Source organism: Cryptomeria japonica, chromosome 2 (assembly GCF_030272615.1).
Source record: "Cryptomeria japonica chromosome 2, Sugi_1.0, whole genome shotgun sequence".
In the NCBI taxonomy this organism is placed as follows: Eukaryota; Viridiplantae; Streptophyta; class Pinopsida; order Cupressales; family Cupressaceae; genus Cryptomeria; species Cryptomeria japonica.
Window position 1 is genome coordinate 97,924,318 of NC_081406.1, and position 244,222 is coordinate 98,168,539.

Genomic DNA, 244,222 nt, shown 5'->3' on the forward strand with positions numbered 1-244,222 from the left:
TTAGCTATTGAGAAAGAGCGTGGGATAAAAGTGCTCATCGAAGTGCAACATGATTTTGATTATAATCAAGCATCTATAGTGGCAGAAGCATGTGTTCAATGCTTCATAATAAGGAACAGGACAGGGAGAGTAGTCATAGGAGATGTCCAAGGTGTGCATGATGAGGGTGTTTCCTTATGGAAAACAATCTTGAGCCAAATAAATGAAGCTGGAGAAGAAATATCAAAGGGAACAAAACAGGACCAAGGTGCAGCTGCCCTTGACAAAGGGAAAGGTAAAGACAAAGACACTACTGGACGTTTTGATGTTTTCACGGTTGATGATATCATAGGTAATGTTGTGTCAGATATTCCTAATCTGAAAAAGGATGTTGAGCAATCAGTCAAACACAAATCAACCATTGAAACTTTTGATATTGATGTTACACTGGTAAAGGGAGCCAATAAAACTAAGCATCCCAGTGAAGATGAAGTCATAATTGAAGATATACCTTATGAAGATAAACCTCATAGAACTTTGATAACAATAAATCCTACTAACAATGAACCTCTTTTGTCAGAAAAAGGTGCACAGGAAGGAAATCCAAAGGTGATAAATTCATCAATACCGCCTGTTGAAGAATCAAAGAAGAAGGAAACCGAGGAGAAGGAAGAAAAATAGAAGGAAGCAGGAAAGAAGGAAGAAGAGATGACGGAAATAGAAGAGACCAAGGAATCGAAATAGCACAAGAAGAAAGAGGATTCTTCATTTGGTCAACCTGAAGATGGTAAAAAAATAGTGGTGGACACTCCTCCAATAAAGAGGAAGTTAGATTTAGAAAAGGAGAGTGAAAAGAAGAAAGCTAAACTCACCACTGCAACCAGCTCTGAGGTTAAGGCTGAAGAAAAGGAAGAAGAAATAGAGGAGGAAGAAGAGGAAGACTCTATAATCGACATAAAGAAGATGACCCCAAAACAATTAATGAAAGTTTTTGAAAAATTGAAACTTCAAGCTGAAAAGGCAAAAGTTAGAGCAAAGAAAAAGAAGACCAAAATTCTTAATACTGCAAAGACCATTCTGTTTGATCTCATTCCTGACATTGTTGTTGATGACAATGCACCCATCATTGATCATTTGGGCACTCTTGTCAAAGCAATCCGTTCAGAGGCAACCGATTTGGATAAGGTTGCAGTTAGTAAGTATGAAACAAGGAGAGGTGAAAAATTAATGGAACAAATATCAGTTGGCAAAGTTTCTCTCTCCACTAACACTGAAGATGTCAAATCTATACTACAGGAAGTTGGCCAATTATTGGTCAAAACGTTAAGCTTCACTGATTTAATCAAAGATATTGAAGATAAAAGAGCTCAGACTCAAAGGGAAATCCAAGATCTGATTGGTTCTTTTGATCCTCTTACAAGCTCTACAGTGACCTTTAGTGGAAAGTTCAAACACTTAACTCATGAATTAAAAAAGTTAAAAGAGGAAGAGGATAAAAGAGCTCTTAATCTGTTAGAGCTACAATGCCACCTTGTACCAATCATTGATTTCATGCAAAGGAATGTCAAAGAAGCAAAAAACCTCATAAGTGCACTTGACTATAAAACAGCAGATGATAATGGAGTTTTTTGTTACAATTTTGCATGGACACTTCAACACCATGAAACAGGTGAAGCCTTCATGGGAATCCTCTTTGCAAGCTACTAAGGAAAATTTCAAAGACATTTTTGCTTTAGTTTCATGAATTCTTTTGTATATTCTTTGCCATTGATGTCAAAAGGGGGAGTTTGTATATAAATGAGGCACATAAACAGGGGATCAGAACCGGCACATACATGACTATCTTGCAGTGTTTGCCACCAATGCCAAAGGGGGGTTTGTTGGCAATATGATGCATTTCATATGACCGGTGAAATGGTTGTCATTGTTGGCAACATTGGCTTCTAAGTCTCTATAGTCTATCGGTAAAGGAGTAAAGGGTAACCAGTGAAGAACAAGAGTCCTTATTCCTATCGGCAGTGAGTAGACCAGTATACAGGGGCTAACCGGCTAAGCAGTGAGTAGACCGGTATACAGGGCTTAACCGGCTAAGCAGTGAGTAGACCAATATACAGGGGTTAACTGGCCAAGTAGAAAGTAGACCAGTATACAAGAGGTAACCAGTTAGGCAGAATTAGACCGGTACATAGGTGACAACTGGCAATACAGGAGTCTCAACCGATAGACTTAAAAACATCCAATTGAACAGGCAGTCTTCCCTATTCAACCGACAAGCTTTTCGGCATGAACAGTTGTCTTGACCGATATTCCCGGAATGATTTTTGGAGAGCAATTTGAGGCACGATAACAGATTTTTGAATTTAATTTTTGGAGGGAAAGTTGGTGCCAGAACCAAAGACTAATATATTCACATCTTTCATTATGATTATATTATTGGAAGTATGAGAAAAAGATCTGTGTGAATGTTAACAAAGCGAACAAAATAGATTGCAGTAGATAGAGGTATGAATCGGTGAAGCCGACACCGATCAGAAGAAAAGAGAATGCAAAGTGGATCTACGAGACAGAGGTAGTGTCATCAGACATATCAATCATCTTTGTTGCCTTCTAACAATTGTAGCATTGTAAATCCTTTAACAGGGTGAACCTTAACCGATTCTTTATGTAAAATCTCTTAACCGCTTCATTTTAGATATGAAGTTGTAAAATCCTCTAGCAAGATGAACTTTAATAGGTTCTAAGGTATTCTTAACTGGGTACCAGTCACTTCTAACAGGCTGATGTTCTTAGAAAGAATTGGTGGTAAGCTCTTAACAGGGCACTCTTTTTCACTACAGTAAAAGAGATTGTGGGTTATCCCCCCCATGGTTTTCTCCCTCTAATCGAGGGTTTCCAAGTATAATTGCTAGTGTTATGTGATGCTTATTTGTGCATGGAAATCTCTTTTCTTTGATGTTCCCTTCTTTCATGATTAATGCAATGTTTAAGTTAATTTGGAAGGACAGTTGTAGACCGGTCAGTTTGAAAGTTTAAATTGTGTATAAACTATTTTAACTGATTCACCCCCCCCTCTCAGTCACCGATTAATACTAATAGTTTAGACATCTGCAATCCATTCAAATATCTCGCAACTTGTTCAACCTCATCATCGACATGTCTGGATCTGATATTCAACTTGTAGAATGCTTCGATATACTCCTTCACACTAGATTCCTTCTGCTTCAAGTTTTGTAACTTCCAAAACAGATTTACTTGATAATCAACTGGCATAAACATTGATTTTAACTTGGCAACCATCTGCTCCCATGATTTTATCTTCTCTTTACCTCTTCTTTGTTGATCAACCTACAAATGCTCCCACCAAAGAGATGCATGACCTTTCAACCGGGTACATGCATATTTCACCTTTCTTTCCTCTGCAGTGTTCTCAAAATCAAAATACTTTTCCATCTCCGAGATCCAATTCATTAGTTCATCTGAATCCAATTTCCCAGATGGGGTAAAATGTGGTTTAGTGTTCGCCTTACTCAAAACCTTCAAGAACCTCTCTTCATTTGGATCGATCGTTGGTGGGTTTGCTACTTGCTCTGTCGGTGCTTCTTCTTCATCATCTTCACTTACATTTTCAATATGTCTACGTCTTCTATGGGTTGTTTCAATAGCTTCCAACCGGGCTGCAATTCCTCTCAACATTTCCATAATAGCAGGGTTTGCATTCCCACACAGTCCACCATTCCTATTTCCTCTTTTCTCCATCTTCACACCAGTCCTCTACAGCTGCAAGTCAGATCCACAATCCACCACCCCACAACAGAATCTTCAGGACAACGCAATCTCCAGAACAAAATCTTGCTCTAATACCACTTGGTGCAATCACTGGCTAGGAGGGACCTCAAAGAGATCAATCTGGACTGAGAAGCAAGAGTAAACACAATCGAAACAAGAGGATATGATGGAGGCAATGCAGAACTAAATGAATTAGATCATGAAAACTGATTACAAATAACCAGTAACATTTGGGTTACAAGATTCGACTCACTGGGCTACTACATGTACATGCTCAATTACAGAATCGGTCAACTCCAGACCTCTAAATCTTAGGATATATATTCTATGTTCTACCTAACTGAGTTATGATTCTAAATTACATTTATTTATATGGTCTAGATGGATCTGGTCGACCCAAGAGGGATAAAATGCCAAAGAGCAAGATCAAACGTGTAAGACACCAAGTCGGCCTCCGCCAAAGATATTCCTCCAGAAAATCGAAAGGAAGAAGTGTGGATCAAAGGAAAGGTCGGCCACATGCCAAGGAAGATTGGAATCCATGAGCTGAAGCTCCACAAGCTATGGAAATGATCCGCAAGATTCATCAATAGAAAATAGGTCCAAGCAGTTCTGGTGTTCTAAGCCAGAAAACTATCTCGGAATTCGGAAACGATAACTTGTCGGAAAATGATCCAAACGTTCCACGGTTTAGGACTAAGGAATATGATCATGTTCATAAGCAAATTCTAGCTCCACAAGAACCGGTGAGAAAATGCAAGGAAAATACAGAAAGGAATGTTGAAACTGCAAAACAGAAAAGAAATATTTATTTTTTTCGTTGATGCAAGATTTCCAAGAACCGGGGATGCTCCTCCATCACTCTTAAATTAAGCTAGTCAATATATTTTATTTTTATTTTTTAATATTCTTTTTGGACATTTATGCCCTAAATTGACTAGATAATATGTTGAATAAGCTAACAACATGCTATACATATATTAACTACTACCATTAGAAAATTCATTCCATCAACTTACTAGATTTTTTTTATTGAAGATTGCATACCAATTATATTGAACCAAAAAAGGAACATCAAAGGTTTGAGTATGTCATATAGTGATCAAGAAGATCACTCCATAAAACCAACCATGAACATCAAAACAAAACATAGTCCATTGAAAGCACATTCTAACATGTAAGAACAAACCTAAGAAAAAGTCGTGGAAGCAAAAAATTTAGCAGATGTCTTGTATATCATATAGAGAACTCATAGTAATGCTCTTAATCAAATTTCCTCTCATCTGCACTAGCATATGTATCATCTCCTTCAGCATCATCATTATCTTCTTGTAGTCCTACCTCATCCCCCTCACCTTGTTATTCCTCCTCGTCTTCATACTCCTCCTCTTGCATGCTTTCCTCATCATTTTCTTATTCATCATCCTAAATACATACCTCATCATCTCATTGTTCAACTCCTTTACCATACTGATTCTCCTCTTCTCCCTATTGTTATTCAATTTCCTTATGTTGTTCCTCATTTCCTGCCACCTGTTTACCCTTATTTTTGCCTCTACTCAGATTTTTTGGTTGTCCACTGCTTTCCTTATAGGACTCGTAGTTGCCTAGGGGAGGGGATATCCTTTCCCAACTAGATGTGTCAAAATTCTGATGAGACATCTCCAAGTATCTCATAGCCGCATCTTGTCTGAGCTAATATTGGTGTTCCTTAATATAGAGTTTTTAAAAATGTATATATTCCTCTTGAAACTTTTTGCCAATTTGCCTCAAGTCTTAAGGCTAGTAGTCTACTTCCTTGGAAGACCCATCTTTGACCACCTTCATAAACCTATTTGCGGGTACCTTCAAAGTAAGGGTGGCATGTTCAATGATCAGCAATGATGTGAGACTAATAGAAAACCCAGTAAGGCCTCTATCCTTGCCTTGGTATACATGTTCATTATGTTTTTTCCTTAAAACCCATAATATCTCAGTAGAGAGACAACCAAAACATGTTATTCCTTTTTATAAGCCCCTCAACATGACCAATAACAATTTTAGACCAAGCTTTGATATTACTTAAGCTCCAAACATCAAACTCACCCATGAACAAAGACCAAATAAGGGTGGCATAAAAACACTCAAGAAAGAAATTGCATGTATCTTTCAGGACAACCACAAACAAGACACAACGCATTCTTATCATCAAAGAGTAATTTCTAAAGCATCAATTGTCATTTAAAGTATTTTTTCTTAGGTTCATCCAAACCAGAGCAACAAATGCAAAAGATTTTGGACCACATTTTGACCTCCCAATTCAAATTCAAGACTTTATTAACATGATCTCAAAATGCAATCAGAGTGGAATAACAACTCGTACAGACATCTGACTTTAAGTTTCAAGAAAGGAGAACCATATGACCACTTAACACTAGAGATGCAATCATTCTCATCTTTGAATTGCACAGGTTGCTTAAGACACATGTTACTGGATCTTCATTATGATTTAGAGCTTTAGATAATGCTCTGAGAGTAGAGATCCGCTCAACAATATATTTTCACTTTAGCAATTCTACATTTAGTTTGAACAGTCCACTAATACTAGTTATCTTATTCCTATTATTATCCTTTATAATAATATTAGCCTCAATTAGGTGATGGTCTGAAATACCCATTGGCTTAACTTGCACATAGTTTGCATTGGCATTGTCTTCAAAACAAAACAGGTCCATGTTCACATACATTCTATCTAATTTGCAGTAGACTCATTTCCCAACCCCTTGGTTGTTACACCAAGTAAGCCAAACACTCTTGCTATGAATTTTCCTTCCTTCCAAGGAGTCATGTATTTTTAGGACCCTTTAAAGTCTTGACTAGAAAATCTTCTCATTTCCTTTCTAACTCTATCTATTACCTCCTTTTTTGTCTTCATCATGTTCTGTCATGTTGAAATCGCCTATAACAATCCAATGGATATTAGGTAACTTTTTAAACATCCATTGCCTCAAGGTTGTATGTTCTCTATAGTCATTTGAGGCATAAATTGCACTGATACCAAAATGTGTATCATCTTTCTTAATTTCTACCCATAGACATCTATTAAATTAGGAGATATTATATTTCTTCATATGTCCATTCCACTTGGAGTTGATCAAGAGTACAATCCCACACCTCCATTTTTTATGTTTGGTGAAAAGAGCCTTAGCCTATTTTTAGATAAATTTGGTATTACACTCTAATTAAAATCCAATAGATTTCACTTCTTGCAAAATTATAAAGTTTAAATTTTTCCTTTGGTTGCATAGATTTCTAACTATATACTTCTTGTCTGGGGATTCCAATCCTCTAATGTTCCAACGTAAGCAATTTACCATCATTAATTCTCTTGAGGGTTGGCATTACCACTTCTACAAAATCATTCAAAGCTCTTTGGGATATCAATTCGTTTTCCTTTTTTTCCATCCATTTTAGAGCTATTAGACCTACTGGCATTCTTCCTTTTCCTCCTAGTTTTGCTTATAGCCACTTTCTCCTACCCCTTGCCTTTGTCATTTCAGCATCAAAAGGGGGGGACATACACACTAGCATCACCATTCAATCCAAATCCCTCACTACCCAAAATATCCTCAAGGGAGCCTATAGTGTTGGCAATGTTGGATGAGTCAGAGGCTCGATTACTGCAAGGTGGGATACTGTCCAAAATGGCAAGGGGAAGGTTCTTGTCAATGCAATAAGTGGGAGATTCTTTATGCATTTTACCTTTAGGTTCTAATTCCTTAACAATATATAAGGATCCTCAAGATCCTTTTGTAATATGATTCTACTCTTGTTCAATTCTATCATTTTGTCTAGAACAAATTCTTGAGCATTTTTAGTTCTATGTTTATAACTAGATGATGTTATTGTGTATTCTGCACCATATTAGAGATATATTTGTTATTATTATTTAGTACTCTTTGTTTATTATCAATCTTTCTACTAGGATCATTACCACCATCTACATTAGACTGCAGCACATCAGGGATTACATGTATGGTAGCCTTTGGAGGTGAATCAAATTGCATATTCACTGGGGTTGTAGGATTTTAACATTACACTCCCCCATAGGTTCACCATGAGTGAAATCAGCTAGTTGTGTTGTAGTTTCAACATTAAACCCTATATCTTTACCTTTCCCATGTCGATTACCAATTTTAAGCTAGTATCTTTTATGGTGACCATCAGATTTACACAAAAAGAAAGAATTTAGCCTACCTAAGGCTTCTATCTCAAATTTAATAATCTGATCTATCATAGGGAATTCAATCATCTCAAGGATTTTAACTCCTTCATTAAAGGATATAAAAACCATAGCATTCATATGCAAGATAGTGATTGATGCAGGAGCATCCCCGGTTCATAGCAATCTTGCATCAACCAAAAAGTTATCCTTTCTATATTACATTTTGTTTGCAGTTTCAGCATTTCTTTTTGCGTGTCTCGGATTTGGCTCACTCGAACTTGTGGAGTTGGATTTTACTTGAAGACTTGATCATCTCCCTTATTCCCAAACCATGGAGCATTTGGATCGTTTTTCGGCAATTTATTGCTACTGGTTTCTGAGACAGTTTGTTGTTACCAGTTGCCTAGACCTATTTGCATTGGTGATCTACTGAATCCCCTTCCATAGCTTGTGGAGCCCTAAGCGTTGATTCTGATGTTCTTTGGCATGTGTCCAACCTTTCCTTGTGATCTACTCTTCATCCTTTGGATTTTTTGGAGGAATTTCTTTGGCGGAGGCCGACCTTGTTGGTTTTGCACGTTAGGTCTTGTTCTTCGGGTTTTGATCCCCCTTTCGGCCGACCAAATCCTCTTGGATTGTATAAATAATTATAATAGAGCATTAGAATGTAACCAAGAAGTGAGACTAAGCATAGAAGATAGATCTTAATATTTGAGGTCTCGGTTGTGACCTATTCTGTATTTGAGCATGTTTTAGCAGGCCTGTGAGCCGGTTTCTGTAACCCAGTTGTTACCGGTTGGTTGTAATCAGTTTTCATGTTATAATTCAATCTGTTCTACATTGCCTCCATCATGTCCTTGTGTTTCCGTTGTGTTTACTCTTTTTGATCAGTCTGGATTGATCTCTTTGAGGTCCCTCCTATCCGGTGACTGCTTCAATGATACAAGACTCTTCCACTTAAAGTGCTTTGCCTAACAGCTCTAAAAGTTAAGGCAAAAATCTCTAACTTAGCACATGGACATTTTTAACTTGAATCCATCTAGGTGTCGAACAAAATAAAATTTCATTCTGAGAGAAATCTAGTGTCCATTGCACGACTTTGAAAAGGGAATTGCCTACATTCCAATACTTTTTTTCAATCACACTTTTTTGTATGTTGTGATTTTCTTTTTAAATAACAAATAAAGGAGATTGAATAATTATATGAAAGGTTGTATATACTCCAATCTTCCTTCCCAAACTGTATTAATGCTCCGAGTACTTTCATGAAGCTGATGAATGAGGTATTGAAGAAATTCGTGGGTAAATGTGTCATTGTATATTTGGATGACATTCTGATTTTTAGTAAGACAAAAGAGGAGCATTTGTTGAATTTGAGACAAGTTTTGTGGAGGTTGAGAGAAGAAAAGTTGTTGATAAATTTTAAAAAGTGTACTTTCATGAAAGGTGAGTTATTCTATTTGGGATTTGTGATATCTGAGGATGGTTTGAAGATGGACCTTGAGAAAGTAAAAGCAATTGTTGAGTGGCCTACATCAGAAAGCACTAGAGAGGTAAGATCATTTCATGGATTGGCTAGTTTCTACCAGAACTTCATCAGAAATTTTAGTTCAATTTGTAACTTTATGACTGAGACCATGAGGGGAGATCGGAAGGAATTCAAGTGGACCACCAAAGAAAACAAAAGTTTTGAACTATTGAAAAAGAAAGTGACTGAGCAGCCTGTGTTAGCTTTATCGGATTTCAATAAAGTATTTCAAGTGGATTGTGATGCAAGTGGAACAGCAATAGGAGTAGTCTTGAGTCAGGAAGGGAGAGCAGTAGCTTATTTCAGTGAGAAATTGAATAATGTCCAGAGGAGATATTCAGTGTATGATCAAGAGTTTTATGCCATAGTTCAAGCCTTGAAGAAGTGGAGATATTATCTGTTACCCAAGGAGTTTGTGTTGTAAATGGATCATCAAGCTTTGCAGTATTTGAACATTCAAAGTAAGTTGAATCAAAGACATATGAGATGGGTAGAATTTTTGCAGAGTTACACCTTTTTGTTGAAGCATAGAAGTGGGAAATCTAAAAAAAATTTTGATGCACTAAGTAGGAGAAGGAATTTGCTGACAAAGATGAGAGTGATAGTATTAGGATTTGACGAATTGAAGACCTTGTATGATGATGACCCGGATTTTCTAGAACCTTCGAGATCATGTAGAGAATTGGTTACGGTAGATAGAAGCAAGTGATTGGATTACTTCATTCAGGATGGGATGTTATTCAGAGGAGTTCAGTTGTGCATACCTAAGAGTTCTATGAGGGACAATCTGATAAAGGAGAAACATAGTGGAGGATTAGTCAGACATTTTGGTATTGACAAAACAGTAGCGTTGGTAAGTGAGCATTAGTTTTGGCCCCAGATTCATAAGGATGTTAGGAAATATGTGCAAAGTTGTAGAGTTTGTCAAGTTGCAAAGGGTAGAAGTCAGAATGTGGGATTGTATAAACCTTTGATAGTACCAGTAAGACCTTGGGAGGATATAAGCATGGATTTCATACTTGGATTTCCTAAAACACTGAGATTGAATGATTCTATATTTGTGGTAGTGGATAGATTCTCGAAGATGGCTCATTTCATATCTTGTAAGAAGACATCAAATGCATTACATATAAAAGACCTATTTTTCAAGGAAGTAGTGAGAGCATGGATTACCTAAGAGCATAGTTTCAGACAGAGACACTAAGTTTGTTGGCTATTTTTGGAGAACACTTTGGAAGAAGATGAAGACAGATTTGAAGTTCAGTTCTACTTTTCATCCACAGACTCATGGATAGACAGAGTCACATAATTAGTTAACTAGAGCTTGGGAAATTTGTTTAGATGTTTAGTTGAAGATAAAATCGGAAGTTGGGATTTGATTCTTGCACAAGCAGAGTTTGCCTACAATAATTCAGTAAACAGGAGTACCGAAAGAACACCTTTTGAGATTGTTACCGGAGCACACCCTAGACGTATATCAGAATTAAGACATATTAGTAGTGAAGACCGGAGAAGTTCAGAAACAGAAGAATTTGCAGATCACATGAAGGACTTACATATTCAAGTTAAGAAACATTTGGAGGACATGAATAGAAAGTATAAGTAGAAGGAAGATGAGAAGAGGAGACATAAGGAATTTGAATTTGGTGATGAAGTGATGGTGTATCTGAGAAAATAAAGATTCCTGGTTGGAACTTTTAACAAATTGCAGATGAGAAAGTTTGGACCTTGTAGGATTTTAAGAAAGTTCAGTTCTAGGAATGCATATGAAGTGGAGTAATCGGATAGTCTAAGTATTTCACCTGTGTTTAAAATTGCAGATATTCATCAGTATCATGAACCAGAATTCAATGAGGACAGTATTGCAGACTTTGAGAAACAGTTGCCCCGGAAGGAACCGAATCATATTGAAGACATTTTGGATGGTAGGATTGGGCTTAGTACCTGAAGCAGTCAGTATAAGGAGTATCTTGTGAAGTGGAAGGACAGACCAGTTGAAGATTCATCTTGGATTTCTTGGGTAAAGGTAGACCGCCTTGGTTTTCCTCTGACCATAGAAAAGTGAGAGATTCACTTTTTTTTCAACAACCCAAAATGTCTGATGCAAGAGCATCATCGGTTCATAGCAATCTTACATCAACCAAAAATATTTCCTTTTTGTTTTTCTTTTTGTTTGCAATTTTAGCATTTCTTTCTATGTGTCCTGGATTTGGCTCACTGGAACCTATGGAATCGGATTTTACTTGAAGACTTGATCATCTTCCTTATTCCCAAACTGTGGAGCATTTAGATCATTTTCTGGAAAGTTATTGCTACCGATTTCCAAGACAATTTACTATTACCGGTTGCCTAGACCTATTTGCATTGGTGATCTACCAGATCTCCTTCTGTAGCTTGTGGAGCCCTGAGCATTGATTCCAATGTTCCTTTCCGTGTGGCCGACCTTTCCCCATGATCTACTCTTCATCCTTTGGATTTTTCGAAGGAATTTCTTTGGTGGAGGCCGACCTTGTTGGTTTTGCATGTTAGGTCTTGTTCTTCGGGTTTTGATCCCTCTTTGGGTTGACCGGATCCTCTTGGGTCGTATAAATCATTGTAATAAAGCATTAGAATGTAACCAAGAAGTGAGACTGGGCATAGAAGATAGATCTTAAGATTTGAGGTCTTGGTTGTGACCTGTTCTTTATTTGAGCATGTTTTAGCAGGCCTATGAGTCGGATTCTATAACCCAGTTGTTACCAATTGGTTGTAATCAATTTTCATGTTATAAGTCAATATGTTCTGCATTGCCTCCATCATGTCCTTGTGTTTCCATTGTGTTTACTCTTGTTGATTGGTCCGAATTGATCTCTTTGAGGTCCCTCCTATTCGGTGACTGCTTCAGTGATACAAGACTCTTCCACTTAAAGTTCTTTGCTTAACAACTCTAAAGTTTAGGCAAAAATATCTAACTTAGCACAGGGACATTTTTAACTTGAATCCATCTAGGTGTAGAACAAAATAATATTTCATTCTAAGAGAAATCTAGTGTCCATTGCACGACTTTGAAAAGGGAATTGCCTACATTCTAATACTTTTTTTCAATCACACTTTTTTGTATGTTGTGATTTTTTTTTTAAATAACTGTGTAGGAGAAAAAGTGACACTAAGCAAGCATGCCCTAATCTCACTTTCAACCACACACTTGTGGAATACGAAAGAGCCTAGAGGTATCACACAATTGGCTACTTCTTCTTGTGGAAGAGAGAGCCACGGGCTACCTATTAGGATTTCTATTCCTTTGTTGAAATGGGAAGATCAATTGATGCAAGTTCAAGTCCTAATCCCAAAATGCAAGTATGAACTAATAACAAGATTGCAGAATTGAACTTAAACAATGGAAAGTTGTAAACACAAGGACAAGACAAGAATGCAAATGCGTACCCAGAGTTAAAATCTGACTGAAAATGTTCGGGACAGGGGCGCGGGCGCCACTGTCCTGATTCTGCCCCTGAAACTGCTCCGAAAACTGTTGTTTTGCAAAGCTGTCAGAAGGACCAGGGCGCCCAGCGCCCCTATCCTGGCAGGACCAGGGCGCCCCACGCCCCTGTCCTGGTCTTTTGCTCTGAGATTTGGTGTGAAGTTCGGTCTCCGTCTGCTTCTTCCGGATCTGTAACTTGCGGCGTCGTCCGAATTCTGAAACCTGCACTTATATCTGAAAAGGTGTGGTGGGCAGCTATATAGGGTTTTGCCTTAGTCAAACCCCCGCTTCAGTGATTTCCACCTCCACGAATAGCCAAGTTGTATTGTAAAATGTATTGTGTGTGCAGACCTAGTGTGTGTGCAAGGTCCTTAAATGCAAGAAAGCAAACTAGAGCAACCTAGAAAGTAAACCCTAATTGCTTGTAAATGATAATGTAAATGCTCTAAATCAAGATGCAAAGTGATCTAAAGCATGAATAAGTGATGTAATTGAAGCTTATGCAAAGACATGAAAACAACATGAAATCATACCCAACCCCAAGGGAGGAGTACAAGCCAATCTTCAGTCGGTAATCTCTTATTGCTCTTCAATGTCTTCAAAGCCCTAAGCGGATGAATGAATTTGATAAGTGCTTGATAGAGGGATATTGAATGTTGTTGAAGTCTTCAAAGATCTGCTCTTTCGCTGCATATGAGGTTCCTGAAAACAAAAATCGAATCCTTTCAAATGAAGAAAGAGAGCTCTTATGTATGAAACACTAGGTATTAATTTTGACTTTTGGCCGACCTAGAGATTGAATATCCCACCAATTTCTTGGGGTTAAGCTTTATTTTATGATTGGATCGCGCTCCTAAAATTTCGGGAAAAATGTCCGGGACCATGTGCACTCCGGGCGCCATGGTCCTGACAATTTTTCACCAAATTTTCAGGGTCGTCGGATATGATGATTTTAGAGAGAATCCCGAAGTTACAGGTGATTTCGAGATGTTTTGACCCCCGAAATCAAGCCCCCAAGTTCAAAATAGGACCTAATTAGGGTTTTTGATTAAATGATGTATAGGAGGAATGAAAAGGGCACACTTTAATGAAAGGGCCCAACTTTATGATGTGGGAGATGATAAAATAGAACCTTAGACCTAATTAATTTGATTAATTAAGTGCTAAAGGGGAAATGCAATGCAAAATGCAAAATGCGCCAAGGCGGGTGCTAAACTAGGTGTGAAATTGTACCACCCTAGCAAGTGCGTACAATTTACGACGCTACAATAACAAATAAAGCAGATTGAATAATTATACGAAGGTTATATATACTCCAATCTTCCTTCCCAAAACTATATTCAACTAATTGTCGAGAAACCTTCTTGCAACCAAATATTTATTATCTAAACACAAAAAAAATTGCAAGGTTTTTTAATTGTTTTTCCTCCCTTCTTGTGGCCTTAACCATTTCCTCATTAAGGTTAAGTCTTAACACCCTAGGAAGGATATAATCCTTACCTCCTTCAATCCATTTTGTGTCCGCTTCTCCTTTCCCTAGGGGGGCCTACATCATCTCCTCTGACATTGAATACTGCTTCTACGATAATTTCTTTGACTTCTTCCTCTTGCACGACTTCTTTGAACATTTTGCCACTTTTATCTTCTCCATTAAGACTCCTTGCCCAAACTTAAAACCACTTATTTTCTCTTTTCCTTCAACTTCATGTCTTGTGTCCATACAAGTTGAACAAACAACACATGATCATATCCATGCAACCTGTCTAAATGACCTCTATAGACTTACAACAAACAATCAATCAATCCAAAAAATAGAGAAAGGAAAACACAAAATGACTGACTACATCCTCATAAAACTAAGCAAGGACAAAAGAATGAAGACCAAGGCAAGGATGAGCCAAGTGGAAGGCAAGTTGCATGCCTTGAGAGAAGAAACCCTCATACACAGAGAACCAAAGCCACCCAAATCTACCAACCTATTAGATTTTTAATTAATCTTTGGTTGATAGAACAAAAACATATATATCATATTTATCAAATTCAACTATACAAATATACTTTATTATTTTTTCTCTCATTAATCTATCTGAAAAGATATGTTAAATTTTGGCATGTGCGTTTTATTTATCATTTCCTAAAATTATTGCCCACAACCAAATATATAGTTAAAAAAAACATTATTATCTTATTAAAATAAAAAATATATAGATAATTTTCGTACAAATACACGATGAGAGAACTTCTAAAACAAGGACGCAATGTGTCAAGTTCCTGCCAATAATGTTAATAGAAGAGGAGAGAGAGAAAGACTTAGGGAAATAGAGATAGAAAGGGGGAGATAATGAGAGAGGGAGATAGAGAGATGAAAAGATAAAGATATAAAATCAAAAACCTTTATCAAAGGGATTTACATGGAATCAATAAACTTGTCATCACACAGTACCCAATAATGGTCAATCTAGTCTTCATTTGTTATGATTCATGTTTAACCAATCTATGTAAACATTAGCAAAATTAATCTCCTTGCATGCCTTGCAATCTAGCATTGTGATTATCAATTAGCAATTACTACCATCACAATTATTCATTTATAATAGAGTAGAGCATATAACAGACTAAAAATACTTGTATTTTGTTTGGAATATAAACACTACCATTGTTATCCATATTCATAAAGCTAGTTCAGTGTCTCAACATCAGATGTCAATTTAGGAACATGAATCGAAACCATGGAACTTTAAAGTGTAGGTAGAGCAAATAGCCATCTTTCATATTAAATATTGATATTTTGGTTCACTATTGAAAGTGAACCAGAAAATCATATCTAACATCTAGTGGACTCAACAAAACAATAATAATGAAATACTATGGACATCATTAATCAAACTAAGAGTGAAACATAAGTGCAAAAGTCATACACATGTATGAACAATAGTACCATTTGAAACAAAGTAGTTGCCCAAGTTGCTCAGTGACCATAAAGTAGTTGTGTATATATGTTTGTTGCATCAACCAAAAAGAGATGAGTTTTGATTGCTATTTTGTAGACTAGTATTAAACAATATGATTTTGTAAATAAAAATTTGAGCAAAGACTGACTGCAATGAGAGGAACGCACCATACTTTTTTGTTGGATGATCTTGTGCCTGCAAAATTTGTATTAAGATTGTTCTAACAAAATTAGTATTGTATTATATGTGATAATGTATGAAAATATGGGTAGTACAAGAAATCTTTGCAAAAGTATCATATTTACCTTTAGTAGCATTCGTTGATTATTTTTCAAGACGTGTAACATGGGTGATGGTATTATTTTCATTCAATATGAAGCGCCCCGTGACTATAAAGTCTCATAGCATAAATATTGTTGTTGATTTATCTTTAATGTAGTCTTCATAACCCATGTTATGGAGACTAGGCAAAAGTTGTTGTATGATGGATTTGTAAGTAGAACAATGGATTGTTTGTTTGTCATCAATTATGATAATTGTTTTAAGACGAAGAGAATATTTATAAGTGACATCTTTAGATCACATATAGTGTAATGTGTAGTTGCTTCTTCCAACATTTCATAGTCGTCAAATTTATAGTTGCATTTGGGGCAGTATACATTAAATGGATTGGAAAAAGGAATTTTCACCATTAACACGACATCAACCTACATGGCATGTTAAAGTGCTATTGATGGAAAGGAAAATAGCTGTAAATTTAAGAGTAGAAGAGCTTGGAAATCATTACCTAAAATGTTGATTGTAAGAATGCATTGAATCTTTCTATTGTTCTTCTATCATTCAACTTGCTAATCATTATGTATAGGCTTCTGTGAAGTATATTTCCTTCATATGTCTTTTTAACAATGTTTCTGAACACAAATGTGAGGATTTCATTTCTCTTTAGTTATTCATCAATTACCAACTATTGTTGTGCAAAAATTATATGTGATTCTAACTGTTCGGCAATAACAAAATTCAGAGATGATGAAAGCAAAGGAGGTGTAAAGTAAATTAGGGGATAGCTTGAAGACATATTTGTACCTATGTTGTGTCCATGTCACCGTGGCCATCTTTGATATCAATGGTGTATTGAGAAACTTTTTTCTTGGTTGCAACAATTAGAGTACCTATTGTTGCAATAGGATATTCATGTGTGCTTGTGAGCACTTGTTTGATAGTGGTACCTGGAATTAAGTTGTATTGTTGACAAATACTTGGTGTTGTTTCTACTACACTTGATGGTTTCAAAATCAATATGCAATCGTAGTCTCCATGATTGCAATCTCTTCTTGGATCAATTCAAATTTTGTTATAGAAATTCTTGATCCTGGGTTAATCTTGTCTTCATATTGTTGGACCAAATTAGTAGGCACATATAGTGTGATTGTCATTTCCACTTCTGAATCTGTGAGGTCTACACATAGAACCTTGCGAATTTTGTTGACTTTGTCTAGTGTCACTTTGTAAACTACAAGCACTTCACCCTCAAAATTATTTCCTTCTTTTCTGGCATTTAGTTCTGTAGTCACATAAATCTGTCCACTTAATTAAATGAATACTTAGTATTTATTTGATTATTTAAATATCAATTAATAATTAATTAAATTAATATTTAATTAATTCATCTTAACCCTCTTCTCCTATTAATTAAATAAATTATTTGATTTATTTGATTTAATTCACTTAACCAAATTCGGACCATTAATTAAATAAATAAATCATATTTGTTTAATTAAATCTTCTCTCACATTTAAATAAATTAATATTTATTTAAATTCCCCCAAAGTCCCATCTCTCAACCATTTATTTAAATAAATAAATAATTTATTTAAATCACCTTTATCCTCCACCCACTTGTATTTTCCTACAAAAGCAAGTTGCACAATTATTTTAAATAAATAATTTATTTAAATCACCTTTATCCTCCACCCACTTGTATTTTCCTACAAAAGCAAGTTGCACAACTATTTTAAATAAATTATTTATTTAAAATCCTATTTATCCTCACCCACTTGAAACCTTTAATGGTTTCCCTTAAAGTCTTCAAACGTGATGGCCTTAAAGTCTTCAAACTTAATGGCTTCCCTTAAAGTCTTCTTAAGACTTTAATGGTTTTCCTTAAAGTCTTCAAGCCTTTAATGGTTTCCCTCAAAATCTTCAAGCATTTTAATGCTTTATCTTCATTTTTCTCATTTAAATAAATTAATATTTATTTGAATATTTATCCAAATGCAAATTACACCATTTAATTGAAATAAATGATTTTATTTTAATTGAAAATACCAAAATTTCTCCCACTTGCATTTTCCTACAAAATCCACTTGCATGCCTAAACCCCTTCTAGAATTTTCTAATCACTTCTAAATAACCTAACCCCTTCTCTAAACTTTGTCACATTCCTAAGCAAAAGGGAAGTCACTTCTCAAACCCTCAAAGTCTTTGATAACCATTAAAGGCTTTCAACCTTCAACCACTAAATGGCTCAAAGTCTTTGATAACCATTGAAGGCTTTCAACCTTCAACCACTTAATCCCCAAAGTCTCCAATAACCATTAATGGTTACCTCAAACCCTCCCACATGGTTAAAACATTTGTTTTGACTCAACCTCTACCCAACCCAAAGGTCTCATCAGGCCATTAATGCTTTGACCATGTTATCTCTTAAACATTTGCACAAAGGTTTATCCTTGGATTAACTCTTAATCCAGTGGGTAATCTTAATTTGGACTTGACCCTTAGCCTCTAGATAACCATGAGGTCTTCTCAGGTCTTTAATGCCTCCAACCTCTTCTCTCAACCCAATCCTATGTTGACACTTGTCACCATTTTATTGGTGCCAATTGTGCACATGGATCCCCAACTTTCAAACTTGGCCCTTGATTAAACCATTCAATCTTAACCCTTCATTTCCCCATTTCTTCTATAAATAGAACCCTTCTCCTCAAGCAAAAAGAAGCATTTAGAGTATTGTTGTTATACTGGCATTAGCATAGAGCTTTTTCATAGCATCACTATCTACTCTTGCATAGTATTTGCTTATCATATTCAACCATCTTGAATCTCCATATGGCATCCATGGCTAGTGCTAAAAGCTGAGAGCTACACTCATTTGGGACTTGGAGAGGAGAGGAACAAGGGAGGAGCAACTATGAGCATCTTGATTAGCTATTTTATTCTATGTTTATATGCTTTCTATTTCATGCTTAATATCTCTCTTGATATGCCTGTTTAAAATAATCTTTTGTTGCTAACACTAACGTTTGTTTCTTGTGCTCTTGTGTGTGTTGCCGTCAAACAGATTTTCTAATCCTTTTTGTAGAGCATCAAGTTCTTCAATCGATATAGAGTTTGCAGTTTTTAGTTTTGATTTGTAGCAAATAGAAATAGATGAACTATTAATTTTAAGGAATTGGGTACAATTGTAATTTGAATGGCAATGAAGTAATGTACTTACCTTTTTTTATATTTGTTCTTGCTTTGGTTGTGTTTGTTTTATGGTCCTTTTGCCTAGGTCCATTGCTTTGCTGCAAAAACTAGTTTGGTTGCATAAACCACATATAATTGCATTCATAGAAACAATAAATTACAGAGACATTGGATCAAACAATTTGTTGTTATATTGAAAGTTGATTACAATACCCTACTCATTGTTGTAATATTAAGAATATGGTTTAAATATTGAACCAATTTAGTCAAGCCAAGATAGGCATAAATCATTTCAATATCCATGTTCAAATCAAAGCTTTCACAATTTAGTATGTAACTAAAATTTTCTAACTAAACAATTTCAATGCATTCTTATAATATCTTTATATACCCAAGCAATCCGTTTGATTATATTTAGCAGTATGAATCATTTCATTGGATTACAAGGATAATATTCTCTTAAGTCAACCCGCTTGATTAGACTAGCTATAGGGTCATGAAAAATACTCAAGGACAACAAGCTTCAAGCATGCAAATGCTCTATGATGATGTGATGCGGTATTAATTTCCATTTAAGCATACCAAATTTAAATGTTCCTATAATATTCATTTCTTAAATGTAAGTGATATTCAATGATTTTAAATATTCCAAATGAATGTAATTGAATTCCTTTAATACAACAACAATAAATCATGCAAACATGTGTTTAGTCAACACATTATTACTAGTGAAATGGACATCAATCAACCAAATTTAAATTGTTAAATGTTAAGAATCAAATTTGTAACTACAAGATTAAAGATAAGATAAGATCAAATGTGCGATAATGTATGTAAATAACAATATAAAAAATAACTTAATCTAAAACATGTCATTTATCAATACATAATTATATTAGACCATTCTCTCGAAATAAATACAAAACAAAATAAAAATGAACTGTATATAAATTTCACCATCTTTTATATACATATACATAAACAAAAAATCAGAAAGATATCCTAATCATTAAACAATTATATGATTAATTTCTATGGAAAAAAGACAACATTTCTTATACATTTATGTTTCCTCTTATAATTATTGTGGCATACAAGACAAATGACTCCAATTTGTCTTGCTACACTTGCACAAAATTAGTGTATGCCACATGTCATCTTTATTTCTTTCAAGTGATTGAAATATTATATTCTCCCAAACTATGTGTAAGCTTCAATCTCTCTCATCAATTATAGTTGGTATGATTTTCAGTTAAATCATCTTTGAAAATAATTGAAATGAACTTCTAATTACAAAATCAGCTTGATCATTACACCGAACATATAAATATTTTTCCTTAAAAGTTCAGCAAAGTCAGATCTTCAAAAGAAACTATATGCAGTAGTATTGGCCTAATTCTCTGGGCTTTCTGACTAACAAACCTCTAATATTTCTTCCTATCTTATTTAAAATTTAAAATGTTTTTTTGGAAATTGAATTGTTCTTTTTTATGATTTGATTTGATGTAAAGATAAATGAATGAATGTTTTTAATAATATTTATGAGATCAAACAATTTATAGGACTTACAAATAGCCAACAATTGAATACCTACTAAATCTCCTTTTCCTTCTACATCTTGGATCTTCTACTATATATTTTGATCAAAAAATCTACTTCTTTTATTTTTTTTTCAACAAACAGATGAATATAACACATAATAAGAAAATTGATACTATCTTATTAAGAACAAATACCTAACGTGAATACTTTTAAGAACATGGTCTTGAACCTCCAACGAAACGGGAATTGAAAGATGAAGAAACTAAGCTAATCTTTACAATAGCTACTAGAAGAATGATAATAATAGCAATATGCCTTCTTCCGACTTTAATAGTAAACTTGAGTATATAGAATATCACAGGAGCTGGTGGCATCATTCACAAGCTAATTTTTACATGATTGAGCTAAAGAGTATTGACCAAGAAGGGATCATCTTTCCTCGACTAGAGGGGCAGTTTGACGACCACTGTCAATCTGATTGATTAGTATTTTCCTAAGCCAATCGTGAATTTTGTTTATTTTACAATATTTTCTATATATGGTTTTATATGAGCATTGACTATTGAGATACAATATTTTACTCATAAACTCTAAGAACTAATATTAGTTAAGCTTATGTTATTTCTTATTGTGGTTGTTGCAACTCATTGGCTTAAGGGACCGGCTCATTTCTTCCTTTCTTTTGCCCATGCTCCTCAATTTTGGGTTGTATCATAGACCCAACAAGATGTTTGTTTGAAGACCATCTATCTTTAACCAATTATCCTTGTTTTACGCTTACCTATCAAAAATAAATTATCATAAAATAGGTAATTTGAAACAATTAGAAAAAATAAATATAGATTTGTGAAATCATTTGTATGCAACAAAAAATTGCTTTGTCAAATATTGGTTTCACAACTGTCATGTCCCCTCCTTGATCGTTATATATAACCTAAACAAAGCAATTATTGTTATTAATTAAATTACCAACGAATGATTATTTGAAACTTATCTATTTATTAAATATTATTATTTAATTAATATTTATTACTGAAAATATTCAAATAAAAATAAATTATAAACATAATTTACATCTTCATCGTTGCAGACTTGATCGTTGCTACTATAGACTAATACGATTAAAAAGATTACAGACCTGATGTTACTGTTACAGATCTGAGAGCATCAAGGGCAACGAATATGCTTTTGGTTAGCGTCAAAATTGTTAGTATTATCTAAATAAGTCTAACAGCACATCGAAGACTCTAAATAATGAAACGGTTTAAATAGAATGGTGTCTTTTATGTTTCATTTGGGTGTGTCTCTTCATGAAGAGACAAGTATATAGATATATATGCTTATTAAAGGAAGGAACGGGGGAAGAGAAATGAAGAACTGTCATAAAGATTACAGACAGCAGCATCCTTATTATTGGTGGTAGGCATGGGATGTATTTAATAAGTATGTTTAATAGATGAAGTCCATAATGTGTTTATGCAGAATTGAATAGTAGTATTAATAAAGTCTGCGATAGGTTAGGTGTGACGGTCATGTTTAATATCAGCCACCATTATACTAATAGTTCATGTTTTTAGACAGTAGTAGTATTCACGATTTATATAAAACATAATTAGCAAATGTATTAATAATTGGTAAATTAATAAATAGGTAACTAATATATATATATATATATATATATATATTTATATATTTATTTTAATATAATATCTTTAGAAACTGTTCTGCAGTAATGCTAATAATTCATAGTAATTAATAAATAAATAAATGATTTATAAATGAATCAGAAAAAGATTAATTATTAGTATGGTAAATTGGCAATTATTGATAGATTAAAGAAAGATAGAATATCACAGATTTGATTCACACTAATTTAAGTGAGGAATACTTTGAAATAGATTAATTATGGTTACAATAGACATTACAACAACTTTGTTTAACTATCAAACCTTGTGATTTAGCTTACGACCATAGATGAATAAATGGATAGAATTTTTTACGTTCATTATAAACAAAAAACAAACCATGATTATAAACCGTAATTTAAGTACATGATTCTATGTTTAATTACTTATAAACCATTAATGATTGTATGTTGCAGTGCTGGCGACCTCTTCCTACAGCTGTTGTGATAAGCATTGTTACTTGCCAATTTTCTAATATTAAACTTAGGTTATTAGTCAGGTCGGTCATGTTGATATTGGTGCTGGTTATTACAGAGTCACAGACTAAACCATTATTCTTTTATTTTGTTCGATCCATAGATGTTTTACTCAAATGAAAATGAATAAATTGTTCTCTAGTATCTTCAATTTTTGCATTAATTATTTGTTCCTTCATGCCTACTACAGTCGTGTTGTCATTTGCATTCAATCTATGCAGGTTAATTAGTCATTTGCAATAAATGATTGGTGATTAACAATGTCAGCAAGAAAAAAAAATTGTAATTCACAACCCAAACTAGCGGATGAGGACGATCTGCGTTGCACTGAAAGGACAGCTGCAGAGTGACACTAATTCTGCATTTTCTTTTCTATTACAATGCAATTTTCAGGTATACCATCTCAATTATCAAAAAAGTGTACAACTGAGTCATATTTTCCACCAATTTTGACCAATGTAATAGAAATAGGCAATAAAGTAATATACTTATATAATAAGCTCTAGGATATGATTTATTTCTAATAGATATTTCCATAGTAGATATGAACCTCCAGATGAATACGTATGGATAAATAAAAAATGTCCTTTAGAAATTCAAGGTCCAAGTTGCAGAAGTTTGCTCCCTGTAGGTGAGTCACATCATTATCATTATTATGCTCGCTGTCGGTGAGACATCATTATCAACCTCAAGAAATCGCACAAAAAAACACTCGCAACATTATCATCATTATTACAAGAATGTTTTGCTTTTTGTTCTTCTCAGCCTACGGACTTGCTCTGTAAAAGGGTTGGGACCCTTGCGTTCCATTTTAGAGATTATTCTGACACTATCTTTGACAATAGCTCCTGCAATTAAAAAAATTATAGCCAAAGAAAACATTTGTTTTCTATATTTAGCACATAATTATGAACAGTTTGTGGCAGAAAAAACAAGGGAATGATTTCACAATAAAGGCATTCCTCATTAGGAGATTTTGTACAATATGGCTACAGTGGCAGCTTTCCCATTATCAGCATGTTTTCACTGATTCAATAGCTTGTTGCAAGTCTTTTAAATCAAGGCTATCAACACTTCCTGAAGAAACACGACGATGAGACTTCTGCAGGTGAAGTTTAAGAGAACTAGTACTTAGGCCTACACCTTTCCCACAGATTGGGCAAGTCCTCATGACAGGTTTCCGTTGCTGCCAATCCATCGAGGCTTTTCCATGCAATCTCACATCTAGGTCTAGCAGTGCTCTCATGAATCCATCATTTGGCTGTGCACGACGATGAACTCTCTTCAGTTGGGTCCATGCTTCCAGAAGAGTCTGATGTCTGAAAGAGCGCATAGTGAGCTTTTTATCAAACCATGTTCAAACTACAAAATTCTAAATCAATGAGGAAAAAAAACACTAATTGGACTAAAATAATGGTGTGTTGCAAAAACAGCCTTGAAAATCAAGATATTCATACTTGCATAACATCAGGTATGCAAGAACAACTGTTGCACTGCGACTCTTTCCTTCAAAGCAGTGAACAAGAATCTTCCCACCTATTCTTTCAACACCCTCAATGAAATTACAAGCATCTTCAAAAAGAGAACTAATATTTGCATCATCAGTGTCATATATCTGTTATATTTATCAATACTTTGCATTAGCAACAAAAATATATCAGCCAAAAAAGTACCAACAGAACTTTAATTTTCCAGATCTGACAACATTTTCTAGAAAGGGTGGAAAGAAATAGAGTACCGCAAAGTTTTTGTACTCAAAGAGCTCTGGATATTGTGCTTCTGATTGACCTATCTCATTTGGGCACAGACACAAGATATGAGTAACTCCCAAATATTGCAGCGTGTTTATAGATTTTGCAGCCAACGCCCCACCAATGAACAAACAATTTGTAACACAGGAAGGGCGTTCTGTATCTGCAGCTTGAGAGATCAAAGCCATCCTTTCAAGAAGATGTTCTAGCCTCACCTATAAATGTTAAATAATATAAACCTTCAGATACTTAAAGCTATAAGAAGCTAAATTCCAGATACATGAAAGCTCATAACATGTCATTATATTCATTAACTAAATAATGGGAAAGGCCTATGGAACCAGATGTTTGATGCTGTCCTGGCCCTCGTGAAATTTACCCTCGATTGCACAAGCACACGGATATCAAACGCATACAATATACCTTTACTGCCATGGGCCATTACCTTTAATTCATAACTGTCCACAACGTGATTATTGTCACCGCCCTCAAAAAAGCCTGTATTGAACCCATTTTCCTGACAGAACTTAATGGCTTCTGTTCTTAGAGAGTCACTCCAAACTTCCAATTCCTTATTTACCTCACTATCTACCTGAGGACATTTATATGTCAGTATAATCTAATAATAAATTAATATGATTAATTATATAATACAACGAATATCTTGTTAATTTAGGAGTCGGACCTTCGCAATCTTGTTGAAATCCTTCAACTTTAAAGTTAGGCGCATGTTGCGGTGAGCATCTCCACTCCCTTTAGAATGCTTTCCGTGCCAATTGTCTCGAGAGCCTGGTGAAGGTGTTTCTGAAGAGCTGTCCTTGAAAGGTGACTTTGAAACTTGCTTTCCTAGGAGATCATGAAGACCAGAGCTCCCATGAAATCCACCATCTTCAGTTTCTGCACCTGTGTCAGCTGTCATAAATTCCTTATCTGGAATTGGAGAATGGTAGTTGCTGTTAAATGGTGATGCTGAATATGACTCAGCAATTCCATAATCTTCTTTTTCTTCATCACCAGGTAAGGTTTTGCTAATTATTGACATAAATATTCTCAACAATGCTTCCAACTTTTGATGAAGTTTTAGTAAGAAGACATGTAAGGTTTGCATTTCCCTCAATGCAGCACGAAAACCAGCCCGAAACTCATGAACAACTTTGACTTGGTCAAGATTTACAATAAGGCAAGCATCTGTATCTGCTGCAGCTTCGCCTGGAGTTTGAGAGCCAAGTTTTTCACCAGATATTTCATACAGCAAATTTGAAGAAAATTCTGTACTATTTAAAAGAAGTTCTACTATCTTTGGATATTGCACCTGATCAGAAGACCTTTTACCAGCAGGAGGACGACGTGGAACTCCAGAATCAATAGCCACAACATAAAAGTCACTAATAAAATTTTTTACCTCCACACTCTCCACTATTGCACTTATATCCCCAGCAGAACCAACCCAGTCAGATGTGTCAGAACTTTGAGAAACAAGAGCTGCGTCCACTGAGTGAAATCTTCTCTCTCTATGAGATACAGCAGCTCCCCTGTTTCTCCAAGGCATAGATTCAGGAATCCCCTGTAACGATGTTTCCACATTTATAAATGAAAGCCTTTCGGTGAATAAAAGATTTGCTGCATTCCCACGCCACCCAAGTTGACGACATGGGAGGCGATCTTCATTTCGGAGAACTAAATCTAAAAGCAACACCCTACCAAGATCTTTAGCTGTCTTTTGTGCTGCTTCTTGAGTGTTAAATGCACACGCAGTATCCAGCAAAGGGAAACCATGTACATAACTGCAAGCAAATGGCCATGATGCGAAGGTTAGTATTAACACAAATCTTTGCATAACAAGTAAAAATATTCTGGCAATTATAGAGCAGACATTTCGTAGAAATTTTTAATTAAATAGTTCCACAGTCCATTTTATATCCTTGGCAATGATTATAAAGCATAGTACCCATGTTTGCCATAAAAATGAAATAAGAAAAATTTAAAACATTTCAAATATGGTCGAGCCAAAACAAAAAATCTGGAAAACACAATACAATGTTATATACAACTTTTTACAAACAAATATCTTAGCATTTAGAATTCTTCCCTTTTCTAGATTGTTTCATTCAGGTCAATAAAAGCAGGTCTTGATGGTTGCAGAGAGTGCATCAGCATTGGTCCAAAAACAAATTTAGTAAGAGGTGGAAATGACTTGACAAGGGTCTCACTATGTCCAACAAGACCCATGTCTGTAACCTGTCCCATGATATTCACAGGATTTCATGCCACTCCTAGTCATAGGGATGTGTACACATGGACTCTTTTCCTGCATTGAAGGAATGTCTTCATGGGGGTTCCTACGCATATTTTATCACAAAAAATAAAAGAAAATGTTTCACAGGTATTGATACTGTCATCATTTTAAAAAATAAAGAAAATCCAGAAAAAATTTTCAAATCAAATACATGCAATGGAAAGAAAACCAAAGAGGAAATGGAACTACCAAAAGTTAGTCAGTGGACTTGTAATGTACCTGACGACACCCCAGCTGTACGAAACCTCCCCCAAAGACTCTCACACCCGTACGGAGGCTAGGAACTCAATGTACGGTGCTACAACATACCGTACGACAAACCCCCCGCTGTGCTACTCCATACGAAAATAGTCCGTACGGTAACTGCACTCAGCATACAAGTCCATACGGTGGCCACACTCCACCCGTACGGTGGTGTTATGCTACCCGTATGGTAAGAAGGTGACCATACGGTCACTTCCTTCTACCCAGCGTATGGTCTAGAGGCTGTACAACATCAATTCCTTCCCTCCGTGCAATGAATACAGTTGCCGATTCACCACCAACTACTTTCCTTCGCGTACGGACAACTCCAGTATTGAGAGGCGAAGGGGAAACACCAAATATTATGCCGTGTAATGTAAGGTGGACAATATAATCAGATTAACACAATTTGGCACAGGAATGAACACACCAGACATGCAAGTAGAAATTCAGATCCAATAATGATGGCACTTCAGATTACAATAATCTCGAATTGAGAGTAGAGCAGAGTAGGGTGAGGAGTTACTCCCACCGAAACTGCGGATGCCAAGTAGGGAGGATCTTCCACCTCCGAAATGGTTGACAACTGAACTCCAACAGGAATTCACACGTACAAAGCAAAAATACCAAATTCACACATACCTACAACTAAGCCAAACTCGGCCATATAAATGGGCTCCAGGAAGTTTCCCAAAGGGTTACAAACGGGCCGACACCAAAAAGTTAATAACTAACTAATTAATTGTCATGTCCCCTTTCTAGAGTGGACATCAGAGACGGAGGAGTTGGCCTATCATTGGAGTCCCGTAGGCTAGCAGAGGTCGTGACAGTTGCCAGTCATGAGGTTATTCATGACCTTTCAAATGGTTTCAGTTTCAGGAGATTTGGGTGTGTTTCCTAGTTTCTAGGAGCATCCCTAGATTTTAGGGATGAGACTGCCAATTGATCCATAATTTCCGACATTAGTCACAGACAAGTGACAGGTTCAGTTTCAGGCTTTTGGTGTGTTTCGAGCTTTCTATAGCTATTTGGGTTATATTTTTAATATATTTAAATATTTCCCAAGTTAGCGTTTTAATATTTTAAATAAGGCTATGTCTATAGCCATTTCGGAGTAATAAGGGATTTTTGGCTTCATCTGGATTCGTATGTCCATGTGTTATAGCTCGTTGGAAAGGTCTTGAACTTTTCTAAATGATTTTCACTTGCCAGGGTCCTTTTGGCGCTTGGAGTTATTTTATATTGAAAAAGTGGTGTTTTTTCTATACTTGGGCGCCCAATATTGGGAAATATGACTTTATATTAAAGCGCACTTTTCATAATCTTTAGGGTTCGATTTGGAAGGAAAGAGATATAAGGAGAAGGAAACCTAATTTCTCATTATCTTTTACATATTGAAAACTTGTTTGGTGCGATATTGCTTTGGTGGAGTGATTCTTCAATCTGGGACGCAAACCCCATGATTGGTATTGGCTGAGACGTAGCCCTCAGCTATTGATTGGCAGTGGATTCTTTTGGCATTGGCATTATTGGTTAGAGTGTGTGCGCTATTCCTTGTGGAGATTCAAATTGCTTGGTGAGGGTTTCAACAGGGTGGTTGAGTTTCCCAGCTAGGGCGTGATTGTTTCAGCTTGATGCCACCATTACAGCAGGTACACTTTATGCTGGAAGTGGTGAAGACTTTCATTCAGCCATAGCTGGTGTTCTTGGTTTGTGTTCATCATCTACCCTTCAGTTGGCGCCATTATTGGATGTAAGCACATCCCTAGTGCGTAGGGAATAATCTAGATATTATAAATCAGAAATCTGCCTGGTACGATTTGTATCAATTCTGATTTAATTGAATGTTCTTACTTGTTTCAGCTTCCTTCCTTATTTGCTGTTTTTTATTCATTACTTGCTTATATATTCAAAAAAATACAAAAAGAAACCAAACTTTTTGCAACTTCTCTCTATTCTGTAAGACCATCAGCAAAATCACAGGAAAATATAGTTTATTATTTTAAAAATCACAGCAGATCAGCAAGGGGATCCATCAGGGATCTTTCGTTAATAAAAAGGGCCCGAAATATATTATTAAGTACAGGGCCGTACGATAAATTATTTAAATTGACGATTTAATTATATCGGGAACATTACAGTCCTCCCGGCCCAAGAATTGCTTGCCCTCAAGCAATTGCAGACTCGGATGCTCCCAGATATGTTCGCTCTCCCATGTGGCATCTTCAATCAGCAGGTCCTTCCATCAGACTAGGTATTCCTTGATGGTGTGTGACCTCATCTTTTTGTCTCTGACGTCGATGATCTTTGTGAGCTCCAAAATAAGTTTTCCTTCATCATCAATGGGTGGAAGTTCCTTAGAAACCGTGACACCTTTGTCGAGGAGTTCCTGGATCATCCTCACTAACTCATCTTTAAACTTCTTAGGGTGGCGATAAGGCGTGGCGATAACAAGCTTGGCTCCTTCCTCTAGCTCGATGGCATGCTCAAAACCTCGGTGCAGGGGAATACTAGTTGGAATGTCTGCAAAATCCAAACTATGTTTGCCCAACATCGCCTGAAACTCATCATCCTGGTAGTATGCATGTTGCCCACACAATGGTTTGTTCGAGACCAAGCAGTGTGCCTCCCAGACGATGTTATCATGTCTAAAGATTGCCTTTATCCGTCTGGCTGAAATTTCCCTCACGCCACCATTGGACATTCCCCTTAGTACCACCTTCTTGCCATCCACTTTGAATGATAATTCCATCCTCTTGAAGCTTTGTTTGTACTGGTCGAGGGTCTCCGTCCATTGAATGCCCAAGATGACATTTGTATCATCCAAATCAATCATGAAGAAATCATTTGTCACTGTGTAGTTCCCCATGGTGATGCTGAGTTGTGGAACCAGATGAGTACATGACAATAGATTTCCTCTCGCCACCTTGACTTCGAACCCCTCATGCTCCTCTTTATGCAAACCCCTCCTAGTGACGAGTGATGAGTTGATAGAGTTGAGAGTGGCCCCACTGTCCAACATGACTATGACCCATTGCCCTTGGAGTGTACCGCGAACCCAAAACACACTGCACCCAGGAGTGTTGGTCAAAGCGGCAATGGCACCTCCCCTACGGACCAATGTGGAAATTCTCTCTACACGATTTATGTTTTCTTTAGCCTCCCCCATGCTTTGTTGACCATCTTCCTCATTCTCTTCTTCGCTATCGAACACCACTTCAATGCCTAAGCATTGGTGCCCTGGTTCCCACGACTCCTTGCAGGTAAAGCAAAGTTTCCTTCTCCTGAGTTCCTGCCTTGTGGCTTCATCCAATGATGGCTTCTTCGGGGCTAGGAGTGGTTTGTCATGCGAGTAACCCTTGGAGGAAGAAGATGAGGTAGCCATGTCACGCGCCTTCTTAATCGCTTCAGAGAGTGTGTTGGGATTGAACCCTTTCACCCAACCCTTCAGTGGTTCCATCAATCCGTCCATGAATAAAACCACCAATCTCCTCTCCGAGATATCTGTTACCAACACAGATTGTTCTGAAATTTTGTAATGTAACTGTCCATGGGCCCAGATTGCCTCAATTGAGCCAGTTCCTTGAAGTTGAGTTTTGGATCCCTTCCGTCAAAACGGTCTATAAGCCTCTCTGTGAATTCCACATATGAAGTTATTTGATCGTGGCCGAGGGTGACCATTCCATGATGCCACCACTTGGTGGTTTTATTGCCAGCAATTTCATTATCCCTTTCTTCCATTTTTGTAGTCATCCCAAGCATTCGACAGGCTGACAGGATTTTGGCTCTGATACCATTGTAATGTACCCAACCGCACGGTACCCAAATTTCCACCGCAAGTCACGTACCACTATGATGTACCGGCGCTCTCTTGCGACATAGTACCTGAGGGCAAAGTACTCAAGGGAAGTATACCTGAGAGAAGTACCCGAGGGCAATTACCGAGGGAAATACCCAAGGGAAGTATACCCGAGGGCAAAGTACCCAAGGGCAATTACCGAGGGCAATACTCAAGGGAAATACCCGAGGACAAAATACCCGAGGGAAGTATACCCGAGGGCAAAGTACTCGAGGGCAATTACCAAGGGAAGTACCTAAGGGCAAATACCCAAAGGAAGCACTCGAGGGCAAAGTACCTTCGACACCTTCGGCCCTCAATCAACGACACTCGACACCCTTCGGCTCCAGATGTAAAGTTCCACTCGTACAGAAAAGTAGGCCGCACACTTCCAAATACTCTGTACGACAATGTTACTTCCACTAAAGGATCCAACCGTAGATAATTCCTTTGTCGATGAGATTATTGTAGATACGGAAATGAATTGTCAACACAGAGTATTCACCAACAACATTGAATGGCTAAGAACTAGATATTTGTAATTATATTCCACATGGTAGAGATAGATCCGACAATGAAGTACAAAGTGAAATATCAAAAATGATATCTCCAACGGCAAACTAGGGTGGCTACTAACCACCGAAACTGTGATTATAGAATAGGGAGGATCTTGCACCTCCGAAACTGCACAGTGCCAAACTCCAACTGGAATTCGCACATACAGAGAAAAAATACCAAATTCACACATACCTACCACTAGGCCAAACTCGACCATATAAATGGGCTCCAAGAAGTTTCCCGAAGGGTTACAAACAGGCCGACACGAAAAAATTTATAACTAACTAATTAATAAAAAGGGCCCGAAATATATTATTAAGTATGGGGCCATACAATAAATTATTTAAATTGACTATTTAATTATATCGAGGACATTACAGGACTATCTAAAATTCTATAAAATTTCAATGCAGAACGAAGACATCCATGATACATGATAAATGAGAAAAATTACTGGTGAACAATACTAGCTCTATTGAAAATTGATATGGTAATGTAAATAATTATAAATTAATAGGGCAAAGCTTATATTCATGGAGAAATATGACAAAGACAAATCATCTAACCACAATTGAAGCACAAATTAATTCAACTCCAACCACTCCCCAAACAACTTGCTCGCATGGATTCCCATTAGAATTATTCTCATTAAAATGAAGAAATTACAACATACCAATCTCCATGTCAGACTACATCTCTCTAGACTGCATAGTATTATGAAAACCATAACCACATAACAGCAATATACTCCTATATAATTAACCATGACCCTTAAGCAAATTTGGAAGTGTTGGAACAAAATGAAATTATGACACATGGCAGTGGTTATAGAAACTATAAAGAGCCACCTACATCTAATAATGTAATGACTGATATGTGCCTGAATATAACAGTAGCTCACCTTGCTATATTGCTTACTAGCTCCACTAATTGTAATAACTCATAATCATCAGTGATGTTTTCTAGGAGAATATATTGTACCTAGTCAATTAGGATAAAGGTTAAGCTTTTTAAGGCCTGTGTGTCATTACTAACCTAAGCAATAAATTGGACATTGCACCCAAAGTTTTAGGACTTGGACTTGGCGCAGACTCAGCAGCCCAAAATAGGACTCGGCACAGACTTGGGAAAAAACTCGGCTTAAACAATTGTAGTTTTACAAAAAAAAAAAAAAAAAAAGAAGAAATTAATGCATTTAGAGATCATAAAAGCCTAATTTGACTATCAAACATTACATGTAATATGATCTTCAAACACTATTTGAAATTTCATAATTCATACTCAATAACTAGTGGAGGTTTGGAAGTGAAGACCCTAATGGGTTTGAGGTGCAGCAATGATAAGGCACAAGGTGCTAGATGTGGAAAAAAATCAACAATAGAAGGGGTGCAGGGATAGAAACTTTCATTTCCCTGCGGGCCAAAAGTGGGGGTTCAAGGGCTATAACCCCGAAAAGGAAAAAAAAATTGGATGATTGAAAATGAGCGAGTTTGAACCAAAATATGAAGAAATGGACGAGTTTGAGCCCAAATATGAAGAAAAAAAACTCACTTTTTGGTGTTTTAACACACCCAAGTGAACCTAAGAGTCCTCGCCCAAGACTCAGGAGTCCTGATCCTGGGAGTCCCAAGACACGACTTGAGCGAGTACTCGCCAAGACTCAGCAGGACTCGACTCATGAGTCTTAGGCAAGTCGACTCACTAAGCGTAAGGACTCACAAGTACCACAAGTCCTGGTGAGTACTCATCGAGTCCTAAAACAGAGGTTGCACCCATCTTGTGAACAATCATATTTGGAAGAAGTTAGCCCTCTTGAATCTCATCCTCTGATTGGTAATCTCTGTTTCCAAGTTTTGAAAGGAACCTAACAAAGCCGAGACTGGTCCAGAACAGGTCTGCCCAGGATTCCCACAGGGTCCTCACACAAGCCTGGAGATTTAGCCCAGGTCCGTTCAGGCATACAAGGGCTGAATGTACAGATGCAAAGCAGGACCCTGCCCAGAGCCCAGGAAATAATCCGTTTTTTAATACAAAGAGGCCAAAAACAAAAATTTAAATCCTTGATTAACAACTTTCCTTGGTCTTGTTCAAAGATGAGGGGACAAGGCTGCTAAACAGAAATTGCATAGAGCAGATGGCGGAAGAGGCAATGATACTGTGTATGGTTCCAATGAACCAGCTGATGATGTTGATGCTCTCAATGAAGAGCAATATGACGTTTTGTATCAATTTTCATTGTGCAGTTGCCCTAATATAAGCCATTTTGATTTATCTTTAACATTTGATAATCGACATCGAATTATCAATAATCAGCTGTGTTTTTATTTAATTTTGCACGTCTTGTGCAAATGATGTATATTTTAATATTCTATGTTCATATGTTATGGCCAAGCCAGCCTTACAGAAACCAAGGAAAAACAATTTGCCCAAACTCAAATCCTAACATAGTTGCAGTGCAAGTGCCCCCCACCTTGTAGCTTATGTGCATCTATATTGTCTACAGCTTTGTTGCAATTGCATGGGACTATCTGATGTCAATTCCATATGATTTCAGCAATGAGAAAACTTATTGTATGGTGTAACTACATGACTAATTTGTGACATCCCTCAAAGAGAGCCATCTTACCTTGCTGGTTATGTAACCTAGCCACATTTATGGTGTCACTATGATTGGAATAGCAATTCGTTCCCAATGTTGCACATTGGTCATCCGATTGCATGTGTATTAGTGTGTTTACAATGTGATTGTAGTCAATTGTACTCGTTAAAACTGTTTTCTATATATAGTGTTGTTTAAAGTGTTATGGATTATGTAAGCATGGACACTAATCATTGCAAACTTGTCTGCCAAATATATTGATTAATTCACCAATGGTAAGTTGTAAGATGATGCAAATTTTGTAGTTCAATTGGGTAGTGTCCCAATCCTAAGTTTTTGGTTCTGGTTTGGATCTTGGTTCAGATTTGCAGATTTGGTTTGTAGATCCAACCAAAAAAATTGCATTAGTTTTGTTCATACAAAAAACATATAAAAATCATAAACATGATGATGTTGCTTTTGAAGACCCGTACAACATTGAAACTTGATTGTTTAATTTGACATTATTATTTGGATATTGAAATTTGAGCAATGAATATTATACAATATGTATACTTTAAATGGCTTTCAAGTTTATGGTGGTTTTGTTTATTATATGATACAATGTAGTATTTTAAACTTAAATTCTTCTTTTAGGCTGCAAATATATATAAGCAGGAATTAAGCTTAGAATACCACATTGCATCATCTAATAAACAAAACCACCATAAACTCGAATGCCATTTAAAACATAAATACTATATTGTTCAAACTTCGATATTTAGCCAATAGGCTATAGTATGTGGACATTTTCCTGGATTTAAGACTTTCTCACACTGGAAAATTTCCAGGGGGCAGTTGAAACATTCCTCACCACATGCCTAGAAACAAATTTTGACTTGCAATTAGCGTTTTCGTTTAAAATGCTGCAAAAATCTCACTGTACCCTGAATCAAGTCGGATTTGAATCGCCTCACACATGAAATCTTGTCGAGCTCAAGAATCTAGAAGCTCTAAAACCCTGATATTTTCAGATCCACTTTTCGTTGACTATGAATAGATTGAGCAGCAACTATAGGGAGATTGGTTTTTATTGGTTCCAATTGGAAAAATTTATGTTGTTGTAGGGTTTTATAAATTCTTCCTGCAAACTTTGCCCATTTTTTTTCATTGGTGTCGTTGAGCTGATAGCACAACACAATTTGTGCAAAATCATGAGGTAAGTCACTTGACATGGTTTCAATGAATTTTATTTTTTGGAATTTGTACATGGCCGGATCATTTTTTGTTTGTGTTTTATTTCATTCTAAAAGAATTATGTTGTTCCTTTAAATTACTCTGTTTTAGCTACCAAAAATCCAACTTGTTTTTATAATAAACTTTTTTATGATAATTAATTTCTTGGAATAATAACACTCAATCTTGTCAATACATCAATTCATGTTCCCTGAATGGACCACTTATGCAACCAACAAGTATGTATTTCTTCATCCACTTCTGTTTTGTCTTTTACCTTTTGGAGCAACTAGTAGAATGGCAATTATAGAGATACTTGTACAATTTTTTACTTTCCTGGATTTTTACAGTATTCTGTACAACTGATGCATTTATCCTGAAGAGCAATTCAGCAAATTCAGGAAATATGGCATTTCTATGCTGCTGATTCAAGACGAAGCAGTCATGGCTTGCATTACCTCCATAACTTCTGAAACTAGCAAGTGGGCAACATTGGGGGGTAAAGGTTTAATATTACTCCTTGATCTTGCTCTATTTTTTTTAATTTGGTGTTGGTCTAGTTTGGGAAGCTTGTGTTTAGGTTGTTTGCCATTGAGATTCAAAGAACTATATATTTTGGGTTTGAGATGTATTGTTTTTCGTTGAGAATTTCTCACATTTTGATTTGAGCTTTTTTGGAGAATTTTGAAGTTCAAGGGTTTTGGGTTTCTCTCAATTTGGGTAATAAGCTTTCTATGTGTCACGTTATGCATGATGATTGTTATTCTTCAAATGGAATTTGCATTATAGATATGATGTGGCAGGGTTCACTTATATATTTGGATTGTCCTCTGGCTTTCAGCAATTATATATTGGGTTTAGGGTTTATTCTTTTCTTCTTGACCCTCAAATACAAGGGATTAAGAATTTCTTTTGTTTTCTATTTTCTCTTCTTGTAATGTATGTGGATGTCATTTGCTAGTTCTCTACTCAAAATTGTAGGGTTTTCATTATTTATGGATTTTCATCTATCTTGGACTTTAGCATGCAGCTGCTTGGGGAAATCTTTACAAGTTTTGGTTGCTTATTCTTAGAAATGTCTTGATCGGAGTGGCTGGGATGTGGAAAGTTGCAGGGACCTATTCAGTTTATAATGAGCAAAGTGTCATTAGAGGTGCTTGAAAGATGGAATTTCAATATTGATACAGATAAGGAAGTCATTCAGAAAGGGTGTGCTCTTCTTGTCATTTTGGAACCTTCACAGAAGCACTTGTTTTTGTTGACTATGCTTTAATGTCGTCATAATTCTATAATGAAAGAAAAGGTATGAACTTTTTATCTGTTTTCGGTGTCTCCAAAGAGAAGAGTGACAAAGAAATAAAGAGAGAGATTCAAGCAATTATGGGCAATGAAATCTAGCATCACCCATCTCCCATGTCTTGATGAGCCATGTAAGTACACATCTCGTTGATTTTGCCTTAACATTTTGAGTGAATATTAGGATTTAAATGGCAATCAATGCCACATCAGATTGACCCTAAGGAAGGATAGCATACCCCTCCACTTTAGTTAAAAACAATGATAATATTTGAATTAAATTGAATCAAATATTTGGTTCCTCACTTGTGGTTATTAATATTTGAATTGAATTAAATCAAATCAAATCTAGATGGTACTCCTGTCAAATATCTGCTGTTTGTTTAAAATATCATAGATAATTATTAATTTATCTTCTAGCTATATATTGAACTAATGCCATTTTCTTTGCTGTAGGCATATTTGTTGTAATTGCCTACATAGGTAGGATTTGTCAGTCCCGATAATTTGGTTGTAGACTAATGCCAGATTGGTAAAAAATGCTCAAGTAGTGAAGTTTCATTCTTTTGACGCTAAGGTAAGTGCATTTGTCTCTCAATTCACAGGTTCTCTTTTCATAACTTGAAGTTTTCTAGCATCCCCATACGGAGTGTCAAACTTTGTACAAAAAGGAATGCATGGAACGCCTTTAGTCCATTACCTACAGTTTTGGGAGGTCAAACCTAAATGTATCCGATACAAGTACCTTTTGTGTAATGTTCCTTTCTCATAATGATATTATAATAAGTTAAAATATCAAAAACTATATAAGTTACCAGTTTGGGTTCAAGCACACAAGCCTGGTTTGTGGGTTCGAGCAAAAATATTTTTGCCCTTTGAGTTTGTGGGTCGGGTCCGTTCGTGTATATATATATATACACACACATACACAAAAATTTAAAGAAATCTACAGAATTATAAAATTAAATACATTTGATAGTATGATACTTCATCATTGATCAATGCCAAATGCCAATTGATAGTTCATAATTGAATTGGACGATGGAACAATGCAGAATGGCAGAAGAAAAACAGCAAAGGGCAATTGGAATACCTGGGACAAACCTAAACCCGGACAAACCAAGTTCGGGTGCGGCGACCAAAACCAGCGAACTCAGTAACATGGATATTATATGTATGTATGTATGCATGCATGCATGTATGTATGTATCAATGTGTGTTGAATATTTTGTCATTGATGTCAAAGGTCAGTTGATGAGGTTCACAGATTGAATTGAAATTTCAGTTGAGCTGCTTGCCTGTCTGGTTGAGCTGCTTGTCAGATTGGTTGAGTTGCTTGCCTGTCTAGTTGAGCTACTTGCCTGCTTGGTTGAGCTGCTTGCCTGTTCGATTGAGCTGCCTGTGTGTGCGCTTAAGCTGGCTGCTTGGTTGTCAACTTCTTGCCAAGTCAGATTATATACCACATCATTGGTTGAATGTTCAAATATGACGGCAATATTAATTTGGTTCCATCGAATATATACTCTATGCACTCATAAATGTTTGGCATTTCTCCTTGGGAACGGATTTATTAATTTATTCACTATATTTGGATGTGACGGTTTAGTGGAGAGGTAATTGAACAAGTGGATGTCATTTTTCTATGGTAATAAAAACTTGATGTATGGATTTGTTAACCTAAATTTTGCACTCTTTAGGACCTTCCCTAAAGAGATTTTGAAACCTATAGAGATTATTATGCATCATACATCATTATCTTGGAGAAGATGCTTAAGTTGCATGAGGCATTGCAACTAATGATCAAGCAAAGTGGAATTGTGGCCCAATTCTAAGACAATGTAAGGGAGGACGGTGAAGGATGTGGTGGAGAGTGACACTTTTAGAGCTATAATACAAGATGCATTTTTGTCATCATTGCTCTAGTCTCCAAAGTTACTAGATATGAGGACACAAATGGATCTACCCTTGGAAGGGCATATAAATACAATGACGGTATGCTTGACCCATCGAAGGCCATTGTACAAGAGAAAGACCTCACATTAGAGTTTGAAAATGAAGACATTCAACCAATCATCAATGGAAGAAGCTCAACTCTCCCTTGCACATGCTACCTATGCATTGAACCTAAAGTGGTAAGAGCAAAGGCCTAGCAAAATTACCACTATAGAGGACACTCAAGTGAAGGCAAGGTTCATGATGGTCGTTCAGAAGATGTACCATTCTACACAAGACAGCATCATTCATATTGAGTGGACAAAATTTGCCAATCATGGGGGATTTTCGAAGGAGCCCAAGATGGATAGGGAAACTATGGCACAAGTGAATCAAATTCTACAATGGGCCTAATAATTTGACAACCTCATTGGCCATTTGTATGCTATCTTAGGTTTCTAATTCTTTTGCTGCTGGGAGGAGCTAATTTGCTTATAGTTTCATCCATTCTATTAAGAGGAAACAACTTACCTCTAAGAGTGCGAAGAAACTTGTACCTATATATAGAGCCTTGTTTCTCATTAAACACAACATGCTAATGTACAAGAACAATCCAGCAACCCAATGGGATGTAGTGTCAAAGAAGCCAACACAAGTTGATGAAGATGTAGCATAGACAAGGCTGATTGGTATTACTTTAGACGACCTTGACTTTGATCAGTTTAGCAATTGGAATGATAAGGATTTTGGCACAAACTTTGGGGATGAATGATGATTTGAGGCATTGGGCCATTGGCCAATCGTATTTTCAATATGATACAAATATATTGATATTCGGAATTTCCATTGTTCATTCAATGCAATATAAAAAAAAAATTGAGTAATTTCAAAGCTTCATGTCATTCCTAGTATATTTGTGCCACCATCCCCAAATCTAGGCCCTTAGTCCCCCTGTATAAATCTTTTAAAAAGGAAAATCATATAGATCAGCTACCTTACAAACTTGCTTCTTACAAAGGTCCATTTCATGTTATATTGCAGCCAAAATCAAGAGATTTTACCAATGTATAGTTTTCCCTTTACTATTCATATGTTTGTTGTCATGTCCCCAATTTTTGCCCTTCCTTAGTGACAGCATTTCTAGCAGGTTTGGTCTATTATCTGGTTCCCTTAGGCCAGTAGAGCGTGGAGGGAACCAACTCAGGGGCTTAGAGAGTCATGCATGAGCCTTTCAGGCAGTTTGGAGCAGTTGACAGCAGTAACCTAAAATTTAGGAAGGATCCCTATTTTTTGGGGATTGACTGGGAGTGGTCTAGGGGGCATCTAGAGACCTCTGGGAACGTTTTGTTTTGGAGACTTTGAGTGCATCTCCTATTTTTTAAGAGGTGCTCCTATTTTATAGGAGGAACTCCCAATTCACTAACAGACCTTCCAGAGGTACACACAGCAGAGGAGGACCATTGGGGTTTAGTTTCAGGTTGACAGGGTCAGTCTCCTACTTTTTAGGAGCATCCCTAGATTTTAGAGGAGAACTACCAGTTGGCCTATGAGGTTCAAGCATGCTTCACAATCAAGTGGCTACAAGCAGTTTTCAGTTTTGAGCCCATTTGATCATTTTATGAATAAATTGGGAAATATTTAAATATTTCCTAAGTTGGGTTAAATAAATAATTATAAAGTGAATGATTATAATTACTTTATATTATAATAAAGTGCCCATGGAAAACATTTACCTAGAAGTTATAACTTACCAAGTTATAACTTAAAATGCGGCCATTTTATATTATGATAAAATAGACCCTTGGCTTAATTCGAACCAAGAGAGGGCATTATAATATAAAATAAAGCATTGTTAATACATGAAATGAAAACACTAATTCGAAATTAGGGTTAGGGCTGGGAAAAAAGGTAAATAAAAGAAGGAAAAGGTAGCCATTTGAGATATATTCATGTTCATTTTTTACATCAGTAACAGGTGGGAGCTCTGGAAAGGAGTATTCTACAGCAGATTGGCTTCCAACAACGAAAACTCTTGGGAGAAGTGAGAGTTGGACGTAGCCCCAGCCCTCAATAAGGCAAGAGCATCATATTTTCAGTTTGTTATCAGCTGGGTATCGATTTATTGAGGAGGAAATTGCAGATCAGTCAGCTGTAAGGCAGAAATTTACCATCAGATTGCAGATCGAGAATTTACATCAGCATTGGAGTCATCCTTTGACTCAGCCATACCATATTCTTGCTGGCAGTACCATTTGGAGCAGCAGACAGGGTTATATCAGCATTTAAAATCAGATCTGCTTTGCATGTATGCATTTTCATGTCATTGGTTGCACCACTAAACTTGCTTCCTTTTGGCTTGGACCTCCGGGTATGGGAATTCTTGTTATTCAATATTCTAATATTTAGATCTGGAAAATTAATTGAAGCTGTCAGTAAAAATCAGAGTTCTAAATTTTAGATCAGTCCGTACTAATTTGTAAATTATGCTCAAGAAAGTGTTATTCTTATGGATGTGATGAATGTTAAACCCTTTGCATTAATATTTGGTATCACACTCCTAAGCAAAAACCAAAAATCCAAAATTGCAAACTTTCAAAAAAACTCAGAAACTCAGTGAAAATCAGAAAATCAGAATTGTCCGAGGGTAAAGTCAGAATTCTCAGTGAACAACTAGTTGGGAATCTTTCATTTGTTAAGCATGTTTTGAACATATTAATATGATGACTGTTTAGTACTTCAACCCACTCCTGTATAGAGGCCGTTAGAAAAACAAATCACATCGATTAGTTACCTTAAACTTGCTTCTTACAAAAAGGCCATTTCATGTTATATCACATCCAAAATCAACATACTTTGGACACAAGTCAAATGCATAGAAGCATGGAGACGTCTACAATTAAAACCTTATAATAAGATTCTATTTGAATCTCAACAAAGTAAGAAAGAACTATATTAAAGACTGAAAACAACCAAAGTAGAATTATATTTAGGACCCCTCTCTGTTAGATGGCACCAATATTCCTACAGGGCTTCTTGTTAAACAATTGCTTGAAAATCCATTTACTATAGAAGGAGAATAAGTTAACCATGAGCTCACCCCATTAGTAGCAGACAGCGACTCAATTCAAGTGCTTCTAGTATTTCAGTGCATGTGGTTTTGCCCATCTCATCTCCCTCTGCACTTGCCATATTTCTTGAGTTCTCAGCAGCATCCTTGATGCTCTGCCATTCAGCACTCGAATTGTGTATAACTCTAGCCTGCACAACAATAAATACAATTATTAAATGTAATCTTTGAAGCCACTTCTTTTCTCTCATTCATTAAATTGGTGCAATGTAAATTCCCTCTCCCTCTCCTCGCCTCCTCTCTCTCTCTCTCTCTCTCTCTCTCTCTCTCTCTCTCTCTCTCTCTCTCTCTAGTATATACCCCCAAAATTCATAATATTCTGCAGTTAAAGCAGAAAATCAGACTACCATTTTTAGCATATATTTGCTAACGTAAAAAGTCAGTCGCCAATTTATATGTGAAGTCTCAAAGAGCATATTAACAATTAGACCAAAAAGCATTTAAAAACATAAAATTGAAGTGCTTGATTACGTTCCATATCTACCCCAAAAATTGTGCAAAGTATATTACACATCAAAATTTAATTTTTGGAGAGCTAACATTGCTCCAGCTGGGAGGTCCTCCAAATTCTGCAAGGATATGGCAAAAACTGGCTTCTACTCCTTAAGCCTGACATGCAGCTTGTGAACATAGACCATATTTTTTCCAAGCATTTATAGACTTCTGACATTTTAAAAATTAGCACATTTTTTATATTCTTTTCACACTCCTCAAAGATGAAGCAAATAAAATGGAATAAGGAAACAGTAAGACCCTATCTTGACATTATCCCACTCAAATGTGAATGCAAGACTAAGAGCTCTAGGCGACAGTTGTTAAATTAATTTAGAAACAAATAATCCCCCAAGAACTCATATCATGAAAAACATGTGAGCATACATATGGGAGCTGAAAATTCAGGTAAAATGAGCATAATGTATAACACCATACAGAAAAAATATTCATTTTCAAGAATGAGTTAAAAAGAGAGAAATGGATTCAGACAGTTTCAAAAGGTTACATATGCTGAATTTCAGAAGCTGATAAGGATAAATTTTAAACAAAACAACTCTACTCATGAAGAAGGCAGTTGAAACTTGAAACTAAAGCAAAAGTTCAAAACAAAAGAGAATTCATACTTGGGGTGTTTGGACTCCAAAACATTTAGCAAATTCATAACCTAAACGCTCAGCCTGAGTGGCCATCCTTGTGGAAGAAAACTTTATCACTGCTACCCCCTCTGAATATCCATCTCTTGCTTGATGAATTCTGAAAAGTGCAAAGAACACTAGACCACCTGAATTAACTGTAACCTGTACAGACATGTCCGATACAATATTAAGTATTCCTCTTCTGATGTCAAATGAAAATAATATAAAACATTTCCTCAGATAATGTAAATTAAATTCATACAAATGACATAAAAGAAGATAGAAAATATATATATATGCCCGCTACTGCTGCTAAATATTGTTAAAGCAACATTTTATGGGATAAATAGGAATCCAGAACATAAAAACACATCATCAAAAACTTTAAAAGCCCAGATATCATCTGCATAGTAAAAGCAACACAAAATTTAAATAAGTGAAGTCTCATATGAAGTGCCCAACAATTGCCTATCACCAAGTCAGTATTCAAGAATAATGAGTCTGTTCTTTCGAACATCATGTTCTACATATAGCATTCTTACAAAAACAAACTGTTAAAGCTTCAATAACTGAACAAACTACCTGAAAGGGCCTAAAATGAAGCTTAACAAAAGCATTAAAAGGCATTTTTTGTAACAACTACCCTCAGTTGCTACTAATTTATTTATTTTTAATCCTCAACTACCAACATAATCGACCAAACTTCTTGATCTAACTTAGAAGTGTCAACTTCTTAATTTCTTCAATTGCCATAGTGGTGACAATTCAACCCACCACTAACGCTTGCACTCAAAGGTGGTAAGCTCTTGAGGTCAAGATCCCCATTAGACCTGGACCGAAGCCTCAAGGGTTCATTTCCAATGACCCTGCCTACATATCCCTTTCAGGGAAGTCAGAGGCTTCGTATTTCGTCCCTGAAGTTTAGAGGGACTATTTATTAAAATTAGCCCAACAATAATAAAGTAATAGCTAATTGCCTTCAAGTAGTGTACATACATACACAATTACACAGGGGGTCATAACCATCCAAAAATTCCCAATTCCAAAAAGAGTAAGTCGAGCCCACTTACCATATATACATAGTGACTAGCTCATACATATCACACACATGATGACTATCTCTTGCTTACATCACATATATATAGTGACTAGCTCTAACATACATCACATATCCATAGGGACTAGCTTCAATATACACCTCTCGTATACAGTGACTAGCTTCAGTAGGCATCACATACCTAGTGAATAGCATTTACATAGTGAGGGAGCAACATATACATAACTGCTAGCTACCACGTGCCCATGGTGCATCCCAGATAAAAGGAATGTCGGTACACTATGCAGTACAGCGTGGGACACATTCTTTTGCCCAATCTTTTGCACCAACGAGCAAGTGGGAATAGGATTCAATGTATCTCATACTACACCGAGTGTCCATCCTCGTCCTAACAAAGCCAAGTATACCATTTCCACATCTAGATATGCCCAAAATTATACAATGAGATTGGTCCAATTATTACCTACCTATTATTAGAAATTCTCTTCCCTGTAATCCATCGAATGGCTAAGCAACAAGGACATCCATCGTCGGCATGCAATCAGCCCCCAAGCCTACATGCTCCTAGCGGAATCCACCCAATACCCTAGATCAATGCAAGGTATCCCTTGCCTACATGCAACTGGCAGTAACCATCTGCTAACTAGGTGGTACGACTAACAATCTACCGGCATAGTACGCTCCTTGACTACAATCAATCTCAATTGTATAAGCTTATCTTATGCAAGTCATAGGATTTATTCTTCGATGATCACCTCGTATAGAGAGAACTAATCTATGTGCTAGAGGAATGCAATCCTCTACCTATGCCCTCGTAGGGTCCTAACTCCATCTGTTGCCATAAAAGTCAGCACCAGTACTTAGCTTAGCACTATAACTAGACAAGAGGCTCCTAATTTAGAACAAGTAGATCACAAAGGACCAATCTAAGAGTATATACACAAAGCCCTATAGGTATAGGATTAAATTTCACAACCACATAGGATCACTTGGATCCACCATAAGATGGCCTCTCCTCAATAGATAGACAAACTGACTATAAGGTAGCCAACCCCATCACTTATTCAACTCGCTATTCAAAACACAATATATATTAAATACCAATGATCGGATTTTCGTAACCATATAATACCCACTTCAGCCTTATTTGAAGAGTGAAGTGAGAAGGTCAAACCGATTAGGAACAAACCCATAACTTGGGAGTTATTCCCCCTCTAAACCCTTCCCCTATGGACTTGAGGTCACAAGGGCATCCTTCACCCAAGGACTGCCTATGTTCCCGCTTCCAAATGGGTCAAAGTCACACCTAGTTCTCCTAACATGGTCTCTCAAGGACCTATGCACCAATTTTCACATAATCAAGATTTCATTAGTTAATAACACAACAATAGTGAAAAATCATAACTTAGTCCCTACTTTACCAACCCATACTATAACACTTCCCTTTAAGGATATCGAGGTTATGACTCAAGTCCTTTCATTATCCTAAACCAAATTGAACACCCCAAGGTTGGTTTTATCAAATTAAGGTTAAACCCATAACTCAACTTGAAATTACCTTAGTTTACACAAACCCACAAGAAAACACTACCTTTCAATATAGACCTACTAGATTTAATATGGAGATTCTTCTAACCTATGGGTCAATAGATATCTCGCAAACATATAAAAGCATTTACCCCAGTACCCAAATACCCTTCTAAAGTTACTTAGCATATACTTTTGTTGCACAAACAAGTATAAAATGACATAAAGGAACTCAATTAACCCATTGCCACTACAATAGAATTTCCCAAATGGTCCATAATTATAAGCATCTTGATATTTTCTCCATATAACATTACGTCTAAGATTTCCAATATCACAAGTGTCTAAAATCTCATATATCTTACACTGTAGGTTTATTCTTGTTTTATCCATGATTCATACACACACATACCATCATCCCACAGCCATAGTAGGCTTAATAATTCCCAAAATAGTTAGCTTATCAAGGTTAAGGTACAATTAAGAGGTCAATAAACACATGTAATCATAATATCATAATGATGCAAAAATAATGCAAAGGTCTTACTAAGGCTCCTAGTTGGGTCCCACTTTGTGAGATTTTGCCAAGATCAAGGGCACAATGAAAAGTATTAAAATAGAGACAAAAGAATCACAAGAACAAACTGTATTCTCATCAATATGAAAATGATCAACTGGATTGACCAATACAATGAATATAGGCCTGCTTATATAGGCAAGGCCATATGGATGTACGAGCACACAATCATGACATGCAGCTCAATGAGAAACAAGGGTAGGTAAGAAATACTAGGGGTAGGTAGGAGAAATAATATAATATTCCACAAGAGGTGGATGACCCACCGAATGTGGAGTGTAACAACAAAATAAGACCACAAAAGGTGGAATTTCTCCTACAAGCTCTATCCCTATGTGCACACTTCCCTAAGTGTCTCAAATCCAAACTATGAAGAGATGCATTATCCTAAGTTAACTTAAGTAAAGTGTAATAATATCCATAATGAATATTTATTTACACCAACACACTTCTATGTGGTTTGATAATATTGTGTATCATAATAATATATGACACCATTCTAACAAAATAACATAAAATCCTTTTGAATCTCAAAAGACACCTAACCATGTTTACAAACTTGCATTAGGCATGATCAATATTTGACTCCTATAGTCTCAAGACAACTGACAACATTATGTACATCGTGTCTTCATATAAAGGTATACATTTCATAATATTAGAGATAATGATATTCTTAATATCTTCGTTTCAATTTCCTATTAGGTAACTCACTATTCTTATAACAGCCTGATTCTCGGATTAGATAATCTTGTGCTTGACACATAATTAAATGATTCTTGTGATTGTGAATAAACATGGTAGGATATCCACCATATCATAAGATGTTCTTAATATAATTACCAATGTAGAGAACTTGAGTCTAAGCTCATTCACTAATCCTACACAGATTTATTAAACAAAACTCATATGATATACTTGGATTGTATACTATAGTGGATTATCCAACTATGTGGAGGCATACATCAGTAATGTTTACTCGCTATAAGTGATTATTACCAGCATCATGCTCCCAATAGGTGAAAACACTACATTCATTAAGTATTCATATGAAGTTGTACCCATGATGATGATGATGAGGATAATAATAATAATCTTTATCTTATGATTTTAATTACTAAATTGTGCAAACCTATACTATCGTAACTCATGATTATGTCCAACTAGATAAAGTTTAATAAGTAACAATTATAGAGTGTAGTTTCTGGATTCGATTGTGTGTAAGATTTTTGCATCAACGTTTCGGATCACACTCCATGATCCATCATTAGGATGAAGAGAGTCAAATAAGATGAAAAGTAGCAGACTTGGAATAAAAAGGAGGGATAGGAGAAGAGTGCACGAAGTACGAGATACCAAGAGAGTCAAACATCACTAGAAGGACGAGAAATAAAATAACAAATAACAAAGAGAAAAAAGAAAAATGAAAAACCAAATTAAAGACAACTAAATAAATAAAAAAAGATAAATATATGTATACATATATATTTATAAATTTAAAATTATATATATATATATATGAAATAATTTATATATAATCTAAAATATATATGTATACATACCTATATATATCTCTGTGTGTGTGTGTGTGTGTGTGTGTAAACCCACACACTCAAAAACACCAAAAAAGGAAAGACCTCAACTATTAAACTAACGAAAAATAAAAAGAATCAGAACTATGAAACAAACATCCATATACAAAAATATAAAATAAATAAAATTAAAAAAATTAAAAAAAAGAAAAATAAATATATATAAATAAATCTATATATATATATCCACACACACACAAACAACGAAAAGGAAGGACCTCAACTAGAGAACATACGAAAAAATAAACCTGAGCTATGACACAAACAACCAAATATATATATAACAAAAAATAAAAATACAACAAAAGAAAGAACAACACGAGGGAAGAAAAGAAGGAAAAAGCGAAGGGGACCCAAAGGATAAAAAGGTAGAAAAACCAAAGCGAAAGAAGGCACAAGGGGGCAGAAAGTAGAAGAAGGAAGATAAGAGAAAGGAAGAGGAAACCGAGAGAGGGGAAGGAGGGGCTAAGAGAGGAAGAAGGCAAAGGAGGAGGACTATCTAAGCTTGGACAACAAGGGGTGCCAAGAATCACTAAGATTCCAATCATCATCCCGATTGAGGTTGGAGGGATGATTGTAGATTTTTGTAGCTTCCATGAGTTTTCTTTTGAAAAAAAATTCCTCTTTGAACAAGATTTGGGTGCTCAGATTTCCCAACTAGAGGGAAAATCAATTTGGCGAGGAACAAAGCCAACTTGTAGGTAGGGGAGCCTATGGTGTCCACTATGGTTACTCTAACAAGCAAATCTCCAGGGCCTTCAACCAAGCCCATTTTCGCTTTCACTCCTTGACCAAGCCCTCCTAACCCCAAACCCATTGCTTTGCTGCCATCCCTTACATTGAAGGCATTTCCCACAGAATTGCCAAGATCCTTCATAAAAAAGGCATTCGATGTTATTTCAAACCTCTCTCTATGCTAAAGAACCACATCCCTCCTCTCAAAGACCATAGAGATCCTCTCCTTGACTCTGGTGTCTACAAGATTTTGTGTTCTTGCAACTCGCCATACATTGGGGAAACTGGTCATTCGTTTAGCACTAGAATCAAAGAGCATGGTGCTGACATCTAGCATGAGCGTACCCTTAGGTCAGCCCTTGCGGACCACTCTCTGTCAACAAAGCACCATATTTGTTTAGAGAGCACCCAAATCTTGTTCAAAGAAGAAAAAATTTTCAAAAGAAAACTCATGGAAGCTATAGAAATCTACAATCATCCCTCCAACCTCAATCGGGATGATGTTTGGAATCTTAGTGGTTCTTGGCACCCCTTGTTGTCCAAGCTCAAATAGTCCTCCTCCTTTGCCTTCTTCCTCTCTTAGCCCCTTAACCTTTTGTATCCTTCCCCTCTCTCGGTTTCCTCTTCCTTTCTCTTATCTTCCTTCTTCTACTTTCTCCCCCCTTGTGCCTTTTGTCGCTTTTGTTTTTCTTCTTTTTTATCCTTTGGGTCCCCTTCGCTTTTTCCTTCCTTTCTTCCCTTTTGTGTTGTTGTCCTTTCTTTTGTTGTATTTTTATTTTTTGTTATATATATATTTGGTTGTTTGTGTCATAGCTCAGGTTTATTTTTTCATCTGTTCTCTGGCTGAGGTCCTTCCTTTTCGTTGTTTGTGTGTGTGGATATATATATATATATATATATATATATATATATATATATATATATATATATATATATATATATATATATATATATATATATATATATATATATATATTTATTTTCCTTTTTTTTATTTTACTTTTTTTATTTTTTTTATTTTTTTGTATATGGATGTTTGTTTCATAGTTCTAGTTCTTTTTATTTTTCAATAGTTTAATAGCTGAGGTCTTTCCTTTTTTGGTGTTTTTGAGCGTGTGGGTTTACACACACACACACACACACACACACACACACACACACACACACACACACACACTATATATATATATATATATAGATTATATATAAATTATTTCATATATGTATACATATACTAAATATTTGTATACATATATATATATATATATATATTTATCTTTTTTTTATTCATTTAGTTGTCTTTAATTTGGTTTTTCATTTTTCTTTTTTCTCTTTGTTATTTGTTATTTTATTTCCTCTCTTGTCCTTCTAGTGATGTGTGACTCTCTTGGTATCTCGTACTTCGTGCACTCTTCTCCTATCCCTCCTTTTTATTCCAAGTCTGCTACTTTTCATCTTATTTGACTCTCTTCATCTTGATGATGGATCATGGAGTGTGATCCGAAACATTGATGCAAAAATCTTACACACAATCGAATCCAGAAACTACACTCTGAACATGATGGATTGTGGAAATCTCTTAGAATTAACAATTATAGAGTTAATAGCAATCCACGCCATGTTTAATTTTCTATGCATCATAATTTCATGTTAGACACGAATTGATGGCTAATTATGCATGATTGAAATAAACATGATGTCAATGTTTATCCCAAGGGGAGGATTTGCTACATTTGTTAATGCCAAAATATATGATAATCATTGTATCATCTTAGGTGGGGAGGCTAATACCATAGGGGATTGCATATATTTATATTTAGCTCAACTTTCATTGATACATGTTTCATAACCAATCTAACTAATAGAGTAAATTTTGTTCAAACTTGGAACATACCTAACATTCCATACTAAAAGTTTGATGTTGCCATTAAATGTGATTCTAACATCTCCTATCCCCTCAATTGTATGTAACTTGCTATCACCAAGTGAAACAAAATCCTTGTGACCATCAATAGTATACCAATCCTTTCAACGTGTGCAATGTCTAGATGCACTTGAATCCAAGAACCAACAACTACGTAACACTATCTAGAAAATCCATCAATGCATACTCCTTATCGTCTTCCTCAACAATGTTTAGCACATTAGCTTCATTCTTATGCTTGCGGTATAGATCATACGTCTTTTCCTTGCAATCATTCTTCACATGCCCAATTTTTTGGCAATAGAAGACTTGTACCTTTCTTTGTGGTTGTGACATGGGAGAAGGAGAACTAAGGTGTATACCCTAAAATTGTGCAACAAGTGCACATTTTGTACTCCTAAAACAAGCTTCACCCATCTACTCTTGCCATCATTCCTTTAGCAGCAAGTATGAATTGACCTTTTCAAAGGTCAAATCAGGCTCTCTGCCAACAAGTTCAAAGACTTCACAAAAGTCACATAAAAGAGCAACAAGTTATTGATGATCAAAGCAACCATATCTTCCTCGTCCACAAGTTTGTTGACCATGGCAAGCCAATCCTTAAGATGTTTAATTTTTAAAAGATGATCTAATTTAGACCCACCCTCATGCAATTTGGTAGAAAACAATATATTTTTTAGATACAAAACCCCACCTTTTTCTAAGACTTGGTATTAGTTCTTAGATTATCCCATAATGTACTAGCAAATGTAACATGATGGACTTCAAGAACTACTTCATCTAAAACTAACATGTGAATCAACAAAACTTCCATATGACATTTGGCAAAGTCACCTAGGTAAAAAGTAGGCCTAGTTTTTGTGCCTAACAGAATTCTATCACATTCTTGATGCTTGGCAATAGCTAGTACTTGTGACTATAGATATTATAATTATACCCATCTATATATTTACCATTTTCCTAACCCCAAAAAAATAATTTTCTCTTGAAAATTTTCAAACTTTGGCAACCCTTCTAATTTGACCCAAAAAATTGACCTTTAATTCCAAAAAAAAATTGAAACCCTCTCAAAATAAAATTGTGAACTACAAAAAAATTTGAATGCAAATTTTAAACATTTTAAGGAGTCAATATTAAAAAATAAATTCAAACTTCTAAAAAATACTCATAATTTGTTAGTAGTGCCCATTTTCCCTAGTCTACAAATTGCAAATAAAATCTGCACTTTTCGACCAATGACTATAATTGCATGCCCTAATTGAAATTATGCAAACGCTCCAACAAAAGTACCCTTGCAACCCACAATTTTTTGTGAGATATTTTGTGCCCCACAATTCGTTCTTTCATGCGATTTAGATGTGATCTCACTGCATCCTTTGCAACTAGTAAACATGACCTTATTCAAGGTGGCAACGATTATAGAATGCAACTTGTAACTCATTTCTCATGTCCTAAACATGCTCTATCAACTAGCAGATGTCATTTCTTCTCTCACATGACTCCTTCAAATGCCTATAATTTTGCAAATCTCAACTCTTAGTCTTGGCCACAATTTTATGGATTTCTATGACCCTCCATAAACTTCTATGGTCCCCATTTTCAGGTTCTCTACTATTGCACTTGTCGCTCACTATTTGGGTTTGTGTAAACACATTCAGAGGGGTAATTTAATGTTACCAAAGACTTGAATGGTTTAGAGGAGTCATAAGACGCTTTCAAATGTTATTTTCAACTTCTGATTTGGGCTCCAAGATTCTTGGAGGGGGCATCTATTTTTAGTGACTCAATCAGGTCTTTTTATCATCTTTTATCATCGGGTCACTCCTACGTAGTCAAATTTCAATTGAGTGTAATATTGAGCAATATTTAATTATTTTCACTAAGGCTACCCTTTTAATTAAATATATTTATTGGGCACCTCAGTGTTATATGCATTGGAAAGAGGATAGAAAGTTTTAAATGATGTAACGCTTAAAGGTGACTTTAAGTGCTGGATATGTTTTAAAAGTAAATTAAATCATATTTTGGAGTTGAAAGGCTTAATAAATTAATAAAGTGATTTTAAAAGGAGTTTATAGAAAGTTACCTAAAAAACTTAGAAAAAGGGGAATTGAGAGCTCATTTGGTATGTTGATGTTTACAATTTCTCTATCTGAAAAAACCTTGTGATTCTCAAAATTGAACTTGATTCATCTCAGCCTTCCTAAGGATGAAAACCCTCTTGGAGAAGATTGGCCTTAGTGGTGAAAGATCTACCTTGACTAATGTTTGTTGGAGAAAGATCTACAATGCATTCACAGTTGGATTCAACAAATTTGTAAAGTCTCTTTTAGAGACAAATTTGCAGGTATTCCGATTAAGTTACAAACTCTGTGTTGGACGCCTTGCCTGGAGTTTTATTTGGAGTTTGCTGGTGTTTTAAAGATTTGATTGATTTATTTATGCTGGTGGATTTGGAGATGAAGTATATATTTAATTGTGGATTAAGGATGTGGAATGGCGTGACCATCTTATGCCCTAGGCACTGGGGTTTCTAGCTTCAGTGTTTGCAGATTTGGGCCTTGGACTTGGGGTTTTCTGAAAGCTTGGATTGTGGTTTTCTTTGCCTAATTGCTGCTGATTAAATTCTGAGACTTGTCCTTAAGCTGAGCATATCATTTGTGTTTGTTGGACTGCTGCAGACTCAGAGTTCATTGCTGCTGTTCGTATGTTGTTCATACACTGGAGATTGGGCATTAGACAGTTTGGGGACAGATTTTATGATCAGATTTCATTATTGCATGTTCATACATTGGAGTTTGGACTTCGTTGCTGATATGCATACATTGGAGATTGGACTTCATTGCTGCTGTTCATACAGGAGATTGGGTATGTTGTCAAGCAGTTATTTTGTGGGATACCCGATCCCTTATCTGCTTTTAATTTCTGAGTGTTATTGTGGCAGGTAATGGACTGCATATCAGTTGTACTTACATCCTATACAAAATCATTTATATCAAATAAAGGTCTTCATTATAAATCTTATCTATGAAATTTCTATGCAACAGTTATATCGAGTTCGAGGACATAAATATTATCCTGCTATTATACTTTCTTGTCAATGCATTGTATGAATGCCATCCATTATGAATGCTGAATGAAATCAATACAAAACTGCAAACACATAAACCTGCAAATAAACTATTATAGTTGCATACAAACTGTTTGACAAAATTACTCAGGGAGTAAGAGTGAAAAAATTGGACAAGGATCAAGGGTGGATATTTTGTGCCCCACAATTTGTTCTTTCATGTGATTTAGATGTGATCTAACCGCATCCTTTGCAACAAGTAAACATGACCTTATTCAAGGTAGCCATGACTACAGAATGCAACTTGTAACTCATTTCTCACACCCCAAACATGCTCTGTCAACTAGTAGTTTTCATCTCTTCTCCCACGTGACTCCTTCAAATGTCTATAATTTTGTGAATCGCAACTGTTAGTCTTGGCCATGATTTTCTATGGATTTCTATGACCTTCCATAAATTCGTACATGCTTCAAAACAACTACAAACAATGCTCGCAATTTTTCACATGACCTATATAACCTTGCAACTTGCATTTTTAGCAACTTCTTGCATGCTTGACCTTCTCTATTCTCTACCTTCTTTGAAATCCATACGATCAACACAATCCGGCTTTAATACCAATGTTGGTAAAACCAAAGAATGAGATTGAGAGAAAATGGCATGCTTTCTCATGTTGAGAGTACCACGTTACGTTATTGAACATATGCTAAAAAGAAAAAGTAGTTACACACTAAAAATAGACGATGGTTACAACAACCTCATAAAATACTAACTACGACCAATTAAACAAGGTGTAAGCATACAACAACCTCATTCAAATATTCTAATATAAGTTTCCTTATTAAATTAGGAAATTGGCAATGTCAGTTATAGCACATTGGGTGGAACTTGGATTATTCCCTATAGAGAGGATTTCGTTGAGGGGAGTTTGTTAAAGTGTTTACAGTTATGTTGCCAATAGCCAAGTTTCAACTATACTAAACAACTTACAACATTAAAATAGACTCTGTAAGTTTCAAAATTCATTCAAAGAAAGGTTGCACTTTTTTACAATACATTAAAAATGTCAATTAAGTTCCATCACATATTGTTGATACTACATATTATCTCCACCTAACATACTTATTGCATAGGAAAATAAAAGGGAATGAGAACAATAGTTGACCCCATACTTGATTAATTTGTTAAGACTTGAATAGATCTATTAAAGAACATCAAAAGGAGCTTAGATAGAATGTGCAATGTATAATTTACTTCTACTGACTTCGAGATTAACTTGTCTATATTCACTTTTTCATATTTTCAGACTTTTGGGCATATCATTCAATTGTGGAAAAATGGAGGAAGCATTGCAATACAGTGCAACCCAGCATCAAAAGTGCAAAGATTGTACTTGTTATGTAAAATAGTGTGTTCTACCACCCTCCCCAAGCAAAAAAGTAGATTTTCCTTTCCAATAATTAAATTAATATATCTATTATTAAATAGATCAGAGCTTCCATAAACCACCCAATCAATAAAGCTAATTTCTAAAGCAGGTTAATGTGGGTTGAAAGCACAGTAGCATTACATTTACATGTCATTGACATGAAAATCTGAAAGTGTAAATGGAATTCAACTACACAAGTTTAAAATGGAAAAAAAAAGGAAAATTTTGTAGGAGATGTTGTCATTGATGTCAAAGGAGCAAAGACAATGTTGTCATTGATGTCAAGAAAGTAAGTAGACAATGTTATAGATAAGCTTGTCATTAATGTCAAGAGTGAAATTATTATTATTGATGTCAAAGAATATTGACAAACATATCATCATAAATATATGGAGATCATATTGACTGTGAAGGCGGTTCAGTAAAAGCATTATTTAGCATTATTTTGTCATTCAAACTATATAAAGAGACACAGACAATCAGTATTGAAGTTGATATTAATAGTGAAGAACCGTGTTGTTAAAGTTTGATCAGATTTAGAGGTTATAGTATTTTTAAATTTTTCTATATAATATGTTGATCACAATGTCTCTATAATTTCTTCTTGGATATATATTAATATCAATGTAATATGAATATATATCAATCTGCAGAATTCTTAATATCAATATTAATAAGGAGATGCTTCAATACAATGAGATTGCAATGCAGATCAGAACTGTATATATAATGCTGCTGATATATCCTTGATCCAACTATTCCAAAATATATATTTATGCTGAGACTTGTTTAGCACTTATTGATTTCGGTACCTCCCAAATCATATTGGATCGAAAATAAATATTAATGAGTGGAGACATGTCTCCGTAGGGACATGTCTCTACGCGGACATAGTCCACGTAGAGACATGTCTCTACGTAGACATGTCTGTCCACTGAACACAAACTAATGTTAATCAACGTGTGTTGGCTGTTAATTATCATCGATACTAATATCGATTCATATTGTAATTTTAACCAAGGTCGATACTCATTATCGAACCGTAATGACATCAATGCAACATTAATATATATGATATCGGTATCATAGTATGCTATTATTGATAGCATAGTATGATATCGATATCAGCAATGTGGATATCGATACTCAATATTGATGTATGTCTAAATTAATATCAACAATGTGATTAGTATTAACAGCATGATTAACATTAATGATATGAACAAAATTAACAGCATGATTAATATCATTAGCATTATCAATAATAGTTATATTTCAATCATGTATATGATAACCAATAATCATAGCAGAATACAGAAGAAGGATAGAGATCAAATGCTCAAGGCCGGTAGGCCACTTATGCATTTGATTTCATCGATAGGAATAATCCGATCGAAGCTACAATTCATTAACACGTGTAAGTAATACATAGCACTGAGACAAAGACTGATGGTAACAAAGACGTATGGTAACATGATTGATCAGCGACAGTAATCAAAGACTTATGGTAACATAGCACTTAGACAAAGTTGACTCTGAATCAGCGATTAGCATGAAGACGTGTTCAATTCAGATATAAAGGCAATTCAGATATAAAGGAAAGAAACATAATCAACCTTGTGAGATTATCCATAATCATAGAATATTAATGTCAGCAACTATTCATTACAATGCAAGACAAGTCAGAAATTATTCATTGCTGTTCAGTTTGAAAAGATTCATTACAAAGGACAACTCTTATGTATAAACAAATATAACCTTAACAACAGCGTATAATGAAAGGATAAACTAATATAGTGATCGACTATATCCAATGGTTGATTAATATATCATGGTGAGATTCAGGACATATATTTCCTTGCTGGCAATGTCACTTATGGTAGCGACTAATGATAATATACAGCATGATGGTAGATTAATGACAGCAATTCAAATAGATTAGACAAGTCGATTATAAAAAGAATGGAGGATATAAACAAAGCCAAAGTTACATTGAGAAATGTTTACATGAAAACCGTGGATTATTCTTGTATTGAAAGACCCGAGACCTATAAGACTTTTCCAACAAGAATAAACAATGTTGAAGTAATGGTGGTACGATTAAGATACAGCAATAAGATCTTTTGACAAGGCTGACTACATAAAGGAACAACAATTACGTTGATTAAGAAAGATGGCATTTATAAAGCAGATCAATTTTGTATGAGAGATAAAAGGAGGACTTCACAGATAATAAATTATTTACAAGTTTGTCGATTCTCCAAGATGAGGAACCATTAGTATTGAATATCATAACTATTTCGATTAATGAAAGCAACATCACCGTATGAGAAGCGAGCGACTTATATAATACAACAGCATACAAATTATAAGAATAAGGTTAATATAAATATATGCCATTTGTCCATGCCGACTACAAATGAGAAAGCGACTATGAATACAATACTCAGCAAACCATTTATATACAACAGACGTCTATCTCTGAAAGAACAGTGAATATAGGAACAGACAATAGTACATACCACAAGACTATCGAAGAGTTTATGAAGAACAGATTAATTATCGATGCTGATAATAAAAAAGTTTATATTTATAATATATGCATCAATGTTAATAATCTGGGTTTACATGTATCAGGTCAATAGTTGACCGATAATTGTTAAAAGTGGACAAGTTAAATAATCGGTCTATGAAAAATCGATTTGAAGACATAAATAAACAAATGTATTAATCAAAGTGGTGTTAGTATATGACGTGTCACCATAATTTGAATTATAGCCAAAATCGGTTCAAATAGGAGGAGTACGTGATCTTTCACGTAAGGACATGATGAATCGTGTTTTCTATTGAGACATGATATAAATATATGTATATGTTTGTTGAAAGTGATATGTGTTGTGTGAAAAGAATACGCGGCATATGGAAGAATCTTTCAGAATTGAGAAATGAGAATTGTGGGTATGTGTAGAATGTGAAAAATGTGATGTGAGACGTGAGAGTGAGTGAAATAAAAGAATACAAGTGATAAGTAATAAAGAAATATATAATTCAGATATATATGCTGAGCTGACAGAAAAGAGGAGCATACACAGATATTAAAGAGGTATTTATACAGATATAAAGGAGGATATTATACAGATATAGAGAAGGATATGACGCAGATTTAAGGAAGAATTTATAGCAGATATAAGAAAGGCTTTACAGCAGATTTGTGAATGAAAGAAGATACAGTTGTGAAAGGAATAGTTGCAGATTTATGAAGATGAGTATATGCATGTGACGAAGGAATATATGCAGATTTGAGAAGATCAAATTGTCCATCATCCGTTGTTATAGCAACATTGTCAAGGTGGAAAATCAGATTTATGTGAAGTTAAAATTGGGAGTTGGTGCTTCCAGATTCTGAATTGGGAGTTGGTGCTTCCGGTGGGTAGGCGCTCACAAAATCTGAATTGGGAGTTGGTGCTTCCGGTGGGTAGGCGCTCACAAAATCTGAATTGGGAGTTGGTGCTTCCAGTGGGTTGGTGCTCACAAATTTCAGAAGTGGGAGTTGGTGCTTCCAGTGGGTAGGTGCTCACAAAATCAGATTTGGGAGTTGGTGCTTCCAGTGGGTTGGTGCTCACAAACAAAGTTAGGGGTTGGTGCCTCTAGTAGATTGGTGCCTACGAATATTGTAATAGAAGATTTATATAAAAACATTATTTTGTCGTGGTTTTCACCCGCAAAGGTTTCCACGTATATATCTTGTGTTCTACTTGTGTTCACATCAGATAGATTACATATTAATATTGGTATGCAATGAATGTGATAATGAGATAAGTTATATACTTGTGATTGAAGCTGAAAAAGTTAAAATTGGTGAAAATTGTTGTTATACTAATTCACAACCCCCCCCCCCCCTCTCAGTATAACCATGTGCTCTTCAAATTCACCCTAAACCCTAAAACACGAAGCACCAATTATGAAGTTATTATGTTTTATTCTTGTTTTCACATCTATGATTGGATATTCAGCTACAACAAAAAGGTATTAGGATAAAAAGAACATTAAGATCTAATAAGGTAACTAACAATTAAATAATGTAAACATGAATACATGGTAAAGCAAAGAAAGTAGAACAAAACCATGTGATCTAAGTCAAGTACAAATAGACACGAGGGCAAGACCACTTGAGGAAACAATGAGCTAATGAAGATCAAAATTGGAAATTAGCACAACCACACCTCTTTAAAGTACAAGAAAAACCAACGACATCACCATCCATCATTGCAATAGAGCCAATACAAGATCTACTAGCGTACATGGAAGAATCTCAAATGTTGAGGAGAGCACTATGGATAATATTAGGACTAAAGAGGGTACTTCCCTTAAAACCTCTCCAAACAAAGTCAAAGTCTTAAGAATAGAAAACATATAAAGAAAGGTGGGCCTAGTATTTACAATAAACTTACACCGTTCAACAAAAGGGGGGATTTTGTACCCATGAGCCTCACTCTTCTACATGTTTAAGGATAGAATACTGATAAGTTGTGGTTTCCTTCTTCAAGTGCTCAAGCTAGATAAGGACCTCAAACCAATTGTTTATAATTTTAGGTACCACTTGCAAAAGATGTTTGATCCCATTAGCTAGGGGCACTTGAAGCCACAAATGTAATTTTTTGTCTTGCAACTAGATTTGTTTGTTAGGACTATAGGTTGCACTCACCTTGCAATCCTAAAGTCTTTGATTTATTCATAGATGATAAATAATGTTTGTACTCAAAAGAAAATGGAGAGGGTGATAGTGGATGCTCCTATTGTGTGGGAACAATTATTTATTAGTATTTTATTCTCCTTGTCATGTCTTTGTAATATCCCCTCCTCAACTCTAGACTGTTACCTCCTCAACTCTAGACTATTAGATGGATCTTTAGCCTATTTTGGAAACCTGTAGGCTAATCAGAAACTAAATTAGGGTTTCCATCTTCAAGGTGGATTTTAGAGGGGTGTTCACAAAAGTTTGGCAATTTGCTCTCTAGGTCTTTCTGGGTTTTCAACGAGTTTCGGAATGGTGTGACATGCATTTTCATCAGAGGAGATTTTTGAAATTACTATTTTTAGTAAGTTACGACAGCTACCCAGATTGTGCTTAAAAGATGTTTGAAGTCACTATTTTAGCAATATGTTATTTTTAGTACTATGATGCAGCACTTGGTTTCTATTTCTGACAATCCAATTTGAGGGGTGGTTTATTCAAGTTTCTTGGAGTTCGTTTTTGGAAGAGTTAAGTGATTTTATAATTTCAAGTTGCTTTTTGACCCCCACACCTAGTCTCAATGACTTAAGCTATTCTTAAAAGATGTTCCCATGTGGTCATCCAAGTTGGGAATTATTAATAAATTTTATTGTTATTGGTGCACATGAAAAGGGATATAAAATAAAGTAAACTTTTAATCCCACATTGCTTGGAGAAGAGGGTCAATTCCTTGAGAAAAGCTATTAAAGCAAGTTTGAGAGGCTCATTTGGGTATGTTATTATTTGATAATGAAATGTTGCTGAAATATTCTTAGAGACTCTTGCTTTGGGGTTGTGTGTCTCCTAGCTTCTTCCAATTTCGATTTTGAAAGATAACTCCTAGCTGATTGTGGTGCAGCTTCATCCAGAAGTTGCCACGGTATTCCAATGGAGATTTCAGTTTTGAGTGGATTTGATGTTTTCTAGTTGGTGTGTGAGTGGTGTTTGTTTTTGGAGTGTAAAAACCCTAGTTGCTGATTCAAATTTATACTCATACTGTCTAGAGCTTTGGTCTAATTTTTGTGGGTACTGGCTCATTCTTTCCCAGAGATCTAGGCACTCCTATGCCCAAGGTTTCATGATTTTTGATGAGGACATTGACTTTTGCTGCTGATCATACCTTTTAGTTGGTCGTACCATCTTGCCTGGGCTGCATTGGGATTTGTGTCATCTCCCTAGTTGCTGGTTGGGACCTGGGAATCGATGGTGGTTGGATGCCTAGCCTTTATGGTGTCTTTGCTTTCAGTTTGAGCTATTTCGGAGAAGAATCAAAGGAGATGTGATCATTTGAAGCTTTCTTGGGTTGCTGGTTGAAAAAATAAGTTTGCAGCTGTTGCATATCAGATTGGGTATCACTGTTCTAAACTCCTATTTCTCATCATAATTTATCAGCATTGAGTTTGGATTTGTTTCTCTAACTTCTTGAATCATAGTAGCGGTGTTTTTTCATTATGCTTCAATGTTATCCTTATTGTAATTCGCTGATTTAGTAGTACTAAACAGCATTCCTGAATTTTCAGATTTTGAAGCTAATCTTGTTACCCACTGAACAAGTGGAAGTGGCTGTTTCACCACCAATTTCTTATTTCATTACTTTCCAGCATTTGATATTAGCACTCCCGCTGAATAAGTGATTGCGTTTAGTTTTTGTATTGCCCGCTGAGAAGTGGAAGTGGCTGGTTACACCGCCAAGTTGTATTCCCTTTCATTTTCAGTATGTTTTTCCAAGTTGCTACCTAATAGTCCCGCTGAGCAAGTGGTTGAGTTTGCTGGATTTTCTTATGCTAACATTAACGGTGCAAATTCTTGTGTTTTAAAATGGAAAAAAATTAAAAAATAAAGGGATATTTCAGTCTCCTCAAAGTTTACAGCCTTGACCACTTTTTGGGTCCAATTATTGCTATATGTGAGCAACTTAGTGATACTTTATTAAGCTGTCATTTAAGAGACCTCTCTGGCTTTTGTATTAATTATTAAAAAGTAGTTTTTCTTTATTTTATCTTTGGAGGTAAAGATAATTTGAAGGTCCAAATTATAATGCCTTTAAAGGCAAAAACTACCCCCCTCCTTTGGCATCCATTATGTATCATTATATTCAAATTCCAGCTCTCCAAGATGAAACCTTTTGACGACATAATCTAGAGGATGGATACCCTCTGATTTTTTGAGTGGATTGATGACAAAACCCTTTAATTCCTCATTCATGTTGGATGCAATTTGAGCAAATGTTTAGTCTTCATCAACTAGGTGAATTGTAATTCAGTGCCACATCTGCAAGATACTTGTTATTACTACAAGAAAATAATTAGTCTTCATCAACTGGACAAATTGTTTATTGTAATTCAGTGTCACACCTGCAAAATATTGTTATTAGTGACGGGTCTCACTTATTACTACACCTCATTAACACTGGTGCAATCTGCCCTTTACTCGTGCTACTTCAAATTGTAGATAATTAAAGTTCTCAGCAATCTGCTCTGATTTTATAATTAATTCATAATTTTCTATCTGGTATTGTCCAGAATAAGGGTTTGAAATTATTTTATTGAATCACTGGGTTCTCTATAAATTCAGAATTTATATTCTTTGCTGATCTAAATCTACAATCTCATTACATTGATAATTGCTGGTGCCTAGTTTATTACTGTTGCGATTCATTTCATAGGTTGAATAACATTCAATTCACACACAAATAAACAAATTGCCTTGGTTTGCTGTGGCCTGAATTAACTATTCAATTCACACACAAATAAACAAATTGCTGGCTGGTTTATGAAATATATATTGCTTAGGGGTTTTCTATTAATACTGTTATTGTTATAGTTTATTCTGCCCTGAATTTAGGTCGTCTTTATTCAGAGTTTCCTAAATCATTCGTTAAATAAATTAGCTGATCTGAACTTAAATTAATTCTGTATATATTTACTAATATTTGGTAGATAGATGTAATCTAGGAAAACAACCACCTGTATGCTTTCAATTCATGAAATTCAAATAAACATACAGTTAGCATTCATCTCCAGCTAGGGTTTTAATTTTTTTAAACTTCAGCAGTTGCTTTCAGTAGTGATTTTTTGTGCTTGTTTCAAGTTGTTTCAAAAAAATCATATAATTTCCAAAATCTTAAAAATTATAAAATGGCACATTACACTCCTCCATCTATTTGTAATGTCATTAATAGCTAGTTACAAAAGGAGTCAAACAGGAGTTATGAAGAATTTTTCTCATAATGGGCTATGACAAGACATTAAGTTGCCCTATGGGGCACCCAAGATTGGGAAAGTGGCCTTAATAAGGGAATCTGACTATTATGACAAGATTTATAACACATAAGTGGTGTACTAGGAGTTACATTCTATTCCAAGAGGTTGACCAATTGATTATGGGAGTTGGATTTTTTCATGGAGGATATGGGAATCTAGTTTTTGGGCCCATGGTATTTGCCCCTTGTTTAGTAAACCATTTATGGTTTCCTGTTTCCATTTATTCTACACATTGGAGCCTCAAAATAGTGGCATTGTAACAGGTTAAAGACTGTTGGATTTGTTTTGTCATTCATGTTAAAAGGAGTGTGTTTTGATGGTCAGCTTTAGCGTGTAAATTGTTTGGTGTCAGCTGTGTTTGATTCTCAGTTTCAAGTGAAACTTCAGTTCAGGCCACGTGTTATACTTCTTCAGCAAACAAGTACCTTGTTTGTTCGGTGGCATTTGAATCTGGACGAGTCAGCTGTGTGGGTTTCATGTTAAGTTAAATATGTGACAGCTGGTGTGCGTGTATGCCTGTGGGACTGTTTGATGCCGTGGCATCTTTTTGTAACTGATCTGAGGCTGTCTTACATACTGCCAATCTTAAATTCTGAATATTCTGAATAACAGCTCTGGCATTTACAGAGTGTTTTCAGGTGCAGTGCTCTGAACTATAATGCCATTTTGTCTGGTGTTTGCTTATTCGCTGGAGAATTGTTTTTTGGTATTATGGGAGTTTCGTAGCATTATTATGGCAGAATCGTTTTTTGGTATGAATGATTTGCTGCATTATCTCTTCTTCTTGACGTTTTTTGTGCTGAGAAGAATTTCTTTTTGCAGCTGCTAAACACATGTTATGTCTGCAGTGAACAGTTCAGCTGAGCAATGTCATGTTCTTCATAATAAGAGTTTGGCATTTTTCCTTGGTTAAGAGATCTTTTCAATTAAAAAATGTGTGTATATTGTCATCTCCTAAGAGTTGGTTTTTTACGTTTTTGAGGACTGAGCTAAGTATATGCAAGTTGCTGATGGTTTTGGGTTAGGAACACTTGCATGATATTGATGAAAAAATTAATAGACTTCCATTAGAATGTTGAAGTTTCCAACAGAAATATGAATGTGTTTAGGGTGATATGATTATCGAGTTGGATGGGTGCCTTAGTGGTGTTAGTTGCCACTGTTCTTTCTTCTCTGTAGAGTTCATAAAGCCGTTTATGATTGTCTAGTGCTGTGATTTGCAGATCTGGCAACTGGAGCTACAAATGTTTTGTTATTATTCTTCTTAAACGATCTTTATTTCTTAGAAGAGTGATTTTGGTTGTTGCTGCATATCGAGATTACTGAAAAACTTTTTATGATGCTGTATGAAGCATGGAGAGAAGAGAGAGATTAAAGTTGATAAGAAGTGTTGTTTTTTGGTTTACACTTTGTATGATTCACTACAAATGTATCTGCAGTTCAGAGAGCATGCTGCAGTATGACACCACTCATTTGGTGTGATACTTGAAGTTGAATTTGTATTAAGATTTGTACTTTGTTTTTGTTGCTCTCAAATCAGTCAAATTGTGTTCATAGAGTTGGTGCTCTCTTAGTGATTGAAGTCACTGTTGTATTGAGTTGGTGCTGTTTAAGGAGTTGGACCTCCTATTTGTAATAGGGTCGGTGCCCACTTTGATAATGAAATTTTTGTATGCCGTGGTTTTTTACCCAAATGGGTTTTCCACGAGATAAAAACAAGTTTCATCTTTGTGATTGTATGTTTTGCTCTCTCCTGTACTTAAATTTCTTTAAGAAACTGAAATACTGATTCACCCGCTCCCCCCTTACCCCCCCCTCTCAGTATTTCTTGTTGTATTTTTCAAAGACAATCTTACACGTACATAGATTCTCCCAAAATTATGTCAAATTGAAGGGAGAAATTTGTTGTACATGCATCTGCATTCTCTTTGATGGTGGATTTTTTTTCCTAAAAGGGTTTCTCCACATGCATCCAGTGTTGTATGGTAATTTCAAGGTTTGCTGGTTTTATGCTTTCTCCATTTCATTCCAAGTTGGTTAATACATGAATATGACAACATCTGTACATTTAGTTTGATGTTCTTGATACAATAGTTCACTCTACTTTTTAACATTGGTTTCTAAAATATTGATAAATTTGCACTCACCTTGAAACTGATTCTGCAGCTGACACAACTGGCATGACAACTCAGCAGTCATCACATGACACAAACCCACTAAAATATCTTGCTAAAATCATGAGATGACAACAAGAGGGCTTTCATGTGACAAAGTTTCTAGGATTTGCTAAATTTCAAAATTACATAAAACCACAATTGACAGAACTCAAGGGGGTTTGAATCTAGGTCTAAAATTTCTTTTGTAATTTCTTGGTAAATGTTAAGGAGTTTTGCAATCAGTCTTTTTATGTTTAGAAGATTGTTTGACATCACTAAGAAGAATGAAATTGGAGCTGTAATGAGCAAGCTACCAAAAACCAAAGAAATGATCATAATTCGGAAAATGGAAGCATTTTTTAGATACATCAAAGGAATCCCCAACAAGTTGACCATTTCTAACTGTCTTTTGTCAACATTCCTCACTCAATTTGTCAACTCAAGGGAGGCAGCAAGTTTTGAATGACTGTTGGAAGATGAACCATTCCTGCTTCCACAAAAGTCTTTTCATTTTCTTCTACACATGATTGTATGCAGATGCATTTCTGAGTGATGCAAAATTAGTGTCATAACTTCACATCTTTTCTCAGTAATTTTAAATATTGTGCATAGCCATTATATTAATAAAACTTCTGGTCCTATTTGTTTCCAATAATTTTCTTTCTATGTATCACATACTCTCACTTCTCCTTTGTTGCTCTGCATTATTTGAGTATGTATCTGCTACAACACATTAGACTTAGTAATTCAGAATCAACAAAAACCCTTGGAAAACCTCTTATAAATAAACAAATTCAAACAACCGGAAATTAAAAGTTCCTTTAGAACCCTTTTGTCAGCTGAGTCAACTGCTAAGAAAATTAACATAATTTCTTTCTTTCTTTATATGTCGTCTCTTATTTCACAGAAATGGGGCCAATTTTTAAACTTTATGGTACATCTTAATCTACCACAAAAAAAATGTTTATACCTCCAAGGGTTTGTTCATCTCATCCTCAGAATGTTCGGTGCTACTTGTATGCTCTGTATGGTGTAATGAGACAAGCTTATCCCACAAAAACTCGCTCGACTCAATATCAAATGCAACAGCTTTTCCAAGTCTTTCCCATAGGGTTGTTTCCAAAGTCAAGTCAGCACACTCTTTGGGTTCAACTGCACCACTAAAAGGAAAGCATTAAAGTTCTTATCAGATACAAACAAGATAGCAATCATAATCTAGGTTTAGTTTCAGCATTGTACACTTCATAGTTTTCTACTGCAAATACATATACATAATTCGGAAGAGTCATGAAGATCTGTTAGAAAAGCAATAGAGCAAAAGAACCCAATCTACTTTCTAACTACTAAGAAGATGACCTTGACTTGCAATAAGAATAACAAACATGGCATACAGGTAACATAAAGGTTGTTAGTTTGGTCATGACCAAGCAAGACACCAATTTAAGATGTCAGACCCTCCTTGTACAAACTCACAAGAGAATCGCTTTCTCATTTCAATTATATTTTGCACAAATCTGCACCTATTTAGGTTCAACCTTTAACCAAGCCTGTGATAACTGAAGCATTTCCAGTTCTTCTAAGCCCAAGGTGCAATTGAAGACTTATTATGATGTTTTAGTTATGTACAGAGATTTGCTCCATCTAGAAAAAATTATTGTTCAAAGTTCTTTTCAACCATGAGAACATAGGCAGCAATATCTACTTGCATATAAGCAAACATCAAATGGCTTTCAACCATGGTCCAGACAGGTAGAAGATATCAGACTTCAAGACTAGTGGAGGCTAATCTGCAAAAATTCGCACAAGCATGGGAATCAAATACAGCATCCATTTGAAAATGGATCTAAAAGCAGTAGATGCATGTTTTTGTGATCGAACTATTTTCTGCAGTGTTCCTGCCCACTTATTGTCTCCGGTTCTCTGGCATTTTATATTGATTATACATCAAGTTACCATTATCATTGTTTGTCAGTCTTTGTTGCTTCTCTGCTTACAGCAGTACTTTATTAAATTAATTAAATATAAAGTCATCTCTTAATTTTTAATTTATTTGATAACTTTATAAATAATTAACATAATATTATTAATTAAAATAATTAATTAAGCTATCCATGAAAAATAATAATAATTTTGGACAACTTAACTAATTAAACTAATTAATCAATTTCTCTCCAAAAATGGGGACATTACAAAAGTGCTCAGAAGGTCCGAAGGACAAGGATCGCAATTGCTTTAGGTCATTTCTAAACAACTTGCTATTTTTAGAAATTTTTGCTTTTTCTTCTTTTTTGAAAGTGGCATATGGGTTTTGTTCCTTGAATGATTTCATTACTACCCATTTTGTCGGAATTTGAAAGTCTTGTCTTTGAATATAAAAAGCAAGGCTTCGAAATTTTTCGCTTTCTTCTGAGATTAGGGTTTTTTATCTTCAAGTTTATTTTAGTCTTGCCCATGTCTTCAAATTCGAGAAATTTTGCCTCTTGAGTATAAAAAGCAAGGGTTCGAAATTTTTGTTTTTTCTGGAATTAGGGTTTTGATCCCTATGCCAAATTATTACTACCCATGTTCTCAGATTTTGAAAAATATGGTCTCTAAGGGAAAAAAGCAAGATGGAAACCCTAATTAGGGTTTTGTTCCAAAAAAGCACTCTTCAAGTCATATGATCAGTACCCATGTTCTCAGAATTGAAAAATCATGTCTTCAAGTGCAAAAAGCAAGAACTTGGGATTTTGTTCCAGAAGATTAAATATGAACATGGCTGGTCTAGATGGAAGCATGGCTGATGAAATTGGAAGCAAATTGGCATCCAGGAAAAATTCCGCCCAAGGCATGGTTAATGGCAAGACATCCTCAAGCCAAGGATGGAAGCATGGAAGATGGCACATAAATAAGAATGTCCAGCTACTCTCAAGTTCGCCCAAGGCAAGAAGCAAAGTTGTCCGAAACTTGCTAAACTCCTATCTCCAGTTACCTAACTCATGGCGAGGGTCAAGCAAACTCCTACCTTTGGTTTTGGTCAAGCAAATGAAGTTGGTGTCATGTCTTCCAAGTCCGCCCTACATTGGCACATGGAATGAAAAGTCCACCCTACTAGGTGTGTGGCATAAGCAAGCTAAACTCTACCTAAGGCATGAGCAAAGATGGAAGGATACCTCCAAAGTCCACCGTAAGCATATATGTCATAAGAACCTTAAAGCCCGCCTTGGCTAATGCATTCTCAAGTCCGCCCATGATCAAGTGGCAAAGGGTTAATAAAGTCTGCCTAGGGAGAAGAAAGCATAAAGTGTGTGCCACAAGCAAGAAGTTTGGCATGTCAAAGGAGCCTCAAAGTCCGCCTTGTCCTAAGGTTGGCAAAGTCCGCCAAGGTCTAAGAAATAATGTCTAAGTAAGTGCCAAGTCCACCTAGCCAAGGAAGCCTTCCAAGTTGGTAAGTATGGAAGGAAACCATCAAATCCAAGCTCACCTAGGCAAAATTGAAGTTGGCATAACATGAATAAAGTTCGCCTAAGATTGAGAATTGCCAAGTTGGCAATAATATGTTGATGACATGGCACTTTTGATGATTTGGCGTTTGAAGGCAATTAAAACAATAAAACATGTGACATGGCATCTAAACTCCTTTTAAAGTTCGCCTTCTAGAAGCAAGTAATTCAAACAAATAAAACCTTCCCAAAATCACATTCTAGAAGAAAGCAAAGGGATGAGAGAAGAAGGATAAAACTTTCTAAAAATTGCATATGATAGAAGCTTCCAAGGCTCCCTTCAAGAATAAGGCAAAGAGTTCGAATTTCTAAAGGATGAAATAAAACAATAAAGCTTCTAGAAACCACCTAAGAAGCTATAAGACAAGGTTTTAATTCTTTATTTGCCAAGCAAAGAGTTCGAACTTCTCGAGGAAAGAACAAAGCACAAAGCTTCTAGAAACCGTTTGGGAAGCTATAAAACGAGGTGTTGCTTCAACAAAGATTTCATTATTTACCAAGCAGGGTTTGAATTGATCAAAGCAAAAAGAAGAAGACAGATTGAAGAGAGCAATGTCAACAAACTGATCCAAAAATTGCATGGCAAAGTATTTCAAGGGTTTGAGAAGTTTGACAACAAAAATCCTCCAAATTCACCATTGACAGCAGATTAAAGGTTTGCTGATAAGACAATAGAGCATCTTCCTCTTGTCATATACTGAATCTCCAAAATTCACCATGGAAAGGAGAGATTATTCAAATCTGCACATGTTTTGACAGTCTCCTAAATGATCTCCCAAGCAAATATAAACCTGTCCAAAGGCATATAAGCTCTGCAAAGAAGAAGGCATTCAAGAATAAAATTGATCTTACAAAGCATGGAACATTTTCATCCAAGACCGCCTAAGGTTGGGCAATAAAGCATCACACAAAGTATGATGTAAACCTTGACAAAAGACATGGCAGAAAGCAAGGCAAACTGTCTGGTCATCACTGAAATTCACCATGAACAGCAAGCACAATGATAAGATAACATCCAAATACACATGCCCATCATGACCAAAAGACATATGACTGTCCAAACCCTACTAAACTCCGATCTGCAGTCAATAAAGGTGGCATGAGTTAGCTAAACTCCTACCTAGGGTTTGAAAGGATGACATATTGAAATTTGCCTATAAAGTATGAAGATTCACCAAAGATGATTGTCAAAGAATGTTCCAAGCCAAAGGAAAGCATGAAATTTGCCAAGATGACATGACAGAGCAAACATAAATCGATATGAAGACATAGAAGGTGCATATTGAATTAAATTTGTTCCAAAACTCAAACCCTAAGGCATGAAGAAATTGTCCAAACCCTTGCAAGATTGATTAAACCCTTGACACAAATTGATTCATCTAGGCATAAATGGAATATGTGAAGATAGCTAGCTTGAGACATAGAATTTGATCCATCAAACGTGAAGACAATTAATTTGCCATACCAAGAGGACAAAATTCTGATCAACAAATTCACATGAAATCAGACCAGCATTTTGGAAAATAAATTTGTCACATGAAATGAATTTTTAATTATTTTCCAAAATTAAAATTATTTTCATAAAAATAATTTTCAACACTCGGAGAATTTTCAAAATCCAAGATTTCTAAAAAGTTCTAGAAGATTCTTTGATGAGAAAGAAATTTTGAGGGGAAAATAAAACTTTCCATTTTGGAAAGACTTAAAACAAAAAAAACAATAAAAAATTATTAAAATTAAAAAAAACAATAAAACAAAATAAAACTTCTAAGTTTAAGAATCCTAAACTCTATATATTCTCAAACAGTTCATTCTCACAATTCATCATTCAAGTTGAGAATTTAGAGAGCAACTGAGAAGAAGTTTTCCCTCAAGTTTGTGGATTTTTGATCTTCAAGAGAAATTTTCAAGAAGTGAAAATCTTCTGTGTTGGAGGTCAGGAAATTAAGTATTTTCTCTGATTTTAAGATAGATTTTCAGAATCAGAGGTAAATTTCAGTCATAAAGAGGATTCAAAGACTCAATCTGACTAAAATTCCTTCTCTTTCTATCTTATTTTCCTCAATTTTATCAATTTCTTGGCCAAACCCTCACTTTCAATCTGCTTTTTCACAAAAACTTAACCATTTATCAAGTCTGAAAGTGAAATTTTAAGAAAAAAGATTAGAAATCAGAATTAAAATCTGAAAATAAATTTTCATGTGTTTTGCAAGGAACACCATTCAAGAAGCATCAATGAAGTTTGCCAACAAAGGGAAGCAGATGGAATTCAAGATCAAGTCTAAATGGAAGAATGTCAGAGATACTGACCTTGGACATGTTGACCTTGAAGAGTTCAAGAAAAGAATGTATGGTCTTGATGGACACCTACCAACACCCATAGCCTGTCAGATGATGAGGAATGGTATCGTCCAAGCGGTCGGATTTCCTCTCGCCAAGCAATGTGCTAAGCTAAAGGTTGAATGTGCTTGACACTACAATGCGCAGTCAAGAGAAATCATTGCACTCGATGGAAGGGTTTTAGCAAACCTTTCAGAGCTGTCCATCCAGGAAACATTTGGAATTCCAAAATACAATAAGACAACCTACAAAACAAAAGAGGATACTAGAAGGATGTATGATGCTCAATCTAAGCTCTATGTAGCTAATGTAAACAAATCATGGTTGGAGAAGAAGAGGCCTCAAGGGAAAGTGCCTAAGGTCCTGTTGCGCCCATACTTCAAGGAAGAATATGGATACATTATTCTGCTGTTGAATAGGCTAATGGGCAGCCCTAAGGCTACACCATTCAAAACATGGATGTATTACAACATGGACGAGATCACCTTAGGAGTCGGGATGTTTAATTGGTCTCCCATAATCAAAAATAACCTTCATGAGTAGGAGATAAATTTGGAGAAGACAAAATCATTCTACATGAGTTCTTACATAGTCTATCTGCTAGCTGAAACTTATAGATATTCTAGATTAATTTGTAGAGGCATATTTGGCGATGGAGAGAATGAATTCCGGTCCTATGATTGCTACCCGCAATTGCAGCTTAAGGAGAAAAGCTATCGAGCACGTGATGCATTCTTGATGTACATTACAAGGACGTTGCAAGGAGGAACTCACCAGAGATTGTCTCCTGGCGCTAAAAGTTTGATCAGCAGTTATGGATCCTGGTTTATCCAATTTTAAAAATTTACATACATAAGGGTCCAAGGCTTTGAAGGTCGTCCTTATAAACTTCCAATTTACCCAACCAGCCAGATGATTCTCCTTGAAGTCCTCAGGAGACTTGAGACATATCAGAATTTCAAAAGAATAAGGCAGAAGGCAGCAATCACATTTCCATTATTTATTGGAAATATGGAGGAATATTGTCCAACAGCGCAGGCAACTAAGAGTGCCAGGCTAGAGATGCAATGGTACTCTTTCACGTTCTATCGACCTAGAGCAAATTATGACCCTCATAACAATATTAGATCAGCAAATGAAGGAAGATTCAAACACAGGGTAGACAGAAGATTTTTGGGCTAATGCTGCAAATGAATTTGATATCAAAAAAAGGTTGTTTTCCAGATTGTCAATAAATTTCATCAGCATGACCGAACCTTTTCTCGTGCCAGATCAGTTGGAAGATAACAAAGAACATACTCAGCCCGACTTTGATAAGCATGCACCCCTTCCTCCTATCAAGTGGTCAGAGCCAGGACATGCAGATTTAACCACTTTGATGCGAACAATTATGTAGTATACTAGGTGGTGGGTTGATCAGCAGTGTCACAGGATGAAGAGGAAAAATATAACTTTGACATATACTCTGATGGGAGCAGCAGAAGGATATTCCTCAAATGAAGAAGCAACTCAAAGTGTTAGTGCTAAAAGAAAGGGAAAAGCAGTTGCAAATGAAGAGCCTGCTCAGAAGAAGCAAAAGATAGAACCCTCTCGATCTGCCACATCTAAGAATGAAAAATATATATTAACTATTGATGAGTCATTCGCAAAGATAGACATTCCTTCTTCAATTCATGAGGAGAATGGAGAATCTGTCCACGAGCAAAACGAAAAACCACTGTCTCCCACTGGCACAAAGGTTGTAGAATCAGAAAATGAAATGGATGTTGAAGAAGGAGAGTTTCAAGAAGGATGATTTCCGCCCTTCGAGGTATTGGATTTGAAGAAGGCAATCAGAAGATGGAAGGCATTGAGCAGCCCACTATTCCTGATTGGCTTAAGGAGAGGTTGAAAATAAACACACCAGTAATAGAGGGTTCAGAGGAGGATGATATGGTAGATTTCCTGGCCAAACTAGAAAAGGTTGCAGTAAAAAAACCAGCCAAGAAATTTTCCACCATCCAGAGTGATGAGGCAGGCAACCGTACAGTGCAAATAGTTGTGCCTAAGGTGAACAAAGCAAAGGGAGACATTGCTCCTCATGAGTATGAGATCACCACTTTTGACTTAGGCCCAAGCACAAAGCCCAAGTAAAAGAGGACTTAGACAATTCAGTGGCTTCCATGAAGGCAAAGCTAGATGAAGAGACAGAAAAGAAGAATGAGCATAAGAGAGAAGTAGAGCACTTAAAAGAATATATTTGGCATTTGACTACTAAGCCACTTGATCAAGCAAATCCAGAGGTTCTCCCTCTTTTGAATTCACAGCAAGCAGTCAAAGGTTCTGAGGAAGATGCGGTAGCAGCCAATGAAACTAGAGATTGGAGGGAAAGTATAAGAGAAGAAGCAGCCAAGTTTATGGAAGGAATATCATCAGCATATGAACAAACTTCTTCTTTACCTTCTAGGATCGCGAACATGGCAGAATTTATGGATTGACTTCCAAGATATCCAAGATAGAATCATCCCATGCCTTAGAAAGCTGAAAGGAGTCTCACCTCAAGAGTTGGTTGATCAAAATGTAATTGAAGCAGGGGCTGCCTATGACTTCAACAATTGGCATTGGATGCTGATTGCACAGAATGAAGTCTTGGAAAAGGTGAAAATTAATGCCGATAGAATAGAAGAACATATAAGGGCAATTTAGGACGAGATCTTCCTTGTAGTTACAAAGATGCTTGGGAAGGAGACTATCCAGGAAAGTGATATGCAGTTGGAGAATTTGAAGGTCAAAGTTCAAGACATCTTCTTTGCCATTATAGGACCAGTCTTGAAAAGTAATTTGGCTAAGGAGTCAAACCCCCTGTCCATCAGAGATGCCTTTCAGAAGCAGGAATTAGACTGGGAGATCACTTTTGCTCTAAGTGTAGATGACCTGGAAGGATTACAATTCAGGATCAACATGCTGCCACATGTCACAATGGAGGAAGTTGACCAGATTGTGTCTAGGTTCATCGAATATCAGAAGAAGGGGGTGCAATCCTAAAAAATAGCATCTTGTGGCACTTGGCTCATTTGAAGTTATTTTTTGATATTATTTTGGAAAACTCTATCTAGGGTAAGGTTGTCTAGATCTTAGCCATCGATCTTATATTGATCTCGGTTGTTTATTCTATTTCAAAACTCTATATAAACCCACTCTCTTATTTCATTATGTGTGGAGATCTTTATGAAATTGTTGCATAGAGCTATCTGAGTAATAAAAAGTTCATTATCAATATTGTTTTGAAGTCTTTTTTATTGCTAAATGGTTGCATGGTTGCATATTCCCTTCAACACTTAGATTAGATTTGCTTTCAATAATTTGCTTTGAAGTTGTTAGATGAATGGAGGATTGATAGTTTAGATTGGTGAAATTTTGCTCATACTTTTGTTGGATGGGTGATTTTCATTCGATGTGTAAAGTTAGCCTGGCCTTTTAAATGTGGATACTTAACTTCTGCTTTGAGTAATATTGTTCAATTGTTGGTATTATTCATGAGTGTGTAAACCTTAAGCACAACCCTAGAAGATTGCACCCGCTTTGCGTAGTTGTTTGAGTGTAGCGAAACAAAGCATCGTTACCAATTTCACTCAGTCTTTTACCATCTCTTGAGTTCATAGGAATAGCTTAGAAGTAGTATAGAATCCCTAAACCCTCATCTTTTTTTTTTTTTTTTTTTGAAGTCCTAAGTCAAAAAATCCAAAAAAACAAAGAGCAGTCATTGGTAAATTTGCCTAAGTTTGGCTTGTGAATGATATCAGTTGATAAGCATAAGTCCCCCTTGAGATTTTCAGCATACACTACCCAAGAAACTATCCAACTAAAGTCGCTTGTTAGCACATATAGACCTTGGAGTCGCCTTGTGGTCTTTCTCGCAATCTTGGCACAACAAGTGATTTTGTTCAGGAGAGGATAGAGTATCCTTGTGGTATTTTATTCTAATGTTCGGTATATGGTAAAACGTACACCAACAAGACATTCATCATATTTAGTATTGAACCCTATTACATAACATTAGGGCTGAAATGAGATATCATGTGAGAGTCAACACAGAACTTAACAAATTTTCATTGCTTTCATTGTCAATGTGCATATAAAACAAGTACAGCAAAAGGCTTAAAGTCTTCGGTCTCCTAGTAGGTGATGGTAAGAAGCTCATGTAATGTCCCGTTATTTTATAACTTATGAAATACAGACAATTAACTTGCAAAGATCAATTGCAGGAGACTGCTTTCCTTCAAGTCTCAAATATCACTATGAATTATGATTTATGATACCACTTTGAATGTGTAAAATATGCAACTGATAAGAATTATATATAAATGACAATATTATTCAAAGAATAATATATGTATATTGAATGTTGATCACTGATATATCTGATATAAACTGATACAGTTATGCAAGGATGATCCTGATGTTAGCCTTCTCTGATTTGACAATGGAAAATATGCTGTTTTGTCTTCCAAACGCCTATAGCGATGAATTGCTATTTCTGGTTACAATCCTTAAATATATGCAATGTGAAAATATGATGTTAATATTGCTTGTAGTAATATGTTGCTGTTTCAGATCTGAATATGTATACTTGCAACAATGATGATGATGCTGTTTCAGATATGGTCGATATGCACTGGCAACAATGGTAATGATGCCATTTCTGATGTAATTGATTTACACTTGCAACAATGGTGCTGTCTCTGATTGATACCTTTAAATTATGCAACCGAATTACACCAATGGGCTGATGCTCTGCAAGCAGATCCAATAAAGGACACGAGATATAAAAAGAAGTTTCCAAAATCAATGATGATGAATGAGTACGGGTTCCTTACTAAATACCTCATAATTCTGATCAGTTGCATCTCTTCAATTGGAGCAGACATATCCTTTCATTGATCATGGCTCTTCTCATACACTAATTGCATCCTCGTATAGATAACTAATTGGCGATTAGACATCAATAATTTGACATACTTCTCTAGCAATTATTACTCAAATTGCACCTTTCATAATCGTGTGTATTTTTTAATTGCTTATACCTTAACTGCTGTAAAGTATAATGTTTCTATATCACAAAATATGATGAGTAATTGCTGATCGGTCTTCTCAATTTCTTCCTTCCACAATCATGATTGACGGCTTATATGACAGGTCATTACAGCTAATGATTAAACCTCCAGTAGAAGAATGCTTAGAAAGTTAGGAGGATCATTATTTCTATTGTAAGTCCCACTATAGTTGGTGGTTTTCGATTGTTTTTTTGTTAGGCATAAAACACAAGCCATGGAATCATTATGCATCACATAAAATTATTAAATGAAACAATAATTTTTCAATCAGAAGAATGAAGATTTTATATTTTAACAAGACAGGTTCATTTTCACCATCTACAGTAGCCAACCCTTTATTGGATTCCAAAATCTGTTATGCATGTATAGATAGCAGCCCTAAGCCCTAGAAGCAAACCAAATGTGCTAGACCTGATTACAAACAGTAGATGCTTACCTAAATTAGTGAAATTATAAATTTTGGGTAAAAGTGCAAAAAAAATGGATAATAACTCTTCCAAAGTAAGTTGTTGCCTCTAGAGTGATTTGTCCAAACTGATAACAGAAAAACTAGACCTGCAATAATCCTCGGATGACCACGACATATATGATATTGGGGATGTAGTGGAAAAGCTTGCATGATTCATTTATATGACCATGTAATTGAAATATCAATTATAGACAAACCTCAAAGACGAGTCAATTTCATTTTTCTTGCTTTTTTTTGGTTTAAATTTTGTCCAAGATAGTTGAGGGATGTCAGGCATTCCTAGCTGTCTGTAATATACGCCCCTAACTTTGTTTTTTTTTAAATATTATCAACTGTTTATTGAGATGCAAGTAACTTCCTCCACTTTTTGATCACCTAGATCCCGAAGTGGGCAAGGTGAGAGCGTACGGTGTTCAGGATTACAATTGACTGAAGACAACTAAAAGGAAAGCACCAGGTGGCAAGCGAGCCAATACCACTTATTTAGTCGAGTGCATCTGCAGTACTAAAAGAAATAGACATCCACTTATTTAGTGGGAATTACAAGGGGACTTCCACTTTTTAGTGGGAAAGCTTTATAATTCTGAAATGAAAACAAGCTTCTTCCACTTATCCAGTGGTGAGCAAAAAGGGGCACTTCCACTTCTTCAGTGGGAAAGCTTAATACAATTATACCACTTGCTCAGTGGGGTAAGTACATCAGCAATAAAAAATTTAAACCCACTGGTGGTACGACCATCTAGTGCTTACAAAAAAAAGTGCATTTTAATGATAGCTTTCAGCGAAATAACCATCCAAAGAAATACAAGTTAGCGCATATGCTTTGCGTACATCAAAACAAGAGGATTACCTGCTGATGACAAGCATTGATGTAAATAAGAAGCGTTGTAAATAACCCACCCAACTTGAAACAATAGCAATGTACCTTTAAAATTGATGGATACCTCACTGGTACAGATCTGTAAACAGTAGGAAAGGTGCTACAACAAGTCTGTGTAGGAAAACAACACCCCAGAAAGCTCACCAACGCACGTCCAACACACCCAATATGAACATAGTAACTCCAACTTGCCAATAGAAGAGTTATGGTCCAGCCAACTATAGATAGATGGTTCTCCTTGGGGAAAAAAAAAGCCAAAGTGGAAATGATAGTTGGGCCACCCAAAATGTTTCTTAAAAACATCCCCAAACTTCACTGAATCACACTGGTGGAAGATATAACAGTCTGGTATCTAAGTTTCAGGCCTATACAGATCTGTTATAACATCAGTCCAGCAAGAGTTGTGCCATTAATGTCATCACAACACCTCCAAATCACCAAAGTTCAGCACCAAGAGTTATAAGGAGTTGTAAGGTCTTTATACCACTCAAAATGGAGAAATCACCTCAAAAACCCAAGCACCTTAGCCAACAATTCCCACACCCAGCATGGAAGGTATGGCCCAGAAAATCAATATGTACGATCTCTCCAAAATTGTAATCTGATTATCACAAACTGTAAGGTCAGCACCAAAAATACAATTAACAAATCAATATTCCAAAGGTACGAATTATATAGCACTCACCATGATGTTTTCCTGGAATGGTATGGCCTGATATGAATTGTACAACAGGCAAGAAAAACCCCAAATCGTCCTCAAAGATCTTCAAAAAACTTTGCAAAACCCTTTTAAAACTTCACACTTTATTCAAATTTGCAACTAGAAGACATCAAAAACACCCATGACTACAAAACCACTGAAGCTTTTGATCTGTAGTAGTGATAGTTTTTGGATGGAATCACAACACTCTAGCTAGGAGGGTTTTTATCTCCGAAACTAGAAATCTTGATAGGGTTTTCGTCCTCAAAATATTTGGAAGAAATCAAATTCATTCCAACAGCATAACAGTATCATTAACAAGTATAACCTTCAAATGAGCTCACATCCTCCTTAGATAGCTCTTCTGGAGGGAAATATTCAATTTAAACTTCTAACAATTCTTTCTCGCTCGAAATTTGACCTTTAACAAATATAATAATACTTTTTCATTTGCAAATGCCTCCTTTTTCTCCTAGGCGTCCATATTAGAAACACCCTATCACTTTTTTAAAAAGCTATTACACTTAAGTCATCACTTTAATAGTGTAACATTAGAAACTTAAGAGAATATTAAAATTATTTGACCCGGGTTACGAAAAGCACCGAAATGGCATGGGAATAAAACTCTAATCATACCATTCTAATATTGAAGACTTGGAATGATGATTGGAGCCAACTAGGTAACTTAGTAAAAACCAAGAAGTTTGGAGAGCCCACCAAAAGTTAGAAATCATTTCTGAAAGTGTCATGATGATCCACACTATCAATTGAGCTCATTGCCAAAAATAGCAACCCTAAAATATACTATCTACCAATTAACTAAGCCTGAGAAGGGGACATTATCATTCGTGTAATTAAGATGTATTAAGGTGTTGTACCTAGTCTATTCATCACCTAGGTCCTTACACATATCACTTAAGTTTACTTAATGATCACTTTACACTTTAGGAACATTCCCACTTTTAGTGGTATTATCACACTATCACTTATCCACCTTATGTGAGTGATAGGTTATCATTTGCATAGGATGAAAGCACTAGTCAACTTCTTGTCTAATCCTCCATATTCACCTTGCCTTTATAAGCAAGGTTCATTATGTACATTAACATGTCCATTAGCAATTCATCCAGCTTGCATTGTGAAGCAATCTCTTGCCATTCTCTTGTGGAAGTTATCTTGGCCTTTCATTGATCTTGGGAGTGTTGTAGTGTAATGTCCCCGATATAATTAAATAGTCAATTTAAATAATTTATTGTACGGCCCTGTACTTAATAATATATTTCAGGCCCTTTTTATTAATTAGTTAGTTATAAACTTTTTGGTGTCGACCCGTTTGTAACACTTCGAGAAACTCACTGGAGCCCATTTATATGGCCGAGTTTGGCTTAGTTGTAGGCATGTGTGAATTTGGTATTTTTGCTCTGTACGTGTGAATTCATGTTGGAGTTCAGTTGTTAACCATTTCGAAGGTGGAAGATCCTCCCTACTTGGCATCCACAGTTTCAGTGGGATTAACTCCTCACCCTACACTACTTTGCTCTCAGTTCGAGATTATTGTAATCTGAAGTGCCATCATTATTGAATCTAAATGTCTACTTGCAAGTTCGGTTTGTTCATTCCTGTGCCAAATTGTGTTAATCTGATTATATTGTCCACCTTGCGTTACACCCTAGCCTCCGTATGATCACCCTAGCCATACGACACCTCCCCTGAAGACTCTCACACCCGTACGGAGGCTAGGAACTCAATGTACAGTGGTGTTATGCTACCCGTACGGTAAGAAGGTGACCGTACGGTCACTTCCTTCTACCCAGCGTACGATCTAGAGGTCGTACAGCATCAATTCCTTCCCTCTTTGCAATGAATAAAGTTGTCGATTCACCACCAACTACATTCCTTCGCGTCCAGACAACTCCACTATTGAGAGGCGAAGGGGAAACACCAAATCAATGGACAATATAATCAGGTTAACACAATTTGGCATAGGAATGAATACACCAAACATGCAAGTAGAAATCCAGATTCAATAATGATGGCACTTCAAATTACAATAATCTCGAACAGAGAGTAGAGCAAAGTAGGGTGAGGAGTTGCTCCCACTGAAACTGCGAATGCCAGGTAGGGAGGATATTCCACCTCCGAAATGGCTGACAACTGAACTCCAACAGGAATTTGCACGTATGGAGCAAAAATACCAAATTCACACATACCTACAACTAAGCCAAACTTGGTCATATAAATGGGCTCCAAGAAGTTTCCCGAAGGGTTACAAATCGGCCAACACCAATAAAGTTTATAACTAACTGTTTAATAAAAAGGGCCCGAAATATATTATTAAGTACGGGTCTGTACAATAAATTATTTAAATTGACTATTTAATTATATCGGAGACATTACAGATTAACCCTTATCTTGCCAGACTCGCGATCCCGTAGTTGTTCCGACCTTTTAATAGCCTTGGTTGCCCTATCTATTGGAGGCACTCAAAAAATGTATGAAATTGGTTTGTGACCATGCAATTTGGTGTTGCTCGGACCGTTTTTCTATAGTAGGCCATTCATTTGGTCACCAACTCATGTGGTGGTTTACTATCAATTGATTGAACACCTTATTAGTTGGTGGTTCTCATTGATCCAAGCAATTTCATTGCATAACGATTTCACATTTTGGTAGCCCAATAATTGGATTGAGCATTATCATTTGCTGGTGTGATCTGTCAGAAATTAGATGGCGGCTTGATAGCTTCGAAGAACATGCCCATTGCATGTTTATTTTCCTAGATCGGCATTTCTTATAATGAGATTCATGCCTTAATTCCTAGTTGGCGGCTCTTTGGAGGCACTTATTTTTGGAAGACCAACTTTCTCAGTTCCTAGATTCATTACCTCAAATTGGCGTTTATCTTCAGTCGATTGGCGCATTTTTTTGTGGCTCATTTTATTCTTGTGATTGCCAATTTTTTGGCTCGTTTACTATTTAAAGAGGTCTGCCTTGACAAGGGCGTCGATTATCTATTGGTCCATGTTTACATCAGCCTAGACACATCCTCCATCTGCAAGCACGCATGAAGATTGACATACCTTTATTAGACCCAGATTTGAAAGCCCATGGTCATTATACCATGCACTCTACACCTGTGGTGGCTTTTAATTCTTCATCGTGTGGCCGTTTATGACCAACTCTTCAACATTCGTGGTTGGGCTCTCATTCATGAGCAATTTGTTCATTCTTGGAGGCAGATTGATCAATCTTCACTAGCTTGCTTTGCCGCATCACAGGGTTCACAAACGCTAATTCACCTCTAAACTTGGAGCGGGGCCCACACGTCTTAAGGTTAGTTTGTCGTTAGTGTGTTGGGAATTTTAAATCCCACATTCACCATGGGAAATCTCACACTGCTTGTTATATTTGGTAGTGTGCTCATTTGAGTCGTCTGTATAAAGGCTACTGACCTTGTGTGTAAGTGTGGACATTGTCAAGGCCAAATTGTGGTTTGCCATCATGGGCCATTATTTTTGGGTCAAGTCTTTGTCGGGCAAACATATTTTGGTTGGCACTTTTGAGGTCGACATTTTTTGTATGGGGTGCACTTTTGTTGGTGCCAACACCCAAAAGCACCTCACACTAAAAATAATTCAAACTCACACAACTGAGGTTTCTGTCACCCCCTTGAAAAACAAAACAGAGATACTGAGAGGGGGGGTGAATCTGAATCAATATCTCAATAACTTTAAAACAAATATAACCAAAACAAGTTGAAACCCATATCAAATTGAGAAGACACATGAATTATCTTGTGGAAAACCCTTTTGGGTAAAAATCCACGCCACAAATAATATTCATTAAAAAATAAATGGGCTCCTACCCTGAATTACAAAAAGAGCACCAACTCAAGACTCGAGAGGCTCCTACCTTAATCTAACAACCAACACACTAATGAACACTTTCAATTTTTAAGAGAATTACAACAAAGACCTCACTATTTTATGTTGCAATGCATAAAACTCTCATAGTATACAACACAGCAACACACTCTTCTCATATAAATTTTACAATGAATCTAACTTTGACTGCTCAAATATTCTCACAAAACTCTTCATACTGTCAGCTACAACTTTCTAAATTCAGAGTCAGTGTCTTATAAATCTTGGACAAAAAACAAAGTATCCATATGCTTTTTGAAAAAGAAACATAGCTAGAAATGGCATTCGATGAATGATCCAGTTAACATACTACGAGCACCTTCTTCATTTGCATTTTGCACAACACAAAGTTACTTTCTTTGCGTAACAAAAGCTTCTAAAGCCAAAACATATGCATTGCATTACACTGTTCTAATCCCACACATTTTTTGAACACCTTTGAACACTACTTTCATTAAGAACTTCACCTTGCATTGTCCATCTTTAAAAAAACAGAATCAAGATAAGACCCGATTTTTTGCAGCATCTATTCCACCTCAAAAACATATACCTGCTCTCCTCATTCTCACGCTACACTCTCAAAATACCATTTTTCATCTTCCTTAACTTTTTATTCCACACTTCCATCAAAATGTCAGTCATACTTTTTAAAACTCAGTCCAATTTTTTTTACAAGACAGATCATATACCTTTTCTTTTTCACCACAGTCATAAAAAATTCAGAATCGATTCACCTTACACTCACACAACCTGCAAACGGCTTCCAGAGAAGAAAACGTTTCTGACAAAGGCTTTCACATGGCATACATTTACTAGCCCAAACATGTCTTTTATGTATGTTTTCTACCCTGTTAATATAACTATTTCAGATTGAACAGCAACCGTTGTCTGAATAAAACTCCAGAAGAAATTTCGACACACAGAAACCCGACTTTGATGTTCCAACTTCACAAAAAAACGTTAACCTCTTTATGTCGTATATCATAGAAACAAACAAATAGCCTCAAAACACTTGTTGTAACGCTCAGTCAGAATCGTCTTTAATGCAAAACGCACAGGAAGAGCAAAATGCCAAAAATAAATCTACAATCAGACAAGACAAATGAAATATCAGCAAGACATCAATGACAAAACTAACCAACAATCTCCCCATGTTTTTCATTGATGGCAATCACCCTGAAATAAATTGAACTAAGACTCCAAAGAGGCTCCCCTTGTCATTACTCCCCCTTTGACATCAATGAGTGAAATAAAATTGCATTACTGAAAACAACCTGTATACCTGATCCGGGGCATAAAATAAAACAATAAACACTCCCCTTGAATTCAATCCATAAATCAATGTTGGAGGGAAAGCACTCAGAGTTTCTATCTAAGGAATTTAAAAGTCTCTTTTGTTGAGGATTGGTAAATATATCAGCAACCTGTTCTTTAGAGGACACATATTCTAGCTTAACAATTTGATTAGTACCCTGCTCTCTCAAAAAATGATACTTAATGGGTATATGTTTAGTTTGATAGTGCAAAACTGGATTTTTCGAAATATCAATAACACTCGTATTATTGCAGAAAATAGAAATAGGATCAGCATACTCAACTTTAAAGTCCTGCAAAGTGTGTTTCATCCAAATAATTTGTGTACAGCAAGATATAGCTACTATGTACTCAACTTCAACTGTAGACAGAGAAATAGAAGCTTGTTTTTTGCTTAACCATGAAACAAGACAATCCCCGAGAAAGAAAGCACTATGGCTCGTGCTCTTTCTATCATCTACTGAACCTCCCCAATCTACAACAGTATAGGTTGTTAGTGTAAAATTTGAACATTTAGGATACCATAAGCCAAAATTTAATGTACCCTTAAAATACTTAAAAATCCTCTTTACTGCTTGCACATGAATGTCTTTAGGTGTAGCCTGAAATCTTGCAACATATGCAACTGCCTGCATAATGTCAAGTCTAGTAGCTGTAACACAAAGCAAGTTGCCTACCATACATAAAGCAAGTTGCCTACCATAGACCTGTAATATGTCTAATTAACAATAGGAGACTCATCATCCTTACTAAGTTTACATCCCGTTACCATAGGAGTACTTACAAGATGACAATCTTCCATTCTGAATCTTTTCAACATCTCTCTTACATACTTGGTTTGAGAGATAAAGATACCTTTTTCAATTTGATGTATTTGCAATCCCAAAAAGAAAGACAACTCTCCTAGCATAGACATTTCAAACTCTTTCTTCATATTGGTTGCAAATTCTTTGCACATTCCTACATAGTCACTGCTAAAGATTAGATCATCCACATAAACCACAACAATCAACATATGTTTACCTTCCTCTTTCACATTAAGGTTGTTATCTGCTACTCCTTTTCTAAAACCCCGTTGCTACAAGTACTTATCCAACCTGTCATACCATGCACGAAGAGCCTGTTTAAAGCCATACAGAGCCTTTTTCAGCTTGCATACATCGTCATGTTTGTCAAATAAAACAATTTCATCTGGCTGTTCAACATAAACATCTTCATTCAAATGTCCATTAAGAAAGGCAGATTTTAAAACCATTTGAAACACTTTAAATCCTTTATAAGATGCAAAGCCAAGAAAAAGTCTAATTGCTTCAAGACGTGCAACAAAAGCAAAAGTCTCATCATAATCTATACCTTCCACCTGAGCATACCCTTTGCATGCTAATCAAGCTTTATTTCTTACGACTTGACCTTCTTCATTTAACTTATTTCTAAAGGCCCATTTTGTTCCTATCACATTTTTATCCTTGGGTCTAGGGACAAGCTCCCATGTCTCACTTTTCTGTATTTGGTCAAGTTCATCCTTCATAGCAGCTATCCAGTATTTATCTTTAGCAGCTTCTTCAAAACATTTAGGTTCAAACATAGATAACAAGGAAACATCTTCATCTTCAAAATAATTAACATTCCTTCTAGTAGCTCTAGTTCTAGTTTCAAGTAATATCTATTCAACGGGATGATTTCTTTGCACAAACTTAGGAGTCTTAGAAGTAGTTTTATCACAATCATTTTCTGATTCATTTCCAGAATGAGTACTTGTTGTTCCAAACTGCAAACTGGAAGAAGGAGAGGCATCTATTTCTCCTGATTGAGCATTCTTAAGACTGCTTTGTGCATTGCTACTTGTTGTCCCAACTTGTGAGTGTGAAGATAAGAGTGAACGGCACCTCTTGTTTCCTCATTTTGAACATTGTTATCACCATTTCCATTCTTACCACTAGTGTTAGTAAGCTCATGAACTTTAACATTAACACTTTCTACAATCTTATGCAACCTTTTATTAAAGCATCTATAAGCTTTACTTTTTAGATGAATACCCCAAAAAGATGCCTTCATCTGATCTAGGATCAAATTTACCTAGATTATCATCATCTCTTTTTATAAAATAGGGGCTACCAAAAAATTTTAAGTACCTTACAGTTGTTGGTTTACCTTTCCATAGCTCATAGGGAGTTTTATTATGCTTTGCTCTCAATAAACCTCTATTCTGAATATAAACTGTTGTATGAATAACCTCTCTCCAAAAAGAATCACTCACTTTGGCCTCATTCATCATGCTACGAGCCATTTCTTGAACTGTTCTATTTTTCCTCTCAACAACACCATTATGTTGAGATGTTCTGGATGCTGAAACCTGTCTTTTAATTCCATTTTTCTCACAAAAACTGACAAACTTGTTAGAAGTAAATTCACCACCATTGTCAGAACGTAAACACTTTATTTTCAAATCCTTTTCATTCTCAACTAAAACCTTAAAATCTTTAAATTTTTCTAAAGTGTAATGTCCCCATTTTCATGAGGATCAGTTCGTAGAGGCTTTAGCCTATTCTTGGCTCTCGTAGGCTAATATGGCTTGTGGCTTCACATTTTATTTTTATATGAATTTTGGTGAGATAATGTATTCTCACGTATGATGTCATGTATGAAGTCAATTCCATTTTATATTTTAATGATATTTTAATATTATCTAAAGTGTAATTAAATATTATTTTATAAAAGAGAATCTTCTAGAAGGAGGCTGACCCATGTGAGGAAAAGAATAAATAGAGGGTGAGGCTCATTGTTTTGGCATCGACTATTTGACATCTCGTGTTTATGAGCTTTGTGGAGCCTAAGGTTTCTTCAAGTTACCTATTTGATCTTTGCGAACGGAAACTCCCATAGATTGGCATAGCTGAGGTGGTGAAAGATCCTCCGAAAGATTGCATTGTGGTGGAAGATACTTCAGTCTTTCACATAGGGATTATTGAGCTTTGTTACAGCATCCAAGGAGTTTGGATTGGTATGGAGCCTTCATTTGTTGGTTGATTGATTTCAATTTTGGCATCCATTTATTGAGGTGATTTTGTCAAGATTGGAGGTGGTTCTCAAATTTATACAAGCCTGCCATGAAGGTTGATCAGACCACATGAGACTCACATTTATGTTCATTGCATTTCATAGAAGGGGCAAATCGTTCTGGGTATTTGACCAATCATTTTCCCCAGACTAGACCTTCGTTTCCATCATGTTTTGAAGGCTTTCCTAAGTTTGAAAGTGACATGAACGGTGGTCGTGAATAGTGCCATTACTACAGTGGTCGTGAACAGTACCGCTACAATATATGGGCATCTGTATTAGGTATTGCTTGCTTCTTCACATCGGCATTAGGCGATCTTATAATCAGGCTTCCATGTAATTTTTTGTAGTGCATTGACCATATGTCTTCATTAGGGGAATTGTTGTTGTAGATGTCATTTTATATCAGATCTTTCTTTGTAATGGATTTATGAATGAAAGTCTAGAGTCATGGTATCTACATGCTCTATTGTATTTGGAGATTGCATTTAATTAAGGAGGAATAAGTTGCAGGCCATTATTTGATGATATGTCCATGATAGTAGTTTGCGTGCCAAGTGTTTGTGAAAATGACTCTTGGCTGTAGGTGCACATTTTTCATTTGAAATTCATATATATGCAATGGAAAGATCAAAAGAAGTCATTTATGCATTGAGTCTATAGTTTAGATATTATAGAAATCGTTTGCAAGCATTTCTTGTGCCTTGGTATCAATAACACGCAGTTATACCAAACTGATAACTCAGACCAGCAAGCTAGAAGAATGTATGTGAATTGTTTGACAATATTCCTTGTGTTATAAACAGCAAGTTTAACATCAGATTAGGCAAGGGATATTACATAAAGCTTCCAATTTCTCTTTCAAAAAAGTCACCCAAGTCATGCGAGAAAAATCATCTATCAACAACATAAAATATTTTTCACATTGTAAACGTGTTGTCCTAGTAGGTCCACATAAGTAAGCATGGATTAACTCAAATGATTTAGTACTGGATAAGTCTTCAGGTTTAAAACTTCTTCTAGTTTGCTTACCTATTTGACAATCTTTGCAAAAAATGTCTACTGGTTTTTCAAGCTTTGGCAGCCTCTTTCTTGTTGATTTGAACCAGATTATCAAAACTCATATGCCCATTTTCTATGCCACAACCAAGTTTCATCAAGCTGACTCAAACAAAACTTTTCATCATTAGAATCATCAAGAATATATAAATTATTCGATGCTCTAGTTGCATTAGCAAGATACTTTCCACTTTTACTTATCATACAACAGTTTGAATTAAAAACAAAGATCATACCCCTGATCACATAACTCTCAACAAGTTATGCTTCAAACCTTTAACATACAAGACATTCTCAACTTTAGTTTCTCCATCATTTAAGACAAGAGTACCTATACCTGCAACTCTTGCTGAAGAGTTACCTCTAAATCTGACTTTACTTTCATTCATTCTTCTAAGGGACTGAAATTTCTTCTTCTCACCAATCATATGCCTGGAACAACCAGTATCAACATACCAAATGTCTTTCTCGTTTTGTGCTAAAAAGGCAATTTGCACAACTAAAGACATTTCTGAACTTGGCTTCTCCTTTTTCCTCCAAACTTTGACATTCTCCTTTGCTTTCCCTTTTGCATCCATCTTTTTAGATGAATCTGTCAAAACATTCTTACAAAATTTTGCAGAATGACGAAGGTTATTGCACTTATAACAAATAAAATTATTATTCTATAAAGGAGCAAAAGGATTTTGATTCACAAAACTGAAATTTCTTCTAGAAAATATTCTACAATTTACAGCCTTGTGACCAAAATAGTTGCAAGAAAAACAGTAACCATGAAAGTAAGCATTGTTATATCTAGTCATATGAATTTGTCTAGTATTAGAAAACCTATTGAAGTTACCATTTATGTTTTTAGGTATAAAACCAGCATTAGCCTTCTATTGTTCACCTTCAGAGGATTTAGAACATTGACATTCATCATGGACAACTCCATTCATGTCAAGAGACTATTTTTGAGAACTCAGCAAACCATCCAAAATCATGGTACTATTCTGAAAATTGTTCCAATTACTAAACTGTTGTGAGGATTTTTCTAACTTACTCAATGAGACAACTTCATTTTCAAGCTTTTCACAAACAAACCCCTTGTCCTTGAGTTGTTTTTTGAGATATTCTTCAATTTTTTTGGCTTCTTCAATCTGCACTTCAAGATCTTCAATTTGTTTTCTAGCAGCCTCTAAAGCAATCACTTTTTCAAAAACCTTGTTACCTTCCTCTTGTAGTGTCATTTTTAGACTTTGTTTCTTCTTTCTAATTTTCTTAATTTCATTGAGGGTAGAAATACGTTCTTGTTCCAAATCAACTTCAACTTCATCATTTTCAGACAAAGTTTCTTCTACAACCATGAAAAGGATTTCATCATTTAGAGATTCTCCTTCACTAGCTTCTGAGGAGCTGCTTTCCTCTTTCGAATAGAAACTTCTTTTGGAGAAGCGAAACTTTTTGCCTCTCTTCAAGAATTTCTTCTTGTTGTTTTTGTGTTCATTTTCATAACAGCTGTCCTCCTCTTTCTCATAAGGACATTTTGAAGCAAAATGTCCTTTCTTTCCGCAGTTAAAACAAGTTAAAGACAACTTGCCTTTAAACTTACTAGAACTCTTCTTAGATTTTCTTGCAAAATGAGCTTCTTCATCATCACTTTCTTCCTCTGAACTGTCACTAGATGCAAGACTTTTCTCCTTACCTTCTTTGAAACTTTAAAAGCAGTTTCCCTTTTTGAAGATGCTTCAGCATTCGTTCTCATTTCATAAGCCATCAGGATCCCATGCAACTTATCAACTATAAGTTTATCAAGTTCAGTCATCCCCTCAATCGTTGAAACTTTGGCATCAAATCTTAAGGGCAACGATCTTAAGATTTTTGGAACCACAACTTTATCATCCAATTTCTCTCCCAAGCCTTTCAAGGAATTGACCACTTCATCAACTCTTAAGAAATATGCTGCTATGTTCTCGTCCTCTCGCATTTTGAGACCTTCAAACAGCATTCTATGCGTTTGACGTTTCGCATTCTTAACCTTCTCGACCCCTTCATAAGCATTTTGTAGTTTTTCTCACATAGACTAAGCAGAGTCACAATGCATGACTTTAACAAATTTTGATTCTGATAAACCACAAAAAATAGCATTCATGGCTTTGGCATTATTTTCAAAAGCCTTCTTACCATCAGGATCTGTGGGTGGTTTAGATGGAGGTGTGTAGCCATTAACCAAACTCATATTAACCAAACTCATATAGACATCAAAACCTAGACATGATGTGTGTTTTCTTCCGAACACTCTAAAAAGCATAGTTTGACCCATCAAACAAGGGAGCTCTGTTAGTTGCTGACCTTCTAAGGGATTCATATTAACCTATCAAGATCAAATCTTCAGGCTTTCAAGCTTTGACAGAAGATGACTGGATCTAATACCAAATGAAAAACAAAATAGAGATACTGAAAGGGGAAGGCTGAATCAGTATCTCAATATCTTTAAAACAAATATAAACAAAACAAGTCGAAACCCATATCAAATTGAGAAGACGGGGATTATCTCATGGAAAACCTTTTCGGGTAAAAAACCACGGCACAAATAATCTTCATTAAAAAACAAAAAGGGCTCCTACCTTGAATTACAAAAAGAGCACCAATTCAAGACTCCAGAGACTCCTACCTCAATCTAACAACCAACACACTAATGAAAACTTTCAATTTTTAAGAGAATTACAACAAAGAGCTCACTGTCTTATGTTGCAATGCATAAAACTCTCATAATACACAACACAGCAACACACTCTTCTCATATAAATTTTACAATGAATCTAACTTTGACTGCTCAGATATTCTCACAAAACTTCATATTGTCAACTACAACTTTCAAAATTCAGAGCCTGTGTCTTATAAATCTTGGACAAAAAACAAAGTATCCATATGCTTTCTGAAAAAGAAATATAGCTAGCAATGGCATTCGATGAATGATCCAGCTAACATACTACTAACACCTTCTTCATTTGCATTCCGCACAACACAAAGTTACTTTCTCTACATAACAAAAGCTTCTAAAGCCAAAACATATGCACTACATTACACTGTTTTGATCCCACACATTTTCTGAACACCGCTTTCATTAAGAACTTCACCTTGCATTGTCCATCTTCTTAAAAAAATATAGAATCAAGATACCACCCGATTTTTTACAACATCTATTCCACCTCAAAAAAGTATACATGCTCTCCTCATTTTCCCGCTACACTCTCAGAATACCGTTTTTAATCTTCCTTAACTTTTTATTCCATACTTCCATCAAAACGTCAGTCATACCTTTTAAAACTCGGTGCGATTTTTTTTACAACACAAATCTTATACCTTTTCTTTTTCACCACAGTCATAAAAAAAATCAGAATCGATTCACCTTACACTTACACAACCTACAAACAGCCTCCAGAGAAGAAAACGTTTCTGACAAAGGCTCCCACATGGCATACATTTACTGCGCAAACATGTCTTTTATGTATGTTATCTGCCCTATTAATATAACTATTTCAGATTGAACAGAAACCGTTGTTTGAGCAAAACTCCAAAAGAAATTTTGATACACAAAAACCTAACTTTGATTTTCCAACTTCACAAAAAAACGTTAACCTCTTTATGCTGTATATCATAAAAACAAACAAATAGCATTGAATCACTTGTTGTAACGCTCAATCAAAATCGTCTTTGATGAAAAACACATAGGAAGAGAAAAATGCCAAAAAAAAATCTACAATCAGACACAAGATAGATGAAGTATCAGCAAGACACCAATGACAAAACTAACCAACACCCCTTTGTGTCTCTATGGGAGGTATTTTTCTTTTTCTCATACGATGTTTTCTTAGTATTTTCCTGTTTGAGTAGTGTTTTTGCTAATTGAAGTCAGACCATCATTTTTGGCTCTTGAGCTTGTAACTTTGTGCCACGATCTCTAATTTTTGCAATTCCAAGAGCGTTGGAAAGGCATTGAGGAGCTCTACAAAGCCGTCCATGTGCTTTTTCTAGATCATGTCCTAGGTAAATGTGTGATTCAGTTTTGCGTTTTTTGCATACTAGTGAATTACTTGGATGTTTTGACAGTTGAGGATGTGCTTTTTTGGTCTAGTTCATTCCAGCTATAATTCATGTTGTTAATCTCTATTCGTGATTTGAGAAGCGTATCATTGATGTAACCATGGGTTATGTAACACATCATTCTATTATTACTTTGACTAAGAGAAAATATGAGTCATGGGCAAAACCAATCATCACACATTGTTATTGACTTAATCTCTTGCCTCATCTTTATGGATTCATTCCTCAGCCAAAGTCACGGTGGAAGCGATCACTTTGGGGTAATAGGAATGATCATATCATAGGGTTGATTGGTTGTAGCATTAGTACAAGCTTCATCCATGACATCTACCCCAAATTAGAGGTATTCAATGCCCACGCATAATTTGGACCATTATTTGGGATATTTTTTAAAATCCTTATGTTCCTCCATTCCAAGATGATCCTGCTTCAGATTGTCTTCTTCCACTTAATGATGTTTGTTGGTTGAAAATTTTGTACACTTGGGGAAATATACAAAATTGTGGTTTCAACCACAACGTGTGAGTAAAACTCTCCTAATTAAGGGAAGGCTCCCCCTATCCAACTACAACTTTGAAAATAAAATAGGATGGGACATCAATCTTTCTTCTTCTTTCAAGAAAGACAATATCCTTTTCTCTTCACAGAAAAGTGATAGCGATTTGATATAAAACAACAGTAACAATTTTCAAAATGAAATGAGAGAAAGGAAATGAAGTTTCCTGAAAGCTCAAAGACTTCCGTAACTTCCTTCGGGACAAGACAACAATATCAAGCTCAAAGACTTGATTATGTGAAGTCCTATCTACCCTTTTCAATACTAATGCTATCTAGAACAAATTATAACAGCTCAAATACTAGAAAATCTTATTCTTTTCTACTTAAAACAATGGGAAGTAGTATAAGCTCAAAGACTCCCAGCTATTTCTCACAAAATCTACTCCTAAATTCTCCTAAGAACAAGTGAAAGCACAAAGACTTACAGCTTCTCTCAACAAAATATTTATTTTAATCTATATTAACCTCAACTACTTGCAGCACAAAGACTGCAAATCAGATGCGATTAAGCTCTTTAAGAAACACTTGCAAGAAAGATAATATAGAATGCAAACTCAAGTATGTAGCACAAAGACTCAAAGCTTGAGCAATTTTCTTCTATTCCTTTCAATTCTTAAATTTACACATGAAAGCTCAAAGACTTCTTTGCTGTAAATTTGGCAAAGTGTTTGCTTGCTTTCCAAAAGATAAAAATTACAATAGACCCACTCAAGTATTTATAGAAGAGGAGCCTTGAGAAAAAGGTGGGAAGATCCTAACTAACTTGAGAGATTCTCTCAACCACCAAGACTTATTCAATAACTAACTAAGACTTCAATAACTAACTAAGACTTATTCCAACTACAATCCTAATTGAACACAACTTGTAGTTGCTTTACATGTAATTACAAAAGTGCAAGTAAAGAGTTAACTTGCAATTACAAGTTATCTTTTTACATGTAACTTGTCAAAACAAAATTACAAATGCATAGCTAAAACTATTCCATGTGTCTAAAGACACGACTCTAACCGCATCATCCTTTGTCTGTGATGATCTTCATGCTGCTTTAGGATGCTAGAACTTAAAGTATTATGGATTGGTAAAGACATCTTGAAACGGAACGGGAACTTGCATCCTTGTCTTCTTGCTTGGGGTAGTACTATCTTTTCAGGAGGGAAAGGGTCACCTTCCTCTTTTCATGTAATGACCATCTTTGTCTTGAAAGCATTCTATGCTCGCAACCATGAATTGTTGTTGTATCTCTTTTTTGTATCGTCCTCCATTCTTGAAATTTGCTTGCAAAATAAGGCCCATGCCTTAATCCATTGATTTGGTAGATCGTGTGTGCAAACCGAACTGACAAGGGAAGAGAGAAATTGATGCAAAAATGGGCTCACAAGTGAATTTCAGGTTTTGGAAGTTGCATTACATGTGTGGGGAAAACAAGAGCATTAACTTGCAATTGCGGGGAACAAACATGCAACTTCATATGTGTAATGGGTAACTACAAGTTTGCACTTGTAATTGGACCTTTAGAACTCATTTTCAAGTGTTTTTTGAGTGCATTTTGGACCAATTTCGGGTTCTGGATGGCTGACTGCAAGTGAAGACTTTAAATGGGAAAAATGAATGAAGGTGTGAAATGAGTGGATGAAATAGTATGTACGGATGATGAAAATAATTATGAAAAGATTTTGGGAAGATCATCTTCAAGAAAATGGGAAGAACTTTCAACATGTAATCCGGTTCTAAAAACCCGAAATTGAAAGAATGGGTATTTTTCATCATTGAAACTTGGAATTTAAACAAAAGATGGTTAAATCTTTTATCCGTAAGGGAAGAACAATTATTTTCATCCAACTTGTAATCGGGATTTTAAAATCCCGAATACAAGTAAAGAGGGAAAATGGGGAAGAACAATGCAATTCAAAAATTGCATATCAAGGGGAAAATCTCTCTCACAAAAACTGATTTTTGGGAGAACTAACCATTTACAACTAGAAAGGAAAAACAAGAAAACAAGAAAATGAAACAAAGAAAGAAAAGAAATCAAACCTTGCTTCAAACTGAAAATGCCTTCTTCAAAAAGATGATCAATCTTTGAAAGAAGGAAGGAGAACTCTTAAAAAGAAATTAACCGCATTCCAAAACCCTAGCCATGTTTTTTTTAAAATGCCCAAAACTGAAAAACGTGGCAGCAAATGCATGAAAAATGAATCAAACAAAACTCCAATCTCCACGCCTAGATGAAAGAAGCCAAAACGACTTAGGAGAGGTATGATTCGTGGCATTTGAAGAAGTAAAACGTGGCATTTTCAAAATCGTTTTTTGTTGTTAAAACGCCTTCAAACCAGCAAGCAAATCCACCAAATGGCATGAGAAGAGTTTCAAAATGCATAAAAATAGGGAGGAATCCAAAACGCCTTATATCTCCCAAAAAATCTCCACAAAAATTTGCCTAAAATCCTCAATAAAACGTTTTTCCTTGCAATTCGGGTTTTTTGGAAACAATAACAAGTTCGAAATGCATTGAAACAATGAAAATCGGGTTTTTAGAAGATATAACAAGTTTAAAATTTCACTTTTTCAACATGTTGGGCAAAATCGGGATTTTTTGGCCAAATAGCAAATTTAAAATGTCAAAAATGCACTTTATGAGCAAAATCAGGATTTTGGAGACAAAGTGCAAGTTTCAAATTGTCACTTTTTCACTTACAAGGCAAAATCGGGATTTTTGGAGTGAAATGCAAGTTTTATGCACTTGTAAAAGGGAAATAAAACCCCTACAACAAGTTATAACTTACTTGCACACATGTAATAGGGGTTTAAAATCCCTATTACATGTAAAAACCATTAAAGTAGGGGTTTTTGGAGAGAACTACAAGTTTACTTGTAACTTAACCAAAAAATCCCTATTTTAACTAAAAAAGCCAAAAAACAATAAAAATAATAAAAACAATAAAGGAGAAATTTAAAACAAATTACAAGTATTCATCTTTTAATAAAAATGCACATGTAATAAGCTAAAAATTTCCCTACAAAGACCAAAACAATGGACATCGTTAAAACTTGCAGTTTGAAGAAAATTCTCCACCTGCAGTCGGGATTTTAAAACCCGAAATTGAAAGAAAGACATAGCAAACGAACCCAGAATGCGACGAAATTCAAAACACAGTTCGAGGATGGACTGAGGATTAATCCAGTCCAAGGATTAGGCAAAATTATGCCTCAGGAAGCGTGCCATAGAGTAAAATCTTCAACATGAAGTGACTGTTCTGAAACCCGAAATTGCACAAAAAGCTAGGAAAAGGAAGACCAAAACTCACCAAAACTTGGACAATGATGGCAAGGACACCCCCCAATGATTTGACAATATCAAATGTGAGTTTTGTACCTCGTAAAATGTGCCTTGGAGACAAAAATGACACTTTTTAGGCAAAAATTTGTAGGGGTTGTCACATTTTTGAGAATCCAAAAATGAGGACAACAATGTTGACAATATTCCATTTGATACTCGTACCTTAAACGAGTTTGAATATGAAGCAGCACTTGAGAGTTATGATTATCCAATGACTCCACCTGTAGTTCCTTCTTCTCTAGTTGAAATCACATGTTCATCTTTTGTCGGTGATTCCAGTGAGTCATTGCAACAAATATCTATTTGTCTTCCTAATTGGGATTCCTATTTACAAGACATTGGTTCGTTGTTTGTGGAGTCTCACATTTCAGATTTGGGAGAGCAATTTGAGGGTTTATCTCTTCTATTTGATGATAGTTGTGGCACTAGTGTTGTCACTCCATCTTTGTCTTTGGAGCTTGTTCAAAATCAGTTTCCATTGGTTCTATGCTTGTCACCTTCTATTGTGATTGGGTGTGTACCTGATTGGTTTGTGGCATCTTCATCATCTAAAGACTTGGTGACATATGAGCAAAACTCAGAGACATAATCATCCTACGTTTGGATTCCACTTAATAATTTCTACCCAGAATGGGAAGCATACCTACATCTATACATGGTTTTGTTTATTCCTAAGTGAAGAAATGTTGTTTGTAGGCATTGGACTATGTCTTGTGTTCAAGCACTCGCCATTCTTGCAGAACATTGTTCATTATCAGGGGGCAATGTGGTCTCCTTTCTTCCTTCCTACGGGGTGATATTTGATTGTATAGACATGATGCATGTAGTCCTTGAGGGGTGTAATTGAGTCCTCCATCCATGCATCTTGTTTCTTTTCTCTCTTTTGGAGAGGAGTTTTCTCCCATGTGGTTTTCTTGTCACAAACCAATTTTAGACTAATAAGTTTTAGATTAAATTATTAAGTTAGATATTGATATTATTGATGATATTTGACACTATGATGTGCTTGACGACATTATTTTAATGTGATGATGCTATGCTATTAACGACATTATTTTAATGAGATGTTAATTATGATGCTATTGTTGACATTTTAAATATAATGTTAATTATGTGATGATGTTAATATAATGAATTTTTATATGATCTGACTTTTTTTGCCGAGTGTGAAGTGGATGCAGGGTCGACCGTCGAAGACGGTCATATGACCGAGGAGGGGTCTCCTAGCTCGTCGATAACAACCCAGGGAGTGTAAACCTGTGCATACACGCATTAATAATAATAATTAAATAAATTAATATAAATATTAGGAACCAATTTAAAGGTTTATAAATTAATGAAGAGATTAAAAATAATTAAACAAATTATAATAATAAATTAAATTCGAATTTAATGATTTTCGAAAATTAGAATTTTAAAAATATTAAATTAAGCATGTTTAAAATTGACTCTTGAGTTGCAAATTTTGACGGAGAGTTAAACTACCTATGACTCCAATCCAACTACTGATTTGCTTAAAGTTTTGCTTCTTAACTGGCTAATCTAATTCAGTTTTCTTCACTCCAACTACCCATTCACTCCTGAATTCTTCAATCTGGATCCACACTTTGAGGCTCGATTCTCTCAACCAAGATAATTAAAAACCCAAAGAGATCGAATTATCATGATCTCTCTCTGCAATCACATCGACTTCCTGAAGATTGTATTGCCTATTCCTTTTCTTTGCCATCTTTCAGTCAGTAAATGAGTTTTCTTTCGGAAAAAGACTGATTGGTTTTAAGGCGCTAGGAAGGTGAATTGGTGGATCGACTGCCAGCAGGATCCAAGCCTTTGTTCACTCCCTCTCACCACATTTCCAAGGAGACCAACATCACCCCCTTTCATTCCTTTTGTCAGGTATTGTTTTTGGTAAATGTTGTTCTATATCATCAATATTCCTGCAAATTCTTGAAAGATTGACTATCAATAAGCATCGATCTGTTTTTATCTGACTTGCTGAAGATTATAACTTTCTCTGAACCCCCATAGGAGCCGTTCCATCTCCTCTTTCTCTCCACGGTTTGCTTGCAGGGTGTATTTCCGCGCCCCCCCCCTCCCCTCCCCTCCCGCTCCCCCCACCCTCTTCTCTTATTACTCTGCGTCTTTCTTCTTATTGGGTCAATCTGCATTAGGATTTGCATTTGTGGCTGGCGAATGATCTGTTTGATCAGATTTAACTGGCATATCGATTCTTTTTGTAGATCCTCCATATTTTCATTTTTATTTAAACTGCAATGACTTTGTCTCCAATCGATGGGGCTGGCTGATTGCTGGTCTAAATCGACTTCTTAATGATTGATCACCTCCTTTACCACGGTTTACAGGGATGTCTTGGATGGTAAATGTTTAAATCTCCTGGCACTTTTTCTTTGAATTTGGATCTTATAATGCATCGCCTAGCTCACATTACCTTTTAATTTAGGCTTGAATAGGTTGCTGATTCAATATTGACTTGGCTGGGCATGGACAAAATTCTTGTTTGCTTTGGCTGGCAGAGATAAATAATTGGGTTTTTCTTTTATATTTCGTTGCACCTTTCAATCAGTTTTTTGTGTCGCTCATCTATGCGACTTCCTTAGAAGCTTCACTCCACATATTGAAATTGAGTCGATATTGTTTGAATTTCAGATTGACTGAAAGTTCTCTCTGAAATTATTATGAGATCTCTGCATTAATATTGCTTGGGTTTAATGTTTTAGCTCTAGGTTTCTTCCTAAATCGAACTTGGTTAGTGTTCTTTTTCTGCCAATTGTAGTTTTCATCTAAATTGTTAGAGTCGATATTCCCCTCCCAATGGAATTTGAGGTTTGATTTGCTTTGGAGGAAACAACTGGTTCAAGTTTTGTTACTAAAATACATATATCCGATCATAGGATGTGATTACTTATTTCAGTTAAATGAAGATTTTTAATTGGGTATAAATAGTAAACAAATTTCATAAATGAAGCTAACATTAAATAAAAGAGAAATTAATACTTACATCCACGGTACCAATCCGGGAGGGAATTTTGATCTATCTAGGAAGGATGTATTGGAAAGATGTGCTCGATTATGGGATAAACCAGGGAAGGGTGATTTTATTCTCACCTACCCCAAAAGGGTTAAATTGGCCAATAATTTAATAAATTTTCTCCCTACCATAACACATGTAGCTAAGTTCAACAGTTTGGTTGTTAGATACTACATGCACGCACAAATTCCATTCCCGACAGTTGATTTTGATTTGCTAGGGAACTCTGTCGTGAGGGATGGAAGCTCATTATAAGCACCGGGAAGCGAAAACTTCATTTGGTTGGGCGGATAAAATGTCTGGGTCATATGTTTCGTGTTCCAGTTTGCAGATGGAGGTGAGCCTGATGGCAATGGAGACGATACGTCCGGAGAAATAGATTCAGATATATTGCACAGTAAAGACCTATGGACTAATGTATGTTTGCATTTTTATATTATTGGAATGGCATATGTGGTCTCATGATTAAGCTATATAAGCTATGTACAATGACCTATGAGGTCTACTGTAGTAAATGCGACAGGAGGTCGCCAAGTAAATGTAACTAACAGAAAGTAAAGAAAACCACTAACCTACTAACATGAATGCATAATGCTAATTTAAGTTAATGCTTATGCGTTTCTTGATGAGTTTCTTTAAATTTCTTTATATAATGCTTAGGATGGATGGTAACAATGATGCTAATTTAAGTTATGCTTATTCATATGCTCATTGACTTTAATTTGTAATAGTCGTTAAATTGACATAGCATGTCGTAGTTCTTCATGCACGTTAATCTTAGTTTTCTTAAATTTATCTTTAGGTTGCAATATTTATCTATATAGACGTGATATTTCATATTCCTTCATACTTGTTGGCTTATAGTTCTTACTTTACCTAACACCAATCTTTAAGTATGAATGTCAAATCTTGAAATTATATTGATCGTAAATTATATTCATAGGTATAAATGCACGTAGACTTTTATAGGATTTAATTATGTTAGTTAGTCTAAGGTTAGGACTAGCGGGTCCTTACATTTCTCCTTTTCTTCGTTGATGAGAGATCTCATTGCATTGTACATGGGTACCTAACATGGTTTCGTAGTCGGGACCCATATTGCATAATAATGTACTCCTTGAATTGCACTTAAGGGCGGTGTTGGTGTAATTAAGGTGTTGTACCTAGCCTAGTCTTCACCTAGGTCCTAATTACACATATCACTTAAGTTTACTTGGTCATCACTTTGTACTTTAGGAACATTCCCACTTTCGGTGGTATTATCACACTACCACTTATCCACCTTATGTGGGTGATAAGTTATCATTTGCATAGGATTAAGACACTTGTCACCATCTTGTCTAACTCCATATTCACCGTACCTTTATAAGCAAGGTTCATTATGTACATTGACATGTCCATTAGCAATTCATCAAGCTTGCATTGTGAATCAATCTCCTGCCATTCTCTTGTGGAAGTTATCTTGGTTCCTCATAATGCTGTTCCACACTTGATAGACAAAGCAATGAGATATTTGAAAGGTGTGTTTCTCTTGAGCCAAATTTATCACACAATAATGCTAGTGCTAAGGAGTCATGTATTCTGAAGAATTTGGAAAAACAACTTGCTGCCGTATCCACCCACTACTTGTCAAAGCTAAAGCTATTTATCATTAGTTTCATGGGCCAACTAGCTTAGTAATAGGCATTTGACATGTTCGTATTGATGAACTTGGCCTTTGCTTTGGCTTCTATTTGCTTTGGCTTCTATCGGGTGGATAATTCATTAGGCTATGCTGACTGCCTCTGGAATTTTTGAGCCCTCTCTTCCAATGTCATAAGATTGAATTGTGTAGTGAATGGCAATGGCATTTTATGATTGTAAACAAAATGTGAAATATGCAGTGTTATTCAGTATATGTCTAACACGCAGTGACACTAATTGAAGAAGTCTAGGTAAACCAACCATTTGGCCTCGGACTTTTCAATTGGTGGGTACAGATCAATAAAGAATCAAGGTAGTAGGAGTTTTAATGGCCCAAAAGGTACTTTATTGGAACTCAAACATTTTTATTAAATCTTTCAGTCATCTCATTATAGAAGAAAACCTGCAATGCATGGTTGGCTCAAGGTTAGTTGGTATCAACCAAAGTTTACCACAACATGAAAAAGTACTCTACCTGTTGAACCATAGTTTATTGAAACTACAAAGATCATGTCCTCAACCAGCTGTAACTCACCCATTTCACCCTCATACTCATGTTTTAAATGAGGTTATGCCTCATACAGATTACATGGCATGAAAACCTTCCCTTACAAACTCTGCAAATAACCAAGAAAAGGAACCCTTTCAGCTAGAATATCACCTAGCAGAACCACATTGCTAACATGAATTTCCCTCGGTTTAATAGTGTGTGGTTATTTGAAGGGGAATTAAAAATTTGGAAGTGTAACCAAGAGGAAATGGTTCAATGCTATGAATTGAAGACCACATTCAAACTTGAGAATGCAAATAAAATTTTCATATCATGATTCTCCCAAACACCCTACATATCAAGTAGTTTGTAGGTGCCATGGAAGAGCGGTTAAAAGATTGCAACTAAAATATCTCCACGGCATTCCTTGGATAAATAATAAAACTAATTCTACAATACACAAGTAAAGAGTAAGATATATAAAGGCTTGACAAACATTAAAAGATCAAGTACAGCAATTATCTTCTGGGAACAAATGTTTGACAACTGGTTATTGTTTAAAATCCCCAAAAATAAGATCAACTCCACGAGAAATATTTATTAAAGTTCTTGCAATAAATTTCTTACAAATTGTCACACCAGACAACAATAAACTGTTAATGTAAAATTGTTTTCATGTACAAAAAATTACATTTTAAAAAATTTCTTCTGTGCAAAACCAAAATACATAAGATTCTAGAATAAAGTGTGAAATATTTCAATGAGTATAAACAATTAAAATTTGCAACAATATCAAACCACTAGAAATTGCATTAGAATGGATTCCAAAACATTGCAACAAAGTTTTAAAATTTAAACCCAAATATAAGGAATGTTTAAGGGAGCAGCTTCAGTAACTATCATTCCTATTTGGTTTAAAATAACATTTTGACTGTTTAAATCTGGAGTACCAACTCCACACACTAAGAGCAATTTAAAAATAACTTAGATAAGCTCCTAGCAAACCTTCTGGCATCATTTGAAATTTCTGGGAACATGTTTGTTGCCTTCAACTTTCGAGTTGGAAAAACTAAGGGACCAAACATTCTACTCCGTTTACGTGCAGAAGCTAGCCATTTTGCAAGCCTAAAATCTGATGCTCCGGATATTTTCCCAAATAAAAGCAGAACCTGCATGGATGTAGTACAGATCTAGATCAAAACCTGCCCATAAATAAAATTGCCAAATTGAACCAGATTTATAATCAATATGACAGACACAGAGTAGATACAAATTGCTAATTATCCAGGGTCAGATATAAACAACTGCAAGTAATTGCAGACAAAATCATTCATCTTGTGAACTATTACTATTAGTGAAAACTAGGTAATGCCCAAAGCTAGCCCTTGCGCACAAAAGGAACCATCCAGTCTAACATATCTTCAAAATGAATGCATACATGGGCACCTGTTTTAATAGACACAATTCTATCAAATTAAAAATTAAAAGAAAATAGTAAATGCAATGGTAAAAAGATGGAAACTTCCAGAGCAGAAAACAGGGTTCAAATCCTCAAGAGAAATGATAAAAAGTTGAAGTTGGGTAATACAACACTCAACTTACTGTATGGGGTATACCCCAACCAATGACACCAGGTGCAGACAAACAATGAATTTGATGGAAGAGATGTCCCTCAGTCATGCCAACAAAGTCAAAGGTTACCCCATAGTGAAATTACCAGATCAAAAGACATAAAAAATGATATCAGTCCAAGTGACTCCTACCTGACGTTAACAGCGAAAACTCCAAATAAACTCCCATCTGCCAAACTATTAGGAAATTAGCTTAAAACTACCAGTTGAAATCAATCTTGGAGGATTTTCATGCAAGAAGACTTGTACGAATCAATCTAGGCAGAGTTTAATGTAGTATGATGCAATTCCAATGCTACTAGTAAAAAATTAAAAGGATTACTTAGCTCACAAATAGAGGAGTTCCATGAAGGGGCTTAACCCACATAGTTCCATGAAACATGATAGATTCAAAAACACAATGTGTAGAATCTTCCCCTTATATGTGGCTACTATTAGAATATTTAATTAGTATTTTAATGGTCATTAGTGTAAGTTTTGCTTTATTTAGTTTTCTATTTTTGGCTTCTATTTTAGAAGCAGTTGTTTCTTTTTAGAAACATCACCACTTGTAATCGCCTATTTAAACAACTCTACAATTGAATAAAGTAATACAATTATCATAGCAAACAATTTTTCATGGTATCAGAGCGGGTCGATGGGGTTTCATAAAATTTGGCGAATTTTTTAAACGAAAAATTCAAGCCTCTTCTGATCTGGATTTTTTTTCCAGAAATTCGTTTTTTTCGATTTAAAAATATCGTTGGAGGTTTTTAGTTAAGTTTTTTTTTGGCTTGCTGAAGTAGGGTTTCTGAAAATTGCGAGCTAGGGTTCGTGGTTCTGTTTTTCAGAAGGTCGTGTTTCTACTACCAAAATTTTGTGGGCCTGTTCGTGAAAATCATGGGTTGTTTTTTTTTAATCAAGGAAAATCATGTGAAAGTCGTGTGAAGTCTGGCACATCGTGGCCCATGTTTCTTCTACGACCTCTCTTCCCACGATTTCTTTTTTCTGGATTCCGCGACGGTTTTTGTCTTTATTCCTCTAGTTATCCACGATTTTTAGGCGCACCCTCCTGCGTGCGTCTGTTTTGGCCGTTTGTGGTCTTCTTTTTATGCGGTGGTTCTAGGGTTCGCGGGTGGCGCGATTTTCGCGTCGATTTTTTATTTCATCTGCTCACGATTTCCTTTGGTGTCGAAGGTTTGTGATATCCGCGATTTTTTTTCATCTGCGCGGTAGTCTTTTCACAACAATGCGAGGGTTTTTTTCGCCTCCGATAAGTATTTGGGCACACAACGCGATTTTTGTCTATTCAGATTTTATGGATTTTATGCTATTTTCTGCGTCGGCTGTGTTTGAGGTCGTTTTTTTTTTTGTCTGCGTGCGTCACCTCTTTTTTTTTTGGTAGATTTTCCTGCAAGCAACGCAATTTATCGTGCGATGAGGGTTCCTTTGTTGGCGCAATTTGATCAAACAGTTCTTTCTAGGTTGCACAATTCGGGTTTTTAATATTTTTCCCTAAAAAAAATTATTTTAGGTTTTATAATTTTGACCTTAAAAAAATTTATTTGATGGGTTTTAATAATTTTTTCCTTAAAAATTATTTCTGGGTTTTTATTAATTTTGCCCCTTAAAAACATTATTCTGGATTTTCATAATTTTCTCCATAAAAATTATTCAGTGGGTTTTCATAATTTTCTCCATAAAAAATTATTTGTTGGGTTTTAATAGTTTTTTCCAGAAAAATTATTTTTGGGGGTTTTTAGTAAATCCAACTTTTAGGGTTTTCACGATTTTTTCCTGAAAAATTGTCTGTGGGTTTTCTGATTTTTCACCATAAAAAATCATGGGAGGGTTTGTTTGATTTTTTTCCTAAAAAATTTCAGGGTTTTTACCACGTGATGTCTGGTATTTTACCACGTGATGTTGTCTGGTGTTTTACCGCATGATGTCTGATGTTTTACCGCGTGATGTTTGGTGTCTTACCAAGTGATGTTTTGGGTCTTGCCATGCAAAGTTTCAGGGTATTGTTCGATTTTTTCCTCAAAAATCGTTTCAGGGTTTTTTACCATTTTTTCCACAAAAATGATGATTTGTATCTTTAGTTTTGGAGTGTTTGCCAAGTTTTTCCTCAAAATCGTGGTTTCAGGTTTCTATTTTACCCAACATCAGGTTGGATGGATTTTCGTATTCTTGGTCATTAACACTTTGCAGATCCATGGAGGGTATCCACCGCAACAGAGTGTTCTTTGCGTTTGTGATCAAAAGACACAAAAGACCTACAATGTCTTTTGTAGGGTAGTTCGTTTATAGAATGACCATTAAGGGGAGGGTATTAGAATATTTAATTAGTATTTTAATGGTCATTAGTGTAAGTTTGGATTTATTTAGTTTTCTATTCTTGGCTTCTATTTTTAGAAGCAATTGTTTCTTTTTAGAAACATCACTGCTTGTAATCGCCTATTTAAAAGGCTCTACAATTGAATAAGTAATCCAATTATTTGAGCAATCAATTTTTCAGCTACTGTCCAGGAAGTTTTGTGGTAGCTGTTGAAGAGCAAGCTGATGAAGGCATGTGATAGCAACTTATATGTGGCTGCTATCCAGGAAATTTTGTGGTCACTGTTAAAAAGCAAGCAAATGAAGGCATGCAATAGCAACTTAAAATATTTATGCCAAAGCAGAAGCATTCTGATAATTGCTGTGGAGAAAAAATTTAATTAGTAGAACTGTAGACCATAATTCATAATTCAGCCAGTGCTCCTAAAACATGTGCCAAAGTCAAAAATCTGAAATCCCTGTGATCATTTCACATCAAAAGCCTCCTAAATTTACTCAGCATCACCTTGTGAGAATTAGAGATATCTGATTGGTTTAAATCACTATCAATGAACATATTGGCAATTGCGAGATCCATGCGCTACTCATGTAATCCAGTAACAACTTATAAAATGACACTTCTATAGTGTGTATTTTTCTTTCAAAAGTCACTCGGGGCTTTCCCTGCATTATGTTTGTTCATGGCTTGCCCAATCAGCTAACTCCATAATTGGTAGGCTAGCAAGCAACATGCAGTCTGAACTCATATCATCCTCCTCACAACTAAATCATGGCCTGCTGGATTAAGATGCGGTGCTATCATGGAAAGAATTGGCTCAATATGACTTACCTAGAGCACAAGTAACTAACACAGAACAGTATGGTGTTTAACTTCCAGATATACAAAAGCCTTGATCTTGGCTAAAAAATTTTAATGAATACTATTCTCATTCATAAATCAAATATTTTAGAAAAATTAAGAAAAGATGACGAAATAAGCTTGACCATCCTAGCTCTCCAGGCTGCTGCAGTCCTATGGCAAGGAGGAGCAATTGCAGCAATCGTGATCAATGTAATGTCCCCTACTAGGAGGTTGCATGTTTCCCAATGATTATCATACATCACCAAACATTATTATGCCTTAAATCAGTTTATTAAAACTAGGAAACAATTAGTATTCATAACACAATTGATATTTACTATAATTAAACCCCAATCCTTACTTCTTTCCTAATCATCAACCCTAACGAAGCATGAGGAATTACTCGTTAAGGCACTAGGAAACCAATCTCCATAAATAGGCCCAAGGGTTTCAGGAACACCCGTCCATACCACCTCTTGGGGCTCACCTATTTTGGAGGTATTACTCCACCTTTCCCTAACAAAACCAATCTACCCTCATGAGGAGCGATAGAAAATGATTAATGATTAGGCTATGAATATACTAACTTCTCCTGTATTATGAATATATATGTAAACAATTGAAATTAAGCAAAGTGTGATATAAATCTAATTAACAAATATAGATCTTATTATTTCTGTTATATGTGTAAATAAGAATAAATGTAACCGCTATACTATATGTCATACATCTGCCCTTATTCCTAATAGTATCCATATATAATAGAAATGTAAATAAGTATTTGATTCATAAGTAAGACACAACATACCAAACTGGTGTAATAACAATGATTGCCAGTTATTCTATATTATCTGCCAGTAAATTAATATGATCAGCAGCAAGTATGATCTACCAGTAATTAATAATGATCTGCTCCTTTAATGACATAGACATTTAGTCTTCATACCCAATTATTGGTACAATGTATAATGACTGTATATCTGAAAGTCTGATCCCTTATTTCAGATTTTGTTCTCTTGGTTGATGATTTTCTGATATATTCTTCCTCTCTTCTTCTTCCTATAAATTTTCTTTTATATCCTCATATTAATAGAAGGTGTTGACATGTTTTTTATGACCGCGTCTAACACAGAATAAAGTCACCAACGATCACCTTATCCTCTCTTGATCAAGATTAGTTCGTATGCTAGGATTGCTTAAAGTTCAAACGGCTAATCCCAAGGTTCCTTCAGTGCGTGGACGTGACTCAGTTGTTTGATAGGTTTGCCGATAACCTGAGGGGGCCTTACGTGTGTTGAAGAAAACTTATGCAAGCTCAATGATTTTTCTACAGATGATTTGCAATGAAAGCTCTAGTTTTGGATCTTTTGGATTTTGAATTATGCGGAAAGTAAATAAGAGTAGGGTAGAAAAAAACTAGACTAAAAGTAATCTAATCCTATGAACAAGGAGACGGGATAACTTGTGCAAAATCCAACCACGATTCGCTTTGCCAGCAATGCACAACTACACGAAGCCGATGCAATCTTCAGAGGGTGTGTTAAAGAATTTCAAATCATCAAGAGAAACCATCAAATCGAACAATCTCTTCTGATAATCAAAGTTAAACATACATATATGATGGAGGCTCAGGATAACTTTGCACAGTATGCAACAATCAGCTGCACACCAAAAGTATGAGCACGAATTTTGCAACAAGCGATCCTATCAAATCCAGTTCATCTAACAGCATGAAAGCAAATCTAATCTATGAAGAAAATGAGACCATGCGAGCTCCAAAACAACACAAGAACACACCAACAATGGAACAATCCATTAAGTGTTTGCTTCAAAAAAACTCTTAGCAACAATCTTTGACAATAGTCTCTCCTCCTTTACAAATGAGGGGGTCACCCTCTTATATAGGCCTCAAGCCATGATTACATGCAAAACCCTAATTAGGGTTTGCCCTAAAGATTCCCCACTCAAGATACAACAAGGTGGGAATCGGCAATTAATAACCCATTATGCCCATGTACAATTAATTTAAAAAGCCTAAAATAGCGCCCACTAGCACATTAAATGTGACCCATGATGTTGATTATTCCCAGAATATAACCGACACCATCATAAATGCCCATCATTCTTCTAGCGACGGTGACATGCACGGAGAATCTATCATAAAACCATAATGAGAAGGCGACATGCAAGAAGATTCCCTATCTGATGATGACATGCATTAATAGGACCCACGTCAAGTCAACCTTCCTTTAGCAATAAGTACGCCACTACTATTCAACCAAAAGACTTTCGTCCAAAAATGGACGACCATTATCTCGTTCATTTATGGCGTACGCAATGAATCTACCGACGACAACTTCCAGTTCTCCGATGGAGACACTTGGCACATTTTCAATGTTAAACTCCATCAAGGCAATTTCTTTCTCGCTCCTGGAAAAGAAGCTTTCCCACTCAATCATGACTTCCTGCGTCTTCTTCATTATACCAGAGAATGAAGAAACATTTGCAAAATGTTCCTTCGGGAACAAACCTACGAAGAAGAAATCGTGCAACTGGGATTTCAGGGAGTTCACCGTTATTCCTCTGTCACTGAGTTTTGTTGTCCTCATTTTTGTTTCCAAAAATGAAGGACCACTACGGTGAAATTTTTGTGAAAAAATGAAAAAAAAATACTCTATGGCACGCTTCTCGAGGCAAAATTTTGACTAATCCTTGGACTGGCTTAATCCTCAGTTCATTCTCGAACTACGTTTCGAATTTCGTCCAATTCTGGGTTCGTTTGCTATGCCTTTCCTTCAATTTCGGGTTTTAAAACCCAAACTGCAGGTGGAGAATTTTCTTCAAACTGCAAGTTTTAATGATATTCATTGTTGTGGTCTTTGTAGGGGAATTTTTGATCAATTACATGTGCACTTTTATTTTAAATATGTCACTTGTAATTTATTTTAAGTTTCCCCTTTGATGTTTTTATCTTTTTATTGTTTTTTGGTCATTTTTAGTTAAAATAGGGATTTTTGGCTCAACTGCAAGTAAACTTGTTATTTGTTCAAAAAACCCCTACTTTAATGGTTTTTGCATGTAATAGGGATTTTAAATCCCCATTACATATGTGCAAGTGTTTTTAACTTGTTGTAGGGATTTTATTTCCCTTTTACAAGTATTTTTAAACTTGCAGTTTGCTCCAAAAAACCCGATTTTGACATAAAAGTGCATTTTTGACAATTTTTAAACTTGTCATTTGCTCCAAAAAACCCAAATTTGCCTTGTAAGTGAAAAAGTGAAAAATAAAACTTGCTATTTGGTTCAAAAAACCCGATTTTGGCCTAGTGAGTGAAAAAGTGCATTTTAGAACTTGTTATTTGTTCTAAAAAACCCGATTTTCATTCCCTTATGCATTTCGAACTTGTCTTTTGCTCCAAAAAACCCGAAATGCAAGGGAAAAAACGATTTTTGACCATTTCAAGGCAAATTTTGTGGAGAAATTGTTGGAGGAAGGAGGCGTTTTAGTTTGCATCCTATCTTTATGCATTCTTGGACATCTTTCACGCCATTTGGAGGATACATTTGCTGGTTTTTTGCCCTAAATCAGCAACCACGTTTTTCTTTAATGCCACATTTTGAGGGGTTAAATCTTTAACAAACTGCAAACTCCTAAATCGTTTTGCCCTTTCTCACCTAGGCGTGGAGTTTGGGAGGAGTTTTAAGCCATTTAATGATGCCCTCCAATATGCAACAAGTGCCACGTTTTTTCCTCCACGTGAATCATTATGGCTGCATTTTAGAAGTGTTGAATGCCACGCATCTTCAAGAACATGGATCGTTTTAGCCTGAAGTACCAAGGTGTTGAGGTTTAAGAAGCATTCAAGCATTTTCTATAACATTTTGCTCTCGCTTGGTGCCACGTTTTTCCATGTAAGACATTTTTGCAAAAAAAAACGTGATAAGGGTTTGGTATTCCGGATTGCTCCCTTTTCACCGGTTTTGCTTCTTCATTCCAAGAATTGTTGCATTGTTGGAGAAGCATTTTGCATTTTTAAGAAAGGTATGTTCTCCTTCCTTTCTTCTCTTCATTTTATTATTTTCTTGTTTTCTTTATTTTTCGTTATTAGTTGCATTTTCGACATGTGATGTTCTTCCCCTAAAAATTGGTTTTTCGTGAAAGAAATCTTCCCCTTGAAATGCAATTGTTGAATTGCATTGTTCTTCTCAAAATTCCATCTTAACTTGTATTTGGGATTTTTTAATCTCGATTACAAGTTCGCTGGAAATTCTTGTTCTTCCCCTACGGTTAAGGAATTTAATCATTTTCGGTTAAAATTCCAAGCTTGAAAAATGTGAAATACCCCTCCCTTGCAAATTCGGTTTTTAAAAACCGGATTACATGTTGAAAAGATCTTCCCATTTTCATGAAAATGACTTTCCCGGATATTCCCGTTTCTATCCATTCATCCTCCCCATATCCGTACTTTCCATTTCCATCATTTCCCGCGAGTCAAAATATCATTCTTCGTCCATTTCTCCATTTTCGAATTTACAAGTGTACTTGTATTCGGGTTTTAAAACCCCGATTGCATGTATGTCCTTTCCAACTTGTATACTTGCGAAAATTCTCCCAAGATCCGAAATTGGTCAAAGTCAAGATTTTCCCATTTCTACATATCTCCCCTCTTCCTCTTACAAAAACGTGAAATTCAGAGATCAAAGTTTTACCCATTTGAAGAAGAAAGAATGATATTTGCAGCTGATTGTGATGTTGCCTTAACTCTTTTAAGTCTTCATCACAGCATTCCAGGTTCACAATCAATGTCAGATTTGCCGGCATCGCCAACTCCAAAGAAAATGAAATACAAATATGACAAATACCAGAATGAGGTTGCACCTTCCCAGGTTTCTTCTCCTTTGGATCGCATCAGGGACATGGAAATAGGGCACGTTGATATGGTAGAATTCATTCACAGCGTAGAAGATCCACAGGATAACAACTTGCAGCGGCTGTTGGACAGCCATATCCATCACGCATCTTCTTTCCCAATGGCTGCCCTAGAACCTGAGTTTGTTCTCGCATACGCCCATCATTTTGACAAAGAGTCAAGAGTCATCAAAAATGATGATGGTGAAGCTATAATTCGTCTTGATGCGGATACATTCAAGAAGGTCTTCAAAATACCTCCTGCACCTATTTATATGGAAATCACCAAAGAAAGTGCAGCAGAGTATTATGTGAAAAGAGAAAAAGATTGCAAGCGACACATCAATAGGTGGATTCAAGAGCCACGTCCTTCCTTCTCAAGATGGGCAAAGTTGTACCGTTGTGATTTCAAGTGGGAGATAGGAGACACCATCACTCTTCTCAGCAAAATGTTAGGCCTTGAGCACTCCAATGTCTTTGAGCCATGGATGTATCAATTCATCATGTTCATACGGCAGTCGCATCACATTTCATGGGGTGAAATCATCAGCGATGCTTTGTGTGAACAACTTGCAGCAGTTCCTACCACTATGACCTTTTCATGAATTCTTATTTGGTATATTTAGCAGCGTCACTTAGACAATTTCCAGGTCTTTCTACCAAGGGTGATCGCTCACTTATACCAGTTTGGGAATATTATGACCAATTGCCATTGAAACCTAGCAGACTGCATTTCAGAAGAGTCCAAGATGCATTCTTCGGATATTTCATGTGTCAGTTTGACGTGGATCTCAAAAACAAAAGAGTATCAGATGAGGCATGGGTCAAGGTGTCTGAGTATGGGTGTTTGTTCCTGCAATTTCCTACCTTCACCTATATGAGGATTGGATGCTATGATGGTCAGTCATACATGCTTCCAAGATACCCAACCGATAAGATAATTCTTATGGAGTTGGGAAGACAGATCATGGTTGTTCATACTTTTCAGTCTGCTAGACACAAGGTTGCAATCGGGATCTCTAGCACAAACCCATTGAAAATTGGTCGATACTCCCTTGTCACATCTGTGAAGGCTAAGGCCATTGAGGTTGAATTGCAGGAAATCAAGCTTAAGAGGTTCAAACCTAGAGCTGATTTTGATTACAGAGGTATGAAGGAGAAGATCAAGAAATCCTTTGTGCATGTTCATCGCATTGAAGACATCTGGGCAGATCTCCGCACAGAAGCCGAAGTTCTGAAGATGGATTACTGCAGGCTCACTGTTGAGCAAATTGTTGACTTGAACTTGGCAGATAGCCCACAAGGGATGATCGATGACGGGCATATACTTGATCTTGAATACACTTCACGAAGGGTTGAGGAAGCTCCACTTCCTTCGATCCAATGGTCACACAAGGAGTGTGTCTCCATCCTTGACAGATTTCAGCCTATCTTGGCCAATACTAACGCATGGCTGAAAAGTAATGCTGTTAGACTTATCAAAATCAAGGTTGGTAAAGAACATGATTCTACAGGGCCTCTTGGACGGAAGTCTGAGATTCAGATTGATAACAAGGAGGGTGCTTCATCTTCAGGCACAAGGATCAAGTTACTAGGTAGTCGTGCAGTAGTGCTTCCTCCTGAGGAGACGACTACTCGTGGGAAAGAGAAATCACGGTTCCATGTTCGGGTGATCGATCTGGATAATCCAGAAGAGGGGCAGCAATCTGATGATGCGCCTAAGTCTCCATTTTCAGACACGCCTCACGAGGTCATTCCTCCAGTTTCCATTGAGACGCCTCTTTCTCCTCCTGATTTGCTCATAGATGAGTCTTCTCAGAATGCAGTTCCCATTTCAGCATACGAGCCTTCTCCTGATCAACAACGAGAAAGTGTGTTGAAAGTTCCTGAAGATAATCCCACTTGCATTCAGTTATCAGAAATTGATACTTCCACTTCTGGTTTTGAAGAATTCATGAGGCAATCTTCATGCCCATTGGTAACTGAGCAAACCGTGGTCGCTATTCAAACAGATATCCCTCCCAGGGTGACCACGGTAATTCAAACAGAAACTGCTTCTCCTTTGCCTACGGCTACTACTGGAAGTGAGTTGATGACTTTGCCTCCATGGCTTAGTTCTTTCACCCCGAAAAGAAAGAAGCAAGAGATCTCACCTGATGCCTTTGACTACCAGCAACTCAAACAGTCCAGATCCAAAGTTGCTAAGAAGGCGAAGACTATCTCTACGGTAACTGTTGATAGCAACAAGATGAAAGTAGCTGAAATTGTGGAACCTATTGCAGATAAACCACTTGATGAAATGTCAGCTGCTGATTATAAGGTTACAAGGGTAGAATTGGGCAAGCAAACACATGAGGTCATTAAACATGATGCTCAGTTTTCTGTTGCTTCACTAGTGCAAAGGTGTGACGATCTTCTTGCAAAGAAAGACAAGCTAGAAGAAGAAAACCAACAGCTCATGGCAGCCATTCATAAAATCACAAAACCTGCTACTGAAGGGAGTAACTCCATAGGTTCTTCTAGTTCCCAAGAATCAATTCGTGGAGTGGAAAGAGCTGCTCAGAAAGTACAAGCACTGGATTCCTAGGTTGATCAGCTTCATGATCAATGTATACAAGTGGTAAAAGACATTTTTCAAATAATGTCTAAGTTGGAAACCAATGAGGAGAAACTGGATCAGACTTCTAACACTTTCAAAAAGAATCTGGAAAGTGTTGAGAAAAGTCTGGCAATCTGGCGTATCACGCCCCAACAACAGCTGAGTATTTTGCAGGAGCACGCCATCATCTCTTCCAGGGTCATGTACTTGGAATTCAAAGAACTCATGGAAAACAAGACCCTTGTCCTTAAATCCCTCATTGAGGAGATCAGTGATGCAAAGAGATTCCGGGATGAAGTCTATCAAGGTATTGTCTCACATTGTGAAAGGGCCTCTTGTAATATAGTAAGTCAGGATGGAGAGCTGATTCCAGAAGAAGAGGTTCTTGCTGATTTACAGATGAGGATTCATAATGAATGGAGGAGCGAGCAATTCTCAGCAGCTTCAATTCAAGCATTGATGAAACACCAAGCCTTTTTGCATGAGATCCAGTCTATCCTGGATAAAGACAATTCCGCGCTCCTCCGCTGTCACGACACTATTGTGAAGACTATGGTTGTTGCTAAGAACACCCATGAACCGAATCCCGAGGAACTACAAGTGAACATCCAAAAATTTCAAGGATTCGTGTCTTCACAAAATTCAACTTAAGTGTTTTTCAACACTTAGTTGGATTTTCCCTCTTTTGTAATCTTTAGTTGTAATTTTGTTTTGACAAGTTGCATGTAAAAGTAATTTTTGTAAAATACAAGTTACACATTACTTGTACTTTTGTAATTACATGTAAGGCAACTACAAGTTGTGTCCGATTAGGACTGTAGTTGGAATAAGTCTTAGTTAGTTAGAGTAACTCTTAGTTAATTAATGGAGTCTCAGTTATTTATTGAATGAGTCTCGGTGGTTGAGAGAATCTCTCTAGTTAGGATCCTCCCACCTTTTTCTCAAGGCTCCTCTTCAATAAATACTTGAGAGGTCCATTGTAATTATCATCTTTTGGAAAGCAAGCAAAAACTCTGCCAAATTTACAGCAAGAAGTCTTTGAGCTTATGAATGTGAATTGAAGGTTTTGGAAGAATAATAGAGAAGGATTACTCAAGTTTTGAGTCTTTGAGCTACATGTTTGAGTTTGAATCTTTTTATTTCTTCTATGCAAAGTATTTCTAAAGGAGCTTAGTCCAATCTGATTTGAAGTCTTTGAGCTGCAAGTAGAGAAGATTAATTAAAATAGGAAACTCTCTTGAAAGAGCAGCAAGTCTTTGAGCTTGCGTCCATTTTTGAGAAAGTTACTGTTTGATAAGAAATAGCAGCAAGTCTTTGAGCTTGCATTAGTTATTGTCTTTGTGTTAAAAGAATAGATTATTTCAGTCTTTGAGCTGTTATGTTTTATTCGTTGTAAAAATTTAGTATAGCAAAGGGTAGATAGGACTTCCAATAGTCAAGTCTTTGAGCTTGATATTGCTGTCCCGTCCCGAAGGAAATGACGGAAGTCTTTGCGCTTTCAGGAAACTTCATTTCCTTTCTCTTATTTCACTTGAAAGTGGTTATTGTTGTTATTCAATCGCTATCCTTTTCTATGAAGAGAAAAGGATATTGTCTTTCTTGAAAAAAGAAGAAAGATTGTTGTCCCATCCCATTTTATTTTCCAAGTTGTAGTTAGATAGGGGGAGCCTTCCCTTAATTAAGAGAGTTTTTACTCGTGTGCTGTGGTTGAAACCACAATTTTGTATATTTTCCCAAGTGTACAAAATTTTCAACCAACAAGTTTCCTCGCAAACAAAGCTTCCATTGCACTAAGGATTTCTACCTGTATCCCTCTAATAGATTTCTTCAAGGTGATAGAGTCAATGCTGAATTTGTCAAAGGTGTTCTTTCTTGAACAGATGGCGTAGAACCATCGAGGAAAGTCATAAGCTTCATTTTCTTGGATCACTTACCCGTCCACTAGAGTTTGCCTTGGAGTCTTTGTCAGAGCCCTGAGTCACGAAATGGTCAAGTCCTGGTAAACGTCTACATACTCCCATAGTCCTTGTGTTGTCTCTAATCAATTCAGGAGGGCCACGAACTTCGAATGAAGTTGAGCTAGATCCTCAATGAATTTTCCTGCCTCAGCATAAACATCCTCTACCCATTCCCGGGAATTTTGCGTCATTTCTCTAATAAGTTATGCATCATCAACCACTTCCTTGGGAAGGGAGGGAGGAGGAGTGAATGAAGGTCCTGCCTCCCTGAGGGGTCTTTTGAAACTCTTGACGTATTCACATAGGACTCTATTTTCTTCCCTCAGCCGCTTACATTTTGCCTTTGATTTCAGCAACTTCTCCTTTATGGCTAAGGAGGAATCTTCAAAATCTCCCACTACTTGACCTGGAAGCATGGCCAAGATCAACTTGTCTGATGACGTAATCCTCTAGCCTAATCTCACTCCTATCTTTATCCACTGCAGGGTCAGCAATGTGCAAGGTCCGGGATCCAGATTCTTCCCTGACCATCTTGGAAAACTTTCGCGGAGCCTTTCTTTCCGCTGGTCGATCCATCCTCTTCAATAATTCTTCTAACTCCTGAGCAGGATTGGTTCCTCCTTCTGCTTCATTCCCCAACCTGCCTATCAACCAGTCTGGAGCGAGGATGGAATGGCTATGATCTTCTACATGCTCCTATTCTTGAGATTCTTCCTCCATTTCACCAAGGATAGTCTCCACGAAGCTACCCTGACGAGCTTCTTCCTGGTGCGGGGGACTTTCTTGCCTCTGACTTCTCGGTCGATGGTGGCCTTGTGAAGCATTGATGCTGAGTATATCGGGTGCTAGAACATTCGCTCAAAGTGGACCCATGGAATATGGAAACATCTCCACTTCCCGCACGCTCGAGGAACTAACTGGTGAATGCTCCCTTTTTGTCCTTGCTCTCTTTCGTGGAGGCTCTTCTTGTTGGGCTTCTTGTTGATACTCCTGTGGGATTTCCTGTTGGATATCCTTCTTCTTTGTTGTCCTTGATCTCTTTGGGGCATTTTTCCCTTTATCCATCCGGCTTCCCTTCCTGCCTGAACCTGTGAAGAGCTTTCAGTTGCCTCACTGTGGGAATCCAGACTTCCCATTAGTTGGCATGTTAGATGGACATTTTCTTCCACCAACTTTCTTATATGCCTGTCAATCCAGTGCTTAGTGAATTTCAGCATTCGTCTAGCTAAGATATTCAAATCTTCCATCTCGGGCTCTGACCAATCTGGCAACTGAATCGGTTGATCCTTTACTTTCTCGAATTCGGGTTGTGTCAAATCTGCATCTTCCTTAACCTGATCTGGCACTTGATAAATTTCACTTATTCTGATGGTGTCGAGGGGCAATCTGGAATGCATTCCCGTTCGGACCTCAAGGTCATCCTTGGCACTTGCCCAGTAATCCTCCAAGTGAAACCTGTGGATGAATTTGATGCCGACAACCTTCCTAATTTGGCGATAAGGATCATATTGGGTCCTGGATGTATAAAATGGCAGGCAATAGAACGCCAATTCCCCTGCAGCACTTTCAGCAGCTTCCAAACCCGGGCATACCTCCATGAAGTCCCCCAAGACAACTGGAAATTCAATGGATTGTTTCTTCTTCTTCTTCTGTAGCTGATCATAGGCAGTTAACTACCTCATGAGCTCAAGCAATACAAGCTTGTATGATGGATATCTGCGCAATTTGTATGACTAGAAGGAGAATCCTTGCGTCCTGATGTAGGTGAATTTAGGAAATTGCAAGAACGCAGCTCCATAGTTCTGGACCAAGGCACTTGCTTGTGGCGACAACCTCACGTGCAACTTATTCCACATAAGTCATGTCAAGTACATGGTGAAGGTGTTATTCGCCAACCTATAAGAACTAACATTGGAGAGATGCAGCTAGGGATAACACTCATGCACTTTTAACTGAGCTGGTCCGCAGCCCATGATTCCTCTTGCTGGCAACCCATCGAATCCTCCCCTTCGTGCAAGCATATAGAACAGGTAGGAGCTCATGAAAAAGGACTGGGACCTTTTCTCTTTTAGGTTCTTCAATTGTTCATGCAAGTAGTGACTGATCAATCTAGCCTAGTCGATCAGCGTATTTGAATTCATGATCTCGCCTATGTAGAAGAACATCCAGGCCTCAAAGTTCACCAACTCTGGGCATCCCATTGCTCTGCTTAACGTTTTTATCAAGTCTACATACTCCTGCTTGAACTCGAAGATTATGAGAGTTTTTGGCATCTTGGAAGCGTGCACTCTAGGCTTTAGCAACCACTGCTTATTGATCAAATCACCGCACCTGGCAGGGTCTGCATCATATACTGCCTGAGCTTCGCTGCTGGTCCTGTACGTCATGGAATAATGTGAACGGATTCCGAAAGCTTCACCAATTGACTTTGAGTCAATGTTGCCAGTAACTTGCCATCTGGCGTTGAGATTGTTTTTCGCTCCAGATTATAATGTGTTGCACATTCCAAGACCAGGTCTGGGCATTGAATAGCGAGAGGAACACCAGCTGCCGCAACTATTCCACTTCTCACAATTCTGACAGTTGTCGAGGATGGATTGTGCTTTGCTGTTCTGAACATTCGGATCTTGAATGCAGCCAACTTGAATGTGCCTAGGTTAGTATCGCTGATTTCATCCCATCTTGAATTCAAACGAGAATGAGGAAGAAAACTTTTCATTTCTGCTTTGATCAATGCCTGCCTGGAGATAGTAACTGCTTTGTTTGATTCCACCATCCTGGAAGCACCTTGAAAATGATGAAAACAGAGACTCGGTATGAATATTCTTCACTTCTCTGCTTCTTCTTTCTTGAATCTTGCACGTGAGAAACGAAATGCCTTTCCAAACTTATATAGAATTCTTCGAAATGTCTTGCTAAGTTAGGAGGCATTTAATTAGTAATTGCATTCATGACGCGTCATACTTTCCCCAATCACTATGCCATGCAAAGGCAACTTCCCATGCGAATAAGTTCAAATTTAGCATTTTCCTTAAATGCTCCAAGTCATGCACCATACTTGGAAGATTCCTTCCGCCAACTCATTGATTTTCACTCTTTCCAAATTTGGAGGGAATTTGAAGAATTCTCTCAGGATTTGCTTGATTCTATTTTAATCTAGTCGTCTCCTGCTTTTGAAGGAATTTCCATGTCCTTTTTCAACATCCCTATTTTTTAGGGATCCTCCTAAAATTTAGGAATCAGGTTCATTGGATGGAGAATTTCATCCCGATTCCGAATCTATAAAATTTTCCATACTCCGTCGAGATTTGGTGTCTAAAACTAGCAAATTCAAAAATTTGCCCGAGGGGAATTTTGCCTTTTATTCCTCCTTGACTCCTTGGATTCCATGCCTTAGGCAAAATTTCAACTTTTAGCTTGGGCGGAATTTTCACTATGCCAAGGAATCATGGAACTTTCCATTTGTCGTCGCCTGACCCATTTTGGCACCCAACTGCATACTTGGGCGCAATTTCCATCTGGCCAAGGATTCATGGAATTTGTCATTTGTCCTTGCCTTCCTCAGTTTGGCGCCCAACCTCATGCTTGGGCACAGTTTCCATTATGCCATGGATTCATGGATTTTTCCATCTGTCCCTACCTGGCCCATTTTGGCAGCCAATTGCATACTTGGACGGAATTTTGCTTGTGTGAAGGGTTCATGAATTTTATCCATCCATCCCTGACCTCCTTTGTTCAGTGCCCAACTGCATGTCCTGGCGCAATTTTGACTAGGGGAAGGAATTCATGGGATTGTCCTTCCCTCCTTGGGTATGTCAGCTTGGCGCCGTCCCCCATGTCTGGGCACAAATCACACTTGGCCAAGGAATATCATTTTTTCTTTGTTATCCTTGGACATCCTATTTTGGCGCCCTCCACCTTACTTGGGCAGAATTTTCACCAGGAGAAGGATTCATGGAACTCTTTGTGAATCCCTGGGACCTTCATTTTGGTGCCCAAGCTCATACCTAGGCGCAATTTTGACTAGCAGAAAAATTCGTGGAAATTTCCTTCTCTCCTTGCTTCTTCCATTTTGGCACCCAAGTCCACATTTGGGCAGATTTTCGCTGATGCCATGGATTCATGGATTTTTCCATATGTCCCTACCTGGCCCATTTTGGCGCCAGACTGCATACTTGGGCACAATTTTCCTCCGGCCATGGATTCACGGATTTTTCATCTGTCCTTGCCTGGAATGACTTCCTGAAAATTGGTGAAATTTTGAGCTTTCCATTTTAGGCATAGGCTTCTAGCACTTGATCAATTTCTGGCTTTCTCTGTCTGCTATTTGATTCTCCGGAATTAGAAATATCTGCAAACGCCTGACCCTCGTCGCCTTGTCTGACTGACCCTGCCAGTAATGACTTTCCAAAAATAGAAACCTTCAAGGTATCAGCATTAGATCCTGTTGTGACCATTTCACACATCGCCCCATTAGAATGGGGACCCCCTCTTTTTCGCTTGGTTGCCTGTTCTTCTCTCTGCTTTTTGGGATTTTGAGTGAGTTGTTATCTAGGCTAGGGCTAAACCCTGGGGGTTTCTTTTGAATGTGTTTTCTAAGACAAGTCTAGTCAAATTTTGAAAGTTATTATGCATCCTCCCGAGGATTGGGATTGAGATAGTGAGCTCAGATAGATCTCAGGTTAGGTCTAATCAGGATTTTTGAGGTAAATTCAAGCTATGTCTAAGTGTTAGCATTTTGATGATGGAATTGTGTATTCTTGCCTAGGTAAGTTTTGATTAAAACTTTGTTGAAAGCTTGCTAACTGGCTCCCGAACTTGAAGACGACCTAACCCTGCCTGGTGAAGTGATTGAAGATTTAAATTGTGGATATTTTAGCTTGGAAGGGTGAAATCGCTCATGTCCCTCTCCCAAGGACCAAGGCGAAAATGTTATTTAGTGCATACTTGTCTCTGACTTTTTCAAAATTGTTTTGTGCAAAGTCTCCAAGGGAGATAATTGGACGTGAATTGAAGATTTTAAGGATTTTGAGGGTTTGAAAATGATGAAATTTGAAGGATTAAGATAAATTCGCTGCTGTCCTCCACTGAAGGACCAAGGCGAAATGGCTTATTAGGGTCATTCTTGGCCTTGATTGATCAAATTGAAGCGTCAAGGGCATAATGAAGGATGAATGAGCATAATGGAGCATCCAGACTTAGTTAAAAGCAATGAAAGGTTGGACCTTTTGTCTAGCAAGATAAATTCGCTCATGTCCCTCTCCAAGGGACCAGAGCAATTTTCTTTATACATACCTTTTTGGACCTTTCTTGGACTTGGGCTCTCGTTCATGGCTTGTAAAAGGATGATATCTTCCCCAGCAGAGGAATCTCGAGATGAAAATTGTAACGATTTGGCTTAGAGGGCAAAATTCGCTCCTGTCCCTCACTCAAGGATCGGAGCTTGAATTCCAAATTTGCATTATCCTTGCAAGATTTAAATGATTTTACGATTTGAGGAGGCCAAGGGAAGTGAGTTTTGTCCGTTGAATATAACTTGAGTGGGCCACAAGGGAGAGAATCAACCCAAAAGACAATAGGCGCTCCTGTCCCTCACCAAGGAACCAAAGCAATTTTCTCACAAGGCAAATTTCGTGCAAAGGTAAGGCAAGTTTCGCATTTGAAATGAATGAAAGAAGGTGTAATTGGTCCATTCAAGATAATTTTGAAGGCTAGCAAAGCACAAGTGAGCTCATAGTTGCAAAAGCGCTCCTGTCCCTCACCAAGGGACCAGGGCGAAAACATATTATCTAGCTTTCCCCTCCAAATTTGGACGAATCCAGGCCAAGGCACAAGATTGGAATGATATTTAAAGTGCTTCAAGGAAGAATGAAGTTGCAAAGACCACAAATTTCGATGACAACTGGCTAAAGCGCTCCTGTCCTTCACCAAGGGACCAGAGCGAAATCTTCAAAACATGCCTAGTTGCTTAACATTTTGAGATGCTATTTCGTGTTTCCAGGACTCAAAACGAGTAGGGAGTGATATTCTACGTCTAGAAAGTAATTCAAGGTTGATATGATCAAGAGTTTGTGCAATCAACTAAAAGGCGCTCTTGTCCTTCACTCAAGGACCAAGGCGATTTTCATAAAATCAATCATTTCCTTCCAAAACCACGTCAAGGCAAGATTGTGCAAGATGAAAAATATCTTTCGCAAAATGGTGAACAAGGAATTGCCTCCAAGAATCGACAATCCTAGGCTCAAATACAAAAATCGCTCCTATCCTTCACTGGAGGACCAGGGCGAAAACCTTAGAAGAGTCTATTTTGCCTTGAAGCGAGTTGAACATGCACTAGAGGGACGTGTGGAGATCATTGCTTACCCCACAACATGAATTCGCAAACTAAAGGATAAAGATCAAGGACAAAAGTAAAAAATCGCTCCTGTCCCTCACCAAGGGACCAGGGCGAAAATGTTTTAAGACAAGCTCCTTCCAAAGATCAAGTGAATTGAACTCAAAGTTCCAAATAAAATGCCATTTTGGACGCCAAAAATGAGGTTTTGAATGTGAAAACAACAAATGCAAGGTCTAAAATGCAAGAGCGCTCCTATCCCTCTCCAAGGGACCAAAGCGAGGTTATTGACATTCGTTATTTTTACAATGCTTGGACTCCAATATCCTCCAAATCACATTAGATGCCAAGTTCGCCAAAACTTCAAAATATTTTGAAAATTTTTTTAATTAAATTGGCATTTAATAAAAGCGCATGGGTATTTAATAATTAATTTTAAGCCTTTGAAAATCGATTTTCTCTTTTTTATTATTATTAAGGCATTCGAAATTAATTGTTATTAAATTAAAATTTAAAAGGAGAGCGCTTCAGGTATCATTTTCATTGCTTAATTAAGTCGGCCTCTTCCTTTTTAATTTTATTTATTTTTTGGCCTACTTTCACCAAGTCGGCCTATGGGAAAATGAATGGTGAGCGCCTATATAATATTGGTGTTTTAAGCCATTTTAATCAATCATTTATTCATTGCTTCAAGTGCGATTTGGAGAAGCAAGGAAGAAGTGCGAAACTTGGTTTAGTTGGAGCGAATTTTGTTAAAGACTAGAGGTGGTGGAGGCTATACTTGTAAGGACTAGAGGAAGCGCATTTTGCTAGAGGGAAGACTTCAATCCACCTTTTGCCTAGCGAATTCTCCTTTTTTTTGCATCATTTCTTAGAATTAATTCTCAAGTGGAGGTATGACGTGAATCTTCCTAGTCCAATGTTGAAATTTTGAATTTTGAACTTCAAATTGCGTAGTTAAATTAGGAAATGATAACTCAAAGATTTATCATGAAGTTTCCTAAACTAAAAGCTTCAATCTTCCTTTCTACTCTATATTTCTACGTTGCAAAATATATTACTCATTATGAAATGTTGTGTAGGTGTCAAGATGGCGACCCCAAAGGCAGGAGCATCCACTAGTCGTCCAACTCTCATGAAGGAAGATCAAAGGAATGAAGAATTGGAGACCAAGATCGTGTCAAAATGGAGCAACATTGGAGATACCAACTTGGGAAACTTCAGTGTGAAGAAGTTTCGAGAGATCCCTTACATTGGAAAGCCATCACCTGTCGCAAAGAGAATAATTGAAAGTGGCATCATCAAGGCGGCCGGTTTTCCTCCAGCAGTCCAGTGCCATGAGCTGATGATTGAGTGTGCTCGCCATTATGACCCACAATCAAGATCGATCGTGTCCAAGGAAGGGAACACTTTGGCTTACCTTTCAGAGGAGGCTATAAGTGAGGCTTTTCATCTTCCAAAGCATAGGGATATGATTTACAAAAGCTTAGAAGGAGCCAGGTCCATGTATGAAGATGATCCAGACACTTGCCTGAGCATCATTAATATGAATTGGTTACTCAAAAGTCGTCCTCGCCTGAGCAAGATTCCCAACACACCACATAGGATCGACTTCCAGGAGGAGTACAAAGATTTGATAACTTTGCTCAATCGAGTTACAGGGGCTCCTCAAGCCTTTTATTTTGAGAAGTGGATGTTCTACTTCATCCAAGTGATAGTTCAAGGAAAAGGAACAATTCATTGGGCTAGAATTATTAGCCATTGCTTGGACGTGCAGTTAAGAAGACTGAAGGCTACCAAGTCCTTCCACATGAGCTCATACATCATATATGCCTTGATCAGGAGTTTTGAATATGCAGGACTGCCTCACAGAGGAGTGATCGGAAGAGGACCCGGGGAAGTCAGAGCTTGTGACTCTTATGTCCATTTGCATCATCCACCTGGAAGTGACTACAAGTTAGTCAATGATACCTTCACGATGAACATCACCAGGATGTTGCAAGGCGGAATTCACAATCAGCTATCTCAAGATGCACAAGAGCTTGTAAAGAGGTATGGTGCTTGGTTCATCCAATTCCAAAAATTTACATATATTAGAGTTCATGGATGTCCTTCACCTCCATACATGTTGCCGAGATATCCGACAGACAGGATAGTGCTACTTGAGGTGACTAGGCAATTGGCAACTTATGCGAAAGCATTCAGAGACAGACATGGAAATGGAATTCCTGTGCCTATCATACTAGGAAATTCAGTTGAGGTATGTCCTAATGCTCTAGCCATGGATGACGCAGAGAGGGAGTTGGCCTTATATTCATTTTCATTCTTTGCCTTGAGAGAGAATTTTGATCCTTATGGATATATAGAAGAGACAGTTGGTAGAAAGTACAAGCATGAATTTCAAGTAGAAGACTTTTGGATGAATCTCTCAGATGATTTAGAAGTGAAAAGAAAGATGCATTCCAGATTGCCTTTAGATTTCATCAAAAGATGCAAAGTTTACAGAGTGGCAGATCAAGCTCAGGACAGTGGCAGACATCTCCAATCATCTCATGACCGAGAAGACAAAGCAGTGAGGATAGATTGGAACGAGCCTGAGGTTTTGGACCTAGATGCTTTGATGGCTCCAGTTTTGTCATGTACTCGCAGATGGGTGGATGTGCAACATCAAAAGTTGAGAGAACAAAACATACCGATGACTTTTACTTTGTAGAATGAACCAGGAGAAGGAGGAGCAAGCGTAAGTGAAGGCAATCCTCATCCTAGAAGCGCAAGTGAAGGCAATCCTCATCCTAGAAGCGCAAGTGAAGGCAATCCTCATCCTAGAGGCTCGAAGAGGAAAGAGAGACCTGAGAAAAGGGAACCATCCAAGAAGAAGCAAGAGGCCAATCGAGACCGCTCATCCGGCACATCCTCTCGACATGAAAAAAGGACAAGTCAAGTTGTAAGACAAGAGAAGAGGGCACTTGAAGTTGAGGAATCTATGGAATCAATGGTACAGAATGATAAACATGAGGAAGGGCAGGCACCTCAACATTCATCAAGTCAATCTCCCCAAGTCAATGAGCTACATGAAGACAAGAATGATGATGAAGTGACATCTCCTCTCCGAGAAGAAGAACCATTGCCTAAAGAGATACAAGTTAGAGAGACGAGATCTGTGATTCCAGATTGGTTGAAGGAGAGACTAACAAGGGTGATTGTGATCGAGGATGAAGATAATGTGATCGACTTAGAGAGCCTTGTAGGGAATTCTCAAGAAGTAACGCAGAAAAGGAAGGCCACTAAGATGTCCAAGATGATCAGAGATGAGACAGGATCCAAGAAATTGCAGGTAGCTACACCTGCAATGGACAAGTATGAAGGTGAAATCCTTGCAGAGGAGTATGATGTAGAGACATTTGAGCTTGGTCCACTCACCGCTGAGCAGACACTGGAGGAGGCAACTGATTCATTTGAGGCACTTAAAGACAAGCTTAAGGAAGAAATGGAAATAAATAGAAAACTTGAGAGAGAAGTCGATGCTTGGAGAGGCTACTTTAGCCATCTCAATCAGCCTTTGGGACGTCAAGATCCAGCAGTGTCTCCTGTACAAGCACTTCCCCTTGAATCAGTTGGTGAGGCAGAAAGAGTCAAGAGCTTGGTCCAGCTTATGAGCTCTTGGATTGACAAATCCCACACAGTTGCCGTTCAATTTGCAACAAGAATGATGCAGACAATCCATCGAGCTATCCAGGTTCTTGAGATCATCCACAACCTAATGATAACTGTAGCTGCTTTCGCTCATACTAGAGATGTTATCATTCCTGTTCTACAAGTAATCAGGCAAACACCAAGGAAGATCCTAGCACAAAAAAAGATAATGGATGGATGAGTTCATAATTTACTTCAGTGGTCGACTCTACTCCGGATGAAGGAAGTTCTTTTCGAAGACATCAGCACCGAATGCAATCAAGTTGAAGAAGTCATCCATCCGATTCAGGACAAGGTGTTTGAGGTGTTATGTACTATTCTTGGAAGGAGGATCGAAGTTGAGACAGATGTGGATCTTCAAGAGTTAGAAGAAAGAGTCGGGGTCATCTTTTGCAAAGATGAGAATGTTATCACAGATGAGCAACGGGATCAAATGTTCGCCACTATGCTCCTGATTGAGAAAATCAAAGAACTTGAACCTGGATGGGATGCGGCTCTTCTCAAGGCCTTTGATCAGGTTATCCACTTGGAGGAACGAATGAGGAATCTTCCCGAGATTCCTATTGCTGAGATTGAAGGAATTGTGTCTAGATTCGTTGCATATGCTAAGAAAGAGCATTGGAAAGGGAATAAGGTTCTAGAAGAGAGGTTGTTATAGATGATGTGGCACCTTAATTATCATTGGTCTATGTTTCCTAGATTTTTGTGCCAAATTAAATATTTGGCTATGCATTTAATATTGTTCAATAAAAAGGGGACTTTTTGTAACAAACCCTAATTAGGGTTTAGGTGTCAAAATCTCAGCCATTGATCTTCTTTTGATCTGGGCCGTTCATTGTAATTGAGGATGTTATATATACCCTCACTCATTTTCATTTTGTCATTAGAAACTAGATATTACAGGAGATATTAGAGATTAGAGAGTCAAATAGTTAGAAGTCAGAAGATTAGAACTTTTGAGAGAAGAAAGTTATTTTGTAGCAAGATTGAGCATTGAAGAGAAAACTTCAAGCAATTGTTGTCTATTTTGGCTTTGAGATCAATAAAATATTGAAGTTATGGTGTTTTATTGCAATTCTTATGGCTATCTTCATGGTTGTTTACTTTCTTGAATCATTCTCAGTCTAAGTAGTATTTAAAGTTTGAAGGACTAAGTGTTGAGCTTGATCTTTGGTGAGATTCACGTTCCAAACCACTAGCTTCTTACTGATTGTAAGGACGCCTTGTGTGGTCAACTAGAAATATTTGGATTGCTTGAACCTTCAATCATTGTTGAATTATTGATATGTACCTTCATGGTAGTGTCTATAATTCTTGATGATTTGAAAAATCATTAATCACCTTAGAAGATCGCATCAATTTCAGTGGAGTTGTAATTACTTGGCAATACTGAAATTGGTATAATCTTACCAAGCCAAGCCTACATTGAGTCATTCTTAGGACTAGATTAGAATCTATCTCTTGCAAATCCTTACCTTTTGATCTTTTTTGAGAATCTATTAGTATTAGGAAAATCCTGTTCCTGCAGTCAAACAAGAGCAACACGAACCAGCTTTCTCAGAAAGTGCGTAAGACCCCTTGAAGAAACAACATTCACAACGACCACTGGTGCTTATCCACACGTAGAGACCCTACATCAAAGAACCTTGGAGTCATCCTAATTGATCCTTTTTCGCGACATCTTCAGCAATCAGAGGCTTTATTCAAGAGAGGATAAGGTACCCTTGGGTATTTTATTCTGTGTTCGACAGTGTACAAAATACACGTCAACAGATCCCTAGATAGGGTGCGGGAATGACTTACTATAAATAGAAATTTACTAAAAATAGAAATTACTAAAAATAGCAAGTTTAATTTTTGGCAAAACGATGACATTCCAAGCTCAAAAAAATCCCTAAAAAATAGGGACTTTCTAAAAATAGAAAGTTGCTCCGTTTGGGCTCAAATTTTACTAGGAGGTCCCTTGAAGGGTCCTGATTCCAGTCGTATTTCAGTTTTCCCAAAACCCTAACAGGAACCCCTAAAATCTAGGACAAAAGGAAAAAACCCTAAACAGGGACAAAACAGGCCCTAGACTTCATAGAATTTGCTCGACAGAGAAGCAAATTAACTCTAACTGACACCCGAACATCCGCAAAGCAAAGAGATTGAAGAGATTGCCACCAAAACACAAAAAAAAAACAGACCAGACGACCAAAAGGGGCTAAAAGCTAGGGGGGCCCTGTCTGGGATGGGGTGATGTGTGATTAGGTCACAACAGAAGGGACATAGCCTTTGGGATTAGATACCTCTTTCTAAATAGGACATGTCTTTTCAATCTCTAATCACTGCTTAAACAATAATTGTTTTGTTACCAATTAGTTGCTGCTTGATGTCTATTATTTATACTCAATATACACAATCTTAATCACTAGTTTAATATTTTTTGAGGTTGTTCCTATTTAACAATCATTGGGCTCTCTTAACATGGTCATTGCTTATTATATATGCTTTGTTTATTACTAATAACACTCAATATGACTTGATGTCCCTAGAACAACATCGTGACCTTTAATGATTAGATTAATCGTTATCAATCACATAACACTCAATATGACCGATCAAAAAAAATAACACTCCATATGACTCGATGTCCCTAGAACAACTTCATGACCTTTAATGATTAGATTAATCATGATCAATAACACTTTATGGGATTTCTTTTAATCACTTCTTAAACAGATTGTTGTGTCTTTAATGGGACAACATTTCTACCTTGGTTGTGGGCAATAAAACATTTAGCGGCTCAAGATCTTTAACCTCATTTTGATAGGACATGACAATCAAGGCTTAATCCCCAACAGAAATTCTCTACATGACTAAATATAATTATGGAAATAACTAAGTATTTTTTGCATCGCACTCCATGATTCATCACCAAGAAGAGGACTAAAAGGTGTGTTGGTAATAATGTTGTTGAGACTTGATAATGTCAATGGATCAACATCATTACCAACACCATTTTTATCCTCCTCCTAGTGATGGATCATGGGAATTAGTTGGAACATCGTGTCTATCATGCTCTACATATTAAAATGATTGTGTTTCTAGAAGGATTTAGTTCCACATTATAGTTTATACATGTCTATCTGTATTAAAGTGACCATGTTTCCAAGAGGATTTAGTTCCACCTTGTCATGACTCCCCTCTTCCAATGCATCATTGGTTTAGTTTATGGTGCACTAGTCCATGTGGAACAAGGTTCCCAACGTAAGCATGCCAAGAAGTATACTACTGTTTGGGTTATGGTAGATTAACTAGTAAACAAGATACTTAGGTGAGTACCTTTCTGTATTGAATTGTCACTATGGAATCTCTATAAACATGGATATGTTGCAATTCTAATAACATTGTTATTGAATGAGGTGGGTTGCTTATAGGGCATAAAATAATTTCACAGCAGTAATCTTTGAATAGCTTGAGCCCAACATCCTAGTGAACGGTTATAGCTATAGTTAGCAAGAGAAAATAACCTAGAATTGCTTACAAATTCCTAATCTACTAAAAATCTTAATGCTTTTTAAATTAAATAGATATTAAATAACAAATGCTGCGTGTAACAAGAGCTAACTGATCATGTATTCATTAAGGTATAGGCTTAGGGTATCTTTATTGTCAATAATGGTCATTTGTGCATTGTGGAAGTCATGCTGATAGTCAAGGTTCATTTCTACATGCTCTTCCTTGGATATACAATGCCTTCTTCACCTATTAATTACATCTCTTGTTGCATTTAAAAATTGTGTCATGAGCCCCCATGTCCAGTATGGGGCATGAAGTTATATTACAAAAAATGTGTGTCCTAGCTTCAAGAGAATGGCCAATTGTTAAGGAATCACAACTTGGATTTGACTCTTCAACTACTCCTCACGATATGTGTTATTCAAGTTCTTAGGCTAAAGTTCTCACAGGCTAGCTAAAGGCCATATTCTCATAAAATTATTATCTTTGGCAAGAGAAAAGGTTCAACGTTGGGTCCTAACATGTTGATTTACAATCCAAGTATGTTGCTCTTGAACTATCTTGCCTTACATTAAAGTTTAGGGTTTCGACTTATGTCTGATGTCCCCTTCTCCTTAGTTCACAGACATTCACGGGATTGGCCTATCATTTGACCCTTGTAGGCCAAGGAGATTGATTAGGGGGTCGATTTGGCAATTATTTGTGGCTTCACATTTTGTGTCTACTTGATTCTATGGCGAAATAAGGAGATTACACGTATGAAGTGACGTGTGCACTTTAATTATAATGTAATAATGTTTTAAAGTGCAATTAAATTAATTAATGTGTAATAAAATAATAAAGTGTAATAAAAGGATATGAGAAGAATCTTCTAGAAGGAACCAATCGATTGGAGGAGAAAAGAATAAATAGAGGGGTTGGTTCATTGTTCATCATTGGTTGTTTGGATATCTTCTCTTGTGTAGACTTGTGGAGCCAAGGGTTTCTGCAGACTAATCATTTGAGAACGAAAACTCCCTAGGATTTGCATAACTGAGGTGGTGAAAGATCCTCTGAGGGGTTGCAGCTGAGAGTGGGAGATAATTTCAGCCTTCCATATTGCGCCTAATGAGTTTTAGTGCATCTTCATGGTAGTTGGGTTAGTAGTGTATTCAGCATATTACTTTGGGTCTCCTAAGTGCATCGATTCTTATTGGAGAAGGAAGGCGATTTAATTGAAGATCAATTGAAGGTGGAATTGGGAGATAGCTGGTCATATTGCAGGCCTGAGACAAATCGGGTTTCATCCTTCATAACCCACAACTTTGCTATTGTGTCCTTGCTGAAGCATCATAGCATTCATTGAAGGACAGCGCCAGCCTTGGGAGCATAAGGCGATTCTCTTAGAAGTATTTGAAAGGAGAAATAAGAAGAATTCGGTGGCCAAATCAGATCTGAAGACAAGTCGTATCAGACTTCTATTTTCCACGATTTGGCTCCTAGACACCCATCCTTTTATCGAACTTGACATTTGGCAATGGCACCTTGATTGGAGGGAGACAGCGACCATCCTAGGAGTTGAAAAGATGAGTTTGGTGCTCGAAATCATTGACTATCAGACTTTCATGACAGCAGTGGGGACAATTTGGAAGAAGGGTCGATTTTGCTCATTGAAGGCCCCAAAATTTGTGATATTGCTTGTTTCTTCAAATACCAAACTAGGTGATTCCTATCTGCTTCTTTTGGCATGATTTCTTTGTACTTTTTAGATAGACGATAATGTCAATGGCTGTCATATGTCCTCAGATTTTCTGAGTAATGAATACTAAGTGTTTGGTCATTAGTGAGGATATTGTAAGAGCTTATTTGATCATTGTCTTTTGAATAAAAGGAGTAATAAGGTTGCATCTTAATTGTATACTGTCCAAAGGTTTCATGCCAATTGTTTGATGAAATTACAACTAGCTGTAGGTATATGATTATGTATCCAAAATGGTGTGATGACATTACAAACTAGTTGCACATTCATCCTATGGAATTATGTCATCATTAAGAAGTTGTTTGTTAGTCATTCATTGACGAGAATTTGTGGTTTGCATCTCCTAAACAAGTCTGAAAACTCTCAGACAGTCAAACAGCATAACACGCTGTAATGTACAGTACATGGCAGCATAACCTCCCCGTACGGTAAACAGTCTCCACCCCGTACGGGCAACACACTCCACCGTACGGTCCACCCCGTACGGACAACACACTCCACCCTCCGATCAATTGCTCCCTCCACCGTACGGCCAACACCCTCTGTAATGTACCGTACATGGCAGCACAACCTCCCCGTACGGTCAACAGTCTCCACCCCGTACGGTCAACACACTCCACCGTACGGTCCACCTCGTACAGACAACACACTCCACCCTCCGATCAATTGCTCCCTCCACCATACGGCCAACCCACCGTACAACCAACTCAATCCCACGTACACCCTGCGTCGTACAACCTCCACCGTATGGCCCCCACTTCGTACGCTCCTTCTGTCAGTTGATTCTCCTGTGCAAAACTAATAATCTCGGCCTCGGAAAGTGAGAGATGTAAAGACAAGCAATGATGATTACGAACAATTACTGGAATACTGGAATGCTCGAATTATGAATATTATTCAAGAACACAATATTAGATATCATTGTCTAATACAGATTTGTCTTCGAATGAAGACTTCACAAGTTTGTAGCATAATATGAAATATCAGAATGATATTTCCAATGGCAGACTAGGGTGGCTATGAACCACCGAAACTGCGATCACAGAATAGGGAGGATCTTGCACCTCCGAAACTGCACAGTGCCAAACTCCAACTGGAATTCGCAAATACAAAGAAAACATCAAATTCACCCTTCTACAACTAGGCCATAAATATGGGCTCCGGGAAACTTCCCGAAGGGTTACAAATGGGCCGACACACACATAACTTAACTAATAAAATAAATAAAAAAGGGCCCGACAGATTTTATTATTAAATTTAGGGCCATACAATAATTAATATTATTTAATTATATCGGGGACATTACAAATCCTCGCCACCCAAAGATTGCTTGCCCTCAAGCAATCCATCATTAAGTGGTTTGCCCACTGCAGAGATCCAGGGTCCCAAACCAAGCACGCACACAGATAGCCATATCTGAAATCTCCATGCTGCAACATGACCAAGTGCCCACACATGGAAGTACGTGAGAAGAGTAAACCTCACTCCAACTTCCACTGCTCCACTCTAATATAAATGTTGCCATGCCTGGAGTCGTCAAGATCCCACTGAAACGAATCATCAAACACATCGATGCCCGAATTCCAAGCCATCATGCCATCATGCCAATCAGTCATTTTCCCATGGTGGTCTAGAATCTCGAAACTCATCTGCAACAAGTTCTTCTCATGTAGAGGCCGCTCTTCCTGAAAAGTAACGCTCATGTTTGTCGCATGTCCTTCATACCACTGTGGTGTTCCAGAATCCCTGTCACTCACTATGTTCTGCGGAAGATTATGCAGGCAGAATATCTCACAAAAGAACCCCTCGGCCACTTGGGCTGCCTGGTATCCGGTGGAGAGGGAAAAGAAATGGGCATATACTTGGTCAAACGATCTACCACAACAAAGATGCAATCTAATTTTGCACTAGGGGAATTCCGGTAATGAAATCCATCAAGATGCTATCCCATTTTTGGTCAGGGATTGGCAATGGTTGCAGCAGTCCGACGAGTAAGGTGTGCTCAGATTTGTTTGGTTGGCAGGTGGAACATTCACGCATGTACTGCAAAACGTCATTCTTAAGGCCCTTCCAAGAAAACCTTTCACGGATCTGTCTATAGGTTTTCAAGTATCCCGGGTGTCCAGCCAAGGCAGAGTCATGCAATTCCTTCAAAACATTTTCCTTCATCTTGGATTCGGGTACCAGATAAATTTTGTCCTTGTAATAAATGATGTCATCAACCACCTTGTATCGGTCATCCTGCACTTGACCATCCATCAGTTCGCAAGCAAAAGTGTTCTTAGAGTATTCAAACAACAGGTATTCCTTCCAGTCCGCCGAAATCTGAGATAAAGAACATATGGCAAGCCTTATAGCGAGGATCTGGCAAATCTCTTGCTGACTTCTTAACTCCTTCAACGCATCTGTCAATCCTTCATTCGACGTCATGTTTCTCAATTGCTCCCTCCACTGTACGGCCAACACCCTCTGTAATGTACTGTACACGGCAGCACAACCTCCCCGTACGGTAAACAGTCTCCACCCCGTACGAGCAACACACTCCACCGTACAGACAACGCCCTCCACCGTACGGTCCACCCCATACGGAAAACACACTCCACCCTCCGATCAATTGCTCCCTCCACCGTACAGCCAACACCCTCCATCGTACGATCAATACTCTCCACCATACGACCAACACCCTCCACCGTACGATCAATACTCTCCACCATACGGCCAGCCCACCGTACAACCAACTCAATCCCCCGTACACCCTGCGTCGTACAACCTCCACCGTATGGCCCCCACTTCGTACGCTCCTTCCGTCAGTTGATTCTCCTATGGGGAACTAATAATCTCAACCTCGGAAAGTGAGAGATGTAAAGACGAACAATGATGATTACGAACAATTACTGGAATACTCGAATTATGAATATTATTAAGAACACAATATTAGATATCATTGTCTAATACAGATTTGTCTTTGAATGAAGACTTCACAAATTTGTAGCATAATATGAAATATCGGAATGATATTTCCAACGGCAGACTAGGGGGGCTGTGAACCACCAAAATTGCGATCACAGAATAGGTAGGATCTTGCACCTCCGAAACTGCAAAGTGCCAAACTCCAACTGGAATTCGCAAATACAAAGAAAACATCAAATTCACCCACCTTCTACAACTATGCCAAACTCGGCCATAAATATGGGCTCCGGGAAACTTCCCGAAGGGTTACAAATGGGCCGACACACGCATAACTTAACTAATAAAATAAAAAAAAGGGGCCTGACAGATTTTATTATTAAATTTAGGACCATACAATAATTAATATTATTTAATTATATCGGGGACATTACACACGCAGTTTGACAGCCAACTGTTTGCAAATATTCCTTGCATATTCAGTCTATCTACTGCAGTGGATATTTCATTACGTCATTCTTTAATACTAAAAGAAAGGGTTTGGGCCTTCAACATTATGTCCATCATAATTACCAAATCAATATTCGTGTCTTTTGGAATTGGTAGTCTTTCCAAAAATCATAACACTCGCCTTTACATTATCATTATTTTGAACAAAAAGAGAATGAAGGTTTAATTTATGATGGTGGTATATCGGGAATTGTTGATTATCTTAAACATAATACAAATTCTTGAAGGTATTAACTATACATGGGTATATGTATATATGTTAAAGTGCATGTGAAATTTTTATCTAACCATGTGTGATTTGGAACTACTACCAGCCCTCTACATAATCCACTTCCTTTAAGACATGTTGTCAAATAGTTTGCATTGTTTGAGTACACTTCTATTTTTGCATTTTTGCAACTTGAACAATATTAACTTGTAATGTCCCTTTCTCTGCCCTAGGTGTTTGAGAAGGAACTCTTAGCCCTATTTCGTTACCATAAGCTAATTGGAGGACTTGGAAAAAAATATAAGAATTAAGTAAATTTAAGTTGTCTTACATTATTTTTTTTCGAACAACTTTAGTTTAATTAATTATTATATTTAAAAGATGACTAAATGCATTAAAGTGAATTTTCATGGACCCAAAGTGAAAGAAAAATTAAAAGTCACTTTACGCAATTTTAAAAATAAAAGTTCTTGAAAGTTCACAAGCGAGATATAAAAGGAGTTGTAAAAAGGGAAAAGGAACATCTTTTAGTCACTTTACATTTCTCATTGTGAAGTTTGGACTTCGTGTTCAACTTTAAACCCTATGATGAAAAATCTAAGGGCAACTTGCTTTGGGGATAAATTCTTCCTAGTCAATAGATGGATCCAAACAAGATTCATAGACGATTTCATGTTTTAATAGTAAAGATTTCTTGCAAACTCAATAACCTGACGATTATAAATTTATCATAGGTTTACAAGCAAACAATAAATTTATTGGAAAAATGTGAAATGATAATTCATTATATATTAATTACAAAGGAGACGAAGGCTCCTTATATAGAGATTACAAGAAGATCTTTTCATTACAGAAACGATCAAGAATAGAAACATGAAAAACATAATGGAAACTTCCTAAAACTAACTAAAGATGAAAGACATGAAAGGAAGTTTCTAAGTACTAAGTAAATGACTAAGATAACCATTATGTCAAAGTTACAATATTATTTTAGTACTCTCCCTTAATAGTCATTCTACTAACTACCCTACAGAAGACTTGACATAGTCTATAGGTAATTTGGCCACAAAAGCATAGAAGGCTACCCCCTTCTCTTCATAATGCTCTACGACATTAGCCTACTGCTAAGACCCTCCCTGGTTGGACTTTTGATCAGCCAACCGCTTTCTATAGAATTTCTTCATGTGATCAAGATTACCACTTGCCATTGAACCTCTAAATGCCTTCCAACATGATGTTGAGTAACAAAGTCATCCCTCACTTTATCCAGACACACCAAGATCAACTTCTCAAATAACTTTGATTTCTATTGATAAAAAATCAGCAAAAAACTGAAACCACAATTTTGTGGAAATATTGTCAAACCAAACTAAAAGCTTCATTTTTTGTGGAAAAAACAATAAAAACCCAAAAAATAGCAACAATGATTTTTTTTTGAAAAAAATCTTAAAACCATCCATGAAACCATGTTTTTTGTTAAAAAAAAAGAACAAAAATTGCAAAAAAACATGAAATCACCCAAAAACCCTAGGTGCTCTTTGCAGAAACCCACATTTTTCTTGCAAACACAGAACAGTGAACCTTTGCATGCAAAATAGTGAACCCTCGCGCACGAAAAAACCCTTGATCCATCACAAATGAACTCAGGAAAACTTCAATCTTCAAACCCTACGTCTAAAGAAACCCTTGATTTCTAAGGTAAAACGATCCGCAAATTCAGAAACTATGAATAAACGTAGCATATTAACCATGAAGTATACACATGAATACACTTAAGGCATGAAGCATACACGTCAATACACATAGCGCATAAAGCAAGAGTATACACATGAATACACTTAAGGCATGAAGCATACACGTCAATACACATAGCGCATAAAGCAAGAGTACACACATGAATACACTTAAGGCATGACACATACAAGTGGATACACATAGCGCATAAAGCATTAAGTGTACATAAGGCATAAAGTAAAAATACACATAGGGCATGAAGCTATATAAATACACACCAGGCATGAAGCATACATTTGAAAGGCACGCACATATAGAAGTGCAATGTTGGCCTATTCCATTTTAATTCACTTATGAAAGGGTTGAATAAATAACCATAGGTGTATGGCGGTCACGTAGGTTTGTCCCACAAGCTAGCATGATTAACGCTCTGATACCAATTGGTATGCCTCCTTCTAGATTTACCCTAAAATTTGCCATAGAATCACAAATGCAATAAAGAGACGAAATAGGGTAAAGGTTATATCTTTACCAAGTAAATTATCCTTCTTAATAAGATGAACCTTGATTTAAATCTTGCGACCATAACCAAGGATACATACATATATACTTTCAATTATTAGGGTTAGATAACATGTAATAATCTTAAATCAATATATAGACAATATCTATATTACTCCCTACTATTCAAACACATTAGGGTTTGGAGGAAGAATCATGATAGGTCTGCCTGAACCCATCCCCGAACTAGCCCAAGAGTGGACACTTGTCGTCTTGGCCTTAGTGGCAGGCAACATGGACATCCACTCGGGGTGGTCTACAAAGTGGAGTGCTTGTACCTACTTTCCCTATCCATGCCTCATCCCCTAAGGTCAATAATCAATCATTGTAGAATCGAAGAGGAGATTGTGATAGGGGGCCTCTTAATCGTCCTATCTAAGCCCAAGAGCGGATCTTTGCCCTCTTGGCCACAGTAGCAAGCAACATGGACATCCACTCGAGGTGGCCTACTTCGATAGCGATCTCATACTTACCCCTCTACCTTACACCTTCTTTCTTCCCTAAATGATGGGGGTTTACAAAAGCTTCATTAATAGACGTATGCATTTGATATCCAACCATACATATATAAGAGATAAATGTTGACAAATAATGCATAGGCTAAATATATACCACAATAGCAATTATTAAGATTATTAGATGCTTGTTATAACTGATCTGAAATGGTTTGAGGTCTGCTGCTCTTCACACGTCTGATTCGGGTGTATCTTCTTGATCGATTGTCATAATTGCTTCTATACCCTGATCTGGGTATTATCTTCTTTTACTGATTGCAGTAAGTATTTCAAGCTGCTGATGATTCAGTCTGTCTTGATGGATTGGAAGTATGCTATTGCAACTTGCATATTTAAGCCTGCTGTTGCAGATCGTCTACAAATGGTTGCTGCCTTTTGCTTGTATTGGTTGTTGTATATGATTGCCTGATTGGGTTGATTCAATGTCTATTGCTAATCAGATTATTTATTTTCTGTTTTCCTCTTAAATAGCACTGCTGCTAATATTAACGCAGTTCTGATTTTATATTTATTTCTGCTCATGTTTTCTCTTTTTATTGTTCTATTTAGATCTCCTTTTTTTTGGATGAATTGTTCTTACTTTTATATCTCCCATTTGAATGGAGTTGTGTCCCTTTGCAAGAGTTGCAGCTTTTCAACAAGACTCAGTCAGCCTTCTTAAGGATATTACCATAATTTAAATATTTATAATTTTTTCTTAGCCAACCAATGATGCAGCTATCTTAATAAGGTCGGCCCTTTTGGATATGTATATATATTTTTTACATTGCCTAGGGTTATGAGTGAGATCGGCCCCTCTAAATAAAACTCAGTTGGCCACATTTAACATTTAAACTAAATAACTATTTTATTTCTTCTAATCCTAGTCAGACCTTTTAAATAACTTGCTGCCATTTAATTCTTGTGGATCGGCCATCTGCATTTATTTAATCGCCCATATTTAACTATGTTCTTTTGTGGCCAGGGTTTTGTGATTGCAGCAACTAGAGTTTGGTCTAAGATAGGGGCATGACACATACTTAGGACATGTTATTGGTGCTAACAGAATTCAGGTTGATTGGGACAAGCTTGAGGCCATCCTTGACTGGTCCCCACCGAAGACTTTTACACACCTCAGAGGATTCCAAGGATTATGCAGCTACTACAGGAGATTTCTCATAGTGTATTCGTAGTTAACAACACACTTGATAGATTTTATCTAAGAAGGGATTAATCTCTTGGACAAATACAGCTCAACAAGTGCTTGACAAACTTAAGAAGGTGATGAGCATTTGTCCAATGTTAGCCCTTCCCAATTTTTCTTAACTCTATAATGTCCCCTTCCTAAGCACTTTCTACTTGGTGACAGCTTATTCTGCAGGTTCCCATAGGCTAATGAGTTAGGATTAGCAAAATCAACGTGACCGTTCAATCTAGTTGTTCTGCGATGACAAGTGTTGCTTTGGGCTCAATCAGTTGATATTTGTATTATGTCCTTTCCTGGAGTGAATTCGAACAATTTGTTCGTTTTTACTATTTTTAGCGAGTCACAATCTAGACATCGACTCGGCCGGTTGGTAGTAATTCTATTTTGCAAATGTTGGTAAATACATTTGATGTTGAAATCTTGGATGTGGTCAAGAGCAATTAATTTAAATAACATTAAAATGTTAAAGTTAAATAAACATTTAACTTTAGCATTATTTAATAAGTTGTTTTAAATTTACTAAAGTGAACACCTTGGAGTGGGTGCCCATTTTGGGAGACATAAGAAGTAAATTACATTAAATTAAAAGTGTTATGGTAAATCGATTTATGAAACAAAGGAGACGAAGGCTCCTTTAATAGATTTACAAAGACAATGTTTCTAACTGAAACAATCATGAACTGAACACAGAAAATGAAACTTCCTAAACTAACTACGATAACCATTAAAGAAAAATTACAATATTCTAATACCCTCGCTTAATGGTCATCGTTCTAACAATCCTCCTGAAGAGATCTGTAGGTCTTTTGGTCACAAATGCATAGAAGGCTGCCCCCTTCTGGTCACGAATGCATAAAACACTCTACAAAATGAGCCTGCTACTGAGACCCTGCCTAAATCTACAAAACATCTAGAAATGACCAAGATAACCAAAATCCTTCCAACCAAAATTGTCCCTCCCTGTAGCCAGAAACACCAAGAACAACTTTTCAAACTAAAACCACGATTTGGAGGAAAAAACGGCAAACCTTTGTGCAGACCATTGCCCTATCAACTCTAGGTGCAATCCAAAAAACTACAAGAAACCACGATTTTTGTGGAAAAAATCACCAAACCTTACAGTAATTCTTTTAGGAAAAAATTATGAAACCCAAAAACAATTTTTCAAGAGAAAATCGATCAAAACCCACCCATCATTTTTTGTGGCAAAAAATCAAAAAACCCTAAATAATTTTTCAAGGGAAAAAATTATAAACCCCACGAATAAAAAATTTTAGGACAAAAAATTATTAAAAACCCAAAAATAATTTTTTAAGGACAAATTATAAAAAAACCCATGAAAATTTTTCAAGAAAAAAAATTATAAAACCCACAAATAATTTTTTAAGAACAAAAATTATAAAACTCATAATTTTTTAAGGAAAAAATTTTAAAACCTTACACAAAATAATTTTTCCAAAAACAAATTATTAAACCTCTCCAAAAAAGACAAACACCAAACATTAGCGTGAAGGAACTGCGAAGCCAATAACAACACTATGATTGCAGTTTGAGCCCTTGCACTCATTCGAGGTTCTGTTGGCCTTGTAACATCCACCCGCCAAAACAATGACAAACAAAGCTGCCAAAAAAAAAATGCAGAGCAAAGAAATACAACAACTTCGCGTGGCCCTGAAACCTTTGCAAATTACAAAACCTTGTCACATGAACTGAAATAGAGGCCAACAATTGGAAATCACGAACAAGGTCATGTGTGAACGTGTACAAAAACAAGGCAAATCCTGCAGGTTACAGAAAATCATGAAAATCACGCACAAAAAAAAACGTGCAGGAAAAATCCTCAAAATATCGCACAAGTAAAGAAATAACCATGCAAGCACAGCCACAAATCTGTCACACGCAATCACACATGTTGTGAACAGAGAACCCACACGAAAATTCCACAAAAAAGTCCGCACGAAATTTCTTGGGAAACCAATGAACCCGTGATTTCTAATGAAAATAGCACAAAATGACGAAAAAGGAAAAAAACCCTCCTTCATGAAAAGCACTAATGATTTTTTTCATATGAAAACTGAAAAACAATTCATGTAGTGGCTTCAAATTTTTATTTAAAAATTCGTCAAATCCTAAAATATCCCATCAACCCACTCTAATACCATGTTATGGTAAATCAATGTATTAAACAAAGGAGACAAAGGCTCCTTAAATAGATTTACAAAGACGATGTTTCTAAATGAAACAATCATGAACTAAAGATAGAAAATGAAACTTCCTAAACTAAGATGACAATTAAAGAAACATTACAATATTATAATAAAAAGTGCAATCCCTAGAGAGGGACATGGGCTTTTGGAGGTTTATATATTGACTATTTGAGCTAGTTTTTATTATGTTGGATTGATATTTTGAGAACAAAACTTGCTGGATTGAACTCGGTCATGCTTTTGCTTTGTGAGGACGAAAAACCTAGCAGACAACATCTTCTTCAATAGTGAAAGATCTAACCTAGAGGATTTATTGGGGATTTCACTCAGCAATCACAGTTGGGCTTCATAGATTGATTTGCATCTTCAATATTAATCACAAAATATCAACGCAGATTTGAGGAGGTGTAAGAAGGGATGAAAGAAGAGTTTATTGCAGATTTTCCTTAATCTGGTTGTACCTATCCTTCACTAGTTGTATAAGCTTGGTGAAGGGCGTTGGAGTTCTAGAGGAAAGCGCCTAGGAATTTGCTGGTTTTCTTTGCAGTTTGGGGTCGCCTAGGCCTGTTTACTATTGTATTGTGGCTTAAGAGCACATTGAATGTCATTAGGAGGTGTGGCATCCAAGCTTGTAGCTTCCAATTTGCTGGTTCTATGTGCAAATTCAATATTATATACTCCAAATTTAATGGGTATGTTGCAAATGGCATTGTATTGTATTTTGATGATCTAGGTAGTTCTTATCTTGATGTTATATCGTAAACAGTTCTAAAAATATTGTTGTTTGGGGGTATTTCTGAAATATTGTGTTTAGAGATTATTACTGTTATTACATTGTTGCAATATCTATTTCTGCATCTCCCTCTACAATTCCAAAACAAACACAAATCATAAAAACAAAAAAAGAAACAAGGGTGTATATTACAAACTGTTTGTCTTATAATACAATGCATCAGGAGATAGAATTGGAGTTGTGCTTATGCAAAATAAGCATCCAATAGCTTTTGAGAGTCGGAAGCTCAAAGATGCAGAGAAGCGCTATTCCACTTATGATAAGGGGATGCTCGATATTATGCATGCCTTGGTGAAATTCAGATGATATCTAGTTGGAGGGAAGTTTGTAGTAAGAACAGATCACAACTTCAAATACTTCCTTGAGCAGGAGGACTTAAATGAGAGACAACAAAAGTGGGCAAGCAAAATACAAGCTTTTGCATTTGATATCAAATGAATCAAAAGAAAAATATATTGGACAATGCTTTGTCTAGAAGACCCACTTTATGTACTACATCTGAGATATCAAATGACTGGAAGGCTCGTCTGTTGGTTGAGTATTCTAAAAATACCTTGGCTTGTGAGATTTTAGACAATAAGATTTAGGATACAAGCTCTTCAATGATATCATTATTACAAGGATAGCATTAACTTGGTACCTAAATCAAATTTGGAGAAAAAGATTTTAAGGGTTGTTCATGATACACCTTTAGCAAGAATCAGGGATACTTCAAAACCTACAAGTAGGTGAGAGAGATTTTTCTAGAAAGGATTGATAGATGATGTGCTTAGACAAATTGCAGTGTGTGTAGTAACACACTTTCCCAAAAGGTTTATTGTAGCCTCTGCCTATTCCAAAGTAGAAATGGGAGAGCACATCAAGTCTACCAAAGAGCAGGGCATGGATTGTATTTATGTTGCGGTGGACAAGTTGACCAAGTATGCTCACTTTTGTGCCATATCCTTCAAGTATAAGGAATCACATGTTGCAGATTTGTTCTTCAGAGGGATGTTTAGGCTCCATGGGTTGCCTAAAAACATTGTCAATGATTGGGATACCAAGTTCTTCAGTGTGTTTTGACAGGAAATCTTCAAATTGGCAGGTATAGAGTTGACATCGAGCACAAGTTATCACACACAGATAGATGGAAGCACAGACAAAAATAGTTAACGAATAGGTTGAACGATACCTAAGTAACTATGTGGCAAATCATCAAAAGGCTTAGGTCAAATGGTTGTATCTGAGAGAACATTGTGACAACACCACTCATCTCACAAATATAGGCATGACACCTTTCATGGCCTTTTTATGGGTATGAAGTTACATCTTTTATAGACCTTGTTATTGCTGATAGCAAAGCACCACAAGCTAAAAATCAAATGCAAGAAAATCAAAGTATTGTGAAAGCTTTGAAGGAAAATATTCAACCAACCTAGAACCAACAAAAGATGTGCATTGATAGACACAGGGCAAAGAGGACATTTAATGTTGGCGATTTAATGTTCTTACAGTTGCATCCCAATAGACAACTTAAGAGTGGTGCAAAAAAGTTAAAACCAAGGTTTTATGGACCATATAGGATCGTACAAAGGATTGAAGAAGTTGCTTCTGAGTTGGAAATTCCAAAGCACAATAAAATTCACAACATATTTCATGTTTCATGTCTGAAGAAGACTCTTAAAAAACATATCATTCCTTCTGCACATTTACCTCCATTGCCACCATTAGATGAGGAATGGAAATTGATAATGGATCCAAAAGCTACCGTTGATACTCAAGAAAGGAAACTTAGAACAAGAGCATTTCGAAGTATCTAGTTTGTTGGAAAGATTTGCCTCTAGAAGATGCTATTTGAGAAGGAGAGAAGATTCTTCAACACACAGCTCTGTAATTGCTTGAGGACAAGCAATTTCAGGCAAGAAAGACTATAATGTCCCCTTCTTCAACCTAGGTGTTAGGGAAGGACCCCTTAGCCTATTTCATTACAATAGGCTAATTTGAGGGCTTGGAAAGGGAATATTTTAATTATTAAATTTAAGTTTCTTACATAATTATTTTTTAAACAACTTTAGTTTAATGTAATGTCCCCTTTTTTAAGCACTGATAGCTTGGTGACAGTTAGCCTATTCAACAAGTTCCCATAAGCTAATGTGGTTGGATTAGGTAACTCTATCGAACTTGGAGACCTCATAGTTCAACTTATTCGAGATTTATAGGTGTTCCTTTGACCTCAATTCAATACGTGATACATTATGACTTTTTTGGGGCAATTTCGAACGATTAGTTTGTTTTTACTACTTTTAGTAAGTGTCAACTTGGACACCGACTTGGTCAATTTGCAATGATTTCACTTTGGGATGCTCAATGATTGCATTTAATATTGATTATGTGATAATTTCGATGAAGGTATATTATTTTATTTTATTAACGCTAATGTTATAAAGTTAAATTAAATATTTACCTTACCATTATTAAAAAATTAAATATTTATCTTAGCATTATTCAAATATTAAAAGTAACTTAAGTGAGCACCAATTGTTACATCCCTCTTTCAACAAAGGTTCTATTTTGACGATGTAATTGTGTGTATGGCCAAAGATTGATATTTTATTAATTCCGTATGTGGATGATGTTTACCTCACTGGGTAAACAGGAAGAATACAGAAATCGAACAGCAATGCACAATGCAAATACAAAAGAATTACCAGAATAAGCTTGCCATTAAAGTCAAAAGATGTTCATTTTATAATCTGTCGTCAACATTACATGTCCTCCAACACCCGGAGGTGGTACAATATATGACAGCCGAAGGGGTGCGACACAACCGTCGCGACTCCAACTACCTACCCGTCAGCGAACTGACTATCAATAATTAACATTACTAAACTATACATTTTTTTCGATAACATCATCCCCCCCAAAAAAAGAAGTCGTCTCCGACAACTAACAACAAAATGGAGACAATGCATATATTACCCAAAACAAAGTCAAGGAGGGGGCTGAGGAAGCGTCCCTGAAGTCGAAGGCTGGGATGCTGGTGTCTGGGCCGCCAGGCGGGCGCGGAGGTCATAAACCTGTTGAGTGCGTGCTGCCACATCCCGCTCCGCCACCAACACCTTCTCTAAAGCCGTCTTCACCATATGCGCAGCTTCCAGCAACTCCTTCTCCCTGATATCCGCGGACTCTGTCATACCGACCAACTGAGTCTGTAACAAACCCCGCTCTGCAGTAACAGCATCCAACTCCTGCTGCACAAGGCTCCGCGCACTCTGCTCCTCCGACAGGCAGATGTCAACCGCAACCTTCTCTGCACGGGCTGTCTCAAGCTGTGCTAACAACTGCGTCCTCTCGGCTGCCCACGAAGCCTGCTGTCTGGCGAGATCTCTCTCTATCTCTGCACGAGCAGCCTCGCGGACCGCGTACTCATGCTGCGTCTACCGCAGTGCATAGTAGGCATCCCTGTAAACCTGCTCAATCTGTCGAACGAGAGTAGTCACCCTACCCTCCACGATGGGCTGAGGCACACTCCAAGCCTCAAGCATTGCATCTGTCTGAATAGCTGGCAACCCCTGTGACTCAAAGCATGCAGCAAAAGCTGTCGAACAGCCTACCCGCATAAACTGGAGGACCTGCTCTAATTCCTCCACAACCTGCTGCAAAGCTCGCGTCTGAGCCGTTGCCACCACTCGCCGACCCCTCGTCACCATATCTGCTAAGTAAGCCTCAATGTCCTCCCCATCCTGCCCCGAAGGCTAGGACCCCGATATAGGTGCAGGGGGCTCGAGTGGGACCAAAACTGCTGCATCCTGCTGGCACAAAGGTGTCTCCTCTACCCCCGCCTGCTCCTGGATAGCAGGGATGACTTCCCCTATCTCATGCCCTACTGCTAGTACCGGTGTCTCACCCGATGAATCTCCAAGTCTACCACCTCCGTCAGAGGCTCTCGTCGGGGTGAGAATACAGCAGCTCCTACTGGTGGCATCACCGTCATCTGAAATCGCCGGGTTAGCCAACTCCCCATAGCCTCCACCGATGGATCCGTACTAAACACCTCCAGGCCTCTCTCCACCTCTAAAGTGTGTCTCTCCAGGGGCTCCTCCAACAAAGAGGCAGACACAGTCACTACTGCCTCGGATCCCACAACGTCCAACCGCACCTGAGGCTCTGCGTCGACCACCTCCCTGTGCTCCTCCTCCGCCACTACTTGCTGCAGTGATCCACACGACTCTGCCATGCCTTCTATACGTGCCTCTATGGCTGGAGGCGGTCCCGCGGGTGGCGCACTAGCCTGCGGAGGTGGTACGATGGAAGGTGATGCCACCTGCTGCATTGGCCCAAGTGCAACAGGTGTGCGGCCCTCCCCAAAAGCTGGAATCGACGTGCCTCCCACTCCCGCAGATGACCTCACAAGTGTGCCAAGTGGTAGTGAGGGTGGCGCAAACAAGACTCGCTCCCCCGCGGGCTCCATCCTCCCCTCTTCTGTCGCCCTACTGCTACTATCCTCCGCCGAATCTTCTTCCTCCGAAGTCTCTTCGCTGCTGGAAGTCTCTCTTCCACTATCAGGTTCTGCTGAGGGGTTCTCTACTATCCTTTTCCGTTTCGCGGAAGAATGGCCAATGTCAAGGTGCCTCCAATGCATGATAGGAGGCTCACCTATAGCCAATGGTCTTTGCGGCTGTATCTCCAATTCTGCCTCCGGTACTACTTCTCGCGTGGCCTCCAGAAACAATCCGATGGCATAGTGGGGCATGTAAAACGTGCCATGCTCCATCCTCAAGAACTCGCACATTCGCTCTGATAACAATGTAGCCCAATCATACACAACGCCATTCAGAAGTTCATTTATCAATATGATCTACGGGAGAGCGATATCCGATGCCCTACCAAACCCCATCAACCTGCTCTTGAGGACGTCCATTATGCACCGCCAATGGCCCTCTGCAACAAAAGACCTACGCATCCCACGGCTCTTCATGGCATCAACAATGCTCTCCAATTCTGCTGTGGTCAAGTCTCGGGATACTCATTTAATCCAATATTCTTTTTCCTCCCATGTCATCTTCTTGGCTTTCAATTCCACTTTCTTGCCATGTACTCCTGGAATGCCAAACACCCTCGTGAAATCTGCCGGTTTGAAGGATATCGTGATATCCTTCCCAAGGTACTCAAAAGTACTCGTCCGTGAATGGCTATCAAAGGTATCAACCATGAACCGTAATACTCCCTCGTACTCACGGATAGCAAACACAGGCATTCGGATGGCCCACTCCACTCCTGCTTTCCGAAGGCTCTTCTTCACCAAATCGTCATCTGGTGTATCCTGCCACCACTTCCTGCATTCAGACCCATTCAGTCCCTCAAAGGTGATATTATGCGGAGTCCATGTGTTCTTCCCTCTTGCGGCATGCTGCTGTGGTGTCTTTCTCTTCTGCGTGGCGTCCATTGTGCTACCTGCTATGCGTACACCCGAAGGGAGAACTCGCTTATCCTTATTCATGTGGCTGCCCTCCTGCAACCGTTTTTTCCAATTCCTTTTTCCTGCAGACTCCATTAATTTCCTCCTCTAAATGATTCTTGATTTTAGCCGTGTCGTTGCAAAAGCCGCTAACTGCCTCCGGGCAGCTAAGACTGTGCGGAGGTGATCCCTTGTATGTGCCTGTGCGTTTGGCGTGCGGTAGACACCGAGAGGAGCCAATTCAAACTTATTGTTGTTTGTCCCCGTGCGTTCCCTTTTTGTATCCATTATTTTCCGTGGGGTATGTGCGCTGCCTTTTGTGTTTTATTGACCGCACGGCGTTTTCTCTTTATATCTCCTCCCTGCTGGCTAAATTCGAACCTGTGTTGGCATAGCATATAATTGTTGTTTTCCCTTGGGACTTGCTTACCTACCCCCGCACTTGAACGCGCTTCCGTTTGGATGTGCCCACCGCACGGTAGCTCCTTATTCCTTTCGCGCTGTTCGGTGGGGGTTGTCGGTGGTGCGGGGTTCGGCGCCTTCTTTCCTTCCTCGACGGTGTCTCTTCTTTGCGCGTGGTGTCTCCTTCGTTCCCTCGGTAGTGTCTCTTCCTTGCGGCGTTTATGACCTTGGTTCCCTTCGGCAATGTGCGGCGTTTATAGTTTCTTTTTCGGCCTTCGGTGGTTCCCACCGCACGGTGGTGCCACCGTCGGTGGTCCCACCGCACGATGGTTCCACCGACGGTGGTTCCATCGCACGGTGGTCCCACCGTCGATGGTTCCACCGACGGTGGTTCCACCACACGGTGGTGCCACCTTCAGTGGTTCCACCGCACGGTGGTGCCACCGTCGGTGGTTCCACCGCACAGTGGCCACTTTTTCTTCTTTTTCTTTTTTTTTTTTTTCAATTTTCTTTTATATATATATATATATATATATATATATATATATATATATATATATATATATATATATATATATATTTTTTCACGTTTTTCAATTTTTTAGCAGCTGACTAACTGGGGGGGTCCCATTTCCCTCCGTTCGTGATAGATCTTCAATTTCGACCCGTTGACTACGTCTGGTACCTCCTTCCCGTCCAGCGTCCATAACTTTATCGCCCTGTTCGTGTTGACCTCACGTATCCGAAAGGGCCCTAACCATCGGACTTTGAATTTCCCCGGTTTCGTTTCGTCCATTATATTTCAAGACTAACTACCCCGGGGTGAACCTCGCCCGCCAAATGTGTTGGTCGTGCCAATGTTTCCTTCGTTGCTGGGCCACGTTTGTCACCCATTGTGCCATCAGCCTTCGTTCATCGAGTTTGTTTAGGGCATACAGGCGCTCCCTCAGGCTCTCCATATCGCCAAGTTTATTCTAAATAGCAATTCGGAGACTTGGCACCATGAACTCCATCGGTACTACCGCTTCCTGTCCGTACATTAATTGAAATGGTGTCTGGCCCATCGTTACTTTGTAGGTGGTGCAGTATGCCCATAGCACCAACGGTAGTCGCTCCTCCCAATCTTCCTTTTCTACCCCGCACGACCTATAGATGACCGAAACCAGAATATTGTTGGTCGCCTCCGCTTGACCATTGGCCCTCGGATAATACGGACTGGACAAGGAGTGAAAAATTTTGAACTCCGTCGTAAGGAGTCTCACCACATGGTTCACAAAATGGCCTCCTCTGTCACTGGTTATCTGAAGTGGAATTCCATATCTTGTGATAATTTGTTCATAAATAAATCTGGCTGTACTCACAGCGGTGTTATCAAGTAGGGCCCGTGCTTCAACCCATTTTGTCAAGTATTCCGTAGCTACCACGATGTATGTACATTGCCGCGATCTGCTGACTTTTAAAGGCCCCACAAAATCAAGCCCCCAGCGTTCGAATAACTCGTGCTGCTGAAGGGTTTAATGGCATGAAGTCTCGTTTTAGTGGTTTTCCGGCCCTCTGGCATGTATCACAGCTTCCGACCCATTCTCTGGTGTCGTTGTGTAGCGTCGGGCACCATAGTTCGACTAACAGTACTTTCCTGGCCATCGTGTCCGGCCCCATATGACCTCCTGCAGGTCCTTCGTGTGCTTCCTTCAAAATCCCCGGTATCTCTTCCTCCATCACGCATCGGCGAAGTACTTGATCTATCCCCATTTTGTAAAGGAGTCCATTAATCAATTGGAACGTTCGGCTCCTTAGGACCAATTTGCGTCGTTCCCCTGGTGGCATGTCTAGAGGGAACTGGGACGTCGATAGGTACTTGCCAATATGAGTGTACCAGGATGGTAAAACCGCGATCCGGAATAAGTGCGCATCCGGGAAATCATCATTCACCCCCTCCGCTCGTTCTCCCGACTTGATTCGTGACAGTTGGTCAGCGATCACATGGCTCTTCCTTGGCCGTACTATAATATTGAATGTGAATTCTTGCAGTAATAACAGCCACCGACTCACCCGTCCTTGAATAATAGGTTTATTCACCAAGTACATCAAAGCTTGGTGGTCTACATAGAAGGTGAAGGGTGTCGCCAACAAATAATGCTGGAACTTCTGTACTGCGTAAACCATGCCGAGCGCTTCCCGTTCAGTTGTACTGTAATTCTTCTCAGCTTTCGAGAGTAGTCTACTGGCGAAGTAGACCGGGTGATCCAACCCATGATCCCCAACTTGTGCTAATGTTGCACCTATTGCATAGTTGGAGGTGTCGACGTGCACATGAAATTCTCTGTCCCAGTTTGGGTAGGCCAATATTGGTGCCGCCAACAGTCGTGATTTCAATTCTTCGAAGGATTCCGACTGCGCCGTTCCCCATACGTACGGTTCCCCTTTTCTTGTGAGGTTATCCAGGGGGTAAGATATCTGGGAGAAATTTTTTATAAACCTTCGGTAATATCCGATGTGTCCCAAAAAAGATTTTACCCCTAAGACATCCTATGGGGGTTCCATCTCCACAATCACCCAAACTTTATACGGGTCTGTTTTAAGTCCCGCTTTACACACTATGTGTCCGAGTAGTCTACCCTGAGGTACCATGAATCTGTATTTCTTAGGGTTCAGTGCGAGTCGTGCCCTCTGGCACCTGTCCATACATTCTCCGAGTGCCTTCAGATGCGTCTCCTCCCCGCTGTAGATGGACCAATCATCTAGGAACGCCTTGAAGTTACCCACGGACATCTTATCAAAAATTTGGAGAATTATTCGTTGGAACGTTGCCGGAGCATTGCAGAGACCGAAGGGCATCCGGTTGTAAGCATATACTCCGTCCTCCACCACAAATGTCGTCTTCGACGTATCTTCCTCCGCTATTGATATCTGATTATAGCCGGAAAATCCATCCATAAATGAACAGATTTCATGGCCGGCCACCTCTTCAAGAATAGAGTCCGTGAACGGTATGGGAAATGGATCTTTGATGGTAACTGCATTGAGTCACCGAAAGTCGACACAAATCCGGATCTCGTTACCATCCTTTTTGAGAGATATTACGATGGAGGATACCCATTCGCTATTCTGCACCCTAAAGATAATCTTGGCCTCCAGCATTCGTTCAATCTCTTTTTGTACTTTTGCAGCATAGTTTTTATTCATCCTGTACGATCGTTGTCGTACTGGTACTGCGCCTGGTACCAATAGAATACGATGAACACATAACATCGGTGGGACTCCCTTCAAATCCTTATAAGTCCATGCGAATACATCTTTGTACTCGGTGAAAATCTTGAATGCGGCCGTTTTCAGCACTGGGTTCCAATCATCTCCTACCAGAATGATTTTCTTATCCGTCTTCGTACCTAGATTCAAAGGTTTCAGCGTCGGTTCTTCATACTTCATGGCCTCCTTATTTCTAAATTGATGTGCGGGTACGGTGTCCATTGTAGCTTCTCCTTCCTTATACTCCCCGTATTCTGGAGGATATTGATCTGGCTCCTCTCCTTCGACGCTTAATACGTTACAGGAGGGTGAGGATATTAAAAATCGGAGGTTGCTGTTCGGAGGATGACACAGATTCACTAAATGGATTGTTCCATTGGCAGCAGGAGGACTATGAGAGCATCTGGGTCCATCCCCTCTCTCCCTTCGTCTCGTGGGTCATTTTCCCTCTCGGATTCAGATCCCGAGGAAGAGGCAAGTTCCTCGCTCACCAACTGTCCGGAGATCAATAGTGAATTTCTTGCCTCTGCTCTCCATCGAGAGTGTATTTCGTTTCCAGTTGTGGTTTGCTTTCGCTGCCACCAACCATCCTCTTCCAAGTATGGCGTCGTACCCTTTCTGTTTCAATGGAATGACCACGAAGTCGAGTACAAAAGGTTGTGCACCCACGGTGACTTGCTGTGCCATCAACATGCCAAAGGGTTTAATCCCGTGCTGGTCTGCACCTAGCAGATTAAACGTAGGTGGCCACAGAGTGGGCTTTCCTAGCTTTTTCCATGTGTCCTCTGGAAGGACATTTACTCCGGAACCGCCGTCTACTATAGTATCCGTCAGGATGGTGCCCAGGATGCCCATCTCCACCACGGCTGGGTGTCGGCCATTGTTGACGATAAGTACAACTGGATTTGTTGCCGAGCTTCCTAGTATGGGAGCGTCCATGTCTCTCGGTTTGGGTTTATCAATCTTTGTGCCCAACAACACTGTCCCCAATTACGGTATGGTGTGTAGGAGGTCTTCCAGTTTCACAGGTACCTCCATTTGGATCATCTGCCGTACAATGTTCCTCTCCGCGTCTGTGCAGTAGGGTCCAGATGACTCGTGTGTCTCTCCCCGTTGGGCTTTCATGGCCCTTTCTATTTCCTCCCTTGCCTCCGTCATTCTCTGCTTCTCCGTGCGGGGATGGGGGTATCGAGCTTCCTTTGCCTGCCCTCGGGTAAGAGCAAGGATGGCTTCTTTACCCCATGTGTTGCCTTCGATATCAATCAGATTGGCCCCTACGCCAGACTTCGAACAATCAACATCTTCATGGTCACCGGGGCCACACCACCGACATAGCTTTTGAGCGGTCTCATTGTTATTACACTCTCGTGCGTAATGACCCCATTGATTGCAAGCCCTACATTGAATCATCGGGCGTCCCTTCGCATCGTATTGGACCCTGTTTCTGGTGGAATTATGATTATTCCCCCGTCCGCCTCGTCGGTTTCCCCGGTAACCTCCGGAAGATGCATTATTGTTTGAATCCGATGTGGAGGGCTACTCATGTGCAAAGAGCACTTGCTGGTTACGTGCCTTCAGATTGTATGGGCATTCCTTCGTAGAATGTCCCATGATCTGGCAGATGTCATAGAATGCCTTCTTGGGACAGGCACCCTTTGTGTGGCCGCTCTCCTTACAATCCGTGCACCACAGTTCATCATCCTTGCCTGTGGTCCCCTTCATTGTCTTAAACTCTTTTAACATCCGTTCCATATCCTTCTGAAGGGCCGTGACTTTCTTCTTCGGCTTCTGATCACTGCTACTCTCTTCTTCCGACATATCATCTTCAGAGGATGACGAAGATCTATTCTTCTTCTTTTTGGCCGTCTTATTTTCACTTTCCAAGTCCATGGCCCGGTTGTATGCATCATCGTAGGATGTCGGAGGCACAATTTTCATCTTTCGTCGTAGCTTAGGGTTCAAACCCTTGACAAACCACCGCTTCTTTAAGCCATTAGCTGGTTGGCTTTCCATCTTTCCGACTAATTCCTTCAGCCGGCGGCCATACGCCCGTACGGTCTCCTTCTTTCCTTGCTTTGTTCCATAGATTTCGGAGACTATCTTATTATCATCTCAGAGAAGCCGAAATTCCTTCTCGAATGCTTTCTTCAATTCATCCCACGTAGTTACCCCGGTTTTATCCAAGTCTGAATACTAGTCAATAGCCACTCCTCTCAGTGTTTTATCCTGGTCAGTCACCCCGTTGGCTGTCCAAATGGTTTCGCATGTACGGCAATGCCGTGCGGGATCATCTTTGCTATCCCCGTTGAATTTGGGCAACTTCTGTTTGGTCGCCATTGATGGAAGTCGTCCACTTGGAGGTGGTTGTGGCTGTGTCTGCCCTCCGGCGCTGCTCCCTCCGATGCCGCTGATGTCTCTTGTGGTGGTGACCAAAGGTACGGTGTTCTGCCTTGTACCTATCGTGCGGTTAGCTTCCCCTTCGTCGTCACCCGTGCCCGGCTCCCTTCGGTGATCCTCCCTTTGTGGCGTGAGAGATAAGTTTTTGAACCAATCTCGAGTCTCTTCAACTAGTTCTCTCCGTAGCCTAGTTTCCTCCAGAAACTCTTCGAGGCTTCTCGCTCTACAGTAGTCTGGTGACGCGTAGAAATTCCCCTCGGCTTCTGCACCTTCCATGACACCTCCTTGGTTCCCTTCGGGCAACCCTTTGGCAAGTCGTCCTTCGGCAAGTTGCCTCAGCCTCCGTCTATGTTCTACACGTTGTTCCAGAATCAAAGCCTTCTGCGCAGCCTCCCACTCGTCGGTTTCTAATTTCTTATTTCTGTCTTTATTCAGTAAATTGGGCATTAATTGTGGTACAATTTCATGTTTCACAACACATAAACCAAAACACAACACGTCTTTATTAATTCATTCTTTTGTATACAATCAACATAATTCTTCTGCTTCTAACAGTGTTCTTTATTTCTCTCCCTTCACAATTTAAGGATTATTTGTCCTTCGTCGGTCTTCTCTACGTCCGTCATCCTGGCGCTCATGAAATTCTCGTAAGATTTGCTGTCGTCGGTTCTCACGGTAGGTGTCTTCTCTGCGGTTTTGAAGAGCCAAAAATGCTTGAGCCAGAAGGTTAGGCAAATTGCTCATGAACCGATTCACCGCCGGGCTTACACCAAGCGTGCTCCACACAGCATCCTCTGGAACAGCCTCAATGGTGACTTCCCTCCGTACGTGTGTTTCGATGGCCGCCTGAAGGATGCAAGAGAAATCTTTTGTGAGTGCTCGTTCTCCTTCGAACAGTTCTTGGTGATCTTCGTCAGGGTTACTGCTCGTCCCCTCGGGCAATGGTTGTCCCATTATCCCTGTGCCATGTAGTATATTCCCGTCCCTCCCGAAATAATTTCGGCAACGGCGCCAAATGTTTACCTCACTGGGTAAACAGGAAGAATACAGAAATCGAACAGCAATGCACAATGCAAATACAAAAGAAGTACCAGAATAAGCTTGCCATTAATGTCAAAAGATGTTCATATTATAATCTGTCGTCAACATTACATGTCCTCCAACACCCGGAGGTGGTACAATATATGACAGCCAAAGGGGTGCGACACAACCGTCATGACTCCAACTACCTACCCGTCGGCTAACTGACTATCAATAATTAACATTACTAAACTATACATTTTTTCCGATAACAGATGAGTAATCTTAAGAATATGTTGGTAGTTGAACATGGATGATTATTTTGGCAATGTCTATTCTTCTTTATATATAAATGATTAATGAGAAGACAAGATTAATCTAACCATTTTCATGTAACCAAGTGGATGCAAGATAAGGAACGCCCTCAAGAGGGAGGGAGAGAGAGGATTGCAAACTTCGAAAGAGAACAAACTTGCCATTGAGCCCTATGTCTTAAGATAAGTTGTTACAAGTTGGTCATCACGTTGGCTTTTTAGGTGGTCGTCTCGCCTTGTCAGTAAATAGGCGATCAGTCTTATGCTTTTATTGTCTTTGTGAGTTGTGTGTGTGTTGTTTTTCTTGAGCTTAATAATTTTTTTAAAATATATAAATTGAGTTGTTATCAATTGAGTTGGGCTTTTCATTAAATGGGGAGGGTTTAGATGGAAAAGCCAGGATGAAATCAGTTTGTGGTGCCATGATCAATAGGGAAGGAACATTTTGATCAAACCAGTCACAAATGGTTTTTACCTGGTATCCTTTGCCTCTAATGAGGAAAAACTGAAGGCATTGAACTCTGGCCCTATTTTCATGGAGGGGGCTCAAATGCATCTTTTCGATTGGAGACCAGGTTTCAATCCCTAGACAGTTAAAACTACGGAAACCTCCATATGGTTCTGGCTTTATAATCTACCTGCAGAATTTTGGGGGGATGAGATCATCAGAGGCATCGGTAGGAAATTGGGCAAATTTCTCTATTTAGATAGACCTTTGGAAGATCAGAAATTGGGAGTGTATTTTAGACTTTGTGTTAGTATCACAAAAGATACAGAGATTCCTTAAGAGATCAAATTGCTATCTAAAGTAGGCAGTTGGACCCAAGTGATTGACAAGGAAGATAACCTGAGTTTATGCCCACAATGCAAGTCAATGGTCCATGGCTCAGAGAGGTGTCGCTCCCTAGTCACTATGAGCACCCTTCACAGATTTGACCAAATAGACTTCAACCTTGGGAAGACAGACAATCTACTCGGGGTTCCACTTTCAGAAATGGAAAGGGAATTGATTGATATGATTTGGCCCGTGAGGTAGGGCTCAGAGGAAGGGCAAAATGTAGTGGAGGGGAGAGCAGAGTTTGAGCTAGTAGGATCAGGTGTTGCAAAAGATCCTCAGACATATGATGACACAATCATCATAGTGGATCTTGTAGTGCAAGTTGCAGGGACAGGGAGAGCTGACAATGAGAAGGCTGGACTAGTCAATATCGAAGATTCCTGTATCAAAGAGAATATAGCCAGCAAGGAGGATGGGATTGTTGTGGAGGACCCTGAAATGTTAGGCTTCCCTGGCCTATCGGAGATAACCTTGCAAGCTCAAGGTGAATCTGATGCTGAGTTGGTTCAGCCATCTAAGGAGAGAGATATGGACTATGGCTACTCTAGGAAAGCCAAGGCAGGGGATGAGGATACTCAGGATATTGAGGTCCTTCCAAAAAGCGTTGAGGTTGAAGAGGATCTCAATTTAGATTCAGATTTGGATGATAGCTTCGATGAGTTTCAAGCAAGAATTATAGAGGATAGAAGTCTTGAACAAACACAATCTCTTTTGAAGACTCCCCGACTCAAATCCAACAAGCAGAGAGTAGACAATCCAACAAGACCAAATTGGCCATGGTTGGTTGTGCAAAAGGGCAATCTAAGCTCTTCCAAACAATTCTTAGAAACGGGAAGGAGTTACCCCTTCCCGAGGAGCCATGAGGATCCTTAGCTGGAATGCTAGGGGCTTAAACGCCCCTAGCAAATGGCACTTGCTCAAGCACCAAATTGATGCTAGTAAGGCTGATCTAGTGTTACTTCAAGAGACAAAGTGGAGTAAGTCAGAGCAAGAAAGCAAGATGAAGTTTTGGAGGCAGTGGGATGGTCTTTTTGTTGAATCATCTAGAGCCTCAAGAGGAATTGGGGTTCTTTGGAACCCTTCAAAGTCTAAGTGCTCTCTTGAAATAGCCCATAATAACTGGATGAAGGTCAATTTTCATTGCCTTCAAAGCAACAAATTCTGGAAGGTGATTATGTGTATGGGCCTATAGCCTCTTCTGCGAAGAGAGTGCTATGGCATGAAATCACCAAGGAGCTCAGCTCAATGAGTGAAGACAAGGTCATTATAGGTGGTGATTTCAACGCCACACTCAACTCGGAGAAACAAGGAGGTATCATTTCAAAAAATAGAATACAACAAGACTTTCAAGAATTTGGAGATTCCAATCACCTCAGGGAAGTAGTCTCAAAAAATGGAAAGTTCACGTGGACAAATAGAAGACAGGGTTTTACTTGCATTGCAAAGAAGTTAGACAGATTCTTCCTTCACGGGGACTAGTCTGAGGTCTCAGGGTTGGTAGAGGCATCAATTTTACCCTATAGTGGGTCAGATCATTTCCTGATACAACTAGTCTTTGCCATGGACCCATACTCTAGAGGTTCTCCCTTTAGATTCGAGAAGATGTGGATCAGAGACCCATCTCTCCATTATCTTCTAGCTCAATGGTGTTAGGATTGTCGATTAGGAAATCACTCCAAGATGTTCATTTTTCACAAAGAACTGTCACGCATCAACGCCAAATTAAACGAGTGGAATAAGGTGCATTTCAAAAATATATTTTCAGAAAGTGAGAGGATTGAAAGTGAGATGAGGGCCCTGAATGAAGTTGTCATTTCGAATGGCATGAGGGATGAAGAATTTAGGAAGGAGCAGAGTCTTAAAGCAGAGCAAGCAAAAATTCTTGCTAGAGAAGAACAATTCTGGAGACAGAAGTCAAGGGAACTTTGGCTTAAAGGAAGGGATAAAACAAAGTTCTTCCACGACGCTGCAATTACCAATAGAAACAAAAACAGAATTTTGGAGCTAACTAGAGAAGATGGGACTATGACCAGATCCAAAGAGGAGATCAATATTGAAGCGGTAAGTTATTTTCAAAATCTCTTAAATTAGAATAAACAGAATATAAATCAAAGATGAATTCCTTAATCAGATCCCTAGCATCACTACAAAAGAAGACAATAAGGAGCTCACAAAAATCATTACACTGGAGGAACTCAAAAAGGCCACCTTTCAAATGGCTCCAGACAAGGCTCCTGGGCCAGATGGCTTTCTAACCTGTTTCTACCAAATATTTTGGGAAATCATCAAGGATGACCTACTGAAAGTTGTGGAGGAGTCAAGGAAAAAAGCAACTATCCTCGATGCAATCAACCATACCTTTGTAGCCCTCATTCCTAAGAAAAAAGATCCATCAGGTATGAGTGATTACTGTCCAATCGCCTTATGTAACACTTGTTATAAAATCATCACCAAAATCATGGCATATCGACTCAAGAAGGTAATAGACAAGATCATATCAGAAGAGCAAAGTGGCTTTGCTCCGGGCAAATCAATAGTGGAAGGCATTATTGTGGCTCATGAATCAGCCCACACAGCTAGAAACCTCAGGAAACCCTGCATGATTATCAAGTTGGATATTCTAAAAGCCTATGATCTGGTGGATAGAAGCTTCTTGTTAGAGGTCCTATCAAGATTTGGGTTTGGTAACCCCTGGGTGGAATGGGTAATAGGATGCATAGAAATCCCAAAGTTCTCCATCTTAATCAACGAGGTGGCTAATGGGTACTTTAGTACTAGTAAGGGGCTAAGGCAAGGTGATCCTCTGTCCCCATATCTTTTCATTATTATGGCAAAGGCCCTTGAAAGGACTATCACCCATGCCAGACTGATGGGGAAATGGAGTGGAATAGAGATCGCGCCAAGCATAAAACCAATCACACATCAACAGTTTGTTGATGACACTATTTTATTCAGGGAAGCGTCAAGGGCGAAGCTAGGAGTATTAGATCTCTGCTAAACAACTATAGCAAGGCTTCAAGTCAATCCATAAATTGGCACAAGTCTATAGTCTTTGTTTCTCAATGTACAACCGGGCCTCCAACATGACATTGCCAAGATTCTAGGCCTAAAAGTGGCAAACTGCCCTGGGAGATTCCTAGGGCTACCTCTGTTTGGAGGGATCACCAAAAAGTGTTATTGGGATCAATTGGTAGAGCATTGCAAAAAAAAACGTTGCTTTGGAAGGGAAAGTAGCTTACATCGGCTAGAAGGCTACTCATGGTCAAAGCAGTTCTATAGGCAATGCCAATCTACTCCATATTGTTGTGCGTTGCACACACTCCCCGTCGCTGACAGAGTCCCCCCCCCTTCTCTTTTCTGATTTTCATCTCGCCCGGTGTAGGATTTTGATTGTATCCGCCATTTTAAGGTGCAGCAGGTAGTAGTGAAGCAATGATCCTGCAAGAGAATAAGCCCACCCGTTTCCTCCAGTCCTGAGGAGTTCGTAAGAGGTCAACAATGATCCCCTCCGGGATAAGGGGATTGAATCATGAACTATGCAACCATTAAGTTTTGAGGCGCCTATTAATTTAAGTTGCAGGGCCAAGGGGTGGATCTGCAGAGAGTCTCGAAACTTTAAATATTCAAAATCAATCCTAGGGAGACTAATTTTCGTGCGAAAATCGGCTATGTGGGCAAGAATGTCAGTTGTCCACGGGTTTGCAAAATGGCCTTTTAGGCCAAATTTGGCTTTAACGTTAAACTTTTCTAAAATGCCTTCAGGCCGAAACCCTGACAATGAAAGTTAGTGATGGCGTTATTTCTAGCATTTGCAAAATCGCTTTTCAACCCGAAAATGAAAGTTAGTGATGGTGTTATTTCTAGCATTTGCAAAATCGCTTTTCAACCCGAAAAATGAAAGTTAGTGATGGCATTATTTCTAGCATTTGCAAAATCGCTTTTCAACCCGAAAATGAAAGTTAGTGATGGCGTTATTTCTAGCATTTGCAAAAATCGCCCCCCAACCCGAAAATCGCTATACATGGGGCATGGTGTCATTTTTATAAACGCTTTTCAAAAGGCCTCTCCAGGCCGAAAAGCGCAAGTTAAGTAAAAATCGCGAAGTTTTCACAAGGGTCTTTTACCCCGAAAAGTCAATAGTAAGGCGTTTTATTAAGTTTGCAAAAGGTCATTCTACCCCGAAAATCGCCAAAAGGAGTTAAATCGCAAAAATTAAACACCTTTCAAAAGGTTGTTTTGGCCCGAAATTGGGCAAACAGGGAAATCACGCGAGTTATAAGTAAGGCGTTTTACCAAGTTTGTATTTAGTCTCTAAACCCCAAAAAATCGCAGAGCATGGAAATCGCGGAAGTCTGCATTTCACCTTGTTTGGCCCGAAAATACCAAAGGAGTGGAAATCGCGAAGTGAGGGGAAGTAGGTGTCTTTAAAGTATTTGTGTTTTATGCTTCTAGCCCGAAAGGGCAAGTCAGTTGGAAAGGCGTTGATGTTTTAAGAAGAAAAACTTTCAAAAAACCTTGCAGCCAATATCGCGCAGTGCAAGAGAAAAGTTAAACTTTAAAACGCTTTTCACAAGGTCTCTTTACCCCGAAATTGGGAGATTCGCGAAGTACATAAGGGCATCATTTTTTCAAGCTTGGCACAAGCCCTCCCAGTCCGAATTCGCGTGACAAGGTTTTATCTCAAAGTTTTCAAAAGGCCTCTCCAGCCCGAAAAATGCGAGCTAGGGGAAAATAGAAAGACGGCAATTTACCTCAGCGGCTTGCAAAAACCTTGCAGTCCAATATTGCGCAAAAAGGGAAAGGTAGAAAGGTGCTACACTTTGCAAAACCGCCCAAATCTCCAAAGTTCATTCTACGATTGGGCAATCCGCCAAGTAGGATTCGATTCCCTCCTTTAAATCGTTAATATTGCAAAATTGGTCATGATTTTTTAAAGTATCAAGCATAGCACGCAAAAGCAAAAGCGGCTAGGAAAATTGATCGTTGAAATAAAATTCAAACTTAGAGAAATTTTGAATATTTTAAAAAACTGAACTTAGGCAAACTCTTTTCCAAGTACGAAAAATTAGCAATCATTAAAACATTCGAGCCTTGAGTTGCAAAAATTGAGCATTTGCCTGTACCTTTGTAATTGGTTGAAAATGGCACTTTTGGAACCCGCTCCGAGTAGCAAATTTTAAACAGAACCAGCTTAATTTCCTATTTCAAGTAGCATTTCATTTCCAGTTAATCGAGCTCTTTCTTATTAAAACGTCATGCTTTTTTCAAATTCGATGTTCACATTGATCATTGGTTTTATGCGCTAACGTCGTCCTTTGTTTTGGCAAACCCGTTCGGTTCCTTTATCTCGTCTCGTAATCCATGTCCGATTGTACAAGATAAAATGCCTAGATTGGCGGTAGAATCCTCAAAGACACCTGGTGCAACCGGAATGTCTCGGGTTTCCAAGTCTGACATCCCCCGCAGAGGCAAGAAAATGAAGTACCAATACCAAAGGGGAGGAGTTAGGGAGTCGAAGGTCTAGAGCATATGGGAGAACGTAGGTGACACTGATTTGGGCCACATAGACATTCAAGATTTCAAGAACAGGGTATACTCTCCAAACGCCTATGGCAAGCCCAAGCGGATGATGGAGAGAGGTATTGCTCAGGCGGCAAGTTTCCCTCCGCCTGTGCAAAATTATGAACTAGTGGTTGAGGTTGCCCGACATTATCAGCCAGAAACCATATTAGTGGTCTTAGAGGGGGTGGTGCTAGCTGATTTCACACCTGAGGCCATTGGGGAGGCATTTGATATCCCATTTCCCAATAATCCTGTTGCTACAACTATTGATGAGGCACAGGTTGCTTATGACATGAATCCTGCATAATGCAAGACGTTGATAAACGAAGAATGGTACAAAGAAAGAAGGCCCCCAAGCATTAGGATCAGTAAAAAGACCCGCAGAAGTGATTTTTATAATGAGTATGGTGATATGGTCACCTTACTCAGCCGGGTGATGGGACTCCCTCAATCTAATTTTTTTGAGGAATGGATGTTCTACTTTACTAAGCAGGTCTTTGCTGGGAAGTCCAAGTTCGACTGGGCTCAGATCATCAACGACAATATCCATACACAGCTGGTCCAGCTTGAAGAAAAGAAGTACTTCACCATGACTTCCTACCTGATTTACATGTTTGCCCGACACCAGCCACTGGCAGGGTTAATCAAGAAAGGTGAGATCGGGAATGAACCGAATCAAGTAAAGGTGTATGAATGCTACCCTGAACTGCATTATTATGACATAGCTCAAAGAGAAAAGAATAACATTGCTTATGCAATTGGTCAGTATGAACGTGTCAATGATGCCTTTACAATGCGCCTAGTCAGGTTGATGCAAGGAGGATTGCACATAAGGCTTTCAGAGTAGGCTACCATTTTGATACAGAAATATGGTGCATGGTTTATCCAATTCCCTAGGTTCACTTACATCAAGATAGCAGGCTTTGAGGGAGCACCACTCTAACTTCCACACTATCCAACAGACAAAATAGTCCTTATGGAAGTTGCAAGACAGGCACACCCAGCAAGCAGCCTACTCAGAGATAAGGAGGAGTCCGGATTCACCTTCCCCGTGATCTTGGGTGCCCTCGATGTGCATTTCAAAAATTCGGTGCAAGCTGAGGAGTCATTTGCTGAATTAGCATCCTATGGCCTACAGAAAGATTTCCCTAGGGAGTCCTTCGATCATGATAAATTGGCAAAGAGGGCCTATGGCAGGCGATACAGGGCGAAGGCATTAATTGAAGATTATTGGAGCAATTGTTCCGATGACTATGAGGTCCGACGGCGTGAGTATTCTAGGCTAAGTGTCCAACAAATGCGGCTTTATGACAACCGTCAGGTCCCAGATCAGGTGACTGATTATAGCAATTGCTTGCAAGTCCGAGAATTTGAGGCAGTTAAATACCTCTTGCCAAGCATTGATTGGACTAAGGATCCAATCATTGATTTTGAGGCGGTCATGGAAGCTCCAAGAAGGTATACCGATCACTGGTTATCCTAGCAAATCGAGAAATTGACCCATGAAGGGATTCAATTCACATACAATTTGATGGGCAGTCTCGATTCCTAGTCTTCGAAGGATGAAGGAACCTCAAGCACACCAAAGGAAGAGGTTGGGAAACCTAGAAAAAAGAGGAAGAAAGCAAGAGCCAATAGGGGGACTCGGACATCAAAAAGAACCAGAAGAGAAAAGATCCCTATCAGGAGGCCAGAAGTTAGTTCGTCATCCAAAGACCCCAGTTCGGAAGATGATGTAGTTGAACTTGACTATATACATGCTCCGCCTTCACAGAGTGATGTTGATGCGTTCGAGGCAAATAATCCTTAGGCACAAGGTGAGCCAGATGCAGAGGTAGGGGTCGTTGGCTCTGATGAACCTAGAAATCAAGTTGAGGAGGGAGAAAATGCACCTAATTAAGAGGCTGGCAAGCATGAGCTCACACAAGGAAGTCGGCATGAATTGCAATTGAATAGCGGCGGCAAAGATGACACCACCGTTGAGGGAGAACAAAAGGAGGATGAGACCCAGGAGCCCAACAAAACTAAAGAGCAACCATCACAAGAGGATACCCAACAGTTGTTCAGCGAGGTAGGGGAGAACTTAGCCGTCAGTAAGGGATTGGATACTGTATTTGTTCCTTCTATGACCGATCAATTGCAGATAGGCAGTGAGCCAGCTAAAGCCTCCAAGGAACAGAGTGGGAATTTGGCAATAACATCCGGACAGACCATCCCTCAAGACTGGTTAATTGCTCGTGCACAGTGGAAAGCAGTTGTCAAGCCACCTATCAACCTGGAGGATATTTTCTCTCACATAGGAGAGATAAAATCCAAAGGTAAGAAAAAGCCCAAGACCTACTCCAAGATCACTAAGGATGAGCAAAGGAACCGCACCATTCATATCGCTACCCCGCCGCCTGTAGATAAGCCAACGGATCAAATTGCATTGGCCGATTATAGTATTGCAACCATCCCAATAGGGCGAGCCACCAAAGAGCAAAAAAAGGAAAGAGTTCAAGGATTCCGTGTAGAATATACTCAGACAGCTCGACGAAATGACCGTTGAGAGAGACATGTACCGAGTTCGTGCTGAGCAAGCTGAGGGGTACATTGATCACTTGCTGAAACCATTGCAACATGCCGCTGAATCCCATGTTCCCCCATTGGCATTGGCACAAAGGACTACAACCGAGTTTGAAGGAGTGCGCAATACCGCCAAGGTCGTCAGAGAATGGATTAGGGACATTAAAGAGAAGGGAGAGCGGATTATTGAGGATGTGAAGGAAATGGCCCACCACCGAGATTCCCACATTGTCTGCCATCCTGGATCCCCATGACATCAGCACTTTCAAGGAGTGGTACTGGACTGCCAACATGAAAAATGATACGAAAGATACCATTAATATAGAGCAGGAGGAGTGCGAGGAAATTTTGAAAAACGTGAGGAATCTTGGTGGAAAGATCCTCAGATCAATGGTCCTGGGCTGAAAGAATAGTATGTCCGATAATGAAGTGCAACCAAGCTGGGAGGATAGGTTGAGAATTGATAAGGTTGCATACCCCATAGAGGACCTAGAATTTGCCAGTGGGTTGCATACGGACATATTAAGTTTTGAGGCTCATCGATCCGACTGGAAGGATAGGTTGAAGCATGTAGATCACCACTTGGAGGGTATGCAATATAAAATACACCATCCTCCTATGCCTCCAAGCATGGTGTTGTTCCAACTATGCAACAGATTTTAGGAATACGTTCGAGCAGAGCGTACAGCAAGTCGGGACATCTGGAAGGATTATTTGCACAGCGAGGATGACTTTTGGGAAAAAGGATCCACAGCAGGAAAGGAGAAAGTGCTTTCCTAAAATATAAGTTTCTTTTTAAATCTAAAAATAGCACTTTTAACACATAAAGTTCATTCCTAACTACCAAAACAGTTGTAAATCTTGAGCTCCATGCATGTGCACTTTTTGGAGCAGCTTTTTGGGTAGTTATTGATTACCTTTTTGGTAGTTATCGTTTCTCCTTTTGTTGTTGTTGATATTTTGCCTCCCATTTATGGGTATGGGCAGTTTTGATAGAGGATGAATCTGGCCCACTTGTTTAAGTTTAATCTTGGCCATTCATCCATTTTGGAAACTCTATATAAAGGAGTTTGTTTCTCCTTTGTTGTAAGCAGAAAACAAAGATTGTTGGAAAAACTCTGGCGAAATATATACAGAATTTAATGGATGTTAAAGCCGTGTCTGTTTTACTGTGAGTGCATGGTCCTCTTCTCCATTTATTTTATATTTCTGCAACTATTTTTACTTTCAAACAGTTATTTATGCATGTATTTGATGGAAAATCTTGGTTCATACCATTAGGAAATAGTTGATTATTGTTTCCTCTGCATGGTTAGTCTGAGCCCCTTTTGTGCTAAGTTCGGTTATTAGATTTAGATGAATGGGTGTAAGAGTCCATCATTTGTATTTAGTAGCTTGAAAATTCAAATCCTTAAATGATTGCATTGGTTTTTACCTAGTTGTGCTAATTAGCTGGCAAAGTAATTCCTAGTTATTTTAAGACTTCCGTCTATGTGTTCAAATATGTTGTCTTAGTTAAATTAGTTAGCTGTTCTTGTTCACTCTTTATCTGTATCCCTCCCTTTTTTCCTTTTTATTAAACAAGCCCGCCAGTCAAGCCGAAATAGCATCAGTTGGAAGCAAATCAGATGAGATAGGACTGTAAGATTTTAGGGAACCTGTACGAAACCAATTTTGTCTAACCGTAAGTCCCCTTTGTGTTTCCAGCAAAACACATCAACTACTAAGCTATCCTGCAATCAAGACCTGACAACCGAAACATTGAGGTCATCCCCATTGATCAAATTAACACAGCATTAGGGATTTCCTTATCTCAAGAGAGGATAGGATTCTTGGCATTTCTATTCTGCGTTGGCCAGATGGAGTCATAGTTCCGCGACTTTAGACACATCAACACATGTCTTGTATGAAATTACCCACATTGGTAGAAGATAGTCTCAATCAAATTTTGAGAAAAAAAATTTGGACTGGCCCACATGAGAACCAAAAACAAGCGTTATTGGCTTGGGATAAGGTGTGTAGGCCACGAGAAGCAAGTGGGCAAGGGTCAGGCAACTCAATATCATGAACTTGGCTCTAGGAGCAAAGCTATCATGGATGATGGCCAAGTTCAACTTGAAGTGGGTTCGGATCCTCAGAAGGAAGTATTTAGACACAGATGTTACAATAAGCATCCTAAGAGTCAAGAACCCCCCAAAAGGTTTGGCCATCTAGAATTTCATCTGCGAAAACAAATATTGTAACAAAGCACATCACTTGGGAAGTCTGTAACGGCCTCTTTGCCTCTTTCTGGGAAGACTCATGGGATGGCCACCAAACGTTGTGTGTCCATCCTAGTCTGAGGGAGATTGGAACAAAAACCACCAAAGTGTGGGGGAGCAAGGTATGTAATTATAGAGAGGTTGTCAAGATCAATGGTATTGATAAATGGTGTTGGAAATCCCTAAAGAATATAAATGCCCCCCAAGATCAGAAGGATAGGCTTGCAAGTATTCTCAGAGAAAGACATCTCCTAGTTTCACAAGAAAATGATAAAATCAAGTGGTGTGCTTCCAAGGATGGGGAGTATATAAAGGAAGCGGCAGAATCCAACATTCAATGGCCAGTCAAGTTTCTATAGGGGAAAGATTTACTTCCCAAAGCAGGTGTTTTCTCTTGGCTAGCCATTCAAGGTAGAATTTCGACACAGGGCAGGCTAGCCAAATAGGTATTTGTGGTCCCAACAGGTGCACTCTATGCAAGAGCAATCTAGAAACTGTGAATCACCTATTATGGACTTGTCCCTTTGCACAATTCTGCTGGAAATATCTATTGGGGAAACTGGATTTCCAACATGTGGAGCCACAAAGTCTGAAAGGGTGGTTCATTTCTTGGCCCAAAGGTGTGCACAAGGGAAGGTTTAACAGCATATGGCAGGTTCTCCCCTCAATGCTCGTTTGGGAACTCTGGAAGGAAAGGAACAAAATGATTTCCAAGGATCAATCGATGTCTCGAGAGGTGTTCGTAACAAAAATGGAAGCTTCTATACAGGAACTTGTCAATGAAGAGACCAAGAGGAAAACGAAAAAACACCAATGTTTTCACAAACAGCGATAACAAATTAATGAAAAGATTTCCTAGTCTGATGGTCCCAAGGGGACATGATTTGGCTCAAATGGATGACTTAGCAAAAGTACGGAAGGCTACATTTTGGCAAGCCCCTGAGAAAGATTGGATCAAGATAAATTTTGACGATAGGCAATCCAGGGCATGCAGGGGCAGCCTATGTGGCTCGGAATGATCAAGGCCTCATTGTGGGGAAATCAGCTGAATACATTGGAACGACAACTAATAATATTGCGGAATTTAGAGCTGCCTTGAAAGGAGTCGAGCTTGCCAAAAAACTGGGGGTAGTAAAATTACATCTAGAGAGGGATTCTCTATTAGCGATCAATGCGATTCGAAATAAGAGGGTGGTGAATTGGCAACTTGAGAGATGGCGTACTCCTATATTAGAGACTTTAAATGGCTTTGTCAAATTCAAAATTAGTCACATCTTCCGAGAGGGAAATGGGACGTGTTGTGACGTTTTCACACATCGCCCCATTCCAAATGGGTACCCCCTACTTTTTAGGCCCTCCCGGTCTTTTGGCTTGCCTTTTGGGGTCTTTTCGCAACAATCTCGTCAGTCTCTCTGCTTTGCAAGTGTTTGGGGGTCATCTTGATTAAATCTGCTTTTCATTTGAGCGAGTTTGGTGAAATCTAGGGCCTGTTTTGACTTTTTGGGGGTTTATACCTTTTGTCCTAGATTTTAGGGGTTTCTGTTAGGTTTTGAAGAAACTAAACATACGACTGGAATTAGGACCCTTCAAGGAACCTCCCAGTAAAATTTGAGCCAAAACGGAGCAACTTTCTAGTTTTAGAAAGTTCCTATTTTTTAAGGATTTTACTAAGTCACGGATTGCTCTAATTTTGCCAAAAATCAAATTTACTATTTTTAGTAAGTTTCTATTTTTAGTAAGTGCTTTTCTGACCTATTTTGCCCAAAACTTGACATTTTGAAACACTTACCATTTGGGAAAATCTATTTTTGGCAAGTTCTTCACAGGAAAACACTAAAAACTGAACATCCCTAAAGACGCTGAAGACTGAACGCTCCTGAAGATCATTTCTAAATCCGGAAGAGTCAGAAGGCAGACAAGTTGGATCAAAAAAAATGGTTGAGTATGGAACTCCTATTCCAGAAGTAGAAAGCATGCAAAATCATATAAGTCTGGAAATTCGCATCAATCCACCAATGTCATCCTGATCCAGAAATGGCCTGAAATTTGACTAACTCTGGAAATTTGGAAGATCTTCCAAAATCCAGAATTTGCATTATGATTCCTATGGACTTGAAACCACTCTCAAACATCTTGACAATATATATGAAATATAACTTAAAGTATAAGTGGCATCTTATACTTAAATGTTATATTTCATACTATATCCTGACGAAGAGCCTGGAACTTGTGGAAAAATTCCATGAATCCTTCACATAGTAAAAATTCTGCCCCAGGATGCAGTTGGGCACCAAACTGAGGGAGGCAAGGACAAATGGAAAATTCCATGAATCCATGGCATAGTGAAAATTGCGCCCAAGGATGCAGTTGGGCGCCAAACTGAGGGAGGCAAGGACAAATGGAAAATTCCATGAATCCATGGCATAGTGAAAATTGCACCCAAGGATGCAGTTGGGCGCCAAACTGAGGGAGGCAAGGACAAATGGAAAATTCCATGAATCCATGGCATAGTGAAAATTCCGCCCAAGTATGCAGTTGGGCGCCAAAATGGGATTCCCATGGAGAGAAGACAAATTCCATGAATCCTTGGCCAGAACAAAATGTCGCCCAAGCACTGAAGAGGCCGCCAAAATGGGATTCCCATGGATAGAAGGCAAATTCCATGAATCCTTGGCCAGATGAAAAATCCGCCCAAATGTGGACTTGGGCGCCAAACTGGACATTCCATGGAAGGCGTGGAAATTGAAAAAATTCCAAGGCACAGTGAATTCAATGCCCAAGCTAATAAGTTGAATTTTTGCCTAAGGCATGGAATCCAAGGGGTCAAGGAGGAATAGAAAGTAAAATTCCCCTCCGGCAAATTTTTGAATTTGCTATTTTTAGACACCGTATCTTGCCGGAATGGGGAAACTGTTATAGATTCGGAATCGTGGCAGAATTCTCCATCCAATGAACATGGCTCCTAAATTTTAGGAGGATCCCTAAAAAATAGGGATGTTGAAAAGAAGACATGGACAATTCACAAAACAATGAATTCCTTCCTCATGAGGAATTTCAACCCCAGCCTTGTGGAGGGCGCCAGAATGAAGAGTGCATGGAGAAACAAGCAAATTGCAAGAGTCCTTGACCAAGGCATTTTAGTGCCCAAGTGAGAGAAGGAGCGCCCGATAGAGGGATGCAAGGAATCCATGGAATTGAAAGAATTCCCCACCAAGTGTATGCCCGAGAACACAGGAGTGCGCTAAAATGATCTTCTCATGGACAGTGCACAAAGAGATGAATTCCTTCATCGGGGAAGAATTGCACCCAAGAAGAAGAAATTCCAGGAAATGTGAAAAATTCACTAAGTGTTTGAAATTTCTTCCTTCAAGACATAGTTCTTGGAAATCATGAAAATTGGCTTCATGGACAGTGCACAAAGAGATGAATTCCTTCATCGGGGAAGAATTGCACCCAAGAAGAAGAAATTCCAGGAAAGGTGAAAAATTGACTAAGTGTTTGAAATTTCTTCCTTCAGAACATAGTTCTTGGAAATCATGAAAATTGGCTAAGGTATGAAGAATTTCCTTCCTCTGGGTAAGGAACAAATTTCTTTCCAAAGGAGAATTCCTCCACAACAAGAAATCACATCCAAGGATGAATTGAAGATAAAATTTCTAAGGCAAGGAAGGAATTAGGGATGAACTAAACAAGAAATTCCCACCCCCCCAAGGAAAAATTTTTGAAAAATCCATTCGCGAGCATCAAATCACATCCAAATTTCAAAAGTTTTACAGATTTGGATTCGTAGGAAAATTCTCTTCCTCCTGGACTTGAAACCCTAATTTTTGCAAAATTAAGTTATTTTTTCAAAACTTGCATGGTTTCACCTTCCTCACTTAGAGTAGAAGTAGTATAGTGCTTTGATTTCAATGGAGAATGTAATGGTGTTTGATGAATTTCCATGGTTCATACTTTTTGCATCTTGCTAATTGTAAGTTGCAGTGTAAAGTTAGCCTGAACCCCCTAAATTTGTGCTAAGTTCGATTGTAGATGGTCGTTTGGATTGCGTTGTTTTTGGGTATTCAAATGTACTTTCTCGATTTGAAAATCCATCCCCAAAAGATTGCACCGGTTCTTGCAGAGTTGTAGTTGATCTTGGCGAAGCAGAGCTTGGTTTATTTGGAATTTGTCCACCAAAGCACTATTCATTGTTAACACTGCCCTTAGGAGTAGATTTAGATCCTTCTAAACCCTTTCCCCTTTACTTTCAATTCATTTTAGTCCGTTCGAAGCAACAGCATCGCAAAATTTTCATATCCGATGATGGAGTTCCAGCCACAACAAAGAAGTGAAAGAATGATGCAAACGTATGGCCCCTTGGATTACCAGCAAACACATCAGCTGACTGAGTCACGTTCGTAGCATAAAGGAACCTTGGAGTCGATTGTTTGAACTTCTTGAAATCTTAGCATGCAATCGTACTTTGATCAAGAGAGAGTGAAGTGAACGTTAGGCAACTTTATTTTGTGTTCGACGCTGTCATAAAGAACACGTCAACAGAATTGGCGCTATTCATTGTTATCACTACCCTTAGGAGTAGATTTAGATCCTTCTAAACCCTTTCCCCTTTACTTTCAATTCATTTTAGTCCGTTCGAAGCAGCAGCATCGCAAAATTGTCATATCTGGTGATGGAGTTCCAGCCACAACAAAGAAGTGAAAGAATGATGCAAACGTAAGGCCCCTTGGATTACTAGCAAACACATCAGCCGACTAAATCACGTTTGTAGCATAAAGGAACCTTGGAGTCTATTGTTTGAACTTCTTGCAATCTTAGCATGCAATCGTACTTTGATCAAGACAGAGTGAAGTGACCGTTAGGCAACTTTATTCTGTGTTCGACGCTGTCATAAAAAACACGTCAACAGGACGGTTGATGATCTGGCAAAGCAATTTACTGTACAAAAGTTCTCATTTGAATCATTACACATCGAAGCATGAGTTGGGATTGATGCTAGTTAGATTTGGAAAAAGATCGCAAGGACAATTGTGGTACATAGGGACAATTTCCCAAATGACCCGACAAGTGTGGATATGACAAGGGAGGTCACGTTGATCGAGTACCTATTTTTGGAAAGCTAGCCAAGCGACATTTTAATCATACACTGATATTCCATGTAGTATTAGTTTGAGCTTGGGGCGGTACGCATGCTAGGTGGCAAAGAGACAGGCTTCCATGTCACCGAAAGGGGATCATGGGAAGGAAAGATAACAACTAGGCCTTTTATAAGGTACGGCCCGGATGGTGCCATCATAATGGCAGGCACTCACTTCGACCCGTAGCTTTTTTGAAGACGGATGTATTTATGTGGAGAATATGGTGGAAGAGACACTTCATTTCCTTCCACTCTTGAGTAATTTGGAAGCTGTAGCGATGGATACCCCTGTTCTTTTGGAAGCAACCAAACAACAAATGTCTTTCCTAGGTGAAATTTTGGAAAAACGCCTGCTCATGGCGATGGAGTCGAAGCATCCCCTGATTCTACATGCGGTAAAGAAGGTTTTGGGTTCTGAGTTCCTATGTGCGTCTCACAAATACACAGTCAATTCAACTATCACAGCAATGTTCCTAGCGGTTTGCATTCAGATGGGTGTTTGTAAACCCAAAACGAAGAAAGTCTACCAAATGCTTTTAGGCACTCTTTTCTTGGGGAAATTAATGCGGTTCTGGATAATATTGATGAGCAGAAGCACATTTCGCTGGCTCATCAATACTACATAGCTCGGGATGTTGGGGGAGAGGTGAGGGAATTTGCAATTGTACAAACAATGGAGATGGAAAATTTCAACCGCAGCCGAGGTGGGAAAAAATGAAATTTGGCATTCTCGCCCTTTGTGACAAATAGTCTGGCCAGGCCGGAGACATACGATTTGGGGAAATTTGTAAGGGAGGAAGGTCTTCAAGGCCGCAGGGATGTGATTGAGGAAGGAAATGATTGGGGTTTAGGCAAGGGGGAGTTGTGGATTCCTAATGACATGAGGCTCATTGAAGAAATTGTTGCAGGGGAGGCACATGTTGGATGCGGACGGGACTGCCTAGTCATTGCCCAAGCTGCTGCAACTCAGAATGTGTATGAAAATATCTCGAGCCCTTCGGAGAGTGACTGATCTCACTTTCTTCTTCTTTGGCAAACAGATCTTTTTTGGTCTACTCTTTCTATAGGTCTATACGTAATACAAACTATATCGGAGATGGTATGGCGATTATAGGGAATGTTTAGTCATATGTAGAAGATCAAGTCATCTTTGTTCCTAGATTTTGTTGTTCACTGGGTAGAGAATGTCAGGTGGACATAGACTGTCTTATGGTTTCTTTTTGGTTTTGTGTTTGCATTTTGGCTAGGAGGTAACAGCACACAGGCACCTCCAATAAATGTACAAACTTTAATATCAATACAAGTGCTGGCCTAACCAACTATTTACTAACAAAATATATATGTATATATGTATATGTATATATATTATATACATTCACGTATGAGTTATATTTTATACTTACATCCGTTTGTATATATGTGTATTTATACATACATCACTTCATAAAGATTTGGATGTATGTATACATATACGAATATATGTATATGTATATGTATATGTATATGTATATGTATATGTATACATGTATACATATATATATATATATATATATATGTAAATATACATTCACGTATGAGTTATATTTTATACTTACATCCATATGTATATATGTGTATTTATACGTACATCACTTCATAAAGATTTGGATGTATGTATACATATACGAATATATGTATATGTATATATACATTCACGTATGAGTTATACTTTATACTTACATCCATATGTATATATGTGTATTTATACGTACATCACTTCATAAAGATTTGGATGTATGTATACATATACGAATATATGTATACATACATCCAAATCTTTATGAAGTGATGTAAGTATAAATACACATATATACATATGGATGTAAGTATTAAGTATAACTCATACGTGAATGTATATTTACATATATAATTTCATTATGATTTGAGCATTTATGGGAATATGTTATTGGCTAAGTAAGTTGAAGCCTTGCTTATTAAATTAAAGAAAAGTGGGTGGAGACGTTACTATCTCTCTCCCCACAATTCTTGGGTCTTCCTTGCTTGTCACCATCAATCAAGACAGTAGACGTTTTGCATGGGCGGTTTCTTTTGTGAACTTCACATCCAATATAGTGAAGGCATTATCTTTGAGCAGGGGTTCAATCTTTCCATTCTCTTGTTCTCGCATTATGGCATATATATAACCACTATGCAGATCATCTATGTTGCATTAATATCATTGCATGTTGCGCAATTGAATGCTTGAGTGAATCTTTGGTAAAACATTGAACCGAGTTTTTTATCAACCTTTGACTCAAGTCGTAAGACAGATGAGGGATCTCATTATTAAGTAGGTACAAGTCTTCAGATATAAAGATGAAGTTGCCTAATCTGATTATTAATGAATTGTTCTTTTGTTTAAAAGTAAATCAATGGGAACTGATTCTTTGTTTCAATTTGAGATGTATTTATCAAAACCTATGTTGACTGTGGGTCAATATGAGTCGGATTTACAAAAGAGGCTGAACTATATGTGTCACTTTTCCTTAAAGGTCATAAAGACTGTTAATGACAGCTGTCAAGAAACTAAAAGGTTTGTTATGGTAATATTGTGGGTTAGTTGTACCTATTGTTGAGAAACCTACATGTGGAAATGAACTCCAATGTGAACAAGTCAAGTAAGGGTGGTGAATTCTGACAACAATTGTGTGCATGTTAAATGAAACCTTGGCCAAGGTGGCGCTGCTTAAAGCATGCAACCATCAATTCACAAGAACTAGATACACCTACTAGTCAAATGGTCATACTAGTTAGGGGGTACCTATAGTGTGTGACCGACTAGGTTCATGTAGGTTCATCCAAATGGTCAAACTAGTTAATGGTCATACCATGTTTATAGGTCGCATTTGGATGTCTTGACACACGGCATTGAAGCACGTTTGAGCAAGAAATGGAAGAAGCCCACCATGTCAGAACGAAGTCGGAGACGGAGGAGTCTAACGCAGATGAGGAGGATGTTGATAGTGGCAAGGAGGAATCCGTCGACACCTCCCAGGTGAGCGGAGAGAGTTTCCGGTTGGCAGGTAGAGGGGGTGACTAGTTGTCGGATGAGGAGGTAATGTAATCGGCGGGCGTCGAAGGATCCTCACCAGTAAGCACTGCTCCAGCATCGAGTCCGGCTATGGTCGAGTTTGCACCAGCACGCCTACCAGTGACTTGCCAGTTGACGGTGCCACGTTCATTGGGGGCAGTCAGTACGGTCACCACTGTGCCAGTACCTGGTTTTGGGCAATCTCAGGTGACGATCACTATGACACCACCAAGGGCCGAGACCACACCAAGGACCGATTCTATTACTATTGCAGTCCCTGTGGTGGACTCCGTAGAGCAGCCGAGTGTCTTGGAGGGTGCGGGGGCCTCCATTTAGCAGGTTGTGTTGAATCATATAGAGGAGGAAATGGTGGAGACACGCGCATTCCAGGATGATCTCAGTGCCTGGTTGAGCCGCTATCAGCTCACACCTGTGGCACCACGCAAGGAGATGCATTCTCTGGATGTTATTGATCTCGAGGGATAGAGTTCTCCAAGTAGTAGTGAGCTTCAGCGGGCCGATTCGCCCCCCACAGATGTAGTGATGAGTCCTCACAGAGATGAGGGGGTGACAGTTGGAGTACAGTAGGAATTGGGAGAGTTTGAGCGGTTCATTGCCGATATGACTCTAGGAGCTCAGCGGCTTGTGACCTCTGCGAGACTCTAGGAGGATGCCGCAGTGGTAAAATAGATGGAGAGATTGTTGACTTTTGTCAACACTGGATGCAGAGAAGAGTTTGTGAGGTGTTTTGAGTCTGGCGGGTGGCCTGAGACGGAGAACCTGGGGATGTTGGAGGCTTGGCGCCTCACTGAGGGAGTTGGAGAGACCCGAATGCAATCCTTATTGAGACAAGTGGAGCAAGGCTTCCAAGAAGGCTACTATGAGCTCAAGAGGACACAGCATATGGCATCCACCACTGAGGCCTTGTGCGTAGCAGCAATGACGGCTCGAGAGGAGATGGCTGCTAGGTTTCAAGAGGTTGAGGCTGCATTGGCATAGGCTCAGGCGGCGACAGGCATTCTGGTAGCAAATAAGTCTGCCTTGGTTACGCAATTGGAGGAGGAAAGGGCAACCAGGGCAAGGATGGAGACGCAGTTGGAGGAGGAGAGAGCATCCAGAGCTCTGTTAGAGACTCGATTGGCTAGTGCATTGGAGAGCATCGACACGAAGGAGAAGGAGGTGTTGGAGGCAGCCTATATGGTTAAGACTACAATGGAGAGGCAGATGGTGGCAGAACGAGATCTAAAGAGGAGGACTGAGCAGGTGTACGAGCTGCGTGGGCGATAGGCTTCCACCACTACACCACCACCTACGCCTTCTTCATCAGGGACGCCCTCTGTACCCCCTCCGTCTTGAGTTCTTTTTGTTGTATATGTTACATCATTCCCATTTTGGTTGTATGTCGTCCGGAGACGACCCTTCTTTTTTGGGGGGGATGATGTTGTCGGTTAATTACGTATGTGTTAATTTGTGTGTTAAAGGTCGGCAGTTAACTGATGATTGCCGACAGTTGGCACCGGGTAATCGTGCTGACACCTATATAGTCGTCCTTGTTTCCAGTTTGAGGGGGGATAGTACAGGCTTGTTGTTATCTGATGTACTGGCACATGTTATCAATAAGAATGTAGTATTGAGTTCATCTATTTGTCTGCATCTATGTCTATTGTCATATTTTGGTTATCTACAATGCACTAAACACACACTCACACCCGTAGGGGAAAACACTTAGCTCAGTGTGATGTGAATCACAAGTCAAATCTTTTTGGACATTGTCCTTCATACCATAATTGAACATATCTCTACACTCTCCCTCAATCATCCTTGTTCCCTCCTTAGGGAAATGGTGATTTTCTACTCCTTTTTCATCACTAATGAGATTCTCTAAAGATTCCTCTAGTTGTTTCTAACAACCTGTGTTTTCTACAAACATTAAATCTTCATCGCATATGGAGCTCCTAAAGACTTATGTCTTTGTTGCAGCTGTCTCTCCAATGTCTTCCACTGCTACAACATTTCAAGCCTCCTCTTGTGATTGGCTGCATTCCTTCTCAATGCAGTCTTCCAACCCTTCTCTTTCTGCATTGTAATCTTCAATGCCTTCCCCTTTTATATAGTAACAAAACTCAACATTCCATCAAACTCATATATCTCTTATATGTATTCCATTCATCTATCTCTTTATCTTTGTTCCATTCATCTATTTGTGCTCTCTGTACCTCTTGGAAGGCGACATTTAAGGGTCTTCTATCCACTAATATTTTTGCCAACTCTTCAATAGATTTAATCTTTCCTTGTTCTAACAACTCCACCCCTTCACTAATTCTGAACTCGGTGACTTTCCTCTCTGAAAATGGTTGTTGCTCATAAAGTGAGTATTTATCTTCACCATTCTTTTTCACCTTCTCGTAACTCTTCAACACCTTTATTGTAGATTTCTTTTTCCTTCCTTTCTTATTGCTGCATAACTCACATTCCTCCAACAAGCAACATAACTCTTCCAGCTCAATTTCTAATTTTTTGCAACTCTTTTTGTCGGTGCTTTGTTAGCTTCTGCCTCTGCCTTTGTCTTATCTTTTCTTCCACTCTGATTAGCCTTTTTCTAATATTATGATAAAACTTTATATCTAGATGCACAGCCATATCCACAACCCTAAAGTAGAGCTGCAACTCCTCCTCCTCTTACCCATCACACCAACATACTTGTTATGCTCAAATTAGCTACAGCCATAGGAAGATTGCAAAATATTAACATAACACATTAAACCTTTTCTGTTCTAATTCTCCTCCTAGCTAATAAAATTTCTTCTCAAAAGCCACCATCCAAAGCATCTTAAAACGCTTTGATACCAAAACTGATGCAGCTCAAACCAGGGAACTGAAGATAAGAAAACCCAAGAACAGAAAAGAAAAGGACAAACTAAGAAAATGGATTCTCTAAACAAAATAGCTACCTTATTGATATTTCCTTGGTTCATGAACATAAATTACAGTACAGAAGTTAACAGAACAGAGAACGACATTTCCAACAATCAATCTTTGTCTCTGCTGTTTGCAAATCTATCCCCTCCTTTTAAAAAAATCTTCCCCTAGAAATAGTCATCCAGCCAGCCGGCACTTACCCACCAAACCACTACATAAAGACAAAAAGAGGACAAGCCAAGACTGTCGTTACAAAACAGAAATAACAGGGTATAAATTAAAGTCAAAAATAGCAATTTCACTTATCTCCACAGTCAGAACGTGTCAGATGCTCCACATCAACCTGTGAAAATACAGAGACCTGCAACAGAGGATATGTATTTTGTAGATGTTGTGGTCATGATTAACCATTGGTATATTAGTTGGTCAGATTTATAGTTACAATTTTTTTGGACTCATGCTAAGTGATATGTAGCTCTGTAAACCAAGTTATCAAGGTTGATGGTATAGATACAGCATAAAGGATGAATATGAGTTGTCGTTGGTTTACGTCAAAAAGACCAGAAAAATGACTTGAAATTTTGAATTTTGAGATAAATCTGAGGGTTGCAAAATCTATTAGACAACAAGATTTTGATCTTTTTTATTGGTACCTCAGCATTGGTACTGTTAAAGCCCTAGCCCTGATATCTTCTAGTGTGAGGCATGACCCATGCACTTAATCCTGATCGACAGAGGATTAATAAACATAATGCTTCTTGAGTTTTTTAAAATCTTATTAGATGGGCGTGTCATAAACCAAACATGCATTGAAAGGTTGTAACAGCAGAATAGACAACACTTAATGCTGTGATATTTATGGATAGAAGGTTTGAAAGGTCTTGATTTGAGGATTTAAATTGTTGCCTTGTATAACTGAATGAGAATATGAATTATCTACCTGTGTGTTTCTGCTGCATGATATTTGCATGTATAATGTGAAACTTTTAGTGCACCACTTGGCTTCTGCACATAGTCAAGATGGAATTCATATATATTTGCATTAGAGAATTGCTGAGTGCTGGTGTCCTGTGGAAAAGAGGTTCATGCTCTGTTCTTGATCCAAAAAGTTAGTCACATATCAGGTGTGATTAACCTGAAACCCCCTTGATAAGGGGCCCTTGTGTCTCAAGCCTAAGGTAAAGACTTTGTAAAGGTATAATGAGCAATAATCTTGATAACCTGAATCAAATATAGGTGAAAAGAGATGAATCTTAGAGAGACCACCTCCCTTTGTGTTCACACTTAAGGGTTTGTAATTGATATGAAGGTAGACAAAAATGTAGAAAATCTTAACTTGAAGATTCTGAAATGAAATTCGGGGTTGAGTTGGAAACTTGGAATATAAAATGTGCACTGTTTAGTACCGGTTTAATCGTGGAAACATTGCTGATGTTGTGTGAGGAAGCAACCATCACAATGTGGTTTCTAGTCATCAAACTAAGTACTGCAATGGATAAATAGAAGTGTTAATAGAATGGGTAAACTTACTCAAAAAAACAAAATCACTGTTGACATATTATGACTCTGTTATATAGGATGAAAAATATGATCTTGTCTGCTCAGTGTAAAGGTAGTGGCTTAATGACCAGGAAGAGATCCACGAATGGGTACAGTCATTACGTATGACGTAAGCATACTAGCATCTTGTTAAGTTGTAAAACTATCTAAATGTGTGAGATTTAAGAAATAGCATTGGGTTCTTGGGCTTACAAATATGGAAAGTGCTGACTATTATGAATCATAATAGCTCGACAGTTATGAATCGTTGCTGGCTCTTGCGTTGTCAAAGTAGGATCCTCAACGTGATAGGCTTGAGATTCCATTGAGGTGGAAAAGCTACCAAACTAGTTGGGGTGGAACTTTTAGCTCTGGTTGGGACTAGGCTGAGTTATACTATAAAAAAAATTGAGGGTTTGTTTTGGCCGGACTTACACATTAATAATTTAATACATGTCTATCCAATAGTGAGCCTGGGCAAAATTACATGAGAATTTTAGCAGAATAGAAACTTGTCTTTTGAACATTGCATCTAAGACAAAATAATATCCCATGAGTGGTAAAGCATTTCCAATGTTTAGCTCAAAGCCTCAAAGGTGTTATTGCCTCATGGTGCAATCCTATATTTAGTGGTTCATACGGCAAGGGTTGTAATATTATAAAATTTTTAAAAAAACAGAGTTTAATAATAAATGGATTAGAAAATAAAAATTTATAAAATAAGAATTAGTCTAGAAAATAAGAATATATAAAAAAATAGAAAGAATAAAAAAAATTACTGAATATAATATAACACTTTATAAAATAAATATTGAAAAAGAAACAGTTCACAGTATCAGAAGTTGTTAAGAAATAAATTTGAACATTCTTTTAGATCAAAGTTGTCTTAAAAAAACCCATCAAAATCTATTTACTTGGAAAAAAATACATGGTTTAATTTAAAAATAAATTCTCTAAACCTGACTTAACTAAAACAACTTACAAAATAAGAGTTTATAAAAAATTATTAAAGTGAAGATAATCAATGCACATGGATAAAGATGAGAGTTTAGTCCAGCAACCAAGAGCTTAGCTCTTTACAGAGTAAACTCTACTATACTCTTGAGTGATATGCAATGGACCCTCATCCATACCACAGACAAATCAGAAATTGAAATCATTACCATGATTACTTAAATAACGACCAAGATGGAATGAGCTAACCCAAAATTACAATAGATTGTTTTTACCACAGTTTAATTTTATACTAAATTTTCCATAATTTTTATGTATACTGAAAAAAAGATGACCGTGGGATAATAGTCTGATAGTAAAGTTCTATATTTAGGAGACATGTGCCTTTTAAAATTAAAAAAAAAATAAAACAAATATATCAAGGGTTATAATGCAATAACAAAGCTGTAAATTTAAGAGACATATATTTTTAAAAAAATAAAAAATAGAATAAATAAAATAAATGTTCGAAAACAAATCCGCACTCCCTATAGCAATGCGTCTCTGGTCGAGCACCCTCGCATGATAAAATGAGGTTTACGTTAAAAGATTCAACGGATTTGTTTAAAAAATAAAAATATGAAATATTCAAAGCTATAAATCAAGAAAATATAAATATAATTATTCCTATAAAATCGGATTCTCTTTTATTTTATCGAGACCAATCGATAAGTAGGAATGTGACTGTTTTTATCTATTTACAAGAAAAATTATAAATCCGGTTTTCACTTTTATTCTATCGAGATCAAGCGATATGTAGGAATGTGACTGTTTTTACCTATTTACAAGAAAAATAACTGATTAAATTCGGAACAATTCCTAAATTGTCTTGGCTGCAAATCTCTCTTGGCTCGAAATCGCACGAAATAAGTCCCAATCGAAATTCTCTATGCAATCATAATCGAATGAAATGAAAATTTAAGTTTAAATTCTTACAGTAGAAGAAACTGCCGGCGGAAGAGAAACCCCGGCCTCTAAGCTCGCTTCTTCCAGCACAGCCTTTAACTCCTTGTCCTCTTCACTCTCCTACAAAAATAACAACATCGTTTTCAGCGTATTATAGCAGGGCTAGCTGACATTGTTAGCATTCAATACAACAATGTAAAGCAGAATTTGGGCGGTTCTTTGGGAAAAGAATTAAAATACCTTATGAGAGGCAAAGGCAGCCAGATCGCGAAGAAGGCTGGCTGTAATATCCAGCGGCGGGGTGCAGGGGTCCACCGGTAGCAGAAGAGCGGGTGAAGGAGACGAGGAGGAAAGGGAGAGTACTTGTTTTAGCTTTTGCTTTTCAGCTTTAGTGTAGTGATCCGTTGCCATACGGCCGTATTATTACAAATCTTAATCTCCCGCCTATTTGGATTAGTTAGTCCGAAGTAGGAGAGCCCAACGAACGGCTATCTCTCTCATTCTCTCTGCAATAATTTGTTGGCGTTTAGTGAGCTGTCGAGTCTTCTTTTTCTCTGCTTTCCCATCTCCGGTTTTGGCCACGCTGGACTTTTGCTTTCCCTCTGCTCCAGGATTTCTTCTGCCACGTAGATTTCCACGGTGATGCCATTCGAAAAAGACCTTTCTAGAGGAGGGAGTATCTTACAAACCTAGCTTTCGGTGGCCCGAGGTTCTTTTCCTTTTTGACACTTTTTTCGGTTTGAAGAATGTTTTTTTAATTCCAGAATGAGAGTCTCATTTTTCTGAGAATTAATATATATTTTATTTTTTAAATATTTATAAAAGTGTGTTGTTCATACAAAAAAATTATGTTAATTCAGAATGTTTATATAGATAGGTGTTTAGTTATGACATGTGCACTCTTAATTGTTGCTTGGTACTTCTATTCGGTTTGTCCATATTTTTTGGCACCCTTTTGTTGCTTGGTACTTCTATCTGGTTTGTCCATACTTTTTTGGCACCCTTTTGTTCCTTGTTACCTCTACTTATAGAAATGTATTGTTCATACAAAAAATTATGTTATTTCAGAATGTTTATATGGATAGGTCTTTAGTTATGACGTGTGCACCTTTTTGTTGCTTGGTACCTCTATCCAGTCTGTCCATATTCAATCTCGTTGGAGCTGGTTGGTTTTTTCACAAACAATGTAAATTTTGCTTTGATAAATATAACAAGAGTTGTCCCCTATGCAACCTTTAGCTTACCAAAAAAAAAATGCTAAACTAAGAGGGCGATAGTGGCAAGAGACCTTTAGCTTTCCAAAAAAATCATATGTTGCCACTGTTTAGGTGGGAGAGAGCATCATATAAAGCTTAACATGTCAACTCACCATTTGAAACTAGTGATGTCCTCCATAGTTAGTGAACTAAAACATCGAACCAACACTATTTACAAACAAGATCGTGCTATTTGGTGAGCATACAAGATAAACACTACCAATTGACTCTAGTATAAGTTGTTTCTATGAATATTTTTTAATCCAAAAAGCTTTTGTTTAAAACTAAAATATTATAACATAAAATTAAAGTTTAAATAGGTTCTCACTAGGATTACCACAAACCCTTTTATGGTGGAGCTAGTGTTTCACAGGGATGGTCGACAAAGGAGGGTTTGGAACTACAAGGGTCGAACAATTGAGGGATATCAGAATAGGGACTGGCATCCTTCGTTTCGGGCATGGCAGGGGCAGGAAAATGGGTTCTCTAAACCTGTGAATGAACGGAGTACTTTCATTCGTAAAGGACGAGAGTGGGAGCGCAACAAATGGGGCTATGTTGCTATTCATTCAAGACCTCGAGTTGATTTTAAATCAATAGAAAAAAAAAAATTTGGAGGCCAATGCAACAGGATGTCGAGCATTCGGCAAAAAAGGGTATGTTCGGGGCCTAAGCATACGCATGTAGCCTCTTTGCTTATTGATAATCATGAATGGAAACTATTCATTAGTCTTCTGAAAAGTAGTTTTTTTATGAAGTGGAATGGAGAGTGGTCGGCTTTTTCAAGAGTCCAGTCTTGGGTAGATGCTAATTGGGGGGAGGCCTGCATTTTGAAAACACTCCCTAATAGATTTTATTTGGTCATAAGCCCTAGTGAGAAGGACAAGGAATGGATTCTAAATAGGGGGCCTTCTATTATGGGAGGAAAAGGGTTTTTTATCAAGGATTGGAAACTGAACTTCGACCCAAAAAAGGAGGAAATTGATGCTGTACCGTTGTGGATTGGGCTCTGTAATCTTCTGCATGAATACTGGGGTACTGAAACACTCAAATTGATTGGTGATCAGTTGGGTGGTTTCTTGAAAGCGAATGAGGCTCTAGAGGTAAAAGAGTTCAGTATGTACGCTAGGATATGTATCCAGTGGCAGGCGGTACACCCTTTGTCGTAATATGTTGAACTAAAATCTAGAGAAAGTGTTTGGAGATAAACTTTTGAAGTTGAAGACCTAATGGACATTTGCTCGTTGTGTAAGAAAAAGGGACATTCAGAAGAAGAGTGACAAAGTGGATATAAGGGGAAGAAAATTAGTCAGAACGTATTGCAGGACTTGTTGATTAGTCTAACAGAGCCTAATGATTTGGCAAGAGATGGAAAGGGTGATATTCCTGTGGAAGAGAAGGACCCTCAAGGCAATGGTGCAGGCTCTGAGGAAGAAGAGAACGAGATTAGGGTTTGCCCTAATATGGAGTTTCTGGGTATACAAAAGCTTATACTCAAAAAGGTGTGAATTGTCAACTGGTTTTTACAAGCAACCCAACAACTGAAGGGAAGATGGACCAGACCTTTGGATGCAACCAAGAGCATCAAGTATGTAAGACTTTGAATGGGAATATGGAGGATTTGAATTGTGATGAAGATCATCTAAGTAAGGCAGATGGGGACTACGAAGCTAACCCAGCAAACATTGAAGGTTCCAATGCTGAGAGGATGTTAGAGTCGGAAGATAAAGGATTTAGGATGGAAGATGGTGCTCATAGCCATGACAAGGCTTCTAGTAGCATGCTTCATAAGCAAGGATTGAACCCAGGCCTCCCCTCCATTGACAATCAAAATCCACAATTAAGAATAGAAATGGTTCAGAGAACAAGGGTTAGGAGGATCTTGGTGAGGAGGATTTTGATGATGGAATCTACAAGGATATACAAATTTCCCCAATCAAGTCTTTGCATTTCATTGAGGAAGATAGCAGAGATATGGATTCACCTGAAAAGGAGGCGTCAAACTCTATAGAGTTTGAGAATGAAGATAATATCTTGGATGATTTTGGCATGTAGGAAGATATGGGGTAGATGGGAGTGAGATCTCTAAATCAGAAAAATTATAAATAGCTAAAACCAAAGATTGGGGAGAAAAGATCAAGGGGTGTTAAATCCAATAGGGAAAGACTTGTGATCATAGGCAGTGTGAAGGGACAAACCAAGTTGAGACCGGGAAGAGCATACTCTTCCCGAAGGCAATGAGGTGCCTTTCGTGGAAAGTCAAGGGTTGCAATGCCCCTGACAAACAATGTCTTATCAAGAGATGTCTTGATCAAGTGTGCCCATACATACTACTTTTGCAAGAATTTAAGTTGAAAGGTGATGGTATTCGATTGTTTAAATTGTGGTTTCAGAGATAGGGAAGTCTTTTCTCTGAAGTATGTGGTGCTTCTGTGGGTTTGAGGATTATGTGGAATGAATCTATTATGGAGATTACTTCGGTGAGATTGGAGGGACATTGGCAGTGGATGAGGGTTTTTTCAAAAGCTCTACAATGTGAATTTCAGTTGTTTAATATTTATGGGCCTACTAGCACCTCTGAAAAGATAATGATATGGGAAGAATTGTTAGGCATCCTTCTCAATCTTGGTGAGCATATTTTTGTTTTGTGGAGAACTTTAATGCTACCCTCTCTCCAGTGGATAAAAAAGGTTGCTCTCTGGCTCTTAGTCGGGTGCAACAGGACACCAGCAATTTTGTGATGGAAGGTGGTCTAGCTGAAGTGAAATTCAAGGCTGGAGATTTTACCTGGACAAATAGGAGGGTTGGTTTCTCTAATATTGCTAAAAAATTAGATCACTTTTTCATGGCTGGTGATTGGGTGTCACATCCATGGCTAACTAAAGCAGCGATTTTGTGTAAACATGGATCAGATCATTATCCAATTTGTCTTCACATTCAAGATGATTTCGCTTCAGCAAGATGCCCCTTTAAGTTTGAGATGATGTGGCTATGGGTTGAAGGTTTTAGAGATGTGGTGGAGGAGCTTGCCAGTTTGGAATGGTAATCAGGCCTTTATCTTTTTCAAAAAATTACAGTACCTTAAAGAGTGTCTTAAAAAGTGGGATGGGAAGAAATTTAAAAATGTGTTTACAGTGAAATTGTCCATTGAAAAGGATTCAGAAGCTCTTCATAGTCAAGTGATTTAGGATGGCATGATAGAGGAGGACTTTATGGAGGAAAGGTGACTTAGTTGGGACTGTAAGGAGATCCTGGCTAGAGAGGAAATCTTTTGGAGGTAGAAATCACGTGAAACCTAGTTAAAGGAAGGTGATAGAAACACCAAATTTTTTCATAGCTCTGTTAAAGTGAGGCAGTCTTGCAATAAAAAATGTTTATCCTTGATAATGATGGAGTTATAGTGACTAACTAGAAGGACATTCAGGAAGAGGTTGTGAGTTTTTTCCAACAACTTCTCAGGGAGGAGGTTTTGAGGAATATAGAGGATGAGAATTCCCTAGAGATTATCCCTGAATGTATCTATGTTGTTGAAAATAGATTTCTGATGAAAAGGTTCTCCCTGGAAGAAGTGAGCTTGGCTCTTTTTGGGTTGGGAGGTGACAAAGGCAACGGTGTTCCTCTTTGAGCAATAACAACAGGTGGTTGTAAATCACTTGCGATCTTTGCAGCTTCTTCTTGCTGGGCCAACCGGGTCTGGGATCTTGTCGTTACAGCAAATGCTTGGCTATGAGTCCTATCAGTAGCAACAGAGTCATCATAGTGCATGTAATGTATAGTAGAGTCGCCAGTCACTTCTTCTTCTTCTTCTTGAGGAAGAGCAACTTCATCGGACTGATAATCAAAATAAGAAGACTCATTTTGATCAGTCTCATAATAACCAATTGCTGCCTTTGAAGAAGGAGGCTCAAGCGCAAGTTTCTCCAGAGGGGGAGGCAACTTGGGTTGATTTTTGGCAGCATAACTGGCAGCAGCATTAGGATATGTCCTTCTTGGGATATCCTTGTACGGTGCGGGGTAGGAATTTTGAGACACTTGCTTCTTCAAAGCAAGAAGTTCATTTGCCAATTTCTGTACCATTGGATCGGTAGAACCAGAAAATGAACTATCCTGGTGCGAAACTCCTTTGGACCAATTAGAATCCTTCTTGATCTTACCAGCTAAGATCAAATCGTCCTCAATTTCAGTAGCCATTGATTGAGCAACTTCTAAATCAACAGGAGATGCTCGTCTTAAGAAGAAATTGACCTCGAGCAATTGAGTGTTGATGAAAAAACACTTGAGGTTTTCAGGAGTAGGCTTAGAATTAACAGGAATTCTATTTGCTAATTTGTTAAATTTAGCAATGAATTCATGCATGCTTTCATGCGTATCCTTCTTCATTTGTGTCAACTGGGCCAATAAGGCGTGCTCATCTTCTGCAGGCTTAAAACGTTCCTCGAACTTGTCTCTCAATGAGTTCCAGGAAACAATTGAACCAGCCGTAAGATTGAAAAACTAGTCCGCTGCAATACCTTGAAGAGTCTCTATGAACAACCGAACAGCAACATCTCGATGTTCAACCCCAAGAACACCACATGCCATATAAAAGGACTTGACATGTTCATCTGGGTGTTGCTTTCCATCGCCATAAAATTTGGGAAGATTTTTGCGTGAACCTTGTGGAAGCGGATGAAGAGGCGGGGTTAATGCCAAAGGACCAAAAGCTACTCCCCATGGACCGGGAGGAGGAAGTGGAGGATTAGCCATATTAGGTAATGAAGGTATTAGTGGTTTGAAAAAGAAGGAAGAATTTTCACTTGGGATGGATTTCTTCTTCCTTGAAGGAGGATAACTTGTGGTTCGTGAAAGGGAAGATGTACTAGCGACCAAAAAGGATCTAGCTCTTTCAGCAACAGATATTTCTTCTGAATGTTCACCTTTCTTCTGACGAACGTAAACACGCGAACTTTCCAGCTTAAAGAAATGAAGGAATTTCCAAGATCTTCTTTCAAAACGGTAGGGCACTAGTCTTCAAATGAAAGCGTGAGGCTCCCGAATGCGTCCGTGTCCCCAGCGGAGTTGCCAAAAAACTGTTGGTTGAAAATTTTGTACACTTAGGGGAAATATACAAAATTGTGGTTTCAACCACAGCACATGAGTAAAAACTCTCCTAATTAAGGAAAGGCTCCCCCTATCTAACTAAAACTGAAATAAAAACAAGATGGGACAGCAGTCTTCCTTCTTTTTTTAAGAAAGACAATATCATTTTCTCTTCACAGAAAAGGATAGCGATTGAATATGAACAGCAGTAATTACTTTCAAGTGAAATGACAGAAAGGAAATGAAGTTTCCTGAAAGCGCAAAGACTTCCGTCACTTCCTTCCGGACGGGACAGCAATATCAAGCTCAAAGACTTGACTATTGGAAGTCCTATCTACCCTTTGCTATACTAAAATTTACAACGAATAAAAGATAACAGCTCAAAGACTAGAATAATCTATTCTTTCAACATAAAGACAAGAAATAATGCGAGCTCAAAGACTTGCTGCTATTTCTTATCAAACAATAATTTATTTTTTTTAAGAATGGACGCAAGCTCAAAGACTTGCTGCTCCTTCAAAAGAGTTTCCTATTCTAATTAATCTTCTCTACTTGTAGCTCAAAGACTTCAAATCAGATTGGACTAAGCTCCTTTAGAAATACTTTGCATAGAAGAAATAAAAAGATTCAAACTCAAACATGTAGCTCAAAGACTCAAAACTTGAGTAATCCTTCTTTATTATTCTTCAAAACCTTCAATTCACGTACATAAGCTCAAAGACTTCTTGCTGTAAATTTGGCAGAGTTTTTGCTTGCTTTCCAAAAGATAAAAATTACAATAGACTCCTCCAGTATTTATAGAAGAGAAGCCTTCAGAAAAAGGTGGGAGGATCCTAACTAACTTGAGAGATTCTCTCAACCACCAAGACTCATTCAATAACTAACTGAGACTTCATTAATTAACTAAGAGTTATTCTAACTAACTAAGACTTATTCAGACTACAGTCCTAATCGGACACAACTTGTAGTTACCTTACATGTAATTACAAAAGTACAAGTAATGTGTAACTTGCATTTTACATAAACTACTTTTACATGTATCTTGTTAAAACAAAATTACAACTAAGAAATTACAAAAAGAGAGAAAATTCAGCTAAGTGCTGAAAAACACTTAAGTTGAATTTTGTGAAGATATGAATCCTTGAAACTTCCGGATGCTCGCTTGTAGTTCCTCGGGATTCGGTTCATGAGTGTTCTTAGCAACTACCATAGTCTTCACAATAGCGTCGTGGCAGCAGAGAAGCGCGAAATTGTCTTTATCCAAGACGGACTGAATCTCATGCAAAAAGGCTTGGTGTTTCATCAATGTTTGAATTGAAACTGCCAAGAATTGTTCACTCCTCCATTCATCGTGAATCCTCATCTGTAAATCCGCAAGAACCTCTTCTTCTGGAATTAGCTCTCCATCCTGACTTACTATATTGCAAGAGGCCTTTTCACAATGTGAGACAATACCTTGATAAACTTCATCCCGGAATCTCCTTGCATCACTGATCTCTTCGATGAGGGATTTAAGAACAAGAGTTTTGTTTTCCATGAGTTCCTCGAATTCTAAGTACATGACCCTGGAAGAAATGATGGCGTGATCCTGCAGGATATTGAGTTGTTGTTGGGGCATGGTACGCCAAATTGCCAGACTTTTCTCAACACTTTCCAGATTCTTTTTGAAAGTGTTAGAAGTCTGATCCAATTTCTCCTCAATGGTTTCCAGCTTAGACATTATTTGAAAAATGTCTTTTATCACTTGCACGCATTGATCATGAAGCTGATCAACCCAGGAATCCAGTGCTTGTACTTTCTGAGCAGCTCTTTCCACTCCATGAATCGATTCTTGGGAACCAAAAGAACCTATAGAGTTACTCCCTTCGGCAGCAAGTTTTGTGATTTTATGGATGGCTGCCATGAGCTGTCGATTTTCTTCTCCTAGCTTGTTTTTCTTTGCAAGAAGATCGTCACATCTTTGCACTAGTGAAGCAACAGAAAACTGAGCATCATGTTTAATAACCTCATGTGTTTGCTTGCCCAATTCTACCTTTGTAACCTTATAATCAGCAGCTGACATTTCATCAAGTGGTTTATCTGCAATAGGTTCCACAATTTCAACTACTTTCATCTTGTTGCTATCAACAGTTACCCTGGAAATAGTCTTCGCCTTCTTAGCAACTTTGGATTTGGACTGTTTGAGTTGCTGGTAGTCAAAGGCATCAGGTGAGATCTCTTGCTTCTTTCTTTTCGAGGTGAAAGAACTAAGCCATGGAGGCAAAGTCATCAACTCACTTCCTGTAGCAGCTGTAGGCAAAGGAGAAGCAGTTTCTGTTTGAATCACCGTGGTCACCCTGGGAGGAATATCTGTTTGAATAGCGACTATGTTTTGCTCAGTTACCAACGGACATGAAGATTGCCTCATGAATTCTTCAAAACCAGAAGTGGAAGTGTCAATTTCTGATAACTGAATGCAAATGGGAATATCTTCAGGAACTTTCAACACACTTTCTCGCTGTTGATCAGGAGAAGGCTCGTATGCCGAAATGGGAACTGCATTCTGAGGAGACTCATCAATGAGCAAATCAGGAGGAGAAAGAGGCGTCTCAATGGAAACTGGAGGAATGACCTCGTGAGGCGTGTCTAGAACTGGAGACTTAGGCGCATCATCAGATTGCTGCCCCTCTTCTGGATTATCCAGATCGACCACCTGAACATGGAACCGTGATTTCTCCTTCCCACGAGTAGTTGTCTCTTCAGGTGGAAGCACTACTGCACGACTAACTCGTAATTTGATCCTTGTGCTTGAAGATGAAGCACCCTCCTTATTATCAATTTGAATCTCAGACTTCCGTCCAAGAGGCCCTGTAGAATCATCTTCTTTACCAACCTTGATTTTGATAAGTCTAACAGCATTGCTTTTCAACCATGCGTTAGTGTTGGCCAAGATAGGTTGAAATCTGTCAAGAATGGAGACGCACTCTTTATGTGACCATTGGATCAAAGGAAGTGGAGCTTCCTCAACCCTTCGTGAAGTGTATTCAGGATCAAGTATACGCCCGTCATCAATCATTCCTTGTGGGATATCTGCCAAGTTCAATTCAACAATTTGCTCAACAGTGAGCCTGCAGTAATCCATCTTCAGAACTTCAGCTTCTGTGCGGAGATCTGCCCAGATGTCTTCAATGCGATGAACATGCACAAAGGATTTCTTGATCTTTTCCTTCATACCTCTATAATCAAAATCAGCTCTAGGTTTGAACCTCTTAAGCTTGATTTCCTGCAATTCAACCTCCATGGCCTTAGCCTTCACAGATGTGACAAGGGAGTATCGACCAATTTTCAATGGATTTGTGCTGGAGATCCCCATTCCAACCTTGTGTCTAGCAGACTAAAGAGTATGAACAGCCATAATCTGTCTTCCCAACTCCATAAGAATTATCCTATCGGTCGGGTATCTTGGAAGCATGTATGGTTGTCCATCATAGCACCCAATCCTCATGTAGGTGAAGGTGGGAAATTGCAGGAATAAACACCCATACTTAGATACCTTGACCCATGCCTCATCTGATACTCGTTTATTTCTGAGATCCATGTCAAACTGACACATAAAATATCCAAAGAATGCGTCTTGGCCTCTTCTGAAATGTAGTCTGCTAGGTTTCAAAGGCAGCTGGTCATAATATTCCCAAACTGGTATGAGCGAGCGATCACCCTTGGTAGAAAGACCTGGAAAGTGTCTAAGTGATGCTGCTAAATATACCAAATAAGAATTCATAAAGAAGGTCATAGTGGTAGGAACCGCTGCAAGTTGTTCGCACAAAGCATCGCTGATGATTTCACCCCATGAAATGTGATGCGACTGCCGTATGAACATGATGAATTGATACATCCATGGCTCAAAGACATTAGAGTGCTCAAGGCCTAACATTCTGCTGAGAAGAGTGATGGTGTCTCCTATCTCCCACTTGAAATCACAACGGTACAACTTTGCCCATCTTGAGAAGGAAGGACGTGGCTCATGAATCCACCTATTGATGTGGCGCTTGCAATCTTTTTCTCTTTTCACATAATACTTTGCTGCACTTTCTTTGGTGATTTCCATATAAACAGGTGCAGGAGGTTTTTTGAAGACCTTCTCGATTGTATCCGCATCAAGACGAATTATGGCTTCACCATCATCATTTTTTATGACTCTTGACTCTTTGTCAAAATGATGGGCGCATGCAAGAACAAATTCAGGTTCTAGGGCAGCCACTGGGAAAGAAGACGCATGATGGATATGGCTGTCCAACAGCCGCTGCAAGTTGTTATCCTGTGGATCTTCTACCCTGTGAATGAATTCTGCCATATCAACGTGCCCTATTTCTGTGTCCCTGATGCAATCCAATGGAGAAGATACCTGGGAAGGTGCAACCTCATTCTGGTATTTGTCATATTTGTATTTCATTTTCTTTGGAGTTGGCGATGCCGGCAAATCTGACATTGATTGCGAACCTGGAATGCTGTGATGAAGACTTAAAAGGGTTAAGGCCACATCATAATCAGCTGCAAATATCATTCTTTCTTTTTTCAAATGGGTAAAACTTTGATCTTTGAATTTCACGGTTTTGTGAGAAGAAGAGGGAAGACATGTAGAAATGGGAAAATCTTGACTTTGACCAATTTCGGATCTTGGGGGAATTTTCGCAAGTATACAAGTTGGAAAGTACATACATGCAATCGGGATTTTAAAACCCGAATACAAGTATACTTGTAAATTCGAAAATGGAGAAACGGATGAAAAACGGGATTTTGACTTGCGGGAATTGATGGAAATGGAAAGTGCGGATATGGGGAACGTGAATGGATAGAAATGGGAATATCTGGGATAGTCATTTTCATGAAAATGGGAAGATCTTTTCAACATGTAATCCGGTTTTCAAAACCCGAATTTGCAAGAGAGGGGTATTTCACACTTTTCAAGCTTGGAAATTTAACCAAAAATGATTAAATTCCTTAACCGTAGGGGAAGAACAAGAATTTCCAGCGAACTTGTAATCGAGATTAAAAATCCCGAATACAAGCTAAGATGGAATTTTGAGAAGAATAATGCAATTTAACAATTGCATTTCAAAGGGAGGATTTCTTTCATGAAAACCAATTTTAAGGGAAGAACAACACATGCGAAGAATGTAACAAATAACGAAAAATGAAGAAAACATGAAAATAATAAAAAGAAGAGAAGAAAGGAAGAACATACCTTGATTAGAAAATCAAAATGCTTCTCCAACAATGCAATACTTCTTGAGATGAAGAAGCAAAACTGGACTATTAAACCCTTATCACGTTTTTGTGAAAATGCCCCCAAAAATGGCAGCAATCTTAAACTTGGAGGAGCAAAATGCCAATGAAAGTGTTCATTTCAAGTTTGTTGAAGCAAAATGATCAAGGTATTTGCTGAAGCAATAACACCAAAGGTGTTTGAAGAGGTAACAATGCCAAAGGTTTAAAACGCAGCCAAAGAGAATCACGTTTTTGCAAAAAACGTGGTATTCAATACACATTCAATGAATTATTAAATGTCTTGAAACCAATCCCATACTCCACGCCTTAGTAGAAAAGAGCAAAACGATTTAGGAGTATGCAACTTGTTATAGATTTAACTCCTAAAAACGTGGCATTAATGAATAGCGTGGTTGCTGTTTTTAGGGTAAAAACCAGCGATTTTATCCTTCAAATGGCATGAGAGATGTCCAACAATGCATGAAGATAGGATGCAAACCCAAAATGCCTCCTTCATCCAACGATTTCTCCACAAATTTCGCTTTGAAAAGGTCTCAAATCATTTCTCTCTTGCATTTCGGGTTTTGAAAGACAAATGACAAGTTCGTTTTCTTCAAAAAGGAAGCAAATCGGGTTTTGGATATAAAACAACAAGTTCGATTTGCACTTTTCCCTCTTTCATGCTTAAAATCGGGTTTTGGATATAAAACAACAAGTTTAAAATCTCACTTTTTCACTCATTAAGCCAAAATCGGGTTTTTTTGGACAAATGACAAGTTTAAAATTGTCAAAAATGAACTTTTATGTTAAAATCGGGTTTTAAAAAACAAACTGCAAGTTAAAAATACTTGTAAGGGGGAAATAAAATCCCTACAACAAGTATTAAACACTTGCACACATGTAATGGGGATTTAAAATCCCTATTACATGTGAAAACCATTAAAGTAGGGGTTTTTTGAACAAACTACAAGTTTACTTGCAGTTGAGCTAAAAAACCCCTATTTTAACTAAAAATGACCAAAAAACAACAAAAAGATAAAAACATTAAATGGGAAACTTAAAATAAATTACAAGTGACATATTTGAAATAAAAAATGCACATGTAAGTGATCAAAAATTCCCCTACAAAGACCACAACAATGAATATCATTAAAACTTGCAGTTTGAAGAAAATTCTCCACCTGCAGTCTGGGTTTTAAAACCCGAAATTGAAGGAAAGGCATAGCAAACGAACCCAGAATTGGATGAAATTTGAAACGTAGTTCGAGAATGGATTGAGGATTAAGCCAGTCCAAGGATTAGTCAAAATTCTGCCTCGGGAAGCATGCCATAGAGTAATAATTTTTATTTTTTCATAAAAATTCCATCATAGTGGTCCTTCATTTTTGGAAACAAAAATGAGGACAACAGGATCTATGGAAAGTGGTTGAGGAATCTCAAGAGGGGGGATTCGTCTTGAAAGATTTTAACAATACCTTCATTGCTTTAGTTCCTAAAAGGAAGTCAATATCTTCCTTTGAAGGTTTTTGTCCTATCTCCTTATGCAATACTATTTATAAGATCATTTCAAAAGTGATTGCAAATCGGCTGAAGATTGTTTTGAATAGAATTATATCAGAAGAACATAGTGGGTTCAAAAGTGATTGCAAATTGGCTGAAGATTGTTTTGAATGGAATTATATGAGAAGAACAGAGTGAGTTCGCCTCAAACAGATCAATTGTGGAAGGCATTATAATTGCTCATGAGGCAATTCATTCGATTAGATTTGTGAAAATAGATAGAATGATTGTCAAGCTTGATATACAAAAAGCATAAGACAAAGTGAATTGGAGCTTTTTGTTTGTGGTGATGCGAAAGTTTGAGTTTTGCCTTGATTGGATTAATATGGTCAAAAGTTGTGTATGCTCCCCTCGATTCTCGATCCTAGTTAATGGAAGTCCATAGGGGTTTCTTGAGTCATCTAGGGGCTTAAGACAAGGTGACCCCATATCCCCCTTCGTTTTTATCATCATGGCTAAAGCCCTTGGTTCGTTGATTTAGAAGAAAAAGGATGATGGCTTGTGGAAAGGAGTGAAGTTTGCTTAGAGCGTTAGGGCTATTACTCATTTACAATTTGTTGATGACACTTTGCTTCTCGAGGAAGTGTCCTTAAGGGAGCAAGAATTATGAAAAGTGTGCTTGATAAATATTATGGATGGTCAAGTTAGAAGATAAATTGAGGAAAATTAGATATATATTTTTTCAATGCGGATGTTGGGAAACAGAGGGAGATTTCTCATATTATCGGAATGAAGATTAGTGGACTCCCAGGAAAATATCTTGGCATTCCACTCTTTCGTGGGGCTATTAGATTGTCAATTTGGAAGAATTTGGTGGATAGTTGCATTCAAAGAATGGATGGGTGGAAGAGTAAATGGTTGACCTCGTCGGGGCGGATTTTAATGCTGAAAAGAATTATTTATGCCATTCTTATTTTCTCTATGATGTGTTTGAAGATTTCACACGAAGTCTTGAAGGTAATTGAGAAAAGAATGAGAAAGTTTATTTGGAATAGTGCTCAATGTGAGGACATAATTTCTTCGCTGGCCTGGGAGAAAATATGAAAACCTAAGCAAAAGGGAGGTGCGGGTTTAAGAAATTGGCAGAAAATGAATGAGGCGATGGGAGCAAAACTGGTCTGGGCTATCTGCAAAAACCCCCAATCAACTATGGGTACAAATTTTGAAAGTAAAGTATCTGGGTAGCCAGGAGGATTGGAGAATTTTTCCAATTGCTAATCCTTTGAGTGACTCTGCCATTTGGAATTTTATTGTGTCTTGCAAGAAGATTATCATAGATCATATTACATGCCAGATTGGAGATGGAAGGGATGCGAAGTTTTGGATAGATTCATGGGATGGCAAGAATGTGATAGGATTGGATGGAGCAATGGATGAAGTGAGGGATTTTGTGTGAGTTGTGGGGAAATAAAGTTAGGAATTATTTGGGACCAATAAGGGTGGATGGAAGACTCAAGTGGCAATGGAAGTCTGTTAGAGAGGCCCTTCAAAATCCAAATCATATCAGAATAATGAAGTATTTTTAAGATGTGTAGAAATATGGTTTAGTGAGATGGTGTGGCTTGAAGAGTGGTAACTACTCGATTAAAATTGGCTACCAAATGCTAGATACTGATGTTGAGGATACCGAATGGACAACAAGCTTATGTTGGGGGAAGGACTGTGTCCCTAAGGTGAGGGCTTTTGCATGGTTAGCAATCAAAGGTAGAATTCTGATAGGAGAACATAGGAAGTGACTTGGTATGATTGGACCCTTAAGATGCATAATGTGTGGCAATAATGAGGAGATTGTTGATCATTTACTTGTTAACTGCAATGTGGTTGTAGAGTGTTGGAGGATGTTTCAAGGTAAGCTTGAATGGCGTGGCCCTCTTTTGGGAATGTTGAAGGAAGATTTTATGAATTGGCCTAGATGGTATAAGCAGTCTATTTTCTCTTGTGTATGGAAAATCAGCCTGAGGATAATCATATGGTAAATTTGGAAGGAGAGGAACCGACAAATTTTCCAGGACAAAACAGAGTCAGTGCATCGAATTTCGACTAGTATTGTTGTGTCTATTGAAGAAGTTATGGGTGTTGCAACTTCAAGATTTGCAGGAAAGGATGTAGTATTATCAAAGGAAGATTCACACATTCAAAGATGTTGGACGAAGATTAAATTCAAGCCAATTCATGGGCCTAAACAGTATGATCCGTTTTGAGACCCTTATGTGGCACAAAACATGGTGAAGTGGGAACCCCTGAGAAAGGGATGGATTAAGGCAAATTTTGATGGAGCTTTGAAAGGTAATTTGGGTGACTCAGGGGCAGGGGTGGTTTTTAGAGATTGGAAAGGTAATATTTTAGCTATGGTTGCTCAAAGGTTAGATAGGGTAACAAATAATGAGGCGGAAGTACAAGCAACCCTATTGGCGATTGAATGGGGTCTAAAGTTTGGTTTTTCTAATTTCCACCTGGAAGGAGATTTTATCATTGCAATAATCAAAGGGGAGACACAAGCTTGGAAATTATATAATTATGTTAAAAATATTAAAAATGATTTAAATTTTTATAACGACTTCAAAGTCTCTCATGTTTGAAGAACAGGGAATGAGGTGGCAGATGTGTTGTCGAAATGGGCCACATATTTTGAGGTGGAAAAGGCTATTCACTTAGTTTTTAATGTGGTTGTACATCCTAGATAACGACAAGTACAAAGTAGGAAGGTGTGGTGCATTGAATGTCAACTTAGTAAGAATAGAATATTTTAAACTAACAAGGACAATGCTTTAATGTACATGCATTTATGAGTAGATATTTTGATGGTGTGGGTTGGCGGATGGCCTTTGAAATGGCGACAAAGTGTTGAGTGCCTCGACTTTCTAAATACGACTTCTTTGTGTTTCTCTTTCAACATTTCAATTGTGTTTTTACAGACTATTAGAAGAGTGGAGTGTGTGTGAGTGCAAAGGTGGTGGCACTGTAGTCGTGAAGGACATGGAGGCTAGTTTCACATTTAAAATTGAGAGGCGATTGGTTCCTTTTGTCGAGTGAGTTTCAAATAGAAGGCTAAAAGACCTCTTTCGTTTCAAGGACAAGAGATTAATTGATGTAGTGAAGTTGCTATTGGGGGAGGAAATTAATCATATCAGTCATCGATATCAAATGAACATGGATATCTATTCACTAATGACGACATATGGGGTTTGGAATTTGAAGCCTATGTGGATGTTGTGAAAGGGGTTATGAGGGCTCTGGTACCAGAGGAGTATCTGGGAAGGATGGATTCCATATTTGAATGGGCGATGCCTGGTGATGGGTTTGATGTGTCTGATTGAGTCAACGATGATTCTTTTGATGGGAAAGTGTTGTGTGTAAGATGGGAGTAGGGATATTTGAAAGAGAGGTTTCAAGCATTGGCGTGGAGTGGGTGGGAACCTTCAAAGACCTTAATGGAGTTTATGTGCATGGAAACAGATCTGAGAGAAGCAATGGAGGAGGCCAAGCGAGATGTGGGGCGCATGTTGCGACCAAGAAAGTGGAAGAATGAAGTAGATGATGGTTATGTCAGGTTATGCAGGGGGTCCGCTCGAATACTTATTGTTTTTTTGAATCCATTTTGTATGTCTTGGTTAGGCAATACTCTATTTTCATTTCTTTAAACTGGTTCTATAATGTCCTCGAGTCATGTTTTGGTGTTTGTATTTGAGCATAGTTGAGCTCATTTTGGTGTATGTCTAGAAACTCTGGGGGGTTCTCTGTGTTGCAAACTAGTTGTAAGGGTAGATGTTATTTTTCGATGGTTTTGCGATGCACTGCAAATGTTTAATTTAATTAATAAAATCATAATATTATCAACCCCCCCAAAAATTGAAGTTTAAATAAATTATAAATATGACCTACAAATGTCAGATTCGCTCATGACTTATCTTATTTGAATTAGGACTTCAAGTTTATCTTACATTATAATGCCTTGGCGCTATTTTAATGTTCATTACCTTAAATCATTTAAAAGCACTAAAGGCAAGCAACATTCTAAGACCTTCAAGTCTTGCCACTGGTGCAAAGGTTTCACCATAGTCTTCACCTTCTTCTTGTGCATACCCTTTGCAAACCAACCTCACCTTGTTTCTAACAACTTCACCATCCTCATTAAGTTTGTTTCTGAATACCCATTTTGTCCCAATAACATTTTTGTCTTCCGGTCTATGAACAAGAGACCATGTATTGTTCTTCTAAATCTGGTCAAGTTCTTCATTCATTGCATTCAACCAATCTTCATCTTTCAAGGCTTCTCTAACAGTCTTTGGCTCAATAGTTGAAATCAGACAGGAATTCTCTCTGATTTTTCTTCTTGTCTGCACACTAGCATTCTTGTCACCTATAATCTGGTCTTTTGAATGATTTAGCCTTACATATATTGGGATTACCATTTTTTAGTGCAATACTTTATGCTTCATATTCATCATCTTCTTCATCGCTTACCGATTGAGCTCCTATTTTTGCATTGTTCCGCTCATCTTCCTTCTGCACTCCCAATTCAATATACACAAGTTTTTTTTATCATCAACAGGCTCAAATTTGCTAGACTCATCAAGTTTGTCAGAAAATTCATCAATTTCAATGTTCACACTCTCAACTATTTTCTTTGTCCTTTTATTATAACATTTGAATGTTTTACTCTCGGTAGAATATCTAAGAAATATCCCTTCATCACTCTTCGCATCAAACTTTCCAGTAAAACCATTTCTCTTAATCAAACATCTGCTACCAAAAACTTCAAAGTAGCTAACATTAGGAGTCTTACCATGCCAAAGTTCATAAGGTGTTTTATCATTACCTTTCTCACAAGAACCCGATTCAAAGTATAAACAACAGTGCTAACTGCTTCTCTCCAAACATTTTTGGAACATCTCCTTGTATCAATATTGTTCTAGCAGCTTCCACTATTGTTCAGTTTCTTCTCTCTATAATGTCATTCTGCTGTAGAGTCCTAGGTGCTGACATTTGTCTCTTTAGTCCATGTCCTTCACAATACCTAGTAAACTCTTCAGAAGTAAATTATCCACCCTGGTTAGATCTTAAGCACTTCAGATTCTCATTGGTTTCCTTTTCAACTAGGGCTTTAATTTAGATCTTGAATTTGTTGAATGCCTCTGATTTCTCCTTAAAGAAAGTTACCCACATCATCCTTGAAAAATCATCAGTGCAAATCATAAAATACTCATCACCATAAAAACTTATAGCCCTCATAGGACCACATAGATCAATATGCACTAAATCAAGAATATGCTCTGAAGAAAAATATTTACTCTTAAAAGATGTCGAAGTCATCTTACCCATTTGCCAATCTTTGCATAACACATTATCAGGTTTAACAAGTTGGGGCATACCTCTTACCATACTTGAGTTGCTGACCTTTATCAAGTTATCAAAGTTGACATGACAGAACCTTTTGTGCCACAACCAACTATCTTCAATTTTAGCCACCAAACAACTATTCACATTAGCATTCAGATGAAAAAGATTGCCTCTAGTCTATTTACCAGTAGCAATCAAATATCCATTGCATTCCATGATCCTGCACACTCCTTTTTTAAACTCAAGGTGATATCCTTTATCATTTGGTCGTCATGCACTCAACAAGTTATGTTTTAAACCTTCAACCAAATAAACATCATCTGCATTACTCTTACCATTCAATAAAATAGATCCTTTACCTTTTACCATGCAGGGTGAGTTATTACCAAATCTTACCACACTGCCATCAAACTCTTAAAGGGATATGAATTTTTTCTTATCACCGGTCATGTGATGTGAATAAACATTGGCTATTATCCACTCATCACTAGAGTCAAACTGAGATACCAAAGCCTTATCATCAGTCGGATCTTTGTTCACAGCAACAAAGACAATCTCCTCATTGTCACCATCTTCAGATTCCTCATCTATCACACCTTCATCAACTGCAACATAGCATTGTTTCTTCCATTTTCCTTTATATTTCCTAAACTTATCCTTACTATCACTGTTAGGGCAATTTACAGCAATATGTCCAATCTTATTGCAAGAGAAACACTTAAGAGGTAGTTTACCTTTATATTTACCAGTGCCTCTTGGAAGTCTCTTAGCCAAAAGAGCTTCAAACTCCATCAGATGATCTTCATCATCATTATCTCCTCTGCTACCGCCATGACTAGATCTGCAGTCATAACAGTGACATACATCTTTCCCTTTTCTCACAGATGTACCGGTTACAGATGCTTTAAAAGTTGATTTAGATGTATTAGAAATATTGTTATTAAAAATATTTAATTCAAATGCAGTCAGTTTACCAATAAGAGAATCAATAGTGACCTTATCACTACATAGTGACCTTAACTCTCGAATAGCAGAAACACTTATAGCATAGGCATGTAAAAGATTTCTTAACATCTTACTTACAACAGTGTCATCTTCATTCTTTCCTCCAACACTTCTAATACCACCGACAACCTCTTTAATTCTCTGTCCATACTGAACTATATTTTCACCTTCTACCATTCTCATATCATCAAATTTACCTCTAAGATTCTCTTCCTTAGCTTTTTGAACATGTTTATCACCACCATATATTAGTTCTAATTTCTCCCAAATTTTAGATGCAGTTTCTAATCCATGTACATCAATGTATTCAGTGTCAAACAGTGCACTTACAATAGCTTCCAGTGCTTGATTGTTTTCCTGCTGCTCCTTTAGCTGATCTGGAGTTAGAGGACTAGTAGGGGGTACATATTTAGTAGTAACATGTTGCCAAATCCGAGAACCCATACCTTTGATGTAAATCTTCATTTTGTTTTTCCATATTGTGTATTTGTCCTTGGTAAACTTCAGACCCTTCTTCTTCATCGTTTTCCTCCAGATCTTTTCCTCAAGCGGTTAAGCTTCTGCACACAAAGGACCAATACTCTGATACCAATTGTTATTTGTGAGGAACTGGTAATTACTTAGGGGGAGGGGGGGTGAATCAATAATTACAATAAACTTAAAAAATTTAACAACCACCAATAACTTCTTTCAAAACAACTCATAAACAGTACAGGTAATAACTGAAATCATATTGCTGATCAGATTTATCAAATTGTTCTTTTAAGTGTTCATCAACATGCATGCAATAGAAAGATATCAACTCAACACATAAGAAATCAAGCAACACGTGAACACCAGGATTTTCACGTGGAAACCCAAATGGGAAAAACCACGATGGGAATTGGTACCCACAAGATTTTGGCACTATTTCAGAATGCACCCTGTTAGGAGCCTAGCTCGATTAGGAGCTTACAGTTATGCCTGGTTAGGAGTCCCCCAGTTAAGGGATTTACCTTAGCCCTATTAGGAGATTTACTCTGTTAGGAGTAACCTTATGAAAGGATTTAGAACCCAAGCTAATGAGTCACTCAGTGAAGGGATTTATACAATTAGGCCTATTAGGACCTACCCGGTTAAGGGATTTAGAGTCTGTTGTGACTGTTAGGGAACAACATATGTATGATTTGAAAATAACACTCTTTGCTTGCTTTTACAGATCCTTTCCTGCTCCAATTTGCTTCTCTATTGCAGACACACACACTAGTTCGGCCACACACTCTTCTTTTTATCACCGACACAGTAAATCATCACAGACTTACCCTAAATAGACTTTACAATTTAGTCAGTTACTAAACCCTAACCTCATACTAAGATTTACATCATAGATCATCACAGATCTTTACAAATCATTACAAATCCTGTAATGTTCCCTGACGGTACGGTGAAGTGGCAAAGACTGTTGAATTGGTAGAGGATGGTTGCACAATGGATAGACCGTACGGTGGTAGGAAGAGGGGGCCGTACAGGGTGAAGACCGTACGGTGGAGTGAGGGTCCATGCGGTGGGTGAAATAGGTCGTAGGGTGGTGTGTGGTAGGTCGTACGGTGGAGCCAAGCAAGTCCTACGGTGTTGTGAAGGTATGTTGTACAGTGAAAGGGGTGTGTTGTGGTATGGGGATGGAGTGACCGTACGGTGAAGGGGTCATATGGTGGTGTGGGGATGCAATGACCGTATTGGGAGAAGTCATACGATACTATGCAGAGGGAGTAGCCATATTGTGGACCTGGAGGGAGGGGTCTAACATGTGGTACGGTGGTTCAAGGGTTGATCTTTTGCGCGCATATCAAGTATTGACCTCCAAATGATAAGAATCCTTAATTAAGAATGTATACCAGAAATGAAGCTATTTGATTCAACAATGATGAGTTTCCAGAAGGTCCAGAACAAGTACACAGAGCAGAGTAGGGTGAGGGTTGAATCCCACCGAAAGTGCGAATGCCAAGTAGGGAGGGTCTTTCACCTCCGAAATGGCGAGTAACAGAACTCCAACTGGAATTCACACAAACAAGAGAAAATACCAAATTGCATACCTACCTATGACAAAGACTAACTCGGCCATTTATATGGGCTCCGGGAAACTTCCCGAAGGGTTACAAACGGGTCGACGCGTCCAACTAAGACTTACCTAATCTAATTAAATAAAAGGGCCTGAAATATTTATTATTAAGTTTGGGGCCTTACAATAAAGTAATTAAATTTATTATTTAATTATATCGGGGACATTACATATGGATCATTATAATCAATTACAGTCGTTGAATGATCACCGCACATCGAACTGATAAACTTTCAAACCCTTAGCTCATTGTACTAAGCACTTTACTCATTCTCAAGAAATTCGCTCTTTGTATGCGCCAAAACAGAATCTTATCACTTCACGCCAATTCAATCACGTCATCACCAACTTACAAACATAATGTAATACATCGCCGAACTCAAAATCATTACTAGTTATAAGATTTGAATATCGGCTCTTAAACCCTACTAAAACCCTATATAAAACATGACTTCTGGAGCCAAAACATGATGTGGTTTCGGTCATAACCTCATTACAATATTACAAACATATATTCCAAACTGCAACACCGAATTCCTCATCAATCTCTACATTCAATTACTTAAGCATAACACAGTTTCACATTCCTATTTGCCAGTTAATTGTCAAATCCATTTCATAGCTTTCCAGTCAATCAAATGACTTAGATAACATGACAGAACAATGTAACCATAGTTGCCATCAATGACAACATAAACTGATCATCAAGTCATCAAACAACATCTCAACTATATCATCACCATTAGTCCTTATACCTGTTCATCAATATCATCAACAATTATGCCAATATGCCAACATAATTCACATATCATAGAATTGGGCCCTTAACCCTAGGTGCGCCCCTTTTTATTTTATTTTAATTAATCCTTATAATGTCATAATTGCAATCTTCAAGGCACATTTTTTCATATCTAAACACCTTGGATTGACCCACTGAGCTAGATTTGACTTTGTAATCACGATATCTTGCATGCCTATAAATTTGGAAAAAAGTCGACTTGACTGGTATGCCCAACATACCGGTCCCAATTTTTTCTCCCCAATTATTGGGAGCTTAATTTGGTGGTATTAATTTCAAATCCCACTCTATGTGAAAATTTGATTAATTTAAGTTGGCCTAAAGGTGATTTTAATTATGAAATCCCTATATAAGGCATCTCTCTCAATTCATTTTTTAACAACTCTACTTTATGCAAACATTATCATCAATTCAAGAGCAGATTTGATTCAAGGAGTAGCGAGCTACATCAAGGCATCTTCAATTTATGTTTTATCTATGATTTCATGATGAATTTTATGTGATTTATCATGTTATTGAACCAAATCATGAAGGAATTATCCTAAGAGCATTGCATCACCTATTGAAGGTATGATCATTTACATTTAAGCATTTCAACCTTGCCCTCAAAAGGAAAGCTTTTCCAATTCAATTCAAGTTCAATTTCTATTTCTATTTTAATTAGGGTTAATTCTAATCCTGAGGTTTGACTTAAGGCAAACCCTATCCACAACACAATTTCCCTTCATTTGGTGTGTAGGTGGCAGATTCAGGAGGCGTACATGTGGAAAAGGATAAAGGACATAAAAACAAACAAATTGGCTTTTGTAGAACTTCTAAAGACCCCCCAGGACCAGGGCAAAATTTCAAGACCAAGACAAATTTAGAGGATCGAGATGACGAGCTCTTCGGTCCCAACATTTTTTCTTGAATTTTTAGGTACAGGTTCCGACCCGCTTGTTCTACTTAGGTCCCAATTTACAACCCTGTTTGACTTCTACAATATTATTTTTTCATCATTTCATTTCAATTTACACTTGTTTGTTGTAGATTTAACATTTGCAATTCAAGACCTAATTCAAACATAATTTAAACTCAAACAAAAGGGGAAATAGAACCTCTATTAGCATTCAACTCTCTTCTTAATAGAATTAAGGTTTGATCTATTGAGTTCATCCTCCTTTTAATGTAATGTTTGTGAACGTTGGGTCATTTCCTAGTTTACAAAGCATAACTTGTGAAAACCTAATTTTTCATCCATTACATTTTGGTGAACCCGACATATTTCATGCTTAATTCCAAATTATTGTCTCAGATTTAATTGTTTATGCATTTTCAAATTCAAATTTGCACTCATAGATTGAATTACATAAATTTAGAGGTTAAATTTATAAAAACCCTAATTTATAATTCTAAAATTAACTTGTAGGTTGCATAATTTTTCAAGTGTGTTTTTAGATTTAGATACTTTCATTTTAAAATACAAAAAAATCTCGTTTTATGCATTTTGTGTGTTTGCATGCTTTAGCTCATTTCATTGTAATAGTTACCATTTATTTTCAAAATGTCAAATTACTCTTTGCAATATTATCGTGCCTTTGACAATCCATTTGCTTATAATGACTATCTTTTCGAAGAAATATATAGTAGGGAAGAACTTGAGGAGGCTCTCGATGGTTTCCTTTATCCTAAGTTTTCTAAACCATCCTTTTACCAAAGGTTAATCAACATAATGTGTAAGCTATTTAGTAGTGACGACCTTGAGACGATGGATGAAACTCTTGATGACTTCATCCTTCCCTCTAAAACATCCTCCAAATCTCCAAAAACTCACAAGGATATTGTCATGCATGACAATCCACTTTATGAACCTTTACCTTCTATCAATCCTATTTATGAAGAAACTTTTGTGACAAACTAAGTTGATGTTGTTGACAATCCTCTTTATCAAGCTTTACCTTTTAGAAATGAGGCCCTGACGAACCATTATAATTCCTCTCTTTAATCTTCTCCTGTTCGTTGATGAGCCTAAACAATGGCTCTATTTTCATAGATTTATGATATAATACTCCTACTTAGGTCTTATGATTAGATGATATTTGGATAATAATGTTTTCCTAAGATGATACCTTTCAAGTGTTTTTGAAACTGGTTTAACCTATGCCTAAGGATGTCATGCAGTAGTTTTAAATGATATGTCTATGCAAATATCTAAAGTTAATTATCAATATGGTTTATGTTATATCATATTAGCATTAGTATATACACATGTTGTTGTGCGTGTTAATATCTTGATGCAGGGTCAGCAAAGGTGAGGAAAAGACAGACGGCGGTTCAAAAGATTATCAAGTATGTAACCGCAATGCAAACCTAGTCAAAGAAATGCAGTTATGATCAGGATCACTAGATCGGTTCTTTAGTAGATTGATTTATGAAAACATTTAAAACTATTCCTAATGGATCTTAGATCTAGGAGGTCGTCATGCTATATTTTCTCACCTGCAGGACAGATGTTGTTCTGTGTTGACTTCTTCTTCTTCTTCTTTTATTAATAAATTTTGTTCACCTATTCCGTAGGGATGTGGGCAATTAGTTAGAAGTTTGTTATAAGCTTTCCTATAAATAAAAGGGATCTCTCTCCTCTTGGGGATAACAGAGAAAAAGATAGTATTTTGTAATACAGCGTTTTCTGATGTTGTGTATATATTTTCCAATAAAGATGAAATAAAGAGATCAAGTAATTTTGGATGATTAGATGAGTGTAATCTGAAGTTTTGGAAATACTCACTCAAGGGGGCCCACTTGGTGAGTAATCCTTTGTATGTTTTAAACTAGTTTTAATATTTTTGCTATAGTTATTTCTGTAGCCATGGGAAACAGTTCCTGTGTCTGTTCCTGCAGCCACGACAACAGAATAGTTCATGTTGCTCGCCAGAACTTTATCTTTTAAATAGTAATTGTTTAAGGAAATTTCCATTTGTAGGATTAATTATTAGTTTGTTAGAGATTATGTGTGGTTGCTTTAAGAAGAATTCCCTTTCCCGCAATTATATAAAATGGTTGCAATATGAACTTGATGCTTATACAATGCTGGCCCATTTCAAGTTTACGTCCCTAGTTGATAACTAAATGAGCCTTTGCCACATGAAAAGTTAGCTAATCAAGGATATTCAATCTTTGAATTGTGTTTTATCACCTAGTTACCATTCCAGTTGTGAGGACCAACATTTTTGGCATTGTTGTTGGGGATGGTGCCAAGCTAAGAATCTGTTGTAAACCATTAGCTTTAAGTTTTTTTTAATTAGCTTTTTTAATTTCTTTCATTAATCTGCATGCATAGGATGAGAAGGGATGCATTAGGAATATTCCTTCCCTCGCATTCTACTCAAGATCAGATCAAGCACTTGAAATAAACCCTTTTGCAGAAACCTATGTGCTAAATGGCAGTGTCTTTAATTTGTCAGAAGGAGATCTAGACTTCTTGAACGAACCCCCTGAACAAAACATTTTACCTTTAGTCATTTATCAGGGACCAATGACATCAAATCCTCCATCTCCACCTGTAAATCCAATATTTGAGTTTCTCATTCTTGACTTACATGATAATGCAAATTTGAAGAACATACCAGCCTCTTCACTTCCAAAATTTCATGGGTTGGTAATAGAGGATCCAGACACCTTTTTGTTTGAATTTGATATCCTGTGCAGAAGTTATGATTATACCTCTGATGCTCATAAACTCAAGTTATTCCCTGCTACTTTGAAAGAAGCTGCTTTGATATGGTTTATGAGTTTGGGAAGAAATATAATCACTACCTGGGATGTAATGAAGACAAACTTCTTGGATAAATATAAAGACTATTGTAGAGGAATGGACTGACATGGTGATGATATCTTCAGAATGACACCAAAAGAAGATGAAAGCCTAGAAGACTATTTGGAAAGGTTTTTATTTAGTGTCAACAAATCTAAACATAGTGTAGTCACACAAATCTGTCCAGCTTAATTAAATAAATATTCGCTATTTATTTGATTAAAAATCCACTAGCCATCAGTTAATTAAATTAATATTTAATTAATTTATTCCCAAACATTCTTCTATTAATTAAATTAATTGTTCAATTTATTTTAATTAAATTCATTAAATCAAATTCACAAACAATTAAATAAATAAAATCTATTTATTTAATTAAAGTCCCCTTTTCCTCTTTTAAATAAATTAAATAAAGACATTTATTTAAATCATTATCCCCCCCACTTGCATTTTCCTACAAATGCAACTTGCACTCATTTATTGGAATAGATGAATTTTTATTTTAATAAAATCCTATTTTCCCTCACCCACCAAATCCAATTGCAAAATCTAATCCCCTTCTAGATTCTTCCAACCCCTTCCTAATTAGCTTAATCCATCCCCTAATTATTGTCACATTCCTAAGCAAAATGGAGTCACTTCTCAAAGACTTCAAAAGTCTTTGAAAAGCATTTAATGCTTTGTGTGTTCAACAAATTAACCCCCAGAGTCTTCAAAAACCACTAATTGCTCTTACATGACCATTTATGGCTCTTACATAACCATTTATGGTTATTTCAAACTTGTCCCCCCAAGCATTTATTGCTTTGACCATATTTATCCCTCTCGCCTTTGCACAAGAGTTTATCCATTGGATAAAAGCGTTATTCTGTGAATAAAGAGTTTATTCATTCAACTAACCTTGACTTTAACTCCCAAAGTCATATCAAGCATTTAATGCTTATTCCCTCCCCTCTCAACCTATCTCACATTGACACTTGTCATCCTGGGATTGGGTTGAAAGCCCTCACATGGATTTGAAATCATTCAATCCCGACCCTTGTTGAGATTACTCAATCTCAACCATCCATTGCTCCATTTTTCCTATAAATAGAGCCCATTTCTTCATAATCCAGATCTTGAAAACTTGTATGCATTTAACCTATAGGCATTTTAGAGAGCATTTAGCATAGCAAACTCATATATTGTCATTTTGTTTTAAATAAAACATTTTAGTATCAATAGCTTAATATTAGCTTCTTTATTTACATTTAGAGCAATATTTCAATCTCAAACCTCCATAAGCATCCATAGTGCAAAAAGGTGCTGAGAGCTACACTATTTTGGAACTTGGAGAGGAGAGGAACAAGGGAGAAGGAGCTAAGAGCATGCCAAGAGGCATTTAGAGATGCCTCATTATCTTTGTTTCATTTGTTAGATATATTAGCATGATTTTAGCATCTCTTTTGATATGCCTGTTTAGATTAGCTCTTGGTTAACTAACACTAACGATTTTCTGGTTTCTTGTGTTGTTTGTCATTTGCTAACCTTGTCCATTTAGCATAGCATCACATAGTAACTTAAGTGAAGGCTCTATGAAGTTGAAATTTCTGAGGGGCATCAATGATGATTATGTTGACTCCTTAGATCTAATGGGAGGAGGAGATATTACTCAGGTTCAATGGGATGACATCAGACAAATTTGTCAAAAATATTCACAAGTTGCAGCAAAAAGGGGAAGACATTATAGGCCTAGTTCTTCAATTGCCAAATCATCTTCAACGGTCTCAAGAATGGAAATAACTCATCTGTTGAAGGATTTTAAAGAAGATATAATTAATAATATGGCTACCCAATTGGATACACTACAGGAAAAGAAGAAGAATGAGGAGGCAGAGGCTATGCTTGCTGAATTTTGTCCTCATTGTCGACTAAAGAAGAAGGACTGTAGATGCAAAATGTTAGCTAAAATTGATAGCCAACAGAGTTCCCCGAATTTCAAGCCTGTTTATGGAGATGATGAACAACTTTTTCATGTTGCACAAGGAAGGCCTTGGCCTCCAAGACAAGGTATGTCATAGGATCCATTGTCATTTTCTAATCCTTATATGAACTTCAATGCACAAAACAATCAGTGGCAACCACCATGTTCCCAAAATTTTGGAAATTATACTCCTTAGTCTTGGAATAACTCTCAGAATCTTTGGCCTAATTATCATAATTCCTCATCTCAATGGTAGCAGCCACAAGGGAATTGGTCTCCCCCTCAAGGTAACTGGCAACAGTGACCACAATGGAGGGGAGGACAGCAATGGGTAAACCAGTCACCAGGTTTCCTGCAGCCACAACAACAGTCCCAACAACCAGCTTTAATGCCACCAGCTCCTAATGTTGCTCCACCCAAGCCAACCCAATTGCCAACTCAGTCTGTTCCAAATACAAATAATAAACCACAACAACAACAACAAGTCTTTTAAACTGATCCTAATAATTATCCTGCATATTCTCTCAATATAAGTGATATTCATTTGAGATCAGGGACAACATTGCCTACTCCATCTCCTCTAGTCATAACATAGTTACCAGCAGAGGAGACTGCTCAGGAAAGCATGCCTGATAAATTTGGAAATCTTGAGCAAGTTCAGCAGTTAGAAACCCCAAATATACCTATAAGAACTCCCCCATTTCCTCAAAGATTACAATTAGAAGTATCTAGGTAGCAGGATGATATAGCCTTTGATCTTATTGATCAACTAAAACATATATATTTTAAAATTCCACCATTCCAAGTTATTAAAGATATTCCCATATATGGAAAAGCTATTAAAGAAGAATGTTTGGAGAAACTTGGGAGGAAGAAAAAGGATCAAAAAACAGTGCATGTAGTAGGACAGTTGGCTGATATTATGTTGGGAAAAATAACAGTCCCTAAATATTCTGATCTAGGTAGCCCTATTGTCAAGATAGTTATTAATGGAACTCAAATAAAAAATGTCTTGATAGACCTTAGAGCAGCAATAAACATGATGACTAAGGATATCATGCAACAACTCAGCATTACTAATCTTAGATCAACTCCAACAATCCTGCAGCTTGTTGATAGCTCAATTGTTCGGCCTGAAGGAATGGTTGAAGATATTGTTGTCACATTAGATTCTTGGGAATATCCTACTAATTTTATAATCCTCTCTCCCAAGGCAACATTAGGACGATATCCAGTTATTTTGGGAAGACCTTGGCTGGCAACAACTAATGCATATATAGGCTATAGGTCTGGAGATGTGACAATTTCAGATGGTATTACTACTAAAACACTTGCACTCTATTCTCCAGCACAACCTCAACTTGACCAAGAATGAGTAGTGTGGCCAGACATAGGAGAAGAAGCAGAGGAAATTAACTCTGTTCAACAACTAATGATGTTATCAAGGGATCCATTCATATCACTTCAAGAGGACGATACAATACTTTCTAACATCATAAGGAATCATTATGGAACAACTCCACAGTTAGTGGGTATACCAGTAAGTACTCTGCATACCCTTCTTCCATCTGCAGGCTTATTAAATTCTCTTGCAGCCACATATATGTTTCACACATTGCTACCACAGGAGATTCAAACCTCTTGTCTGTCTGAAATATCTAATGCAAAATCAATAATTCCAATAGAAGTTGCTACAGGGAGAAATCTGAATATCAATGGTCAATTGCCAACAGATCAAAGATTGTCATTGATAAAACTACTCAAAGCCAAACAATAAGCTTTTGCATGGGATTATCAAGACATGAAAGGATTAAATCCTTCATTGTGTACCCATAGAATTTATATCAAAGAGGATTGTAAACCAATTAGATAGCCTCAGAGAAGGATTAATCATGCTTTAAGGGAAATAGTTAAAGAGGAACTACAAAAATTGCTTCATGCAGGATTCATCTACCCTGTTTTAGATAGTCAATGGGTTTCTCCTCTGGTTATAGTTACCAAGAAAGGAGGAAAATGGAGAGTTTGTGTGGACTATAGGGAGCTCAACCCTGCTACTAAAAATGATCATTTCTCACTGCCATTTATAGATCAAGTGTTAGACTCTCTAGCAGGTAAGCAATACTTTTCATTTTTGGATGGATTTAGTGGTTATAACCAGATCAGAATAGCTCCAGAAGGTCAAGAGAATACCACCTTTATTTGCCCTTGGGGCACATATGCCTATTCAGTCCTTCCTTTTGGTTTATCTAATGCTCCTGCAACCTTTCAAAGGGCAGTTCTCAGTATATTTTTAGACATATCCCATGATTGTATGGAAATTTACATGGATGACTTTACTACATATGGAGCTACATTTAAGGAGGCATTACAAAATCTGACAAAACTATTGCAGCGATGTGAAGATCACAATCTATCCCTCAATAGTGAAAAATATTTTATGATGATGTAGGAAGGAATAGTGTTGGGGCATTGAATCTCTCAAATAGGTATTCAAGTAGATATAGCTAAAATTGAGGTAATACTTAATCTTCATGCCCTTGTTAAACAAAAGGATGTGAGAAGTTTTCTAGGCCATGCAGGGCACTATAGGAGATTTATCAAAAGCTTTAGTCAAATAGCAGGGCCATTGTATTCTTTATTGACAAAGGATGTTGAGTTTGAATGGACAGTTAAATGTGAAGATGCATTTTCTAAACTAAAAGAAGCCTTAACTCAAGCCCTTGTACTCAAAGGACCTGATTGGTTAGCGCCTTTTCACATTCATACTGATGCATCTGATTTTGCAATAGGAGCAGTTTTGGGGCAGAAGCAAGGAATTTTGGAAAATGCAATTTATTACATTAGTAAAAATTTGCAAGGACCATAACTAAATTATACTGTTACTGAAAAAGAGATGTTAGCTGTCATCTATGCCCTTAATAAGTTCAGGCACTATATAACAGGATATCAAATATTTGTGCATACTGATCATGCAGCCATCAGGTACCTCATGAACAAAAGCTCCATTACAGGTAGATTAGCAAGATAGTTGTTACTAATGCAAGAATTTGATATTACTATCTTTGATAAGCCTGGAAAAGCAAATGTGGTGGCAAATTTTTTGTCAAGGATTCAAACACCAGACAATAGTGAAGTCATTAACGATGCATTTCCAAATGAGCATGTATTTTCTATTACTTCCAATAGCCCATGGTATGTTGACATAGCCAACTACCTTGCTGCTAACAAGATACCCCACATTTCTCACCCAAAGAAAAGAGACTGTTGGTAGAAAAAAAATTTAACTTCTCTTGGATTTCAAATTGCTTATTTTACGCAGGTCCATATCAGGTTACGAGGCATTGTGTAGGGGAAGATGAGACATATGACATACTTCATGTCTGTCGTGATGAACCTCGTGGAGGTCATTTTGCAGCCAAAAGAACAACTTTTAAGATTATAACTACAGGGTACTATTGGCCAACCTTGCACAAGGGTGCAAATCAATACACCAGGAAATGTGACAAGTGTCAAACAATGGGCAGACCAACTCGGTCTGATGAAATGCCTCTACACCCTCGGGTGGTTGTTAAGCCATTTGACAAATGGGGGTTAAACTTTGTTGGACCAATCGATCCACCATCCAATTGTCGCTCCTATATTCTTGTTTGTACTAATTATGTTACTAAATGGGTAGAGGTCAAAGCCTTCAAGCATGCCTAAGATAATAAGGTGGTCGAGTTCTTGTATGAAGAAATTTTCACTCGGTATGGAGTTCATAGAGAAATAGTAACAGATCAAGGGGCACAGTTTACTTCTACTCTGATCACAGCCTTGGTTAATGAATACAATGTCAGGCACAGGAAATCCACTCCTTATCATCCACAAGCTAATGGACAAGCAGAGGTTACTAATAGGGAGCTTGTATCGATATTAATGAAAACAGTAGCCCTTAATAGAAAAGATTGGTGTAGCAGACTCTTTGAAGCTGTATGGGCTTATAGAACCACCTGGAAAACTACAATATGGTTTACACTATTTCAAATGGTGTATGGAACAAAAGCAATGATGCCTATTGAGTTTGAACATACAAATTTGAGAACATCTATTTCCTTAGATATGACACTTTCTACAACACAAGAAGAAAGGATCTTGGAGCTTAATGCTTTGGATGAAATATGGAAATCTGCCCTGCAACATACTGAATCTATTCAGAATCAACACATGAAATGGCACGATCGCTATGTCCAGGATAAATCATTCAAGTCGGGTGATTGGGCTCTTCTCTACGATTCCAGGTACAAAGATAACTTAGGAAAATTGCAGACCAGATGATTAGGCCCTTACCAGATAATTGAGACATTTCCCAGTGGTGTTGTTAGATTATCTACCATGGATCATGTTAAGTTTAAATTTTTAGTCAATGGTCATCGGCTACGCCTATACTGTAAACCTCTGAGCAAAGATGACTTCCTGTGGCAGTTTTCCACTGCCCAACATGCCGAGATTCCTACAGCCACTGTTGACGGCTTGGTCGTCACCACTCCATCTTAATATCCTTCCCTCATGATCATAATAAATGCTTTTGCATCTCAAGGAAGCACTTTTCTGCATAATAAATATCTCATTCTGTATTCACTCATTTCTTTCCTTTCACTTCACCCATTATCACATCAATTTCCATGCATGACGATATCATATCTTCAAACTACAGTCATTCTCGCATGATATCAGGTACACTCATGTGTTATTATTTTTGCTTCATGTGTATAATTAAACCATATTAATTTTCATTACGATATTTTGCATAGGGTCATTTATATTAATCATCCTTCGCATGTGTGGACACCTGGCAAACCTTAGGTTGGGGGGGGGGAGTACACTGATAATTATTCTACCAGATAAATGTGATGTCCTCTTGGATTGCGTTGTATTTTTCAAAAAATTTAGTTTGAGATAATATCTTATGTTCTATTTTCTCTGTTTGTTTTGTCTATCTGTTTGGAGTTATTTTTAAGATTGTAGCTAGATTCTGACCAAGGAAAGGCACATTGACTACGTTACAATGCAAAATTTAGTGCAGTGTCTAAACAGATTTACGCCATTATAAAACCATTATAAAATTGAAAGTGTTATCACTGCGATGGGTGGTTCGCTTGTTCGACATGAACCGACAATCCATGAAGTTCTCCTTCAGGACCAGGATTGTGAGCCAGTATTTAGGAACAATGAATGGCTGGATTATTTCTTAAAGTTGACAATTTAATGAAGAAATTGCGAGGGAATTTACCCACACACTGTCAAATGGAGAAGCTTAGGTAAAAGGTTTAAGAGTAGTGGCTACAGAGGAAGGATAGAAAAGATAACTGGGCTACCAACAGATGGGGACAAGTACTTAGAGTCCAAGGATGCACGCAGTGTAAGGGAAGAATTTACATGTCCATGAGACATTCCATTAGTAGTAGATAGACAAGGAGCTAGGCGAGAATCCCTTATGCCTGAATGGAGAGCAGTGGCATTGTATGTCTTAAAATATTTAACCTGCGAAGGAAGGTTTTCATGTCTACATTCTCATCACTTCAAGCTCCTAAGTCATCTGTGCCACAAAAGAATGATGAACATTCCAAGCTTATTATACAACCTTCTTTCTATAAGTGCAATAGAGACTTAGAAAGGTACGCCTCACTCTATTTCTCACCATTGTCTAACTAAGCTTTTAGTTGAAAAATCCTTGAAAGATGTTTCTCCGATGCTCTGAAATGAATTTGTTGAAACCAAAATGTTTAGAGTAGAGCACATAGTTATAGAGGAACTGCTTCTATCTTAGGAACAAGAAAACCTTGTAGAACCTGGTTCCCCTCTTGAACCCTCATCCTTGTTAAAATCCTTAGAACAAAATTTGCCTGCAACAGAGGAACCCTTACAAAAAGAAGCTAAAACAAGGGTTCCTCCTCAAGGTTTAAGAAAAACTAGCGCTGCCACATGGAAGGAAAAGGGCAAAGAAAAACAAGTTGATATAGAGCAAGAGGACAAGGAAAGTAAAAATGGGAATGTTCCCCTTCCTGCGGCCAAGAAGAGAAGAATTTTAAAACCAGTTCCTGCAGAAACTGTTAAGGTAGTTGAAGAGGTGGCTACAGGAAGTAGTCTTGTAGCCGGAAAAGGGAAAGTTTGAAGAAGTAGTGGTAGGCTCTGTAAAAAGCATAAAAGCCAAGACCAATCAACCAAGCCAAAAATTACCATCTTGATTGACTCCTCAGAACGAGATCAATACAGTCTACTTCCACATGATATCCCTCCTTCTCCATCTAATAAACCCCAAATAGAACATGAAGAGGAGGAAGAACTACAAAATATGGGGGAAGAGCAGGAACTGCAGCTTCAGAAAGAAGAGGAGCTTCCAAATATAGAGTAGCCACACAAAGAAGTAGATTTTGAGAGACTAAATAGTTTAGCCTCTATTGTAGAGCAGGTTATTGAATCGGGGAGTAAAATAGAAATGAAGAAACCCAGGGTGCTTGCTCATAGACCACCTACATCTCTTACTAGTCATGCAGTGGGACTTGCTCTTTATGAGGATTGGAAACTGGAGAAAGTAAAAATGTAGATGATAATCGACTGGTAGAAGAAGGTTATTGAGCAGAAGGACGAGGAAATAACCCAGCTTAAAGCTAAGGTGGAAACAATAGCCACCATGGTTCCACAACTGATGCAATGCCGAGCTTCTCCTCGTGTTTACTCTCTATATTTAAAAGAACAACACACCAGTTTCCAAATGATGAGGATTGTTAGGGATTCAAGTCCCTCATTGCAAACACTAGAAGAATTTTATAGTACTTTTCAGACATCTCCTACGACAATCAAAAACTTACTCTGTGAATTGTATGTCCATAATTATGTTGTCCCTGATGATGTTAATTGGAACCCTCTCCTTTACATTGGAGATATTCAATTGAGGGCTCTTATGTCATGGATGTAGAATGAAATATCAAGGGGATAGCAGTTTCAGGTGCATCACAGCGAAGAACTTGAGCTTTCATTACCCTTAAGGGTTGAATCAAGAGAACCCAGGCAATTTTACTTTGATTGGCAAAATATTGTTTATGAACCAGACTATGCAAAGGAAATCCTACCCCTGAGGGAAACAGTGTATAAATAATATGAACAAATGGCTCCAAGGGAAGGACATGAAGCAAAAGAACATATAGTCCAGTGTTGGGATAGCCTCACAGATGAATTAAAGCAATCTGAGCCACACTTTGTGCAAAATTACCATGCACCATTAAATAGAGCACCCAAATATATGCACTTGGGAAGAAAAAAGGGACGACGTTTGCTTCCTCTTAGTTTTTAGCTTCCAATCCTCCTATGGCCACTGATGGGCTGCATGGACAGTGACCCACCATATAGTGAAGTAGCAGAATGTACCAGGTGGAAGAGATTGGAGAAAATTTTACTGGAGCTTAAAGAATGGCGGTTCTGGGTAGGTTACTCCAGGCATAATGCCAGAATCCAAAATTTTCCTGTTGCTAGAGGATCAACAAGAATTTAGGTTAGGGGGAGATGATGAGCCTAGACAATGGCTCTATTTTTATAGATTTTTGATATAATACTCCTACTTAGGTCTTATAATTAGATGACATTTGGATTGTAATGTTTTCCTAAGATGATACCTTTCAAGTGTTTTTGAAATTGGTTTAACCTATGCCTAAGGATGTCATATAGTGGTTTTAAATGACTAGTCTATGCAAATATCTAAAGTTAATTATCAATATGGTTCATGTTATATCATGTTAGCATTAGTATATACAGATGTTGTTGTGCGTGTTAATATCTTGATGCAGGATCAGCAAAGGCGAGGATAAGACAGATGCCAGTTCAAAATATTATCATGTAACCGCAATGCAGACCCAGTCAAATAAATACAATTATGATCAGGATCACTGGACCAATTCTTCAATAGATTGATTTATGAAAACATTTATAATTGTTCCTAGGGGATCTTAGATCTAGGAGGTGGTCATGCTATATTTTCTCAGCTATTAGACAAATGTTGTTCTATTGTTATGTGTTGACTTCTTCTTCTTCTTTTGTTAATAAATTATGTTCACCTATTCCGTAGGGATGTGGGCAGTTATTTAGAAGTTTGTTATAAGCTTTCCTATAAATAAAATGGATCTCTCTCCTCTCAAGGATAATAGAAAAAAAGATGGTATTTTGTAATACAGAGTTTTCTGGTGTTATGTATGTATTTTCCAGTAAAGATGAAATAAAGAGATCAAGTAATTTTGTATGATTAGATAAGTGTAATATGAAGTTCTGGAAATACTCACTCAAGAGGGCCCATTTGGTGAGTAATCCTTTGTATGTTTTAAACTAGTTTTCATACTTCTATTATAGTTGTTTCCGCAGTTGTCTGTTCCTGCAGCCATAGGAAACAGTTCCTGTGTCTGTTCCTACAGCCACAACAACAGAGTAGTTCATGTTGCTCGCTAGAGCTTTATCTTTTAACGGTAATTGTTTAAGGCAATTTCCAATAGTAGGAATAAGTATTAGTTTATTAGAGATTTCGTGTGGTTACTTTAAGAAGAATTCCCTTTCCCGTAGTTATATAAAATGGTTGCAATATGAACTTGGTGCACATACAGTGCTGGCCCATTTCAAGTTTACATCCCTGGTTGATAACTAAATGAGCCTTTGCCACAGGAAAAGTTAGCTAATCAAGGATATTCAATCTCTGAATTGTGTTTTATCACCTAGTTACCATTCCAGTTATGAGGACCAACATTCGTGAGGATATTTTGGTGCAAGAAAAGATTATTAACACTTGTTTTACAACCCTTCCTCTTAAGGATGAAGTTTTGAAAATTGATGTTGATCTTTCTCCTAAAATGTCTCTCTCCAACAAAAGTATCTTAGAGCAACAGGAAAACATCATAAACACCTTCATTAATATCACTTTACCTTCCATACATGGTACCTCTCATATAGAAGAAGTGTTGATGGATATTGATTTACCATCTCCAAAATTTGGTCCTGCCAATGAGGGTACATTGGTGCAAGAAGAGATTATGAACACTTCTTTCAAAACTCTCCCCTCTAGGGATGAAGCTTTGAAGAATGATTTTTATCCTAAAATGTACCTTCCCCATGAGGATAATTTGGTGCAAGCGGATGACATTGCAGCTACCTTTCCTACTAATACCATATCTTCTTTTTATTTCAATGGATTTCCTACTAGAGATGAAGCATTAATGATTCATGTATGTCCTTCTCCTAAATATTGTCTTACCCATAAAGATACTTTGGTGCAAGAGGATGAAACCATTAGCAATTTTCTTTATTCTCTCCCTTCTCAAGATGTATCCCTGGATAACAAAGAGTTGAATCAAGTTTTTTTTTGAATAAAAGGGGTAAAAACTTTATTGAAACTCAATCACAAAAAATATAAAGAGAGCCAGAGCCCTGAGGCCCCAGAAAAGAACCACCAAACCAACCCCACCTTATCCAGCTTCATATCCATCCATGTCCTCAGTAAAAATCTTTTGCAAGTCCTGACAGTAATCCTAAGAGAGATGCTCCCAACCTTCAACTTTCCAATCACTACCATGTTCTGAGGCCCACTTGGCCAAACAATCAGTTGCTTTGTTCCATTCTCGAGGGATGTGGATGAAAGACATCTGCTCCATTAAAGAACTAATTTGGAGAATTTGTTGAACAATCCCTGTCAACTGCCACTGGATCCCACTCACCTTTTACTCGTTCAACAAGTTAACAATAATTTGTGAATTCGATTCATAAATCACATTCCTTTGTCCCAACTCCCAAGCCCACTCTAGGGCATAGAGAATCGCAAATCCCTCCATAAAATTATTAGATTGCCACCCTTTATGCACCGAAAAGAGGAAAAACTACCTCCCCCTTACTATTCCTACCAACACCACCAACTTCAAAAGGGCCTGGGTTATCCCTAGATGAGCCATCAGTGTTAATCTTGATAATCCCATCCTGAGGGGGTATCCACCTTCCCACCCTTTGCACCTTTTTCATAGCCTGTCTACCTCTCCTGACACAAGCTGAGGCAAGAGACAATTCCTACAGGCCAAACTTACTCATAATATCTACCTCATCTCTACTCAGCGGAAAATTCACCTCACATTTAGCTTCCACTGTCTCCCGGATCATAGTAATGATCCTATTCCAAACTTGTTGAACAAAAAATCTGACCTCACGAAAAATCCTCTTGTTCCTCTCGAGCCAGATCTGGCACAAAATGAAGATGGGCCCAATATACCAGACAGTCTAGAGGAAGGAGGACAAGATAGGAGGTCTGCCCAAACTGCTCTAGAACTCAACCAAAGAATCCACGTGGACACAAGGATGCTTCCACACCCCCCACCAATAATGCCAAATAAGCATAGAGAAGGGGCATCTGAAGAACAGGTGTGAGGAATCTTCCTCCCCATTACCACACAAAACACAAATAGAAGGCCCCAATAATTCCCGCTTGCGGGTATTGTCCTAGGTTAGACATCTATTCAAAGCCAAAGTCCAAGCAAAGCAGTTACACTTCGGCCAAGAAACATTATTCCACATCTGTTTCCACCAGTTCACCTCTCTTCCCTCAAGTCTTCGGTTCAAAAATTCCCGGTATCCACTAGCCACAGTAAAAATGCCCTTAGGATTTGGAAACCAAGCAAGCCCATCCCTACCCTTGAGGGAGCTAAAGTGTCTACTTGCCAAAATGCCATGCAACTCAGCACACTCTTCCTCCATCCCAGCAATCGGCCACTCATTAGGAGTTGTCCACAACTCCAAATCTAGCTGACCATACCTATAAATAGCCTTAAAGTCACTCACCCTTGACCATCCCGCCTCCAAAAACCTTTGGCATAGATTCCCAAGGTAAGGAAACTGATCAAGGATGGGAGGATATCCATCCCAAGAGTCATTCCAGAAAAGGACCTCTTCCCCTCTTCTGCAAATCCAAAACAGCCCAGCCTTAATGAGTGAAGCCCCCCTCTTCAGAGTATACCAGATTGATGAGCCCTTTCCCTTGAGCGGATATCTGGGGATTTCCTCCATCGAGATCCTCTACATATATTTGTCGGCCAAAATCCTAGCCTAGCCTCGATCCTGCTCAACACACCACCTCCAGTACAATTTAGCTGCCAAGGCTTCCCCAAAAAGAATAGACTACCTTAAACCAAGCACCCCCCCCGACTGCTTTAGGCTACAGACCAGGTCCCAATTGACCAGACTCCATTTGGAAGAGGAAATATTGTCTGCCCATAAGAATTGCCTAGCTAGAGAATCCAAACCCTTCAAGAACCACTTAGGAGCCACATGAAGCATACATTGATAGATCAGAAGAGCCTGAACCATCGACTGAATCAGTTGTACCCTCCTGGCAAAGGATAGCCATCTATGAGTCTAGTGATCAACCTTGGTGTGAAATTTATCCAAGATACCCTGCCAAGACTCCCTAGGAGGGTTGCCAGGAGAAATAGGAATACCTAAATAAATAAAGGGTAGGGAGCCAACTTGGAATCTCAAGATAAGAGCAATCCTCCTTTGAATAGTTTCAGGAGTGTTGAAAAAGAGGATAGAAGATTTATCCTCATTGATCAACTGGCCTGAGGCTGCAAGATAAACATCCAAGACCTTACACAGATTAGTAGCTTCTCTAACCCGAGCCAGCCCCATAAGGGTCGTGTCATCCACAAACTACAAATGATATTGTGGTTGTAGGTCATTACCCCATCTCCAACCTTGAATAATACCTAGACCCACATTATGCTTAATCAGCCTCCCCAGACCCTCAACCAGAAGAATGAATACATAAGGGGAGAGGGGGTCCCCCTGGTGGAGACCCCTAGAAGCACCAAATAGCTCAGTATGGTCTCCATTGATAAGCACGGAGAAAGAAGTAGACGTAACAGAATGCGTAATCCACTGGACCCACTCATCAGCAAAACCAAAAGCCCTGAGGATCTTCTGATGGAAGGACCACCGAACTCTATCGTATGCCTTAGCCATATCCAGCTTGATAAACATAGCTATTTCCTTGGATGAAGCCATAGAATGAATGGTCTCCATAGAAATGACCACACCATCCAAAATTTGGCGCCCTTCCACAAATCCACTCTACTCCTCGGAGATAACATTCCCCAGGTACTTCTTCAATCTATCCGCTATTAGCTTAGAGATGATCTTATAAATCACATTACAGAGAGAGATAGGGCAGAACTAGCCTAACTGGTCATCCCCATCACACTTGGGGATTAGAGAAATGAAAGTCATATTCAATGCCCAAAGCATCTGCTTATTCCTTCGAGACTCCTGGACTACATCCAATAAATCCAGTTTGATAATATCCCAGAACTCTTGAAAGAATTCTACCGAGAAACCATCTGGTCTAGGAGCTTTTCCTTTCCTCATGTGAAAGACAATCCTCTCAAGCTCTTCCAACAAAATAGGACATAAAAGTTGCTCATTCATCTCCCTCGTGACAAGAGAAGGAATGCAAGCAAGAACCTGATTCTCTGCCATCTTTTCCCCCTGGGATTCCTCCCTAAAGAGGGGCTGGAAAAACTGTAACGACTCCCTAGAGATCTCCTAGAAGGATAAGCACTGCTCACCTCTATCATTAACCAGAACAGGAATGGAATTTCCATGTCTTCTTGCTTTCACTGAGTTGAAGAAGAAAGCAGTGTTCTTATCCCCCTCCTTCAGCCAATCAATACAAGCTCTTTGCTTCCAGTATATTTCTTCCCTGAGCTCCCATTCCTCAACCACCTTGACAACCCTGTCCTCCTCCCTAAGCAAGTCCTCAGACAAACCATGCTCTCTGATTTCACCGGTGATCCCATTCAACACAATTTGAGCAGCTTTCTTAGCATGAAAAATGTTCCTAAATCCCTATTGGTTCCACTATTTAAGCTGAAACTTAACAAATTGTAGTTGCTTGGCAAAAGAGTACATGGTAGTGCCAAAGGCCGGCCTCCCATTCCTCCACCACTCCGCTACAAGAACCTACAAAGTAGGATCCCGAAGCCACATAAGTTGGAATTTGAAAGAAGGTGAGCGAGCTACCTGAGCCGAAGAATAAACCAGCTTGATGGGCCAGTGATCTGACCCTCTCCAGTCAAGAATCTCAAAACTTGTGGACCACCCCCCACCAATCCAAAAACTAGAAACCAGAAAATGATCCAACCTCTCTACAATCCAGTACTCTCCCACCCTCCTATTGTTCCAAGTGAACAAACCATTTCTAGGCTTAATGTCAACAAGCTGCAACAAATATATACTATCCTAAAAAATGACAGAAGAACGTTCCAACTGCATAACACCCCCCTTCTTTTCACTCAGCTCAAGGATGGCATTGAAGTCTCCTACCATAATCCAAGGATGAAAAGGGGCCAGCCTTCGCATACAAGAAATATGAAACCATAAGTTTTTCTTACCCTGAAAATTAGTAGGGGCATAGATGCTAGAAAACAAGATGAATTCCCCAGTCTCAAGACTAGATATAACCCCAGATAACGGAGATCTGGAGGCAACCCACCAGGCAGGGCAAAATCTTAATGGGTTCCAAATATAGGCCACCCCTCCAAAAGAACCAATTGCCCCGACACACTAACACTCACCTCACCCCCACAACTTTGGCACCAGACCCATCATACTCTCCACTGAAAGTTTAGTTTCTTGCAAGAATAGGACATCAGGGGAATGATTCCTAATCAAATCCGGAACAAATTTTTGTCTAGGGCCACCGTTCAAGCCCCTCACATTCCATGAAAGCTAAATCATTTTGGGGGATTGGAAAAGTGAGAATCCAAAGTTTTTACTGACCCTGACTCAACCAAATTCTCCCCCATCAATTTGATCTTATCCATATCCTTCTTTCTGCCAACCTTTGAGCTCTTCTCTGAAACACTTTTCTTAATATCTTTCTGATGCAGACCCAGGTGAGCGGAGGACTTATTACTTTTAACCCTAGTCGGTTCCAATTTCAAAGCTATCGGAGAACCCTCCCCCTCAACCAAATTCACCTCAAAACTAGGAGTGAGTCCCAACTGGACCCCTACTGGTTGATCCATCTCCATCTGCTAGCTTCCAACCACTAGTTGGGCCTGGGTAGAGTCCTCAATTACTCTTTTCGGCCCCCCCTGATGCACCTTGATCCAAAGGGGTAAACCTCGGATTTACTTTCTGATGGCTAAGATCATCCAAGACCTCAAATCTATTGAAGGTATCCTCCTCCTGTCTCTCCTCTGAGGGCCTCTTTTGTCATTGCTTCATGTTCTTTGTCTTAATTTAGACAAAACCATCAACACCCTCAACCTCGACCGACATGGCAGCTTTCCCTTTCTCAACCCTATCTAGGCTCGGGTTCGACTACTAAGGTTGGCGCACCACCGGTTTATATCTAGGGCACTTACACTGTAAATGACCATACTCATGACATAGGCGACATCGAAATGTTAAAGTCTCATAATCTAACTGTTGAACCCAATAATAAGAGTCTGCGCACTTATCTATATCATCTGGCAAAGGTTTACTAAGATCAATTTCAACACAAATACGGGCAAAGGTCATTACCTTTCTCCCCAGGGTTTGCGTTGAAGATCCCACTGGCCTCCCAAGCAGAACAACAAGAATCCATAGCACATCCTCCCGACAACATTCCACAAGAAAACGTGGTAACCAAACCCACACTAGAACCCTATTTGGGAGCTCCTCTGAAGGATTAAACCCCGCATGCCAAGGCTTGATGAACAATCCCACCTGGTTGCAAAAATACGAGCCTCCTTCAAAGACCCTATTGTGATCCTCCATGCAACTGAAAGTAACCATGAAGTATTTATTTGCCAACAACATAATCTCCATTCCCCCTTTGGGTGCCCAAGTCCTCTGCACCTAGTTTTCCAAAAACTACAAGGAAACCCTCATTCCCAAAAACTTGTAGTATAGCGAGTGTTTTTAAAAATATTTAATGTCTTCAGCTATCATCTCAAGAGGAATAACCAGCTTCGGTCTCTCACTGCATCTCTCCAGACAACCATTAATCTTTATAATGCGAGAGCTGCTAGCACTCCCAAACCCTGAATCTAATGAGAAAAGATTATTGTTAAAATTATTCATACTCTGAAGTGGGAGATTTTGAGCCCACTGCAGCACGCAAATCCATGGCTGGAGCAACCTGCTAGGCCTCACCACCAAAACTCGGCATCGGAGTGCAAAAAATTAAAACAAGAGTGCCAAGAACCCACACCCCAAAGGGTCACTCAAGGAGGCTCGACACCCAAGGCACCACCCCTCCCAAGCACCACCAAAGGAAGGGGCTAGCCAGCACCCCCAGGCTCACGGGAAACCCTCAGGCCACAGCAAGCCAAAGCCCTACCCCTGGGCAGCCTAAGCCCCACCCGACGACCCCTGCTACCACAACACTCCCCCGACGCCTTGCACTTCCCTCCCCCACCGCACCTGCAACAAAGCCACCCACGAGCTAGAGCCACGAAACCCTAGCTTGGCCACCCACAATCCCCCACACGCACGCCATTACCTTCCCGATAAGTTTATTCAAGAGCTGAATCAAGTTAATACCATTCATTTTTCTAATTATGAGAAGCCTAAACCCAAGGAACCTGTAATTCCCGTCAAAATACCCTAGAGAAATATAACCATCTAATGTGCAAATAGAGATTTTTTTATTTTAAAGATAACTAATGCAACACATATAACTCAAATAAACATAACATCATCTAACTTGAACTCAATTAATACATACACCATGTAGTCAAGCACATAATTAAACTCTAACATGAACATAAGGACATAAGTACGCAAGCAAAAATATCAACATCACATGGACTATCCTTTCCTTAGGGTATCTCAACGTCATCACTTAACATGATACTAAGAATATAAGCAACATCATAAAACTCCACAATATCACTTCCTACTAAGAATATAGTTACTAAATCATAGGAAAGTAACCATTAAACTAAGTCATCATATTTGCATGAAGTATACCCCCATCAACTTAAATTCATTTCCTAGAAGATAAATCCATACATTTCTAACACATACCTCACATCATCCTTACACATGATAGAAATACTTGGTATATTCAAACAAAGAGTCCACAACTCTACTTACAAGAATAGAAATCATCCAGAATACAAAATAATTCTTGCAAGTGTATCTTTTCCACAATATCTCTAGCGATCCTCATAGAAACATTCATTTAACTAGCCACATACATATACACTTACATTCCATGAATTTCTTCTATGCTATAGGTTCATTTTAGAACATCAAATCTGAATGTTCTTATTCACTTATCCCTAACCATCAATTATCCATACATTTGTAGACATCAACTCCAAAGAATTTTCATTTCCCATTTCTAATAGAAGATTATATACAAGTCTAAAGCATAATCCTCAATTCAATAACGTAAGATACATATATTTATAATCCAAATAGCATCTCTTTATTCAATCATGAATATCATCCTCTAATTACACGATTAATGAATATCCAAGATACATGATATAACTAGCAAGGTCACGACAAGAACTCCAACTACAAGATCCATAGTCTCTGTCCACAATTTTCATCCTCCAAATTACATATGATTACAATGATGTCTATTAATTACAAAATACATGAAATCTTCTCCACAAACCTAGGAACATGCTAAAAGGATAAGAATCCACATCCACGTATTTGAACATCTAGCGAAGAGGAAAGAACATCCCAATGGGAGAAGGCATCAAACCACCTAACCATGTGGAACCAATAAGGAACCACCCCCACCGTGCTACAGAGAATGACACAAGGTCCTACACACACTCTAGACTTAGGTTGACACCTAACAACCGAAGGTACTCAACTATACAACCACCATATCTGAAATGCAACGTCATAAACAAGTAATTCGATCCACATCACAAGGCTAAATCAAAAGCATAAAACCCCCATAGGCTAATCAACAATCATGGCATAAGAAACAAGGACACGTGTAGGGAAGAATGTCATCACATGCTACCCTCACAAAGAAGGGAAAACCACAGGTTTATGCTCGTACCCTTGATAGACATGTGGAACCATCTCCACCTATGTGAGAATCAAGGGAGTTCAGTGTGCCATCACCATGGCCTTTTGAATCATCCTGAACCTATACTAGCACTCCAAGCATGAGTTGGGGCCCAACACCAATTCATTATCTTGATTAGATGAATCCTAAAGACCCAACCCAACTAATCAATTATTAAGGTTATCACTTGATTAAATAAGGAAAACTTTCCATGAGATCCTAGAAGTCTAGACCCACAAGCATTCTTACAAGGAACCTCTTGGTGGCCTATTCCCATGTGACCCCGACCAACTCATCAAAGCCCACTCCCCCTAACCATGTTCCAAGACCTTAGGGTAACAATCAACAACACAAGGACGCTCAATCCAATCCACATAGTAATATCCATATATAATATATTCCATTTTGAAACAATAGCCAAGTGCCAAATGCTACTTCATATAATGTATCAAGAGCATCATAATCAATCAATGATCATATAAATCACAATATGGCACAATTCCTCCTGCTGGAACCATAAAATGTCAATAAATGCACAATAATCCATTTATGATCACAAATACAAATCTAAAACAACAAAGGGAGTCTCGAAAACAACTTTTGGAGTAAAAACAAACTCAGAAAACTGACTCAAAAAGCCAAAACTGATCCAGATAGAGAAAGACAACAGTCTGGTGCATATACAAGGTAAGACAATGCATACTCCAAAATTTACAGTACATTCAAACAATATTTTAGCGCATACAAACAGTTTTGTAGTGCATTCACACTAAGAAACAACGCAAATACGTGATTCGACAGTGCGTTTACACAACCAAATGATGCATTCACTCAATCTGCCAGCGTATACACATAGCAGAATAGCGTATTCATATTATAGAATAGTGCTTATAGGAAACAATATAGCGCATACACCCAACTGGGTGGCACATTTATGACCTAGAATCACACATATATTAGACAAAAGAGTGCATTCATTATGTCTTGTAGCGCATATACCAAATAGAATAACACTTATGAACAAAACTGTAGCGCATTTATATAGAGACTCAAAATACGGAAATAAGAAATATGATCAAGTCTAGAAATTTTTTAAGTTCACAAAATGACATCTAAAACTAGTCCAAAAAGGTCGCATTACATAAAATAATCCAAGAACTTGTGCAAACGGATAGATAAATGTTCAACCAAATCAACACAACAATGTTGCTCCTAACTAAACAAAAACACAGGTACCTCTAAGGGTCACAGGTAGGGCATTAAGCTTCTCTAATCAAACTAGCAACCATTAGCATGATTCACCCAAGGCACAAGCAAAGCAAAACACTGTGGAATACCAAAATAAGTATAGTCGTATCACGACAATGCATAGGAAAGAGAAACATAGCCATTCACAACAATATACCAGCTTACAGAATCCATAGAAATATAGTAATTCTCAAATATTTCATGATAATAATAATATATAAATATTCTTACAACAACCCCCAAATTTTCCCTGCAAACAATCTTTCACTGGCAATCTTTTCAAAATCAAAGTGTAAAGAAGGATAAAACCTCCAACCTAGTAATAGAAGTAATGGACAATGAAATTTGATAAAGCACAATCCAATCCAAGTTCCAATTCCAAAATCCAAATCCAAAACAAACTCCAAATCAAAAAATCCAATTGTTCAGACAATGAATAATATTTTTCCAATAAGCCAACCCACAACAGTGCTCAAAAAACTATATATATATATATATATATATATATATATATATATATATATATATATATATATATATATGAATTAATCGAAAACCATAACCCAACATAACCAACATCAAATAATTAAAAATATTATTAATCATATCAGCCATACCCAAATTCGAGGCGAAATAATATTATTTAAATTACCCAAATCTCTCCACCAATCATAAAACAGGGTAGGTAGGGTAAACAATAATTTAATAACCCAAAGGGGTAGAAAGGGAATTAAATCAATAAGAATGACCCAATAATTAAATAAACCATAGGGGTAATAATATAAACAATCGATTAAATATTAAACCACAAACTCAATGATATAAAATCAATAATAATTAAACAATAATAAATAAATAAATAAGTAAATAATAAATAAATGAATCAAAAGCTGAAATAATAAATATTCAAATAAACATTAAACCATAAAAAATAAATATAAAAGCACCAATAAAAATAAATCCATAAAATAAATATTAATAAATAATAAATCCCAAATAATAATAGTCACACATTAATATTAAATATTAATGGCATCCATTAATTTAATTTAATACTTAATAAATTATATGAAACAATTAATTATTAATTTAATAAACAATCACAACTCCACAAGGCAACCCAACATAGGGTTGGATAACATACCACATGACACTAGCACAACGACATACACCAAGACACTAACTAAGAAGGGTATCAACTTAAGCCTAGAGTGTGTAGAAGGAACTCATGTCACCTCCGATCAACTTCCCATTGGGATATAGACATGCTTAGACCTGTGAGACCAAGTGGAGTCGATGTTTGGTACCTGCAATCTTGCATCCTCCAGTAGCCACCAGAAAACATATACAATAGCATATATCATAAATAATTAGACAAGTGAGGAAAATTGCAACATCATATCATGCTCATAATGAGTGATATGACATAGTCTCTATCACAAATACAATAGTAAGCAATCACAACAGTCACATCATCATCTCATCCAACATGATCATGAAGTGGGGTTAGTACTAACAAGGTGCTATCATATCATCGTAAGCAAATATAAACCTCATAGCATAATGAACGCATATAAATCACCGATCCTAAATCCCTCATCATAGTAGTCATGAATATATTGTCAGGTACATAATGCTATAGTGTCTCACCTATCGATATGAAATGTCCAACACAAGATAAATCATCATAAGAGATAATCATGAACCACATGTCCTAAATAGTGCAATAATCACAAAGCTCAACATAGTCCTAACTTTAAAATTCAAACTAGAGCTTTGAATCAACATAGTAATCATAATGACTCCACTATTGTAAAAGAGAATATCAATGTTAAGAATGAAATAAGAGGCATCAAGGACATGAACAAATCCAAAATTATTTATCGCATCCTCTCATAAAGGATGAATCAAGGAGAGGCAATACAAAACCTCCCAACATCTTAAAAGTTTCAAAATACATATGTGAAAGAGGTGATATGGAAAAACAACTAGAAAAAAATATGGTTTTGAAATACATCAAACATTTAATGCTTGTGTCAAAAAGAAAGATCCCAATGTTCTTCTCACTTCTCTTTCTTCCCCGTCTTGCCCTAAGAAATACATTGATAAGGATCTTGTTGAGAAACTCCGTGATATCTTAGTTAAGATTTTCCTTTGGGAATTGATTCAAACTTCCCCTTCACACCATAGGTTGATCCAAGAAGCCTTTCATAAAGTGGTCCCTCATCCATCTTCTAAACCAAATGATATTACACTGTCACAAGATGAATTGCCTTCTATATAGGTAAAAAATAGAGATGACCCCCTTATGATTACTCCTCGCATTTATGAACAAAATATAAGAGGTACTTTAATCAATAATGGGTCAACACTTAACATTTGTTGTGTTGACTTATTAGACAAGATAAATTAGGATCATTTTTCTATTCAACCCAACCCTCTTCGTGTTTGTGGCTTTCATAATGTTCCTAGTGAGTCACTTGGTATAGTCATATTACTTATCAAAGTAGGACCTGTGACTTTACCTATTCCTATTCATGTCATGCTCAACCATCTTAATTATAACCTTCTTCTAGGTAGATTGTGGATTCGTGATATGAAAGCAATCCCTTCTACTCTTCATTGCACAATCAAATTCATATATAACAATGAACTTCACACAATCAATATTGATCCTAATCCTTATAATTTTTTTTATGGTGAAGTAGGATGCATTTCTCCCTTTAATACTAATATTCCTTCAATAACACAATCATTTTGTTCATGGTGAAGTAGGATGCATTTCTCCCTTTAATGCTAAGATTCCTTCAATAACACAATCTCTTATTAATGATGCTTCCTTAGCAAATAATTGGGGTACATTAGAGTTTATATCTTCCATAAATGGGTATTATGTCCCTCGATATAAAAAGGAAACCTTAAAGGAGCCTTGTGTGTCATTTATCCAAACTTCTAAATAAATGCCCACCTCTCTTTCCAATACGTCTTGATGATGATGAGGGATATTTGGATTTTCATAACTTAGGAATGAACCCTCTTCTCTAGACAGTTCAACATCTACGCATGGACACAATGGATATGGTTTAGTATGTGTGCAACAAAGTTTTGACATTCATGAAAAATCTACACCACACTTTTCCCAAGAAGATATAGGTTTCCAAATTCCTCCTTTGTCGTCGTCCCCTCCTCCACTATCTAGTACATCTATGTCTTCTTAAAACTTCTCATCACAACAAGAGTGTATTTCATGTGTGCTTCGTAAAGCCAACTTTATTACTCTCCCTTTAAGAAATCAAAGAAAGAATCAACACAATCCTTCTTTTTGTAAGTATCATTGAATCCATGGCCATGCCACTAATGAATGACATGATTTAGCAAATAAAATTCAACAAATTTTTGTAACTAGTACCATTCAAATGCTAGATGGCAATGAGTTAGACTCTCATATTTCTCCTTTTACATAACATTTAAGTTCCTATTATGTTGCTCCTCGTTTTGTGACATTGGTAGCTTACTTATTAGGGGCCCATTGGCATTCATTCATAGTGGTAGAATTTCAATTGGAATCATACTTTGATAGCAACATAATAGTATTTCATTCTTGTATCCATGCTTGGGGGGCAAGAATAGCCTTTCAATCATCCTTTCTTTCTAAGGACTCACTTTCCCTTTGTGAAGTAGTGCCTTTATTAAGGATCTCTTATCAATTATGGAGGTGTATATCCATGTTGAGGATCTCCTTCCTCTTGTTGGAACAAGTATCCCTAACGAAGATCTTAACCTTGCCTTATAAGTGCATATCCTTAATTGGACCTTTTCCTTAGTGCTGAAATTCTATAATCATTCATCAAAATTTTCTCTTTATAAAGTTGTGTCTTTTTATAACGAACCCTTCTACGTTGTGATATGCATCCCTGATGAGGATCTTTTCCTTATTTTAGAAGAGTGTGTCTTTTAAAATTATCTATATTTGGTGTCCCTGTCTTCATGCTTGGGGGGGAAGAATAATTTTCTAATTCTCTCTCTTATTCCAAAGATTCTCTTTTCCTTTGTTGAGTTGCATCTTTCACAATTTGATGTCATTTCTTGCACAAAATTGTCCTTTATACAAGTGCATGTGTGTTCCTTGTTTATGATCCATTCTTTGTTTGAAATGGTACATCTCTTATGAATAATATCTTCTTAGTGAAAGTGTGCAATCCTAAGAATCTACTTTTTCCTAAACATTGGAGAAGGTGTGTATTCTTAGCACTCTTTATCAAGGATCTCCTATACTCGTGGAGGTAGATATATGTATGTAAAGATATATTCCCCCTTTTTTAATCATGCATCCCTCAAAAGTATCCCTTTATAGTTGTTGCAAGACATTTCTTTTAGAATTATCTCTTCCTTGCTTAAAGAAATGAATCCTATTCAAGAATCTTTCTTTCTAGGTTGGATGCATGCATTATTGATTGGGAGATCTCTTATTGGTGTTGAATGTGGGTGTCCTTGTTTCTATCTACCTTGAAACATCAACATAGGACTATGTTGATATCTTGGTGGGGGGGGGGGGGGGGCATTTATGCAACCTCCTAGTTGCATTTTTTACAATCAATTATCAATACAGGATTGTTTTATACCCATGTTTCATCCCTATTTTAACCATCATTTATGGAATTGTTGCATCCTCATGCTTCATCCTTATTTTATGCATCACTTGTCTTATACGGGGTGTTCATTTTCAAAACCAAACAAAACAAAGTCTTACACGAGATGCTTCATGCTCGAAACCAGACAACATATATAGCAAGATGAGTGGAACTGGGAAAACACATCTAGACTATTCTGACTCTCCTCCACAACATGGATCACCTAGCTTGATGCAACTTGCTAGGCTGTGGAATCCATGTTCCTTCTTTCTCTCCCATGAACCCATAGTATAACACACATTTGCAAGCATTGGATCATGGTTTCTCGTGCTTTCAATTGGTGTGCATCCTTTTTCTTTATATAAGTCCACTTGTGCTCTTGTAATAATATTAGTAGTCGAGACATTTTGATTATCAAGGTCTCTTCAACTAGTTGACTTGAAGCTTTGTGTTTTAGTACTAACATTGTTTTCTCTTGATTATACTCGAAGGTTACTTGTATGGATTGATAGGAACCTATTCTTGGGGGCTTGATCACCTCTCAACATTATCCTATCCATAATTTGTCTCACTTCCAAATGCTATATCTTTTCATTTATACTTTACTGAGAGTGTGTTTGTAAGATCATACTCCGCTAAAGTGGGGGCTAAATGTAGCATCATAAATTGTACACCCTTAATTAGGGTTGTCCAATTCCACACTTAGGTTAGCACCCACCTTAGTCTGTCCCATTGCATTTATAGGGCTCCTTTAGGCATTTAATTATTAATTCAATTAAATCTAAAGTCCTCTCTCAACAATTCACATATCATAAAATTGGGCCCTTAACCCTGGGTCCGCCCCTTTTTATTTTATTTTAATTAATCCTAATAATTTCCTAATTTCAATCTTTAAACACCTTGGATTGATCCACCGAGATGGATTTGACTTTGTAATCACGATATCTTGCATCCCTAGAAATTTGGAAAAAAGACCGTCGAACTGGTATGCCCACCATGCTGATCCCAACTTTTTCTCCCTGATTTTGGAGATCTTAATTTAGTGGTATTATAAAGTTCAAACCTCGTGCTGTGTGAAAATTTGATTAATTCTAAGTTGGCATAAAGGTGATTTTAAACATGAAATCCCTATATAAGGCATCTCACTCGATTCATTTTTTAGAAACACTTTATGCAAACATTTTCATCAATTCAAGAGTAGATCTAATTCAAGGAGAAACAAGTTATAGGTTCCGACCTCTTCTTCTACTCAAATCCCAATTTACAGCTCTATTTGACTTCTGCAACATTTTGTTTTCATCATTTCATTTCAATTTCTCATTGTTTGTTATAGATTTAATATTTGCAATTCAAAACTAAATTCAAACACAATTTCAACTCAAACAAAAGGGGGAATAGCACCTCAATTAGCATTCAACCCTCTTATTAATAGGATAAAGGTTGGATCTATTGAGTTCAACCCCCTTTTAATGTAATGCTTGTGAAAGTTAGGCCATTTCCTATTTTACAAAGCATAACTTGTGAAACCCCAAATTTTCATCCAATAAAACACCAACACGAGAACTTAAGTGCAACTTAAGGAGAATGAAAAAATATGTAAATATGTAATGATGCAAGGATTGGTGTCAAATACAAATTGCACCCATGTGTACAAAACAATCTCCATATAAATAGGCAAGGAAAAAACCCAATGGTACAAAACTCCTCGGTGAAAGATTGAAAAATAGAGCTCTCAAAAGTATGAAAAGAAAAAAAAACATGTGAGGTAAAAATTCCCCCATAAAAGAGAAGAAGAGAGACCATGCAACCCTCCTTAATGTAGTCTCTTACACCACTAACAGGTGTTTGAAACTAGGTTTAAAATATTGTCCATGATTGTCAAACAACATTCATCCCCTTATGAAGAAATAAATGTAAAGGTGAAAGTAGGATGTCTTCCCATTCCTAAAAATATATGAAGGAAGAAAGCTCAAAATATATAAAGTATTAAAACTCTGCTCACATGTTTCCATGTTGGTGCTAAAATTTTCCATGCCACTTGGTGTTTCAACCATAATCATGATGATGAAAATGTAGAATCTAGTAGAGATGATTATATAATAAGACTTAAAAATGAAAGTGGCTCCTCTAAATGTTGCTCAAGAGTCTCAAAATCAATGCTAAAATATGATTAATGACCATATGAAGAATGAAAAAGAGGGTCTAAAGGTTCCCTAAAAACATCTAAACAAGATGATGCAACTCATTAAGAGAAAACATAAAATACGAAATGAATATTATCAATAATGTCTTACAAGTCCACAAGATAGGACTAAAAAAAGTTTGTAATTTCTATCAAGTACTCATCTTAAGCAATTGTATCCAGAAGATAAGGAATCGCCCACTAAACTAATTCATTATAAGACATGTATGTAGCAATAGTAGTCTCGTGAAAATAAATAATAGATGGAGGGACAATCTCAATCAGAGGAGAAGAAGTAAGAGGTCTCTATGTCACGTGAATGTTCAAGATATTTGATATATTTAAGCTCCTCTAACATATCATCATAAAAGGGTTTATTATCTACATCATTAAGGGTAATCTATAACAAGATCATCTAGGAATTGAGAGATGTGAGGGCCTCCAAAATTCTACCAAATCTTAGTCCAAAGTGTGTAGGGGCAATCATTAGCCCATAAAGCATTCAGAGTGTTACAATAAACATTAAAACCAATCAATCCTACAACATTATCAATATTACTTTCTCAAGCCAATTTTCTTCCAAGTTTGTCTAGTTTATGTAGGAGCATATAAAAATATAAAAACATATTAATCCACTTGAGATGTGTTAAGATGCCTTTTTATAGGACTCATAATTGTCCTTGTACAAGATTAACACACAAGGATGAAGAGAAAAACTTATGATACCACCTCAAATTATAAAAATAAAGATCTATAATCTCAATCATATGAATCAACCATAAGATTACACTCAAATTTACTCAATGGGAGAACCCTCCTAACAAAGTATGGTTTGACATTTTATACTCAGTGCAATCACATGTGTCACTTTCCAAAACAACAAAGTGGACATGACCTCAATACATTGTAGATACCAAATTTGGCTTAAAAAATGAAATTATATTTCTTTGATAAAATGAGATCAATTTGGTCATCTTATATAAAGTATATACAAAATTATGCACTTTTTTAAAAATACATAAAGAAAAATTGTTATTGTATGAAACCAAATAGAACCACAAAAGTTCTCAAAATGAGAACTACTTAACAACACTTGTGAGAATCTACAATTTTTAAAAATACCAAAGATTAAATAAAAAAGTTCACTATATCATTAGGAAGCTCATTAAATTCTTTCCCGAATAAAAGAAAATTCTTACAAAAAGGAGGGTATGTGATTGAGAACAAAGCCTCTGTAGTATGATTGTAAATTATAAACATCAATGAAGAGAGGGGCAAGTTTAAGTGGAGAATGCTAATATCATGTTGATGTTAGGATATCTTGTTACTAGAATATTCTTAGGTTTGCCAAAATATTCTATTGAAACCCCAAACAACCATTGATTTTAACAAAATTGTCACAAAAGTATGAAAATCATCATATGTTGCCCAAAAAATATCTTTCGAGGACAACCACTTACTAGAATAGAGGTGCTTTTTCAACTTTTTTTGATACTTTATAACATGTTACAACTATTTTTGATGAAATTTTTGTATCGATGATTGAGGTCACTAATGGGTTAATCACTAGGTAAAAATTTATTGACGAGTTTGATGAGGCTACAACTAGTGCAAGCAACAATACCACATGGCAATTTTAGAGCCTTGGAGTACTTTGTTGTATATGTAAAGAAACTTGCAGTCATTTTTATGATAATTTCCACATAACCCATTTAAGATTTCAATAAAATCAACACATAGAAGCCATATGCAAAGAATATACAACATACCCATGAAAATGTGACATAAGATATATCCTGGGAAAACCCTCATGAGGGAAAAAATCAGCCTCCAAAAGCATCATCCACCATGTATTATCAACAATACGTCCATTACAATACAACTATGGAAAGCCTTTGAAAACCCAACCATAACCCAGCACTCCATGTGACCAAGCATGAATCCACACATCCCATGCCATGCTTCCTCCTTCACAAATGCTAACCTAGCTAACTCAAACAACTATCCTTGTGGTGCTTTTATAGAGACAGACAACCACGAAACCACAAAGTGGTATTACATCAAAACCATGTGTCCAAACCATGTGATAATAAAATATAATATTTTTCCTACCTACCCTTGACCCACATTTAATATTGGGTACTTCATCACGATTACATTTCCTAAAATAAATACAATATAATAATACCAATGTGTCAATACAACTCATCAAGTGGTTATAAGGATATTCCAAGGAAATCTCTACATGTTGCACGTCCATCTAGGTGCTCCTAGGTGCAACAATACAATGTGATATTACAAAATAATTCCATGTCCACCTCACACAATAATGAAATAATACAACAACGAAACATTATTATGCAAGGTGTACAACACAATTTTCCCAACAATCTATGTAAGTACCCTACATGCTATTCAAGGTACGAATTCCATTTTAAAATTTTATTTTTTTATAAATAATAAAAATAGATTTTTCTAGTCTACCCATATGATGACCTACACAATGTTGATGTTTGCATTGTGCAAATATTTTTTTTGAATATTCTAATAGTACAGTTCACATAGCCAAGGAGGGAGGCATTTTCTTTGATTTCCCAAGGCAACTTTGTCCAAATTTGATAAATTTTCACTCAATCCTTAGGTTCTTGGACCTTTTATATATGATGGCAAGTCAAAGTTGAGCTAAAATACTTTAAAAATGTAGCTATCTTTTGGAGTTGACAACCATCTCCAAAATTAAACCCTTGTAGATCCAGCCTCTATAATACCACCTACCTCACTCCCTGTAGTGCATCTATAGATCTTCTAGTATGTGGTAGCAATGCTCATAGTGAACATAGAGTTCATATTTCCATGGAACAAATTAGTGTAGTCATGTGAATCTTACTTTCTATTTATGACTAGTAATTTTGTCAAAAGCTTTTATAGATGAATGATTGAGGTTAATGACATTTTTGATTATTTGACTCTTGGAATTATTTAATTGAATTATTAATGTGGTTCCTTCTATATAATAATGTTGGTTATTAAAAGGACCAACCATTGAGATTTTGTGAGATACTTGATTTTATTAATGAGTTACCTCTGGTCCAAGTGTTTGATTCATGATAGGATCTAAGGACCATCTCAGGTTTCCTTCAATAAATTCTTAATGATATGCTTGAGAATCAAGATGTAAAGGTATGGTGAGAACACATTGAGTGTCATAAATTGTAGCTTGGTATAGTTCACATCTCATTTGTGTGCCCCTACTTTAGCTTGTTCCATCCTAGTTCTCCCCTAGGTCCATTTTGATCATTTTTACCTTAAATTTGATGTCACTTGGGTGCATGGCTGAGTGGACCCCGTCCTAGGACAATGCCTTCCCGATTGCTTGCTTGTTTGCCCTGTTTTGGGAGGACAAGGGTTCTTGGGGTGCCCCTGTTTGGACCAGGGTAACTTGGTCCCCCTTAAACATGTGCTATTTCAAATAGGTTGGGGCACTTTCCCTCCCCGATGAGTTTTGGTCCCTGTGACTCAATTTGACCTTTAGAGGTTGACCTAATAAATAAATTACTAAATTACCTAGGTAACCCTACATAAATACATCCTATCAATTCATTTCAGATCTAAGACACTAAGAGGTGTTCCTAACATAATTGAGATCATTAAAAGCATTTGTCATCAAGCATTCTCAAGTATTCAAGGTAGCATTTCATCCTGACATATTCTTCAAGCGTCATGGAGAAAATCACATCAATATTAATGCAAGCATATGTTTGTGTTTGATTCTTCTATGTGTTGTCATGTTATTACATCAATACTTGTGATCACATCCAAAGAGCATTGCATCATCAACCTTCAAAAAATCATTTAAGATTTGAGGTATATCCTCCATCATTTACTTCAGAATTCACATTTCGCGTTTCAATTCAATTCAAGGTTAATTCATAAACCAGGGTTTGACATAAGGTAAACCCCCATCAAAAACCCTATTTAACTTTTCCAATAAATTGTCTCGGGAGCTGGGAGCGAGTAATCTAACAAAGTAGATGACGATAATCAGAATCAGCTTTTGAAGGCACAAAAAGTGAGGGAATAGGACGATTGGGTCCCATTAGTCCCAATAATTTGATATGACCTTTTTGACAATGGATTTTGTGCATCATCCTGATCCAAAAACATCAAGTTTGGCTACCCTAGGTATTTGGAGGACCAAAGCGATTTGCTCCCCCTTGTCCTGAAAATTCAACCTAAACTTTCTATCATAGGTTCTAATCTATTTTCCATCCTCGAATATAAGTTTAGAAATTTTCATGATATCTAGAACATTCTTTTAATGTTATTTTATGTCAATTTCTCAGTGTTTGTCCTAGAACTAGCATTGCAATTTAACCCTAATTCAAATTCAGTTTCAACTTAAACAATGAAGATTAATTTGATTTGTATTTAGACCTTTTAGGATTGGATCAATCAAATTCAATTCCCTCTTTAATGTAAGGTTGGTCCCAATTAAAATTAGTTGCTTTATAAATCCAAGTGGTGAAGCCCTAATTTTCACTACCTTACATTTTGGTGAACTTGACACTTATATTTTTCTGATTTGGTATTTTCATATTTGATTTTTCCCAACGTGGTTTATAAAATATGATTGGTTTTCTATTTCACATGTGATAACATTAATTATTAGCTATTTTTATCAAAATCATGTGTTGGATTATAGCATTTTTCATTTTGTATTGCTTGCATTCTTTCATAGTACCTTCACATATTGCATAATAAGGGTTTTAAGAATATTTCCCTCTTATAAATCAATGTTCAAAGCTTTTATCTATATTTCATGTGGTTGCACAGTGACGTTATTAAAAATATTGATGGAATGTGTTGATTTCATAAGGGCTTTAGTTGAAAATATTCATAATAATCCTATAGATGGCATTGAAAAGGCTAACACTTGTACCTCTCCTAGGGTATCTTATGAGAATGAAGAAAGAATCAATACTCCTATAAATAATCTCTCTAATGGAGAGGAAGCATTGAAGAGAAACATCACACCATCTTCTTTTCATAAAGATACTTTAGTGCAAGGGGGGAAAGGTAAACATGTTGGTATATCGATCTCTCTAGATCCTCCTTATTCTCCCAGAGCTTAACTTGATCATCAACATATTTGTAGGTAATATGATGTTATGCAATTCATTCATGATCTATCTCCTAACATAACATTGAACAAAGATGATGGCTTAGATGATGAGTATCCTCCTTCCCAACCTACCAAAGAGGATATGAATAATGATGATAGAAAGGAGAATCTTTCCATGAAGGATGTCCCTTTTTCATCTATTCATCCTTTTGGTTCTTCAACATGCCCTTGCACAACAAATTTTAAGGAAATTCATGATCAAAGTCTTTCTTCTTCACAATTGAAAACATCCTATGAGGTTGGTTGTGATATTATTTCAAAACAAGATCATGGAGAACAAGGACTTGGAAAACAAGAACAAGGAATCAAGGTCCCTATAGATCCTCCCTCACAACCTACTATACAAGGTTTTTGATATCCCAATTCATCAATATCTGTGGATGCTCTTCTTAAGGTTCAAATTCTTAAGGAGTGCTTTGCAAACCATAGAAACTATCATCCATCTAAAAATCCTTCTTCATCAAACAAGCTTCCCCTTCCTTGCCAATTCTTTTACCATGAGAAAACAATCTTTCTTCCTCCACTAGTATTTCTTGCCCTACATCTCAAGATACAACACCTATGTATAGACTTTTTTTTTCTTTTTTTTTTCGGTAATCGCTTTTGATTAGAGCTATGAACCAGTGAGGGTCACACTTTTGGGGGACCCTCTCCCCGTGATTACATTTTTTTTATGAGGTATTAAAACCTCCATGATTTGACCTACTACCTTACTCTATAAATAATCGAGTGCCTCCTTACCACTCTATACCTCCTTATCCATCCATGGCTCCTTATCACTCTATTGCTCGCATCGTCGTAGCTCCTTATCACTCCATGAGGGACCCTTATCTCTCCACAACATCTTTATCTCTCCATCACATCCTTCCATGCACTCCATATTCTTATGCCTAGGGCAACATTAACATCTCCACAATGACAACCATTTGTTGATCAATTTGGGGATAGTTGCATGGCCTCCATTCTGCATCCTCATGTCTCCATCATCGTTTCTGCAGACACTGTGTGCATGAGTTGGGCGGGGGTTCCAATAGGTAGTGGGGCTTTGAGTAATCTTGAACCTAGGATCTCCTAAATAGGAGGCACACAACGTACTGCTACGATGCAGGGTCATCCCCCTATAGACACATAAAATTAATTAAATTAATATTTAACTAATTACCCCACGTCACATAATTGATTTTATTAATCATGTTAGCTCTTTATTATTCCTAAATTAATTAAATCATATTTTATTAATTACCCCCTTCCATCCATATAATTAACTTATCGATTAATTATATATATCTCATTTCTTCTAAAGCTTAATTTATTTCAATAAGTCAAACTCAACCTTAGGCAAATATTTCAATCTTCCTTCTAATCCCAAACAATTAAATTAATTCACAATTAATTAAACTAATATCCTAGTTCCTACAAATCCTCCTCCTAATCCCTATCATTTAGCCTAATTAATCCAGGCCTAACCATCGTTATCATTTCTCTGAATTTAAAATTCTCCACTCATTCTCTCTCCACCCATTACATCCTCCTAACTTGTCCAGTTGGATCTTAATCCCTCCTTATTTCGTCTAATCACCCTAACTAATCATTTGCACATTCGTAATCTCCAAGATTAGGAATAAGTCAACCACATGCCATAAATGGCTCTCCCATCTCACACCCCTAACCTTAAATGCTCCCCACATTTGTCTATCCAAGGAATTTTAAATTCCTTTATTTTTCCCCATGCTCCCCTTCCCAAGGAATTTTTTATTCCATGGTTCCTTTATTTTCCCTATGGTTTTCTTCCCAAGGAATTTTTGATTCATTGATCTTTTTATTCTCCCCATGATCATCTTCCCAAGGAATTTTTAATTCCTTTTTCCTCTTTCCAATATCCTTTGTGCCTCTTCCCCATGTCCTTGAGGAGTTGGGAGACAATGAATGCCTTTAAGACTAAATCTCTTGGATCTCCCACTTGTCCTCTCCTCTCAATTCAATCTTGGCCCTTCATCATCCATTCCAAATTTGAAAATATATAAATTAGAGTCCCTCCCCCTCACAAATCATCCACTTCATTTTACATCTTTATGCTAGGCATTTATTTATCAATCCACTTTTATCATATCATCATCATGTTAGAATTTTCATAGAATCCATTGTCATCTTCCCCTTACCATTTCAAAATCTTCATCCATCCATCAAACCCTTGTTATGCAATTGTGAGAGCAATCCGCATTCAATACTTCAATCATCTCCCAATCTTCATTTGTCATCCTTGTAGCAATGTGATCCTGGAGAGGAGGACAAGGAAGAGCAAATAGCATTGGGAGTATCGTGACAAGTAAAGTTTACATATTTGTATATGTTTCTCATTTGTTTTGTTTCTAATCTTCTTTGATATGTTATTAAATTGTTTGAATTCAAGTTGTGCTTATGGTTGGGTTCTTTATGATTTAATTAAATTTATATTTATCTAACAATCTCCCTTTTTAATAGCATTACTATTTGTATTTACAATCAAGAAAAACTAGCTACAAGAATCTTTTAGAGGTTGAAATATGATAAAAATGTTACTTTTCCCTTCATAAGATATATCAATAATTATAAGAATAAAAATAATGATGTGTATTGTCTCTTTCATCATAGCTATTCTCATTCTCTTAGAAATTGTGAATCTTTTAGAGAATTTTTTCAAGGCTAATATGATAGAGCTTGTATTACACCTGCAATTGATCTCATGCTTTTTCTTAAAACAAATTTGGAAGTAGTGTCGTAGCACTCCATCTACCTTATTATGTTGCTCCTTACCCCATGACATTGCTAGTTTACCTTTATTTGGGGGATCTTTGTTACGTGTGGTGGTACAACTTAATTTCTAATCATATTTGGACAGCAACATAATAGTCATTCTTCCTTGTCTCCATGCTTGGGGGGCAAGAATAATATTTCAATTCTCTTTTTCAAAGATCGCCTTTTCCTTTGAGTTGCATTTTTCATAACTTGAGGGCCTTTCTTACATAGAATGGTCCTCCATGCGAGTACATATATGTCCCTTGGTTGGACTTGTTCTTTGTTTACATTGGTGTGTCTTCTTATGAACAATCTCCCCTTAGTGAATATGTGCTTTTTTTTACTATGAATCCACTTTTTTTCCTAGCAAAGGGAGAAGGTGTGTATTCTTAGTCCCCTTATCCTTTTCAAATATGTTATCTTTATCAAATATACCTTCTATTTTCGAAGGTGAATATATTTAGATAAATATGTTTTCCTCCATGTATCCCTTAAAAGGACCCCTTTGCACTTGTTGCAATATATCTCTTTTACAACTATCTTTTATTTGCTTGTAAGAGGTATGTCGCTTTAGTTTGGAGTTATGTGCATTGTTGCCTAAAGGATATCTCCCTGGTTGTGAAGGTGTGTATTCTTGTTTCTATCATTCTTATCAACATAGGGCTAAATTTTTGTCATAGGTTCTAATCTATTTTCCATCCTTGGATCTAAGTTTACAACTTTGCACAATATCTGGGACATTTTGTTACCATTATTTTACATTCATTTCTCATTGTTTGTCCTAGATCTAGAATTGCAATTTAACCCTAATTAAAATTCAGTTTCAACTCAAATAAGGAGAATTAATTTGATCTGTATTCAAACCTTTTAGGATTGGATCAATCAAATTCAATTCCCTCCTTAATGTGAGGTTGGTCCTAAGTAAATCTAGTGGCTTTATGTAATGCCCCTACCCTAGTCGGCCTTGGAAAATCCGTTTGACCTTGGTTGACTTCCTATGTGGCATTCTTGAATGGTTGATTAACTGTGATGTAATGTTGTAGATTAGATAATATAAATAATTGTGCATACCTATTATTGTGCTTTTGCATCGATTCTTGTGTAGACGTAATTGTTTCCCTAATTATTGTTATAAATCTCGAGCTAACGCCTTCATTGAATATGTATATATATGTATGCTTGCGTGACTCATGGTTGCAGGAGATTGCAGGTACTATACCGCCTAGGTGTGAGGTTCATCTCCATCGGGATTCACATGGTGGAGTATATCTCCTTTATCCTTAGAATTTGGATTAGGTGGTCATAAAACTCTCGTCTTGCCTTAGCAATGATCAGGTGAGCGTCGTGTGTGGTCCGTAGGGTTCCTTTGTCGTTTGGGTTGTGTGTAGTGTGATTGGTGGACTTTTTTGGTTTGCATGCCTTGCGTATGGTAAATAGAGTATTTTATCCTAAGTATTTAATTCCAATTAATGTGTGGATGTACGCATTAGTAATTGAGAAATTTAAAATAGATAGGTTTCTTTTATATGATTACTCGTTAATTTAAGAGATCACTGTATTTATATTTGTAGCAAGCTTAAGTATGTAATTTGAATTAATGTGTTCATTACGCATTAGTAGTTGAGAAATCAAAATTAATAGGTTTCTTTTAGGTGATTAATCATTAATTAAAATGATCGCTTTATTTGTCTTGTAGCGAATTTAATTAATGGTTAATTTTAAATAATGAATTTAATTAGTTTATGCGTTTTAAAAAAAGGAAATATTTAAAGTTATTTGAAATATAATTAATTTAACCACGTTTGCTTTTTGGAAAAGAAGGGGTAATTTTTATTATTTAAAGAAAATAATTTTTAATTTGTAAAGTTTGATATAGTGTAAAAGATTGATTTTGGAAATTAATTTAATTAAAAATTTACCCTTGTCAATATTGCGAAATATAAATGTTGGCTTAATTAATATTGAGAAATTCAAAAATTTAATAAGAGAGAAGCATTTTAATTTTAATTAGAAAATCAAGTTAAATTATTCGAATAGTTGAAAAGAATTATTATTTCCTTTTTATTTAAAAAGTGCTTAAATTTCGAAATTAGAAATTAGGTCAAAATGTGATTCATTTAACCTAGGTTGAAAAATATTTTGGGGGGTTGTTGAATTTTTGGAAAAGAAAAATATGGGGATGAAGATTTGGGGATTTTGGCAAGGATGGATTCCTATAGCTGTAGGTTGGAGGCTCTTCTTCGAATCTTACTAGGAATGCTAAAGAGGTAGGATCCCGGTTTTTCCCTTTTGTTTCTTTGCTAAATCAAAATAAAAATGGTATTTGGTGGATCTTCATGAAATGTTGGTTTAAAAATATCGATGAATGCTCTTAAAATTTGAGTATTAGTTGTGAATATTGTTTGTTTTTGGGTTCAAGAATGTTTAAATGGTTTCATGTTTGAGCAAATCTTGTTATCTGAAAACTATTGGTTTTTTGGGAAAATCATGAACTTGCTGGAAAATTTCCCCATTTTATTGTTTTGAACATTCTGGAAAAATATATATATCTGTGACTGTGAATGAATGAGATTTGGGTTTTTGAGAAATGACAGAAAATGTTGTTTTATAATGTCAACAATATCTCCAAATTTACAAATTGGGTTTCTACAAATTTTTTTGGGTTTTTTCGTGACTTTGCATTATAACTTCTGTATAAATTTGTAAAAATAAAGTTCTGGGTTTTTGAGAAATGACAGAAACCGTGTGGCTGTTAAAACAAATTTTATTTTTTTTATTAAATTTAAATTTTGATTTAAAAATAAATAAAAAAATAAATTAATGTTATTAAATTTTAATTAATATATTTTATTAGTTATATATTATATATTAATTATTAATTAATGTATATATTTAATTATATGTTAATTTTGATAATTTTTATAATAATATATATTAATTGTTGATTCCTAATTTGGAGTATACTTTCAAATGCATAATAATTATTGTTTAGTCATTGCTTTATTAATTTAGGCACGTATATACATAGAGAAGTATATGCTAATTCATACCTTTAGATCGTGTATTTGTTTAGTATATGCAAGGGAATTATATTTTTATGGGAGATTTTTGAATTAAAATATAATTATTATTTGGTGATGTTTAAAAATAATATATTTTCCAAGGATATATTATTTTCGGATTTTAATGTTATAGGTCATCTGGTAAATTTAGAAGTGGAATACTAAAGTTTAGGAGTAATTGGAAAATGAAATGTTTTATCATTAGATCTTTCTTTTGAAAATTAAAATGAGATGTTATTAGAAATGATGGAAATTTAATAATGTACCGTTGGAAAAATTAGTAAGTTAATGATATCTCATTTGATAAAATAAATGGGTTAGTTTTACTCATCCTCGGCATTGGGAAATAGACAAATGGAAATATGGCAAGTTTAATTTATTAGTATTCGCTTAGTTTAAAGTGATGGCAAGACCCTGTTATGTTTGTAGAGACTCTGTCGTCCGTATGGTTGCTTGTGTTTGGTCATAGTCGGTCAAGTC

General features: G+C 37.5%; 1 protein-coding gene across 2 annotated transcripts; it reads right to left on the bottom strand.

Annotated features, from left to right (window-relative positions):
• Positions 1-23,646: 23,646 nt before the first annotated feature.
• LOC131050791 (dual specificity protein phosphatase PHS1) lies at positions 23,647-180,098 on the bottom strand. Of its 2 annotated transcripts, XM_057985057.2 has the most exons (11): positions 179,680-180,098; positions 179,470-179,559; positions 101,695-101,858; positions 66,139-66,328; positions 43,053-43,226; positions 41,905-42,065; positions 25,516-26,614; positions 25,276-25,422; positions 24,818-25,045; positions 24,537-24,694; positions 23,647-24,398 (listed from the first exon to the last, which is right to left on the bottom strand). In XM_057985057.2, the coding sequence occupies exons 1-11, from the start codon at positions 179,848-179,850 to the stop codon at positions 24,092-24,094; spliced, it is 2,889 nt and encodes a 962-aa protein (XP_057841040.1). In that variant the 5' UTR covers positions 179,851-180,098; the 3' UTR covers positions 23,647-24,091. The 2 variants fall into 2 exon arrangements, with proteins under 2 accessions (XP_057841040.1, XP_057841042.1); XM_057985059.2 differs by lacking the exons at positions 179,470-179,559; positions 179,680-180,098 and having other exon boundaries at positions 66,139-66,320; positions 101,695-101,846.
• Positions 180,099-244,222: the final 64,124 nt, after the last annotated feature.

Bases quoted from the DNA above. Each gene is read 5' to 3' on its own strand.
- LOC131050791 (XM_057985057.2), bottom strand. From the start codon at position 179,850: ATGGCAACGGATCACTACACTAAAGCTGAAAAGCAAAAGCTAAAACAA. The intron at 42,066-43,052 runs GTATGAATTCTC...ATTGTTGTGCAG, and splicing joins TTGGAGTCCAAACACCCCAA to GCTAGAGTTATACACAATTC. The intron at 24,399-24,536 runs GTATGAATATCT...GCGCTCTTTCAG, and splicing joins GCATACCTGATGTTATGCAA to ACATCAGACTCTTCTGGAAG.